Genomic DNA, 288,358 nt, shown 5'->3' with positions numbered 1-288,358 from the left:
TGCAGAAACTGGTTTTGAGGTTTAGTTTGGTTAGTTTAGTTTAGTCCAGTTCAGTTCAGAGATACACCGATGAAACAGGCCCTTCAGCCCACCGAGTCCGTGCCGACCATTGGTCACCTGCTCACACCAGTTCTACGTTATCCCACTTTCACGTCCGCTCCCTGCACGATTTACAGAAGCCAACTAATCTACAAACCCGCACCTGTCTCTGGGACGTGGGAGGAAACCAACGATGTCCTCGGGTGCTGTCTGCCTGGAGTTTGCACGTTCTCCCCGTACAAAACCCACGTGGCCACAGGGAGAACGTGCAAACTCCACACAGACAGCACCCGCGGTCGGGATCGAACCCGGATCTCTGGCGCTGTGAAGCAACGGCGAACCTTCTCATGCTGACAGCAGCCGGACAAGCAGCTGAAATGATGACCCTGATGATATCAGCAGTCAGGCACTTAGATCTCAGCAGATTTATTTACTTATTTTTGTTTACACAATTGCCGATTGCCTCACAGGATGGCTGATGCATAATGGATGAGTGTACCCTGAACCATCTGACATGTTGTAGATATGTATGGGCCTGCGCCTTGGAAGAATGTAGAGGTTTTGCTGTGAAATTGTGCATTTGTATTTGTGACATGATGTATTGTGAACACATCAGCTGCAAAGGGGTGTCCAGGGAGGGTGGGTGAGGGTTATTTTTGTTGTTATATATAAAAAACAAAATGGAGGGGAATGTAATGCATTACATCACTCGTATTGTATCTTTCCTTCAATAAAAATAAATATTTTTTTTAAAAAGATCTCAGCAGATGGACTTTCATTTCGTGCTGATGGCAGTATTACATCCAAAAGTCACAATTATGTCAACAGAAATTGAATCAATGAAACGCGGAACAAATCATGATGAGATTTTTTGAAATAGCTGGCAGGAATAATTGGAAGTATTTTGTGGATAATTGTGAACCTGCTCTGATATTGTTCTTGGATGAAAACACCAAGACTACTGAGAACGCTTGCAGCACCGGGAGACTCGGGTTCGATCCTGACTACGGGCGCTGTCTGTACGGAGTTTGTACGTTCTCCCCATGACCTGCGTGGGTTTTCTCTGAGATCTTCGGTTTCCTCCCCACACTACAAAGACGTACAGGTTTGTAGGTAAATTGACTTGGTGTATAAAATGTAAAATCGTCCCTGGAGTGTCTACGATGGTGTTAATGTGCGGGGATCGCTGGTCGGCGCGGATATTTGGATATTTGTGGAATGTGGACACTTGGATGTTTGGAAATAGTTTGGAGTAGGAGTAAATGGAAGGATTTTGAGAATAATTGTGAACCTGCTCTGATATTGTTCTTGAAAGTAAAACCTGCACCCAGCACAAAATGAAACAGTAACTGCTGGGATCTAAGTGCCAGTGGGCTGTTGTCATCAGGGTTATCATTAGCTACTTGCCTTGGATCGAATTGCTGTTTCTGGGAAATGCTATTCACAGATTAAAGTCACTCTCTGAGTTATCACAGTGACTACAACGATCAGGGAAAAACCACCGCCCTACTTGTCAGTTCCGATCTTTGCCTTTTGAAATCTCATACTACAACATGGATTAAGTTGGACTGATGAGTAAATCATGAGGTCCAAAATGAAACTTCCAGCTAAATGCTTCGGCCCACCAAGTCCACGCCGACCAAACATTATCCGTTGGCCAGTTCTATCCTACGCACTGGGGACAATTTACAGAGGCAAATTAACCTACAAACCTGCACATTTTTGGGATGTGGGAGGAAATCGGAGCACTCGGAGAAAGCCCACGATGTCACGGGGAGAACGTGCAAACTCCATACAGAGAGTGATTCATAGTCACGATTGTTGTGAGGGTGCTGTGGAGCAGCAACTCTACCGCTGCGCCAATGTGCTGCCAAAAGATGGTTTTGAACTGCAGGTTCTGAGGCCAAAGAAGGGTCGCGACCCAAAACGTCACCTATCCATGTTCTCCAGAGATGTTGCCTGACCCCTGAGTTACTCCAGCATTTAGTGCCTTCTTCGTGTTTCAGCATTGTCAGGTGGGATAACGAAATGCTCAGGAAGTCTAATACCTTTTTAAATGTTATGGATTTTCTACCTCCATTTAAATCCTCACTTCCCAACCTAATGCCAAAAATGGACAACTTGCCAAATTGGTTAGAATGTAGAAACAAAGAACGGCAGATGGTGGTTTACTAAAAAAAAAAAGGCACAAAGTGCTGGAGTAACTCAGTGGGTCAGGCAGCATCTCTGGAGAAAATAAATACTGTAGGTGACGCTTCGGGTCGGGACACTTCGGGTCGAGTCATGGGTTATGGGGAGAAGGCTGGGGAATGGAGTGAGGAGGGTGAGATAGATCAGCCATGATTGAATGGCGGAAGTTACTTGATGGGCCGAATAGCCTTATTCTGCTTCCATCACTTATCACCTTATGACCTTTTTTCGGCCTGATTGCAGTGAGGATGGGGGGAGGGGCGGGGGGGACCTGGAAGATGGGTGACTAGAAAAGGTACAGAGTTTAAGTTGGAAAGGGTACAGAGATGATATTGCCAGGACTACAGGGTCGGAGCTATAGGGAGATGGTGAGTAGGATGAGACTCTATTCCTTGGAGTGCAGGAGGGTGAGGGGTGATCTTATAGAAGTGTACAAAATCATGAGAGGAATAGATCGGGTAGATGCACAGCGTCTTTTGCCCAGAGTAGGGGGATCGAGGACCAGAGGACATAGGTTCAAGGTGAAAGGGAAAAGATTTAATGGGAATCTGAGGTGTAACCTTTCCACTCAAAGGGTGGTGGGTGTTTGGAACAAGCTGCCAGAGGAGGTAGTTGAGGCAGGAACTATCCCAACATTTAAGAAACAGTTAGACAGGTACATGGATAGGACAGGTTTGGAGAGATGTGGACCAAACGCGGGCAGGTGGGACTTGTGTAGCTGGGACATGTTGTGCGAGTTGGGTCGATGGGCCTGTTTCCACACTGTATCACTCTATGACGCTGTGACTCTCTGGAGTGCCAATGAAAGCAGATAAAATAATTAGGACCTAATAATTAGGTTAGGCCATAGAGTAAGAAGGAACTGCAGATGCTGGTTTAAACCGAAGATGGACAAAAAAAACCTGGAGTAACTCAGCGGGACAGGCAGCATCTCTGGAGAGATGTGAGATCAGAGTGAGGCTAAACGCAAATTGGAGGAACAGCATCTCACATTTCGCTTGGGCAGCTTACAGCCCAGTGGTATGAATTTTGATTTCTCTCACTTCAGGTAGCCCTGGCATTCCCTCTCTCTCTATCCCTCCCCCACCCAAGACGCACTAGCTTCTCATTTTCACCCAACAAACAGCTTACAATGGCCTGTTTCCTTTATCATCGTTACTTTTTTGCATACCTTTCATTCATTGTTCTTTATCTCTCCACATCACCGTCTATATCTCTCGTTTCCCTTATCCCTCACCAGTCTGAAGAAGTGTCTCGACCCAAAACGTCACCCATTCCTTCTCTCCAGAGATGCTGCCTGTCCCGCTGAGTTCCTCCAGCATTTTGTGTCGATCTGAGGCCATTGAGTAATTTTGGTGACTTATATTTGTCCTTTTAAGAACACAAAAGTGCAGAACAGGACTAAAATCTTGAGCACAGAAGGTAGGAGATCGCGATAGTTTGCCACACTCTGGTCAAAGGGGCAGTACAATTATTCACAGATACAAAAACTAATTGACCTTAATGTATAAAAACAAGCTCACCTTTTTTGCTATAAGCAGCAAGTGGTCGTGATCTCAAAATCACCGTCTGAAAGGGTGGAGATGGCAAACTCAGGGGGGGGGTGGAATTTTACAGGGAAAAGCAACGTTTACAGAGCAGCCACAATGAAACGCAGATGCTGGTTTACAAAAAAAATACACAAAGTGCTGGAGTAACTCAGCGGGTCAGGAAGCATCTCTGGAGAACGTGGGTCTATACACTGTGAACGGCTCGATTGTACTCGGCCGCGGGACCTTTCATTGCCCGGCGCGGCTCGGTCGCGGGACTTTTCATCGCCCGGCGCGGCTCGGCCGTGGGACCCTCCAGCGCCCGGCGCGAGTCGGGACCCTCGGTCGCCTCGGCAGAAGTCGAACTATCTGTCCGTGGGAGAAGCATGGGGGAAGAGAGAAGACATTTTCTTGCCTTCCATCACAGTGAGGGGGTGTCTGGAGGAGTCACTGTGATGGATGTTTGTGTTTAGATTGTGTGTCTTGTGTCTTTTACTCTGTACTGTTGTGGCTGCGTGGCAAATGATTTTCGTTCAATTAATTTTGAATGACAATAAAGGTCATTCAGATTCAGATTGAGATTCAGATTCAGATCATGTATTGTCTTTCCACTGACTGGTTAGCACGCAACAAAAGCTTTCCACTGTACCTCGGTACACGTGACAATAAACTCAACTAAACTGATCTAGGTGACGTTTCGAGTTTGACAAGTGTGAAGTGTTGCATTTTGGTGTATCAAACAGGGCAGGGCCTACACAGTAAATGGCAGAGCCCGAGAGAGTGTAACAGACCAGGACGATCTGGGAGTATAGGAGCATGGTTGCCTGAAGGTGGTGAGACAGATGGACCGTGTGGTAAAGAAGGCCTTTGGCACACTTCCCACCATGAGGGAGGGTATTGAGTACAAAGGTCAGGACATCATGATCTTATTGAAACATATAAGATTATTCAGGGATTGAACACGCTAGAGACAAGAAACATGTTCCCGATGTTGGGGGAGTCCCGAACCAGGGGCCACAGTTTAAGAATAAGGAGTAGGCCATTTAGAACAGAGATGAGGAAAAATGTTTTCACTCAGAGAGTTGTGAAGCTGTGGAATTCTCTGCCTCAGAAGGCAATGGAGGCCAATTCTCTGGATGCTTTCAAGAGAGAGTTAGATGGAGCTCTTAATGATAGCGGAGTCAAGGGATATGGGGAGAAGGCAGAACGGGGTACTGATTGTGGATGATCAGCCATGATCACAGTGAATGGCGGTGCTGGCTTGAAGGGCCAAATGGCTTATTCCTGCACCTATTGTCTATTGTCCATTGTCTATTGACACAGCATTGCAGGTTGCTGGTGAGACTACACTCGGAGTAGTGTGTGCAGTTCTAGTCGGCCAGTTATGGGAAGGTTGCAGAAGAGATTCATCGGGTTGTTACCTAGGTCTGTGAACTGGAGGAGACGTTGGATAGGCCAGGACTTCTTTTCTTTCGAGTGCAGGAGACCACAGGGTGACCTTTTTGAGGTGTACAAGATCATAAGGGCATGGATAAAATGAACAGTCACAGCCTTTTTCCCAGGGTAGAGGATTCTAAAACCAGAGAACACAGGCTGAAGGTGAGATAGGAGAGATTTAAGAGGGGCCCCAGGGACAACTGAGGGCAGTCCGTACCTGGAAGGTGGCGTAGTGGTAGAGTTGCTGCCTTATAGCGCCAGAGACCCGGATTCGGTCCTGACCACGGTTGCTGTCTGCACAGAATTTGCACGTTCTCCCCGTGACCTGTGTGGGTTTTCTCCAGGTACTTCGGTTTCCTCCTACACTCCAAGGACGTACAGGCTAATTGGCATGGTAAAATTAATAAACTAAAGGTGATGAATTTAAAGTGTGCTTCGGTACGTTTCTAAAGAAGAGTCGAATAAGGGTCACGACCCCAAACGTCATCTGTCCACTCCCTCCACAGATGCTGCCTGACCTGCTGAGTTTCTCCAGTAGTTCTTTTGCAATAAAATTGTGTACTGATGTTGAATCATTGGAACTGCAGAAAGGTTAACAATGCATTCATACTAAATAATCTTTAGTTACGCCAGATGCGTTGTTTCATGACACAAGAAAAAGCTAAGCATGCGCAATGCTTGCTCAATCACCTACACATGTTTACTTTCCGAGAAGCCCTGGGCTTCAGTACCTTACCTTAAGCAAAGTGTGGTGAAATCATGTACAGTATAAGCAAATGTCACGATGGGACACAATGCACCAGTATTACGCTGTTATGTCATTAATATTGATAACACAGAGTCATTGAGCGTCAGAGTTTTCAGCATGAAAACAGGTGCCTCTGGTCCATCTTGTTCATGCCGACCGACTTGGCCCAAAGGGCTCGCCCCATTTGTCTGTCTTTAGCCCTTAATCCTCTAAACCCTTCCAATCCAGATATCTGTTTTGTTTAGTTTGGTTTGGTTTAGGTTAGTTTAGTTTAGTTTAGTTTAGTTTAGTTTAGTTTAGTTTAGTTTAGTTTAGTTTAGTTTAGTTTAGTTTAGTTTAGTTTAGGTTAGTTTAGGTTAGTTTAGTTTAGAGATGCAATGCGAAAATAGGTCCTTCGGCCCATCGAGTCCGTGCCGACCAGCGATCCCTGCACAGTCACAGGTACTTCAATAGGATTTTTACATTGGGAATGAATGAACCAGCCAAATGACTTGAATTCTACTGATTGTCAATGCTCTCTGTATCTTCCAAACTGATCGGCTGGACGGCTTATCACCACCCCATTAATGTCTCTTCGTGTAGCAAGCTCAGTGTGGGTGTATGCCTACACACTGGCATGCCCATCTTTAACACACAATAGTTTTGTCTTCATCAAGACGCAGGAAAAATAGTCCAGCAAACATTGGCAAAATTGTCAAAAGTCTGGGAATGGTGCACGCAGCTTCAAAATGCCATTTGAAATACCAGGGCCTTGAGCACAGGACTAAATGGACCCCTCTGTCACAAACACGGCACGGTGGCGCAGCGGTAGAGTTGCTGCCTTACAGCACTTCCAGCGCCAGAGACCCGGGTTTGATCCTGACTACGGGCGCTGCCTGTACAGAACGGAGTTTGTACGTTCTCCCTGTGACCTGCGTGGGTTTGATCCGAGATCTTCAGTTTCCTCCCACACTCCAAAGACGTACAGGTCTGCAGGTTCATTGGCTTGGTACAAGTGTAAATTGTCCCTTGTGTGTGTCAGCTAGTGTTGGTGAGCGGGGATCGCTGGTCGGTGCGGACTCGGTAGGCCAAAGGGCCCGTTTCCGTACTGTATCTCTAAACTAAACTAAACAGCCCTGTCAAGGGTGGCGCAGCGGTAGAGTTGCTGCCTTCCAGCACCAGAGACCCGGGTTCCATCCTGACTATGGGTGCTGTCTGTACAGAGTTTGTACGTTCTCCCCGTGACCGCGTGGGTTTTCACCTGGAGCTCTGGTTCCCTTCCACACTCCAAAGACGTGCTGGGTTGTAGGGTTAATGGGCTTCTGTAAATTGTAAATTGTACTCGGTGTGTAGCATAGCGCTAGTGTACGGGGTGATTGCTAGTCATTGGGCCGAAGGGCCTGTTTCCACGCTGCATCTCTAAAGTTTAAAGTAAAACATAGGAAAATGATGGGCTGCTCACACCCTCCTGGGCAAGATGATTCAACGAATAAAACTGAAACTTGACCCGAAACGTCACCTAGTTATTTTCTCCAGAGATGCTGCCTGACCCGTTAAGCTACTCCAGCGCTATGTGCCTATCTTCAACAGCTATGTAGCTGGGTGACAGATGTTGTCTTTCCTTGATATTTATAGCTGTTTGGCTTAGTGTTGCCAAGGGAGGATTTCCGGATTTTGAGCAATGTTATTAAAAGTTGGCAAAATTCCACTTCTGTGGCACTGACTAAGTGAACGGTCATCAGTGGAGGGCCAGCTATGTTATTGGGTAGGCTTTCCGTGAATATGATGCTTAGTTTAGTCTGGTTTAAGGATACAGTGCGGAAACAGGCCCTTCGGCCCACCGAGTCCGCAACGACCAGCGATCCCTGCACATTAACACTACCCTACACACACTAGGGACAATTTTACATTTTATATACCAAGCTAATTAACTTACAAACCTGTACATCTTTGGAGTGTTGGAGGAAACCGAAGAGCTCGGAGAAAACCCACGCAGGGTTGGGTATTAATAGTGAGGTTGCAAGATGGATTCAACAATGGCTGAATGGGAGATACCAGAGGGTAACGGTTGACAATTCTATGTCAGGTTGGAGGCCAGTGTCTAGTGGAGTACCCCAAGGATCTGTGTTGGGTCCACTGTTGTTTGTCATTTACATTAATGATCTGGATGATGGTGTGGCAAATTGGATTAGTAAATATGCAGATGATACTAAGATAGGTGGTGTAGTTAATAATGAAGTAGAGTTTCAAAGTCTACAGAGAGACTTGGGCCTTTTGGAAGGGTGGGCTGAAAGATGGCAGATGGAGTTTAATGCTGATAAGTGAGAGGTGCTGCATTTTGGTAGGACAAATCAAAATAGGACGTACAGGGTAAATGGTAGGGAATTGAGGAATGCAGTGGAACAGAGGGATCTGGGAATAACTGTGCATTGTTCCCTGAAGGTGGAATCTCATGTGGATAGGGTGGTGAAGAAGGCGTTTGGTATGCTTGCCTTTATAAATCAGAGCATCGAATATAGAAGTTGGGATGTAATGTTAAAATTGTACAAGGCATTGGTGAGGCTGAATCTGGAGTATGGTGTGCAGTTCTGGTCGCCAAATTATAGGAAGGATGTCGACAAAATGGAGAGGGTACAGAGGAGTTTTACTAGAATGTTGCCTGGGTTTCAGCACTTAAGCTACAGAGAGAGGTTGAACAGGTTGGGTCTTTATTCTTTGGAGCGTAGAAGGTTGAGGGGGGACTTGATAGAGGTTTTTTAAATTTTAAGAGGGACGGACAGAGTTGACGTGGGTAGGCTTTTCCCTTTGAGAGTGGGGAAGGTTCCAACAAGGGGACATAGCTTTAGAATTGAGGGACAAAAGTTTAGGGGTAACATGAGGGGTAACTTCTTTACTCAGAGGGTGGTGGCTGTATGGAATGGGCTTCTGGTGGAAGAGGTGGAGGCAGGCTCGATTTTATTATTTAAGAGTAAATTGGATAGGTATATGGATAAGAGGGGATTGGAGGGTTATGGTCTGAGAGCAGGTAGATGAGACTAGGTCAGAGAGAGTGGTCGGCATGGACTGGTAGGGCCGAAAGGGCCTGTTTCCGTGCTGTAGTTGTTATATGGTTATATGGTTATATGGTCACGGGGAGAACGTACAAACTTTGTACAGACGGCGCCCATAGTCGGGATCGAACCCGGGTTGTGTGTGTTGAACTCGTGAAACAGTTGTCCTCCTGATGTTCAAACCTGGTGAAGAAAGACCTGCTGTCCATTGATTCATCAGGAGATGCGATCAAGCATTCACAACCCCTCTCTATCTCCCCTGAGGTAGAGGGGGTGAGACATCTTCTTGAACCAGTCATAGTCAGTGAGTCAAGGAGTCGTACAGTGGGGAAACAGGCCCCTCGGCCCATCAAACACAGTTTAAAAAAAATTAAATTAAATTAAATTAAATTGAAATAAAACAACAAACCCAGCCAATCTCCATCTACTAACACTCTCCTCCGCCTAGCAGAGCTGGTTCTTACCCTCAACAACTTCTCCATCGACTCCTCCCATTTCCTCCAAACCCAAGGCGTAGCTATGGGCACTCGCATGGGCCCTAGCTATGCCTGCCGCTCTGTTGGGTACGTCGAACAATCCCTGTTCCAAGCGTACACTGGCCCTATCCCCGAACTCTACCTCCGCTACATTGATGACTGCATCGGTGCTACCTCCTGCACCCATGCAGAACTCACTGACTTCATCAACTTCACCACCAAATTTGCTTGGACCATCTCCGACATCTCCCTACCGTTTCTAGATCTCACCGTCTCCATCACAGGAGACAGACTATTGACCGACATAGACAATAGACAATAGGTGCAGGAGTAGGCCATTTGGTCCTTCGAGCCAGCACCACCATTCAATGTGATCATGGCTGATTATTCTCAATCAGTACCCCGTTCCTGCCTTCTCCCCATACCCCCTGACTCCGCTATCCCTAAGAGCTCTATCTAGCTCTCTCTTTAAAGCATTCAGAGAACTGGCCTCCACTGCCATCTGAGGCAGAGAATTCCACAGATTTACAACTCTCTGACTGAAAAAGTGTTTTCTTCATCTCTGTTCTAAATGGCCTACCCCTTATTCTTAAACTCTGGCCCCTGGTTCTGGACTCCCCCAACATTGGGAACATGTTTCCTGCCTCTAACGTGTCCAACCCCTTAATAATCTTATATGTTTCAATAAGATCCCCTCTCATCCTTCTAAATTCCAGTGTATACAAGCCTAGTCGCTCCAGTCTTTCAACATACGACAGTCTCGCCATTCTGGGAATTAACCTGATTTTCCCAGTCTACCTGCATGTTGAAATCTCCCATAACCACCATAGCATTACATTTGTGACATGCCAATTTTAGCTCTTGATTCAACTTGCACCCTATGTCGAGGCTACTGTTTGGGGGCCTGTAGATAACTCCTATTAGGGTCTTTTTACCCTTACAATTTCTCATTTCTATCCATACTGGTGGACATCTACTAAAAAAAAGATTTTTTTTAAAATCCTACAACTTCCTGCCCTCTAAACAGCATTATCACATCCTTTAAGATAATATCTCAAGTGAAAACTAAGCAATGTCATATGGAGCTGCACATAATGTCCAAACATTTGTTCTCAATACCCTTGCCACTGAAGGCAAGCAAGTTAAATGCCTACTTCACGACCCAATCCACCACTGTTGACATTTTTCTGGGAGTTATAAACTAAAAGATCACACTTTTAAGGTCTCTGCCTTTTACTGTGTATATCTGGCCAGTACAAGGTACCCCAAAGTACAATTACCTCAAATGTTTCTGGATTAACTTCCATCATCCAACTCTCCATCTAACGTTCCAGCTTACCTGCAGTCCCTCCTCAGTCAACTATCCCCACTCTCTTCAGCTCCATCAATCTTCACAGGTGGTGAATGAACTCCCTTCATCCTATGGATCAGAGAGTTCCAGCAGTCATGACCCAGCAACGATGAAGGAATGTTTCACATAGTGGACGCAAGTTTGAGGAGGGATCGGGAAGATTTAATAGGAACCCGAGGGGCTTTTTTTTGTTTCACTCAGATGGTGGTGAGTATATGGAACGAGTTGCCAAAGAAGGTGTGTAGGAAAGAACTGCAGATGCTGGTTTAAATTGGAGAGAGACACAAAATGCTGGAGTAACTCAGCGGGACAGGCAGCTTCTCTGGAGAGAAGGAGTGGGTGACTTTTAGATTTAGATTTTAGATTTTTAGATTTAGAGATACAGCGCGGAAACAGGCCCTTCAGCCCACCGAGTCCGTGCCGCCCAGCGATCCCCGCACATTAACACTATCCTACACACACGAGGAACAATTTTTACATATTACCCAGTCAATTAACCTACATACCTGTACGTCGTTGGAAACCGAAGATATCGGAGAAAACCCACACAGGACACAGGGAAAATGTACAAACTCCGTACAGACGGCGCCCGTAGTCAGGATCGAACCTGAGTCTCCAGCGCTGCATTCGCTGTAAGGCAGCAACTCTACCGCTGCGCCACCGTGCCGTTTCTGGTCAAGAACCTTCTTCAGTCAGAGAGTGGTGAATCTGTGGAATTCTCTGCCACAGAAGGTGGTTGTGGCCAGTTCATTGGCTATATTTAAGAGGGAGTTAGATGTGGCCCTTGTGGCTAAAGGGATCAGGGGGTATGGAGAGAAGGCAGGTACGGGATACTGAGTTGGATGATCAACCATGATCACATTGAATGGCGGTGCAGGCTCGAAGGGCCGAATGGCCTCCTCCTGCACCTATTTTCTATGTTTCTATGTTTCAGTCTGAATGCTGCCTGTCCCGCTGAGCTATTCCAGCATTTTGTATCTGCCAAAGAAGGTAGTTGAGGCAGGAAGTTAAACAACATTTAAAAGACACGTACATGGATGGGAAGGATTTAGAGGAATATGGGCCAAATGCAGACAAGTGGGACCAGCTTAGATGGGGCATTTTGGTCGACATGGAAAGGTTGAGCCAAAGGGCCTGTTCTGGTTTATCATGACTCGAAGACTGTTTGCTTGCAACCCTCTGACTAGGTGGCAGAGTTGCTGAAGAAGCCTTGTTGAGTTGCTGTGGTGATCTTAGAGTGGGTAGACCCTTTGTGACAACCTTTGACTGAGTGTTTAGGGTGGTGGGTGGTTTAGTTTAGTTCAGTTTAGGGATACAGCGCAGAAACAGGCCCTTTCGGCCCACCGGGTCCGCGCCGACCAGCGATCCCCGCACATTAACACTATCCTATACCCAATAGGGACATTTTTTTTTAACATTTACCAAGCCAATTAACCGACAAACCTGAACGTCTTTGGAGTGTGGGAGGAAACCGAAGATCTCGGAGAAAACCCACGCAGGTCACGGGGAGAACGTACAAACTCCGTACAGACGGAGCCCGTAGTCGGGATCGAACCCGGGTCTCCGGCGCTGCATTCGCTGTAAGGCAGCAACTCTACCGCTGCGCCACCGTGCCGACAGACCTGTTTTGTTCCGTATTCGTGTACTGCTAAAAATGCACATCCAAGTGAAGGGAGAGTTTACCCCTCACAGAAAATGCTGGAAACACTCAGTTTAATATTAACTTATTTTTCTCTCTTTCTTAGCTCTGAAGAATGGCCTTCAACCTGAACCATTAACTCTATTTACCTTTCCACGAACCGCTGCGTATTTTAAGCACTTTCTGATTTAGTTTGCAAGGGCAGTTTTTTCATACGTTCTAGGAGCAGAATTCAGCTGTTCGGCCCATCTAGTCTACTCCGCCACTCAATCACGGCTGATCTATCTCTCCCTCCTAACCCCATTCTCCTGCCTTCTCCCCATAGTCCCTGACACCCGTACTAATCAATAATCTATCAATCGCTGTCATAAAGATATCTATTGACTTGGCCTCCACAGCCATCTGTGGCAATGAATTCCACAGATTCACCACCCCCTGACTAAAGAAATTTCTCCTCATCTCCTTCCTAAAGGAGCGTCCTTTTACTCTGAGGCTGTGGTCTCTGGTCCTAGATTCACCCACTAGTGGAAACATCCTCGCCACATCCACTCTATCCAGGCCTTTCACCTTTTGCCCTTTATGCACTGTTGTTTTTACTGCTATTTCACTTCCAGAAAGATCCATAGAAGCATAGAAACATAGAAAATAGGTGCAGGAGCAGGCCATTCGGCCCTTCGAGCCAGCACCGCCATTCAATATGATCCTGGCTGATCATCCACAATCAGTACCCTGTTCCTGCTTTTTCCCCAAATCCCTTGATTCCATTAGCCCTGAGAACTAAATCTAACTCTCTCTCTTGAAAACATCCAATGAATTGGCCTCCAATTTCTTGCGGTCTTGGACGGAGCTGTTCCCAAACCAAGCCATGATACATCCTGATAAAATGCTTTCTGCGGTGCATCAGCAGGAGTTGGTGAGAGTTGTTGGGGACGTGCCAAGCCTCCCAAGCCTTCTAAGGAAGTAGAGGCATTGAGGAGCTGTTTATTGGATGAGGTGCTAAACAGTCCACAAAAGGAGATCCACAATAATGGAATCATCACATGTAGCCCTGGAATAGAAATCAGTTGATCTATTGCCGATGATTGATGACCATATCGAAACAGAAGAACCAAATATCTGCTCTTTCTTGTTAAAATAAGTGCCTAACACTGAGAAATTAATAACATGCTGCAATTAAATTTCCAGGCAATGCCTTTCCACGAATGACCATGCCCGTGCTGTTATAAATAAGCACGAAAAGTGGAAGGGAAACAGGAAAGTAGTCAAACAAGAGAGATTTTTCACATTAACACTACCCCACACACTCCAGGGACAATTTTACATTTTATACACCCAGCCAATTAACCTACAAACCTGTACATTTTTGGAGTTTGGGAGGAAACCAAAGATCTCGGAGAAAACCCACGCAGGTCACGGGGAGAACGTACAAACTCCATACAGACAGGCACCCGTGGTCGGGATCGAACCCGGGTTGTGTGTTGAACTCGTGAAACAGTTGTCCTTCTGATGTTCCATCCTGGTAAAGAAACACCCGCTGTCCATTGATTCATCAGGAGATGTGGTCAAGCGTTTACAGCACCTCCCTATCTTCCCTGAGGGATAGGGGCTGAGCCACCTTCTGCCTTCTTTGGCAGAGAATTCCACAGATTCACAACTCTCTGTGTGAAAAAGTTTTTCCTCATCTCAGTCCTAAATGGCCTACCCCTTATTCTTAAACTGGTCCTGGACTCCCCCAACATCGGGAACATTTTTCCTGCATCTAGCCTGTCCAATCCCTTAAGAATTTTATATGTTTCTATAAGATCCCCTCTCATCCTTCCAAATTACAGTGAACACAAGCCCAGTCGACCCATTCTTTCATCATATGTCAGACTCAGGGATGTCTTGTCTCTCCGAAGAGACGTCCATCTGTCTCTTTCGCCTTGATCCTTCTCATCTCTGACAAAAGGTTGACCAAAACTCTAGAGCCACGTCTTTCCTTAGCACAGATTTTCTCTTGTGGAAAAATCGGGGACGAGTGGCTGGAGATTAAGAATAAGGGGTAGGCCATTTAGAACGGAGATGAGGAAAAACTTTTTCAGTCAGAGAGTTGTGAATCTGTGGAATTCTCTGCCTCGGAAGGCAGTGGAGGCCAATTCTCTGAATGCATTCAAGAGAGAGCTAGATAGAGCTCTTAAGGATAGCGTAGTCAGGGGGTATGGGGAGAAGGCAGGAACGGGGTACTGGTTGAGAATGATCAGCCATGATCACATTGAATGATGGTGCTGGCTCAAAGGGCCGAATGGCCTACTCCTGCACCTATTGTCTATTGTTTATTGATTCAAGGAACTGCAGATAATGGAACCTTGAGTACAATAAAAAGCGCTGGAGTAACTCAGTGGGTCAGGCAGCATCTGCGGAGGGGAATGGATGGAGGACCTTTCAGGTCGGGAGCCTTCCTCAGCTTGAGCTGCTGCCTCACAATGCCAGAGACCCAGTGTTGATTCTGACCTGCGGTGCTGACCGTGTGGAGTTTGCACGTTCTCCCTGTGACCGTGTGGGTTTCCTCCAGGTGCCCCGGTTTCCTCCCGCATCCCAAAGTCGTGCAGGTTTGTAGGTTAATTGGCCCTCTGTAAACTGCACATGGTGTGTATGGAGTGGATGAGAAAGTGGGATAGCGTATAACTAGTGTGAACTGGTGACCGATGGTCAGCATGGACAGGGTGGGCTGAAGGGGCTCATTCCATACTGACCCTCTAAACAAAGCCAAACACAGATGAAGCAAATTTCTTTGCCTCAGAGTGTCACATGTTTTTGCGAATCTCTACGTCAAGGGGCAATGGAAACAGTTTTGGTTTATTATTAAAGCAGAAATCAAAATACCTTCCGTAAGCTAGAGTGCTCTACCCCATTGTGGACATTGAACGTTGTCTCTGGAACTGATGCGTTACAATGCTGAGGATGATATTCTCCACCCTGTATCTTCCCCTTCCCTCGACCTAGAGCAGTTCAGCACTGCTCTCTGGTTGGTGGTGGGATGGTTCAGTTGCCTGATAACAGCTGGGAAGAAACTGTCCCCGAATCGGGAGGTGTGCGTTTTCACACTTCTACAACTTTTGCCTGATGGGAGAGGGAGGAAGAGGGAGTGGCCAGGGTGTGACTGGTCTTTGATTATGCTGCTGGCCTTGCCGAGGCAGCGTGAGGTGTAGATGGAGTCAATGGAAGGGAGGTTGGTTTGTGTGATGGTCTGTGCTGCCTTCCACAATTCGCTGCAGATTCTTGCGGTCTTGGGACTCGGTTCCCAAACCGAGCCGTGATGCATCCTGATAAAACGCGTTCAGCGGTGCACCTGCAGGAGTTGATGAGATTTGTTGGGGACGTGCCAAGCTTCCCAAACCTTCTAAGGACGTAGAGGCGTTGAGGAGCTGTTTATTGGAAGAGGTGCTGAACAGTCCACAAAAGGAGATCCAAAATGACATAGCCCTGAAATAGAAATCAGTCGGTCTATTGCGGATGATTCGTGACCATATCCGAACAGAGGAACCTAAAAATCGGCTCATTCTTGTAAAAATTGAGTTTTAATCGCCTCACATTGAGAAATTAATAACATGTTGCAATTAAATTTCCAGGCAATGCCTTTCCATGAATGGCCATGCACGTGCTGCTATAAATAACCAGGAAAAGTGGAAGGGAAACAAGAAAGTAGTCAAACAAGCTAGATTTTGCACGCTAACACTACCCCACACACTCCAAGGACAATTTTACATGGGTTTCCTCCCACATCCCAAAGTCGTGCACGTTTGTAGGTTAATTGGCCTCTGTAAACTGCACTTGGTGTGGATGAGAAAGTGGGATGACATATAACTAGTGTGAACAGGTGATCGATGGTCAGCATGGACAGGGTGAGCCGAAGGGCCTCATTCCATACTGACCCTCTAAACTAAGCCAAACACAGATGAAGCAAATTTCTTTGCCTCAGAGTGTCACATGTTTTTACAAATCTCTACATCAAGGGGCAATGGAAACAGTTTTAGTTTATTATTAAGGCAGAAATAAAAATACCTTCCGCAAGCTAGAGTGCTCTACCCCATTGTGGACATTGAACGTTGTCTCTGGAACTGATGCTGAGGATGTTATTCTGCACCCTGTATCTTCCCCTTCCCTCGGCCTATTGTGCTTTAGTTTTAGTTTTAGAGATACAACGTGGAATCAGGCCCTTCAGCCCACTGAGCCCATGCCGGCCCTGGGTCACTGGTAATACTAGCTCCATGTCCTGCACGCCAGGGGGAATTTACAAAGTCAATTTACAACCTACAAACTTGCCCATTTGTGGAATGTGGGAGGAATCCGGAGAAAAGCCCCACAGGTACTGTAGAATGTGCAAGCTCCACGCAGACAACACCCAACAGACAACACCCAGACTGATCTGTCTCCACGCAGACAGGATCCAACCCGGTTGGGGCTCTGGCGCTGTGAGGCCACTGTGCCACCGAAGAAACAGCTTCGTCCCCTCTGCTATCAGGCTTCTGACCTGTCCTCCCTCACTACCTCCACCCCATTGCGGACATTAGACTTTGTCTATGGAAAAGGTGCGCTACAATGCTGAGAACTATATTCTGCACTCTGTATTCTGCACTCTACCTATTGCACTTGAGTCTGGCACGATTGTATTTATGTATAGTATCGTGTTATCAGATTTGATTGGATAGCATGCAAAACAAACCTTTTCACGGTACCTGGTTAGATGTGACAATAATCAACCTAAACCTAACCCAATGCAGTATTTAGTGGCATTTACACCGATGTTCAGTTTAGTTTATTGTCACGCCTACCGAGGTACAGTGAACAGCTTCCGTTGCGTGCTACCGAGTCAGCGGAAAGATTCGTGACCATATCTCAACAGAGGAACCAAAAATCAGATCATTCTTGTAAAAATTGAGTCTTAATTGCCTAATACTAAGAAATGAATAGCACATTGCAATTACATTTCCAGGCAATGCCTTCCCACAAGTGACCATGCACGTGCTGTAATAAATTATAAATAAGCATGGAAAGCGGAAGGGAAACAAGAAAGTAGTCAAACAAGAGAGAATCGAGATCAATTGAGAAATAATTATTCCTATTCCTTCCCGTAAGTTGTGGGTGAAGGTCCAACTGTAGAAGATGTGGTAATGTATAGGTGAAAAATCTCTAATATTACATCATTCTTAATACTTCAAAATGTCCACATTAACATAAAGCAGCCGGATAGCTTTTTTTAGCAAATACCTATTCTGGATTGGCATATAAATTGTAAGGAGAAATTATGGCATAGATCAGCACAGAGCAGGAACAGGCTCTTCAGCACACAATATCAGTGCCAATCTTCGTGCCCTTCACCCATTCTCAGTTTTAGTTTAGTTTAGAGATACGGCTGGGAAATAGTCCCTCTGGCCCACTGAGTCCACACCGACCAGCGACCCCTACACACTAACACTATCCTACGCACACTACGCACAATTTACATTTAGACCAAGCCAATTGACCAACCAGCCTTTGGAGTGCACATCTTTGGAGTGTGGGAGGAAGCCGGAGCAACTGGAGAAAACCCGTGCAGGTCCCAGGGAGAACGTACAAACTCTGTACAGAAAGCTTCCGTCAGGACTGGACCCGGGTCTTTGACGCGGTAAGGTTAAGGTGGAGGTGGCCAAGAGCTTCAAGTTCCAAGGCCTAAATCTCAGCAACAATCTGTCCGGGATCAGCACATTGAAGCCATAGCCAAGAAAGTACACCAATGCCCCACTTCCTCAAAAGACGAAGGATGTTTGGCACAATTCCAACAACACTTACCAACTTCTGCTGGTGCGCCATAGAAGGTCTCCTTTTAGCATGCATCACAGCTTGCTTTGGCAACAGGGCTGCCCGAGACTGCAAGAAATTGCAGAGACCTGTGGATGTAGCCCAGCCCGTCACACAGACCAGCCTCCCACACCCCCATCTTCTCCACCTGCACTTCAGGGTGCCTCGAGGAGGTAGACGCCAGGACCTGGGACTTCCTTTGCCCTGCTAATCCCCGCTTCCCCCCTCTCCAGTCAGGCAGGAGGTATAAAACTTCGAAAGTGCACTCAACCAGATTCAGCAACAGCTTCTCAACGACTGAACGATCCTTCCATAAGTTCATAAGTTATAGCAGCAGAATTAGGCCGTTCAGCCCATCAAGTCCACTCCCACCATTCGATCATGGCTGATCTATCTCTCCCTCTCAACCCCATTCTCCTGCCTTCTCCCCATAACCCCCGACACCCGCACTAATCAACAATCTATCAATCTAGGGTGCTGTCCCGATCTCCCAACCTACCTCATTGTGGACCTTGCGCTTTTTTTTAATCTAGCACTTTTTCTGCAACTGTAACACTGTGATGCTGGAACTCTATGTTCTGCCTATGATCTGGTATATCACACTACCTGCTGCACCTGTGTATGGTTTGATTGCACTCGTGGATAGCATGGTTGGACTGGCGAGCACACAAAGAAGGTTTTTCACCGTATCCTGGTGCACGCTGCCAGGGAAAGTGGAGGAGGAAGATGCGATAGCGATGTTTAAAAGGCATTTCGGTGGGAACATGAAGAGGCAGGGGAATGGAGGGGCAGGGGCAATGAGCAGGCAGATGTACAGAACGTAACACCCTTTGTAGAGAAAGAGACGAAAGGAAAACAAAACAAAACAAAAAAACAAAGCTTTTCACCGTACATCTGCACCACATGATGATAATAAAATTCTCCCGAAGCCTAAGGCCCTGTAGAGTGAATATAAGTGATTGGAGCAGAGTTAAGCCATTCGGCGCATCAAGGCTACTCCGCCATTCAGTTATGGCTGATCCATTTTTCCGTCTTAACTCCATTCTGCTGCCTTCCCCTCACAACCCCTGACATCCGTACTAATCAAATAGAATATAGGGTGTTAGGCAGAAGATTTAAAAAGCATTATCTTGGGAGCTGAAATCTCTGTTAGAGGTTCCATCCTGACTATGGGTGCTTGTACGTTCTCCCTGTGACCACGTGGGTTTTCCCCGGGTGCTCCGGTTTACTCCCACACTCCACAGACGTACAGGTTTGTAGGTTAATTGGCTTGGTAAATTTGTAAAATGTCCCTGGTGTGTGTAGGATAGTGCTAGTGTGAGGGGATCGCTGGTCGGCATGGATTTTGTCCGAAGGGCGCCGTATCTTTAGCCTAAACTAAATTAAACCTCCTCTATATTTGACATGTCTCTGACAGTGCCTTGTGGTCATATCCAGTCATGGAAAAGGCTCCAGGAGTAAACCTCAAGAAAATCCGGAAGGGTCTCGACCCGATACGTCACCCATTCCTTCTCTCCTGAGGCTGCCTGACCCGCTGAGTTACTCCTGCATTTTGTGATGCCTTCGATTTGTACCAGCACCTGCAGTTATTTTCCTGCACCAGTAATAAAGATGTCAACTTTTTGCAACTAAGGACAATCATCTGGTCACTTGATTAGAAAATGACCTGATACCGTCACTCTCCCTGCCGCTGTTAAACATGCAGTGTGGGTGGGAGTCAACTTCCTTTATTCACCCTTCCCTTATTCACCCTTTCGTTGTCATAACCATGTGTTGCTTCAGACTGAAGAAGTTTGATCAGCCTGAAGAAGAGTCTCGACCCGAAACATTACCCGTTCCTTCTCTCCAGAGATGCTGCTGAGATACTCCAGCATTTTGTGTCTATCATATCATCAATATCATATATATACAGCCGGAAACAGGCCTTTTCGGCCCACCAAGTCCGTGCCGCCCAGCGATACCTGTACATTAACACTATCCTACACCCACTAGGGACAATTTTTACATTTACCCAGTCAATTAACCTACATACCTGTACGTCTTTGGAGTGCAATATCAATTGCCCTTCAAAGGAATGAAGAAATTATAATCAATTTGAAGAAATGTTATTTCTTAAGCTTACTTGCAAGCCCAAGAGTTACGAATATGCAAATTTTCCATTAGTTTTGACTTTTTTTTTGAGGTGCATCTACCCGAACAAGATTCCAATAGCATGGTCACAATATTTTTTAATGTTAGAAATATTGACAGAAAATCAAATTCTCAAGCAAGATTTCTCTGCAAATGCTCTTCAACCTGCTAAATATTTCAAGCTTTTTTAGATTTGCAACAAATGCAGGGTTTTTTTGCTTTTGAAATGCAACTATAATCTGTGCATTTCTACTGATTGTAAATTTTAAATTTATTGATGAGTTATTTTACCATTATTCAAGACTGCCTTCAAAGAAATATTGCCATGAGGATGCCAAGGCAATATAATAGTTATTACACACTATAGGGTTCAAATGTCAAAGGAAACAGAAAATTGAGAGTTGGTCAACCTCCAAAAAAACTAAAAATGGGGAAATTAACATTAGCTGCTATATTAAATAGGATTAGGCAAGTTTAGGTTTATTATTATCACATGTATCAAGGTACAGTGAAAAGCTTTGTTTTGCATGTTATCCAAATAGATCAGATATACCACCGATACATACAATCAAGTCAAACTGAACAATAACAGAGCAAAGAGAAGATATAGAGTGCAGAATATAGTTCTCAGCAATTGTAACAATTCAGTTATCTTCGGTTTAAACCAGCATCTGCAGTCCCTTGCCACACATTCCGTCCTTAAATTGGAAGATATATCGATGAGCTTGAGTGAACCTGCAGGGTGGAACAGTAAGCCCACAAATCTATTTTAAATCAGAGGATTAGAAGATTAAAAAATGCATGGAGAATTTCAGGGAAGAGGGAGTCTTCTTTACCGAGGGCAAGGAAATTAATCATGTACCCATCATACGATTCAGCAGGGAGGAAATATCTCTTATTTTGAGGGATAAAAATATAATTGGCAATTAAAATAATAATAGGGACTAATTTATTTGTGGGATATTATGCTGAGGTTAGTCACATGTTAAATATGCATACACGATCTTAACTGATACGTAGTATTTATATAAGAAATTACTCCTTAGTCATACAGCACATTTCCATCCTTTCTCTGACTATGTTGTTGAGACTCATAACTCCATTGCAAACATCACACCATCATGACACCATAGCAAACTTCCCAAAAATCATAACATTGTAGGTTCAAATCATACCAGAGACCAGAGGGCGGTGCAGTGGTAGAGTTGCTGCCTTACAGCGCCCGAGACCCGGGTTCGATCCCGACTACGGGTGCTGTTTGTACGGAGTTTGTACGTTCTCCCCGTGGCCTGCGTGGGTTTTCTCCGAGATCTTCGGTTTCCTCCCACACTCCAAAGACGTACAGGTTTGTTGGTTAATTGGCTTGGTGAAATTGTAAATTGTCCCGAGTGTATTAGATAGTGTTAGTGTGCGAGGATCGCTGTTCGGCGCGGACTCGGCCTAAAACCTCACCCATTCCTTCTCTCCAACGATGCTGCCTGCCCCGCTGAGTTACTCCAGCTTTTTGGGTCCATGCCCTCTGCTTCTTGATATTTAGACCCTGTGCCCTCTAGTCCATGATGCTTCCACTCTGTGCCCTCTAGTCCTTGACATTTTCATTGTATACCCTCTAGTCCTTAACATTTCCAACCTGTGCCCTCTAGTCCTTGATATTCCACCCTGTGCCCTCTAATCCTTGCCATTTCCTACCCTGTGCTCTGCAGTCTTTGACATTTCCAACCCATGCACTCTAATCCTTGACATTTCCACCCAATGGCCCATGGTCTTTTTCAAGCTGTAAATGCGGCAACCATATCCTCTCCCCTTTCCAGTAAGACCAACCCCATTTTTTTACCACAATCCCCTCAGTCACCATGGGGACTGGTGCCTATGCTCAATATCCACAATTCTCCTTTTCACGAAAGCAATTAGAACGCCCAACAAGACTTGAAGAACAGTCACTGGATTAATGGAGAAATAGGGAGGATTACCAGCAATTCTATAAATAATGACCTCGGAACATCTGACTCACTTTCTTTTCTGCCACTTCCTGACAACGGTTGGTAGGTTAATTGGCCATCTGTAAATTGCCCTTAGTGTGTAAGGAGTGAATGTGCAAGTGGGATATACGTAGAACTAGCATGAACGGGTGGTGAATATGTGGAATTCATTGCCACAAAAGGCTATGTAGGCCAAGTCAATTGATATTTTTTTAAGGCAGAACTAGATAGATTCTTGATTAGTACGGGGTGTCGGAGGTTATGGGGAGAAGGCAGGAGAACGGGGTTGAGATGGGAAGATAGATCAGGCACGATTGAATGGCAGAGCTGACTTGGCAGAGCTGAATGGCAGATCAGGCACGATTGAATGGCAGAGCAGAGCCGAGTGGCCATATTCGGCTCCTATCACTTATGACCTTATGAGCGGGCGATCGATGGTTGGGGTTGGACCCGGTGGGCCAAAGGGCCTGTTTCCAGGCTGTGTCTTTCCACCAATCCATGTCATTGGCAAACATCACAGTCAACAGTGTTTCAGGAACTCCAATAATGAAGCTGGCAGCTGTAGAGGAGTGGTGAATTATTCGGATATAGTCCAGTATTAAAGATGTCAACTAATTGCAACTAAGGGAAATCATCAAGGAAATGACCTAATGCCGCCGTCCTTCTCCCTGCCGCTGTTAACACGCACAGTGTGGGTGGGAGGCAGCTTCCCTTATTCATCCTTTTGTTCCTGTAACCGTGCATCGCCCCCACACAGAGCATAGAGTAGGTTGTGCAAGTTGTGCAGCACACCCGGAAGTTGCCTGGTGATTATTTCCCAATACCAAGGGCGGCACGGTGGCACAGCGGTAGAGTTTCTGCCTCACAGCGCCAGAGACTCGGGTTCGTCCCTGACTACGGGCGCCGTCTGTGCGGAGTTTGTACGTTCTCCCCGTGTCCTGCATCGGTTTTCTCAGAGATCTTCGGTTTCCTCCCACACTCCAAAGGCGTAAAATTCGCAGGTTAATTGGCTTGGTGTAAATGGAAATGTAAAATTGTCCCTGGTGTGCGTAGGACAGTGCTAATGTGCGGGGATCGCTGGTCAGTGCGGACTCGGTGGGCCGAAGGGCCTGTTTCCGCATTTTATCTCTAAAACTAAAAGCAAAATTTTAGAGAGGAATAAAGATACTGATGATCATGTATTTCCATTAAGTTTTGGGGTCTTCACAGATTAAAATGGCCAAGAATAGAATTCTGAAGCAAAACCCATGGACCGATCATATCCTAAACAATTTTTCATTGGAGCAAATCATTGGAACACTGGAACAAATTATCCATAAAATGGGAAGTAGGGAAGTAGAGGAAAGTGTGTCGAAAGGAACTGCAGATGCTGGTATATACTGAAGATAGACATAGAGTGCTGGAGTAACTCAGCAGGTTAGGTAGCATCTCTGGAGAAAACGCATGAATGGCGTTTTGGCTCGGGACCCTTGTTCAGACCCTGTTAATTGGTTTGTAGGTTAATTGGCCTCTGAAGCGCAGCGGTAGAGTTGCTGCTTTACAGCGAATGCAGCGCCGGAGACTCAGGTTCGATCCCGACTACGGGTGCTGCACTGTAAGGAGTTTGTACGTTCTCCCCGTGACCTGCGTGGGTTTTCTCCGAGATCTTCGGTTTCCTCCCACACTCCAAAGACGTACAGGTATGTAGGTTAATTGGCTGGGTAAATGTAAATGTAAATGTAAAAATTGTCCCTAGTGGGTGTAGGATAGTGTTAATGTACGGGGATCGCTGGGCGGCACGGACTTGGTGGGCCGAAGAGGCCTGTTTCCGGCTGTATATATATGATATGATATGATATGAAGCTGGCCCTGGTTTGGAAGGATTGGAGGTTTTCTGTCTGCCAACCAATTTTCTATCCATGTCAGTACCTTACCCCCAATACCATGTGCTCTAATTTTGCCCACTAATCTCCTATGTGGGGCCTTATCAAAGGCTTTCTGAAAGTCCAGGTACACTACATCCACTGGCTCTCCCTTGTCCATTTTCCTAGTTACATCCTCAGAAAATTCCAGAAGATTAGTCAAGCACGATTTCCCCTTCGTAAATCCATGCTGACTCGGAACGATCCTGTTACTGCTATCCAAATGTTCCGTAATTTCTTCTTTTATAATTGACTCCAGCATCTTCCCCATCACCGATGTCAGACTAACTGGTCTATAATTTCCCGTTTTCTCTCTCCCTCCTTTCTTAAAAAGTGGGATAGACAATAGACAATAGACAATAGGTGCAGGAGTAGGCCATTCAGCCATTCGAGCCAGCACCGCCATTCAATGCGATCGTGGCTGATCACTCTCAATCAGTACCCCGTTCCTGCCTTCTCCCCATACCCCCTCACTCCGCTATCCTTAAGAGCTCTATCCAGCTCTCTCTTGAAAGCATCCAACGAACTGGCCTCCACTGCCTTCTGAGACAGAGAATTCCACACCCTCACCACTCTCTGACTGAAAAAGTTCTTCCTCATCTCCGTTCTAAATGGCCTACCCCTTATTCTTAAACTGTGGCCCCTTGTTCTGGACTCCCCCAACATTGGGAACATGTTTCCTGCCTCTAATGTGTCCAATCCCCTAATTATTTTATATGTTTCAATAAGATCCCCCCTCATCCTTCTAAATTCCAGTGTATACAAGCCCAATCGCTCCAGCCTTTCAACATACGACAGTCCCGGATAACATTAGCTACCCTCCAATCCACAGGAACTGATCCTGAATCTATAGAACATGGTGGGATAACATAGAACTGGTGTGAACAGGCGATCGATGGTTGGCGTGGACTCTCTTTTTCCGTGGTTGGAAATAATTCATGGTTGAACACCATTTGTTTCTCCGTACTCGTGAGTGGCCCACATTTAGGGCGGCACGGTGGCGCAGCGGTAGAGTTGCTGCCTTACAGCGAATGCAGCGCCGGAGACTCAGGTTCGATCCTGACTACGGGCGCCGTCTGTACGGAGTTTGTACGTTCTCCCCGTGACCTGCGTGGGTTTTCTCTGAGATCTTCGGTTTCCTCCCACACTCCAAAGACGTATAGGTTCGTAGGTTAATTGATTGGGTAAAATGTAAAAATTGTCCCTAGTGGGTGTAGGATAGTGTTAATGTGCGGGGATCGCTGGGCTGCGCGGACCCGGTGGGCCGAAGGGCCTGTTTCCGCGCTGTATCTCTAAATATCCATCTAAGAGCCTTAATTTGGAAGTTAGGTGAAGGCACTTTGAGTAAGTCCTCTTCTTTGAGTAAGTTACTTCACTCCTCTATTTCTGGCAGTGTGGTTGAGGATGGTATGAGGAACTGAGTGGCAAGCAGAGTGTGCGTCCCTGAAACGCCAACGAACATTGTGCCATCGGAATGTTCTCAGAGAAAGGAAGGGCTGCCATTGCAGCAAACAGCATTGAAATTATATTGTTCCTCTAATTGCGTGCGAAGCAGCAGCAATATTTCATCAATCAAGGAGAGTCAGAGTGATATTCTGAAGTGAATACAGAAAATGTTGCCAGTGCCTCGTGAGTCAGATGGAGTTGACGTGGACCATCCTCCAATTACTTCCTTGTCTTTTTCATTCATAAACTGCTCTCCTCTCCTCTGCTGTCTGGCTAGCCCGTCACAGTTTTTACCTTCCATTTTGTTCCCATTCCCATCCCCTCTCGTCTTTACGTTCCCGTTTCCCCTCCAATCACTACTTTTTTATTTTTCCACTCGCGTTTCCTTCCTCTTTCGATCCTGACTACGGGCGCTGTCCGTACGGAGTCTGCACGTTCTCCCCGTGACCCGCGTGGATTTTCTCCGGGTGCTCCGGTTTCCTCCCACCCTCCCAAGGCGTACAGTTTTGTGGGTTAATTGGCTTCGGTAAAAAAATTGTAAATTGTCCCCAGAGTGGAGGATAGCGTTAGCACCCGGGGTGATCGTTGGTTAGCCTGGAGTGTGCGTTTACCGGATCTATTCCTCTCTTGATTTTGTACAGCTCCAAAAGATCAACCCTCACCCTATTGCACCCTATTGCACTCCTAAAGCACCCGCCTGCTCGACCTCTCCCTATCGCTCACACCCTCGAGTCCTGGCAACATCCTGGTAAATCTTCTCTGTACCCTTTCAAGCTTGGCGTCATGTGATAATGAGGCTCAAACTATTACAATTGACCAGTTAACCTTTAATCACTGTTTGGTAACAACAGAGTTGGGAAGTTTTGCAATTAACATCACTGCATGATTAAACAACACCATGCAGTCATTAGGAGACAAACTCTTATTGATTGTGACATTCCAATCCAAGTGTTAAATGCGGCATTTGGATTTCTTGCAACGCCTCTCGACGATGTCACGGACCAGTTAACACAATGACACAAATAGCTTCTAAAACGCAGTACACCTGTTATAGAGGTGTACAAGATCATGAGAGGAATAGATCGGGATTCATATCTTTTGTTCAGAGTAGGGGGAAATCAAGAAGCAGAGGACACAGGTTTAAGGTGAGGGGGAGGGGGAGGGGGAGGGGGAGGGGGAGGGGGAGGGGGAGGGGGAGGGGGAGGGGGAGGGGGGGGAAAGATTTAATGGGAACTTGAGGGGTAACTTTTTCACACAAAGGGTGGTGGGTGCATGGAATGAGCTGCTGGAGAAGGTAGTTGAGGCAGGGACTATTGGTGCAGAAACAAAGAGCTACAGATTCCGAACAATACACAAAAGGACACTATGGACAGTGCTGGAGTCACTCAGCGGGTCAGGCAGCATCTTGGAGAACATGGATAGGTGACGTTTCACAGAGTGCTGGAGTAACTCAGCGGCTCAGGCAGCATCTCTGGAGAACATGGACAGATGATGTTTTGGGTCAGAACCTTTGTCCAGACCCTTCCTTACTGGCGCGTAGGAAGAAACTGCAGATGCTGATTTATACTGAAGATAGACACAAAGTGCTGGAGTAATGCAGCAGGTCAGGCAGGATCTTTGGAGAAAAGGAATAGGTGACGTTTTGGGTCGGAACCCTTCTTCAGACTGAATAGTACTGAATAGTCACCTGTCTATCTAGGGTGTATATGGATATGGATCATGTGCATGTAGAGGAGGTGAATGTATCTTGGTGTTTTGCTCAACGTTGACAATGTGGGCCAAAGGGCTTTTTCATTATTTGAAGACTGAAGAAGGGTGACAACCCGAAACACCACCTATCCATGTTCTCCACAGATACTGCCTGACCCGCTGTTACTCCAGCACTTTGTGAAACGCCACCTACCCATGTTCTCCACAGATACTGCCTGACCCGCTGAGTTACTCCAGCACTTTGTGCCTATCCTTCTTTACCAGTGTCAGGTTTGGAAACGTTGAGTGATATTCGAGGAACATAGCACAGTACAGCACAGGGACAGGCCCTTTGGCCCACTAGGTCTGTGCCGAACATGATGCCAAGACCATCTCATCTCTGCTTAAACGTGATCCACATTAGTTGCCCATTGAATCAACTATTGCTTTCGTTTCGTTTTTTCAGTTGTTATGAGTGTCTCCCTTCCTTTCCAGAACTGGTAAATTTACTTAGTTTCGAGATACAGCGCGGAAACAGGCCCTTCGGCCCACCGGGTCCACGCTGACCAGCGATCCCCACACATTAACACTATCCTGCACCCACTCGGGACAATTTTTACATATTACCCAGCCAATTAACCTACAAACCTGTACGTCTTTGGAGTGTGGGAGGAAACCGAAGATCTCCGAGAAAACCCACGCAGGTCACGGGGAGAACGTACAAACTCCGTACAGACAGCGCCCGTAGTCGGGATCGAACCCGGGTGTCCGGCTCTGCATTCGCTGTAAGGCAGCAACTCTACCGCTGCGCCACCGTGACCGCCCTATTGTTCCATGAACAAAGTCAAAGCCCCCCAAATTGTCTCTACTTGGGCAGGACATGATAGACTGTAGTACCATGTCCACTCCTGTGTTCAACTTTCTCAGGGTTAAAATTTGCCTTAAATGTACGTCCTCTAGTCTTTGAGACTCCCATCTCTGGAAACCTTTTCTCTATATCTATCCTATTAAATTGGTTTATAATTTTAATAGCCTCCACTATGCCATTGACCAACCACCTCCTCACAGCAGCACGGTGCCGCAGCAGTAGGGTAGATCCCCTACAACGCCAGAGGCCTGGGTTCAATCCTCACTACGGGCGCTGTATGTACGCAGTGTGTACGTTCTCCCCGTGACCACGTGGGTTTTCTCCGGGTGCTCCGGTTTCCTCCCACACTCCAAAGATGTGCAGGTTTGTAGGTTAATTGGCTTGGTAGAAATGTAAAATTGCCCCCAAGTGTATAGGATACGAAACTGGGATAACGTAGAACTGGTGTACTGGTGATCGTTGAGCAGTGCAGACTCGATGAGCTGACGTGTCTGTTTCCACGTTGCATCTCTGCTAAAAACAAACAAAAAAGACTGCAGAACTCCGATTCATTCTGGTAGATTCTAGTCTTTCTACCAGTCTTTGGCTAAATACATTTCTCTTCAATTTCTGACAGGTTTGTAGATTAATTGGTTTAGGTAAAATTGTAAAACTCTCCATAGTGTATGGAATAGTGATAGTGCCTGGGATGATCGCTGATCAGCGCAGGCTCGGTGGGCCGAAGGACCTGTTTCTGCGCTGTATCTCTAAAGTCTAAAGTAACAACATCTTGGAATGTTGGCCTTCACAACAAGAGGAGTTGAGTATAGGAGCAAAGAGGTCCTTCTGCAGTTGTACAGGGCCCTAGTGAGACCGCACCTGGAGTACTGTGTGCAGTTTTGGTCTCCAAATTTGAGGAAGGATATTCTTGCTATTGAGGGCGTGCAGCGTAGGTTTACTAGGTTAATTCCCGGAATGGCGGGACTGCCATATGTTGAAAGACTGGAGCGACTAGGCTTGCGTACACTGGAATTTAGAAGGATGAGAGGGGATCTTATCAAAACGTATAAGATTATTAAGGGGTTGGACACGTTAGAGGCAGGAAACATGTTCCCAATGTTGGGGGAGTCCAGAACAAGGGGCCACAGTTTAAGAATAATGGGTAGGCCATTTAGAACTGAGATGAGGAAAAACTTTTTCAGTCAGAGAGTTGTGAATCTGTGGAATTCTCTGCCTCATAAGGCAGTGGAGGCCAATTCTCTGAATGCATTCAAGAGAGAGCTAGATAGAGCTCTTAAGGATAGCGGAGTCGGGGTATGGGGAGAAGGCAGGAATGGGGTACTGATTGAGAATGATCAGCCATGATCACATTGAATGGCGGTGCTGGCTCGAAGGGCCAAATGGCCCCCTCCTGCACCTATTGTCTATTGTCTATTGTCTATCTTCTCTACAACTATTGTGTGAGAGCCTCCATGCTTTTATGTGCCTCTCAACCCTTCTTCAGACTGGTGTGGAGTGGATGTGAAGTCCCCAAGCAGAAGGATGATGAAACATTGGAAAGATTTTCCTCACTTCATCCCAGTTGCACTGACACATATGGCCTGACTCATCCAATATTTTGTTATTGTAATTCCCAGAGTCAAGAAAAGCTGATTCAGATACCAGGGGACTCACAGAATGTTTTATTGGCAATGTAATGGCCCCGACATACTTTCTAGCTAATTATATTTACATTATTTGGGTGTTACCTTTGGCCCAGCTAACATCTGACGGGAAAAGTTGTCATTTTAAATCCTGTACACTTTTGGCATTTCCTGATCTATTTTCACTTTCCCTTTCTTCTGCTCCTGCTGACACCATTCCCTTCGGCAGATTCGGTTAAACCCAGCCGGGTCTTACTCCAGCCCCATTAGATCCATCTTTCAGATCCATGTGCTCCTCCAGTCTATCCGTCTGATCACCTCTGACTTTAATCACTGGTGACAAAGCTCTCAGCGTTCAGATAGATAAGGTGGTCAAAAAGGCTTTTAGCACATTGGCCTTCATCGGTCAGAGTATTGAGTAAAGAAGTTGGGAGGTCATTAAAGTCAGAGGTGATCGGACGGATAGACTGGAGGAGCACATGGATCTGAGAGATGGATCTGTGCTGAGCACGTGCTGAGGGACGCACTGAAGCTCGGTGCAGCCAACGCCAAGGCCAACGCCAAGGCCAACGCCAAGGCCAACGCCAAGGCTCTGTGGGAGGAGGACCACAGTACAGAGTCCTTCCGCTGCTGGGCATCGAGGGGCAGAGTTCGATGGAGATACCCCTCAAAGGGGGGAAGGGATATCACCCCGGGGGGCCACAAGAGTGGCAAGGGGGTTCGGTTTATTTCGCTTAGTTCATCATTGTCACGTGTACCGGGCGGCAGTGAAAAGCATTTTTGTTGCGTGCTATTGAGTCAGCGGAAAATTATACATGATTACGATCAAAGATAATAGAGCAGAGCAAGATAGACCAATCGACCCTAAAAACCATAGTATGTCATGGCGCCATTTTAGTCGGCAGAAACTTGCAGAAACATTTTAAAAGAAAAATAACAAAAATCTGTGAATTGATAGATGAGACATATTTTTATGGTGTAAGAAAATAACAGCAGATGCTGGTACAAATCGAAGGTATTTATTCACAAAATGCTGGAGTAACTCAGCGGGTCAGGCAGCATCTCAGGAGAGAAGGAATGGGTGACGTTTCGGGTCGAGACCCTTCTTCAGACTCTTTTATGGTATCATCACACATACTGTTCCCCCAAAACTGATCACACTGCGAGAGGCATAGCGAGCGGCGGGTTTTGCTTACTAAAATGGCGGACGTTACGCTCCTTTGCGTACTACACTTCAGTATAGGCGATTTCGAAGGAGTGGTTCATCTTGCTCCTCTAGTAGCTTTGATTATGATCAAGCTGTCCACAGATAAAGGATAAACGGAATAATGGTTAGTGCAAGATAATGTCCAGTAAAGGCCAATTAAAGGTAGTTCATATGTCTCCAATGAGGTAGATGGGAGGTCAGGACTGCCCTGTGTAAAGAAAAAGGAAGGTGCTAACACTTAGTGGGGGTAGCAATATTGAATGTATACAAACTGAGAATGTATTAGGAAATTTGCACGTTTTGTACGTGTTTTTTATTCAAAATAAAATTTATTGTTGAAATATTTAAAAAGCATATTGACGATGCACATTATGCTTGATTTACTGAAATAGGGTCACCGATAAACAGGTGCTCGACAGCTTTCTTTCATTCCTATCGACTCTGTAATATCAAAAAGACAGCAGTCTCAAACAGAAACTAATCCCGAGGCACAGGGGAAAAGTTTCAAAGACAAAGTGTGTAAGAAGGGCTACAGATGCTGGTTTACACCAAAGATAGACACAAGTCTTTAAAAGAGTTGTCTTAAAGGAAAGAAAAGACAGAGGGGTGAAAAGGTTTCATTGAAAAATACAGGTTAATGATATGATACGATACAATAGACAATAGACAATAGACAATAGACAATAGGTGCAGGAGTAGGCCATTCAGCCCTTCGAGCCAGCACCGCCATTCAATGCGATCATGGCTGATCACTTTCAATCAGTACCCCGTTCCTGCCTTCTCCCCATACCCCCTCACTCCGCTATCCTTAAGAGCTCTATCCAGCTCTCTCTTGAAAGCATCCAACGAACTGGCCTCCACTGCCTTCTGAGGCAGAGAATTCCACACCTTCACCACTCTCTGACTGAAAAAGCTCTTCCTCATCTCCGTTCTAAATGGCCTACCCCTTATTCTTAAACTGTGGCCCCTTGTTCTGGACTCCCCCAACATTGGGAACATGTATCCTGCCTCTAATGTGTCCAATCCCCTAATTATCTTATATGTTTCATTAAGATCCCCCCTCATCCTTCTAAATTTACGATATTATTCATACGATATTATTCATCCCCAGAGGGAAATTGGTCTGCTGACAGTCATAACACACAAAGTACACAATAACTTGAAATTAAAAGTGAAAACAAAAAGAAAAAGACTGGCTGGCTGCAGTGTGCACAGTGCCTTCACTGGAACAAACAAACACAGACTTATCCCCATGACAGAGGATTCTAAAACTAGAGTGAATGTAGGTTAATCGGCTTCAGTAAATTGTCCCTAGTGTGTAAGATAGAAATAGTGATGCTGATCGGCGCGGACTCAGTGAGCTGAGGGCCTGTTTCCACGTTGTATCTCTAAACCAAACTAAACTAAACTAAACTTTGCAGTCAAACCGTGCAGGAAAAGGCCAAGTGTTCAGCACTTGGGAATGTGCGCCACCAGGTGGTCACATTTATCAAGTCAAGTCATAGAACATTGAATGTGTAGGAAGGAACTGCAGATGCTGGTCCACACCAAAGATAGACACAAAATGCTGTCTGACCCGCTGAGTTACTCCAGCATTTTGTGTCCTTTTTTTATAAACCTACATCTACAGTTCCTTGTTTCAACGTAGAACAGTACAGCACAGGAAAAGGCCCTTTGGCCACTATGTCGGTGCCTAACATGATGCCAAGACCAACTCTTATCTGTTTGCACATAATCCATATCTCCATCCCTGCATATCCATGTGCCCTTTCAATAGTCTCTTAAACGCCACTATCGTATCTGCCTCCACCACCACCCCAGGCATCCACCACCCACTGTGTAAAAAGATCTTGCCCCTCACGCCTCCTTTAAATTTTGCCCCTCTCACCCTAAAGTTGTGCCCTCTAGTATTTGATGTTTCCATCCTGAGAAAAGGTGCTGAATTTCTAAAATAGGTTTTGTGTAAAGTTGAGTTTAATTGACAAAGTGAGGTGCAGGTAATCATGCTTGCAGCAGCATCCAGGCACATAGACTGAGGCAACACACACTGGACATAAATGGTATTACATTTAATACACAAAAATGCTATGAAACAGTGAAAAGACTGCATCAAAACAAACCATTAGCATGGTGGCGCAGCAGTAGAGCTGCTGCCTTACAGCGCCAGAGACCCGAGTTCGATCCTGACTATGTCCTTATGAAGTTTGTACTTCTCCCGATTACCTGTGTGGTTTTTCTCCAGGAGCCATGCTTTCCCCCCCCCCCCCCCCCTGCACTCCAAAGACATAGAGGTTTGCGGGCTAATTGGCTTGGTAAAATTGTAAATTGTCCCTCGTATGTGTAGGATAGCGTTAGTGTGCGGGGATGGCTGGTCGGCACGCACGCGGTGGGCCGAAGGGCCTGTTTCCGCGCAGTACCTCTAAAGGAAAGGAGCTGACATCCAGTTACTGCCATTTTACTGCCATTTTATTGTTTGCAGGAGTTGTGCATGAAATGGCAGTTGTGCTTCCTGCATTAAAACAGTAACTGCACTTCGAAACGACTTCAGTGACTGTAAAGTGACTTAGAATGTCCTCTGGAAAGGTCTGCACAAGTTTGCAAGTTATAGGAGTAGAATTAGGCCATTCGGCCCATCGAGTCCACTCCGCCATTCAATCATTGCTGATCTCTGACTCCCAATCCCATTTTCCTGCTTTCTCCCTATAACCCTTGACGCCCGTTCTAATCAAGAGTTTGTCTATCTCTGCCTTAAAAATATCCACTGACTTGGTCTCCACAGTCCTCCGTGGCAATGAGTTCCACAGATTAACTACCCTCTGACTAAAGAAGTTCCCCCTCACCTCCTTTCTGTGTTAGTGTGCGTGGATCGCTAGTCCGTGCGGACTCGGTGGGACGAATGGCCTGTTTCCACACTGCATCTCTAAACTAAACAACAACAAAATAAGCACTATCCCTCCCGGTTAGTACAGAAGGTACAGAACAGTCTGCAGAATCTATATGCAATGGGGGGCCTTTTTGGTATGTATAGATATCAGGAGATTCAATGGCTCAATGGTTCTTTATTGTCACCAATGAACAGCACAGTGAAATTCTTGGCAAAACCCACAGATGTACAGCCTGCCACCAAAGGAACACAACAAACATAAACACATTTGTATTTATGGGGTTTTTGTTCTCGTGCTCCTCTCATTTCAAACCCCACGTTGCCAAAACGAACTATTTGTACCAGTCAAGCAGCTAAACATTTAACGGTCAAAATAGACAAGGTCCACACATGAGACAAACCAAACCAGACATCTGGAGTCACAAGAGAGACTTCAGATGCTGGAACCTTGAGGAAAACACAAAAATGCTGGAGGAACTCAACGAGTCAGGCAGCATCTGTGGAGGGAAATGGACAGGTGACGTTCTCGGGTTGGGGCCCTACTTCAGATTCTTCTTCAGAACCAGATTGGTGAGGTTGCTGAAGGAGGAATATTGGTCAGAACTTCCTCCCCATTGAACTTCCTCCTTACCTCTCCCGATGGCAATGAATCCTATTGAATGCACTTGAATAAACTGTATGCAGTTTAATAAACTGAAGGCAATGAATTCGAAGTGTTTACACTTATTACATCATTTGACCTGCTGTGTATGGGAGGTAGCAGTTGGTTATATTCCTAGAATATAATCTATGTGATCTGATAAATGACTGCTCTGCGAAATTGGGTGTGGGACCATTTTAGCAATGGATGGATATTTATCCAAGCATGGAGATTTCATTGTAAAATTATGAAACTGGATTTACCATATCACGCACAAGGGAAAACAGCAGATTAATAAACGACTGTTACATTGTGATAAAATTAACCGCTTTCATCTCAGTGCACAAACCATGGGGTGAGAGGGGAGGGGGTTTATTGAGGCTGTGCGGGGCATGTGTTTTTTACACAGAGATTGGTGGGGGATTGGAACGTGCTGCCAGGGGTGGTGGTGGAGGCAGAGGCTCTCAGACAGGCACATGGAACTGCAGGGAATAGAGGGATATGGATCATGGATCATGGATCATGCACAGGCAGATGAGATCAATTTAACTTGGCATCATGTTCAGCATGAACATTGAGTCCTCCCCCCCCTCATTGAATCTCTGTTTGGACACTGAACAAGGTGTTTGTCTTCTCTGGGAGTTCCTGTAACACATGACAGCATGAGTCAGGTAGCACTGATATCAGCTGGTGAAAGTCCGAAGGAGGGTCCCGACCTGAAACGTGCCTTGTCCATGTTCTCCAAAGATGCGCCCGACCCACTATGTCACTCCAGCACTTTGCGTTGGGGGCTGGTGAAAGGCTTTGCGGTGAAAAGCTAGAGATGAAACGGGGGCAAAGGCCGAGAGAAGAGGCGACAGGGGGTAGGATGTGGGCGTTCATTGTCCATCGTGCAGAAGCTCACTGGGGAATCAGCACACCGGGGCAAAGGTTTGGGAGCAGTCTCGGATTCTCCTTCTCCGCATCTTGGATCAGTGATGGGAACTCTGACCCCACCATTTCCAGGAGAGGGAGTTCAAATCCCACAACGGTTAATGGGGGATTTAAACTCAAGGCATGGCACGTTTGGAATTAAAAGGCGCAACCTCAGTAAACAATGACAATAAAGATCACTAAATTGTCGTAACGCTCACCTGGTTCGTGAGTATTATTCAGAGAAGGGTCTCAACCTGTAATGTCCAGAGATGTTTGTGACTTGTTCTGGCCTTTGTGGCTACCTACCTAGGGGTAACCCTTTTGACACAAAGTGTGGTGGGTGTTTGGAACAGGAGGTAGTTGAGGCCGGGACTATCGCAACGTTGAAGGAGCATTTAGACAGGTACATGGATAGGATAGGCTTTGAGGGATATGGGCCAAACGCAGGCTGGTGGGACTAGTGTAGATGGGGCATGTTGGTGGACGTGGGCAGGTTGGGCTGACGGGCCTGTTTCCACGCAGTATCACTCTATGACTCTAAACGCCACTAAGGTATCTGCCTCCATCACCAACTTCGCCCTTCTCAACTTAAAACTATGCCCTCCAGTCTTTGACAGCTCCACCCTGGGGAATAACTAAGGCCTTTGACTGTCCACCCTATTTGGGGTTGGGGTTTTTTTTTGCCTCTTATCGTTGTATTTACTGCCGCCAGATGTGGCCAGAGGAAGCACTAGTCCATCTGGCGTAGATTCAACATCTGCAGCCAGCTGAGCGCAGTTGTGTGAGCGTAAGTTTTGAGTGCGAAAACAAACAAAAAAGAAAGAAGTTGAGAGTGTTAAAAGCTTCGCCGTCTTCCGACAGATCGGTCGGCGATAGGTTGGACGGCGTTGCTAACGCACAAGTCCCAGGGATGGTGCAATAGGCGTGTTTTTTTTTGGTGACTGGCTTTGTCTGGAGAGCCAAGCAAGGAAGCGTTAACATGATTCGGGGGTTTTCCTGAGTTACACTAATCTGCCTGTGTCATGAAATGGGCGGCGACCAAAAAATATTCATGTCCACAGCAGGTGCATAAAAAGGCTGGTGTCCTTCAGAGCAGACAGACAGACACTCGGCAGGCAGACAGACAGACAGAGAGAGGCACGACTTGTGGAGTCAACCTCGAGAAAAAAAGTTTCATACTTCACCGAGCGAGAAGCCTGTCCTTTGCCTGTTAAACTTTTTTTGATTTTACAGGATCCGTTTACTTTGTTTTTTTTGTTTTAACTTTTAATTTGAAAGAAGCAGCCGAGATGTTTTGCCCGTGGAGTTTTCTCGTGAGACCCAAATATAAGGGAAAGTACGAGCCTAAGGAGACCAAAACGTGTGATGTCAACAATAACGAGGAAAAAAGGTTAGGACCAAATCCCCTCTCTCGCCCAAACCTGCCCGCTCGCAAACAACGAAGCGATCCCGAAACGACCGGGAAGTTCTGGCATGAGTGTTTTGAGTCTCCTAGAAAAAATAATGGACAAGGTTGAGATGGGAAAACTAATTGGCAACAAGGCGTTTCTTTTCTGACAGAGGTTTCGTTAAATGTTGTCGTTCGTTATAATAATAATAATAATAATAATAATAATAATAATAATAATAATAATAATGCATTACATTTATATAGCGCTTTTCATACACTCAAAGACGCTTTACAGGGATTTAGAGAACATAGGGAAGTGAATAAATAGATAAATAAGTAAACGAACAGAGAAAGGAGACAGAAGGTCTTACTTTTCAAAAAAATATATATATAGTTAGCTGGAGAGGGCAAAGAATTGAGATAATTGACGAATCTCAATCAACGCGATGCAAAGTTGTGATTTAGAGGGGGGAAAAGACACAGAGTGCCGGAGTAACTCAGCGGGTCAGGCAGCATCCCTGGAGAACATTGTACAGAAACAAGGAACTTACAGATGCTGGTTAATACACAAAAAGACACAGAGTGCCGGAGTAACTCAGCGGGTCAGGCAACATCTCTGGAGAACATTATATAGAATCATTATCGAGACCCTTCCTCGACCCGAAACATGTTCTCCGGAGATGCTGCCTGACCCGCTGAGTTACTCCGGCGCTTAGTGGGTTTTTTTCGTTCAGTCTTAACGCTTGCAACTCTATCAAAGTATGTGCTCAAACTTGGAAGTCGTGATGCTCAGAATCAAGATTGCTCTAACCATTCCCAATCCGACTTTTTTTCCCCACCAGCATCAGTAATGGATTCATCCTACAATCCAAGGACAAGCATCCTCCGGAGGTGAGTCCAATGTTTATAATAACGCAAATTTCGTTGACTCGCAATGTTCCGTTGTGTACAACACCGGACCGCACGCGTTTAGTCCTCGAACGAAATTGTCTTGGCGTTCTCGAATCATTTGGCATTAAATCGGCTCATCGTGTGCTAAACTCGCCGGATTAGGATGGGCGTACAATATTGAGGGGGCATGAGATATACGAACGAAGGTTTGAGCATATAGTTCTGTCCTCCGATTAATGTTGCGGGTATGCGTTTTTAAACTCCACGTTCATCACGTCCATACTTTTAGTTTAATTTCGCTTATTGTTGCGTGTGCCAAGGTAAAGTGAAAAGCTTTTTTGTTTCGTGCTAACCCGACAGTGGAAGGACTGTACAGGATTACAACTGAGACACCCATAGTGTACAGATACTTGATAAAGGGAATAACGTTTAGACAATAGACAATAGGTGTAGGAGGAGGCCATTCGGCCCTTCGAGCCAGCACCGCCACGGCTGATCATTCTCAATCAGTACCCCGTTCCTGCCTTCTCCCCATACCCCCCTGACTCCGCTATCCTTAAGAGCTCTATCTAGCTCTCTCTTGAATGCATTCAGAGAATTGGCCCCCACTACCTTCTGAGGCAGAGAATTCCACAGATTTACAACTCTCTGACTGAAAAGGTTTTTCCTCATCTCAGTTCTAAATGGCCTACCCCTTATTCTTAAACTGTGGCCCCTTGTGCGAGAAAAAATGTTGTAAAGTCCGATTAAAGTCTGAAGAAGGGTCTCGACCCGAAACGTCACCCATTCCTTCTCTCCTGAGATGCTGCCTGACCCGCTGAGTTACTCCAGCATTTTGTGAATAAATACCTTCCATTTGTACCAGCATCTACAGTTATTTTCTTACACTGCAAGATAGTCCGAGAGTCTCCAATGAGATAGACGGGAGGTCAGAACCGCTCTCTAGTTTGGTGATCTGACAACGGCTGGGAAGAAACTGTCCCTGAATCTTGAGGTGTGGGAAGGAACCGGTTTGTACCGATGATTGACGCAAAATGCTGGAGTAACTCAGCGGGTCGGGCAGCGTCTCTGGGGAAAAGAATAGGTGTCGTTTCAGATCTGAAGCAGGGTTCCTGCCCGTTCCCTTTTCTCCAGAGATGCTGCCTGACTCGTTGAGTTACTCCAGCATTTCGTGTCTATCTCCTGAGGTCTCCGTTCTCAAACGTACCTTTTGGAACAGTAATAGAGAACGGGGTGTTTCGGCGACTTAATTTAGAACGAATGCAACAAACAACTTATGTTGAAGGTAGACACAAGATGCCAGCGTAACTTATCGGCACAGGCAGCATCTCTGGAGAGAAGGGGATGGGTCTCGCTACAAGCTGACATTTACTTGAAAGGCGAGGTGTGTGTGTGTGTGTGTGTGTGTGTGTGTGTGTGTGTGTGTGTGTGTGTGTCCCGCAACGAATTAACGCGAAGTGTTTGATCTCCTTGTGAACAGCCGCAACATACCAAAGAGGTCGCCCGCTGTCCTTTCGCACCCAAGTTTGTGAAGCTGACTAACGTGGAGGACGGGGCCATTCTACAGGACACCCTGCATCACAAGGCAGTGAAGGTAAGGGTGATATCTCCAACTAATCGGCCAGCTCAAGGTGAACCGTGCTACCTTGCCCTCACCAAAACCCGCGGCTGTGTGTGTGTTTGGGTGTGTGTGTGTGTGTGTTTTTGGCTGTGTGTGTGTGTGTGTGTGTGTGTGTGTGTGTGTGTGTGTGTGTGTGTGTGTGTGTGTGTGTGTGTGTGTGTGTGTGTGTGTGTGTGTGTGTGTTTGGCTGTGTGTGCTTAAATTGTTCCTAACCTGTTCTAATGTGGAGGGAGGTAATTGGGAGGTAATTGGGGGAAGACGAGATTGTGGGGAGAATTTTTTTTTAACTGTAGGATTTAACAGTTGGGACTGTTTGACTTTGTGACTCTTTGATAGTGTGAATGGGCGGTTGCTAGTCGGCGCGGACTCAGTGCCCAGAAGGGCCTGTTATCCTCCTGCTATCATCCGCCTTCTGGGTTTTGTTTTCTATACATTGGATGGAAACGGGGCAAGATCTTGGATCAAAGATAGACACATAATACTGGAGTAACTCAGCGGGACAGGCAGCATCTCTACAGAGGAGGGTCGAGACTCTTCTCCAGACTGACAACCTGCCTGTCTGATTCAGAGTTGCTGCCTGTCCCGCTGTTACTCCAGCATGTCGTGTCTTTTCGGTGTAATCCAGCATCTGCCGTGCCTTCCTCCAAAGTCGTTTGATCGACCTTGTTTGATCAACGCGAGTTTAATGAAACTTATTGAGAGAACGCTTCTCCTTGTGCTGTGTAGAACATGCCTTGCCAGTCGTCGGCCTGCCGGGGGTCTCTAATGACCCCTAACGCCATGACCAGAGGACCTCGGGATAAGGCCATCCCACCCCAGGAGATCCTGCCGCAAGCCCTGGACTTCATCAATCAATACTACCAATCGTTCAAGAGGTAAGCATCAGCGAGACTTACAGGTGCAATAAGCCCGGTGGTTCCCCACTTTCCTCGGTCGTCGCCCGCGTTGGATGTGGAGATCTCACGCAGACAGACACAAAGAGTGGCTCAGTGGGTCGGGCAGCATCCCTGGAGAGGTGTGGGGGGGGGGGGGGGGGGGGGGGAGAGGATGGGCGAAGTTTCGGGTCCGGACCCTTCTTCAGGCTGAAAGTCGAGGGGGGAGGGAACTGGAGGCAGGTAAAGGCCAGACCAAGGCTGGGCCGGTGACAGGCGCTCATGGGACTGGTTGGCCAAGCGGGTCGCTGCTCCAGGATGTCCCTGCAGATCCAAGTTGGCGCTTAGTGTTGCCCCCACCTAGTCTGTGGTGCTTGCAAAAGGGGAGGGTGGTCAAATGCTTAAAAAAGACGTTGCTGAGATTTGCAGTCAACGTTAGAAGGGTTTGGGGTGAAGCGGATACTTATCCATGGGAGTTAAGGTTGATAGAGACACAGAAACCTTATTGCATCTCTGTTTAGTTTAGTTTAGAGATACAGCGCGGAAACAGGCCCTTCGGCCCAGCGAGCCCGGCTCCGACCAGCGATCCCCACACACGGGCACTATCCTACCCGTTGTCTTGTCAAATACATTTCATTGACCCTGTGCCAACCTACATATGACAAATACATGTATTATTATATTATTACACACTCGGGGGGGGGGGGGGGGGGCAATTTACAATGTTACCAAGCCAATTACAAACCTGTAGGTCTTTGGAATGTGGGGGGAGACCGGGGCTCCCGGAGAAAACCCACGCAGGTCACGGGGAGAAGGTACAATCTCCGTACACACAGCGGCCGTGGTTAGGGTCGGGCCCGGGTCTCTGGCGCTGTGTGTGGGGCAGCAACTCTACCCAAGTTGCCTTCAACAAAGTGACCAGTCCCATTGAGAGTCAGGGCCCCCCAGTTAATGGCAATGACCTCTCTTCTCCACCAGCCCCAAAACCGAAGAGCACCTCGCTCGCCTTGAGCAGGTGACAAACAGCATCACGGACACGGGCTCCTACCACCTCACCCTGGAGGAGCTGACATTTGCGGCCAAGCAAGCTTGGCGCAACGCCCCGCGATGCATCGGCCGCATCCAGTGGTCCAACCTGCAGGTAAGGCAGGAGCTCCCCCCCCGGCCTTCGCCCCTCGCCCCCCGCGCTGGGCGGCTACTATAACTTCGCCGCCCACCCTGTCGCAAACCAACACCCGACTCAACCTGTGTCTGTGTCTCTCTCGTGTCTTTGCAGCTGTTTGACGCCCGCAACATCACCACTGCCAAGGAGATGTTTGAACACATATGTAGACACCTGGAATACGCGTCCAACGATGGCAACCTCAGGTACAAACAAGCGCGGGGCTGTGTGGATATCAGGGGTTCATTGCCAGGTGTACCGAGAGAGGGACTATTGCATTAAGACGTGGACGTTGGACGTGCTCACAATTCCCCAGTGTTAGATCACCTCTGTGAACCTGATTGGGTTTTCTGAAGATGTGACCGAATGGGTTGACGAGGGCAGAGCTGTAGATGTTGTGTATGTGGATTTCAGCAAAGCATCTGATAAGGTTCCGCATGGTAGGCTGCTCTGGGAGGTTAGAGAGCATGGGATCCAAGGAGAGATAGCTGAATGGATGGCGAGTTGGCATCATGGAAGGAAGCAGATGGTGATGGTGGAAAGTTGCTATGGGTAATTTTGTTCACACAAAGGGTGGTCTTTCTCTGGCCTTTGCCCAACAAGCTGCCGATCAACTCCCTACCCCCACCCTTCTACCCCCACCCTCCTATCCCCACCCCCACCCTCCTACCCCCACCCCTCTACCTCCACCCCCCTACCCACACCCCCTACCCCCACCCCCTACCCCCAACCCACACCCCCCTACCTCCACCCCCCTACCCATACCCAACACCCCCTACCCCCACTCCCCACCCCCCCACCTCCCTACCTCCACCCCCCACCCTCCACCCCCCTACCCCCACCCCCCTACCCCTACCCCCCCCCCCCCCTGCGTTCACCTGTTACCTAAGATGGTGTAAATGTCAAAGACCAGAGGGCATAGCTTCAAGTTAAGAGGGACAAAGTTTAAAGGGGCAGGTTTTGTTTCCATAGAGCTGACTAGACAGTGCAGAAACAGACTCTTTTGCCCAATGCATCCACGCCGACCAAGATGCCGCATCTAAGCTGGTCCCATTTATCTCTTAAACCTCCCCTATTCCTCTACCTGTACAAGTGCCATTTAAAATCTTGAGTCACGATATTTTTTGTGTGCCTCGTGTTTTGAGCAGCACACTGCATCCAGTTGTGTTGGACTGGGTTTGTTGACGCAATGGGAAATCTTGCTGACGGCAATTTAAAATCTTTTAATGACGTCAATGGATTGCAGAGCAATGACTTGGTTCATTTGCAAGAGAAAATAGAACAGCACTTGCACAATGGTGTGTGGTTGTGACAGTATGGACAATGAGAGACTGCTCCTGCCACACTTACAGCAGGAAGGGTCATACATCATGAGGATGAGATGATAAATAGATCAGTGTTACTACACGAGAACATAGAACTGTACAGCACATGGACAGGCCATTCGGCCCACAATGTCTGTGCCGATCATGATGCCAGGACCAACACTTATCTGCCTGCCCACCTGATCCATATAGAGTCATACAATGAGGAAACAGGCCCTTTAGCCCAACTTGCCCACGCCAGCCAACATGTCCCAGCTACACAAGTCCCATCTACCAGCATTTGGCCCATACCCCTCGAAGCCTGTCCCATCCATGTACCTGTCCGGCCTTTTTTTTCTGAAACATCCTTCCATTTCCAGCTCATTTGTGTTTTGCTCCTTTGACATTGTTGTGTGATCGTTCTGGTTTGTAGATCCACCGTCACCGTCTTCCCTCAGAGGACCGATGGAAAGGATGACTTCAGGGTGTGGAACAGCCAGCTCGTCAAATACGCAGGATACCAGCTGCCCGACGGCTCCATCATCGGAGATCCAGCCGGTGTTGCATTCACACAGGTAAAGGAAGATGCACCAGTGCAGTTAACCGCATATCACTGTGCAGTTAACTGCATATCACTGCACCACAAGACTGTGGCTCAAGGAAAACATTTGCCTGTCAATGTCTCACAGGATCTCAGAGCCATTCCAAACCTTATAGAACATAGAACAGTACAGGAACTGGCCCTTCAGCCCACAATGTCCGTGCTGAACTCCATACCAAGCGAAACCAATGAAGAAGGGTCCCGACCCGAAACGTCACCCATCCATGTTCTCCAGGGTTGCTGCCTGACCTCTTGAGTTGCTCCAGTACTTTGTATCTATCCAAGCTATACTAATCTCCTCTGCCTGCACCTGATCTATTTAAACAGTGTCATTCAAGGCCATTCAATCTGAAGAAGGGTTGCAATCCGAAGGGTTGTACCCTAACCGTATCCTCCACAGATACTGCCTGTCCCGCTGAGTTACTCTAGCAATTTGTGTTTTACCCAAACCTTATAAATCTGTTCTATTTAATTCATGTCCATCATTTCCAGCACTAGAAACAGCAAACAGCTCCAACTGGTTTAGCTGGTAATGATTTGGAGATTCTGTATGAATCTAAAGCAATAAAGCAATAATTGTAGTCATTTCAGGGTGCTACGATCTCTCAGCTCCATTTAACGTCAATCTTTACCCTTCATACCCAGGCCATTTAATTATCTTCCAATATCAACTTCCTATTTTTGATCACAATGTCCCGAGGAAAAAAACAATCTCCAACTGGGTTCAACACAAAGTGCTGGAGTAAACTCAGTGGGTCAGGCAGCGTCTGTGGAGGAAATGGATAGGTGACGATTCAGGACAGGACTTTTCTTCAGTCTGCAGAAGGGTCCAGACCCGAAGCGTCAGCTATCCATTCAGTCTGACGAAGGGGTTCCAACCTGAAACTTTGCCTATGCATTCAGTCTAAACAAGGGTGCCAACCCAAAAGGCCTCATATCCTCATCCTCCAGAGTGGTTGCTGGACTCGCTCAATCACTCCAGCCAGCATCTTGTCATTTGCTCAAGACTCCTGAGTCATGAAATGATAGAGCCATACAGTGTGGAAACAGGCCCTTCGGCCCAATTTACCATGATTTTGTACACCTCTATAAAACTCATCCCTCATCCTCCTGCACTCCAAGGAATAAAGCCCTAGCTTGCTCAACCTCTCCCTGCAGCTTAGTCATTCGAGTCCTGGCAACAACCTGGTAAATCTTCCCTCAACCCTTTCAAACTTGACAACATCTTTCCTATTCCATGGTGCCCAAAACTGAACACCATGCTCTAAATGTGGCCTCACCAACGTCCTGCATGACTGTAACATGACCTCCCAACATCTATACTCGTATTCTATACTGAGCATCTGCAGTTCATTGTGCCTGCAAGTGTGTTGATATATACAACAGATTCTATATCCCAATTTTCTCCCTACTAAGTCTTAATAAGGTATTTGGTAAGGTGTCATGTTATTAATGCTTCACTCTGAATAAGCTTATCTGCTTTGTTCTCAGTTGTGTATAAACCTGGGCTGGACACCCCGATTTGGCCGCTTTGATGTGCTACCATTAGTTCTTCAAGCCAATGGCCAAGATCCAGAATTGTTTGAAATTCCACCAGAATTCATCCTTGAAGTGGAGATCGAGCATCCAACGTAAGTTCCTGCTGAGTCTCAGACCCCCACAATCTCTTTACTTTAATTTTACTGTACTTCAGAGATACAGTGCCGGAAACAGGCCCTTCGGCCCCTTGAGTCCGTGCCAACCAGCGATCACTAGTTTAGTTTAGAGATACAGTGAGGAAACAGGCCCTTCGGCCCACCAGGTCCACGCTGACCAAGGATCCCCGTACACGAGCACCATCTTACCCACTAGACGATTGAAGCCAATTAACCTATAAACTGCACATCTTCGGAATGTGGGAGGAAACCGGAGCACCCGGCGAAAACCCACATGGTCACAGGGAGAACGTACCAACTCCATGCAGACAGCACCTATGGTCAGGATTAAACCCGGGTCCCTGGCACTGTGAGGCAGCAACTCTATCGCTGCTCCACTTAGACGCCCCAAGTTTGGTCCCAAATGCACAATGTCATTCTGTCTACTGAATGTATATCTCTATGCAGGCCAATTGACAATGGCAGCTGGAATCTTAGTCCACATACTAAGATATAATTAATTTTATAACGGGCAGAGCATTACCTTCCCCTTGTATTTGCAGGTATGAGTGGGTCAAGGACCTAGGCCTTCGATGGTATGCACTGCCTGCTGTGGCCAACATGATGCTTGAGGTTGGAGGCCTGGAGTTTCCCGGATGCCCGTTCAATGGCTGGTACATGAGCTCCGAGATCGGTGTCCGAGACTTCTGTGACGTTCAGCGCTACAACGTGCTGGAGGTACGATCGTTTGCATTCGGTTGTTGGGAGATTCATTGTCTGGTGGCATAAGATAGACACAAAATGTTGGATTAGCTCAGAGGGTCATGCAGCATCCCTGGAGAAAAAAGGATAGGTGACTTTGCGGGACAGAACCCTTCTCCAGACTGAAAGTAGAGGAAGGAGGGAAGGGAATCTAGAGGTAGGAAAAGGCCAGAACAAATCAGGGCCGGCAACAGATGACCAAATTTAGGGTGGAGCCCATAATGGCCCATTGTTGGCTGGGGAAGAGGTGGTAACGAAGGGATGCGAACAGTGGAACCAGTAGGACAATTAGGATGGGAGAGGATAGAAGGGAAGGAATGCAGGAGTTACTTGAAATTAGAGGATCAACATTGATACTGCTGGGTTGCGAACTGCCCAAGCAAAATATGGGGTGCTGTTCCTCCAATTTGTGTGTGGCCTCACTATGACAGTGGAGGAAGTCCAGGACTGAAACGTCAGCATGGGAATGGGAAGGGGAGTTAAAATGTTTGGCAACTGGGAGATCACGTAGTCTGATCGCCTGGTTTAATTATCTGATAAGGTACATTATCTGACAATGATAAAGTAATGGGGCATTAACTAGTTGGGAAGTAAGCTAGCTGATTGAAAACAACATTGCTGGGAACAGATGAAAAGTTATGATATTCGGCAACTGATGTCTCAATTTAGCCCAATGTTTGAGGAATAGTAAAAACTAGTGAAGTACCAAATGTGGAATTTGTCTCATTTTAAATTCTGCTGAATTTAAGTTTTGATTTTTTCTGCTTTGCAGGAAGTGGGGAAGAAAATGGGCTTGGAGACAAACAAGCTGTCATCCCTGTGGAAAGACAAGGCTGTGGTGGAGATTAATATTGCCGTGATCCACAGCTTCCAGGTGAGAGAATTAATAACGCTCACAACCAGAAGTGGACAGAGGAAATCCACATTTCCTCCCTGTTTCTCAGGAAGTTCTGGTCCTCCACATTAGCTACATGGTTTAATCCACTGGAGCAGTGTTAGGGCTTTAATCAATTATTAGCACAGCTGTTGGTCTTGGAAAGAGTTTCTAATGGGATCGAACAAAGTCGGGTCAGGTCGCAAAATGTCCCCAGACAGAGTTCAGATCAGTACGTTGGGATAAATTTTGCTCTTCCCAGTTTTCCCTGCACCAGAGTCGGAACAATACAATTCTGAGCTGGGACTTCTGGTGCACCTTGTTGGTTTAGTTTGGAGGTACAGTGTGGAATCAGGGCCTTCAGCCCATCGAGTCCTTCCCGACTCTCAATCGGCCATTCACGCTAGTAATCACACTATGCTATCCCACTTTCCCGGCCCACTCCCTGCACACTCGGGGCATTGACAGAGGCCAATCAATCTACAAACGCGCACTACTTGGGATGTGGGAGGATACGTCAGCGCATGGAGGAAGCAAAGGCGGTCACAGGGAGAACGTGCAAACTCCACACCGACAGCGCCCGGGGTCAGGAGAGAACCCGGGTCTCTGGCGCTGCGAGGCAGAAGCTCTTTGGGCTGTGTCACTGTGCCGCCTTTTGTTTGAGAAGCCATGTGAAGAGTAATAGAACCGATGGCGTGATCTCATGTGACAGTGGGAATAGGTGTAGGAGCCCCTCTGACATTTTACTATTATTCGTTGTTATGATCTATGTGTTGCTGGAAAGTCCTGATCTCACCATAAACCCCTCCCCATCCTATCCCCCACTGTATCTCCCCTGCCCCCCAGCACTGAGAAACATCCTCTGATGTAAAGCTCCAGTGCTAAAGCTTTAAATTGATATTTCACCAACTGATTATTGCACAAGGCAGCCCTTCACCCGCTTGAGTTTTAAGGAGGAATGGGATTACATGAGCTGGGTAAGGGGTTGATGGGCTGAGATGGCTGAAACAACTAACTGATAAAATAAGTTAAATAAGTTAATATGTTAGTAGGTTAATAAGCTAAAAACAATTCCGAAAGATCGGATTATTGCACCAATGTCGTCTGAGGGTTTGTAGACACAAGGAACTGCAGATGGTAGTTTACAAAGGAAAGATAAAGTGTTTGAGTAAGTCAGTGGGTCAGGCAACATCTCTGGAGAACATGGACAGGCGACGTTTCGGCTCTGAGTCTGAAGAAGGGTTCCAGACCCTAATTGTCGCCTGTCCATGCTCCCCAGAGATGCTGCCTGACCCGCTGAGTTACTCCAGCACCTTGTGTCGTTGTCTGAGGCTTTGCTTGTTTGCCGCTCACCGCCCACCGCCTGTCTCGTTGACGTTGAGCCTTCACGTTCTGCTTTCAGAAAAAGAACGTGACCATCATGGACCACCACACGGCCTCTCAATCCTTCATGAAGCACCTGGAGAACGAGTTCAGGCTGAGGGGAGGCTGCCCTGGTGACTGGGTTTGGCTGGTGCCACCAATCTCCGGCAGCATCACTAAAGTCTTCCACCAGGAGATCCTCAACTACATCCTCAGTCCCTTCTACTATTATCAGGTAAATGATTCATTGGAGGACAATTGGCTTTGATAAAAAAATTGTAAAATCGTCCCCAGAAAAGAATAAAGTTTTTTTAAAAACTCGATAGTCTTAATAATGAAAATAAATAGTTTTACTAGTGTATGGGATGACCGCAAGTTGGCGTGGATCTGGTGGGCCGAAGTACCTCTGTATCTCTGACGTCTAAATACTCCAAGGAAACAAAATGGTACCGCAGGACTGTGGTAGTACAGCTGCCTCACAGAGCCAGAGACCTTTGTTTGATCCTCACCTCGTGTTTGTACGTTCTCCCTGCGACCGGGTGGGTCTTCTCTGGGCGTTCCACTTTCCAAAGATGTGCAGGTTGGTAGGTTAGTCGCCTTCTGTAAATTGTCACTAGAGTGCGTGGGATGCAACTAGGGACAGGATGGCGCAGCGGGTAGTTTTGCTGCCTCACAACACCCAGGTTCGATCCTGACGTCAGGTGCTGTTCTGCACAGTTCGCACATTCTCCCTGCGACCACCTGGGTTTCCTGGGAGTGCTCCAGTTTCTTCCCACATTGTAGGTTAATTGGCCCTTCTGTAAATTGTCCCTGGTGTGTAGGGCGTGGATGAGAGAGTGGGATGACATAGAACTAGTGTGAACGGGTGATGGATGGGCGGTGTGGACTCGGTGGGCCGAGCATACTGGGCCAAAGGTGTCATTGGTAAGATGCACACAGGTCACAGTTGTGCTGTGCCAGTACAGATGAATAATTTGTATATGTGTACAGTGGTGGTATCGCTGTCAGCCTGAGAGACAATGAGATAGTAAATGTCCACTGAGTCTGACCATGTTGGTTGGTGTCAAGGCTACATAACAATCCTCACCTCTGACCAATGTTCTATCTTCACAGATTGATGCTTGGAAAACACACAACTGGCAAGATGAAAGACTGAGACCAAAGAAGAATGAGATCAAATTCAAACAATTATCAATGTAAGTTTATCTAAACATCCATTCCTTTTCTAATGCCTTTTGTGCACATTGTGTGCCGTCCTTTACTTTACTTTAGAGATACAGCTTCAAAACAGGCCCTTCGGCCCATCGAGTCCGTGCTGACCAGCGATCCCAGTGCACTAGCACTATCCGACACACTGGGGACAATTTATACTTTACAGAAGCCAATTAATCTACAAAGTTTGTACGTTCTCCCTGTGACTACTTGGGCTTTCTGCAGGTGCTACAGGTCTTCTCCCACACTTCAAAGTCGGCCAGGTTTGTAGGTTAATTGGCTTCGGTAGAAACAATTGTAAATTGTCCTTAGTGTGTAGAATAGTGTTAGTGTACGCTGGTAGGATAAAGTGTTAGTGATCGCTGGTTGGCGTGGACTCGGTGGGCCGAAGGGCCTGTTACCGTGCTGTATCTCTACAGTCCAAAGTCTAAAGAATTCTATTTAAATCTATGCAATAGTGGTTTGGCAGAGAGCAGCAAGGGCTTAATTGGAATCCGAGGGGTAACATTTTCACACAAAGGGTGGTGGGTGCGTGGAACAAGCTGCCAGGGGAGGTAGTTGAGGCTGGGACCAATTGTTAAGAAACAACTGGGCAGGTAAGTGGATAGGACGGGATATGGACCAAACGCGGGCAGGTGGGACTAGTGTAGCTGGGACGTTGTTGGGCGGTGTGGGCAAGTAGGGCCCAAGGGCCAGTTTCCACGCTGCATCACTCTGTGACTCTCTATGATCACCTGCCAGGCATACGCCTAGCGAGGGCCAGGGAGCTTCGGTTGTTAATGGCGTTGCTTTTTCCATTAGGGCTGCTCTCTTCACTTCTGTCCTGATGAGAAAGACCATGGCCAAGAGGACGAAAGCCACCATTCTCTACGCCACGGAAACAGGGAATTCTGAGACCTTTGCCAAACGGCTGTGCACATTGTTCAATGGTGCATTCAATGCCAAGGTAAGTCAAACAGTGTTGAAACATTTTTCTTTCAATGGCAGAATGCCCGAGCAGGCAAGGAAGCACTTACGGAAATATGCTGCAGTTGTAATGTGCCAATAGTGATATAATACTTTGCAATGCCAATGATTAGTTCACACATTGTGTCCCAGGGGAACTTTGAAACTTGGCTTGGTGCCACACCATTGCCTCAGAATGCCTTGGGCAATTGACTTTGCAACACAGTCTTGCTCACAACCTACCAGCAAACCACCAGGTGCACGAGGAAGGAATGCAAAACCCTTCAGAGATTGAAGCAGAACGAAGGGTTGTACTTTACTTGGGGCCACAGAGAACTGCAGATGCTGGTTTACAAAGAAAAATACAGAGTGCTGGAGTAACTCAGCGGGTCTGGCGACATCTCGGAAGGACATGTCCGGGTCGAGACCCTTCAGTCTGAAGACCCAAAGCATCACCGATCCATGTTTTCCAGAGATGCTGCCTGACCCGCTGAGTTACTCCAGCATGTCGTATTTTGCTTACGGGGCAGAAGATTTAGAGGGAAATACTTTAACTGTAGTAGTTGAGATCCTATTGAGGTTAAGCATTTGTTTTCATGTGTCTACTGTATCTCTAAATCTAAAAAAATCGAAAAATCTATAAACGGTCATAAGTCCATGTTCATAAATGATAGGAGGGGAATCGGGCCATTCGGCCCATCTAGTCTACTCCGCCATTCAATCATGGCTGATCTACTTCCTAACCCCATTCTCCTGCCTTCTCTCCATAAACCCTGACACCCATCCTAATCAAGAAGCTATCTATCTCTGCCTTAAAAATATCCCTGGACTTGGCCTCCACAGCCGTCTGTGGCAATGAATTCCACAGATTCACCACCCTCTGACTAAAGAAATTTCTCCTCATCAAAAGTGATGGGTTTATTTTGATATGCTGGATAACAAGGCACATGAAGAGAGTGCTGTATTTTAGAACCAACCTTCACATCCATTGTGGCCCTAACACTGTGATTGTCCTGTACCATTAGGTTGTTTGTATGGATGACTATGACATGAATAATCTGGCCAAGGAGTCTCTGGTCTTGGTGGTCGCAAGTACCTTTGGCAATGGAGATTCACCTGGAAATGGAGAGGTAAGCTACCTGTACTTGGCAAAGGTTATCAAATCCCAACGACAGGACTAAACGAAAGGGACTAAGTCAATTCCTCCCATCTGGGCTTTGGGCAGATAACAAGATCAAAGTCGGTAAACCCAGAGACTGGCGTTACATGGACACCACTACTTGTAGTTTGATGGTAGAGTGATTGGCCTTCGAATTCAGGAAGAACGATTCCGTCTTTGAAATGGTTCACAATCACGTGAGATCAAAACTGAGCAGAATACTCAGTGACCCCTGAGGTTGCTTTGGAGGGTCAGATGAAGAGGAAGGGGGAAGTTTGGGTAATGACCTTTGACAGGGTCATGAGGTTGGCTCAGCTGGTAGAGCCACTGCCTCACAGAGCCCGAGACCCAGATTCGATCCTCACCTCAAGAGCTGTCTGTGCAGAGTTTGCACGTTCTCCCCGTGACCACATGGGCTTCCACAGCTTGCTCCGGTTTCCTCCCAATCCTAACGACATGTGGGTTTTTAGGTTAATTGGCCGTCTTGTAAAAACTGCCCCGATTGTGTAGGTAGTGGACGCGTCAGTGGGATAGCATAGAACTAGAGTGATTGATGGTTGGCATGGATGTGGTGGGCCGAAGGGCCTGTTTCCATGCTATATTTTTCAATCAATCTAAACACGTGAGAGGGAAGAGCTGGAATGATCAATGAATACTCTAATAAACACGGGAAAAATGTCATGAAACTGGATTTGGGCCAAAATTGAAAGTTGGTCAAGAAACACTTGAAGATGCATTGTAAACTCTCTTTAAATAAAGTTATTTTCCATTGGTACAACATCCATTCTTTTAGTTAAACAATATTATTTTCCCTCACAGGTGTTTAAGAAATCCTTGTTTACCAAGAAGCAGCTGAAGGCATTCAAATTCAGGTAAAGATTTGCCCCGTTTGGGGTAGTATGCTTATCTTTGCAGTTTCAAATCGTGTCTTGCTCTCTGCATGGAAGGAGGCCATTCCATCCATCTAGTCTATGCAAACACATGGAGAACTCCCATTGTCCTGTTTATTTCCCTGTAGCCTATTCATTCTCAGCTACCCATGAACATCAGCTAATTCCACTTTCACCTGCCTAGTTTAGTTGACTTATGGAGATACAGCATGGAAACTGGGCCCTTCACGGCCCACCGAGTCCACACTAACCATCGATCACCCATTCGCATTAGCTCCATGTTATCTCAATTTCTCATCCACTCCCTGCACACTGGGGGCAACTTACAGAAGGCCAATTAGCCGTCAAACCTGCACATCTTTGGCATGTGGGCAGAGACCAGAGCACCAGGAGAAAACCCACTCGGTCACGGGGAGAATGTGCAAACTCCACACAGACTGCGCCCAAAGTCAGGATCGTACTCAGGGCCTCCAGCACCATGAGGCAGCAGCTCCACCACTGTGCTGCCATAACATGGGGCATTTTACAGAGGTCAATGAACACACTAATTGACTAGACCCTTCTTCAGTTTGAGCTACTCCAGCACTTTGTGTCCCATGGAGGTTAACTGACTTGAGTGTGTGTGTGGAGTGGGCCGATGGGCCGTGTTTCCGTGCAGTGTCTTTCAATCAATCAACCTTTCTTCCCCCGCCTTCAGGTATGGCATCTTCGGCCTGGGATCGCGCATGTACCCCCAGTTCTGTGCGTTTGCTCACACCCTCGATAAGAAGCTGGAACAACTCGGGGCCATTCGCATGTCTGCAACAGGAGAAGGGGATGAGCTCGGAGGGCAGGAGGAATCGTTTGTGGACTGGGCCATCGCCACTTTCAAGGTAGATCACAGACACACTTGGCACAGTTTACTTGCGTGGCAGTTTTCTGTAGAGTCAGAAACTACAGTAGGATTGGAAACAGTTTAGTTAGTCGGCAAAAACTTGTGAGTTTTTAGTACACCATTTTGTCACATCAGTATTCCTGTGATATTCCCCGGTTTACTTTATATCTCCACAATAGTCTATAAATGCATGATGTGAAATGTACTTCCAAGAAGGAGGTGCAGCAGTAATTTTTAAAAGTGAACTTGAGAAAGAAAATATATTAGACTTTAGACTTTGGAAATACAGCGTGGAAACAGGGCCTTCAGCCCACCAAGACCACGCCGACCAGCGAACACCCCATACACCTATCCTACGCACACTAGGGACAATTTACAATTTTACAGAAGCCAGTTAACCTCCAAACCTGTAAGCCTTTGGAGTGTGGGAAGAAACTGGAACACACGGAGAAATCCCACGCAATCACAGGGAGAACATACGAACTTCGTACAGACAGCACCCGTAGCCAGGATCGAACCTGGGTCCCTGGCACTGTGAGGCAGCGGCTCTACCCGCTGCGCCACCGTGCCTCCCTCTGATCTGCCACGTTGTGACTTGGTACAATCAATCCACCTCATCACGCAGACTCCTGAGGAGAGGGGGGGGGGGGAAGCATGTAAAAAACATCTTGGGGAAATGGTCACCTTCTCTCCTTTCCTTCACAACAGACCGCCTGCAAAGCCTTCAACGTGCGCGGTAACGTGGAGCTCGGACAGTTCAAGTCAGCCAGCAAAAGTAGCGTGTGGGATCCCAGCAGATACCGATTCGTAATGGAGTCCCGGGCGCTGGATGTGTGCTCAGGTATCTATCTGCTCACCGCCCATTTTGCCTCAGTGACCACCCTCTGTGGCCGCATTGCCTTGTGCTTTTTTGATTCAAGCTCACCATTAACAGTTGTGCTTTCTTCTTCTCCTCCTCCTCAGTTCTCTCCAAGATGCAAGGAAAGAAATTTCTGCCAATGAAGTTAAAATCAAAGAAGAACCTTCAGAGCTCAAAATCCAGGTACAGTTCAAGCGAGAATAAACCTTCCTTTCAGTGGAGTTTGCACGATATCCCTGTGACCGCGTGGGTTTCCTCCGGGTGCTCCGGTTTCCTCCCACATCCCAAAGACGTGCCGGTTTGCAGGTTAATTGGCCCTCTGTAAACTGCCCCTAGTGTGCAGGGAGTGGATGAGAAAGTGGGATGACATACAACGAGTGTGAACGCGTGATCGATGGTCAGACAGGACTCTGTGGGCTGAAGGGCCTGTTTTCATGCTGTATCTTTCAAACAACCAAAACTCCCCCGAGAGAAGGGCTGGAAAGATCAATGAACACAACAGTTCTCGACTACACAAAGGAACAAGCCGCAAAACTGAATTTTGAATTCAAAATTCGAAATCATAATTCATTTCAAAACTCAAAATTCAATTTGATTTCAATTGAAATTTAATTGAATTCCGTTTCAATTCAAGCTAAATATTGAATTGATGGTAAAGAAACTCCTGAGAATAGATTGTAAATTGGCTTTAAATAGAGACTTTTCAGGAGTGGATGGGAAAGTGAGAGAATATAGATCTAGTATGAACGGGTAATCAATGTCAACATGGGTTCAGTGGACCGAAGGACTCGTTTCATAATTTAAACTATCTGTGGAATTCTCTGCCACAGAGGGCAGTGGAGGCCAATTCACTGGATGTTTTCAAGAGAGTGTTAGATTTAGCTCTCAGGGCTAACGGAATCAAGGGATATGCGGGATAAAAGCAGGAACGCGATACTGATTTTGGATGATCAGCCGGGCCCGAAGGGCTGAATGGCCTACTCCTGCACCTATTGTCTCTGTTTCTAAACGATCTGAATAATCGGTCTTTGAACGCTCACCCCTTGGTCTCTCTGTCCACAGCCGTTCCACCATCCTCGTGGAGCTGAGCTGCCAAGAACCCAACAACCTCCACTATCAGCCCGGGGAGCACGTCGGACTTTTCCCTCGCAACCAAGAAGCCCTCGTCACCAACCTGATCAAGAGGTTGAAGGAGAAACCAACTCCACATCAGTGTGTCCAGGTGGAAGTGAACAATGGGACTACCGCCAAGGGTAAGTGGAGCTATCCAGACCTCAGCTCACTCCCCTCCACACACGCAATGCAAAATCATCGCGACTTAGACTCATACCATCGAGTATGCAATTATACAACATAGAACAGAACTGCGCAAGAGACACAGGGAACTGCAAGTGCAGGTTTACAAAAGGAAAGGACACAAAGTGCTGGAGTAACTCAGCGGGTCAGGCGGCAATTGTGGAGAACATGGGTATGTGGCGTTTTGGGTCGGGACCCTTCTTCAGACTTCAAAACAAAGAAAAAGCCCCTTCGTCACACATTGTCAGTGCTGAGCGTAACACCAAGATACATTAATCTCCTTTGCCAGCTCATGATCCATTTCCACATTCACCTCAGACTGAGACAAAATGCTGGAGTAATTCAATGGGTCAGGCAGCATGTCTCTGGAGGAAAAAAGAATAGGTGACGTTTCGGGTGGGAATCCTTATTCAGTGTAGGTTTGGGGGGGGGGGGGGGGGGGGGTGGGGGGAAATAAACTGGAGGCGAGAAAAGGCCAGAACAAATCAAGGCTGAAAGCAGACGACCTCAGGCAGGGTGGAGCCCACAATGGCCCATTGCTGGCTGGGGAAGGTGTGATAACAAGAGGCAAACAAGGATGCAAACTGGATGACCAGGGTGGGGGAAGGCAGGGTGAGAGGGGAGGGGAGGGACTGCAGGAGTTACTTCAAACGACCTCTTTCAGCTTTCCAACCCAAAACATTACCTGTCCACGTTCTCCAGAGATGCTGCCTGACCCGCTGAGTTACTCCGCCATTTTGTGCCTTTTTCAATACGAAGGAGTTTAAACTAACTCTTTTGCTCCTTGCAGACTGGAAAGCAGATGAAAGGCTCCCGGCATGTACGCTCGAAGAGGCCTTTACCTACTTCTTGGACATCACTACCCCACCTTCTCAGCATCTCCTGAAGAAGGTTGCCCAGCTGGCCACGGAGGAGTCAGAGAAGAATCGACTCCTGGAACTGAGTCAGGTGAGTCCAGGCCTCGGGCTCTTTGTCGGGTTTGCACCTGGTGTTGTTCAACTAGGAGTGCAGATGGAGGGGTTGCAAACAGGGTTTAGTTTAGTCTAGAGATACAGCAAGGAAACAGGCTCTTCGGTCTGACCCGCTGACTTACTCCAGCATTTTGTGACACCTTCAGTGTTTACATGGAGAATGCTCAGGACCAAAATAACACAGAGGAAATCCACATTTTGTCACCGTTTTTTTTTTTTCCAGAAGCAACTTAATACAAGTCAGGAAATTCTTTTTTGTGGTAGCTCACCGAACCGGGCAGCACCAGTCTCTCTCTGCCTTCTGGCTGCCTGGATAACCTGGAGGGTAACCAAACATCCCTCCAAACACAGTCACCTTATTCTTGGCTTACAAAGATCCCTAATCTAATTGACCACTCCGATCAATGGATTTGCCAATTTTAAGTCACAACCCCCCGTATCCTTCCCCCTCTCCTTCCTGTGTCCCCTCTCCCCGTTCACCATTGCGCGTGCATTTCCCTCACTATCTCATCCCTCTTTCCTCCTCCTCCCCCCCCCCCCCCGTTCCTTTCCACCTATCTTCCTCTCTCTGCTTTTATGTTTCACTCCACAGCATCTCAGGAGAGAAGGGATGGGTGACGTTTCGGGTCGAGACCCTTCTTCAGACCCGAAACGTCACCCATCCCTTCTCTCCTGAGATGCTGCCTGACCCGCTGGGTTACTCCAGCATTTTGTGACACCTTCGATTTGTACCAGCATCTGCAGTTATTTTCCCACTCAACGTAAACACAGTTGATGGGGCCGAATGAGATGTCGGTAGGCGTGCCGCCCTCTGGCTTAGATGAGGATTCAAGGCGTGCAAGGTTGCAATCCCGGCCGGTTCCTACCTAACCCTGGCTTGTCATTCCTCCGCAGAATTCCCAGGAGTACGAAAAGTGGAGGTCCTTCCACAGCCCGACCACCCTGGAGGTGCTGGAGGAGTTCCCATCCATCCACTGCTCGGCCATGTTCCTCTTCACCCAGCTCATGGTCCTGAAGCCCAGATATTATTCCATCAGTTCTTCACTGGACATGAACCCGGGAGAGGTCCACCTGACTGTCGCTGTTGTGAACTACAAGACAAGAGGTAAGGACCATCGCCACTTGCCTGTTCGACCGTCACATCGTAGGGCCGGCTTACGTAGCCAAGCCACAATGTCAGGATGCATCTTAAGCATTAGGATGTAACTGCTCTTTGGAACGTAAGGTTCCAGTTGCTCTGTGCAGGGATATAATATTGATTCAGTGGAACAGCACATCTTTTGTTAAGAGTAGTCTTGTCCTTTCTAAAGAACTAAATAGTGCTGTTGTGTAGATTAAATTGTCCTTTCATTAACATGACTTGGACATGCCATGGATTATGTGGTACGGAAACAGGCCCTTCGGCCCATTGAGTGTGTGCCAACTATCAGGCACACATTTACACCAATCTTGTATTTTTGATTGAAAGACATATCAATGAATCAGGCCCTTCGGCCCTCTGAGTCCACACTGACCATCGATCACCCGGTCACACACGTTCCACGTCACCCCACTTTCTCACCCACTCCCCATACACGACAACCACTTTACAGAGGCCAATCAGCCTATAAACCTGCCCATCTTCTGGATGTGGGAGGAAACCAGAGCACCCGGAGGAAACCCATTAGTTTCCAACACTGGGGGCAATTTACAATTAACCTGCAATCTTGGCGGGGTGTGGGAAGAAACCGGTGCACCTGGAGGAGACCCACGTGGTCAGGGGGAGAACGTGCAAACTCCACACGAGCATCACCAGAGGGCAGGATTGAACCCGGGTCTCTGGCGCTGTGAGGCAGCAGCTCTACCAGCTATGCCACTGTGCCACCCTGTAATTCTCCCAAACATTACCCATCGATTTCTTCCCCTCCCCCCTCGATTGTACCATTCCCTCGGGGCAATTTCTCAATGGTCAATTAACCGGCCAACCCTATCACTTAAATGGGAGGACAAATGGGTGGACTAGTCACAGCAGAGGAAAGATGTTAAGAGTTAACAAAGCTACAACCAGCAAGTCCATGGGCGGCACGGCGGTGGAGTTACTGCCTTACAGCGTCAGAGACCCGGGTTCAATCCTGACTATGGGTGCTGTCTGTATGGAGTTTGTACCTTCTTCCCGTGACCAGCGTGACTTTTCTCCGGGAGTTCCGGTTTCCTCCCACATTCTAAAGACGTGTGGGTTTGTAAGTTAATTGGCCTCTGTAAATTGCCTCTAATGTGTAAGGAGTGGATGAGGAAGTGGGATAACATGGAACGAGTGTAGTAGGTTAATCGGCTTGGTAAAATCGTATAATGTCCCCAGTGTGTGTGTGTGGGACGGTGGTAGTGTGCGAGGATCGCTGATCAGACTCGGTGGGCTGCTGAAGGCACTGTTTCCGCGTTGTATCTCTAAACCAAACTAAAGTTACTGTGCTGTGAAACTTGGAGCTGCACTTGGCTAATTAATGCTTTCCTCTTGTGTTTAGATGGACAAGGCCCAATGCATCATGGTGTTTGTAGCACCTGGCTGGACACTCTCGACAAAGACGAGATAGTTCCATGTTACGTGCGCAGGTATGTTATCTGTAACTGGTTCTTTAACGCCATGGCTTTCAAGCTTTGAATTGGATGCAATGCAGCAAAATAGCCGGAAACTAACAACCCATCTCTCATTACTATTCTAGCACGGCAGGATTCCAACTACCAAAGAACCAAACCAAACCCTGCATTCTGGTCGGGCCTGGGACAGGGATCGCCCCGTTCAGAAGCTTTTGGCAACAGCGGCAGCATGACTGGGAGAATCAAGGTGCGACGCTAGTCCTTGCATTTCTTGCCAAGGCCGGACTGACCGCACGGTCGAACCAGGGAAAGGCCTGGGTAGAGTGGATGCGGAGAGGATGTTTCCACTAGCGGGAGAGTCCAGAACCAGAATAGGCACAGCCTCGGAATAAAAAGACGTACCTTTAGAAAGGAGATGAGGAGAGGCCCATCTTTAGTCAGAGGGCGGTGAATCTGTGGAATTCTTAGTCACTGATGGCATTGAGTATTTTTACGGCAGATTCTTGATTAGCAACGGTGTCAGGGGTTGTGGGGAGAAGGCAGGAGAATGGGATTGAGCGAGAAAGATGTATCAGCCATGATTGAATGGCGGAGTCGAATTGATGGGCCGAATGGCCTAATTCTGCTCCTAGAACTTATGAATTTCTACAGGCGGTCTTCGGGTCACAGTCCTCCTGTCCTACCACAGACGGCTAACATTAGGACAAATTCTCCATTACAATTTTAATGCCTTTTGCAAGCTCGCCATAACAATAATAGAATGTTTCCCAGTATTAATTGAAAAATTTATAGTACATGGATGCAGAACGGGAAAATATAGGTTATGATAGAAAACATAAAATGGAATCAAAACAGATGTTCCTGACAGGAGATGCTGGTTTTTTTCAGGAGGGGAGAGGTTAGAGTTATTCAGGGGAGTGGAGAATTTGAGGCGGTTAATGTCACGACGGCAGTTGGAGATGAAACGTTCTAGTGAGGGTAGTTGGCCAACCGGAGGGGGGCGGGTCCAAGAGGAGGGGGTCCGCTGGAGACGGGAGAAGGGGTCATCACTGGAGGGTGAGGACACCTTCCCATGGAGAAATCAGCTTCGGTACAGTTTCAGGAAGAAAACCCAGGGACTGATGTCTAGCTCCACCTGCTGTTCAGATGTATCAATGACAGCTGCAAGGGAAGACCAAAGTTCTTATTTTTAGTAGACACAAAGTTCTGGAGTAACTCTGACTCAGTGGGTCAGGCAGCATCTCTGGAGAACATGGATAGGTGACATTTCAGGTTGGGACCCTTCTTCTACAACAAACCCACTAACTCCCACAGTTAGTCGGAAGTTGTATGAACATTGACTTCTCTAACTTCAGATAGCCCCTGCTTTCCCTCTCTTTCCCCTCCCCCTTCCCAGTTCTCCCGCTAGTCTTCCTGTCTCCCACTACTTTCTATCTTTGTCCCGCCCCCTCCCCCCCTTGACATCGGTCTGAAGAAGGGTCTCGACCCGAAACGTCACCCATTCCTTCTCTCCAGAGATGCTGCCTGAGCCGCTGAGTTACTCCAGCATTTTGTGCCTAACTCCCACAGTTATGTGGACGACACCTCCTCCCATCTTGCCTCTTGTAAAGATGCCACCCCAGGTCTAAAGTGGGACTAGCGTAGGTGGGACATGTTGGCCGGTGTGGGCACGTTGGGCCTGTTTCCGCACTGTATCACTCTATGACCGTTTGTCATCGATAAGCAAAAGGGGAGGTTGTATTTGCATCGTGGTTGACTATTTGTTTTATTTTGTGACACTCAGGAATCAAAGGGGGGCCGATGACCTTGGTGTTTGGCTGCCGGGATTCACAGTTGGACCACATTTATAAAGACGAAACGCTTAAACTGAAGGACAAAGGAATCCTCAAGGGGGTTTACACAGCTTATTCCAGAGAGCCAGGCATGAAAAAGGTAAGTTGTCCTTTGTGAATCAGCAATGGTGATTCTTTGCTTTTCTTACCTTGTACATTCCCCGGTGCTCCGTTTACTCTGCGGGGGTGGCATTGAGTCACAGAGACTTGTTGCCCCCCATTGAAAACTGGTCAAACAACTGTTTGATGCCATCCCGAGGACATTGCCTCCTTTTGGGGCGGCACAGTGGTAGAGTTGCTTCCTCACGGCGGCAGAGACTCGGGTTCGATCCTGACCATGGGTGCTGTCTGTGTGGAGTTTGCATGTTCCACCCTGTGACCACGTGGGTTTTCTCTGGGTGCTCTGGTTTCCCCCCACACTCCAAAGACATGCAGATTTGTAGGTTAATTGGCTTCATTAAAAATTGTAAAATGGCCTCTAGTGTGTAGGATAGTGTTAGTGTACAGGGTGATCACTGGTCGGTGCAGTATCTCTAAAGTCTAAAGTCTTGTGGATGAAGAAGAGAATATTTGAATTACTATTATCCAGTATTTCTCAGTGGAACTCTGTCGATTCATCTATTTCCCTAGGATTCTGGCTCTCTATTAAACAACGCCAAAGTACTTAGTGACATCCCAATTTCTGTCTGCTGCCACAGAACGGTATCCTGGGGCTTAAGACCCATAGAGATACCAAAGAACTGCAGATGCTGGAATCTTGAGCAAAACACAACGTACTGGAGGAACTCAGCATCTGTGGAGGGAAATGGACAGGCGACATTTTGAACTCTTCCGAAGAAGGGTCCCTAACTGGAACATCACCTGTCCATTCCTTCCACAGATGCTGCCTGAGCCACTAGGTTACTCCAGCACTTTGTGTTAAGATGCACAGATCTATAAACACCAAAAGGGGTAGAGACTGGGTGGGAATATAGTGCTGAGGATGACTTTGGGCATCCTCGTACGACAGGCTTGAATAGACACAAAGCGCTGGAGTAACTCAGCGGTTCAGGCAGCATCACTGGAGAAAAAGGATGTGTGACATTTTAGGTCAGATTTAAAATAGGGGGTGTGTGTGAAGAGCTGGAGGTGGGAAAAGACCAGGTCCAATAAGGGCCTGTCATGAATAGCCATCTGCTCATGTTTCTTGGGTGCGTTGGGTGCTTCGCATACAAATGCGAAGTCTCATCTCCAGTTAATTCCAATGCAAGGTCGATGTATCTTCACCTTCTCGCTTCTGTCTCTGTCCAACTAGACTTATGTGCAAGATATCCTGAGGGGCAGGCTGGCGTCTGAGGTCTACAGCGTCCTGCACAAGGAGAAGGGGCATATCTACATCTGCGGGGAGATTAAGATGGCACAGGACGTCACCAACACTCTGAAGGACATCATCGCCAAGCAGGGGAACATGAGCGTGGAAGATGCCGAGGAGTTCCTCACAGAGCTGAAGGTAGGTCTGATGCTTGGAGTCCCTCCTGAAGAGGACCAGGAACCACTTTCCAATTTAACCCCCTTACCCCTTCACAATGCTGGACAGCCTTGTCTATGAGAGGCTCAGAGAGACATTCCCATTGTTGCAACTCCCAACCAAGCAAACCAACCAAGCAAACCAATAAAGCAAACACACACACACACACTCCCTGAAGGTTGCACATCACTTATTAAGAGATTGCCTGTGTGGAAATGTCAAAGACTAGTGGGCATAGAGTCATTACTCTGAGCCTTTCTTTTGCACTATTGACTCCGGTTTCCAATATTTGCTCCAGTCCCTTATTAGAAACTTACTCACTGAAAGGAAGCATGCAGGTACAGCAGGCAGTGAAGAAAGCTAATGGCAATCATCATATCATATCATCATATCATATATATACAGCCGGAAACAGGCCTTTTCGGCCCACCAAGTCCGTGCCGCCCAGCGATCCCCGTACATTAACACTATCCTACACCCACTAGGGACAATTTTTACATTTTACCCAGCCAATTAACCTACATACCTGTACGTCTTTGGAGTGTGGGAGGAAACCGAAGATCTCGGAGAAATGTTGGCCTTCATTGCGAGAGGATTTGAGTTTAGGAGCAAGGAGGTCCTACTGCAGTTGTACAGGGACCTGGTGAGACTGCACCAGGAGTATTGTGTGCAATTTTGGTCTCCTAGTTTGAGGAGGGACATTATTGCAATTAAGGGAGTGCAGCGTGGGTTTACCAGATTAATTCCCGGGGTGGCGGGACTGACGTATGATGAAAGAAAGGGCTTGTATTTGCTGGAATTTAGAAATATGAGAGGGGGGTCTTATAGAAATATATTAAATTCTTAAGAGAATTGGACAGGGTAGATGCAGGGAAAATGTTCACGATGTTGGGGGAGTCCAAAACCAGGGGTCACAGTTTAAGAATAAGGGGTCGGCAAAGCAGACTGAGATAAAAGGTAAACGAGGACAGTCAGACTAGTTGGAGAAGTGTGGAGGAGGGAGGGATGGATGGATGGAGAGAGAGAGAGGGAAGGCAAGGGGTACTTAATGTTAGAGAAGTCAATAGACAATAGACAACAGGTGCAGGAATAGGCCATTCGGCCCTTCGAGCCAGCACCGCCATTCACAATCATGTCATGGCTGATCATTCACAATCAGTACCCCGTTCCTGCCCTCTCAATATTCGTACCGCTGGGGTGTAAGCTGCTCAAGCAAAATATGGAAGCAGGGCCTTCGGCTCAACTTGCCCATGACTAAGATGCTCCATCGACACTAGTCCCACCTATCTGCGTCTGGCCCATATCCCTCTAAACCTTTCCTATCCACCTGCCTGTTCAAATGTACTTTAAATGTTATTGTAGTACTTGCCTCAACTACCTCCTCTGGCAGCTCGCTCCCCTTACCCCCACCACCCCCGAGAAATGGAATTGGACTTAATTCCAGTACATTTCAATGTTGTTGTAAAATGACATTGTGATTTTTGTTTTAATTCCATGGGGTTTTTTTTCATTACTTTTCAGAACCAGAAGCGCTATCACGAAGATATTTTTGGGGCGACGTTTCAGAAATAAAGGCACCGGTGTTACAGCTGGTACCGTGGGCGAGAATGCCAGAATCGTTACGGATGAAGAGAAAGGCTTGATAACAAGGCTTCACTGTGCTGCTATTTTGCCAAACAAATGTTCGCTTGCAGCTCCATGGAGCAAAATGGACCTGATCTGTGTTGCAATATATATGACTCAATCCCACACACTCATTCACAAACACAAATGGAAATCGAGAGGAATTCAAAACAGCACTTTGCCTTTACGTCACAATTGCCTTTTCTTCTGTTCAATTAATAGTGTTTAGGGTCAGTTTTGGAAAATTAGATTTGCAAATAGGACAACCGTCACACGGAAGAGCTGGTGAAGGTCCTAATTTGTTGTGCACTTTATAAGTTAATATGTAGTGTTCACTAGATAGTTAAAATTCAATTGGCAGCGGGCTGCTATCTGTAATAATTAGTATGCAATAATAAATTATAAATCTTAATAAAGCACTTTGAATTGTATCTGCTTCGACTTTAGACTTCATTTTTACCGCGCGGAAACATGCCCTTCAGTCCAGCGATCGCCCCGCACACTAACACTATCCTACACGCACTAAAGACATTTTATAATTTTTACGTGCATGCAGCGTAGGTTTACTAGGTTAATTCCCGGAATGGCGAGACTGTCATATGTTGAAAGACTGGAGCGACTAGGCTTGTATACACTGGAATTTAGAAGGATGAGAGGAGATCTTATCGAAACGTATACGATTATTAAGGGGTTGGACACGTTAGAGGCAGGAAACATGTTCCCAATGTTGGGGGAGCCCACAACAAGGGGCCACAGTTCAAGAATAAGGGGAAGGCCATTTAGAACTGAGATGAGGAAAAACTTTTTCAGTCAGAGAGTTGTGAATCTGTGGAATTCTCTGCCTCAGAAGGCAGTGGAGGCCAATTCTCTGAATGCAGTCAAGAGAGAGCTCTTAAGGATAGCGGAGTCAGGGGATATGGGGAGAAGGCAGGAACGGGGTACTGATTGAGAATGATCAGCCATGATCACATTGAATGGCAGTGCTGGCTCAAAGGGCCGAATGGCCTCCTCCTGCACCTATTGTCTATTACCGAAGCCAATTAACCTACAAAGCTGTATGTCTTTGGAGCGCGGGAGGAAACCGGAATACAACCCACACAGGAAGAACGTACAGACTCCGTACAGACAGCACCCGTAGTCAGGAGCAAACCCGGGTCTCTGACGCTGTGAGGCAACAACTCTACCGTTGCGCCACTCTTTGTTGTGCCTTTCTGGTGACACATTGAACGGTCTTGTAACCACTAAGGTCACAACGTGCGTTTACTTCACACTACGCAGACGGACGGGGACTGAAAGGGGACGAAGTGAGATTTGGGAATGAACCACTACCATCCAGAAGGAATTGAAGATGACTTGCTTTGAGATAACCATGGCTCACTATCAACACCGAGTCAAAGGGCATGGATTCAGCCCCACAATATGATCAATTGCAGCTTTGAACTTTGATAAGTGATGTTCTGAGAGCCATCTTGTCAAAATGCTTCGCAGAAATCAAAATCCATTATGTCGATTGGTTCTAACCCCTTCAATGGATTATTTTAAAGTGATTTCCCATTCATTAAAGAAACATTCACCAACTTCTTTCATTGGAGCGGCACAGTGGCGCAGCGGTAGAGTTGCCGCCTTACAGCACCAGAGACCCGGGTCCGATCCTGACCTCGGGTGCTGTCTGTGCGGAGTTTGCACGTTCTCCCTGTAACCGCATGGGTTTTCTCCAGATGTTCCGGTTTCCTCCCACATCCGTACAGGTTTTTGTAGGTTAATTGGCTTCGGTGAAATTGTAAATTATCCCTAGTGTGCAGGATAGCATTAGTGTACGTGGTGATCGCCCCTCAGGTGGCCGAAGGGCCCATTTCCACGCTGTATCTTTACGCAGAAAGTCAACAAAATAAAAGTTCTTAATTGTTAGAAAAACAACTGCATTATGGAATGAAAAGAGACCTTGTATACTGGGTAAGGTTTTGTGCCGGGCTCTTTACACACAGCCGGTAAAAGGGTGGCATCGTGGCAGAGTTGCTGCCTCACAGCTCCTGAGATGCTAGATACAGCTCTTAAGGATAGTGGAGTCAGGGGGTATGGGGAGAAGGCAGGAACAGGGAACTGATTGAGAATGATCAGCCATGATCACATTGAATGGTGGTGCTGGCTCGAAGGGCCGAATGGCCTACTCCTGCACCTATTGTCTATTGCTGCCTTACAGCTCCAGAGATCCAGGTTCGATCCTGACCTCGGGTGCTGTCTGTATGGAGTTTGCACCTTCTCCGTGTCCCTTTCCACGGGCGCTCGGGTTTTTCCACCCACATTCGAAAGGGGTGCGGGTTTGTGGGTTGATTGGCTACTGTAAATTGCCCATCGTGTGTGGGGAGTGGATGGGAAAGGTGGGGTGGCATAGAATGAATGTGAACGGGTGGTCGGCACGGTCCCGGTGGGCTGAAGGGCCTGTTTCCACACCGTAGATTTCAGCTGAACTAAGTATCTTGGAAAAGAATGAGCAGTTAAATTATTAAATTATTCTTGAGTTCTTGGGGTTTTTTCCCCGTAGAGGGCGGTTCAAAATTTCTGGAACACAATTGAACACGGTGGTCTTCAATTGTGCTCCAGACATTTTGAACTGTCCTCTACGCGAAAAAAAACCAAGAACTCAAGAATAATTAAAGCTTAAAAGCACATCCGCTCAAGTAAAGAAATATCTAGCAGAAAGGAACTGGAAGATTTTAACCGTGCGTGTGATCTTTTACAATCTTTGCCAACAGTTGGATGATTCACGTTGAATTTAATCATTGCTTGTTCCCGGTCTTTCTGAGCTTCCCACAAATGCTTTGCCCCACAATCACATGGACAGGTGAGCGCGGTTAAAAAAAAAGGTGGGATCTGGGCGCCGAGCTTCAAAGGAGGACTTTGGAGAGAGTCACGTCCCCTTCGATCTGCAGCTCATTGATCTCCTGGATTGGTTGGTAGCGATACTTGAAATCAAAGGTTTGGCTGCCGTTTACAGAGACCCTGAAGGATTGAGCTTCGCACAGAATGGTAACCTGGCAGAGAGAGAGAGAGAGAGAGCGAAGAAAATCCATCAATGGGTGGTCTGGTTACGACAGGCATCTTCAATTCTTGGTTCTTGGGGATAGGATAGAGCCAAAGACACAACTATGGGTCAGAGGCGGGGTATTCTGCAAATAACTTGCCGCCTAACTCATCCAAGCCCATCCACCCTCTGTACGTCTCAGGTCAGGAGCGTGATGGGATTCCCAGCACCTGTCTGGGTGGATGCAGCGTCAACAACTCTCAAGACAGAGGCTGGAGCAGCCCGTTACATTGGCACCCCATCCACCAGCGCTCCCTCAGTCCACACAGCAGCAGCAGTGTGTCCCACCAAGCCTCCTCGCACAGCACCTTCCAAACCCACCACCTCTACCAGCTGCAGGCAAACTTCACGGAGACACCACCACCTGGACCTTGCCCCCCCCAATCCATGCTCCATGCTGACTTCACGTCAGACATTAGAGACAGGCCCTTCGGCCAACCGAGTCCGCGCCGACCAGCGATCCAATCCACTCGCACTGTCCTACACACACTTTAAACTAAACTCAGACGGCAGCTCACCGCCCACCACCTGACAGGCAATTAGAGACAGGCAATTAAACGCCAACTCAGCCTGCAATGCTCACATCCCTTGCCTGAACATTATTAAGATGGCCAGAAGACACATCCAGAGGGGAAGATGCACTCTTTCTTCCCTTAAAAGGCAATTGTTCACAAGGAACAAAGAAGCACAGGATTGCACGCTAAATGGTTTAGAATAATTGTAAATTGTCCCGAGCATGTAGGATAGCGCTAGTGGGCGGAGATCGCTGGGCAGTGTAGGGATCGCTGGTCAGTGTGGGGATCGCTGGTCAGTGTGGGGTCAGTGCGGGGATCGCTGGTCAGTGCGGGGATCGCTGGTCAGTGCGGGGTCAGTGTGGGGATCGCTGGTCAGTGCGGGGTCAGTGTGGGGATCGCTGGTCAGTGTGGGGATCGCTGGTCAGTGCGGGGATCGCTGATCAGTGTGGGGATCGCTGGTCAGTGCGGGGATCGCTGGTCAGTGCGGGGTCAGTGTGGGGATCGCTGGTCAGTGTGGGGATCGCTGGTCAGTGTGGGGTCAGTGCGGGGATCGCTGGTCAGTGCGGGGTCAGTGTGGGGATCGCTGGTCAGTGTGGGGATCGCTGGTCAGTGTGGGGATCGCTGGTCAGTGCGGGGATCGCTGGTCAGTGCGGGGTCAGTGTGGGGATCGCTGGTCAGTGTGGGGATCGCTGGTCAGTGCGAACACGTTGGGCCGAAGGGCCTGTTTCCACAATGCAGCTCTAAACTAAACTAAACTAAACAATATGATAGAACAGTGAGTCACCACATGGCTCCCAAGAACACACTCCGAGACCGCGCTCACCTCAAACGCCTGTCCGGGTACAAATGGATTTTGGGTCAGAGCCCGCTCTTCACTGTTCCAGGAGTTCTGCAGGAAACTGTTGCGCACCACAGCTTGTTCGTTGCGGAACCGAACGCTGATGTGAAAGACAATGTCTCTGGAATTTGCCGGCTTCAGATTAATGACAAAGCTGTGGAGAGGAAAGAAAAACAAAGTGTGTTCAGAATACCACAAGCAGCAGTGGAGATGTTTAGGGTCTCGTCCCCTATTCCTTTACTCCAGAGACGCTGTCTGACCTGTTGAGTTGCTCCAGAATTTTGTGTCTATCTTCAGTTTAGTTCAGTTTAGAGATACAGCGTGGAAGCAGGCCCTTCGTCCCACCGAGTCCCCACTGACCAGCGAGGCTCACAGACTAACACTATTCTACACATACTGGGGATAATTTACATTTATACCAAGCCAATTAACCTACAAACCCGTACGTCTTTGGAGTGTGGGAGGAAACCCGAGCACACAGGGAAAACTGACGCAGGTCACGAGGAGAAGGTACAAACTCCGTACAGACGGCACCCGTAGTTGGGACCTAACACGGGTCTCTGGCGCTCTAAGGCAGCAACTCTGAACAGTGGGTGCAACCCCTTACTAGAGTGATACAGTCATACAGTGGGGAAACAGGCCCTTTAGATGTGAAAGGGCCCGAAGGTGATCTCGGCCCCCATACCCGAGGAAGGATGTGCCGGCGTTGAAGAGGGTCCAGAGGAGTTTTACAAGAATGATCCCAGGAATCATTGGGTTAACATACGATGAGCGTTTGTCGGCACTGGGCCTGTACCTGCTGGAGTTTAGAAGAATGAGGGAGGACCTCATTGAAACTTACCAAATAGACAAAGGCCTGAACAGAGTGGATGTGGAGAGGATGTTTCATTAGTGGGAGAGTCTAGGACCAGAGGCCACATCCTCAGAATAAAAGGACATACCTTTAGAATGGAGATGAGGCGGAATTTCTTTAGTCAGAGGGTGGTGAATCTGTGGAATTCATTGCCACAGAAGGCTGTGGAGGCCGAGTCAATGGATATTTTTAAGGTGGAGATTGGCATATTCTTGATTAGTACGGGTATCAGGGGTTACGGACCATCATTGAATGGCAGAGTAAACTTAATGGGCCGAATGGCTTAATTCTGCTCTTATAACATGAACTGATGAAAGTGGGAAACTAGTTAGAATGGGTAATCAATGGTCGGTGTGGACTCGATGGGCCGAAGGGCCTGTTTTCATGCATGGACAGAGTGCGGAGCAGATTCACCAGGACAATGCTTGGGGTGGGACGTTACGTGAAGTGTGTTCCTTTTCCTGAGAGCAAAGGAGGTTGAGGGGAACTTGATCAAAGTAAAAGGTATAGGGAATGGAGCTAAAGGTTTAGACAGCACTGGTTTAAAATAGGTGGCAAGATATTTAGAGGACACGCGTTTAAAATAAGGAGCAAGTGATTTAGAGGGCACAGGTTTGTAATAAGGCGCGAAAGGTTTAAGAGGGCACAGGTTTATAATAAGGTGCTAAAGGTTCACAGGGCGCAGATTTAAGATAAGGTGCAAAAGGTTAAATAAACCTTATTTATTTAAATAAAGAATTATTTCAATTCGGGCGAACTGCCAGATGGTTAGCATGGCCATGTTGGGGTGAAGGGCCTCGTCCTATGCTCAATTACCTTTCTATCTAATCTATGTCCAACACACAGAAACTTGGAAAACAGGTGCAGGAGTAAGCCATTCGGCCCTTTGAGCCAGCATCGCCATTCAATATGATCATGGTTGATCAACCAGAATCAGTACCCCGTTCCTGCTTTCTCCCCATATCCCTTGGCTCCGTCAGCCCTAAGAGCTAAATCTAACTCTCTCTTGAATACATCCAGTGAATTGGCCTCCACTGCGTTCTGTGGCAGAGAATTCCACAGATTCACAACACTCTGGGTGAAAAAGTATCTTCCTCATCTCAGTCCCCCCGCCCCGACATTCCCCCCTCCACAACTGTGACATAGAATATCGGGAATCGCCTTTCACATTCCCACATTCCCGCAACATTACGCTGCTCCTTAGAGCCAGAATATAAGAGGTCACCTACCTGCCAGGATTGGGTTTGACAGACCCCTGGATCAAGATAGATTTTGAAGGAAACAGCCCACTGGGAATCACACCTGTGAACGGTACCTCCTAATGGGAGGGAGATGTATTAAACATCAGTCATTCAAATTCAGGCCCCAATCCTTCCACGACAAGCAATTCAAGTCTTTAGACGTTAGTGATACAGCATGGAAACAGGCCCTTCGGCCCACTGAGTCCATGCCGACCAGCGATCATCCCGTACACTATCCTACACCCGAGGGATCATTTACAATTTTTAACCAAAGAAAATTAACCTTCAAACCTGCACATCTTTGGAGTGTGGGAGGAAACTGGAGCACTTAGAGAAAACCCACGCAGGTCACGGGGAGAAGGTGCAAACTCTGTACACACAGCCCCCAGTCAGGATGGGTTGCCTGGGTTTTTTTCCAGGTGCTATAGTTTCCTCCCACTCTCGAAAGGCGTTCAGGTTTGGAGGTTAATTGGCTTCTGTAAATTGTCCCTGGTGAACAGAATCATGCTAGTGCACAGGGTGATCGCTGGTCGGCGCGGATTCGGTGGGCAAAAGGCCTGTGTCCGCGCTGTATCTCTAAACTAAAATATCATATCATATCATATATCTACAGCCGGAAACAGGCCTTTTCGGCCCACCAAGTCCGTGCCGCCCAGCGATCCCCGTACATTAACACTATCCTACACCCACTAGGGACAATTTTTACATTTACCCAGCCAATTAACCTACATACCTGTACGTCTTTGGAGTGTGGGAGGAAACCGAAGATCTCGGAGAAAACCCACGCAGGTCACGGGGAGAACGTACAAACTCCTTACAGTGCAGCACCCGTAGTCAGGATCGAACCTGAGTCTCCGGCGCTGCATTCGCTGTAAAGCAGCAACTCTACCGCTGCGCTACCGTGCCGCCCTTAAATAAAATAAAATAAAATAAAATAAAATCTAAAATAAAAATTAAAGACTTTGCGATGGAGGGCTATGGATTATGTACAGGCAGACAAGAGTTGGCCTTGCTTGGCATGGTGTTTGGCACAGATATTGTGGGCCGAAGGGCCTGCTCTGTGCTGTACTGTTCTACGTTCTAAATTCGAAGACATCGAGCAAACTGGTGAGCAGAGTGGTTGAGTGAGACCAGTGGTTATTATTCAGGTGATCAGTCGATGTAACAGGTAAGAACTCACCAGATTGGGTGGAATAGCAGGGCCAAAGGCGGGAGCAGGCTGGAACTGAAGAGAGAAGATCACAGCTTCACAAATCAAAGCGCAGGTTAAACACTTCAGAGGATAAAACGGCAGAACGGCAGCTTGCAACTTACCGGATTGGCCGGGCCAAAGGTGAAAGCCTGCAATTGAACAAAGAGTTAGGAGGAGCAACAAGACCACTGTGGGAACGCACTGCAATCTCCCGCCTCGCGTCTGCTGCTGTGATAATCGCTGTGTTTATCAACACTGTATGTCGGCTTGTTACTCTGCAAGTTTCGTGCAAATACAGAGTTTCACAGTGGATACGACGGTAAACTAATCTGATCAGGAACCATTTTGTGTTGCCCTCACATCAAGGTCGAGGTCAACTACTGCCTTCTCTGCTGATCTGCTGTCTACTCCCTCCCCCCTCCCCTCCCCCCTCCCCTCCCCCCCCCCCCTCCCCCCCTCCCTCCCCCCTCCCTCATCCTCCCTCATCCTCCCTCCTCCCCCCTCTCTCCCCTCATCCCCCCTCATCCCCCTCTCCCCCCCTCCCTCTCCCTCCCTTCCCCCTCCCTTCCCCCTCCTCCCCTCCTCCTCCCCACTCTCTCCCCCCTCTCTCTTCACTCCCCCTCCCTCTCCCTCCACTCTCCCCCCTCTCCACTCTAGTCCCCCATGACATGAAGGATGTGGAGGCTTTGGAAAGGGTGCAGAGCAGGTTTGCCAGAATTATTCCTGGATTTAGGGGGCATTAACTGCAGAGATTGGACAGACTTGGATTGTTTTCCCTGGAACTACGGAGATTACGGGGAGGGCTGATGGAAGTGTATAAATTCATGAGAGGCAAAGATAGGGTCGAGAATCAGAACCTTTTACCCTGGAAGGAAAAGACATCGGGACTTACTGGTCTGGTTGTGGGAACAGGTGGCACAGCGGTAGAGTTGCTGCCTTGCAGCGCCTAAGACCCGGGTTTGATCCTGACTACGGGTGCTGTCTGGATGGAGTTTGTACGTTCTCCCTGTGACCACGTGGGTTTTCTCCGGGTCCTCTGGTTTCCTCCCACACTCCAAAGACGTACAGGTTTGTAGGTTGAAGATAGGCACAAAATGCTGGAGTAACTCAGCGGGACTGGAGCATCTCTGGAGAGAAGGAATGGGTGACATTTCAGGTCAAGACCCTTCCTCAGACCCAGTCTGAAGAAGGGTTTCGACCCAAAATGTCATCTATTCCTTCAGTCCGGTGAATGCTGCCAGTCCCGCTGAGTTACTTCAGCATTTTGTGTCAATCTTCCCTTGAAACCAATATCTGCAGTTCCTTCCTGCACAGGTTTGTAGGTTAATTGGCATGGGTAAGAATTGAAAATTGTCCCTAGGGTGTGTAGGATAGTGTTAGTGTACGGGGATCGCTGGTCGCCGAGGACTCGGTGGGGCAAAGGGCCTGTTTCCGTCCGCGTTGTGTCTCTAACGTTTGTGTCACTAAACTAAACTAGACTAAACATGCCTAGAATTGATCAGTGGCTGTGAGAATTGAAGACCCTTGGAGCCCCTTTAATAGGAGATTTGACTCTTGTTGGCAGTAGCAAGGCAGTAACAACTTACTGGATTGGCCGCAGGAGGGGGGAACATGCCACCAGGCTGAAAGTAAATCAAAATGTCATTGGACCGTGCTGGAGCCACCAATGATACTTTATTATCGCGTGTACCTAGATACAGGGCTTTGCTTTGCGTACAACCCGGTAAAATCATACAGCAGATCTCAACTAGGCAGTACACAAATGTGGACATGTTTCCCGAAAAAAGTTACAAAAGTTCACCAAAGCGTCCCATCTTCGGCCCGGCGCCGAAAATTGTGGCAGGCGGCTCCCCCCCCCCCCCCTTGCCAGGTGCCCCCCACCCTTTGCACCACCAACAGTCCTTGGCCGGGTTCCCCTATTGTTCTTGAAGGTCCCCCACTGGGTCCCTCCATTGTTCTCGACAGTCCCCCACCGCCAGGTCTCCCTTTGTTCTCAATGCCACCCCCCCCGTTCTCGACTACCCCATCCCCCCCCCCCCGCTGGGCCCCCCCAAATAAATGGACCCTTATTGGTCGTAGAAAGGCAGCAAGAACTTACCGGATTGGCCGAAGGAGGGGGAAACATGTTGAACGCCTGCAATGAGACAGAGGTTGTTATTGGACCACCGTGCGCTCACGGAAATAGGAATCGACTCTTATTGGCTGCGGCAAGGCAGAAAGAACTTACCGGATTGGCCGGTGGAGGGAGCATGGTACCGGCCTGAAAAGTTAACAGAAGTAGTTTAAAAAAAACTCAAACAAAAACAGAATATGCAAAAAAAACCTCAACAAGTCAGGCAGCATCTGTGGGAAGACAATGTTTCCAGTCTGCAAAGGCTTCCGACCTGAAATGTTGACCCCATTCCTTTTCCTACAGATGCTGCCTGACCTGACGAGCATTTTCAAACTTTGTTTCGGGTATTCAGCATCTGCAGGTTTTTGCTTTGATTTTAATCAGAAAATAACTATTGGGAAAAGCTTTAAGAGAAGAAAAAAAAAAAAAGAAAAAAAAAAAAAGAAAAAAAAAATCGCAATCCAGGAATTCGCCAAAATGGAGCAGATTCAGAAACTAAGTGGGAGAGGCAGAGCAGAGTGTCTACGAGCTACCCGAGTATCAGGTTTAAACGATGGCAGGCGTGGTGGTGGGTGAGGTGGTGGTGTGGGTTAGGGGTGGTGCCGGTAGGTTTGGCCAGGAGGTGGTCGTGGAGAGGGGTTGGGCCGACGGTGGTTTGGGCAGCCCAGCCTGGCGGTGAAGGTCGGCAGGTCCATCCACTCTAAACCAATCCCTTTAGAAAAAGTGTAGGCAAGAACTGCAGATGCTGGCTGACACCGAAGATAGACACAAAATGCTGGAGTAGCTCAGCGGGACAGGCAGCATCTCTGGATAGAAGGGATGGGCAATGTTTTGGGTTGAGACGGGTCTGAAGAAGCTCTCGATCCGAAAAGTCACCCATTCCTTCTATCCAGTGATGCTGCCTGTCCCGCTGAGTTACTCCAGCATCTTGTGTCTACCTTCCTTTAGAAAGAGGTCTATAATAACGAGGGTTTACAGTATATCCTGGCTTTCCCTTGCACTAACATTATTCCCTTATCGTTATCTACGAACGTTAAACGGCTCGACTGTAATTATGTATAATCTTGGTTAGCACACAACAAAAGCTTTTCGGTACACTGCACTTCGGTACACATGACAATACTCTAAGCTAATATCCTTAGCTTAGTTTAATTTATTGTCACATGTGATGGTGAAAAGCTTTTGTGAAAAGCATGCTAAACAATCAGTGGAAAGATAATGCATGATTACAATCGAGCCATCTAGTGTATATGGATACATGACAAGGGAATAACATTTAGCACAAGGTAAAGCCAGCAAAGTCCGATCAAAGAAAGTCCGAGAGTCACCAATGAGATAGATAGTAGTTCAGGATCGCTCTCTGGTTGTGGTAGGATGATTCATTCGCCTGATAACAGCTGGGAAGAAACTGTCCCTGTATCTGGAGGTGTATACACACACTTCTATACGTTTTGACTGAAGGGTTAAAGGTTTTTGTTCCCAAATGATGCCTCAGAAGCCTTCAAGTATTTACCCACGTTAAAAGCTCTGGACCCTTTTCATTTCACAGCAGCCTCCACCACGAGAGATGTCCCTTGTGAAAGTTGGGTCGTGCAGATTGATCATTTTCCATGGATTAACATTGTAATTCAGCGACAACTGAAAACTCACCGCAAAGGCATTTCCGATAGGATAATCGTTTGGAAACCCAGGAGTGCTAGGAAAAATCTGCAATTCACACAGAAAATATCCTTTGTACAGTCATCCACATTACATCAAGACCACATCCATGGGGTTCAAGAGCCTATAGTCTAGCGAGGGCTCGAGGGTCTGAGCAATAGGGAGAGTTTGTGCAGGCTGGGACTCTATTCCTTGGAGCACAGGAGGATGAGGAGTGATCTTATTGTGGTGTATAAGCTGCCAGAGGAGGTAGTTGAGGCTGGGACTATCACAACATTTGAGAAACAGTTAGACAGGTACATAGATAGGACAGGTTTGGAGGGATATGGATCAAACGCAGGCAGGTAGGACTAGTGTAGCTGGGATATGTTGGCCAGTGCGGGCAAGCTGGGCCGAAGGGCCTGTTTCCACACTGTATTACTCTATGACTCTAGTGCTAGACGTGAGAGGTCAGGGCCTGTTTCCATGCGGTGGCACTCTATGACTCAATGACTCTATGACTACCACAGTGGGCCAGAACTTCTGCTTCAGGATAAATTGGAACGTCTGATCCAAAATGTACCCAGAACTCGGGCAGCACAGTGGAGCAACTGGTAGAGTTGCTGCCTCACCGCGCCAGAGACCTGGGTTCGATCCCGACATCGGATGCAGTCTGTGTGGAGTTTGCACGTTCTCCCTGTGACCCCCAGAGTTTCCTCCCACGTCCCAAAGGCGAGTGGGTTTGTAGGTTAATCAGCCTCTGTAAATTGCCTCCTGTGTGTAGGGAGTGTGTGCGTAAATGGGATAATATGGACCTAGTGTGAAGGGGTGATCGATGGTCGGCGTGGACTGGGCGGGCCGAAGGGCTTGTTTCCATGCTGTATCATTCAGTCGATGAATCAAATGAGAAAACTAGGGGCAGCACTGTGGCCTAGCGGTAGAGCTACTGCCTTACAGCGCCAGAGACCCCGGGTTCGTCCCTGACTATGGGTGCCTGTTTGTACAGAGTTTGTACGTTCTCCCCGTGACCTGCGTGGGTTTTCTCCAGGATCGTTGGTTTCCTCCCACACTCGTAGACATACAGGTTTGTCGGTTGATTGGCTTGGTATAAATGTGCAAATGTAAAATCGTCCCTAGTGTGCGCAGGGTAGTGTTAATGTGCGGGGATCGCTGGTCGGTGCAGACTCGGTGGGCCGAAGGGCCTGTTTCCGCGCTGTATCCCTAAAGTAAAGGGCAACTCCCTGCACAGCCCTTTTTCCTGTCCCAGGTAAACAATGCAGCGCCGGAGACTCAGGTTCGATCCTGACTACGGGCGCCGTCTGTACAGAGTTTGTACGTTCTCCCCGTGACCTGCGTTCCAAAGGAAGTTTGATTACAGGGAGGGAGGGAGGGGGGCAGGAAAAGCTAATTGCCAAAAAAGGCAATGACGCAAGAAAAATAATAATGGGAATGGCTCAAACAATCAAATGTTAGAGCCAGAGGAAATGTAAATTTCCCCGGTGTTGGACGAATAAAGGAATATATTATTATTATTATTATAGAAATGGAAGCTGAAAAATCAGAAAAAACTGAAATGGAAAGGGAAAAATCTATTGCCAACTTTCTCCGCGTTTTTTCTCTCTGATACTTAATAATCGACGAGTAAGAGGCACGAGGAATACATTACTCAGGAAACACATGGACGATGATTCATTCCTACTCACATTGTTTCCAAAGCTTGCTGGAGCTGCTGGCTGCAAATGGAAATTAAACAAAATGGCTGTCAATAAAAGACTACAATTCCCATCAGCCACCTCTCGGCCACAGATCTTGTTATCACCACGGCAGCATTTGTGTTCAGTTCTGGGCACCATGTCACAGCGAAGATGGTGTCAAGCTGGAATGGGTACGGAGGAGACTTACGAGGATGTTGCCGGGACTAGAGGGTCTGAGCGATGATGAGAGGATGAGTAGGAACAAAAACTGCAGATGCTGGTTTAAAATCGAAGGTAGACACGAAATGCTGGAGTAACTCAGCGGGTCAGGCAGTATCTCCTGAGATGCTGCCTGACCCGCTGAGTTACTCCAACATTTTGTGTCTACCTTCGAGTGGATGAGTAGGCCGGGACTCTTCCCTGGAGCGCAGGAGGATGAGGGGTGATCTTATAGATGTGTATAAAATCATGGGAGGAATAGATCGGGTAGATGCACAGAGTAGGGGAATCGAGTGTCCAGAGTAGGGAAATCGAGGACCAGAAGGTTTAAGGTGAAGGGGAAACGATTTAATAGGATTCTGAGGGGTAACCTTTTCCACACAAAGGGTGGTGGGTGAATGGAACAAGCTGCCAGAGGAGGTAGGAAAGAAAACTGCAGATGCTGGTTTAAATCGAAGGTAGACACAAAATGTTGGGAGTAACTCAGCGTGTCAGGCAGCATTTCTGGAGAGAAGGAATGGGTGACGTTTTGGGTTGAGACCCTTCTTCAGGGTCTCGACCCGAAACGTCACCCATTTCTTCTCTCCAGAGATGCTACCTGACCCGCTGAGTTACTCCAGCATTTTGTGATTGCCAGAGGAGGTAGTTGAGGCTGGGACTATCCCAACATTTAAGAAACAGTTGGACAGGTACATGGATAGGACAGGTTTGGAGAGATATGGACCAAACGCGGGCAGGCGGGACTAGTGTAGCTGGGACATTGTTGGCCGGTGTGGGCAAGTGGGCCACACTGCATCACTCTATGACTCTAAATGAGTGACAATCACCTCACTCAGTGGCAGTAAACTAAACTAAAACTTGCAATTACTTTCTCTAGATAATGCTTATTGTAGGGCATACATATTAAATTTTAAAAAGCACGGCACAGTGGTACAACTGGTAGAGCTACTGCCTCACAGCGCCAGAGACGATCCTGACATTGGGTGATGTCTGTGTGGAGTTTGCACGTTCTCCCCGTGGCCGTCTATGGTCCAATGACGTTTATGAAGAAGGGTTCCTGGCCAAAACGTCACCTTTCCGTGTTCTCCAAAGATGCTGCCTGACCTGCAGAGTTAATCCAGCTCTGTGTGGTTTTTTTGTAAACCAACATCTGCATTTCCTTGTATCCACATGTATCAGAATGTTGCCAGGATTGGATGGTATTGGTTTAAGGAGAGATTGGACAAAGTTGGATTGTTTTCTCTGGCACGTCAAATCTGAGGGGAGACCTGATAGAAGTCTATAAAATGATGACAGGGTAGGTACAGAGAGAGGATACAGCCAGAACCCTTTCTCCCCCACAGTGGAAACATCAAAGACTTTGGTTTAAGGTCGGGCGGGGGGGGGGGGGGGATGAGTTTAAAAAGAGATGTGCAAGACAAGTCTTTTATTTACACTGAGAGTGGTGGGTGACTGGAACTGGGGTGATTGTGGATCAGGCACTACAGTGGTTAGGAGTTCTCACGTAGGCACATGGACATGCAGAGAATGGAAGGATATGGATCATGTGCAGGCAGATGAGATGGGTTTAAATTGGTCTTATGTTTGGTGCAGACACTCTGGGCCATAGGGCCTGTTCCTATAATGTTCAATGTTGCTATCACTAATTTAATCACATTTTTGTCAGACCCCCCCCCCCCCACAGCCAGCCTCCCCCCCCCAGCCAGCCTCCCCCCCAGCCAGCCAGCAGCCCCCCCCCCCCCCCAGCCACCCCTCTCCCCCAGCCGCCCCTCCCCCCCAACCAGCCAGCAGCCCCCCCCCAGCCAGCCCCCCCCCCCCCCAGCCTCTCAACCCCCATCCTCCACCCCCCAGCCTCCCTTCCTCCCCCTCTCTTTTCGTGTCATCACACAACTGTTTGCCAAAAGCAAGCAAATTTTAGTGCCACGTCGTTGGCCTCTGCAAGATCCTTTACAGTGCACGTGTCGTGCAGCTCGTCACAGCTCAGGAGATGTTCCACAGTCTGCCTCATCTTCAGTGTATCCCCACTTCAGCACGTTCCATTTGCTCCTCCCCACGCCTGTCCGCAGTTTGTTGAGAATGCGCCAGGTTATCCACGGTTGGTCGGAACCTGGTGGGAGTTTCTCAGAGGGTTCGATTGCCGTGTGAGTGTCTTCCGGAGATTTCTCTAGTCTCTCTTCCCAGAGTCTGAGCCTTCTGGACGGATGCACTGCAGTCCAGGGGATGGACAGAAGAGAGCAACCATCTGCGTGATTTCAAACGCTGAGGTAGCAAAGGTTGGTCATGCAGGGGGTGTCTTTCCAGTGCCCCTCTGAATGCACACCCATTTCCCCCCTTTCTCCTCTCCCCGTCCCCTTCCATCTACATTCCTTTCTCTGGCTTCACATTTCACGCCCCATCTACCCTTATCTGACACTTTGTCTTTTCATCTCTGGCCTTTGTCCAACCATCTGCCCCTCCCCCACTTGCATCCACCTATCACTCGCCAGGCTTTGCCCCACCCCCACCTCTTTACCACCTTTCTCCCTCCCTACTACAATCGGCCTGAAGAAGGTTCCCGCCCCAAAACATCACCGACCAATGCTCTCCACAAAAGCTGCCTGCCCCCTTGAGATTCTCGCAACTTAGTAGGAAGCCAAACTCTGGAAATGTAGAGCTAATTTTGGACAGGGCAGAGGGTTGACTCCTGGCTTGTAGTGATATTGTACCAACACCAAGTGAATCCTAACCCGCGCCAGGAAACATAGAAACATAGAAAATATGTAATTTGGGCCTTCGAGCCAGCACCGCCATTCATTGTGATTATAGACGATCATCCACAATCAGTAACCCCTGTCTGCCTTCTCCCCATATCCCTTGATTCCGCTAGCCCCTAGAGCTCTATCTAACTCTCTTTTAAATTCATCCAGTGAATTGGCTTCTACTGCCTTTTGTGGCAGAGAATTCCACAAATTCACAACTCTCTGGGTGAAAAAGTTTTTCTCATCTCAATTTTAAATGGCCTCCCCTTTATTTGGGAACATTTTTTCCTTCAACTAGCTTGTCCAGTCCTTTTATAATTTTATACATTTCTATAAGATCCCCTCTCATCCTTCTAAATTCCAGTGAATACAAGCCCAGTCTTTCCAATCTTTCCTCATATGACAGTCCCACCATTCCAGGGATTAACCTGATGAACCTACGCTGCACTGCCTCAATAGCAAGATTCAATTTAATTGTCACATGTACCAATTAACGTGCAGTGAAATTTGAGTTACCAGACAGCCACACAAAGTAAAAAGCAACAAGACACACAGCCACATAAAATAACATTTAACATAAACATCCACCACAATGGATTCCACATTCCTCACTGTGATGGAAGGTAATAAAGTTCAATCATCTTCCTCTTTGTTCACCCGCAGTCGGGGCTGTTGAACCGTCCACAGTCGCCACTGCTGATGGTCAGAGGCATTTGCGTCGGGATGATCGAAACTCCGGCATCGGGACGGATTGAAACACTCTCCACAGAATTTGAGCTCCCGAGTCGGCCTCTTCTTACCAGAGACCGCAGGCTTCACGGTGTTAAAGTCCACAGGCCCCGCGGTTGGACCTCTCCACAGTCGACCCTCGGCAAAGAATCGCTGCACCACGGTGTTAAAGTCCACACCGCGCCCGAGGGTTGAAGCGCTAGGCCGGTCTCCAGGAAAGGCCGCACCACTCCACGATGTTATGCCGCAGTGGGGACGGAGATACGATACAGAGAAAAATCGCATCTCCGTCGAGGCAAGAGATTGAAAAAAAGTTTCCCCCAATTCCCCCCCCCCCCCACATAAAACAAACCAAGAAACAATAAAACATACTTTAACACATACTTAAAATAATAAAAAAACAGTAGAAAGGACAGCCAGACTGTTGGCGAGGCAGCCAGTGCTGGTGGCGCCACCCGGTGGAAGGATGCAAGGATGTCCATCCTCAAATTAAGGACATAAGCAGACCTCCCAACATTTGATTTTACAAATTCAGAATTTTGATGTCCAAAACTCAGAATTTTACATCAAAATTCATAATATGGCGCGTAATGCAACTTTTCAGCAAAAAAAAGTATGCACGCCAAATGTGCGTACGCGCTGCGCTACATTCACGTGTGAAAAATGACTATTATTTCCAACAGTCTGTAGTTCTTGGACTGCATGTACAATGTCAGGCCTATCAGGAGTATATTCTACTATTATAGAAAGGTTATTGAACAGAAATACTTTTTACAACAAAGAAAAAATTGTTTTGTGTTGTTTTTTCTATTTTACTTTTTCCTTACACATCCCAATATTCTTGGTATTGAATAAAAGAACAATGGTCATAAAATGTATGACTAAGTTATGAAGAAAGAGTTTCATTAAAAAAACTGCACATTTAATTGAAGACATACTTGCTCCAGTGGTCTTCAACAGCAAGTCACAACGGTCCTTGTCCCCCCCAACCCTACTCCCCCCCCACCACCCCTCACCCCACCCCACCACCCCTCACCCCACCCCATCCCCCCTTACTCCCCCTACCACCCCCCCACCTCCCCCCCATCCCTCCCAAATCCACTCCCCCACCCCTCCTCCCCAGTCCCCTCCCACCCCAACTCTCCCTCTCTCTTCCTCCACCCCCCCAACCCCCACTCCCTCCTCCCACTCCACTACACCCCTCCCCCCCCCCCCCCCCCATCCCCTCTCAACATCAACGGGCTTCATGCTCCACAGCGAGGCTAGGCCAGTAGCGAGGCGAGCGGTGAAGCCGGGCGAGCGGCGAGAGGCGAGGTGAGGCCGGGCCAGTGGCGAGGCGTGACGAGGCCGGGCCAGCGACAAGGCCGGGCGAACGGCGAGGTGAGGCGAGGCTAGCGACGAGGCCGGGCTAGCGGCAAGACCAGGCCAGGCCAGCAGCAAGGTGAGACCAGTGACGAGGTGAGGCCAGGCTAGCAGTGAGGCGAGGCGAGTACAGCGGTGAGGCCGGGCCAGCGGCGAGGAGGGGCGGGGTGATGCGACCGGCGGGGCGGGGCAATGCGAGCGGCAAGGCGGGGCGAGCGGTGAAGCACGTGTTTTGCAGAAAAATGTGAGGCGAAATCAGAATGGCGGAAATGAAATAAGAAAGCGGAAACTTTCCACCAAATTCGCACGGGTTGGGAGGTGCGCATAAGGTTCAACGTGCCTGGTTCTTGATGAAGCTGATGGAGACGATCTCCACTTGGCCATCGATGCTGATGGTGTTCACACTGGCGAGCGGGAGACGGTGCTTGAACTCACAGAAGTGCTTGTCATTCACGGCCACCTGACAGAAACAAACAGAGGGACAAGTAGCAGCTCCCAGTGATCACAATCTCTCAATCCTTTGATATTCCCAAGGACAACCAAACTCAAACTTTGGACCATTCCAACTTCTCACAAGGATGACAAGTGTTTGATCCGTTTCCCTTCCACTTGCAGTTCAGTTTCGTGATACAGCGCGGAAACAGGCCCTTTACCAAGTCCACTCCGACCATCCATCACCTGCTCACACTGCTTTTATGTTATCCCACTTTCTCGTCCACACTACGGGCAATTAAGACTTTAGAGATACAGCGCGGAAACAGGCCCTTCAGCCCACCGGGTCCGTGCCGACCGGCGATCCCCCCGTACATTAGCACAGTCCTACACACTGGGGACAATTTACAATTTTACCAAGGCCAATTAACCTACAAACTTGTTGCACTTCTTTGGGACGTGGGAGGAAAGTGGAGCACCCGGAGGAAAACCCACGTGGGCCGAGGGAATGTGCAAACTCCACACAGACAGCAGCCGAGGTCAGGATCAAGCCCGGGTCTTTGGTGCAGTGAGGCAGTGGCTCTACCAGATTGGGGGGTAATAATTTTACTGTGCAGCAGTTTTATGATGGAATGAATCAAAAAAGCTTTGTGAAGATGAGTTGCTCTTGGAGCTAAAAAAGGCTGCAGAGAAAACAATTCAAATGGAAACTAATGCCGTAGGATCCCTACGACCATTGCCTACATGGGCCACACAGTGCCACAGCTGAGAGACCTGCTGCCTCACTGCAGCAGAGATCCACGCTTGGTTCCAACTCGGGTGCTGTCTGTGTGGAGTTCTCCCCGTAACTGCATTGGGTTTCCTCCGGATGCTCCGGTTTCCTTCCACATCCCAAAGATGTGTGGGTCTGTAAGTCAATTGGCCTCTGTAAATAGTCCCGAGTGTGTAAGAAGTGAATGAGAAAATGAGATAACATAGAACCTGGATAATTAGTAGCTGGCATGGACCCGGTGGGCCGAAGGGCCTGTTTCCATGCTGGACCCTAAAAATTAAACTCACCCCAAGCCTAGGGAGACAAGAGCAGCTGTTTTTCACCAATAAAGCGTGCATGCAGGTACCTTCGCAACGTTTAAGAAGTATTTAGACAGGTACATGGATTGGAAAGGTTTAGAGGCAGGTGGGACATGTTTAAGTTCTTGGAGATACAGCGTGGAAACAGGACCTTCAGCCCACTGAGTCCGCGCCGACCAGTGATCCCCGCACACTAACACTATCCTACACACACCAGGGACAATTTACATTTACACCAAGCCAATTAGTCAACAAAGCTGTACATCTTTGGAGTGTGGGTAGAAACCGGAGATCCCAGAGAAAACCCAGGCAGGTCTCAGGGAGAACGTACTAACTCCATACAGACAGTGCCCACAGTCAGGATGGAACCCAGATCTCTGGCGCTGCAAGGCAGCAACTCTACCTCTGCGCCATGGTGCCGGTGTGGGCAATTTGGGCCGAAGGACCTGTTTCCTCGCTGCATGACTATGACACTGCCTGGAGTTACATGGTCCCCGTAACAAACCTCTCATTCATGCACTGCTCCGTAACCGCGGACTGTGACCCAGTGCGCAGAGAAATGAAAGGTGGAAAGCACTACCTTGTAGGCCTCGTTTTGAATGAGTAGAAGGAGTTGGAAGGTCTCTCCTTTCTGCACCGGCGTTTCACACTTCCTCTCCTCGGAGCACCAGTGCTGGTTCTCAAAGCTGTTGCACACCACGTAGCCCGGACACTCGAACCGCAGGTTGAAGTGAAAGGCCACGTTGCAATGGCCGGCCATGGTGCCGCACTGAAGGTTCACGTGGAACCTGCGGGAATAAAGGAGCACAGGTCAGGCCCACCACGTCCTCACCGGCAACGCAGCGCAGATAGGGCAGATTGCCCCAGTGTGGAAATCCCATCAGCTACAGCGCGGTCCTGACCCACACCCTAGTCAGCGTACTAGTTTCACTGTTGAGCTGCATAACCCGTGAACGGAATCAGGGGATATGGGGAGAAAGCAGGAAGGGGGTGCTGATTTTGGATGATCAGCCATGATCATATTGAATGTTGGTGCTGGCTCGAAGGGTCAAATGGCCTACTCCTGCATCTATTTTCTATGTTGATATATTATCACCGTGCCCACAGCCAACAATGGACCATTGGCCTCCACCTTTCCTTGACCATTGTTACTTTTTTGTGCATCATTCATTCATTTGTTCGATATCTCTCCGTATCGCCATCTATATCCCTCGTTTCCCCTTCCCCTGACTCTGTCTGGAGAAGGGTCTCGACCTGAAACGTCATCCATTCCTTCTCTCCAGAGCTGCTGTCTGAACCGCTGAGTTACTCCAGCTCTTTGTGTCTATCTTCGGTTTAAACCAGCATCTGCAGTTCCTTCCTGCACACTCCCATCTACCTTACTGGGGAAATTGTCTTGGGATTTTCATATCATTTGACATTAGATTGGTTCACATGTGCTAAACTCACCAAATTAGGAACAGCGTATAAATATTAAGGAAAGTAAGGGGGCACGAGATATTTGAACAAAGATTTGACAAGATAGTCCTGTTCTTTTGTTGATGTTTTGTTGGTCTTGGCATCATGTTCAGCACAGACATTGTGTGCCGAAGGGCCTGAGCCTAGGCTGCCCTGTTTAGTTTTAGAGACAGCGTGGATTAGCACGGGTGCCAGGGTTACGGGGAGAAGGCAGGAGAATGGGGTTAGGAGGGAGAGATAGATCAGCCATGATTGAATGGCGGAGGAGACTTGATGGGCCGAGTGGCCTTATTCTGCTTCTATCACTTATGAACAGGCCCTTTGGCCCACCGAGTCCGAGCTGGCCAGTGTGGTCTCCTTACACTAGCAAATTACTCCACACGAGGGACAATTTACAATTTTTACCCAAGCCAATTAACCAACAAATCTGTACGTCTTTGGAGCGTGGGAGGAAACCAGAGCACCCGGAGAAAACCCACGGGATCACAGTGAGAATGTACATACTCTGTGCTTACAGCCTTTCTGCTGAAGGTTACCTGTCACAGTGCGGCAGCACGCGCCCTTTGATTTGGATCATGTTCCCATCTTGCAAACCCCCAGGAATGGGCCCCGTGTAGGGGATCGGCTGCAATAGAAAGCAGGGTCAGTGTGAGACAGAGTCAAAACACACACACACACGCACACACACAAACACGGGTCAGTGTGAGACACTGAGAGACAGAGTGAAGGCAGCATCTAATTTACAATTTATGACCAAAGACAAATTAACCTATAAACCTGTACGCCTTTGGAGTGTCCGAGGAAACCGGAGCACCCGGGGAAAACCCACGTGGTCACGGGGAAATATTACAAACTCCGTTTCAACAACATCAGTAGTCAGGATCTAACCCGGGTGTCTGGCGCTGTCTTCTTCTTGCGTTTGAGGCAGCAGAAGTTATGTAACGCCCTCCAGGCGCTGTAGCCAGTGCAATGTGCTGTTGTCGAGGGCCGTGAGGTCCACCCCTCCACCAGAGGGGCGAAGGACAGTGCAGTCGAGAATGCCGTGCTGCGCTGTTTGCTGGTCTGCCCCACACACAGGCTGCTGATGGACGCAACCCCCAACGATGCACGTTGGCGTTGAACCGGCCGACCCCTGTGCGGCGCTGGTTCAGGACGACCCACTCTTTGCGGGGCGTGTCCGAGCCGGGTGGGGCTGTGGTGTTCGGTGCAACAGTGAATTTGAGGAGGTTGCGATGTCTGTTCCCAGCTCCTAGTATGTTCCCAGCTCCATGCTCCTAGTATGTTGAAACCGGAGCCACAGAGGGTCGCTGCGTGATGGGAGAAAGGGTGGCGAGATGACAGGCGTTGAGGTCCCAGTTGCTGTGAATCCTGGGCGAGGTGGTGGAGAGGATGTAAAAGCTGTAAGGCAACAGCTCTACCACTGCGCCAGGTTGCCTTCAATAAAGTGACCACTGGGCCCCTGGGTTTGATCTTCCCCTAGACGGCGATGGCAGGGCTGGCTGTGGCTGAGCTAAATAATGAGGGGCATTCGATGCAGGAGCTTGCGAGAGATTCCATCGGGAAGAAGGTGCAGGAGCCGGAACACTGCCAACTTCGGGAAAGAGCTTCTTCTCAACAACCACCAGGCTCTTGAAACGCCGCGCAACACAACACTCACCCCCACAACCGTGGTCCCGCATGGACTGTGTCTTAGTTGCCCATGGACTTTATTGCTGCACGAGTATTACAGTTATTAATTTGTCGATTTCTAAAATATTTATCTGTGTAGATTGTATTGACAGGCCAGTTAAGGTGCCGCATGCAAGAATTGAACTGTTCCGTGATCAATTTGCACTTCTTCCCATCTAGTGAAGAGCTTTCGCTGAACGTGATGTGGTCTCCATTGCAAAGGACACACCAGCGCCTATTGGGAAATAGCTTCGTCGAGCCAGTCTGGTTCAGTTCAGTCTGCAAGGGTGACGTTGTGCTTCCAGCTGCTGCCACTTCAGTTCCCCATCACACTCTCACTTCATCTTAGAGTCAGAGAGTCACGCAGCATGGAAACAGGCCCTTCGTCCCAACTTGCCAATATCTGCCAAGATGAGCCATCTACATGGTCCCACCTGCCCACGTACAACCCATATCCCTCTAAACCTTTCCTATCCAAGTACCTGTCCGAATGTCTTTTAAATGCTGTTTGTAGTATCTTCCTCAGCTGCCTCCTCTGGCAGCTCATACATTCTATGTACCCACCACCCTCTGTGTGAAAAGGTTGCCCCTCGGGTTCCTATTAAGTCATTACCCTCTCACCTTAAACCTATGTCCTCTGGTTCATGATTCCCATTGAAACACACAGAATAGTGAAAGGCTTGGATAGAGTGGATGTGGAGAGGATGTTTCCACTGGTGGGAGAGTCTAGGATTAGAGGTCACAGCCTCAGAATTAAAGTTTGTTCTTTTAGGAAGGAGATGAGGAGAAATGTCTTTAGTCAGAGGGTGGTGAATCTGTGGGATTCTTTGCCACAGAAGGTTGTGGAGGCCAAGTCAGTGGATATTTTTTAAAGGCAGAGATTGATAGATTCTTGATTAGTACAGGTGTTAGAGGTTATGAGGAGAAGGCAGGAGAATGGGGTTAGGAGGGAGAGATAGATCAGCCATGATTGAATGGTGGAGTAGACTTGAATGGCCAAATTCTACTGCAACTCCTTATGACCTTATGACCCATACTCTAGGTAAAAAACTGTGCATTCACCCTATCTATTCCCCTCGTGTTATTGTGCACCTCTATGAGATCACCCCTCAGCTTCCTGCACCCCAAGGAATAAAGTCCTAGCCTGCCCAACCTCCTCCTATGGCAGGCACTCAACTCTTGGCAGCATCTTCATTAAACCTCTCTGCACTCTCTCTAACTCAACACCATCCTCCCTGCAGCAGGGTGACTAAACCTGAACACAAACTGTGGCCTCACCATCCATCTTGTGCAACTCACTGTAACATAGCGTCCCAACTTCTATTCTCAGTGCCCAGACTAATGAAGGTCAATGTACCGAAAGCCTTCTTGACCACCCTATCTACCTGTGACACCACTTTCATGGAAGGATGTACCTGCACTGCTAGATCCCTCCAATCGACAACACTTCCCCCAGGGCCCTGCCGTTCATTGTGAAGGTCCCGCCCTGGTTTGTCTTCCCAAAATGCAACACCTCGCACTTATCTGCATTTTCCATCTTCTTTGGCCATCTTACACCATTCCAACACAAACCTGAGAACCAGCATCACATCTTCTGCCTCGACACATTACAATCGTTGGGACTCAACATTGATTCCACAATTTCAGATAAGAGGCCTCTACAATTTATGCCAGAACTAGCTAGTTCCCTCAACCAGCTCTCCACCCTCCCCCCCTCTCCCACCCTCCCCCCCCCCCTCTCCCACCCCTCCCCCCCCCCTCTCTCCCCTCCCCCCCCCCCCCTCCTCCCCATCCATCCATAAGACAGAGCAGAATTGGGTCATTCAGCGCATCGCGTCTACTCCACCATTCCATCACGGTTGATCTATTTTTCCCTCTCAACCCCATTCCCCTGCCTTCCCATGACCTTCGATGCTCTTCCTATTCAAGAATCTATCAATCTCTGCCGTGAAAATACCCAATGTCTTGGCCTCCACAGCCATCTGTGGCAATGAATTCCACAGATTCACCACCTACTGGCTAAAAAAATGCCTCATCTCCATTTTGAAGATACATCCTTTTACTCTGAGGCTGTGACCTTTGGTCCTAGACTCTCTCACGACTGGAAACGTCCTCTCCATGTTCCTCCTCCCTCTGCAGATGCACAAAGTCAGCATCTTTACATCCAACATCTCAGACAATTTGGCCTGTGGCCAGTAATCATGAAGAAGGCGTTCCTACACCTTCCTGAATGAAGAAGGGTCTCGACCCGAAACGTCACCCATTCCTTCTCTCCCGAGATGCTGCCTGCCCCGCTGAGTTATTCCAGCTTTTTGTGTCCCTATTCTTTCTTAACGGTTTAAAGAGATTCGGCACGCCCCCGAATACTCGAACAAACCTCTACAGAAGTACGACAAAAGGTATACTGACTGGTTGCATCTTGGCCTTGTACAGGTAGTTCAAACGCACAGGAAGGCAAGAGGCTGCAGAAAGTGGTAGACAGCCCAGTCCATCAAGGGCACAGTCCTTCCAACCATCAAATGCATCTACATGAGGCGCTGCCTCAAGAAGGCTGCATCTATCATCAAGGATACCCATCTATCATCAAAGTGCCCCATTCTCACTCTTACTTAGTTTAGTTTAGAGATACAGCACAGAAACCAGCCCCTTCGGCCCATCAAGTCTATGCTGCCCAACGATCACCCTGTACACCAGCACTATCCTACACACACGAGGCCGGGACAATTTACAATTTTACCAAAGCCAATCAACCCACAAACCGGTGGAGTGTGGGTGGAAACCGGAGCACCCAGAGGAAACCCACGCAGGTCACGGGGAGAACGTACAAACTCCTTGCAGACAGCATCCGTAGTCAGGATCGAACTCGGGTCTCTGGAGCTGTAAGGCAGCAACTCTACCGCTGCGCCACTGTGCTGCTACTGTTGGACAAGAGGTACAGAAGTCCCACACCACCAGGCTCAGGAACAATTATTATTTTCCTATAACCATCAGGTTCTTAAAGCGACCTGCACAACGCTAATCCTACCTCGGCAACAGAACACAACAGACCACATCTTGCACGACCATGGACTTGATTTTTTAAATGAGTATTTTTGCACTCATTTTTTCTTTAATCTTTTCGCCGTCTTGTGGAATTAACATGCAAATTATGGCATATTTTATGCTGTGCTGTGCTGTCTGAGAATGTGTGCCTGTGATACAGTGCAACATTTTCATCGTTCTTGTACCTCACTGTAGTTTAGTTTAGAGATACAGCACGGAAACAGGCCCTTCAGCCCTCCGAGTCCTCACCGACCAGCAATCCCACACATATTAACGCTACCCTACACACACTTGGGACATTTTTACATTTACACCAAGCCAATTAACCTTCAAACCTGCACGTCTTTGGAGTGTGGGAGGAAACCGAAGACTTCGGAGAAAACCCAATGAAGATCACGGGGAGGAAGTACAAACTCCATACAGACAGCACCCGTAGTCAGAATCAAGCCCGGGTCTCTGGCGCTGTGAGCCAGTAGCTCTACCACTGCACCACTGTGCCGTCAATGGTGAGGGGGGAAAGATTCTCAAGGTGAGGGGGGGGAAACATTTAATAGGAACTCGAGAGGTAACTTTATTCACACAGAGGGTGATGAGTGTATAGAACGAGCTGCTCCGTGGAGGAGGTAGTTGAGGCAGGTACTATCGCAACGTTTAAGAAACATTTGGACAGGTACACGGATAGGACAGGTTTAGAGGGATATGGGCCAAATGCAGGCAGGTGGGACTGGTTTAGATGGGACATGTTGGCCGGTGTGGGCAAGTTGGACCGAAGGGCCTGTTTCCACACTGTATGGCTCTATATGACAGTAAACTCAACTTTTTGATTCATCTTCCAGATGAACAAGCCGTGAATAACATCCCCACCACAATTAAAAATGCACCTGCCTTCCTCCCTCAGATGGAACATTGACTTTTCCTGTGCATTGCAGTTCTGTAGGTAATTAACTTGGCATTATGCTTGGCTGGCCTATGGGCTGATGGGCCTATTCCAATGCTGTGGTCCTCTGTTCCACTGGAAATTAACTTGGCATCATGGTTAACACAGACATTATGGGCCGATGGGCCTGTTCCCGTGCTATACTGTTCTATAGGAAATTAACTTGGCATCATGGTTAACACAGACATTATGGGCCGATGGGCCTGTCCCTGTGCTGTGTTGTTTGAAAGAAACTTAATTTGGCACATTGGTCAGCACAGATATTGTGGGCCGAAGGGCCTATAGTTGGTGTGCTGTACCGTTCGATAGGAGCTTAATTTGGCATCATGGTCAGCACAGACATTGTGGGCCGAAGGGCCTATTCCTTTCACGGAGGTTGATATCCACCAGTGCTGCCCCACAGGCTACAATCTCATAATATGTTCTGCTTTATATCATGTGAAATTTCAGATTTCAGGGGGGCTTTTTGTACTTGTACTGGGAACAAAGAGAAGGAAGGTCGGGTGCGGTCGGGGTCTGGAACAGAAACGCCAAAGTCTACACTAACCAGCAGCAGCAATTAAATTGTTGTTTTAGTAAAATGTCGACTCTTCCCTTCAACAAGGAAGATTACCCACATTGGAAAACCCCCACCCACCCCAGACAATATCCAGCTAAACATGTACATGCAGTGTGACTGTCTGACTGCCTGACTGCCTGCCTGACTGCCTGCCTGCCACACCCAGCAGCTCTTTGAAAATAACAGTCTGCCTTTTGCGACACACATCTTCAATTAATTAAAATTCCTCAAGAGATTTTTTTCCCAACCAAGGACAGGCCGGAGTGTTTTACTGCCCTTTTACTTTCACTCTGGGGGCAGTGTCTGAGACACAAACCCCTCCAGCAAACCCTGAATCTGAATGTAAATGCAATAGAAAGAGTCTCCCTCCCAAACAAAAAGCACAAGCAACAAAACGAGGGATTTAGTTCCATGGCTAAAGCGGGGTCCAGGCGAGAGGTCCAAGGGCTTTGCTACTTTCGCAGAGACAGCGTTGGTGAAAGTGCCGGGACCGTGATTACTTACCGGGTTGTACACAGGCGGTGGGGTAGTCCACAGGTCCATGGTTTGAGCCACAAGCACGTTGACCGAGGTGGGGGGGGCAATACCAGCGCCTGGCGTTTCTATCCTTCCCTGGGTCGCAGTCAGATCCGCAGAGAGGAGGCTCTGCGATTGCTATTTATTGGGGAAGCGCGTCAGGCCGTTATGCGCGGAAGTGACTGGTCTCTGCGGGCTGTTCGGCCCACACGGTGCGTGCTAGCCCCCCGGGGGGAGGGGGGGGGGTCAGCAACCACAGATGGGGCTCAAACGGGTCAAATCACAATTGAAGATAGAAACAAACGCTAGAGTAACTCAGCATCTCTCTCAATCCATATAAATTACTCCAGCATTTTATTGACAATAGGTGCAGGAGGAGGCCATTCGGCCCTTCGAGCCAGCACCGCCATTCAATGTGATCATGGCTGATCATTCTCAATCAGTACCCCGTTCCTGCCTTCTCCCCATACCCCCTGACTCCGCATCTGAAGAAGGGTCTCGACCCGAAAAGTCACCCATTCCTTCTCTCCCAAGATGCTGCCTGACCTGCTGAGTTACTCCAGCATTTTGTGAATAAATCGATTTGTACCAGCATCTGCAGTTATTTTCTTATACCCCCTGACTCTGCTATCCTTAAGAGCTCTATCTAGCTCTCTCTTGAATGCATTCAGAGAATTGACCTCCACTGCCTTCTGAGGCAGAGAATTCCACAGATTTATTACACTTAAACTGTGGCCCCTGGTTCTGGACTCCCCCAACATTGGGAACATGTTTCCTGCCTCTAACGTGTCCAACCCCTTAATAATCTTATATGTTTCGATAAGATCCCCTCTCATCCTTCTAAATTCCAGTGTATACAAGCCTAGCCGCTCCAGTCTTTCAACAGTTCTGCCATTCCGGGAATTAACCTCGTAAACATAAGCTGCACGCCCTCAATAGCAAGAATATCCTTCCTCAAATTTGGAGACCAAAACTGCACACAGTACTCCAGGTGCGGTCTCACTAGGGCCCTGTACAACTGTAGAAGGACCTCTTTGCTCCTATACTCAACTCCTCTTGTTATGAAGGCCAACATTCCATTGGCTTTCTTCACTGCCTGCTCTACCTGCATGCTTCCTTTCAGTGACTGATGCACTAGGACACCCAGATCTCGTTTTCCTAACTTGACACCATTCAGATAATAATCTGCCTTCCTATTCTTACCACCGAAGTGGATAACCTCACACTTACCCACATTAAACTGCATCTGCCATGCATCCGCCCACTCACACAACCTGTCCAAGTCACCCTGCAACCTCATAGCATCTTCCTCACAGTTCACACTACCACCCAGCTTTGTATCATCTGCAACTTTGCTAATGGTACTTTTAATCCCTTCATCCAAGTCATTCATGTATATTGTAAATAGCTGCGGCCCCAGCACCGAGCCTTGCGGTACCCCACTGGTCACTGCCTGCCATTCTGAAAGGGACCCATTTATCCCCACTCTTTGCTTTCTGTCTGTCAACCAATTTTCGATCCATGTCAGTACCCCACCCCCAATACCATGTGCTCTAATTTTGCCCACTAATCTCCTATGTGGAACCTTGTCAAAGGCTTTCTGAAAGTCGAGGTACACCACATCCACCGGCTCTCCCCTGTCAATTCTCCTAGTTACATCCTCAAAAAATTCCAGAAGATTAGTCAAGCATGATTTCCCCTTCGTAAATCCATGCTGACTCGGAACGATCCTGTTACTGCTATCCAAATGCTCCTCAATTTCGTCTTTTATAATTGACTCCAGCATCTTCCCCACCGCTGATGTCAGACTAACTAGTCCATAATTTCCCGTTTTCTCTCTCCCTCCTTTCTTAAAAAGTGGGATAACATTAGCTACCCTCCAATCCACAGGAACTGACCCTGTGATTTTGTGTCTATCTTCGGTGTAAACCAGCATCTGCAGTTGCTTCTGACCTCAATCACAACTGAAAACGTGAATAAATTATATTCCAAGGAATCTTCAAGAGTTTTCCAGCCATTGTTGTTTAACGCTCACTGCCCACGATTCCCCATTTGAAAGAGTGATATGATAGAGTGTGTGGAAACAGGCCCTTCGGCCCAACTTGTCCACACAGGCCAACATGTCCCAGCTACAAAAGTCCCAACGACCTGCGTTTGGCCCGCATCCCTCTAAACCTGTCCTATCCTGTTCCTTTCCATGTTCCTTTCTTCCATACAGGAACAACATTAACTATGTTAATGGAGCAGCTGGCAGAGCTACTACCTCACAGCGCCGCCGACCCTGGCTTGATCCTGACCTCTGGGTGGGTGTTGTCTGTGTGGAGTTTGCAGGTTGGTCCCAAATATTTTCAGGTTTGTGGGTCAATTGCCCCGACTGTAGAGAGTGGATGAGAAAGTGGGATAACATAAAACCAGTGTGGACAGATGGCCAGCATAGACTCGGTGGGCCGAATGGTCTGTTTCCATACGGTATCTCTGAACTAAACTACTCCCCAATCCTCCACAACCTTGCCTGTGGATTTGAAGGTGTTTCCCCAGTGAAATGGTTGCCGTGAATCTCCAGTATTTTCAATAGTCATTGGTGCTTTATATATCACATGTGCAAGTGCAGCTGCACAGTGAAATTCATTTTGCATGTATTACACACGAGGGTGCCGCCATTGTTCAATGTTCAAAGTCCGGTCGGCCCCCGCGCTCGATGTACCGGAGCAGTTCCCGAGAACCGACGTCCCTCTCCTCTCCTGGCCATCTCTGAGCCCCGGGATCGCCTCCTGCAACCGGCCCTGAAGGCGCTGGGGGCATTACCCCAGTTCACCCTCCTTGTGCCCGACTTCTCCAGCGGCTCCCTCCCGGATACGCCGTCTGCCGAACCTTCGGGGGGATTTGAGGTCATAAGGTCATAAGTGATAGGAGCAGAATTAGGCCATTCGGCCCATCAAGTCTACTCTGCCATTCAATCGTGGCTGATCTATCTCTCCCTCCTAATCCCATTCTCCTGCCTCCTCCCCATAACCCCTGACACCCGATTTAATCAAGAATCTATCTATCTCTGCCTTCAAAATATCAATCGACTTGGCCTCCACAGCCTTCTGTGGCAAAGAATTCCACAGATTCACCACCCTCTGACTAAAGAGGTCCCGCCGACCAACGAGCCTTCGGGTGGTTTCCTTTCCCGGCCCCGCAGCGGTGAGCCGGGCCTGCTTGCCGGCAGTGGCCTGGTCTACAAGTGCCTGGTGGAGACCTTCCTTGTGTCTGAAGTGTACAAGGAGACTGGGTAGCCCAGCACAACAAGCAGGAGCACCCTGTTCCCAAACCACCCAGCCATCTTGTCAACCATCCAGTGCAGAGTCGATGTTGTCTCCATTCACCCCAGAGCCCGGAGGAAGCAAACCATCCTCAATCCAAGGGGTTCCGGTCTTCCTGTCTCCAACTGCATCCTATCTTTGTCCCGCCCCCTCCCCTGACATCAGTCTGAAGAAGGGTCTCGACCCGAAACGTCACCCATTCCTTCTCTCCTGAGATGCCGACAGACCCGCTGAGTTACTCAGGCATTTTGTGAATAAATACCTTCCATTCGTACCAGCACCTGCAGTTATTTTCCTCCTCAATCCAAGGGCAGTGCTTGTGGAAAACGTGAACTGAATAAATTGTTCCCTTTCCATGCCTGGCTGAGCAGATTAGTCGTACAGCACGGCAACAGACCTTCCTGTCCAAACTCATGATTCAATTATCCTTTATAGTCACAAATACCCAGGGACAAGTGCTTCGTTTTGGACACAACCCAGTAAAATCGTACAGCAGATCTCACTGAGGCAGGACACAAGAGTCACCATGTTTCTGGCGCGAACAAGGTTACAAAAGTTCACTGAACAGTCCTATCTACTGCCTGCTCCTCCCCCATCGTTCTCGACAGCCCTCCTCCCTCTCGAAGCTCCAACTACCCTCTCCAACCAATGTACCCCAATCCACACCAGTCCCGTCTGCCCTCGTTTGGCCCATATCCCTCTAAACTTTTCCTATCCACATACCTGTCCATGTCTTTTAAATGCTGTTATAGTACTTCACTCAACTACCTCCTCTGGCAGCTCTTTCCACACACCCAGCACACTGAATGGAAAAAGTTGCCCCTCAGGTTCCTGTTAAATCTTCACCCCTCTCACCTGAAACCTGTGTCCTCTGGTTCTTGATTCCCCTATCCTGGGCAAGAGACTGAGCATTCACCTTATCTATTCCCCCTCACAATGTTGTACACCTCTGCAAGACCACCACTCATCCTCCTGCGCTCTGAGGAATAAAGTCCTAGCCTGCTCAACCCGTCTCTGTAGCTCAGGCCCACGCAATAATAACTGAAGCATTAAAATTACCAGTCGTGCCACAGAGTTTCAGACACGGAATGTCTGCATTTGTAATAAAGTGTCCGCCAAACAAGCTCTAAAGAGAAGTCTGCAACAGGCAGAGGGTTTAGAGTGAGGTGGAGTGATGCAGCTGTATTGCAGCGGCGCGGTGGCGCAGCAGTAGAGTTGCTGCCTTACAGCGAAGGCAGTGCCAGAGTCTCAGGTTCGATCCTGACTACGGGCGCCGTCTGTACGGAGTTTGTACGTTCTCCCCGTGACCTGCGTGGGTTTTCTCCGAGATCTTCGGTTTCCTCCCACACTCCAAAGACGTACAGGTTTGTAGGTTAATTGACTGGGTAAATGTAAAAATTGTCCCTGGTGTGTGTAGGATAGTGTTAGTGTGCGGGGATCGCTGGGCGGCACAGCCTCGGTGGGCCGAAGGGCCTGTTTCCGCGCTGTATCTCTAAAAATCTTTTAAAATATATATATTTTTTTTAAAAAGCACCATGCTAACTCTCAACCTCCCAAACCCACCTCTCTTACCACATACCCCAATCCACAGTTGCCTGATAACTGTATTCTGTGCGATGAAAGCATTTCATCTGCGCCAAAGGGCAGGCTGTCACATAATTTAGCTCGAGCAGTGATGAAGAAGCCATAACACATTTCCAGGTCAGGATGGACAGAGCTATTTGGGGAGAGGGGGAATGTCTAATGGCGAGGCGCGGGGCAAGGAGGGTGACAGGCAGGAGATGCAGAGGGGTAGGAAAAGAAACATCACTGCTTGTAGGCTTCTCTTCACATTGCTTGCCATAAAACATAGAATAGTACAACATAGGAACGGGTCCATTGGCCCACAATGTTTTGTGCAGAACATAGAAAATAGGTGCAGGAGTAGGCCTTTCTGGCCCTTTGAGCCAGCACCGCCATTCAATATGATCATGGCTGATCATCCAGAATCAGTACCCCGTGGAGATCTGTCCTTTTTCTTTGCTTCAGCCACTAGACTCCTCATGGGCTTTGCAGCATTGTGTGCTAGGTTAAAGCACATGCTTGAGGCTCTCTCTTTCTCACACACCTGCTTGAGGCTACGTAATCACAAAAATGCTGAGCTTGCTAAAGCTAGTAGTAATCAGTAGCCCAAACCGCAGAATGTTCCAGCTCGTCTTCACAGGAGAAAAACACAATGTATAAAGAACATAAACAATAAACAGACGCCGACTAAACCTTGAACAATAGCATGTTAGAACCTTATATGGGAAAACTGACTTTGCTCCAACACTCGGCTGTATAAGGGAAAACTGACTTAATTCCAATATTGATTGGTTGTGATACTTGTAAATAACTGTGAATTCTGCGGTTTTGGGGGATAAAAGGGGCTTAATTCTAGGGGCTGGTGTGACACGTTTCCACTGGCCCCGGAGTCCGCAACTCTGTGTGTGCTTTTAGGAACCTGTCAACGAGATCTCTAATAAACTAACAGGTAAAGTCTGTGCCGTCTCTGATTATTGTCATCCAACTGACCGCGAACGCGAAGTCGAACTCGACACCCCGTTCCTACTTTCTCCCCATATCCCCTGATTCCGTAAGCCCTAAGAGCTAACTCTCTTGAAAACATCCAGCGAATTGGCCTCCACTGCCTTCTGTGGCAGAGAATTCCACAGATTCACAACCCTCTGGGTGGAAAAGCTTTTCCTCATCTCAGTCCTAAATGGCCTGTACTTGATCCATATCTCTCTATTCTCTGCACTTCCATGTGCCTCTATAAAAGCCTCTTAAAACACCGCAGGTTCTTTCTCCGCCCGGCGGGAGCTTCAATGTCGGGAGCCACGACCGCCCCGACGTGCAGCGGTGGCATCTTCGCCCGCCCCGGATCGCGGGGCTTGGGTCGGCCCGCTGCGGACCTTTCACCGTCCGGCGCGATCTGGAACGTGGCAACTTCAACAGCCTGACCGCGGGAGAAGACGGCAGGGGAAGAGAAAATACATTCTGGCCTTCCATCACAGTGAGGAGGGGACTGGAGGAGACTCACTGTGATGGATGTTTCTTTTTTTTGTTTTGTGTTGGTTTGTGATTGTGTGTGTTATTGTTTATTTTTATTGCTCTATTGCTGGACTGTGGGTGACCTTTCATTTCACTGCACATCTTGTATGTGTATGTGACAAATAAACTTAACTTGCTTCCACCACCACCCCAGGCAATGGGTTCCAGGGCCCCACCACTATGTAAAACAAAACTTGCCCCTCACATCTCCATTAAACATTCCCCCTCTCCCCTAATAGCTCGGTCCATCCTGACTTGGAAATATGTTATGGCTTCTTCATCACTGCTCGAGCTAAATTATGTGACAGCCTGCCCTTTGGTACAGATGAAATGCTTTCATCGCACAGAATACTGTTATCAGGCAACTGAATCACCCTACCACAACCAGAGAGCTGAACTACTATCTACCTCTTTGGTGGCCCTCGGACTATCCTTGATCAGACTTTGCTGGCTTTACCTTGCCCTAAACATTATTCCCTTATCATGTATCTATACACTGTAAAATGGCTCGATTATAATCATGTATTGCCTTCCTGCTGACCGGATAGCACGCAACAAAAGCTTTGCACTGTACCTCGGTACACATGACAATATAAACTAAACTAAAACGTCAAGGAAGTGCACTTCAGGGCGGCACGGTGGCGTAGCAGTGGAGCTACTGCCTTACAGCGCCAGAGACCCGTGTTCAATTCTGACTACGGCTACTTGTCTGTACAGAGTTTCTACGTTCTCCTTGTGACCTGCGTGAGTTTTGTCAGAGATCTTCGGTTTCCTCACAAACTCCAAAGGTGTAAAATTGTTGTGTGTGTGTGTGTGTGTGTGTGTGTGGTAGTGTTAATGTGCAAGGATCGCTGGTCAGTGTGGACTCAGTGGGCCGAAGGGCCTGTTTCCACACTGTTCCTCTAAACTAAACTATGACTGACTGTTCTTTGGAACAGATGAAATGTTTTCATCACACAGAATATTGCGCTTCAATTATGAAATAATTGCACATTCCGTGAATGGTTATGTGCTTAATTTGCCAATGAAACATCTGATTATACAGTAATGTTAAAGTCATCAGCTACTTTACAGTTAAACAGAGAACAAATTACAGCACAGCACAGGAATGGGCCCTTTGACCCACAATGTCTGTGCCAAACAAGATACCAAAATAAACACTGCACGCAATCCATATCCACGTATCTATCCAAATGTCTCTTAAATGTCGCTATCGTTTCTGTCTCCACCACCACCATCCAGGAACCACCCTCTGTTTAAAGATATTACCCCTCTCATCTTAAAATTATGCCCTCTAGTCTTTGAAATTCGGAAAAAAAGGTTCCGACTGTCTATTCTATCAATGCTTTGTGTAATTTTATACACCTCTATCAGATCTCCCCTTATCTACAGACGTTCTAGAGAAAACAATCCTCCGACCTTTTCTTGTAGCTTCTTCAAAGTAGACATACCTTGAGGAGAATTCGCAGTGGAGCGGCATGACGTGTGGCCTCTGCAGTTTTCTTTCCCACACTAATAGAGCCTGCTTGCCTTCATGGGTTGGGGAGCATAGAATATAGATGTTGCAACTTTACGCCACACTAGTTAACTGAATAAAACTAAAATGTTTGGCTGACAATTTTAAATCATTTTTGTCTTTCACCACAAACCCGCTGATGACACCTTGCAAAGACATTGCAGTTGTTATAGGAGGCAAGCACAAGTGGGTAGAAATCAAATCAGAGATAGGACACAGGAACAGGCCCTTCAGCCCACCAAATCGCATCTGACCATCAATGCACACTTACACGAACCTTACATTAATCCCAATCTTTGTTCTCCCCAAATTCTCATCAACTTCCCCCCAGATTCTACCACTCACCTATATTATATTTATTTTATTTTCATATTTCAGATACAGCGCGGAAACAGGCCTTTTCGGCCCACCAAGTCCGCGCCGCCCAGCGATCCCCGCACACTAACACTATCCTACACACACTAGGGACAATTTTTACATTTACCCAGTCAATTAACCTACATACCTAGGCACAATTTATTGTGGCCAATTCATCAACTGCACTCTGTATCTTTTCATTTGCGCTACCTCCTGTACTTGAGTTTGACTTGATTGTATTTATGTCCAGTATTCATATTTGATTGGATTTGCAAAACAATGCTTTTCACTGTACCTCGGTACACCTGACAATAATAAACTTAAATTTAATAATCCACTTGTCTTTGCGGCATGGGAGAAAACCAGAGCATCCAAAACAAACCCTAATCGAACACATGCAGAATATACAAACTCCCCAGACGGAACCAGAGGTCAGGACTAAAGCCGGGTCTCTGGCTTTGTGGAGCAACAGTTCCACCAGCTGCACCACTGTGTCACCTCCTCCTTCCTGGGCCATTCGGTGGACGGTTAAACAATCATAAAATCAATGGTCGACTTTCTAATCCAGCCCTTAGCGGGAATAATGAATTTCACTTATAAAGATTACCATTGTTGTGGACAAGTTGAACTTTAGTATGAACAATAAAGCATGTATGTGTTAATTATCTCGCATTGAAAAGTTCTCAAATGGGATCAGATCTGCCAAGAGATTCTCTCTCCCCCCCCCCCCCCCCAAGGAACAGCTCCTTCCCCTCTGTTATCAGGGTGTTGAACGGTCCATCGAAAAGCTAAGGCCCTGTTCGATTCACCTCTATCCCATTGCAGACATTGGACTTTGTCTCTGGAACAGATGCGCTACAATGCTGAGAACTGTATTTTGCACTCTGTATTCTTCCCCTTTGTTCTACCCATCGTACTTGAGTTTGGCTTTATTGTATTCATGAATAGTATTATTTAATCTGTTGTGATAGAATGCAAAACAAAGCTTTTCAAGGTATCTTGGTACACGTGTCAATAATAAACCTAAACTATATCCCCTTACGGCATAGGATTACATTAAGACTATTGAGTCTATAATTCTCAGAGCAAGCCCATTGATATCCTGCTCATTTCTCACATGTCCAACAACTCTCCCACCCTTCCTCCACCCATCCTCATCCCCCTGATTTTCCTGCCATCATCTACACAAGAGGCAAGTTACATTAGACAATTCATCTACAGCCTGCAAGTCTTCAGCATGTTGCAGGGAACTAAAGTATGGAGGGCAACACGGTGGCTCAGCAGTAGAGTTGCTGCCTTACAGCACAACAGACCCGGGTTCGATCCTGACCATGGGTGCTGTCTGTATGGAGTTTGTACGTTTTCCTGTAACCGAGTGGGTTTTCTCCGGGTGCTCCGGTTTCCTCCCACATTCCAAAGACTTACAGGTTTGTAGGTTAATTGGCTTTGGTAAAATTGTAAATTGTCCCTTGTGTGTAGGACAGTGCTAGTGTACTGGGTGATTGCCAGTCGGCGCCGACTCGGTGGGCCAGAGGGCACGTTTCAGTGCTGTATCTCTAAAGTCTACCTGGGAGGGGGGTCCATGCGGCTTAGGGAGAATGAGATACGTTTGCACAGACGGCACCCAAGAGCAGGATTGAACCAGGATTTCTGGGGCAATGAAGCAGTGACTGACGACAGCACCACCATGCTGCCCCCAAATCTGGATGAATCCATTGCTTGGCAAGGCATCCCCTGTTGCAAGCGGAAACTGGTCTGAAAGCATGGAGTGTGGCTTCTATGTGAACGGAATGGGAAATATGGACAGGCATTACTCTCATCTGCATTATCCATCTTTTTTTTTTTTTTTTTTTAATTTTATTTAAGTTTTAACAGAACTCATACATGTTACATTTCATAGTAAGCAATAATAACTATATTATAAATTCGATTATACATGTATTGTTCTGTATTATCTCCCCCTTCCCCCCACCCCCCAGTTAAAAAGAAGGAAAAAGAAAAAGAAAAGAAAGAGAGAAAGAAAGAAACCTGGAGTCCAGAAGGAGACACTTCCGGGTAATTTCTTATTAAATTCTTATTAAAGGTATCCAAACAATCCTGAATTTAAATATTTCCAATTCTTAATCCTAGCTTTAAAATGAATGGGTTCCACACCTTCAAGAAGAAGTCATATCCATTTCTCAGATTATACGTTGCTTTTTCTAATGGGATACAACTACGCATTTCTGCATACCATCTTTCAAATCTTATTTCATTTTGATCTTTCCAAGTGACCGCTACACATTTTTTTGCTACTGCTATTGCTATTTTGAGAAATCTTTCCTGATGTTTATCTAAAATTAGCTTTGGTAATATTCCTTTTGTATCTCCCAATAAAAACAACCTTGAATCCAATGGTATGATCTTATTCATCAATTGTTCCAATATTTTTTTTAGGTCTTTCCAAAAAGGAGTTACCTTCTGACATGCCCATGTAGAGTGTAAAAAAGTACCCACGTCTTGGTTGCATCTAAAAAAAAATTCAGATGAGTTTGATTTTAAATTGTTTAATTTTTTCGGGGTTAAATATAGTTGATGTAAAAAATTATATTGTACTAAACTATATCTCACATTAATAGTATTTTTCATACTATCTAAACACAGTCTTTCCCAACTTGGTTCATCAATGATAATATTAAGATCTGTTTCCCATCTTTGTCTTGATTTTTGAATTCCTATCTTTGGACTAGATTTTTGTAATAATTTATACATTGATGATATAATTTTTTTTATTCCCTTGCCCTGAATCAAGGATTCAATTCCTTTAATCTGAAATAGAGACATTGAATTACCTAACTTTTCCCTTAAAAAAGATTGTAATTGATAATAGAAAAAAATACTATTCCCTGGAATTTGATATTTATTTCTCAATTGAGAAAATGTCAAAAAGTTATTTCCTTCATAGCAATCTCCTATATTTTTAATACCCTTCTGTTCCCAGACTTGTAGTATTTGATTATTCCAAGCAAACGGCAATAATCTATTTTTTACTAATGGAGTTTTAGCTGTTAAAAAAATTATTTTATCATTAACTTTAACTGTTTTCAACAATGTATTAATTAAATGTTTTAGGAAAGGTGACTCTTTATCCTTAACTAATAGCTTTGCTTCCCATTTATATATAAATTCTTCTGGACATAACTCTTTTATTTTATCCATTTCAATTTTAACCCATGCTGTTTTTCCACCCTCTTGATAAAAGGATGAAATAAAACTCATTTGTGCTGCCAGATAATAATTTTTAAAATTTGGTAATTGCAGTCCACCTAATTCAAATTTCCATGTTAATTTTTCCAGAGACACTCTTGGCATTTTACCTTTCCAAAGAAAATTCCTCACAATTTTGTTCAATTCTTGAAAAAAATTATTTGGCAAAGGTATAGGCAGTGTTGAAAATAAATACTGTATCCTCGGAAAAATATTCATCTTAATACAGTTCACTCTCCCTATCAATGTAATTGGGAGATTCATCCATTTCTTCAGGTCCTCATCTATTTTTTTTTATTAGTGGCTTATAATTTAATTTATACAAATTATTTAACTTATTATCTACTTTAACTCCTAAGTACTTAATGCCTTCTTTTTGCCATTTAAACTGACTTTCTCTTTTACATTGGTCATAATTGCCTTCAAAAAGAGGCATTATTTCAGTTTTATCTTTATTAATTTTATATCCTGATACTTTCCCGGCATTATCCATCTTCACGGATTACAGGGTGAACAATACTTGTCAGTCTTGCACGCCCCACAAATTAAAACAGCATTTTGCATTCACATTCAGAGAAGTTCCAAGTGTTCAGTCAGTGCAGCCTGTCACACCAGGTGCCCCAGCCAGAGATCAACACAGAGCCAGAGACCCGCGTTCAATCCTCACCTCAAGTGCTGTGTGGAGTTTGCACCTTTTCCCTGTGACCACTTGGGTTTTCTCCGGGTGCTCCGATTTCCTCCCACATCCCAAAGACGTGCAGGTTTGTCGGTTAATTGCCCCTCATGTGGTGGGAGTGGATGCGAAAGTGGGATAACATAGAACTGTTGTGATCGATGGCTGACATGGACTCAGTGGGCAGAAGAGCCTGTTTCCATGCTATATCTCGAAACTAAAAAAAAAGTTCTACTTGCTTGTTGGAAACCAGAAGCCACATTTCACTGTTAATGGACAGCAGAACTTCCTACTCTTAGAAATACAATGCTATTTAAACACTCGTAAGGCCATAAGGAATAGGAGTAGAATTAGGCCATTCGGCCCATGAAGTCTACTCCACCATTCAATCATGGCTGATCTATCTCTCCCTCCTAACCCCATTCTCCTGCCTTCTCCCCATAACTTCTGACGCCTGTACTAATCAATAATCTGTCTATCTCTGCCTTAAAAATATCCACTGACTTAGCCTCCACAGATTCACCACCCTCTGACTAAAGACATTTCTCCTCATCTCCTTTCTAAGGCTATGACCTCTGGTCCTAGACTCTCCCACTAGTGGAAACATCCTCTTCACATCCACCCTATCCAAGCCTTTCACTATTCTGTGTGTTTCAATGAGATCCACCCTCATTCTTTTAAACTCCAGCTAGTACAGGCCCAGTGCCGACAAAAGCTCATCATAGGTTAACCCACTCATTCCTGGGATCATTCTTGTAAACCCAATAAATCCCAAGTGAATGTTTGTGGCTAATTTGCTTCACCCTCCCATCTTGCCACTTTAGCCTATCACGCAGCACAGAAATATGAATTATAAGACATAGCGATGTACAACACATTACAAAATACAAGGCAATTGTTCAATGGAAATTTTTATTGTGAGCATTAAGACATTGAACAAAAACCTACACGTCTGATACAGAATTCATCCAGCATACCAAGATTCTCGAGTTGCATAACTAAACATAGACCTTGGTTAATACTAACAGATTTTCATAAATTAATTACAGTTTCCTGGAAGACAAACCCAGTTTATAGAAAATATAATTTTATGTACAAATTTACATCACATTCAAATCTAATTAAGTTGCTTACACAAAAGAGTACTTTTACTAGCCACCATTTACAGACAATCTTGCATTTTAACTACTGTTGTAATATTCTACAAACAGCACAGCCATTTTTCACATTTTAATTTGTTTTCCGGAGTGAAAATGTGTTCTATCCACCCCCTTTTGCAGAACCATCTTATAAAATAAAAAAAATAAAAATAAGAGGCACCACTTATTGAAGAATATACAATGGTGCTTTCTACTATCACAGGGTTTCTCGTCAATGGAAGAGTTATATTTTTTGCACCAAGGTGCAAAAAATCCAACACTAAAACACCCTATCCTTAAAGTTTAAGCCACCAATAAATTACTGAAACACTCTTTAAAAAAAAAAAAAGCAGAGAATCCATGTACAGAATTTGTGAAGTACCAAAATGCTACACCTAGCTCCAGAAGTCAATATAAAATGTCATTTACATTCGTAACACAAATTGAAGATTGCAGTGAACCCAGCGGTTTATCAAGCTATTCCGTTTCAATACACTTTGGTGCCTCTGTAACATATCGGCATTACATTCTGTCTCAGATGCAAAACACATAAACAATCACTGAAGGGACCACGTCCACAACAGTTACAAAACAAAATAAAGACACCCTGCCTGTGTAACTGAGAGAACCTCTGAATCACGCTGTTTATGAATAGATCGTTCCGGGCATAAAACTCGCTGCAAATTATAAACATACTCCCAATTAAATTTTGCTGCCTTTCCTTAAAATTGCTATTTCATGGCATCACTTACTTTTAGACCTCTGAAAGTAGCGTGCATGTTCAATTAAAGTTACCAGCACATTACTAATATTCATTTTTAAAGTTTGTGACTAAGAAACTCAAATGGTGGAGTTGCACTATGACTGAATCAATAGAGAGAAAAAAAATCACCAGCATCTTTAAGTTTGATGGAAGGTCCTGAAAAAACCTACGGATTTTCTCTCAGATGCTACCGAATCATTTTGCGCTTAATGTAGCATTTAGAAAGACTGTGTAGCTTCAAAGGTTTATGCCAACCAGCGAGAACTTAAATGCGGGAATCTGTGGTCTTCATGGAAAATTAGTAGTTTAAAATACTCTTTTCTAATTATCAGTTTTGTAGTTCAAAGCTGTTGAAAAATATTATTCAAACAATTGTCAGCTTAGGTCATAAGGAATAGGAGCAGAATTAGCCCATTCGGCCCATCAAGTCCATTCCACCATTCAATCATGGCTGATCTATCTCTCCCTCCAAACCCCATTCTCCTGCCTTCTCCCCATAACCTCTGACACCTGTACCTCTGATACTGGTTTCACATTAGCAAGAATTTGGTTTATATGTAAACACTCACAGAACACGGTTTTATTTATAGAGTAGTCATCAGCATCAAACTTGATCTCAGGTTACAGGACTCAGTCACTGTACGGCTTTCCCTGGATTTTTGAATCAGATGCAGACTTTGTGGGTGCAGCCTTGTGTATGCAATAAATACAAAAGGGTATAAATTTTAGGATGTAGAGCTTTATGATGCGATAACTCAGAATCAAGGGCTCAGAATTCATGCAACCTTGTGCTTGTGTGTGTTATGTAAAACGTACACACCAGAGTTTCTCAGGCCCTCTATCCTCTCACTAGTTTAGTTTAGAGATACAGCACGCAAACAGGCCCTTCGGCCCACCGAGTCCGTACCGACCAGCGATCCCTGCACACGCTAGGGACAATGAATAATTTATACCAAGCCAATTAACCTACAAACCTGTACTTCTTTGGAGTGTGGGAGGAAGTCAAAGATCTCTGAGAAAACTCACGCTGGTCACGGGGAGAACGTACAAACTATGTACAGACAGCACCCGCAGTCAAGATCGAACCCGGGTCTCTGGCGCTGAAAGTCAGTAGCTCTAGCGTGGTTAGGAAAGAGGACTGAATTGGAATTAAAGTTCATTTCACAAGGTAACAAAAACTACAGGAACTTCCCTTCGGTAACTGGTTAGGCATAAGTCGTTCAAAAAGATTGCCGATAAATAATGCAGAACACAAAATCTATTTTCTCACTGCAGTTTGAATCAAAAGGATGAAAGGAGATCTGAACAGGATGCCTTTCATACACTCATCAGTTCTAGTAATGGCAACATAATACATTGTAACATTTGGTGGTCACATTTAAGATATACATGTTTTTAAAAACCCTTTATCAACTAAAAAAAAGTTTAACTAAATAGACCACATCAAAATAATGCTTCATCTTTTCATTGCAACGATCAAGATCATTTGGCGACTGATCAGCAATGAAACTCTGGTAACAGTTCCATCCTGGCTCTGAATTTACCTCACTAAACGTATTGATTTCAGGTTTGGTCAGGCATCTAAAGAAAGCACATTCCCATACTCACACTGGCCTTAGTCGGGTTGAATTTTAATTAAAACAATGGAACTAATGGTGCTGAAAAACATTTCAAGTACATCTTCACTATGCTATTGTTTTACGTAAAGGAAGTTTTTGTGTAGACTTTCTACGTATAGATACATTAAGCACTGCCATCAATATACCCCTTTCAAGTACTGTGAAAGTTTTTGTGAACGTATATGCATTTACTTAAAACTATCTTTTTAACCCTCTTACCCGTTTCTGACAAGCCTAAACGTTAACTTATTTACCCACAGAATCTGCCCGACCTACTGAGCATTTCAGATTTTCTGTTTTCATTTCACATTTCCAGCATTTAAAAAAAATTACATTAACACCCCCATCCCTCAAATGTTGTACAAAGGTGGATGGATCAGGCACTTGATTTAATCTCCTTTCGTTTATGAGCCCTTTCCTTTCCTCTCCTCTTTTCACTCACCAACAAAATTGCTGCGCAAAATAAAAACAAATTAAAACAATTTTTTTTTGGAATAAACTGAGGAATTCTAAGTATAATGTCACTGCCAGACAGCTCATGGACTAAAACAAATAACAATACTATAGCTTCTGATTGCTTGGTTGTTCCAGAGTTCCCTGGGTCAATTCTTTCAAACCTTGTGAGATCTTAGCTATTATTTACGCTGAAAGAGAACATGAGAAATAAACTAGTTAACATCCATTTCAAATTTCATCATTGCAGAGAAAGCGGGGTTGAGTAAAAATTATAAGACATCCAACCTACAAATTGCCATAGAACATTCAAGGTGTAAATAAATTGTTGTACCATGGCTAATCATCAATTAACAACCTTGAAAGTATAAAACACAGCACAGTGCAAATAATTTGTATGCTTCGTCAGCATTCGTGTAGCATTAGTATAGTCAGTGGTAAAAGCAGACCCAGTTCAGTGGCAGACTTTTTTTTGTTGGAAGTATAATCGAGTACCCCAAGCTCATTCCATTAGTATGGTGGCTTTCGGCAAACAAGGTTATCTTTGAAGCCATCAGCCCAGAGAAAGAAAGTCGGAGAGGCTCAGGAGCTCGGGAAGGGTAGGGCTAATTATTAGGATGTCTCCAAAGGTTACTTTTGGAAAATTTAATGATGGAAATGATTGCTAGAGTTGTTGTACCACAGGGGAGAGAATTTGGATGCATGCAAGGCCGACCCAGATTTTGCACCAACTGCTACAACCTGAAAGAAAACAAAAAACAGGAAAATTCAGCGTTAATCAAAGTTAAAATAAAATAAATCAAATCGTGCAGAGAAGAATTACAGATCGCAAGCCTCCAACATCCATTTCCTTTATTAGTGCAGGCAATAGAATGGCAGAAGACAGAGTTCATTTCTAAATATCACCAACTGTGGTACAATCTTACACCAAAATCACTTGGAAAAAACGGCATTATATTTGGGGTCACATTATAATTACAGCCGGGAATAAAGAGAGCCCTTGAGATTGAACCACTGATCCATTTTCCACACAGCAGCCCCATTCATTTATGCTCATTATGTCAGAAGCGAGTCTTGAAATAATGTATTATCGCACATAAATGAAAAGTGGATAAATGAAAGCAATCTAGAAGCAGAATAACACCAGACCCAATAGACCACGTTTTAAATTAAATCTGGCCCTTGCAATAGGTTCGCTTATGAAATAAAAAAGAGATCAGATAGACACTGGAATGGACTTGTAACTTGGAATGTCAAATGCACATGTTCTGACTTTTGGTGGAAGGTTTCTCTGCAGGGAGCTCACCTTAAGCTATTTCACTGAAGGACAGTGGAAACATGGTAACATTTAGATTTAGTGCACAAAACGGGACAACAGGACAAAAATATACAAGTACTGGGAAACTTGAAGATCCCCTCTTAGAGCGATATGGACCAAATACAGGCAGGTGGGACGAGCGTTGACGAGGCATCTTGGTTGGCATGGGAAAGTTGGGCTGCAGGGCCTGTATGACTCTGACAGCATGGTAAAATTGTTAGGTAACTCAGGAGCATTCTTTCAATCCTAATTTAATTATTATTAAAATAGTGTCCTGGCACATTTGCAATGCCATTTTGAACTCAAGAACATAGCAGGGTAGTATTTGGGAGGCTTATAGAAAGGCCTTGCAGACAATGGAAGGATATGAATCTATGGATCACTTGCAGGCAGAAAAGATATAAACATATAAGATTATTAAGGGTTTGGACACGTTAGAGGCAGGAAACATGATCCCAATGTTGGGGGAGTCCAGAACCAGGGGCCACAGTTTAAGAATAAGGGGTAGGCCATTTAGAACGGAGATGAGGAAAAACCTTTTCAGTTAGAGAGTTGTAAATCTGTGGAATTCTCTGCCTCAGAAGGCAGTGGAGGCCAATTCTTTGAATGCATTCAAGAGAGAGCTAGATAGAGCTCTTAAGAATAGCGGAGTCAGGGGGTATGGGGAGAAGGCAGGAACGGGGTACTGATTGAGAATGATCAGCCATGATCACATTGAATGGTGGTGCTGGCTTGAAGGGCCAAATGGCCTACTCCTGCACCTATTGTCTATTGTCTAGATCAGTTTATCTTGGCATCATGTTCAGCACAGACATGGTGGGCCGAAGGGCCTGATTCTGTGCTGTTCTATGTTGCACAATATGTATTGAGATCATAGCTGTGACCCTGTCTGAGGAAGGGTCTTGACCCAAAACGTCATCTGTCCATTCACACTCCAGATGCTGCCTGGCCCGCTGAGTTCACCCACCACTTGATGTTTTGTTCAAGATTCTGGCATCTGCAGTTCCTAGTGTCTCCATAGCTGATCTGACCCTGGCTTCAAGCCTACTTTCATGCCTGTTCCCCACAACTCTTGATCCTGTAATAAACCCAGGATTATAAGACAATTAAGGGTTACAGTATTCAAGAAGTGGTCTTGAATTGGTCTTTGCAGTGGAGTTCCAAGGATTCACAATCCTTTGAAAAGACTTCCTCCTCATCCAATTTAAATGGCAAATTTATATTGTAAGACTGTGTACACTAGCTGCACACTACCCTGCAAGGGAATCATCATCTCAGCATCCACCCTGTCATGCCCCCTTGGAATCTTGACTGTCAGAATTATGACTATGATTTAAAATATTCTTCAGGTAAAAACCTTGTTTCACAACCAAAAGTAGGGCCAGAGACTTTTGCTTTAATCTAGTTGCTGTTTAACAAAGCTGGCCACAAAAGCTGCCATAACATGGGAATGTTTTGGGTAAGTATAGAAAAAAGCTATTTTTAGTTGTTATTATGCAGTTAAAGTCAAATGCAATAAACAGGCAGGTTGCAATATTGAGAAGACGTCATTTTCATTGGAAAATGACCGCTTAATAATTATCAGCATTCATTAAGAAGATTGTTGCAGATCAATGAAAAGCTGCTTAAGTAACTATTTACTGTAATAGATATTTGGATAAGATAGAGAAAATGTTAGGTTACAAGTTACAAGGACGGATTGGATGTTAAATAAATTTGAAGCTGGGAAGGACGTTAATATATCTGACGGTGAAAGCAGTTACTCACTACTTGATGCGGTTTCTTTTTTTCAGAATGACAACCTAAATGAGACACAGTGCATCGTTAAGAAATGAGCAAACAATCCCATAGAAGCCAAATGTAACAGCAATACATTTTAAAATATTTCCCAATTGCAGATGACAAATTAAAACCAGTCACATGCTGATTTGACTTTAGCAAACAGCTCATAGTTCTTTATTTGCAGCTTTCCAATACATTGATCAGCAACATGTTTAATACCTTTACAGCATTGAACTGATTTTCACAACAGTGGAAGTAACAGTTTTGTAAAACATTAACATACCCTATTTACTTCCTAAATTCTGTACATACAATGAAAACTATTTCATGTTTTATTTAAAGTAGAACTGAACAAAAAGGGACATGGATATATTTATAGTTCTTGAATAATAGTGTTTCCATTGGTATAACACTTTCATTACCTTAATGTCAAGATTACGCGGAACCTTTCTTTTACACTATTGATTCCGGGTTCCAGTATTTGCTCCAGTCCTTTATTTAAAAACTACTCATAGTCATAGAATTACATATCGCGAAAACAGGACCTTCGGCCAAACTTAGCCATTCCGACCAAGATTCCAGTGTTGGGGCCATATGCCTCTAAACCTTTCCTCCCATGTATTTGTCTTTAGTTTAGTTTAGTTTAGAGATACAGCGCGGAAACAGGCCCTTCGGCCCACCGGGTCCGCGCCGACCAGCGATCCCCGCATATTAACACTATCCTACACCCACTAGGGACAATTTTTACATTTACCAAGCCAATTAACCTACAAACCTGTACGTCTTTGGAGTGTGGGAGGAAACCAAAGATCTCGGAGAAAACCCATGCAGGTCACGGGGAGAATGTACAAACTCCATACAGACAGCACCCGTAGTCGGGATCGAACCTGGGTCTCTGGCGCTGCCTTCGCTGTAAGGCAGCAACTCTACCGCTGCACCACCCTGTCAAAATGTCTTTTAAATGTTGTCATAGCAGTTGGCTGAAATACCTCCCTCTGGTAGCTCATTCCATTTACCCACCACTTTCTGTGTGAAAAGTTGCCCCTCAGGTGCCCATTAAGAATTTCATTGTTCTTTCTTGCACATCTGACAATAAAACACTTTTATTGCCCAAGTAAAACACTTGACTCTTGAATAAATCTTTCTCCTCTCACCTTAAACCAATGTCCTCTGGTTCTTGATTCCGCTACTCTGAGCATCTACCCTCATAATCTTATACAGATCTATAAGATCACCCCTCTTCCTCTTGTGCTCCAAGCCTGCCCACACCCTCCCTATGTTCAAGGAGGCACTAATGGAACCATTCAGTTCAATTCCTTCAGCTCCAGTTTCATTCCGGTGCCCCCTTGCAGCAACTTCTCCAAAGTTAACATTAGTTCATGAAGTACATTTCATAATGGCATAGACGGCAGCAGTTCCGCTTAGAGTCTCTGCTGGCCGTCAAAGCAACCCATCTCCCTTACTTATTCCGATCGCACTTTAACTATGCTTCCCCTTTGCCCCCCCCCCCCCCAATTTTCGTACCACTCATCCACACTAGGCCAATTTACAGGAGCCAATTCATTGGCTGTTGGGTAGTCTTTAGAAAACCATGCAGTTATGGGGGCAATGTGCCAACAATACTGGAATTGGAGTCACTGGAGCTGTTAGGCAGTTGCACTAGCTGCAGCAACACAATGCTGCTCAAAATTGAATGCAAGGAGTCCAACCGTGGCTCTTGATGAAACCAAATATTCACCCCTTTGTATTATCTTGTGCCGTGAGAGGAGGGCAGATAATCCACTTGATTCTTTAATTATTTAATTTTCCTGCCTTACAACACAAATTCACTGGTGACCACTTACTGTACAGTTCACCATGACACTTTTAGAGCAATATATTAACTGTGAAATCTACAGTAAATTACACCTAAACCATCCTCCTGCACCTCCCATAAGGTGACACAAAGCAAAAAAAAAGATTAGCAATTGCCACTTCTGTTTTTTACTTGCCACATTTTATATACTGCTACCGTAAGAACAATGACACTCAGAAAATGGACGGCTACTTTTGTTTTTGAGAGAGAAACAGTACAGAAAAACAGCAGAAGGTACATAAGGTTAGAGTTAGTCTTTCAGAGATTTCACTGAAGGTTACAAAGCAGGATTCTGATGCAAGACATGATGCCAGCGTTTATCAAATGGAGGAATATGGATGAAAACAAATTAGACAAGATAGTTCAGAGTCGCCAGGTTTCATATATTCCAAAGGCATTAAAAACTAAAAGACCGGCAGGAATATTGGCAGTGTTCAAAGTATAAACACAAGTGAATGGTAGAGTTTTCAAATTAAAGTTTGGATGTAGAGGGATGGTGCAGGATCACAGACCAGGGTTATGAATGTCCATGGAGTTACAAAAGGATCCAAGCATAAAAACTAGAGTTCACACAAGAATTGGAAAAGAAATGCAGAAAGATGAACAAAACAAAGAGAGGAAAAAAGTATTAGCATAGACATCCCATTCAGAATGAAAGTTATTATAAAATACAAAACGTATTAAATCACATTTATCACATTCACGCAAGCTATTCCATACTGATAAGCGTGTAACATGATAAATATAACTTCTTGGATGCGCACTGTTGAGTATTTGCAATTCACACCAATGGTTTCGTTTAGAGATACAGTGCGGAAACAGGCCCTTCAAGCCCACTGAGTCCGCGCCCACCAGCGATCCCCGCGCACTAACACTGTCCCTACACACACACGAGGGACAATTTTACATTTATACCAAGCCAATTAATCTACAAACCTGTACGTCTTTGGAGTGTGGGAAGAAACTGAAGATCTCGGAAAAAAATCCCACGCAGATCACAGGGAGAACGTACAAACTCCGTACAGACAAGTACCCGTTGTCGGGATCGAACCTGGGTCTCTGGTGCTATAAGGCAGTAGCTCTACCGCTGTACCACCGTGCCAGTCTGAACAACTCAATTCCGAAATGGTTGAAGGTAGTATTTTTTGAAAACACGACATCAATGGGACAATTTTGGAGCTGACATCAATATTGGTGATGACCAGTATGATCCAAAAAAAAGGCGAACCTTTACTAAATAAGTTGCCTCGACTGCAATAAAACCTTTCCGATGAAACTGTGGTGTTGCACTGGGCTCAGGGTGCATTCAACAAATGCAACCCAATGGCTCAACTAGCACCATTACCACTCAACTGATCATTGTGAAGTTGCTTAAAATATACCTCTTGTGGAGCCAGGCTACTCTCACCACTGAAAATTCTTCTATCTACTGATCTATCCTCGTAGCCGTCAGGAGCCACCACCTCCTCCCACGTGACAAATGGGCCCCGAAGTACCGACAATTGGAAAATGCAAGATATCTTGTACATGAGGAAATGTGTAACAGCGTCAATTGCTTTTGACTGTTTTAGTGTGCGTATAGTGAAAATGCATCTTCAATAATCTTGGCACATGACAAATCTTATGGTGTAGATTTAACTTCTGATTGACAGTGAAGGTGTTGATTCACTGATGTGACTGAGAAGTAAATGGTGAATACCATTTTGAGAAATCTCAATTTAAAAAAACCTATTTATCTGCACAGGAAGAATCTGCAGGTGCTGGTTTACACCAAAGATAGACACAAAATGCTGGAGTAACTCAGCGGAACAGGCAGCTTATTTAAACCCATTTATCTATATGCTACAGAGCCATTAACGAATGATAAAATACCAGAAAAAAACATGTTAGTTAAGAGAAAATGGCTTGGAGGTGAATACAATAAGTATATGTACTCGAGATCAACACTTGTACTTTTTATAACTGTGGCCAAGTACTGTAACTGCATCTTTATGCTTGTAACCACCCACTGAACAAGGTCAAAATTTAGTTGTAAGTGAGAATAAAGAAGCTTTAATATGATTAAATTGTTCATCGAAAAACCAAAAATACTTCAAATTGGTGGTAATTTCTTAAAACACCTAATAACCAACACTAAAGTTAAACTGGAGATAGACACAAAATGCTGGAGTAACTCAGCAGGTCAGGCAGCATCTCTGGAGAAAAGGAATAGGCGACATTTCAGGTCAGAACCCATCTTCAAACTGAAAGTAGAGGTGGAGGGGGGAGGGGGGAGAGGGGGAGAAATAAACTGGATGGCGGGAAAATGCCAGAACAAATCAGGGTGGGCGACAGATGACAGTAGGGTGGAGTCCGATAATGGCCCATTGTTGGCTGGGGAAGATGTGCCAATGAGAAGGTACAAGGATGTGAACAGTGGAACGGGTAGGACGACTAGGGTGGGGAGGGAGGGAGGGGGAGACTGGAAATGCAGGAGTTACTTGAAATGAGAGAAATCAACATTCATACCACTGGGTTGTCAGTTGCCCAAGTGAAATATGAGGTGCTGTTCCTCCAATTTGCGTGTGGTCTCACTATAACCATGGAGGAGGCCCAGGACAGTATGGGAGTGGCAAAAGGAGTTGAAATATTTGGCAACCGGGAGATCACATAGGCCAAGGTGAAATGAGTGTACGTGTCAGCCAAACGATCGCCAAGTCTACGCTTGGTCTCGCCGACATTTAGGAGCCCACACTGGGAACACCAGATACAGTAGATGACTTGAGGAGGTGCAGGTAAACCACTACCTCACCTGAAAGGACTGTCGGCGTCCCTGGATGGAGTTAAGCTGCTTAGTCCACAAAAAAATGGCTAGCATAATGTCAACAGCTAGACTGGTAAAAGCAATGTCAAAAGTTAACATTATTTTTAAAATAAACGAATAAATAAAGCCAGGTGCACTGAAGCATCGCATTGCATGTTTTCAAAGTTGAAGTTGATGAGATACTAACTCTGCAGATTTCCAGAAGTGGCCTGGGTGAGAAAGTCGTCTGTTCAGCTTTGGCAGTTTTTCAAGCATGTCCATCAGCTGAGAGAAGGTCGGTCTTTCACGTGGATCATAACACCAGCACATGGAGAGGATTTCCTATGGAGCAAGCAGAATAAGTCGTCAGTGTTTCACTTCCCCCTTTGCAGGTGGCAGGATTTAGACCACGGGATGCGAGAGGTTGCTGCGCACCAGGTTGTGGCCATGCTCCAGTAGGTAGCAGAAAGCTCCCCTTGCTCTGTGTAGGAAGGAACTGCAGGTGCTGGTTTACACCGAAGGTAGACACAAAATGCTGGAGGAACTCAGCGGGACAGGCAGCATCTCTGGAGAGAAGGAATTGGTGACGTTTCGGGTTGAGACCCTTCTTCAGACTCCCTTTGCTTTATCAGTCTTTTTGACTTGCCTTACCTTCCACTGCCTAGTCAACCTCAACATACACTGTCATCCTCTCCCTGCTCCCTTTGGACACAAATTTCAGAAACTTGAAAGCGCACACTACCAGGCTCAGGAACAGCTTCTTCCCCTCCGTTATCAGACTTCTGGACACTCCTTCCAATTGTTCGCGTACTATCTGATTACCCCAATGCGGACATTGGACATTGTCTATGGAACTGATGCACTACAATGCAGAGAACTATAGGCTGCACCCTGTATCTTTCCCTTTGCTCTAACTATTATACTGGAGTATGACTTGATTGTATTCATGGCTATTATCGGATGTGCATGGATATCATGCAAAACAAAGCCTTTCATTGTATCGTGGTACCCAGGACAATAATAAACCTGAACTTTCAGTGTACTGTGGCTGCCATTATGGACTTAATGGGCCCGAGGACACTACTCTCATCAAGTCTATTCTGTAGACACCTGCTAAGGGGATAATGGAACAGGTTCCTCTACGTCACACATCCTCCAGCCTTGCGTCATTGACCCACCATTGTCATTAGATGCTAATACTGGAACTTCTCACCCAAAAGCAATTTGGTTTGGATAATCAAATGCCCACAGTGCCAGTGGCATCCGCATCAAGTAAACAATAATAAAAAGGACTGCAGGAGTACCATCGCCGTGAGGGTGGCAGCAGTCCAAGGTGTTTCACTGTTACTTTCAGTGCCAGTCAGGGATGAGAAATTATTACTGGCCCTGCTAGCAACACCATGACCCATAAATGAGTAAATAAAAAATAATCTCATTCTGCAGCTTGAAAGGAAAGATCGTTTCAGCGTTGAGCCGCCGTGATTTCCATTGACGTCTGCTTGATCATTTCTCGCCCCATTCCCTTTGTTGTAAACTTTCAATTTTTGTAGGAACGTCCAAAGTAGGAACAGTAAACCACTCAGTCCCTCCAGCCTGCTCTACCCACGGACCCGATTGTAGCATCAACTCTGCATTCCTGTCTTCCCATAGTAGTCATAGAGAGTCGGAGTCATACAGAGTGAAAACAGGCCTCTGGCCCAACCTACCCACGCCGACCAACATGCCCCATCCTACCTGCCTGTGTTTGGCCCATATTCCGCTAAACATCCGATCCATGTACCTGTCCAAATGTTTTTTTAAACATTGTGATTGTACCTGCCTCATATACTGACCATCCTTTGTGCAAACAAATGTTGCCCCTGAGGTTCTTATTAAATCTTTCCTCCTTCACTTTAAACCTAAGTCCTCTGGTTCTTGATTCCCCAACTTTGGGTAAAGGACAGTGCATTTACCCTGTCTATTCCTCTCATGATCTTATACACCTCTATAAGATCACCCCTCATCCTTCTGCACTCCAAGGAATAAGTCCTAGCCTACTCAACCTCTCCCTATAACTCAGGCCCTCAAATCCTGGCAACAACCTCGTAAACCTTCTCTGCAGTACCTTTTCATTCCTGCTTGAAATTTTAAAAAGATTATTTCAATTATTGTCAAATTGATAGCAGCCTCTATTGGAAAGGAAAATTTATGTTCTTCATGCAGAGACTAACAAACCAATCAAAAACTGTTACTTCTAACAAGAGCTGAATTTTCTTTTTCATAAACTAAGATCAAATGCAATGCTTCAACAAGTTGCTCAATTAACTGTGCACTATATAGAAAATGAACACCAGCTTATCTATTCCAGTTTTGGTCTCCAAATTTGCGGAAGGATATTCTTGCTATTGACGGCGTGCAGCGTAGGTTTACTAGGTTAATTCCCGGCGGGACTGTCGTATGTTGAAAGACTGGAGCGACTAGGCTTGTATACACTGGAATTTAGAAGGATGAGAGGGGATCTTATCGAAACATAAGATTATTAAGGGGTTGGATACATTAGAGGCAGGAAACATGTTCCCAATGTTGGGGGAGTCCAGAACCAGGGGCCACAGTTTAAGAATTAGGGGTAGGCCATTTAGAACAGAGATGAGGAAAAACTTTTTCAGAGAGTTGTAAATCTGTGGAATTCTCTGCCTCAGAAGGCAGTGGAGGCCAGTTCTCTGAATGCTTTCAAGAGAGAGCTAGATAGAGCTCTTAAGGATAGCGGAGTCAAGGGGGTATGGGGAGAAGGCAGGAACGGGGTACTGATTGAGAATGATCAGCCATGATCACAATGAATGGTGGTGCTGGTTCAAAGGGCCAAATGGCCTACTCCTGCACCTATTGTCTATTGTCTATTCCATGTGGCAGAAGTATCATTTATCCACAAAGATATTACTGTTAGGGAACCTCTAAAACCCCAACCGCTGCAACTTTAGAAAATCTCAAACAGCGTGCAATATTCTAATCATAAAGGATCTTAAATCAATTTGACAAATTTCTTGAACAAAAGAACATTGACAGGAAGTTTGCATTCACATTATCTTAAAAGTGTTAAGTGTCAAGACTTTTAACATGACAATATAAATGCCGAATTTCACCATCTTTGCGCAACCTTCAAGTTAATCACTTGATGAGGAAACCACCACCTGTCTTGTGATAGACACAAAATGCTGGAGCAACTCATCGGTACAGGCAACTTGTTGACGTTTCGGGTCGAGACCCTTCCTCAGACTAGCCAGTCTTCAGTCTGAAGAAGGGTCTTGACGCAAAACTTTACCCATTCCTTCTATCCAGAGATGCTGCCTGTCCCGCTGAGTTACTCCAGCATTTTGTGTCTATCTTCAGTTTAAACCATCTGCGGTTCCTGTCTACACCGCTGTCTTGTGATTGTACTCACTCACCGTTATTTCTTTTCCAAAGGAAATCTGAGCCAAAAGATTCTGGATTCCTTCGCCACTGCCAACCTGCCAGATTATTGCCTCCACAGGTTGGTTCTTGAATGGCCAATCCCTTGATTGGAGTTCATACCAAATAGTCCTTCAAAAGAAAGGATATAAAAATGAATATATTTTTTAAACTACAGAAAAGAACAAAGTTGAATGTTAAAGTCAAGTCAAGTCAAGTCAATTTTATTTGTATAGCACATTTAAAAACAACCCACGTTGACCAAAGTGCTGCACATCCAAGACCTCAGGTCCCCAAAATGAACATATTGGTTGCAATCAACCATCTAATATGTGTACAGAGGAATATAGATCAGCTACAGAAATGTGTAAGAAAATAACTGCAGATGCTGGTACAAATCGAAGGTATTTATTCACAAAATGCTGGAGTAACTTAGCAGGTCAGGCAGCATCTCAGGAGAGAAGGAATGGGTGACGTTTCGGGCCACAGAAATTGTCAGAGAAATGGTAGATGGAGTTTAATCCAAGCAAGTGTGGGGTTGCAAGGGGAAAATATACAATTAATGGCAAGACCCTAACAGCGTTGATGTACAGAGGAATCTTGAGATTCATGTCCAGAACTCCCTGAAACTGGCAACGCAAAAAGATAGAATGGGAGAAAGGCTTGCAATCATTAGTTGGGGTACTGAGTACAAAAGTCAGGAGGTCACAACGCAGATTTATACAAATGTGGTAAGGCTACATGTGGAGCATTGCATATCCTTCTGGTTACCCCAAAACAGGGAGGATGTGGAGGCTTTGGAAAAGATGCAGAGGAAGTTTACCAGCATGATGCATAGATTAGGGAATATCAGCAATAAGAAGAGTTTGGACAGACTTGGATTGTTTCCTCTGGAATGTCGGAGGTTGAGGGAAAGCCAAAAAGAAGTAAATAAAATTACGAGAGGCATAGGATAGGGTAGAACCTTTTTTCCCAAGATGGAAATATCAAATACTGAGGGCACAGCTTGAAAGTAGGTGGGACAGTACTTTCCCCTGCAACCGCAGGAGATGCAACACCTGTCCCTTTACCTCCCCCCTCAACTCCATCCAAGGACCCAAACAGTCTTTCCAGGTGAGACAGAGGTTCACCTGCACCTCCTCCAACCTCATCTATTGCATCCGCTGCTCTAGATGTCAACTTCTTTACATTGGCAAAACCAAATGCAGGCTCGGCGATCGTTTCACTCAACACCTTCGCTCAGTCTGCCTCAACCAACCTGATCTCCCGGTGGCTGAGCACTTCAACTCCCCCTTCCACTCCCAGTCTGACCTTTCTGTCATGGGCCTCCTCCAGTGCCATAGTGAGGCCCACCGGAAATTGGAGGAGCAGCACCTCATATTTCGCCTGGGCAGCTTGCAGCCCAGTGGTATGAACATTGACTTCTCCAACTTTAGATAGTTCCTCTGTCCCTCTCTTCCCCTCCCCCTTCCCTGATCTCCCACTGTCTTCCTGTCTCCACCTATATCCTTCCTTTGTCCCGCCCCCCCTGACATCAGTCTGAAGAAGGGTCTCGACCCGAGATGCTGCCTGACCTGCTGAGTTACTCCAGCATTTTGTGAATATGGGACAATTGTTTTGCACGTGGGGGTGGTGAATGCTTGGATGGTGCTGCCAGGGTTGGTGGCGAGGCAGTTACAATAGTTGCATTTGCAATAGTTGCATCTAAAGAGATTTTTAAATAGACACATGGATATGCAAGGAATGGATGGATAAGGATTATGTGCACACTGGTAAGAGATTGGCAGAGACATTGTGGGATGATAGGCCTGTTCCTGTGCTGTACTGGTCTATGAATGATTTTCTGAGAAAATAAAATTCTTCAAATTACACATCTAAAATAAATATACTGTGGCGGGTATAGTGGGTCCAGCCCGGAATAAGACTAGACGGTAAGTTAATCCAATCAGGAAGGCTTTATTTAGATGGCAAATCACGAACACCAAAGTTCTCCCTCTCTCTCTATCATGAGACCACACACAAGACCCAGTCAGTCACCAGACCCTGCCAGTCTCAATGCCGAGGGTTCGCTCAGGGAGTGGCCTAACTCTCAAGTGGCACCACAATACTTTATTTTCTGATCAGGTATTAGCTCCAATTAATATACAGGCATTGCATAAGGTTTAAACCTTACCCAAATGCGTAGACATCTCCTGCCTTTGAAAAGGAGAGCTTGTCTTCATCCTTGCCTGGATACATTTCTTGGACTATTTCAGGTGCCACATAGCACAACCATCCATTTGGCAGCTTCAACTCGTTCTCTCTCCTGTCGTGATTTTAAGGACAAAATTAGAAACATGATTGAAAGAAATATAGCTATGCAAACCAGTAGCACTAAACAAGAAAATGCATCTAAGAGATTGACTATTAAAAGCACCAACTTCAATGGCTGTAATCAGGCCACAGATACTTAGTTCAAGAATATTTCACTACTTAGGCCTCAAAGTCAAGCGCCACCACATTTCCTACCTAATGTTAGAGCAAAGACCTTTAGCTGCAATATGTTTTCCGAAAGACCTCTGCCCCATTTAACTCCAGATGTGTATTACCAAAAGCCAGCAATTGTGGCTCACCTTATAATTCAACCAAATTCAGCAGCTAATGTGGGGACCATGGTGTCAGATTCAGTACATATTCACATGGTTCTTGATATTAGAGTGGCACGGTGGCACAGCAGTGGAGTTGCTGCCTTATAGCACCAGAGACCCGGGTTTGATCCCGACTAGGGTGCTTGTCTGTACGGAGTTTGTACGTTCTCCATGACCTGCCTGGGTTTTCTCAGAGATCTTCGGTTTCCTCCCACACTCCAAAGACGTACAGGTTTGTAGGCTAATTGGCTTGGTATATATGTAAAAATGCCCCTAGTGAGTATTATCAATTGCTAGTTTAAAACAGAGGGGACCTCATCAAAACTTATAAAATCCCACGGGACAAAGCAGATTAGATGGTGGGCAACTCCAGAATTGATGGTCACAGTCCATGGAGACAGGATAGACCATTATGGACTGAGATGATGAGAAATTTCTTCGCCTACAAAATGATGAACCAGTGCATTTCCCCACCACAGGTCAAATCATTAACATTTATTTAAGAAGGAGTTAGAGATGAAGAGAGAAAGCAGGGACGAGATGCCAAATTGGGATGAGCAGGTCAAACTTGAAGGAGCCCAAATGACCTACTTCAGCTCACAGTTTCTACACTTCCATGGAAGCTCACAGCCACATATTAACAACACGAATAGTGCCCAACCAGAATATCACTACAAGGAGCTACAACACATAACAGGGAAGGGGAAGAAAATAGGAGACAACATTTTGAAGTATAACAATCCTCAGCAGAGTTGGAACCGATTGCCCGAGTGACTGCATTCACATCTTACCTGTCCTCTTGCACCACACCAGATATACCAAATAGCCCAAAGTCTGTGATGATAACTTTTCCATTGTCATAAAAGATATTCTTTGATTTCAAATCCTTGTGCACAATGCCCCTTGCATGAAGGTAGCCCATCCCCTAGAATTAAAAGTAGCAACTGTGAAGTGTGCAAAACAGATGGAGGAGAAATCTGCACAGGTACAATAATTACACTGCAAACAACGGGTGTTAACTTAATAGAACTCATTTGCCAAAACTACATGAAAGAATAACTATTTGATAAGTGACTGAAACTCCCCTTTCAAGCATAGAGCATAAATAATGAAACTCAAAGTTCATGTCATTGGAACAGAATTAAGCCATAACTTTTCCCTCTCAACCTTATTCTCCTGCCTTCTCCCCATTAACCTTTGACACCCTTGTGAATCAAGGAAAATTTCCACGGAAATAAATTATAATCCCTTTTGAAAAATTGGATGAGAGTTACGCGTTGGAGGAAGGGGGAGTGGGAATTCTTGTCTGATGGGGGAAAAATAGGGTTTCTCTAATGTTCCTAATTTAAGTGCGGGACTCCTTTCAGTGAAGTTTCCACCCTTTTGCCACCTGAGAAACGTGTATCACAATATAGACGGGGTACCTTTGCAGTTGGGAGCATGGTTGGGGTGTGGAAGATGGGAGGCCGTGCTTGTATCATGGTGCAGGGGGAATGAGGCCAAATCACAGAGGTGGCTATTTTCTTGGGATGACTCAACAAGTCTATCAGCCTGAAATAAACACTTCAGTTCCCAAGGGCCGTGGCAGTCAGTGTGTAAAGGAGCTTACTCCATCTCTTAGTCCCCACTTTGATGTTTGGCTCCCTGAGTGTTAAGAAACCCCAGCGACCTTGGATTATAAGTAGAGTGACAGTCAATCATCATAACATTTAAAATGATCAATCTACTTCGCACAAATGAAATGATCACGTCTCCTTTTGACTCCAGTCCTTTAAAACTGAAAGTGACCAGTTTTGGTTCTTGTTCCAGATTATTATTCTCGGCTTTCTCCAAATCACCTGCTTTTGAAGGTTAAGGTTCAATCTATTGTGCCAAAAGCACGAACAATATATCTTTAAGAAATATTCAAAGAGTAAAATTTGTGTTAAAACCCTCTTATATAGACTTACTTTTATAATTTCTTGTGCAATTAGCCTCGTCTTGTTAATATCCAGTGTGGTTTTGGAATCTCTTACAAATGAGAAGAGTGTTCGTCCTTTACAGAAACTGGGAAAAAATATATATATTCGGTCACAAACTGAAAACACCTGACAACATTTAAAGATTAGAATTAGGCTCTCATCCTGAAGTACAGAAGCTTGAAATTGCGCTCCACCAGACTTGGGAACGGCTTCTTCCCCTCTGTTATCAACTCCTGAACGGTCCTTCCATAATAGACAATAGACAATAGACAATAGGTGCAGGAGTAGGCCATTCAGCCCTTCGAGCCAGCACCGCCATTCAATGCGATCATGGCTGATCACTCTCAATCAGTACCCCGTTCCTGCCTTCTCCCCATACCCCCTCACTCCGCTATCCTTAAGAGCTCTATCCAGCTCTCTCTTGAAAGCATCCAACGAACTGGCCTCCACTGCCTTCTGAGGCAGAGAATTCCACACCTTCACCACTCTCTGACTGAAAAAGTTCTTCCTCATCTCCGTTCTAAATGGCCTACCCCTTATTCTTAAACTGTGGCCCCTTGTTCTGGACTCCCCCAACATTGGGAACATGTTTCCTGCCTCTAATGTGTCCAATCCCCTAATTATCTTATATGTTTCAATAAGATCCCCCCTCATCCTTCTAAATTCCAGTGTATACAAGCCAAATTGCTCCAGCCTTTCAACATACGACAGTCCCGCCATTCCGGGAATTAACCTAGTGAACCTACGCTGCACGCCCTCAATAGCAAGAATATCCTTCCTCAAATTTGGAGACCAAAACTGCACACAGTACTCTAGGTGCGGTCTCACCAGGGCCCGGTACAACTGTAGAAGGACCTCTTTGCTCCTATACTCAACTCCTCTTGTTATGAAGGCCAACATTCCATTGGCTTTCTTCACTGCCTGCTGTACCTGCATGCTTCCTTTCAGTGACTGATGCACTAGGACACCCAGATTTCGTTGAACATCCCCTCTTCCTAACTTGACACCATTCAGATAATAATCTGCCTTTCTATTCTTACTTCCAAAGTGAATAACCTCACACTTATCTACATTAAACTGCATCTGCCATGTATCCGCCCACTCACACAACCTGTCCAAGTCACCCTGCAGCCTTATTGCATCTTCCTCACAATTCACACTACCCCCCAGCTTAGTATCATCTGCAAATTTGCTAATGGTACTTTTAATCCCTTCATCTAAGTCATTAATGTATATCGTAAATAGCTGGGGCCCGAGCACCGAACCTTGCGGTACCCCACTGGTCACTGCCTGCCATTCCGAAAGGGACCCATTTATCCCCACTCTTTGCTTTCTGTCTGTCAACCAATTTTCTATCCATGTCAGTACCCTACCCCCAATACCATGTGCTCTAATTTTGCCCACTAATCTCCTATGTGGGACCTTGTCGAAGGCTTTCTGAAAGTCGAGGTACACCACATCCACTGACTCTCCCCTGTCAATTTTCCTAGTTACATCCTCAAAAAATTCCAGTAGATTTGTCAAGCATGATTTCCCCTTCGTAAATCCATGCTGACTCGGAATGATCCTGTTACTGCTATCCAAATGCTCAGCAATTTCGTCTTTTATAATTGACTCCAGCATCTTCCCCACCACTGATGTCAGACTAACTGGTCTATAATTACCCGTTTTCTCTCTCCCTCCTTTCTTAAAAAGTGGGATAACATTTGATATCCTCCAATCCACAGGAACTGATCCTGAATCTATAGAACATTGAAAAATGATCTCCAATGCTTCCACTATTTCTAGAGCCACCTCCTTAAGTACCCTGGGATGCAGACCATCAGGCCCTGGGGATTTATCAGCCTTCAGTCCCATCAGTCTACCCAAAACAATTTCCTGCCTAATGTGGATTTCCTTCAGTTCCTCCATCACCCTAGGTTCTCCGGCCCCTAGAACATTTGGGAGATTGTGTGTATCTTCCTCAGTGAAGACAGATCCAAAGTAACGGTTTAACTCGTCTGCCATTTCTTTGTTCCCCATAATAAATTCCCCTGCTTCTGTCTTCAAGGGACCCACATTTGCCTTGACTATTTTTTCCTCTTCACGTACCTAAAAAAACTAGGGTACTGACCAATTCACTTCTACCCCATTGTGAACATTGGACTTTGTCTCTGGAACTGGAGCCCTACAATGCTGAGACCGATATTGTGCACTCTGTATCTTCCCTTTCGCTCTACCTATTGTACTTGAGTTTGACTTGATTGTATTCAGGTAGAGTATTATCTGATCTGATTGGGTACCATCAAATGTAAAACAAAGCTTTTCATTGTACCTCGGCACGTGACAATAATAAATCTAAACCTAAAGCAGGATAGGGATTGCATGTTTAGCTAAACAACAATCTTCTTCAAACAACATCTGACATTATCAATGAACAAGCAAGAGAAGGTAGGTTGAATCAAGCTAACTGGTCAGACACAAAATGCTGGAGCAACTCAGCGGGTCAGGCAGCATCCCCAGAGAACATGGATAGATGACATTTCGGGTTGGGACCCTTCTTCAGACAGAATGCAGAGGTGGGTGGGGTGAAAGAAAGCTAGAAGAGTGGAGGGGCAGGCCAAAGCATAGCAGATCATAGGTGAACATGGTTTGTGTTGATGGGCAGATGGTTGAACAAAGGTCAGAGATGAACACACACAAGGTGTGAGACAAAAGGATTAGAGAGTTGTGAATTGTGAAGCTGGATGATTGAAGAGGTATGAATTGTTTAGGAATGCAGATGGAAGGGAAGAGATAGGTGCAAGGTTGGCCAGGGCTCAGGGGTTTGTGAAGATTACCTGAAGATGGAGAATTCATTGTTCATACCATGGGGTTGTAAGCTACCCACGGAGAATGACTGGTCAGATTTGTCTGCCAGTGTATTTAGACAGAAAGGAAACGGCATGTGCAAACTACTACGTGTTTCTGCTAATGATGTTGAACCCAATAATACTGTCTGCCAATGAAAAATTTTGCACCAAGACAAGGCCAGTATATTGCAAGCATATTGCACTAACATATCTCATTGCAAATTTCAATTTTTTTAAATCATGTTCAAATAATTAATAATTTGGGGAAAAGAGATAACCGCCGTTTTGCATAAATTCAACTGTGGCTTAAGTAGTTTTGAACATCGATGAATAGAGTGATACAGTGAGGAAACAGGCCCTTCGGCACAACTTGCCCACACCGGCCAACATGTCCCAGCTACACTAGTCCCACCTGCCTGTGCTTGGTCCATATCCCTTCAAACCTGTTCTGTCCATGTACCTGTCTAACTGTTTCATAAATGTTGGGATAGTCCCTGCCTCAACTATCTCCTCTGGCAGCTTATGCCATACACCCACCACCATTTGTGGGCAAAAGGTTACCCCCTCAGACTCCTATTAAAAATGAAGCAGAGGTATAATATTAAGATATAAAGGGGCACTGATATTTTGCCTACCTTGTAATAATGGCTAAATGAGGGGGATGCATACAGGCTCCCATGAAAAGTACCACATTCTCATGCCTGGTTTGACGATAAGTCATCACTTCTTTCTTGAACAATTTCAGGTGATCCTGGTTGTTGCCATCAATCTCCAACAACCTAATTGCCACTTCTCCGTGCCAGCGTCCTTTGTGAACTTTGCCCCATCGCCCTTGGCCAATAAGCTCTCCGACCTCCAATTCATGAAAGGGGATGTCCCATTCTTGCAAGAAGACACTTGTCTGGCTGGCCTTGCGGAAAATGGGCCCCTTCCAGTGGGGTCTCGTACTTGGCAAATCGTCCACCTCATCAGTCTCGTACTCCAATTCTGACTTACTAGCCTCCTCATCTTCGAGAGCTCGATCTTCATTCTGAAAGGAAATTTCAAACACAGGAATATAATTGCACAAATTGACACGATGTGATTTTTAATCAATTGTTCCTAGCACCAGCCTTTCCTCACAAGCCTCCTTTCCCTAGTCTTGGCCCATGTTCTTCTGAACCCTTCCCATTACTCATCCATCCAAATGTCTTTTAAAGATCATAATTGTATGCGTTTCTATGGCTTCCTCTCTCGGCTCATTGCAGAAACGGACAGTGAAAAAGTCGCCCTCAGGTCCCCCTTCAATCTCTCCCCTCAAGTCTACGGCCTGTAGTTTTAGAATCTTCAACTCTGAGAAAAAGATTGAGAGTATCCATATTCCTCATGATTTTGTACATTTCAATAAGGTTACCCCTCAATCTCCTACATTCCAAAGAAAAGAGTCCAAGCCTATCCAGTCTCCCACTCTAACTCAAGTCCGCAAGTCCAGGTAACATCCAGGTGAATCTCTTCTGCACTCTTTCCAACTTAATTACATTCTTTGTCTATCTGAGCTACCAGAATTCCAAGTATGGTCTCACCAATGACTAACAGCTGTATCATAATGTCCCAGGTTTTGGACAGCACCTTTCCCAATGAAGGTAAGCCTCCCAAATGCTTTCTTCGCCACCTTATCCACCTGAACCACCACATTCAGTGAACCGTGCTCCTGTATTCATATCTCCACACTCTACAGGGCCATTCTTAGTCACGTGTGTGACCAAAAATTTGTGGAATACGTCTCTTCTAATTCTGAAAGCATAACAGGTATATTGTTTTGTTCTGTATATATGACTTATATGGGTCGAAGTTTATCAAGTGAAATGTTTATATGTTATGCTGCCAATGTTTGTTTAGGGTAAGAGGTCAAATATGACTGGTCACGTGTGTGACCTCACATGGTCATACACGTAAATAAGAATGGCCCTACAAGAGCTCCACCATTTACTGTACAAGTTCTGCCATGGTTTGACGTACCAAACTGCAATACCTCACACTTCTGGCCTTCCATCACAGTGAGGAGGGACTGGAGGACACTCCATGTGATGGATGTTTCTTTTTGTTTGGTGTTAGTTTATGATTGTATGTGTTATTACATTTTTATTGATTATTCTTATTGGTCTTATTGTTGAACTGCGGGTAATGTTTCATTTCACTACACATTTATGTGTATGTGACAAATAAACGACTATTGACTATTGAAGAGTTAAATTCCATCTGCCATTCCTCAGCCCAATTTCCCAATTGTTCTAGATCCTGTTGTGAACTTAGATATCCTTCGTCACTGTCCACTGTACCACCAATATCAGTGTCATCTGCAAATTAACTAACAATGCAACCACACTGGCATCCAAAACATTACATTTGATTACAAAGAAGTGGGCCCAGTACTGAACCTTGTAGCACACCACTGGTCACAGGTCTCCAATCAGAAAAATGACACTCCACAACTACCCTTTGATTCCCTCCAAGCTAATATAAAATCTAACTGGCGAGCTCACCTTGGATTCAAAGTGCTCCAAACTTCCAGACTAGCCTAACATTTCAAGGAACTTAACATTCAATTGTTTGATATTTCCAGACATTTGAAATCCCAGTTAAAACTACTTACTAAAAGTACTCTTCCCATAATGTGGATAAATGTGAGGTTATTCACTTTGGCGGCAAGAACAGGAAAGCAGAGTATTACCTGAATGGTGACCGATTGGGAGAAGGGGAGATGCAACGTGACCTGGGTGTCATGGTGCACCAGTCATTGAAAGCAAGCATGCAGGTGCAGCAGGCAGTGAAGAAAGCGAATGGTATGTTGGCATTCATAGCAAGAGGATTTGAGTTTAGGAGCAGGGAGGTTCTGCTGCAGTTGTACAGGGCCTTGGTGAGACCGCACCTGGAGTATTGTGTGCAGTTTTGGTCTCCTAATCTGAGGAAAGACGTTCTTGCCTTAGAGGGAGTACAGAGGAGGTTCACCAGATTGATCCCTGGGATGGCGGGACTTACATATGAGGAAAGACTAGATAGACTGGGCTTGTACTCGCTGGAATTTAGAAGACTGAGGGGGGATCTTATAGAAACATATAAAATTCTTAAGGGGTTGGAGAGGCTAGATGCGGGAAGATTTTTCCCGATGTTGGGGGAGTCCAGAACCAGGGGTCACAGCTTAAGGATAAGGGGGAAGTCTTTTAGGACCGAGATGAGAAAACATTTCTTCACACAGAGAGTGGTGAGTCTGTGGAATTCTCTGCCACAGAAAGTAGTTGAGGCCAGTTCATTGGCTATATTTAAGAGGGAGTTAGATGTGGCCCTTGTGGCTAAAGGGATCAGGGGGTATGGAGAGAAGGCAGGTACAGGCTACTGAGCTGAATGATCAGCCATGATCATATTGAATGGCGGTGCAGGCTCGAAGGGCCGAATGGCCTACTCCTGCACCTATTTTCTATGTTTCTATGTTTCTAACAACAACAAAAATCTTGGATTGTTTTCTCTGGAATGCCAGAAGCTAAGGAGAGACCTGATATACCTGTGCTGGCATACTGTATAACCACATGGTATGCCAGCTGCTCAGAAAAGGACAGGAAGGCCCTTCAGAGGGTCATCACGACGGCCCAGAAGTTCATCGGCTGCTCACTGCCCTCCCTGGAGCACCTGTTCAGCCTACGCTGCCTCAGTAGAGCAGGCAAAATAATAAAAGATCCATCCCACCCCGGCCACCGTCTGTTTGTTCATCTGCCCTCTGGTCGACGTTTCAGGTCGATCAAATCCCGAACAAACAGACTTAAGAACAGTTTTTACCCCAGGGCCATACGAGAACTGAACACTACCTTCTGCACTAGGCAACACTGTTAAAACTTTTGTACTTAATATAATTGTATTTATTTGTTTTTGCATTTATTGCATATATGTTTTTACGCACCGTCAGGATTGGCTATTTTTAAATTTCGTTGTACTCGTTGTAATGACAATAAATGAATATTATTATTATTATTATTAGAAGTATATAAAATTATGAGAGGCATAGATAGGGTAGACATTCAGAAACTTTGTTCCAGGGTGGAAATGTCAAAGAGTAGAGAGCATAGTTTGAAGGCGAGATGGGCAAAGATTAAAAGGAAATATGTAGGGCAGGTTGCTGTTGTTTTGTTTTGTTTTGTTTACACACACAGAGGGTGGTGGTACCTGGAATGAGTTGCCAGATGTGGTGCTGAGGCAGCTACAATAGGGGCATTGAAGAGGCTTTTATGCAGGCACATGGATATATAGAGAAAGTAAGGATATGGATTATGTGCAGATGAAAGGAGTTTCTCTTGGCATCATGGGGGCTGAAGGGCCTGTTCCTGTGCCTGACTGTCCTATGTTACTGTATATGAAATTTATGTGCTGTACTCAAAACGTAGTGGTTTTGTCTGGAGAAAATGAATCAGGTTCAGAAATAGTATTTATACATTATGTGGGTTGAGCTTCATTCTCAAGTGCAGGTACATGGTTACACTAACTTCACAAATAAAACTAGAGTTTACACAACAACATTCTACTATCACGGGCACTAATACCATAAAAGGGAATATATTATAGATTATGGAAACGCTGTTTAGATCAGACACTACCTGTGAAGACAGAAACAGTGTTAACATTTCTGTTTAGAAACAAGGAACTGCAGATGATGGTTTACACAAAATAGACACAGCATCTCTGGAGAAGCCAGCTGCCCGACCCGCTGAGTTACTCCAGCACTTTGTGCGACATTTTTGTTTAATTGTCAAACGGTTACTGAGCTTCCCTGCCCACAGTTGTTGCACGACCCAGAGAATGTACCAAAAAGTCTCAGTTCAGATTATTTAGTGTCAACGTACCTCTGCATCTACATCTTCAACAGTTTCTGATTCGGTTTCCTCTACTGGACTGCAAAAGCAAGAACATATTCTACAGTCACTATACTGTTGAAAACATAATTATATCAATATGTGAAATAAACATAGAGGAATGAGACACGGTGAGAACATATCCGACACAATTCACAGCACCGGTGCCCCGCAAGGATGCGTTTGCAGTCTCCTACTGTCCTCCCTTTACACTCGTGACTGTGCGGCCAAACTCTAACTCCACCTACAAGTGTGTGGCCAGGCTCTAACTCCATCTATAAGTTTGCAGGTGACACTGCTGTAGTGAGCCGGATCACAAACAATGACGAGACGGCGTACAGGACAGAGATAAAGAAATTAGTGACATTGTGTCAGGATTATAACCGGCCCCTTAGCAGAAGCGCCCACGTCGCGGGGCTGGAAACTGGAAGTGTCCGGAGCTAATTCTGCTACCACCATCATCTATTGTACAAGTGAGGCTCCTACTGACTGTCGCCGGAAGCTTGTGCACTTTTCAGGACGGTCGATGACAGTGATGTAACATTTGAAACGCGGATGATGGACACGAAAGAAGGATTATAACCTTGGAAGCAACACTAGCAAAGAGAGAGTGTAAGAAAATAACTGCAGATGCTGGTACAAATCGAAGGTATTCATTTCACAAAATGTTGGAGTAATTCAGCAGGTCAGGCAGCATCTCAGGAGAGAAGGAATGGGTGACGTTTCGGGTCGAGACCCTTCTTCAGACTGGCAAAGAGAGATCTTAATCTGGGAATCAGACAAAGGGAAGTTACAAGTCTGCCCGAGACTGATCATCTCACATTTTGTCGGGTATTATAATGTGCAAGGTATTAGTGCTTATATGTGTAGGAAGGAACTGCAGATCGATCTGAAGAAGGGTCTCGACCCGAAACATCACTCATTCCTTCTCTCCAGAGATGCTGCCTGTCCCACTGAGTGACTCCAGCATTTTGTGTTTATAAATATTAGTGTATGTTGTCTTTGCCAGTTGTCTGCATTGCAAGGCTGAGTTCAGCACAATTGTCCCAACGTTAGTCAGCTGTGTTGATGCAGCAATAATTGCCTTGTTTATGTGCCCACAAGCTGCAGCAGTACCTGAAACGTAACGTGCAACATCATGATGAAGGCAGGGTTAAAAACAAGCTTGGGGCATCAGGGCCTGGCGCAAATTAGCCATTGGCAGTGGGGAGAGAAGAGTTTGTGATCAGCGGGTGGAATTGGTATGAGGCGGACAAGGGAGGGAAGAAGTGAAGACAAGCATGGGACTTAGTGGGTCACAGGCCAACAAGGTACAACAAATAGATGGTTGTGCAGCGAGGAACAATGATGATCGCTCCGGGTATAACAAAAGGAAAGCCCTGCAGTAAATTGGATTGGGCACAACTCCAAGAGGCCGAGCACGTAGATTGGGTATGGCCGGCAGCGGCACAGAGCGGTGGGAGCAGCAGTGGAGGATGCCAACTACTTCCCTTGGCCAGGCTGACCCTGCAGCACCTCGAGAACAATGGGCCTTTATGGCCAAGTTAAGAACTACATTTATAACAGCTTTCAGAGTTGAATCTTGGAAAATGGCAGCAAAACATGCTGACTTTTGTGCAATGTCTCAGTGTACTATCCCTATAGACTTAACTAAGATTGTGCTTACGTATTTTTTGAATTGTATGTAAAAAAAAGGATTTGAACTGTAGCTTGGTACATGTGACAATAAAATTGAACATAGAAATGCGCATTTTGAATTTTGAACAATGTATCAATGAAATAAAATGAATTTCTATGCCTATTTCTGAACAATGCCTTTGAGATCTTGTTAAGTTATAAAAACTATTCAGCAATACAGAACTTAAAAATAACTGATTTATTCATCATCAGAGCTCTAAGACAAATATGACTGAAGCTTTCATTGCTGTTCTCGTGGCAATAACACTCGCGTCTAGCAGCAGAGGGAGCAGAGAGGAGCACTAACATGTCTCCCTGGCTAAAGCTAACTATAGAGGACTCTGCTGGATTCCAATCAAGACTGAAACATTTCTGTACCCCTCAGAATAAAAGCCTACTGAACAATGGAATGAAATAAAACCCTCCAGTTCATTAAAAGGTGCAAAACAAAAATTCAAATCATACAGAATTGCAAATCCATGCAAATTGTTGCACCTCAAACCGACAGCATGTTTTGATTATGTTGAATATGATCAACATCGCCACTCTCGCGTGATGCATAGCCCAATGGAACAAAATTAAGTTGAAAAATCCACTTACAGTACAAGAACAGGCCTTTTGACACACAATGGCTGTATCAAACATTATGCCACAACCAACTCTCATCTGCCTTCACATAAATTAATAAAGCAATTGTGACAAAGCACCTGACTTGTCTGGAGATGTTTTATGTATATCTCCATTACCACGGTGGGCAATAGTATTGATTCAAGGCAGGGAGAAAAAATAATAAAAATAAAAACAACAAAATCCACTGGAACTGTATTCAGTTTGAACTAAATAATTAGCCAGCTCATGAGATTTTTATTAGGCCATGCAGTTTTTATTTCCTTCTCAAAAACACAATACCATTCAATAGGGAATATACAGATTATTGACATCTTTCCTGCCTTTTAAGAAAGCATTTCAAAGCTGCTTCCTCCCACCCAATGCCCACTCCGGTCAAAACCATTTAGCTTCATGACCTTCCACTGAAGAAGTTGTGCAGATTAAATCTACTCCCAAGGCTCAGCCATTTTTCAAACATCATCTCTCACAAATCTAGGTGAGTCATCGTCATGGGCTCCAACATATACGTTTGATGCAAGAAACAGGGTCCAGAAGGAAACACCTTTTGGCAGCGGCATAGTACTGTATGGCAATGAAAATACAATAAGTGCTTACTTAGTGTCTTCAGAGCTGTCAGGCTGCAGGGTGACATGCAACGTCGGGCTGGGAACATCTAGATAACAAGAAGTTATAATTAGGGTCAGTCATTTACTATATTGTACAATTCTGTCGAAACTATTCCACTAAAATGACTAAGTAAAAATAACTGAGTGCTTAAAGTCACTACATAAGTTAGTAATGTAATAAGAGGTATTCTCCCTCAAGAAAGAAGTGTTCAGCCTGAAAAGAAAAAGATGAAGAAAGAAATGTTTGAAGAAAAGACTAGGTTTTGTACTCACCAGGGAAGATAAACTGTTGTCTATGATGAAAGTAGCAGGCAGCTTGGGTAAAAGATCACACAGGCAGAAGAATAGATAACGAATCAGTAAAGAAATTACAGGACAGTAGTTAGCAAATACCAATCTTATTAAATACACCTAACATATTTTTCTATTGATTTCAAAAAAGGCAATTTTTTGATTGAGCAGCACGAAATATTCTGGCCTACTGAGAAACAGCAGAAAATGAGTCAGAAATTTAAGATACAACCAAAAGGTCATAAGGGATAGGAGTAAAATTAGGCCATTCAGCTCACCAAGTCTACTCCACCATTCAATCATGGCTAATCTATCTCTCCCTCCAAACCCCATTCTCCTGCCTTCTCCCCATAACCTCTGACACCAAAGCAATGTGACTCTGATCAAACCAATATTATCAATAAGATTTTGCAGAACTACCCAAAATTAAACAAGTTGCATCTTAGGTTTCAAATCTTTGGATATTTTTAGCTCTGTCATATGTTCAATGCTACTTTCTTGGGGAGAAAGAACGTTAATGTCAGATAAATTAATTTTCAAGGCGAACATATTTACTTGGATTTTTTCAAAACTTACAAATCAAAAGTAAACTCAAAAATATTTAGAATTAATAACTTCAGCAACACACTATCATTGATTTGGAAAACCTTAACATGAATCTTAGTCACCTTTAACAGAAATATTTAATTTATTCTCAGATCTAGTATTTTGAAAACCCGTGAGATAAAAATCTACTTTGTCTTTTATGCATAAGGGCAAGGTTTTAAAGAAACGTGACAAGGAAAAATTAAAATACATTGATACAGAGAGTAATGGGAGGCATTTAAAAAGAAGTTTCAAAGAGTTCAGGGTTGACCACGTGTAGAAAGGTTTATACCTAAGATAGTGGCGGAATAACTCAGTGGGTCAGGCAATATCTCTGGAGAAAACGGATGGGTGATGTTTCGGGTCGGAACACTTCAGACTCGGAAGTCTGAAGAAGGGTTCCGACCCGAAACGTCATCCATTCTCTTTCTCCAGAGATGCTGCCTGGTCTGCTGAGTTACTCCAGCACTTTGTGTCCATCTTCAGGGTGGCCTTTCCACAAAGGAAGGGGACACAACTGTAAAAAATAACAGTTAAGGGACCTGGTACACAAAGGGAAGGATAAGGCAAAGGAACAGGTCTCACAGAGTTTAGAGCATCAGAAAGTGTGAAAGAGAGCATAATGCAAACTTAGAAGGGCTATGAAGGAAGCAAAGAAAGGGTAGGAAGAAATCCAAAGATGTTTACTTAGCATGTAAAAGAGCAAGAGGATCGCAAAGGGAGAAGGGTCTGTAAGTGACCGACCGAAGGCCTGTTACGGGTGGGATTGTAAATAATATTTTGTGACTGTTTATGCAAAATGGCTCTCATGCCGATGCTTAGGCTAAGGCGAACAAGTTGATAAATTGAAGGTAATAAACAGAGAAAGACAAAGTATGCAGGGGGGGGGGGGGGGGGAGTCATCATCTTTAAAAATGGATAAATGACCAGATTGCATGAAATATATCAAAGGCTGGTAAAAGAAACACGAGAAACAGCAGAGGTCAGGTTATACTTTTCAATGTCCTTGAGATATTGTTTAGTGCCAGAATATCAACAAATAAAGACACAAAGAGTTGGAGTAACTCAGCGGATCAGGCAGCATTTCTGGAGAATGTGGAAAGGTGACATTTTGGGTTGGGACCCTTCTTCAGAAGAAGGGGCCAGACCCAAAACGTCATCTATCCATTCTCTCCTGGGATGCTGCCTGATGAGCTGAGTTACTCCAGCATTTTGTGTCTTTTTTTGCATACCAGCATCTTCAGTTCCTTGTTTCCCCATGTTATCCTTGTTCATAAAAAAGATTGTTTAATTCCCAAAATGCTGGAGTAACTCAGCAGGTCAGGCAGCATCTCGGGAGAGAAGGAATGGGTGACGTTTCGGGTCGAGACCCTTCTTCAGACTGATGTCAGGGGGGCGGGACAAAGGAAGGATATAGGTGGAGACAGGAAGATAGAGGGAGATCTGGGAAGGAGGAGGGGAAGAGAGGGACAGAGGAACTATCTAAAGTTGGAAAAGTCGATGTTCATACCACTGGGCTGCAAACTGCCCAGGCGAAATATGAGGTGCTGTTCCTCCAATTTCCGGTGGGCCTCACTATGGCACTGGAGGAGGCCCATGACAGAAGGGTCAGACTGGGAATGGGAGTTGAAGTGCTCGGCCACCGGGAGATCAGTTTGGTTAATGCGGACCGAGCGCTTTTAGTTGTCTATTAATAAAGGTCAAGAGAGGATGCTGACCGAGATGACCGAGAGGGGAAAGCATGACATTATTTTTCTAGTGAAGATATAAAGAGTAATTGTACATTTCATTATTATGCAATAATTTAATTCTTAATTAATTAGAGAGCAGTCCTGAACTACCATCTACCACAATCCTCGGACTACCTTTGATCAGACTTTACTGGCTTTATCTTGCACTCAACGTTATTCCCTTATCATGTATCTGTACACTGTGAATGGCTCGATTGTAATCATGTATTGTCTTTCCCATTGACTGGTTAGCACGCAACTAAAGCTTTTCACTGTAGCTCGGTACATGTGACAATAAAATAAACAAAACTAATTTGGATTTTACAACTCGGCACAGGAACTGATCTTATTTTAAACCAGCTCTGGGTACAAGGCAAGGCTTTCCATCATAGCTTTTTATTTTAGATACTCACCTGGAAATTTGAACCTGTCTCTGTGACCTTTCGGCGACGGGTTTGGGGGTGGAGTGGCACTGGGAGGATTGGAAGACTGATAGGGCGCTGGAGAAGATGGAGTTGAAGAGGTTGTTGAAGATGGGTTGCTGCTGGAATCTAAAGGAGCGTGATCCTTGAGGGGAAAAAAAGTCATTCAAATTTAATCACTTATCCATTTATTAGTTTGCAATACAATGAAAAAATAATATGCAATGTTACTTCTAAATTTTGTTTCACTGTGTTTCCTGAATTTCAAGATGTCGAGTCAGATTTGTCTGTGGATTGCTGCAAAACATTGGGAACAATTTCATGCAGATAACAAGGGTTAATTATTTAGATATTCAGAATAGGTGTCACTTCAACATTTCGAGAATTTATCACAATATTTAAAATTGACTTTAGAGATACAGTGTGGAAACAGGTCCTTCAGCCCACTGAGTCTGTGCAGACCAGTGATCACCCCGTACACTAACACTATCCTACACACGAGGGACAATTTACAATTTTACCAAGCCAATTAACCTACAAACCTGCAAGTCTTTGGAGTGTGCTGCACCCGAGAAAACCCATGCGCTCACAGGGAGAACGTACAAACTCCATACAGACAGCACCCGCAGTCAGGATCAAACCTGGGTCTCTGGCACTGTAAGGCAGCCACTCTACTTCTGCGCCACCCCAAATAATTCAGCCTTATTTTAGGCCCTGTGTATAACATTTATGAATGCTTAGTTCTTCAAAGCATTATAAATCAAATAACATCAGAGAAAAAAAAATCAAGGATCAAAAGAATTTGCAGATGAAAGGAACTTGAATGAAAATATGTTTGAAACACCCAGCAGATCAGGCAGTATATTTAGAAACAGAAGCATGTTAGTGTTTTCGGTTGAAAACCCTTCTTCAGAACTAGGGTGGAGGGAAAACAACTTAATTTTAAGTTGCAGAGTGGATGGGGAAAATAGGGCCATGAATGCTATTGCGTTAAGCTGCTGATGAAATAATCTGGATGATAAATTAATTAGGGCACTTGGAGAATGAAAAAAAAATAAAGTGGCATGTAAATGCTAAGAAATACAGCATTTGTGTCATATGCTTGTGACAGTTAATTGTGAAAAGGAGAAAAAAGTGTGTCAGAGGAGGCAAAAAGGAGTGAATGTAAATGAGTAGAATGGGAAGGGGGAGGAGAAAGAAGGGATTAAAATATCAGAATTTGGATGGGTGTTGAGTTTACAATAGAGGTGGGGGGTGGAAGAGTGAAGAGCAGAGAGACTGGGTTGATGAGAGACAGTGGAAGAAATTGGTGGGGGGGCGGGGGGATTGTGGTATAACTTGAAACCTTCAATCATTCAGACCATTTGGGTTGTAAGCTACCCAAATGGAATATGAGGTGCTGTTCTTTCAGTTTGCATGTGGCCTCACTCTGGCAATGGAGGGGGCTGAGGACAGACAGGTCGGCATGGAGATGTGAAGGAAAGTAAAATGGTTCGCAACCGGGAGCTCCAGCAATCCTTGGCAAAGAGAGCATGTGTTCAGCAAAATGGTCACACCGTCTGCATGTAGTCTCGCCAATGTAAAGGAGGCCACAGAGAGCACTGAACATTTTGATCTAAAATCCACAAGTTCATGCCTCATTTCCTTATCTATTTTACTATTATATCTAAATAGAAATGCAAAAGAGGAAATATGAAAAGGGAGCTCTGATTTATGTATTTATGAAGTTTCAATAAACATCCAGAACTGCTCAGACTGTAGAGAGCATCAATAAATTCAAAAGTAAGCTTGAACAAAACAGAAGGTCTGGTGTTTACTGTTTTAAAAGTAGGGTGGCACGGTGGCGCAGCGGTAGAGTTGCTGCCTTACAGCACTTGCAGCACCAGGTTCAATCCCAACTACGGATGCTGTCTGTACGGAGTTTGTACGTTCTCCCCGTGAGTTCTCTCCGAGATCTTCAGTTTCCTCCCACACTTCAAAGACGTACAGGTTTGTAGGTTATTGGCTTGGTATAGTGTAAAAATTGTCTCCAGAGTGCAGGGTAATGTGTGGGGATCACTGGTCGGCGCGGTCTCGGTGGGCCGAAGGGCCTGTTTCCGTGCTGTATCGCTGAACTAAACTAAAAAGTTAGGATCTGTCAAGAATGATATTGGTCATATTGATCCATATTTTCTCATTCCCCTATTAGTAGCTGTTGTAGGGGCTACCCTAAAATAATGAACAGAATTAATTAACTTGAATCATTGAGCTCAAAAGAGTCACAGCACAAGTCTTGATAACTAGTTTATGGGATACAGAGAAAAATCAGGTGTTTGGAATTAATTGGAAAGCTCAAAGAGTAAGGCCAGGCACAATAGCATTTAATAATCAGCATGTCATGGGTTCATACAACATGGCAACTGGGCCTTCTGCTCACCAGAACGCCCACAATGTACATGCCAAACATGATGCCAAATTAAACCAATCTCTTCTGCCTGCGTGTGATCCGTATCTCAAAAGACTCTTAAACACCATTATGACATCTGCCTCCATCACCACCCCTAGCAGCGCATTCCGGGCACCAAACAATCTCTATTTTTTTTTAAACTTCCCCTGCACATCTCTTTTAATTATTGCCCCTCTCAGCTTAATGCTATACCCTCGCGTCTATGGCATTTCCACCCTGGGGAAAAAGGTTCTGACCGCCTCCCCTATCTATGCCCCCCATAATTTTATATACTTCTATCAGGTTTCCCCTCAGTCTCTGACGCTCAAAAAAAAAAATAATCCAAGACCTGGGTCAGGGAGGGTTAAATTTGGAGACTCATGATATAGAATTTGCACTAACCCCATTTTATTCATCCCACATTGCCCATCAAGTCCCCCCTGACCGTAATTTACTGTAGTCAATTATTCCAAGAACCGACACTTCTTTAACATGTGGCAAGAAATTGGGACCATCCAGATGAAGGCACACTTTCACAGAGAGAACGTGCAAACTCTACTGACAGCGACAGTGGCGAGGATTGAGTTCAAATGCACTGGAGCCGAGGCAGCAGTTCCACCCAAATGTGTTTGGTCAGTTTTTATTACGCTAAAATACTTTTATTAGACATTTATAATTAAAATTAAGAATTCTTTTTTTTTAAAGCTGCAAACAATGCTAGTTTGAGTTACCTTTTTATGAGGTACCTTTGGAAGAGTAGCAAACTGAGGCTCTCCAGGTCTATCCACAGAATTATTTATATCAGATGGTACAGACTCGGTTCTTCTCATTTTTGATACTGGTTATTAAAGGAAAACAAGAATTACTGGTTTCTCCAAACAAAACACAATGAATGCTACTTGAGACTAGACCTTAAAAGTAGTGCTGAAACATCTCTTTGGTGACCCTGGATCGGACCTTGCTGGCTTTACCTTGCACTAAACGTTATTCCCTTATCTATACACTGTAAATGGCTCGATTGTAATCGTGTATTGTCTATCTGCTGACTGGGTAGCACAAAACAAAAGCTTTTCACTGTACCTCGGTACACAATAAACTAAATTACAAATTACAAACCCACAGACTCACCAGCTACCTCAACTATACGTTCGTCCACCCTCCTTCCATTATATTGTTCCCTTATCTCCATCGTATCTGCTCCACTGACGAAACTTTCCACATGGCTGCTGCTGAGACGACTTTCTTCCTACTGAATCATGCTTCCCCTCTACCACAGTTGAGAGTCCTTGGCCGCACTCCTTCTACTACCTGCAATGCTGCTCTCACTCATCCTCATCTCAGACCAAGGATAGCGTTCCCCAGTTCTCAAATTCCACCTCACCAACCACCACATTCAATGAATCATCCTTTGCAATTTCTGCTATCTTCAACGAGATTCCATATCAGCCTCTCTTCCAGTACCCCAGTAGGGACCATTCATTTGATAACCCAGTCTGGCCCTTCTTGTCCCCTTCCACCAACCATTCCCTTTCTCAAGAAACTTTCTCCTACAATTGCAGGAGATGTGACACATCTTTTTAAACTCTTTCCCTTCTACCATCCAGGGACCCAAATAGTCACTTGCAATTGAGAGTCATAGAGTGATACAGCGTGGCAACAGGCCCTTCGGCCCAACTTGCCCATACCGGCCAACATGTTCCAGCCACACTGTCCCACCTGTTTGCATTTGGACCATATCCTTCCAAACCTGTCCTATCCATGTACCGGTCCAACTGTTTCTTAAATGTTGGGATAGTCCCTGCCTCAACTACCTCCTCCGGCAGCTTCTTCCATACACCCACCACCCTTTGTGTGAAAAAGTTACCCCTCAGATTCCTATTAAATCTTTTCCCCCCTTCACCTTAAACCTATATCCTCAAGTCCTCGATTCACCCACTCTGAGCAAGAGACTCTGTGCATCTACCCGATCTATTCCTCTCATGATTTTATACACTTCCTCCAATCTAATTTACTGGATTTGTGCTCTTACAACATGCCCTCTTATTCAGAGGAAACACCAAATGCAGGTTAGGTGATCATTTAGCAGAGCACCTCCGTTCAATCTGCAGGGCTGTCCGAGTCTCCAGTTGAATGTGCTTTCAATTCTCCACCCTACTCACGCTCCCACCCATCTGACCGTGGCTGCCTCCATGACAAGGCCCAACGCAAGCTTGAGGAAAAGCGTCTAATCTGCCCACTGGGCCCGCAGCAGCTTTCCAGATCGCTATACTAAATTCAACAGCTCCAGGAGATTTACCTTTGTTGGTAAGAACTGGCCAGATCATGAAACAATAAAGGGCATTTTTTTAAATCATCTTACAAGGAATAAGTTTGGGCTTTCTATGTTATGATCTGAAGTCTTACTTTGGGAAAATGAAATCCGGCATGGAGGAGCTTCTTTTGTGCATTTGTTGTGGCACTTTAATCTAAGAGGAAAGCAAAAAAACAATACAGTACAAATGCATTAAATCTTCAAAACTAAGGCAAACAATCGCTTTTACTGATCCTTTACTGACAATTCAGCAGGGAGAATGGAAACAAGTGGTTTACCATGAATATTTTATCACTGAAAACTGCTTTGCTTGTTACCAGCCCACTTGCTTGCAATAGTCCTCTCATCTAGTTTGGGAACAGCTCTGCCCAGGCTCTGCGGAGAGTAGTGCGTTCGGCTGAATGCACTATGGGAACTACACTCGCCCCCCTGCAGGACCTATACATCAGGAGGTGCAGATCCAGAGCCAGCAACATATGGGGGACCCCTACCACCCCAACAACGGACTGTTCCAGCTGCTACGGTCAGGCAAACGCCTCCGCTGTCACGCTGTGAAAACAGAGAGGATGAGACGGAGTTTCTTCCCACAGGCCATCAGGACTGTTAACTCTCATATCACCAGGGACTAATGAAATTTACTGTATTCATTTATTTTTTGTGTTATAGACAATAGACAATAGACAATAGGTGCAGGAGTAGGCCATTCAGCCCTTCGAGCCAGCACCGCCATTCAATGCGATCATGGCTGATCACTCTCAATCAGTACCCCGTTCCTGCCTTCTCCCCATACCCCCTTACTCCGCTATCCTTAAGAGCTCTATCCAGCTCTCTCTTGAAAGCATCCAACGAACTGGCCTCCACTGCCTTCTGAGGCAGAGAATTCCACACCTTCACCACCCTCTGACTGAAAAAGTTCTTCCTCATCTCCGTTCTAAATGGCCTACCCCTTATTCTCAAACTGTGGCCCCTTGTTCTGGACTCCCCCAACATTGGGAACATGTTATCTGCCTCTAATGTGTCCAATCCCCTAATTATCTTATATGTTTCAATAAGATCCCCCCTCATCCTTCTAAATTCCAGTGTATACAAGCCCAATCGCTCCAGCCTTTCAACATACGACAGTCCCGCCATTCCGGGAATTAACCTAGTGAACCTACGCTGCATGCCCTCCATAGCAAGAACATCCTTCCTCAAATTTGGAGACCAAAACTGCACACAGTACTCCAGGTGCGGTCTCACCAGGGCCCGGTACAACTGTAGAAGGACCTCTTTGCTCCTATACTCAACTCCTCTTGTTACGAAGGCCAACATTCCATTGGCTTTCTTCACTGCCTGCTGAACCTGCATGCTTCCTTTCATTGACTGATGCACTAGGACACCCAGATCTCGTTGAACTCCCCCTCCTCCTAACTTGACACCATTCAGATAATAATCTGCCTTTCTATTCTTACTTCCAAAGTGAATAACCTCACACTTATCTACATTAAACTGCATCTGCCATGTATCCGCCCACTCACACAACCTGTCCAAGTCACCCTGCAGCCTTATTGCATCTTCCTCACAATTCACACTACCCCCCAACTTAGTATCATCTGCAAATTTGCTAATGTATCATCTGCAAATTTGCTAACATTTGTTAACATTTTTTTTTTCTATTCTGTTTTGTAGTTTAGCACAATCCGCAGGCGTTGTCACTTTCATTTCACTGCCCATCTTGTGTATGTATGTGACAAATAAACTTGACTTGACTTGATTTACATTCTGTTTTCCTGTTGACCCTTTACATGACCTGCTTGACTTCAGTTCCGGATAGTTAAAGATTGTTCTAACCGATTATATATTAACAGGCTTTGAGAGCAAACAGTAATGTTCCCTCATGGAAGTTTCCTCAGAATTCACCGTAAAGAATCCTGGACCCAGCACATTGATGCAATTATAAATAAAGCCCATCAACACCTCTACTTCCTTAGAAGATTGAGGAGATTCGGTGTGTCGATCAATTCTCTCAAAATTCTACAGGTGTACAGTAGAGAGCAGGTGGACTGGTTGCATCACGGCTTGGATCAGCAACTCTAATGCACAGAATAATGAACACTGCCCGATCCATCATGAGGACTGACCTCCCCACCATCGAAGGGGTCTACAGGAGGTGCTGTCTCAAAAGGGCGGCCAGCATCACCAGAGACCCACACCACCCTGGCCACACTCTCATTTTACTCCTGGCATCAGGAAGAAGGTATAGGAGTCCAGGTTCAGGAACAGCTTCTTTCCAACGCCCTACGAACACTACGAGGTCAAATGAAACGCCAAACTATGAACTTCCTTGGTTGCATTTTGGGCTTTGCTTTCATTTTTGCACTATATTGTGTTTTTTTTTAGTTTATTGAACTTTTTAAATATTTGTTTATTATATTATCTATTGAGCACTGTGTTTACAAACCCATTGAGCTGCTGCAAGTAAGAATTCCATCGTACCATTTTGGTATATATGACAATAAAACACTCTTGTCTCTTCAGGTTTGGTTAATTAAACCCTTAAAGTTTGGTCTGTTTGCATTCACAAGACCAAAGAATCCGCATTCTGAGAGGGTGTATGATTAAAAATCAGTATTTGTTCTTGAGATTATATATCATCACAAAGTACCAGCAATATACTAACGAGCATGGATGTGTTTCAGTCTAGCCTACATTCAGAGTGCTGGATGGAGAGCAGTAGCAGACACAGTGGGTGACTGCCACACTATTACCCCTCAGCTAAGATCGGAATAACCAAAGCAAAGACGTGGGATTGAATTTGTAATATTACCAGCCAGTCCCGTAGGCGGACGTTTATTCAGGTTCTGTCACTCATTCGGTAAAGCTCTTCGCTTACCTATGTTGAAGTCTCGATCCGTAATGAGACTCAAGGACTCGAATCATTAACCATCAGTGGATGGTTTCTTTTACTGGCCAAGGGGAGATGTGCCTCGGTCAAAGGCTGTGATCACTTCTCCAAAGTTCATTGGCACAACAAGATATTTATACACGCAGAAGACGACTCATGTGATGCACAAAGGTTACGTCGTTCAAGGGTGATGCACAACGGTTAATTAGTTCAATGTGTTAAGTGTCAGGTCTGCACATAATACACGAAGATGACTTTTGATGTTGTACAGAAAAGAAAAAAACTGCAGGCACTGGTTTAAATCAAAGGTAGACACAAAATGCTGGAGTAACTCAGCGGGTCAGGCAACATCTCTGGGGAGAAGGAATCTCTGGGTGACGTTTCGTGTGGAGACCCTTCTTCAGACTGATGTACGATGTTAAGTAAATCAATGCATTAATGAGGTTGCTGAGTTTGCCCCTGTTTGCAAAGCATTGTGTCAAGTACCCCATTAGGCTTTGCGATACTGAATGTTTACTTCTACATCTGTGGCACTGATTTGTACGATTACAAGCATAACTGAGCCATTATCACCTACCTACAGTGTTTGCACTTCACGCCAAACATCATATTTTTTTGACAAACGTGACATGTCTGAGAGAGCCAGGATTTTGTTGAAAACCTGAAAATAAATATTAAATCAGCTTTTTAGTCCAAGAGATGCATAATTAATCACAGCTAAGTGGAGGATTGTTTCATTCAGCGGTACAATGCAACGTTACAGCTAAATAGAATATAAACTAATAGCAAAGTGATGCTTACCAAGTGTATTCAAGAAAAGCAATACTGAATAGCACTTAAAATACATAAAATTCACATCAAGTTTAAAACTACTCGATACTGGTCTTTAGACTTTAGAGATAAGGCATGGAAACAGGCCCATTGACCCACTGAGTTTGCACTGTCTGGTGATCGCCTGTACATTAGCACTATCCTACACACGAGGGACAATTTACAATCTTTTTACCGAAGCCAATTAACGTACAAACCTGTATGTCTTTGGAGTGTGGGAGGTAACCGGAGCAACCGGAGAAAGCCCACACAAGCACAGGGAGAACGTACAAACTTCATACAGACAGCATCCGTGGTCAGGATCGAATCCGGGTCTCTGGCGCTGTAAGGCAGCAACTCTACTGCTGCGCCACCGTGCCACCCTAAAGTAGAGCCAGTCCACTTTTGCCAGTCTCAACAGAAGCAATGTTCTCATTCTTAAATGTGATACAGGAGAATTCAAATCGATAAATCATCCAATTCGCAATCATAATTTAAAAATCCTCCTGTTACGTGTTACCTCACCCACGTTTTCAGCAAAGATTTAATATTCTTCACCCTAGTTAATACAGATAAGTAATAATTTCTGGCCTCCGGCTCCATACATACATTGCCATTGCGATCACTAATGGGCCGTACTCTACCAGGGTCCCCGTTGCCCTTAAACTGCTTGGAATGTTCCGTACCCTTGTGTCTACCCAGTCATACTTTTGTGTCTCTCTTTGTCCTCCTAATATTTTTGAGTATTTTCCTGGTACATCTCCCAGATATTTTTCTCCATATTTGCTCCTCTATCTCCTGCTGACTGTCAGGAGGTTTGCTATAAGAAAAGTGATCACCATTTTGTTCCTACTCACAAAAAGCTGGAGTAACTCAGCAGGTCAGGCAGCATCTCAGGAGAGAAGGAATGGGTGACATTTTGGTTCGAGACCCTTCTTCGGTCTGAAATGTCACCCATTCCTTCTCTCCTGAGATGCTGCCTGACCTGCTGAGTTACTCCAGCTTTTGTGAATATATACCTTTGATTTGTACCAGCATCTGCAGTTATTTTCTTACACCATTTTGTTCCTAAACTCTAGCCACATTTTACCATTTGAATAGTCTTGCAAGATATATTGATTCATTACTGGAGTAATAGACTCCTTAATCAATAATGCACTGCCATCTCCTCTTTGACATTCCACACCCAGCTCCACACGCTTGCCTGAATATTTTATATCCTCACTACATGCCTTTCAATAGATGGAGGAGATGAAGGATTCACTTTTCACTCACCTGGGCTTATCTAGGTGTATAAAATGGGGAGACAATTCATCCCATCAAAAGAAATAGCATTCATCGGTATAGCTGCAGTCCCAATGAATGAAGCAGCCAAAATGCTATCCTTGGACAATAGACAATAGAAAATAGGTGCAGGAGAAGGCCATTCGGCCCTTCGAGCCAGCACCGCCATTCAATGTGATCATGGCTGATCATTCTCAATCAGTACCCCGTTCCTGCCTTCTCCCCATACCCCCTGACTCCGCTATCCTTAAGAGCTCTATCTAGCTCTCTCTTGAATGTATTCAGAGATTTGGCCTCCATTGCCCTCTGAGGCAGAGAATTCCACAGATTCACAACTCTCTGACTAAAAAAGTTTTTCCTCATCTCTGTTCTAAATGGCCTACCCCTTATTCTTAAACTGTGGCCCCTGGTTCTGGACTCCCCCAACATTGGGAACATGTTTCCTGCCTCTAACGTGTCCAACCCCTTAATAATTTTATACGTTTCGATAAGATCCCCTCTCATCCTTCTAAATTCCAGTGTATACAAACCTAGTCGCTCCAGTCTTTCAACATATGACAGTCCCGCCATTCCGGGAATTAACCTAGTAAACCTACGCTGCACGCCCTCAATAGCAAGAATATCCTTCCTCAAATTTGGAGACCAAAACTGCACACAGTACTCCAGGTGCGGTCTCACTAGAGGCCATGTACAACTGCAGAAGGACCTCTTTGCTCCTATACTCAACTCCTCTTGTTATGAAGGCCAACATTCCATTGGCTTTCTTCACTGCCTGCTGTACCTGCATGCTTCCTTTCAGTGACTGATGCACTAAGACACCCAGATCACGTTGTACGTCCCCTTTTCCTAACTTGACACCATTCAGATAATAATCTGCCTTCCTATTCTTACCACCAAAGTGGATAACCTCACACTTATCTACATTAAACTGCATCTGCCATGCATCCGCCCACTCACACAACCTGTCCAAAGCTGTAACAAACTAGATGGGATGCAAAGGATAACCTCATCTTCAAAAGGTGTACCCCTGATTTTAAATATCCTTTTAAGTCATTGGCACTTCCAATTAGAAAGGGGTCAAAATATTGCAGACCTTTGTTTGACTTAATAGCCATTTATCCATCAATGGGGGGTGTCCTTTGTTGTATAGATTGAGATAATTGCACCGTGCCACTATATTCTACACCTGCCTTTTGTTATTGAGAGACCTGTGGTGAGGTTGTAAACAAAGTACAAAAGTACATTATGTTGAAACTGGTTTTGGAACCAGCGCATAAAACTTTAAAAACATAAGTTAAAAATGCTGGAGTATTTCTAACGAATCACTTACCTATGTGTAATGGAGAGCCCAAAATCCCTGTGTTGCATCTGAGGAGATCCCCGTGGTACATGTAACGAGTCTGCAACAGAACGCATCGGCTAAATGGATTTTTTTTAAGCAATTAAAACAGCCACACACCAAGAGTTTATGCATGAAAATAATTCAAGACCATGGTTATTTTCATAAATGTTGTCCTGTCAGGCCATTATAAACAACAAGGCCAACAATATGTATGCTAAAACATCGTTACGAAAAGAACACTTCTCAACTCTAGAATGATGTCTAATGAAACACCAAATATTTCCAACTGATTTAAAATGGAAAGTCCTAGACTTCTGAAGTTTGGGATATGGAACAAATTTTTGGGCTGTTGATGTGTACTAATAAAACCATCAAAGGATCATACGACATGGAAACAGGCCATTCGGCCCAATTTTCCCATGCCAACCAAGAAGCACCAATAATCTATGATAGTCCCTCCTGCCCACATTTGGCCCACGTCCTATGAAACCTTTCCTATCCATATATCTGTCCAAATGTCTTTTAAATGTTGTTATGGTACCTGCCTCAACTACCTCCTCTGGCAGCTATTTAGCCAATCTATTCTCCTCATGATCTTGTACACTTCCATAAGATCACTCCTCATCCTCCTTTACTACAAGGAATAAAGTCCTAACCTGCCCAACCTCTCCGTATAGCTCAGGCCCTCAAATTTTGGCAACACCCGTGCAAATCTCTGCACTCTTTCCAGCTTAATAACATCTTTCCTATTGCAGGGTGACGAAAACTGAACACAATACTCTAAATACAGCCTCACCAACATCTTGTATAACTAAAACATAACATCCCAACTTCTATACTCAACACCCTGACTGATGAAGGGCAGTGTACCAAAGGTCTTCTTGACCACTCCATCTACCTGTGACGCTACTTTCAAGGAACTGTGTACTTGCATTGCTAGATCTTTCTGCTCTGTGACATTACCTGGGGTCCTACAATTCACTGTGATGATCCTGTTCTGGGTTGACTTCCCAAAACGCCACACCTTGCCCTTATCTGCATTAAACTACATTAACTAATCCTCAGCCCACTTGCCCAACTGATAAAGACCCTGCTGTATTTTTGATAACCATCTTCGCTACCTATGATACCACCCACATCCTCATTGATAAAAACATTGGTCCAAATTGTTGATAAAAACCACAGACAACAATGAACACTGATCCTGAAGGAACACCACTGGACACAGGCCTCCAGTCCAAAAAACAACTTTCCACCATCATCCAACTTCCTTCAATTCTCCGTCCTTTCCGGTGAGGCAGAGGTTCACTTGCACCTCCTCTAACCTCACCTACTGTATCCGCTGTTCCAGGTGTGGACTCCTGTATATCGGCGAGACCAATCACAGGCTCAGCGATCGTTTTGCTGAACACCTCCGCTCAGTCCGCCAGAACCTACCTGATCTCCTGGTTGCTGAACACTAACTCCCCCTCCCATTCCCACACTGACCTTTCTGCCCTGGGCCTCCTCCATTGTCAGAGTGAGGCCCAGCACAAATTGCAGGAACATCTCCTCATATTTAGCTTGGGTTGCTTACACCCCAGCGGTATGAACATTGACTTCTCTTCCACTTCAAGTAGCCCTTGCTTTCTCTATCTCTCCATCCCTTCCCCCTTCCCCCTTCCCTGACCAGTCTTACATTTAATCTCTACACCGCCCACTCCCCTGACTCTCAGTCTGAAGAAGGGTTTCGACCTGAAACGTCATCCATTCCTTCTCTCCAGAGATGCTGCCTGTCCCGTTGAGTTACTCCAGCATTTTGTGTCTACCTCTGTTCAGTTGGCTAGCTCTCCCTGAATCCCTGCATAAGACCTAATTATTTTTTATAAATCTCCAATAGAAAGCGAACGAATGGTAAAAATCAGTGCAGAACTGTATATATTTTTTTTTAATCTACTGCGTAGAACAACTTTTGTCACAACAAAATGTAATGGGTAGTCTGGTGTAGTTGCACATTTATGATCAACATGATCGCAATGAAAACAAAGTATTAGAAATACTTAACGAGTCGGAACTGCATTGTGTGGAGAAACAAAACAAACATTTCAGGAAAATTAAATTTTCAGAGACTTCAAACAATTGCACCGTCATAGAGAATCACACTGGGGTTAATGCAATGTAAGGTTGAGGACAGCCCACCTCATATTTTACCATTATGTTGGGTTTCATCACTGGGATTATGATATTGACTCGATTAATCAAAGGAAATATGTAAGTACCAATACAAAGCCAAATACAAACCAGGACAATATCAGTAACATTACCAACCACATTAATTATTTTTTTTTACAAATCACAAGCCTTGTGTACTTAATTCTTGAAGTTGAACTTTTTCAGTAATGCAAGGTGTAACTTTGTCGGTCCCAGACACATGGCGTCTCTTGTGTACTGCCTGAGTGTGGTCTGCTGTATGATTTTACTGGGTTGTATGCAAAACAAAGCACTGTACCTAGCTAGGTACATGTGACAATAAAGAATCATTGAATCATTGAGTTCAAAGTTATTTTCAAATACACTGTGTAAAAGCTACAAAATGAACGGTAGAAACAGTAGTAAAATGAATGGCTTTTTTCAAACAATTTTCTCCCCTTGATCTTCAAGTCTTGAATAAGCTGAGTTCTTTTGGAGTGCCAATACTTTCTACTCGTTCAGCCAATATTCATTTATAGGCAATGTTTCGGGTTGGGACCTATCCTCAAACCCAGAGCCAGGGGAGAGGGTTATGAAATATGATAGAGGTATGAAATGGTTCAGAACAAATCAGAACCGGCACCGATGACCAAGGAAAGGTGGAGCCCACAATGGTCCATTGTTGGCTGTGGAAGAGGTGATAACGAAGGGATATATGGATGCAAACATGGGAACTAGCAGGATGACTTGGGTGGGGGAGGGGCAGAGAGAGAGGAAATGTAAGGGAATACATCTTGGGTGCAAACCAGCATCTGCAGTTCCTTTCTACACATATCTTAGGCTGTGTTGTGCTTATTGACCATCGTGGCAGGGAAGCACTTGTAACGTATCTTGCTGCCACTGAAACAGTGACGTAAAAGTAGTTGGGACCAGTCCTCATGAACATTACCCAGCGATTGACCGCAACAAACTAGATTTACGAACTCCATTGAAGACAGAATCAAGTTCAGCTGTGATAAACCTGTCAACACCAAAGCTGTTTTTAAAAATATGGTTTTAGTATTAATTTCCACAGAAAGAGAACAAGAAGAGTGGAGATAAAATTGAGGTAAAATAGAAATTAGCAAAACAAAAGGGAACAAAGAGCATCATTTCACATTTGAGTTTATAGAAGACACAATATTAAAATACTTGGGATCTTTGCGCAAGAATCAACACAATAAACCTCAGTGATTGTTTTCTGTGCTTGTTTTGCAATTCCATGAATTTTAATTGTTCGCCAAGATGTTGATTCTCACTATCTGGCCTAATAAGTGAAATGTTATTGCTAAATTTAACATTACAAATCAATGTAGATTACCCATCCACACTTTCCAATTAAGAACAAAGGGCTTCTACACTTCCACAACAAATACAATCCCATGCAACATCCAAAAGCAGCGAGTTACGGCATTAAACAATCCAGGTTAGGCATCGTCATGCTGAAGCAAGGGTGCTGGCAGCAAAAAGCAAATATTTTATATTTAATGATACTGGAGGCGTGATTATAAATTAACTGCACCCATACCCAAGTGCCCATTCTATTGATGCACAGCCCTTGTGATAATTAACCTGCTTATTCTCCCAAACTAACCGCTGAATGTTAGTCACCCAAATTAATAGAAAGGTTCAGCAGGTTGTTAAAGCACAAAGTTCAAGAACCCTCACTTCTTCATTACCAGCCATTCATTTCAAGTCATACCGAATGAGATTGCGATTCAATTGACTCATGAAATACTGCTCTTGAATCAAGAGTATATCGAATGATATTAGAGTCACTGTATTGAAAATAACTGACAGCGACGCTGAAAATAATACTTTTCTAAAATTGTTGTTGTAAAAATTCAAAACACATTATGTATAAAATCATGAGAGGAACAGATCGGTAGGTGCAGAGTCTCTCACCCAGAGTAGGGGAATTGAAAACCAGAGAACATAGGTTTAAAGTGAAGGGGAAAAGATTTAATAGGAATCTGAGGGGTAACTTGTACCATACCTCTTCCCTTCCCTTCCCTTCCCTTCCCTCCCCTCCTTCATAGGGTAGAAATGTCCAACACGAGAGGGCATAATTGTAAGTTGAGAAGGGGAAAGTTTAATGTGCAGGGTTTTTATTTTGCACAACAAGTGGTGGGGGCCAAGAACCCATTACAGGGGTGGTGGTGGAGGTAGATGCAATAGTGGCATTTAAGAGGCTTTTATATGGGCACATGGAAGTATAAGGAATAGAGAGATATGGATCATGTAGAGACAGATGAAATCAGTTTCACTTGGCATCGTGTTCGGCATAAACATTGTGGGCCGAAGGGCCCTTTGCTCTGCTGCACTGTTCTGTGTTCGAGAAACAGCCGCAGCTGGGAAAGGTCAGCATGTCAAATCACCTTTGCAGGAGAGGAGACGTTATCAGCTTGTACAGATGGACTGGTCACTTGATTCTCAAACGCCTCATGGCTCAGAATACATCCAGCAGAACATAGTCAGGAGTTTAGCAGACACAAGAATGCAGTGCAGTAAGCAAGACATCCAGATGACAGGCCAGATGATCCATTATAAATGCAAGCTACTCCTGTATACTCAGTGGTACCATGGATTGTTTGCTTAGTGGACTGAGTTACACATTTCACAGCGTCACAGATACAATTAGCCAATTGCTGTTTCCCCAGAACACTGTATGGATAATTTTAAATATTTAGAAATACTGAGATGCAGCTTAGAAACAGGCCCCTCGGTCCACTGAGCTCACAGCAACTATTGATCACCCGTTCACATTAGCTCCATGTTATCCCACTTTCGCATCCTGCACAGTAGGGGCAATTTACAGAAGCCAATTAAACTGCAAATCTGCACGTCCTTTGGAGTGTGGGAGGAAAGTGGAGCACTTGCAGAAAGCCCACGCGGTCACAGAGAGAGCGTGCAAACTCCACACGTACAGCACCTGTAGTCAGGATCGAACCCGGGTCTCTGACGTTGTGAGGCAGCATCTTCACTACTGCACCACCCGATTTAAATGCACTTGGCCCATTATCAGTGACCTGTTCGAGAGCTTATAGTACCATACCCTTTGCATGACTAGCTGACTTGCTTTCTCAACTACATAACAAAAGGATTAGGAGAGTGAAAGTGAAATTAATTGTTTTCAAATAGGCGATGAAATTAGACAGGAGATTAGCATTATTAAAAAAATAAGGTGTATCAATCTGCTCGGCTATAAAGTAGCTCTCTACCCATTCCATCCACTTGGAAAAGTCATGCAAAAAGAGAAATACAAGCATGTCATGCAGGAATATAAGCCATTAAAAAGCAAACTAATGTGATAAATGCAAAGCACCCAAACACAAAGCACAGCTCAGCATCATACTATTGTTTAAATACCAACTTTTAGGAGAACTGTGGTCATCAGATGGACAAGGCGTTGAGGGAAGACAGTAAGAACTTCCAATAGACGGAGAAAAGAAAGGCCTACATGGTAATAAAGGGGATCGGGTCACGATATCGTCACAGCTGGTGCCACTGCCATTGATGTTCAGATTGAGAAAAAACTTGTTTTTCTTACCGAACCTAGGAAGGAAAGCAAAAAATAAACATAAGCAGTGGCATTGAGAGGCAGCAAATTTTTTTATAATGCATGAAACTACGATATAATCATAACTGCACAGCAAGTCACAAATTTTCGTAGGCACTAATACTAATAATGTTAGAGCATAACGTAGTTATGCCATAACCATTCGACAGCATGGTTGAGTGCAGAGAAATTGTATGTATATTTTTTGGACCAAATCCTCAAGACAATCTTAAAGAGGTTTATAAATTTATGCTAAATCAGCAAGGAGCAGAACCCTTATCTATTTGAATAAATGATTTTAAGTAAAAACCAGCTGGCAATTCACTCAATTGAGGCTTATTTCACACACACACCTCTGTTGTAAAATGAAAGTTTAACATAAACTGATGCACAGTTTGCATGAAAGGATTATGACAGGAATCCTTGACAAGTGATGATGACACATCATTTGGTCTATTAGTTAAATTACTTTGAAAAAAATATAATTTGTCATGTTTGACAATTTTACTCAATTAAAATTTCACCCAGTCATTAGACTCAAAAGAAAGCAAATATTCATAACTCTGTTTTCTGGATAAGGACATGGAATAGATACCTCGACCAATTTCCTCTTGCACCACAAGAACAAGGCTGATCTTGTTTAATGTCAGCAAACTTGGCACTGACTGAGAATTAACATTTGATTTCGTTAGAGTGTATCTGTAAGATGATGATCAACTATTATTAGATGAATCTTTCCAATTATTTTTTGATGGCCTTGCATTTACTACTGAAAGAACAAGATGTGAATATTGAATTTTTTAATAACAATTCTAGTAGTGCCAACAATCAAGCCTTTGGAGGCCTGAAATGAAATTTGCCATTGCCAAAAAGAGCAATATTCTTTCAACTTAACATCAGGCAAGGAATTGTGCAAGTGCTTTGATCAAGTACAATTCAAAGGTATGTGGTGTGTGAATTTGCAGCTTGGTTTGGTAGGGTAGCACGACATGTATGATGTGCCTCATATTCACATGGGCTGGTGACCTTTGCAATTTTCTTTACCAATACAGAATGTTTAGTATTTCCTGCAAGAATCTGTACACCACCAACCATCCTTTGCCTATGGGAAAAAGTCAAAGTGCTGGGGTAACTCAGTGGGTGAGGCAGCATCTCTGACGAACATAGATTGGTGACGTTTTGGTTTGGGACCCTTCTTCAGAATGATTGTGGTGGCGGGAGGGGGGGGTGGAAGAAGCTGGAAGAAAGGTGGGGGTGGGACAAAGTTTGGCAAGTGATAGGTGGATAATGGTGAAGGTTTGTTTTTGATAGGCAGATGTTTGGACAAAGGCAACAGATGAAAAGACAAAAGGGGTGAGATTCTTTAACTATGATTCTACTCTTTCCTGCACTATCCAGAAATGAACACTAAGGGGCAGATGTGAGCAACTGAGGCCGAACCACTTCTGCTTAAAGGTCATGAACCTGAAGCAATAGGTCTGTTCCTCTCTTCACCAACGTTACCCAACTGAATATTCCCAGTGTTTTATTTTGTTACATCTTGGGATTAATAAAAAATATAAAGGATCTCAAATACAACAAGATATCATAAACAAATGGGCACTCACTAGCACAGAGGCGCTCCCCTCCCTAAACAGCCCCACCTAACAGGCCTTATGTTACAGCATTGTAACAAAGAAAAACTGTTACATTATCAACATTTTAGTGGGCCATTAGTACAAGCAAGGCATTTTTATGAAAGATCTTGTGGAAACTAACATTTTAAAAATTCTCTATAAATTTAGAGTTACAAGTGACACAATGCAAGCACGCATTAATACTCACTGCAATGATAAACTAGCAGGCAGGCTAAGCTAGCCGACAAGCTAGCCTAAACTAGTAGGCTAAATTAAACTAGCAGCAGGCTAAACTAAACTAACAGCAGGCTAAACTAAACTAACAGCAGGCTAAACTAAACTAACAGCAGGCTAAACTAAACTAGCAGCAGACTAAACTAAACTAGCAGCAGACTAAACTAAACTAGCAGCAGGCTAAACTAAACTAGCAGCAGGCTAAACTAAACTAGCAGCAGGCTAAACTAAACTAGCAGCAGGCTAAACTAAACTAGCAGCAGACTAAATTAGCAGCAGGTTAAACTAATCCAGCAGCAGGATAAATTAATCCAGCAGCAGGCTAAATTAATCCAGCAGCAGACTAAACTAATCCAGCAGCAGGCTAAACTAATCCAGCAGCAGGCTAAACTAATCCAGCAGCAGGCTAAACTAGAGCATTTTTTTTTTTACATCATAAAAGAGACTAGTCAATATTAGTAGATAACAGATCATTCTTCCTCCTTGCATGTTAAGTCATGTACCTGCATAAAGAGAGATGCAATTTATCTTTAAGCAGAATACATTAAAAATGTTAATTGAAAGAAAAGGTGATTACTGTTAATCTCATGACTCCAATAAGTTATTAGCTTAGCTAGTATGTAAACTGCGCATGAACAGATCCTCTGGAGAACACTGATTAAACTAAACTATGCAATCAAATTTTAAACCTCAAGTATTCCTATTTTTCATTAAAAATCTAATAAACCTTCCCAGCCAGGCAAAGCATTTTAACTTGAAATTTTCCTCCCAAAAATGAATTGAATCATTAATTGAACAGCAACAATAACTGCGATGGATGGATCACATTAATTGCAAGGAAGCAAGCTGTACTTGTTGTATTGAAGTACATATACATTTAACTTACTTAATTGTTGGTACCTCATCTATTCTATTGCCCAGTTGAGATTCATGAGATTTACTTCTGGTAAGTCCTGAGAAACCAGGAAAAAGCTGAATGAGTTTCCGAGAAGGTGGTGGTGGAGTTCGCGGTGGTTTAAACCGATATTTCTTCTTTGATGGAGGAGTGGCCGGTGGCGTAGTCATAATGGTTTGAGCTCCTGATGTCCGTCGGCGTGGTTGAGGGGATTGTGAAAAGGGGTCCACTAAATAATCTGACCGATTTGGCAAGTAGACATAATCCGAACTAGGAATAACAGAAACGGAGACTGAACGTGGTTGTGGATGAATTAGTCTGGGAATAGGTGAAGGGCTGTGTGGCTGTCTGGAGCCAACAGAAGAAATCAACTCTGGAGGTAGTGCGGGGTTGCTTTCTCGCCTTGTTTCAGTTGAAGTCCAAGGAAGAGCATCTTCTTGCAACTCGCCGCCTGTTCAAAACACAGTCAAAAATAGAGGCACGAATCAATTTTCATCATTACAGCAATGCTACCTTCAAAATTCTCCAGTTCAAAGAAATGGTGACAATCATCTTAAATTAGAACAAGGCGAATACTAAAAGATTATAATGTGACAGTGATTTACTCATTATGAGGTAGTTCGACGGTTAGGGAAAAAAAACAAATTGCAATTGTCACTTCCATTTAATTCTCAAATTCAGGCATTAAGTTTGTCACTGTATATATTAACTTTCATCATTGATTTTTATGAAAGTGGAAAGGAGGAAAATAAAATCAGTTTGTCGATAAGATTAAAGTCAATTAATGTAAAGAACCATAAGTAAACTATTCATACTTGCACAGAAGACTAATTTCAGTGCTTTTAACAATAGGTGATTTTTCATCACTTCTTTTGGAAGTCAATAGTTAACAGACTGAGAACGTCGTTCTCAATCGTGAAGAACAAGAAAGCCTTTAAATCTGTATAGAATAGCAAGAGTTTCAATTGGTAAACTGTACTAGGTCATATGCAGAGGTGGGGAATTTACGGCAGAATTCCTGCTTCTAACTGCTCTATAATGATTCCTGCTTCAAACAAAGTAAATGTGTCTTAGTTAGATATTTCCTTATTGAGCGGGGAACTGATAAACTTATACTTTAGCGTTAACCACCAAACAGTTGAAAGCTATGGAAATGAGTGCCTAATCACTATTTTGCTGGTGTCTAAGATCTCAGAAGCAGAAACTATGTAAAATTATACAAGCACATTGTTATAAGATTGTTAGTTTAAGGTGGGAATTTTTTTAAATAATCAGCGCTATCTCATGATCACAAACACAGAAATAATGTTCATCGTGCACAATGAGATGAATTAAACGCTTGCAACTATCCAGAAATGAACTCAGATCACTATGAAGTGCAGGTGACTGGAGATTATGCCAACCTAGATGCCCCGTCTACACTAGTCCACCTGCCCCATATCCCTCTAAACCTTATCTCGAATTGCAAAGACACAAAGTCTTGCAAACAGGTTACAGAACTGTTATTGAATGGAGAATGGGGGGGGGGATAGAGGGGTAAATGTTAAAAATAAAATTAGGACAAACATGACTGACACTGACCACTGGAAAACAGACAGCAACAGACTCATTTAATTCCCCATTTTCTAGAGAGAAATTAGAATCTTATCAAAACAGTATCTCTCAATGTGGAAAGGAGGTTGTTCCACACTGTGTGGAAGCTTGCATTTTTTATTAGCCAGCTGACTTGGTTGCATTATACCTCTTCGGCAGGCAACATCGAAGCAGTTCAGATAACAAGCCAGATCAAAATTTAAAGTGCATCGTGTCTCAAAACAGGAGGATGCATGACATATTCCACAAAAACGTTTCATGGAATACGCTGCTAAAGCAATTATTTACCAGAGGAAAGAACTGCAATAAATCACAAAGCCCACACGAGATACTTAACGCAAACACCATTAATTCTGGAAAAATTGCGAGATATATTTTGGAGGCCCATGCCAACCTAGGTGGTCTTCTCAAGGTTTAGTGCAAAACTTGCAATCCATTTCAAATCATTTACAGGCCAGTCAAGTATAATTACCAGAGTCATTTATATTCCTTAGGCAGGAGAGGGCAGCATTCAGTCGGCTACATTCGTCAGGATTGGCTCCATATCTCTTCATGGCTTCACAGACTTTTGTATCAGACATACTCAGCAAGGTATCTAGCGTTAGGTTACCTGGAACCTCCTGCAGCAGAAGACATACAAATATTAGAACTGAAAACCAGAACAATCCAATTCACATGACAAAGGCAGTCACTCTTATTGAGACACAGCTGCATTTTATCAGAACTTTAATATTACTTTTTTACCTCCTCCCCCCCCCCCCCCCCCCACCCTCACCACCAAACAAAAAAAGGAAGTTTTTCCTTGCAGTTGTTCACCTTAGCTGTATCTACACGGGAATGAGTGAAAACAGAGCAGTAAATAAAGCAGTAGACTGCCCCAGAAATATCACCCAGCACAAAATTGCATCACCGTGTCACAAATACAGCGAGAAATCATTTGAATCGCAGAGCTTGATACTGCTGTTTAAGAATGCAGGAAGTAGATCCCGCGCCTAATGCCAGTCACTTCATTTCATTTCCAGTAACACATGCCTTGGAAACCAGACGCAGGGAACAATCAAGTGGCAAACCCGAGTGACCTCATCCCACATGTTCCAGAAGCCAAGATACTGCAGCCCGTTTTTAAAATGTATAAATGCCTTCAGTTTGAGTTAAGAAATGTGCAGTTGCCTTAAAAAAAATCTCAGGAAGATTATTTGGCTGCAGTGCTCCAACTCAATATTGTTATGGAAAAGGCTTCAACAGCCTAATTTAAAAATTAAATTCTATACCTTCTCAGCGACTGTGTATCCTGCTTTCAGTTGGTAAAGCATCAAGAGTAGCAGAATTGCAGGACTGCCACTGGAAATACAAGAGTGATAGTCACACTATTATCGGCTAGTTTCCCCACTTCAAACTGTGCTTCAGAGAACGTTCATGGGGTTATGCAGAAAGGAGTGGAGTAAGTGAAAAAGTAAGAGTGAAAGTTACAGAAACGGACTGGGTACAGTAGCTGGCCCTGGTGATAATCACTGAGCGCTAACATTGGTGAGATCACAAGGGAAGGAAGGACATGCCTAATGTGTAGGAAGGAATGGCAGATGCTGGTTTAAACCAAAGATAGACGTAAAATCCTGGAGTAACTCAGCGGAACAGGCAGCATCTCTGGAGAGAGGGAATGGGTGATGTCACCCATTCCTTCTCTCCAGAGATGCTGCCTATTCCGCTGAGTTACTCCAGCATTTTGTGTCTATCTTCGAAGGACATACCTAGGTTGTTTGAAACAAATCCCAACATTCTTGGGAGCAAAATGTTGTATGATAAAATGCCACGCATCTTCCAAGGCACAGTTGACCACGCACCGCCGAGTGCTTGTAAAGAGGATTAGTTTAGACACGATACTTGCTGCTCGGCAAATCATTGGTGAGCCGAAGGGCCCGTTTCTGCATGAATACACGATAATTTGGTATGAAACTCTGAAGAATGCACTTTTGTATTTCATAAAATTTTATGCACTAGTTTACATTATTTTATCATTCTACACGGGTCATGGATTCCTTGTGTAACAAGATCATCTGAGTATGCCACTGCTGCTTGTGTTTATATGACCAACACTTCGGCATTTAAAACCAAAATAAACTTACCAAATGCCCTTCAGACTAACTCGGTCATTTGCTTTAAGCTGTATGCATTTGCGAAACCAGCTTTAAATATTTTTAGCATTGTGTTTGACCGGCCTTGGTTTTAGCCAATCTGATGGATATCAAGGAAACTGAAGATATACTTCACAGAATTCAGACTGTAAATTCAATTTGTATTTATTTTTGTCGTGGAATTTGCAATCCATTTGAAAAATATTTAGGTCAACCTATCAATAAGATATCACACAGCTTAAAAGATAAGCCAACAGATATCACAAACCACCAGTAAATTTGAGGGCACAGAGGCTTTAACTTCAAAATTCTACAACATGTTCAGAGAATTTTCCTTGTGCTCATGCATTACAATCACTTGAGCAAACTGATCACATTATATGAATTAAGACTGAAAGCTTAACCGACTGCACGGGGGAAACACTAGTACAATCCGCCACAAATAATCCCAAAATTCTAAAGTCACATAATATTCCCTGTATTTCTGTGACCAAAGATTACTGAAGCCTGAAGAAGGGTCCGACCCGGAACGTCACCCATTCCTTCTCTCCAGAGATGCTGCCTGTCCCGCTAAGTTACCCCAACTTTTTGTGTCTTTCTTCGGTTTAAACCAAAGATACTAGAGGAACAAGATAGACCACTCGACCCTAAACACCGTAGTACGTCATGGCGCCATTTTAGTAGGCAGAAACTTGCAGAAACACTAAAAAAGAAAAATAACAAAAATCTGTGAATTGATAGATGAGATATATTCTGCATTTTAATGGTATCATCACACATACTGTTCCCCCAAAACAATGATCACACTGCGAGAGGCACAGCGAACGGCGGGTTTTGCCTACTAAAATGGCGGACGTTACGCTCCTTTGTGTACTACACTTCAGTATAGGCGATTTCAACGGAGTGGTCCATCTTGTTCCTCTAGTATCTTTGGTTTAAACCAACATATGCAGTTCCTTCCTACACATTACTGAAGCCACATTCAGGCTGTCCCCATCAGATCAACCCTCAACCGGTGACATTATTGATGTCTGATCACTCTCAGCTTTCCATTAATGTAAATGCTCCACACCCCCTGGGAGCTTTTCTCAACGAAAAGAAAGGGCTTTGATATTTTTGTTATGATCTGTTAAATTAATTGGGAGTTTAACAACTTTGCAACTTTCACCATTTAATCAAGTTGAGATCAGAGTTTACTCTTCCACCAAGATTATCAGAATGGATTGCCCCATTACTTATTTCTTATACATTTGTTGTATCTTGGTGTGCAATTTCTTTGGCATGCATTACATGTCCCCTGCATTACTACAAAGACAATTTATTGGCAATGTATTGCATCGGAATATCATTTGGTTATTAAATCCAAGTGCCCTTCTTTTTAAATCAAATGCTCATAAGTTATAGGAGCAGAAATAGGTCATTCAACCCATCAAGTCTACTCCGCCATTCAATCACGGCAGGTCTATATTGCACTCTCAGCCCCATTCTCCTGCATTCACCCCTTAACCCCTGATACCCGTACCAATCAAGAATCTATCAATCTCCGCCTTAAAAATATCCATTGATGGCCTCCACAGATTTTTTCCTTTGTGTACATGTCGGAAGGAATGATTTTTCTGAAGTTCATAAGTTGTAGGAGCAAATTTAGGCCATTCGACCCATCAAGTCTACTCCGCCATTCAAATCATGGCTGCTCTATCCTTCCCTATCAACCCCATTCTCCTGCCTTCTCCCCATAGCCCGTCAGCTTGCACCAGCAGCTACCGAACATTTGATATCACAGTCGGCGAGGACACTGAGGAACTAGTGTCATGTGAACTTGACCGTCTTCCACTGAAGACCATCTTTTGTAAGAATTCACCCACCAGAATTTCTTGGAGTACAAATAAAGATTGATATGTAGGAAAAAAAAATGCAGATGCTGGTTTAAATCGAAGGTGGACACAAAATGCTGGAGTAACTCAGCGGGTCAGGCAGCATCTCAAGAGAGAAAGAATGGGTGACGTTTAAGATTGAGGTTTATTATTGTCGCGCGAACCAAGGTACAGTGAAAAGCTTCAATTTGCACGCTATCCAAACAGATCAGATCAATACAATCAAGTCAAACTTGAGTGCAATAGATAGAGCAAAGGGGAGGATACATAGTGCAGAATATAGTTCTCAGCATTGGAGCACATTGTTCTACAGACAAAGTCCAATGTTCTCAATAGGATGGAGGTAGATCATACCCTAAATCAGGACTACTGTCCGCCAAAGAAAGACACAAAATTCTGGAGTTACTCAACAGGTCAGGCAACATCTCTGGAGAATACGAGTAGGTGACGTTTCGGGTCGGGACCCTTCTTCAATCCTGACCTGAAATGTCACCGATCCACGTTCTCCAGAGATGCTGCATGACCTGCTGAGTTACTCCAGCACTTTGTGCCTTAGTTTGGTACAAACCAGCATCTGAAGTTGTAATTCCATACTACTGTCGTCCATGTCCTACAAGGCATCTTCAGGTCACTCCAATTAATTGACCAAGTAGTTTCACCCCAAAACCACAGATCAGGTGAGGCAACAAACAATTGCTAAACTCCCACTCTGGACATCAAGCAGAATTTTGTGCACTTATGCCAATTAGTGATGCTGTTGGGAGGGGATGGGTTTTTTCTAGCAGCAGGGATATCCAGAACTAGAGGACAGGGGTTGAGATGAGAGGGGAGACATTTTTAAAGAAGCTTTTTGCGGAGCCGTTTTCTACCACACAAGACGATGTGGTCATCTGGAAGAAGCTGCTGCAGGAGATGGTGCATTCAGATACAATCACAAGAACATTTAGACAAGCACGTAGATAGGAAAGCCATAGTGTAAGAAAATAACTGCAGATGCTGGTACAAACCGAAGGTATTTATTTCACAAAATGCTGGAGTAACTCAGCAGGTCAGGCAGTATCTCAGGAGAGAAGGAATGGGTGACGTTTCGGGTCGAGACCTTTCTTCAGACTGATGTCAGGGGGGCGGGACAAAGGAAGGATATAGGTGGAGACAGGAAGTTAGAGGGAGAACTGGGAAGGAGGGGGGGGGGAAGAAGAGAGGGACAGAGGAACTATCTAAATTTGGAGAAGTCAATGTTCCTACCACTGGGCTGCAAGCTGCCCAGGCGAAATATGAGGTGCTGTTCCTCTAATTTCCGGTAGGCCTCACTATGGCACTGGAGGAGGCCCATGACAGATAGGTCAGACTGGGAGTGGGGAGGGGGAGTTGAAGTTGAAGTAGGAAAGCCGTAGGATGATTCGGGCCTAATGCGGAGAAATTAGACTAGTATAGATGGGTATCCCGGCCAGCAAGCTCAAGCTAGGCCAAAAGCACCTTTTTCTCTGCGGTAAAATTCCATGATGAGCTGTAAGGCAGCGAGTGTCACCAATAAAGGCCAAAAGACCAAATTATTATTTAAAATATTTCCTTTCTATTTTCTGATTTTGTTGTGATTTGTTTTCCAATTTCCACAGTGGAATTCTAGCATCAATGAATGCCTTGCACAGATCACTCGAAAACTCGGATTTGCGACTGGAGCCAGCAGTAAATGTAGTGAGGAAACAAGCTTGTGTATTTCCTGCCTTCAGTTTCTCTGCCACCAACTTGTGTTTAGCTGTCTGTACACGCTGGGAGACGAAATGCTTTCTCACATGCTTTGCAAAACAGCACACAGTTGTCTCTCTCACCAAATCATTCAGTTTTTTACAAGGCGTTGACTTGACTTTAGGCACTTTGACGCTTGCAGGGGTAGATCATAGATCATACAGGAGCAGCGATGCAGACCTCTACAGGCAGGCCAAGTACAAGCTGAGAAGAGGAATCAGAGCTGCCAAGGAAAGGTACTCTGAGAGGTTGAGGAGCAAGTTCTCACCTAATGACTCTTCTTCAGTTTGGAAGGGCGTGCAAGAAATCACAAGCGACAAGAGGAAACACCCTCTCCCCCCCCCCTCCCCACCCCGCTCCTTGGACAATCGTCAGCTGACCAACGACCTGAACGAGTTCCACTGCAGGTTCGATAAACAGAAACTTAACCCAGGTACCCCCTCCCCAACCAACGCCACACCTACTCACAGCCTGACCAGTTTGAAAAGACTGGACCCTTCCCCACCCACCCCTCTCCAATCATCATTTAACATCCACTTACAGCCTAACGGCAAAGGCCTCGTCCACTACCCACGAATGAACGACCGACGGTGGCGCCCCTAGTTTTGCCACGGTGGTGGAAATTTTCTTGAAAGTTACATTAATTAGGCAAAAAAAAGCTGATTTAGGCACTCGATCGTGAAAAGGGCAGCATCTTGCTGAGATCATCAAAAAAGGCATGGAAAGGCACTCATGGCACATGGCAAAATCCTGGCTCTACTTATGACCTTTTGGCCACATTGGCCTTCATCAGTAAGAGTATTGAGTATAGAAGTTGGGTGGTCATGTTACAGTTAGATAAGACATTGGTGAGGCCACATTTGGAGTACTGAGGTCAGTTCTAGTCACAATGTTATAGGAAAGATGTTGCCAAGCTGGAGTCAGTGCAGAGAAGATTTACGAGGATGTTTGTCAGGACTCGTGGGCCTGAGCTATAGGGAGAGGTTGAGCAAGCTAAGACACTATTCCTTGGAGAACAGGAGTTTGAGGAGTGATCTTATAGAGGTGTACAAAATCATGAGGAAAAGATCGGGTAAATGCACTGTCTTTTGCCCAGAGTAGGGGAATCAAGATGCAGAGGACATTGGTTTAAGGTGAGGAGGGAAAGATTTAATAGGAATCCGAGGAATTTTTCACACAAAGGGTGGTGGGTGAATGGAACGAGCTGCCGCAGGAGGTAGTTGAGGCAAGTCCTATCACATTGTTTAAGAAAGGTTTAGAGGGGGACATAGATAGGACAGGTTTAGAGGGATATGAGCAAAAAGCGGGCGGGTGGGACTAATGTAGATGGGGCATGTTGGTCGACATGGGCAAGTTGGGCCGAAGGGCATGTTTCCAGTGTGTGACTTTATGATTCTGTGGGGAAGTCTGGACTTTCAAAAGAAGCTCAATGACTGCATGAGGGAAGTTTTATTTCCGGTGGCTTCAGGAAGCCTTCATTACTTGCAAACTGCCACACCCAGTCTGTCTCATTCTGATGGTTGAAGCAAAATTGGCTGAAGCCATTGATGCTCGAGTATTCACCATGAGTGAGCACCCCAATGCAGCAACGGGAAGTGGGCATGGATGTGTAACAACCACCTGGTGTGATGGCGAGGATAGGGCAGCAACGGGAAGTGGGCATGGATGTGTAACAACCACCTGGTGTGATGGCGAGGATAGGGCAGCAACGGGAAGTGGGCATGGATGTGTAACAACCACCTGGTGTGATGGCGAGGATAGGGTGGCACGGCGGCGCTGCTGGTCGAACCGCTACCTCACAACGCCAGAGACTGGACTATTGTGTGCAGCTTTGGTCTCCTAATTTGAGGGAGGACGTCCTTGCTATTGAGGCAGTACAGCGCGGGTTCACGAGGTTAATCCCCAGGATGGCGGGACTGTCATATGAGGAAAGATTGGAAAGACTAGGCTTGTATTCACTGGAGTTTAGAAGGATGAGAAGGGATCTTATAGAGACATATAAAACCATAAAAGGACTAGACAAGCTAGATGCAGGAAAAATGTTCCCAATGTTGGGGGAGTCCAGAACCAGGGGACACAGTCTAAGAATAAAGGGGAGGCCATTTAAAACTGAGGCGAGAAGAATTTTATTCACTCAGAGAGCTGTGAATTTGTGGAATTATCTGCCAGAGAAGGTAGTGGAGGTCAATTCACTGGATGAATTTAAAAGAGAGTTAGATAGAGCTCTAGGGACTGGTGGAATCAAGGGACATGGGGAGAAGGCAGGCACAGGTTACTGATTGTGGATGATCAGCCATGATCACAATGAATGGTGGTGCTGGCTGGAAGGGCCAAATGGCCTCCTCCTGCACCTATTTTCTATGTTTCTATGTTTCTATGAGACCAGGCTTCGATCCTGACCTCAGGTGCTGCCTGCGTGGAGTTTGCACGTTCTCCCCGTGACCGCACGTGGGGTTCCTCCCAGTACTCCATTTTCCTCTCACATGCCACAGATGTTCGAGTTTGTCGGTTAATTGGCCCTCTGTAACAGAAGAAATGTCCCCAATGTGCAGGGAGTGGATGAGAAAGTGTGATAATATAGAACTCGTGTGAACGGGTGATCGATGGGCGGCATGCGGTCGGTGGGCCGAAGGGCCTGTTTCCATCCTGTATCTTTCAATCACTCAATCAATCGATGTACCACCACTGGACTGCAGAACTATGATTAGTGTTGTGACGTTATTCAGCTATGTCTACAGCTAAGGAGTTGGTGGGCCAGAGGGCCTATGTCTATGCTCCATCTCTAAGGTGACAAGAACTTCACTTTGAGGGAGCTCTCCAGATATCCGTCTGTATCTGAGGACACAGAAAGCCACAGATCACAGCGAGGATGGTCTTGCTGATTATACAAATTCAGTTACTTAACCATGCTGTACCATTTCACCTGAAATCCTCCCTGACATGACTGTAAATGTTTGCAATTAAGAAACCAGGGCTACTTTTCTTACCTTTAGATTCAGGTTTCTGCAGGTACAGTCAATAGTGCCTATCACTGTCAGGGATGCCATTTAAACCTAGTCGGATCACAGCAGTGAGAACGGAGAGCAACATTATTTTTAGATACAACTATATAAAACAAAAGATCGATTGCATGTATGATCTGAAGGAAACTACCAAACATTATTTCAAATGCCAACCTGCAGGTAAAGAATCAAACACGGTTTGTGCATTCGCCCAAGGCAAAATATAGTGGTGCAGCGGGTAGAGCTGCTGCCTCACAGCAAGAGGCCTGGGTTCCATCCTGGCCATGGACTGTGTGTGGAGTTTGCACGTTCTCCATGTGACCGTGTGGGCTTCCTCCTGCAACCGAAGGACCTGTGGGTTTGTAGGTTAATTGGCCCTCTGTAAATTGCCGCAAGTGTGTAGCGAATGACCTAATTCTGCTCCTAGAACTCATGAACTGATGAAAATGTCGTGAAAATAGTCGAAAGATATCGCAGGGTACCAGGTGCTTCGGCCCACAGAGTCCAGGCTGACCATCGATCACCCGTTCACACTAGTTCCATGTTATCCCACTTTCTCATCCACTCCCTACACATTAGAGGCAATCTAGAGGCCAATTAGCCGACCAACCCGCACATCTTTGGGATGTGGGAGGAAGCCAGTGAACCCAGAGGAAACCCACGCGGTCACAGAGAGAACGTGCAAACTCCACACTATGTGGATCAGGATTGAAGCGGGTGTCTCTGGCGCAGTGAGGCAGCAGTTCTACCAGCTGCGATGACAGATACTTTTATAGCTTTTTACAAGATCATGAGAAGAATTGATCAGGTAAATGCGGAGTCTTTTGCCCAGAGTAGGGAAATCAAGAACTAGAGGACATGGGTTTAAGATGAGGGAGGAAAGATTTAATGGGAACCCTGAGGGGCAACTTTTTCCACACAGAGGGTGGTGGGTGGATGGGACTCGTTTAGAGGGATATGGGCAGAACGCAGGCAGGTGGGACTCATGTGGATGGGGCATGTGGATGGACTCAGTGTGAGCACGTTGGTCCAAAAGGCCTGTTTCCACACTCTATGACGGGTGTAGTTTCAAATGACCTGGAAAGAATTTTAATGTTGACTAACTGTAAAGATGAGTGATGAATAACGAAGTAAAAGGCAAAGTATAATGATATTATGGAGTATGACTCAACTGATTGGGTTGAGGATTAGAGATGGGACATGGTCAAGTGAAAGTTGCAGCAAGTTAAGCCCCATGTAAACCAGCAGTGAATCCGGGTAATGTAAGTGGCAATGAAGCATCACCTCTGCATGAGGTCAATGCCTTTTTAATGAAGAACAATGGGCAAAATAGGAGAAAGGCTAACACTCTGACATCAACCACCACAACCCCGACGACCCTGCAAACTCAGACTCTCAGGCCCACATTAGAGTTTCCTTCAAGAAAGCGAATTATGTTCATAAGTTCTAGGAGCAGAATTAGGCCATTCAGCCCATCAAGTCTAACCGCCATTCAATCACGGCTGAACTATCTTTCCCTCTCAATCCCATTCTCCTGCCTTCTCCCCATAACCCCTGACACCCTCACTAATCAAGAATCCGTCAATCGCCATAAAAATATCCGTTGACTTGGCCTCCACAGCCGTCTGTGGCAATGAATTCCACAGATTCACCACCCTTTGACTAAAGAAATTCCTCCTCATCTCCTTTCTAAAAGGTACATCCTTATATTTTGAGGCTACGGCCACTGGTCCTAGACTCCCCCACGAGTGGAAACATCCTCTCCACATCGACTCCATCCAGGCCTTCGACTATTCGGTAAGTTTCAATGAGATCCCCCTCTCCCCTCATCCTTCTACACTCCAGCGAGTACAGGCCCATTGCCGGCAAACGCTCATCACACTGAACGCACCTGGCCTGACAGGTAGACCTGGCCGGGTTCACACTGAAATCACCTGGGCTGAAAGGCAGACCTGGCCGCGTTCGAAAGACCGTACGGAACAACAGGGCGGAGTACTCAAGGACATCTTCAACCTCTCGTTTGCACGGTCTAATGTTACCACCTGCTTCAAAAGGGCATGTGTCGTGTTGGTGCCCAAGAAGAGCATGGTGACCTGTCTCAATGACGACCGGCTGGTAGTGTCTTCAACCCCGTCATGAAGGTAATGGCGCAACACAAATACTTCCGAATTAACCCAACCTCTGGCTCAACATCAACAAAAGCAAGGAGTTAACTGTTGACTTCAGAAAGGGGCTGTCGGGAGGACACCTGCCTGTTTTCATTGGTGGGTTGGCAGCGCAGAGACTTGGCAGCTTCAAATTGCTGGGTGTTAACATCTCAGATGGCCTGTCTTGGGCCCCAGCACATTGATGTAATTAGGAAGAAGGCACCTTTACTTTTCTATAAGTTTAAAGAGATCCGTAATGTCACCAAATACTCCATCAAACGTCCTGTGGAAAGTATCTTGGCTGTATCGTGGCTGAATACGGCGATTCTGACACACAGAAAAGCAAGAGGTTGCAGAGAGTAATGGACTCAGCCCGGTCCATCTCCCCACATCGAAAGCACCTGCAAGGCATTACCTCAAGAAAGCGGCATCTCTCAACGATCCCCACCATCCGGGCCGTGCTCGGTGCTGCCATCAGGTAGGGTGTACACAAGCCCAAAGTCCCACACCACTAGGTTCAGGAACAGCTGCTTTCCTACAACTATCAGCCTCTTGAACTGACCTGCATAATCCTAATCCTACCACAGCAACTGAACGCATCAGGCCATCTCTTGCACTACCATAGACTTTTTTCTAAAATTGTGTTGCACTAATATCTTTTTATTTGCACAATCCTTTTGCTTCTTACTGTCTTACAGAATTTGTGTATTTTATATAGGTTAGGTTTTTCTGATTGTCCGATTTCTATGAGCCTGTGATGCAAGCAAGATATCCATTGAACCTGTATCTCAATGTATTTGTTCATTTAAACTCAACTTGACAGCATTTGAAGCTGATAACAAGTACATGAAATAGAAGATATCTGTTCCTTGGTACCAAATAGTTCCTTTACTTTGTTTCAATTGTGAAATGTTATTTTTTGCCTGCAAAGTTAAAAAGAGTTAGAAATAAAGGTAGAAAGAGTCAATACAAAAGAGACAAGAGTCAAGAGTATTGAATTGTCATATGCAATAGCAACAGATCAATGAGATTCTTACTTGCAGCAACATAACAGGCTGTAAACGCAATACGCACAGATAATATTTACATAATGAACAAAAGGAATTCAATAAATTAATAATCACAATATTAGTGCAACATATGGAGCATCAGACAACTCACTCAAAGAGCTCCCTTCCATAACACCAGAGCTAGCCTTGGTTTGACATTTTGTGCTCATCACAGTTGTAACTACTACTAGACTAAGTGGACCAGTTGGGCCCAAACCACTCCTGCATTGGTGCAGCACCCTCTCCTCCCTTCCGCCCCCCCCCCCATCCCCCCATCCCTCCTTCCTCCCCTCCTCCCTCCACCCTCACTCTCCCCCTCACTCTCCACTCCCCCCTCCACTCCCCCCCCCCCTTCTCCTCTCCCCCTCCTTTCTTACACTAGTTACCTGTTCACACCCGTTCTATGTAATTCTACTTTGTCATCCACTCCCTTCACGTTATTTAGTTTACAGAGGCCAATTAACCTACAAACCCGCACTTCTTTGGATGTGGGAAGAAACCGGAGCACCCGGTGGAAACCCAAATGGTCACAGGCAGGAAGTGCAAACTCCACACAGGCAGCACTTGAGGCCAGGATCAAACTTGAGTTCCTGGCGCTATGAGGCAGTAGCTCTACAGCTGCTCCTCTGTGTCGCCCATGCCTCTGATCATTTTAGCATCAACATTTTGGAAGTTAGTTGGAGGAAATGTCATCTATTGATTTTTACAAATCTAGCCCCCTGATTTATCTGCCATCTATCCCAAAGATAACGACATTAACACTTATAGGGAATAATGATAAGGGTGTCCTCTGTGCATTTACATCACCATTGTCTCTATACACCTTATGCTGAATACATAAGCTTTGTAACATTGATAAAATAAACACATTACCTAACAATTCCATTTGAAAGTTATCTAATATATATAGATTATAAAACCCACTATTTCATGACATGTAAATTGCATGGTGGCTGACTAGTCAAAGTGCCAAAGTTATGCTTTCCTCGGCTGATTATTTTAGGCTTTGCAACACTGACACATCATTATGCAACCCCGAATTATTAAACTAACAATTGCCACAACTCTCTTATCCAACTTCTAAATAGACTATTAAAATGAACACAATGAGGTGATGCACAATATTAAATGTGATTGTGGGACTACAATTGGTTCTGAAAACCTTCCAGAGAGTTAACCGAGGCCAAAATATTTCACCCACCACCACCACAGCCTTCGTTCCGGATATGATTTCAGCCACTCAAGAGGCCTGTCTTTCGTTTACCTCCAATTACCAGAGACCGATGTCACAACTCACTGCAGCCCTTGACATCAAAGGCTTCAGTATACCATGCGGCCCACCGACTCCACACAGGATCACACTATTCCATGTTATCCCACTTTCTCATCCACTCCCTACACACGAGTGGCAATTTACTGATGCCAATTGACCTAGGGATTGTCTTTGGGATGTGGGAGGAAACCGGTGCACCTGGAGGCATCCCATGCGGTCACAGGGAGAACGTACAATCTCCACAAAAGCAGCAGCCGAGGTCAGGATCAAACTGAGGTCTCTGGTGTGAGGCAATAACTCTACCAGCTGTGTCACTGTCTCTGGAATTCAGCTAATTTTTGATTGCATGAAGCAAGAATGTATTGAGGTCTGGAGTATAGTGCAGACTCAAAGTCAGCATAGTTCAGCTAAGTGGTGCTCCGCAATAATGTTACCAGCATCTTATTTCACCTTATTGGAGGTTAAATGACGAGTTGGATTGAATTTGGTGAATCTGTGGAATTAATTGCCACTGAAGGCTGTGAAGGCCAGGTTAATTGATATATTTAAGATGGAGATTGCTAGATTCTTGATTAGTATGGGTGTCAGATATTATGGGGATAGGGCAGGGGAATGAGGTTGGGAGGGAAAGATAGATCAGCAATGAAAGAATGGTGGAGTAGACCTGATGGGCCGAATGGCCTAATTCTGCTTATTTGTCCTGTTTTTTTGCTAAGAACATCCTGGACAGTGGAGAGACAAGAAAGAGGAGGTACGAGAGTCTGGAGCCAAATAAAACTGCTGGATGAACTCTGTGGGTAAGGCAGCATTTGTGAAGGGAAATGCAGTCAAGATTTTTCATCTGGACTGGAGCCTTCATACGAGCAGAGATGGTTTGGTCAAACACTAGAGCTGGAATATTGTCTGGGGTCGATAGCCTTTACTATGTTGAATGCTCTCAACTGTTTCTTGATATAATGAAGTGCATCAAATTTTGGTTTTGAGATAGTGGGGTCTCCAGGAGATGTGTCCAATGATGTATGACAAAGATTCAGCATTGTAATTTGACTTGTGGTGAGGCTCTGCGTTTGCTGAGGATGGGATATGTTTATGGAACCCCCTCCCATCATTCATTCAATTGCCCACTGCCATTCAAAAATGGATGCTGGCGGTCCAAATTAAATCTAATCTCGAGGTCGAATCACCACAGAGTTCAGTTCAATCCACTATTTAACACTTGCGCGTTGCAAGTTAAATCGATCGGCATCTTGTTTTCATTTATAGCTGGTGCTGGCCCATGACTGATCGTCTGCACTATTCACTGAACCAGGGCCAGTTTTCTGACTGATCGCAACATTAAAGCAAATGAAAAGGCAAACCATGACATTATAGATTATAGTGGAATATAATTACAGCTTTCACTACCCACGTCATTTCATGAGGGCCCGATTGTGAGCAATGGCTTGTGTTCGGAATCCGTGCCATTTTAAACACAGTAGCAATAATTGCAACACACAGCACTAAAGTTGCTGAAATTTATGAATGTTCCTGAATTGAGATCACCCAGGAAAATATTAATAGTTTTTAAATTAATTATTCTAAATCATTCCTATTGCTTCAATAACATCCATCAAGGAAGAGTGGCAATGTTATAATCTGACTGTCACTTTTTGTTTTTGTACTCTTTCCACTTCTTTCATGAATTATATCAACCTAAATCACACAAAATGTCAAAGTCGAGGAGCCAATGCAAATAGCACAAATATGCAGACTAGCAAACTGCTAACAATGGCCCATTTCATTTATCATCCTTACTTTTTTGCATATCTTTCATTCATTTGTTCTATATCTCTCTACATCACCGTCTATATCTCTCGTTTCCCTCTCCCCTGACTCTCAGTCTGAAGAAGGGTCTCGACCTGAAACGTCACACATCCCTTCTCTCAGGAGATGCTGCCTGTCTCGCTGAGTTACTCCAGCATTTTGTGTCTATCTTCGGTTTAAACCAGCATCTGCAGTTCCTTCCAACGCATAAATATTAATTACTTTTCATGAAAATGAATGATTTTTGACACATCCTTCATACCATGCGGTTCAATAACATAGCCTGCAACCTCTGCCACATGACCGGTTCTTCTAAATATATAGGAGCACTCGACCACACAGTTCCTTGTTTGTTCACTGGTCAGCCAAGTGATAGATTGTCACAAGTGCAACACATTTCAAAATAGTACTGATCAACTTGGTCTCACCAGCCATTCATGTTCATTTTATTATTAACCAGAAGTCTGAAGAAAGGTCTCGACCCGTAACGTCACCCATTCCTTTTCTCCAGAGATGCTGCCTGACCCGCTGAGTTACTCCAGCTTTTTGTGTCTATCTTCACAGTTTCCAAAGTGGGATGCAGAAGATCACACCCAACGTTAGACCACCCCTCAAATGTTGAGGAATCTTGGTTATTATGATGACTTACAGTTTGCTGTTGTTTGATTCGAAAATATATGGAGGCAATAAATATTAAATAAGCTTTTCAAAATAAAGGACTAAAATTTAAAGTCTTTCTTCTCTCCAAGAAAGGTCTCTGATCTGCATTGAGAAGAGGGGACAAAAGTCAGACAGAATTTCTGACTAGTACCCAATGTGTACAATCATCACATGGGACTCAAATGAAAACATGATACTTTGTTGTGATGTCCAAAGATAGCTTACTGTTTGTGGCCTGTGCTAACAAATGAAGAACTAATCCTTCTTTTAAATATCCCCCCCCCTGCAGAAGATCCCAAAAGATCTTTTTCGTTTGAGTCAGCAGCTTCAGAAATTTTGGGGCAATGAGAATGGAGAGAAAATAAAATCCGAAAGTTTTAATTCCTCCATCGTAAATTCTAAAAACTACAACAAGAACGAAAACTTAGCAATGATGCACGAGAGATCGAGATTTAAATGATTTACAATAACTGGCAAACTACACAGCAACTACATAATGTACTAGACCAAGTGGACCCGTTGGGCCCAAACCTCTCCTGCATTGGTGCAGCACCCTGTCCTCCCCCACTCCCCTCTCTCCTCAACGCCCCCCTCCCCTCTCCCTTCTCCCCCACTCCCCCCTCCTCCCCTCCCGTCCTTTTAAACTTTAAAATATGAATAACTTAAAAATATAAGACCGATTTCAATAAAACTACTTGCATTATCACTAAAGTGACAATGGTGAGTAAGGTGGGCCTAAAATTGTGGCGCTAACGTGTACTGTTTTGGCTGAAGTTCAGTCACAAACAAGATAACAAACGAGAGTTTTAGTATATAGATTATATTTTCACAAGGGTGATGACTTTGGTCTAAGGAGGCAGCACAGTGGCGTGGCGATAGAGTAGCTGCCTTACACCTCCAGAGACATGGGTTTGATCCTGACGTTTGGTGCTGTGAGGAGTCAAGAGTGTTTTATTGTCATGTGTCCCAGATAGAACAATTAAATTTTTAGGTAGACACAAAATGCTGGAGTAACTCAGCGGGTCAGGCAGCATCTCGTGAGAGAATGGGTGACGTTTTGGGTCGAGACCCTTCTTTACTTGTACATTCTCTCTGTGACCATGTGGGTTTTCTCCGGGTGCTCTGTTTTCCTCCCACATTCCAAAGAGGTGCAGGTTGCAGGTTAATTGGCTTCTGTAAATTGTCCGTAGTGTGCAAGATGGAACTAATGTAATGGGTGATCATCAATCAGCGTGGACTCAGTGGGCCGAAGGGCTTGTTTCCACGTGTACCTCTAAACTAAATTAAAGCTCAGACAGACTTTAAGATCTGCAGCCAATCCCCAAGACACACGACAAATGAAACTAGATCAGGAGCAAACATGCAGCTTTTTCTTTTAGCTCTTATACTCATGCTTTGCATATGTTGGCAGCTTAAAATAAAACCAGTCAACATGATCCGTTCTAGCCTGGCTTTAATATGATTATTTTTATATTAGGCCAATGCTTGATCTCACATTCATTATCGGCACAATACATTCTATGTATCCCTGGTCTGATTAAGTTTAGTTCAGTTTAGAGATACAGCGCTGAAACGGGCCCTTCGGCCCACAGAGTCCACAATGACCAGGGATCCCCGTACACTATCGAACACACACTGGGAACAATTTTACCAAGCCAATCTACCTACAAACCTGTACGCCTTTGGAGTGTGGGAGGAACCCGGAGAAAACCCTCGCAGGTCACGGGGAGAACAGACAAACTCTGTACAGTCACCACTCGTAGTCAGGATCGAACCCGGGTCTATGGCGCTGTAAGGCAGCAACTCTACCGCTGTGCCACCATGCCACCCCCTTGCTCTCTATCCACTAGCTATTTTCCAGTCAGAGTGGTAGTTGCCTAGAACGCCCAGTCCGAGGAGGTTTAGGACCAGATATGGCAGTAATGTTGGAGAGAAATTTAGAAAGGCACATGAATAGAGGAATACAGAGGATGTATAGGCAGGTGGGTTTAGTTAAACTGTTTCATGGTTGGCACCAACTTGGTGGGCTGAAGACCCTTTCCCTGTGCTGTACTGTTCTATGTTCCACATTAAAATAAAAGACAAGGGAACTAAATCTGTTCAAATTTTCTCAATGACAGTGTACTTCTCTACGCGGAATGAATACGCATGAGAGAAATGTGTTGATTACAGAATCAAAACCCATGTTGTATAACATCCACATTTATATTATATATCTTCAAAGTAATGACATAACACGTGACGTGAACATTCAAAGTAACTGCAAGTTTTGTGAAATTAACAGAAACACCGGCAGAGCACTTGCTGTATATTCCAGACAATCTACACAGCCAGGCACACTGCCTGAATACTTTACCAACGTCAGTACCTTAAAGCTCAGCAGATGAGATGCTTCCAAGTATTGGAATGCAGTAGTTGGCTTTTAATGTACATCCTATGGCTTCCAAGCAGTGAATGTCGAATCTATTATGACTGCTTTAAATTTGCAAACCAGACTTAGAGATACAACTGTATTTAATCTTCTTGCCTCAAGGACGGTGTCGTGCAGTTATGACCCGTCAGGGATAGCAAGCTGTTATCAAGTCTGTACAACAACTTGACAGCCAGAGCTTTTCTGCCATCGTCAATCAAGCAATTGCATAAAAATAGATTTGGGCTCTTCATAATGGAAGAATCAGCAAACATTTATTAACGGTGATGCTCTATTTTTGACTCACGATAAATTCATACAGTAATAAGAACTATAATTGCTGCAAGAATTTATCGTGAGTCAGAAGTAGAGCAAAGGGGTATTCGAAGCCAAGACCTTAAACCTAACATATTCATCGTCTTCCAAACAGCGATGATTTCTATACTCAGTATGTTTCAGTGATATGTACAACCTTCCGTAGACACCTTAAAACACTGAAGAGCGATCCGTACAAAATTGGCACAGTGGCGCAGAGGTGGAGTTGCTGCCTTACAGTGCCATGGCCCGGGTTCGATCCTGACCACAGGCTCTGGCTGTACGGAGTTTGTACGTTCTCCCTGTGCGCCCAGTTTCCTCCCACACTCCAAAGACGTACTTTAATTTAAGATGCAGGTTAATAGGCTTCAGTAAAATTGTAAATTGCCCCGAGTGTGTAAGGGGTGATCGCTGGTTGGCACGGACTCGATGGGCCAAAGTTTCCACGCTGTATCTTCAAGTATCTTTAATGTCTAAAGTCCAAAAAAATCCTCCAAATGCATTGGCACAGTGGGAAAACCAATGTAAACATCCCCTGCCAGGAATATATCCCCAGTATAATGGTGTAAGAAAATAACTGCAGATGCTGGTACAAATCGAAGGTATTTATTTCACAAAATGCTGGAGTAACTCAGCAGATCAGGCAGCATCTAAGGAGAGAAGGAATGGGTGACGTTTCGGGTCGAGGCCCATCTTCAGACTGATAATCGTTATGATCATGCTCAAATGACTCGGGAGGGGCAAGTTACGTCACTTGCAAGCTCATTGCCAGTATCCCAAAACAAATTATCTACTCTGAGCTCCTTCATGGCAAGAAATCTGCAGATAAAGATTGAAAACACCAAGTTGATACTCCAAGTTTCCTCAAAATGAAATGTAATCTGCTCACTAATTCTAGGGAACCAGGGAACCCCAGGCTCATGACTGCTCAAACTCGAATATCAGCATTCAGGAAGACGTTAAACACCTTAAATTGTTACTGCAGGGTCACTCAAAGGCCACCTACACCTTGCACGCAATAGCTCAAACCACACCAATGCCTGCCCCTTCAACACGCAACAAAGCTTTGAGTTCATTACTTTATTTTTAACTATTCCACAAGCAGCAAAAATAACCCATAAATACAAGATAAAACTTATTGTGTATCTTCCTCAAGGACCAGTCCTTCAATGCGCTTAAAACATACTTGCCTGGAATCCCACATAATTTACACAGATTGAATGCTCAATAAATTAGAGGGTGCTAAAGATAGCAGAGATTTAAGTGGGACCTTTACACAGTAAAATCAACAAGCTTTCATATTAATTTAAAATGTCTGCAAACCTCAAGCAACTTTACCCATATCTTCATGTCAGAGGGGCAACTGTCTCATTTCATCCAGTTGGAAGGGGTCAGGGGGATGGGGGGATGTTTGTTGTTGTGCTCAGATTGTCTGTCTGTCTGACCCAAGTGCACGTGAAAGTCACATTCTCAAAATCCACTGTGGCAAAATGTACCCAAGAGCGAACAGTTTTATCTCTTCACAGATACTTCCCCGTCTGTTGAGCACTTCCATCATAGTTTCACTCAACTCATTCTGAACACTCAACTAAGCCTGCTCACTGAGTTTACTGAGCTACAAAGGTTTTTTGTTTAGTTTAGTTTAGAGATACAGCGCGGAAACAAGCCCTTTGGACTATCGAGTCCGCTCCGACCGGTGGTCCACGCACATTAACACTATCCTACACAACACTAGGGACAATTTACATATACAGCAAGCCAATTAACCTACAAACCCGTATGTCTTTGGAGTGTGAGAGGAAACCGAAGATCTCGGAGAAAACCCATCGCGGTCATGGGGAGAACGTACAAACTCTGTACAGACAAGCACCCGTAGTCGGGATCGAACCCGGGTTTCCGGTGTTGCAAGCACTGTAAGGCAGCAACTGTACCGCTGTGCCACCGTGCCGCCCTAACTAAGGCTGGGACAGTCTGAATTATCTAAGCAAAACCCAAAGTGAGGATCAATGAGCGAGTGATTGGTAAGCATTTATTTGGTGCCCTTGATGGCACTGTTGATGGCGTGCTTTAGCCATCATTTGCTGATGATTGAATACATACCAATTGGGAGGAATAGCCAGGTTGGATTTGCTCTGTTGTATAGACACCAGTGTCATAACAATTTGGAACATCTCCACTTGAGGCACGGCTGATTCTGAAACACAATTCTGTTGTCCTACAGTCAGTATATTGGGTGGTCTCACTGTCTTTGCTGTATCAGTGTTCTCAGGTGTTTCTTGATATCTTGTGGATACCTTCGTTTGAGTTTAGAGCTACAACATGGAAACAGGCCCTTCAGCCCACTGAGTCCACACCAGCCATCGATCACCTGTTCATACTAGTTCTAGGTTATCCCACTTTTGCATTCACAACCTACACACTCGGGGCAATTTACAGAGGGCCAATTAACCTGCAAACCCACAGGTCTTTGGGATATGGGAGCACCGGTAGGAAGCCCACGCGGTCACGGGGAGAATGTGTAAACTTCACACGGACAGCACCCGAGGTCAAGATAGAATCCGGGTATCTGGTGCTGTGAGGCAGCGGCTCTACAAGCTGTGCCACTGTGCCGCCCCTACCCAATGAAATATCTGATCAAGACCAGTTTCTGTGGATGGTGGGGATCTTCAGAGAAAGCCAAGATCAATCATCCATCTAGAACATCTGATTTAACACGAGAGCAATTACTTCAACCTGACTCTCAGCGCACACGTGCTTTTCCCTATCACTGCTGCAAATACTGACAACACTAACTTATGGCAACCTCCACCTCATAGCTGTTAAACTATCCATCGTCAATCATAACTAGATGTGATAGGACTGCAGAGCTTTGACCCGATCTGCTGATTGGGGCATTGCTCACCTTGAAAGATAAATGGGTCCTTGATTTAAATTCTCAGCCAAACATGCACCTGGCGAGCCGCCGCTTCCATTAAAATTGCACCAAAGATTCAGCCCTTGTGAGGGTCTCGACCCAAAACGTCACCCATTCCTTCTCTCCTGAGATGCTGCCTGACCTGCTGAGTTACTCCAGCATTTTGTGAATAAATACCTTCGATTTGTACCAGCATCTGCAGTTATTTTCTTACATTATACAGCCCTTGTGAGGGCTCATTCCTTCTCAATCAGGACAATCAATTGAGCCAAGAGGAAAAATTCAATTTGAAATAAATGAGGAAACTTTGTTGGTGCTGGCTGACAAGTATGACAACATCATAGAAGCAGCCCATCAAAAGCCATTTTACTGCCTGGTGAAAAGACAAACTATGCTAACAACAGCACAGCGTTAAAACCTGTAAATCCCCCCCCCCCCCCCCCCCCTCCCCTCACCTCCCTTGATCTTTTCCCATTTTTTTTTATTCAATGCTTCTCCGTCATTTTAAACCAAAAGCAAAATAAAAATTGAATAATCGAAACACTCAGCATGCCTGTCTCGGGAGAAGATAAATAAAATAGCATTTTAGATGTAAAAGCAGTCAGATGCTGATTGCTCCCCCGAATATTTCCAGTGTTTACTGTTTCTAAAAATATATTTAACTCCTTGCTATGCAGAACTTTTAATCGCACATATTTTGTGATTAGTAAAAGATGGAGCTGAGCTAATGAAGCGTGCGTCATTCTTTGATGCAGGCATTACAGTGTGAATCACGGTCACATTTTTTACCTCGCTCTCCACCATCACTTTCGAACCCCTACTAGAAAGGTGCAGAAAGGATAAATTGGTTCCTGATCCAGGCCTCATTGTTGATGACAGCCTGCAGTTGTGAATTAGGTGCTACCATTTGATCTTTATGTTCCTGGAAGGAGTTCTCCCAGCCAGAGAGCAGGAAAAAAAAAGAAATTCCATCATGGGTTTTCATGAGCGATGGGGGGCAAAATGTAATACAAATGCAGACAATTTCCACAATATTCAGGGCTATAAGATTTAAACTACTCTGTTCAGACTTGCTATCCAGCACGGAAGAGGGAAATAGAAAACCAGATTTCTTGAGAGTAAAAAAACCCCAACAAATCACAAGCTGAAGAAAGCACAAACATGACTAAGCTTGCATTTAGCTGCAAAGGAGTGGTGGCAGACGAGCAGTTTTCATTCCTATCCCACGGAACTATACTTCCCGTTTGACAGTCACACATTAGCAACAGTCAAGACAATCCCTCCCACCGAGCCAATAATTTCAGGAGACTAATAAAGGGAAGTAAAATAGTGACAGAAACACAAGTGAATAAATATGAATGAACTGATGATCAAAGATGCTGAACCCAGTTTTAAGTACATATATAAAAGCAACAAATACAAGGTATACATTAAACATAGACTTTGAATCAACGGCACAGGCACAAGTGTATGGAAAAGACATAAGTTGCTTCCTGGTATTTCTTCCGACCCAATTTCTCACAAGATAGGAGGCAATGATTTATGAGCTGGATTATATCAACGTAAACTTCACATAGTATTTAACCTCTAATTAACCTCATGGTGTATCCAAGGATACAATTAGCCAAACGAAGCAACTGAATAATGGCGTTAAAAGAAACAAGCCATGTTTTGATCAATAATGAATAGAAACTTGATTTTAAAGAGCACTATTTTTAATCAGTAAATTTCAATAATTAGCAATCTCAATGCACACTCAAAGCTACACAAAAATATTTTTTATTAGCCATTATTAATTTAAAGAAATCATGATTCCCAATCAGAACTAAATATCTGACTGAAGATAGACACAAGATGCTAGAGTAACTCAGCAGGATAGGCAGCATCTCTGGATAGAAGGAATGGGTGACGTTCTGGCTCGAGATCCTTCTTCAGACTGCTTCTTCAGATGCTGCCTGTCACGCTGAGTTCCTCCAGCATTTTGTGCCTATCTACGGTGTAAACCAGCACCTGCAGTTCCTTTCCTCACAGAAATATCTGACTGCATGGGCAATCATATGGTGGACCATTTAGTGACCAAGCATTTTGGAATTCTGTACCCGATATAAATAAGCTCTTCTGAATCATAGTTGCACATGCACATTCTGTAGCAACCAAAATAATCCATTTATATTCTGTTGAATCCAATAAACTGGCCATTAAAACTGATTCACTGCCAAAATATTGCAATCGTTTCAGCCAGATGTTGCATGCATTATTATTTTGCCACTTCCCAAAATCTGCAGCTCAGAACTGCTCAGCTACACAACTTAGAATCCTGAACTAACTTTATCAAATCATAGAAATAAAGATTTTATTTATTGCAAAGTTCTCAGTGTGGGGCGTGGCTGTGTTCTGCAGCTGCGGCTCACCGGCAGTCTCTCTGTCTTTTTTTTTGTTTTTTTGTCTATGTCATCGTTTAATGTACGTTTTGTTTTATTTTTAACTCTGTGTATGTGGGGGGGTGGTGGGGGTGTTGGGGGAAACCTTTTTTCAAATCTCCTCCTCAACGGAGATGCGACCTTTACCGTGTCGTATCTCCGTTCGCGCTACGGCCTAACATCGTGGAGTCGGCGGCCTCCAGCTGGGATCGACCTTGAAGACTCCGGTCGCAGGGCCTGGACTTACCATCTCGGAGGCTTCGGCCGTGGGCCCTGCAGACCGCAACATCGGGAGCTCGCAGGTCCCTGGCTGGCGACCAGTTTTTGGGAGCTCCAGCCGTAGCAGCTTCGACCGCCCCGAAGTGCGAGGTATGATCGACCCGCTCGCAGGCCCTTCATCGCCCTGCGCCCTGCGTGGCTCGGCCGCAGCACTTTCCATCGCCCGGTGGGGGCTCAGGACTTTCATCGGCCTGCTTGACTCGGCCCTGGGACTTTCCATCGCCCGGTGGGGGCTCAGGACCTTCATCGGCCTGCTTGGCTCGGCCCTGGGACTTTCCATCGCCCGGTGGGGGCTTCAAAAAGTTGGGAGCCTCGATCACCTCGTGGCACCACGGGAGAAGAAATCAGGAGGAGATAAGACTTTGCCTTCCATCACAGTGAGGGTGTGCCTAGAGCAATCACTGTGATGGCTGTTTGTGTAAAAATTGTGTAAAAAATTGTATCTGTGTGTCCTGTGCTTTTTGTTGTCTACTGCCGGACCCTGACGTGAGAGGACGCTGGCGTTGTTTATTCGCCGCTTCTCCGTTAGGATAGTTTGTCTGTTTGTTTTTATGTTTGATTGTTTATGTAAAGCGCTTTGAGCACCTGATAAGGCGCTATACAAAATAAATGCTTATTATTATTATTATTATATCAACATGATAATGTATAAGAAGGAATTGCAGGTGCCGGTTTACGCCGAAAATAGACACAGTGCTGGAGTAACTCAGCGGGACAGGCAGATAGCGCGGCACGGTAGCGCAGCGGTAGAGTTGCTGCTTTACAGCGAATGCAGCGCCGGAGACTCAGGTTCGATCCTGACTACGGGTGCTGCACTGTAAGGAGTTTGTACGTTCTCCCCGTGACCTGCGTGGGTTTTCTCCGAGATCTTCGGTTTCCTCCCACACTCCAAAGACGTACAGGTATGTAGGTTAATTGGCTGGGTAAAATGTGAAAATTGTCCCTAGTGGGTGTAGGATAGTGTTAATGTGCGGGGATCACTGGGCGGCACGGACTTGGAGGGCCGAAAAGGCCTGTTTCCGGCTGTATATATATGATATGATATGATCTCTGGAGAAAAGGAATAGGTGACATTTCGGGTCGAGACCCTTCTTCAGACAGAGTCGGGGGGGGGGGGGGGGGGGGGGGGGACGACTGGAGGTACAAAGAACAAATAAATGAAAGGTATGAAAAGACCAAATCAGGGCCAGCAAGAGTGATCAACATAATCCAACATGATAACACATTACTTCAGATATGTGAAAATTTCATCAGCTAGATTTACAAAGGAAAAAATTTAACTAGATCAGAAGATGTTTCTTCTGATAGTTCATAGGTGGATGTGCCACATAAATGACCTGGATCTCACAGCATAGAAAAACATGCAAGACCCTGGTTCATGTAATGCACCTGATCTAAATCATGCACAAAAGTAAAGCAGTAGACCCCAATATCCTCAGCTGAGACGGGCCAAACGTATGGGCTATCTGATTCAAATATTATGCAGTCCTTGTTCACATAGACTATTAAAAAAAATCTCTGCATATAAAATGAATTAAAAAATCACAGGTGAAGCAACAAAAGACACCTATCATCCAAGGACATCTCGCTCCCACAGTACGTATCACATTCAAGAAACAGAAAACTGATTCTTTAACTTCACCTAAAGCTTCGAGAAGATGGTGTGTGTGTTGCACAATACATCATTGTGCATTTTAGGTTCTATGTTTAAGATCTGAACTATTGGAAAAAGTGAAGTCACTTACTTTAAAGACTTCAATCTGATAACTTTCCTGCTTTTATTTAAAGAGGCAAAGATTGGAGTGGAGGTAATATACTGTGGGTGAGTAAAGAAATGGTGAATGGATAGATCATAAAATGGCTTTTAAGCATTTTCCAATGTCACCTTTATGAGCTCATTTAATGACGTTGTAATATGCAAGCACACCTCTGCATCATTATCTTAAATCAAGTGTAATTACTATTCAAATAGTTATCAGTGATTTGTGCAGATATAGCATTAAGAGCAGACTGCGATGGGGATAGGGGTGGCGCGGGCGGAGGTGGCCAGAGAGACAGAGGCTTCAACGCTTCAATCAATTTTCAGATAGTGCAAATTGACAGGGGCTGACAAGGCTCCTGCAGTGCAATGAATAAGCTGGAGGTGCCATCTGGAAAGGGCACAGAGAAGATTTAAGTGGATGGTGCCAAGACTCGAGGGCCTGAGCTATAGGGAGAGGTTGACCAGGGTAGGACATGGAGTGCAGGAGGATGAGGTGTACAAAATCATGAGATGAATAGATCGGGTGGACGCACAGAGTCGCTTGCACTGAGTAGTGGGATCAAGAACCTGAGGACATAGGTTTAAGTTGAGGAGGGAAAGATTTAATAAGAACCTGAGGGGTAACTTTTTCACACAAAGGGTGTTGGATGTATGGAACGTGCTGCTGGAGGAGGTAGTTGAGGCAGGTACTATCGCAACGTTTCAGAAACATTTAGACAGGTACATGGATAGGACAAGTTTAGAGGGATATGGGCCAAACGCAGGCAAGATGGACTAGCGTAGATGGGACATGTTGGTCGGTGTGGGCAAATTGGGCCAAAGGACCCGTTTCCACACTGTATGACTCAATAAGACATGACCACGAGGTCGCAATCTTCTTCTCAGGCAGATGAGAAAGTTCCCCGGGCACTATTTCTAGGAAGAGAAGGGGAATTCTCTCCAGTGATCTGGCTGATATTTGTGCAACTCAACTAACACCACTAAAATAATTCATCTCATCATGATTACATTGACCTCAGCTTGGAACCACAATATCATATTGACTGTAAAGAGCTTTGGGACACTCCAGGGTTGTGAAAGACAATACATAAAACCCATTCAAGTTTTTCAGAAAGGACTTGGACAATCTCCATTAAGCATACAGCAGCAATTAGCACAAATAATTATTATAGATTTTTTTGTTATAAAATTTGGCAAACACCACAAAGTCAGTAGAAAAGCATACCGACTTCTTCTTGCCTTCAGTAATATAAGACCATAATTTTGAACATGACATGATGTTTAAAAAGCTCTGACAATCAATTACAAACTCATACACTAATGCTAATTTTGGAACAACTGAACAGTAAAATTTTCTGCAAACACAACAGACTTCAAATGAATCTGTTTGGGTGGCACTATTGCATTTCCTAATAAGTGATATGCTTCAACATGTAAACATTCAAGAGTCAAGAGTGTTTTCTTGTCTTATGTCCCGAACAGAATAATGAAATTTTAACTTGCAGCAGCATGACAGAATATGTAAACATCGTACTCTGTAAACAATTTAATAAATGACAAAAAGTTTAATATATATGAATGTGTGTATGTGTGTGTATATATTTGTATATATGTATGTGTAAATATACACACACACACACACACATATATACATATATATATATATACACAAACACACACACACACACATATATACATATATATATATACACAAACACACACACACACACATATATACATATATATATATACACAAACACACACACAAAACAAACAAACAATAAGTGCAAAAAGACAAAACCAATGCCCCAAGTCTATGTAGTTGAGAGCTTATTTGGAGGTTGTAGTGTTTAGTAGCTTGATGGCTATAAGGAAGAAGCTGTTCCTGAAATGTTACGGGTAGTCATGCGAATTTCAAAACTTATTGGTTAGCAATACATTTCTCTACCTGCTAATGTTGTGTGTGTAGATAGAATAATTCAGCCTACCTGTAATATTTCTTTTCTTAAGTTAATGGTACGGAACCAGTCACTTAGTCGAGGATAGCTCTCCAATTTAGAGGTTCTTTCACCGGGTGGTACCTTGCGCTTGCACTGCAACTGCTTACTGATATATTTGACAAGTTTCACCTGTTGGAAAAAGTTCACAAAATGAACTCTGGCCGGTCCATATAATGCAATAAATAAACAGCTAATTGCAACAATTAACAAGTTAAATTATACTTCTACAAAATCAGACTTATTTTTTTAAGAACTGAATATTATAGTCAACTAAATACATCATGTGTAGGAAGGAACTGCAGATGCTGGTTTACACCCAAGATAGACACAAAATGCTGGAGTAACTCAGCGGGTCAGGCAGCATCTCTGGAGAGAAGGAATGGGTGACGTTTCGGGTCGAGACCCTTCTTCAGACTAAATACATCAAACTATATACAGATGCGACTAAACTTGAAACCTATTGCACTTTCTGGTGTAAATATGATGTCATAATTCCACGAACAATGGAAAGATTGCTTAGAGTGATAATTGTAATTTTTCAAGCTGGTTGTCACATTAATCCTCCATTTCCGCTGCCAACTGAACCGGTTTTGATAGTTTCAGTTCAATGCCTGGTGGACACAAGCTCACGCAGCAAAACTGTCCATAACTCAATATCATATCATATCATATATATACAGCCGGAAACAGGCCTTTTCGGCCCTCCATGTCCGTGCCGCCCAGTGATCCCCGTACATTAACACTATCCTACACCCACTAGGGACAATTTTTACATTTACCCAGCCAATTAACCTACATACCTGTACGTCTTTGGAATACTAATTAGTGGTCTCTCAGTCTCTAAACACGCACCAATGTGCAATGGTGTTGCATGCCAAATGTAATGAATCATCCCCAAGCTCGAACGAGGAAAATCTCCACACCAAACAAATATTTGTTTAATGCCAACTCACATAAAGATCAGGACAGATGAGCAAAGACTTATCAGATGTGGGTTTTGTCCTTTAATGCAGTGCTTCTTAAACTGGTGAATGGTTCACCCAAGGGTGAACGAAACTAGAGAGGTGCAAGAAGGGTGAATGACTTAATATATATAAAATTATACACAAGGGGGAATAAGACGAAAATGACCAAAATACATAAGAAAATTTAGTCGAGGGCGAATGAAATTTTGTGATAAAGACTCAAGGGTGAATGAATTCAAGAAGCACTGCTTTAATGGATGGAAAATGGTACTGAGTTTAAGCAGGGAATTCGAAAGCTTAAGCATGGTTGCTGGCAAGACAGCAGAGCAATTAAAATCAGGAATCCTCAAGGGGCCAGAACTGGAGAAATGTATATTCAGGGCAAGACGCCACAGGTGGCAGGAGTGAGGCTGTGGAGGCATGCGAAAAGACAAAGATTGTCGGTCAACAAGCACATGTACAATGGATGAAGAGTTGGAAAAACAGACTCGTACAAGAAGTCCACAGGCAAGTTATCATAAGAGTATTGGAAGAGCCAGGTTTACAGGTACAAACACATCGTTGAAGATTTCAGCAACAAATGAGCTGTGGCAAGAGTGAGTTTGGGAACATCATGAAACGTCATCATAGTTGTGCTTCAAAGTGTCCCTGAGTTAACTTGGTTGAAAAGCAGATTTCATGAAGAATAAACGTTCCTCTCCCTTTCTGTAATAATGCCTTCCTTAAAGATGAGATGTGTAGAACTCAATAGGCTGTGACTGATATTAATAGGCCAGATTTTGTAAAGAAAAGCAGGAAGGGCAACAGCACTCAGTAATAGAGTCAGAGTCATACAGCATTGAAATGGCCTTTAGCTCAACTTGCCTATGTCAACCAAGATGCCCAATCTGCACTAGTCCCACTTGCCCGCGTTTGGCTCACATCCGTCTAAACCTTTCCTGCCCATGTACCTGTTCCAATGTATTTTAAATGTAATTATAGTACCTGCCTCACCAACCTCCTCTGGCAGCTTGTTCTGTATACCCTGCGTGAAAAACTTTCCCCTCTCATCTTAAACCTATGTCCTCTTGTTTTCACCTACCCTTGGTAAAAGTCTCTGTACATTCACTCTACCTATTCCGCTCATGATTTATATCCCTCTATAAAGGATCACCCCTCATCTTCCTACGCTCCAAGGAATAATGTCCTAGACTGCCCAACCTCAACACCTGGTAACATCCCCATTATTCAGGTGTAAACTGAACAGCAATTCTCACCAGCTCCATGTTTAGTTACATGTGAACATTGTTCTGCTCCTCCAGAACTTTGCTCCACTAATATCGCACCACGAATCAGTAGTCAATCAGATGGGGCGTGAATTTGTCACACTTGCCCACTAAGCACATTAAAAAAATTAGGACTTTTCCATTCAAGTATGTGTGCTTTTCATAACAAAACAAGTTTCAATTACTACAAATAACTTACTGCAACTAAGAATTAACTTTTGAAAATACGTGGCCTTATTCCTTCAATTTATAATTTCTCTGGACTTTTAGCCGTCTCTTCTCTCCATTTTTTTGCCTCCAGTGAATTTTCTCCACATAGTCGTCAATAAATACATATAATTACATATTCTAATGCATACATTAGGGATCTGTGTTTCTTCTATCTGATTGTTAAAGAGTAATGCTAATTGCAACAGTGCCAAATTCCACACAGAGAAGGGGATGCACATTGTTTTGGCTCTCTGATAAACCAGATATCATGACACAAAAGCTCATTTACATATCACTTTAAAGGTACTCAATGTCTCATCTCATTCATCTGCAGCAGACCATATAATCTCTGTGTTTTATTACTCATCAGTTGGTCCTAATTTGGGGCAAGGCAAATATTAAAGGCATTGGATAAAGTGGATGTGGCGAAGATGTTTCCACTGGTGGGAGAGTCTAGGACTAGAGGTCATAGCCTCAGAATTAAAGGACGTTCCTTTAGGAATGAGATGAGGAGGAATTTCTTTAGTCAGAGGGTGGTGAATCTGTGGGATTCTTTGCCACTGAAGGTTGTGAAGGCAGTCAATGGATATTGTTAAGGCAGAGATAGATAGATTCTTGATAAGTAGGGGTGTCAGGGGTTATGGGGAGAAGGCAGGAGAATGGGGTCAGGAGGGAGAGATAGATCAGACATGATTGAATGGCAATGTAGACTTGATGGGCCGAATGGCCTAATTCTGCTCCTATCACTTATAACCTTATTAGACAGCAACTTGCAAAGGTTGGTTGGGAGTGCTTGTTTCCAGGTAAAGGGACGTTCGGAAGAGCGAAGCTTTTAAAAGTGAGATAGGGGAAGTTCAAAGTTAGAGTGAGGGCCAAGGCTGGCATGATGTGGGGACCTTGGTACATGGTGGCACTGGTCAGGAAAAAGGAGGCTTATGTCAGGTACTGGCAGTTGGGATCAACCAAATCCCTTGAGGAATGCAAGAGTTGTAGGTTTGGCAGATAAGGTAAATCCCAAGAGATTCTACAAGTGTAGATAGAAGTCCACTTTGTCCAGTATTATCTGATTTGATTAGAAAGCATGCAAAACAAAGCTTTTCACTGCACCTTGATACACACGACAATAATACACCCAAAATATATAAAAGGGCAACTAGGGAAAGAATAGGTTCCCTTTTGTTAACAAGGTTAGCATATTTTTGGATTACACCAAAATTGGTTGTGTACCATACAGTGAAAAAGGTAATCTAAGATCACAATAGGATTTAGACGATCTGGGGAAGCAGGCCAAGAAATGGCAGATGGGATTTAACTCTGACAAGTATGAAGTGTTGCGTTTTTATAAGTTAAACCAGAGCAGGATTTACAGAGTAAATGGCAGAGCCCGAGAGTGTGTAGACGAGAGAGACATGGGAGTAAAGGTACAGTTGTCATCAGGCAACTAAACCATCCTATCAACAACTAGTGTGGTCCTGACTCCCATCTACCTCATTAAAGGCCCTAGGACTATTTTTAATCGGACCCTACTGGACGTTATCTTGCACTATATGTTATTCCCTTTACCCTGTATCTGTACCCTGTGGACAGCTCGATGGTAATCACGTATAGTCTTTCCACTGACTGGATAGCACACAAGAAAAATGCTTCTCACTGCGCCTTGTTACACGCAAAGGTAAACTAAACTAAACATAGTTTGCTGAAATTAGTGACACAGGCAGACAAGGTGTTAAAGGCAAGTGTGCCAAACGCTTTCATTGCTTTGCAAGTCGTTGGTGGGACAACACGAGTATTGTGGGGATCATCTGCTCACCCAGCTGTAGAAAGAACGTCTTTAAGTTGAAAGGGTGCAGAAAAGATTCACGAGGATGTTACCAGAACTGGGGGGCTTGAGTAATAAGAGATTGGAGCAAGGAGGCTGATGAGTGACCTGAGAGGGGGGCATAGATAAGGTGCCAACAGCCTTGTACCTAGTGTATTTAGTGCCTGCGGCAGGAAATCCAAATTTGTTTTTAACTGCAATGTTAAAATGGCAGACGTGAGTTTTTTTAAATACTCAAACAATTTACACCATCTTTATGTACTGCACAATATTGCCCATTCTGTTGTTCCCCATTAGAAAATGGTTTAGCACCATAAATGGCAATATGTTTGCAATTTAACTACCACAGGATGTAGATTTACTCATAGATTAACATTTTTAAACATTAGCCGCAAGTAAAGGCAAGCCCCACACAGACAAAAGTAATCAAAAGAAAGTTTTTTTTTTAAAAGCAATACAAATCTCAAAATTTGATCCATGTTTATTCATTCAATTGAAATGGCTGATGCTAGGTGTTTTTTATAATTATGAGTTCATTTGATACATCAGTTTAGTTTAGTTTAGGGATACAGCGCAAAAAAAAGGCCCTTCAGCCCACCGAGTCCCCACCGACCAGCGATCCCCGATTAACATTATCCTACACACACTCGGGACAATTTTACAATTATACTAAGCCAATTAACCTACAAACCTGTACGTCTTTGGAGTGTGGGAGGAAACCGGACATCTGAGAAAACCCATGTATTCAAGAAGGGAACGTACAAACTCCGTACAGACAGCACCCCGCAGTCGGGATCAAACCCGGGTCTCTGGCGCTGCGAGCGCTGTAAAGCAGCAACTCTACTGCTGCGCCACGTGTCAGCCAGTTCTAGCATTAAGATGAACTACAAAATTTGGAGTGCATAACTTAAATTTCATACTACTTCAAGCAAATATAAATTCTCTCAAAAGACAATAAGGACAGAGATTTTGCAAACTGAGTTTCATGAAAGAAACCTTTACCTCAGGATACCTTTCATAAATTAATCATCCCATCTTTTTTAGTCAACTGCTTGAAGGTGCAAGAAAAGCCAATAGTGACTAACATTCACTGAAATGATTTCTTAAACAACCAGCTGTTCAAAAACACAAGTTTAATAATGGAAGATACCACTGAGATCACCACAAAGTGGGAACCAATATTTGAACTATTGACATGTTATACAATCACATCTTGTGTAATATTTTTTTAACACGACTTTTAAGCTTTATTTGATCCTGTTGTAGCCATTCCTTATAAATTCCCCTTTTTTTACACCTGGGATCATAGCATTTCCCATTGGAAGGGACATTTACTCTGTGGAACTTAAGTATATTAACATCCTAAATGAAAAAATAACACTGCCTGGTACACCAGTATGCCACAATACTGTACACTGCAAGGGCCAGGAAGTGAGCGGGCAAGATCATCTCTGACCCCTCTCACCCTAGCCACAAAATCTTTGAAGTACTTCCCTCTGGAAGGCGACTCCGGACAGTCATAGCAGCCTCAGCCAGACATAAAAACAGCTTTTTTCCACGAGTAGTAGTTCTACTCAATAACCAAAGTCGATGTCTCTTTTTTGCTCTGGTTTATTTTCACCCACATGTTTAGACCGTAATGTTGTATCCTTATTGTTTTGATGTGTTTATGCTTTATTCTTAATTGTTAACTGTATGTTTGTGTGGTCATTTGTGAGCGGAGCACCAAGGCACATGCCTTGTATATGCACATACTTGGCCAATAAACTTATTCATTCATTCATAATGGAGCTAAAAAGGTCTTAAGTTCGCCACTCAATTGGGGCAGTCGATATTACACAAAGAGAGAGACAACCATCTGAGATTGAACTGACAATTAAGGAGTCTTAAACTTAAGCATTAACTCTTTATTTGCACAAATGCTACCTGGCTGCTGAATGCTTCCAGCAAGGGGGGAAAAAGTGGACATTTTGTTAAATCAGGTCAAACGGAGAGGAAATAATGGTACGGCATTCCATGTTTTTTCTTGAACCACTTCAAGAGCAAACTACTGATATCAACTTATTCTGAAGCCGGGTAGAAGACATGCGTAGAAGACATGCGAGAGATAGAACAGCCATGATCGAATGGCAGCGCAGATTTGATGGGACGAATGGTCTAATTCTGCTCCTATCACTTATGACATAAGGTAAGCACTTTATTACCTTTGCGCTGAAAATCTAGGGGTTCCAGATAACACCCAAATACTCCAGCCCAATAATCTTGGCAGACTGTGCCAGTTCTGAGGGGTAGCTACACGATCAAGTGAATCAGCTTTGAACAGCAGCAGAGCATCAGAAGCACACAATGTCACAGAACTGAGACACAAAATGCTGGAGTAACTAAGCGGGACAGGCAGCATCTCTGGAGAGAAGGAATGGGTGAAGTTTCGGGTTGAGATCAACAAGGGTCTCAACCCGAAAAGTCATCCATTCCTTATCTCCCGAGGTGCTGCCTGTCCCGCCCGCTGTGTTACTCCAACATTTTGTGTCTATCTTCGGTTAAACCAGCATCTGCAGTTCCTTCCTACACTTGTCACAGAACTTGCTGAACTCATTATAATAGCAACCAGCCTTCTTGCAATCATTCCAAGGGTCATGTAAAGTGCAATATTATACAAAGTTCTTTCAAAAATGTCGTGTAAACACATTTTCTTTAATCAATATAAATCTCAACACAACAGCTTTGTGCTGTAGATTCAATGCGCTTTATAACATTAAAATCTGGAAGAGCTTCCCACAGGTAAAGTCATCTGACAAACTCTCCCCTTTCCTATCTCACAGTTGAAAACAACATCTTGCCCAATAAAGAATTACAGGCACAAATCTACATCTTGGCACTACAGTTAAAACTTTTGGGGGAAATTATTTAATCAATTACAAAATCAGCAACAGGAGAAATCATTCTGCACAGTTGTAGATTACTAACATTCTTACAAACAATGTTAACCCTGTTGATTTACTCTCAATGCTTTGTAGTACACAACTGAAGAGTACTGAGAAAGCACGTTTCTGGATTTTCATTTGGAACACAACAATTTACTGCAGATAATCCTTAGGCCAAAGCTTAATTTAATAAATGTAATAATAAGGAACTGCAAACGAAATGTGTGGGAAGGAGCAGATGTTAGTTTACACTGAAGATAGACACAAAATGGTGGAGTAACTCAATGTGACAGGCAGCATCTCTGGGGAGAAGAAATGGGCGAAGTTTCGGGTCAAGACCCTTCTTCAGACCTGTCAGAGAGTCAGGGGAGAGGGAGACAGAGATATGAACGGGTAAGGTGAGAAAACACAGATCAAAGAGGACGATGATCATGGATTTTAACAAAGAAAGACACAAAATTCTGAAGTACCCCAGTGGGTGCAGGTAGTATCTCGGGAAAACAAGGATAGGTGACGTTTTGGGTCGGGACCTCTTGGGATGACAGTTTGGGTCTGAAGAAGAGCCCGACCTGAAATGTCACCTATCCATGTTCTCCAGTGATGCTGCCAGACCCATTGAGTTACTCCAGCATTTTGTATCTTAATTTAACAACTGATGACTTGAGATGTGCAAACTAAACACTGATGGTTTTGATAATTACATAATAAGCTAATGTGTTGCAAGGTTGAAGTTCTATCGAAACAATTACTTTGGATTCAATGAAATATTTTGTAAAAGATACATGTAGATCAGTTCGTTAATGAAATGAATGCCCTGAATACAAATAACAGGAATATACCAAGATCCCACTCCCCCCATCCCCCCATCCCCCCCTTCCCCCCTCCCCCCCTCCCCCCTCCCCTCCAAACACACACATCTTTTGGAAATCCACATATTTTAAACTTCAGAAGTTGACAAGAACTAAAAATAACCATCCTGTGATGAACAACATCGGTCAACTGAAGTTTATTTTGCAGCTTGCTATTTTTAGAACCAGGTACCCTGCTTTGCAAACGATTGTGGCTGGGGAACTTTCCATTTAATTCCCCCTGGGCATACAGATGTACTTACAGCTATTTAATGCAACAAGAAAACAAGTGAGTAGGATGTTAAAAAAAAAAAAAATACCCCCGCCCCCCTGAAAATGCACAAAGATATTTGAGATTTTTTTAAGCTGTACTGATGGGACAGGAAAATGAGTGTAAATTGGAAAGTGAAAATATTTATTCAAATCTGTATTTTTTGCAAAGGTAAAAATGACTCAAAAGCAAATAGTTGGTCTTAAAAATAATCTTTGAATTTACATGGAACGGTACAGCACAGGAACAGACCCTTGAGCCCACCTTGGCTGTGCCAATAATGGTGCCAATCTAACAGATCTCATCTGCCTGCAAATGGTCTGTGTTCCCCTTTTCCTGCTTGATCAGTTGCTTATCTAAATGCTTCTGAAGGTTTTCTACCCTACCTATTTCTGCCACCTCCCCCGGCAGTGCGTTCCAGGCACCTACCGTTCTTTGCAATAAAAATAATCGCCTCACAAATCCCCGCTAACGTTCCCCTCCCCCTGCCCCCCCACTAACCTCCAACCATTCACCAACCTGGACTATCAAGTATTTGACATTCCCACGCTGGGAAAGAGACTCTGACCGTCTATCCTATCAGCCTTCCCTGCCTCGCATCATTTTACATACCTCTGGCAGGTCATCCCTCAGCCCTCTGCACTCCAGAGAAAACAATCCAAGTTTCTCCAATCTCTTCTTATAACCGATGCACTCCCACACAGGTCACAACCTGAAGAACCTCATTTGCGTCCTGTCTAAAGCCTCTCTCTACATCCTTCCTTTGGTGCATCAACAAGACGAGACACAATACTCCAAATGTGGCCGAACACAAATCGATAAGTGATAGGAGCAGAAATAGGCCATTCAGCCCATTAAGTCTACTCCGCCATTCAATCATGGCTGATCTGTCTCTCCCCAATCACATTCTCCTGCCTTCTCTCCATAACCCCTAACAACCATCCTAATCAGCTTAATAATATACTAACTTACTAACATCTGGAACCTGACTTCCTGACTTTCATGCTCAATCCCCGACCAATGAAGGCAAGATTTGCCACCACTCTTTATTTACCACCCTACCCATTTGCATTGCCACAACAGTCTACTTACTTGTACCCCTCAATCCTATGTTCCTATGATTTCCTCTTGCATTTGACCTCCCAAAATTCAACACTCACACCTGTCTGGATAAAGCTCCATCTGCCATTTCTCTACCCAAATTTCCAACTGTTCCACATCCAGCTGTATCTTTTGATAATCTTCTTCACAATTCATAACTCCACCAACTTCCGTGAGGAATTCACAAGCTAATACTCCACACGATCAGGGCGCTTTTGTAGGGAGCTAGCTCACGAGATTCCGAAGCACATAAATTACAACATGTGTTAATCAAGTAGCTTTCTCCAAACCAGTGATAAATCACATTACTCTTCACGACCTTCCTCCCAGGAGCATGCTCATTCTTACCCAGGATGTCACAGAAAAGGATAAGAACACAGGAAAAGGAAGGTGTTTTAAGGCCAAACGCTTCCTTTCCTTATCAATCACAGTTTGAAGAAATAGGACTGATATAACAAGAGACAGTCACCAACGTTAATAGCATTTCTAACCAAAAAGAGCTTGGATATGTTTTTATAAGAAAATAAGCGGCGGCACGGTAGCGCAGCGGTAGAGTTGCTGCTTTACAGCGAATGCAGCGCCGGAGACTCAGGTTCGATCCTGACTACGGGTGCTGCACTGTAAGGAGTTTGTACGTTCTCCCCGTGACCTGCGTGGGTTTTCTCCGAGATCTTCGGTTTCCTCCCACACTCCAAAGACGTACAGGTTTGTAGGTTAATTGGCTGGGTAAATGTAAAAATTGTCCCTAGTGGGTGTAGGATAGTGTTAATGTACGGGGATCGCTGGGCGGCACGGACTTGGTGGGCCGAAAAGGCCTGTTTCCGGCTGTATATATATGATATGATATGATAACTGCAGATGCTGGTACAAATCGATTTATTCACAAAATGCTGGAGTAACTCAGCAGGTCAGGCAGCATCTCGGGAGAGAAGGAATGGGTGACGTTTCGGGTCGAGACCCTTCTTCAGACTGATGTCGGGGGTGGGACAAAGGAAGGATATAGGTGGAGACAGGAAGATAGAGGGAGATCTGGGAAGGAGGAGGGGAAGGGAGGGACAGAGGATCTATCTGAAGTTGGAGAAGTCGACGTTCATACCACCGGGCCGCAAACTGCCCAGGCGAAATATGAGGTGCTGCTCCTCCAATTTCCGGCGGGCCTCACTATGGCACTGGAGGAGGCCCATGACAGAGAGGTCAGACTGGGAATGGGAGGGGGAGTTAAAGTGCTGGGCCACCGGGAGATCAGTTGCGTTAATGCGGACCGAGCGCAGGTGTTCAGCGAAGCGATCGCCGAGCCTGCGCTTGGTTTCGCCGATATAGATAAGTTGACATCTAGAGCAGCGGATGCAATAGATGAGGTTGGAGGAGGTGCAGGTGAACCTCTGTCTCACCTGGAAAGAATGTTTGGGTCCTTTGATGGAGTTGAGGGGGGAGGTAAAGGGACAGGTGTTGCATCTCGTGCGGTTGCAAGGGAAAGTGCCCGGGGTTAGGGTGGTTTGGGTAGGAAGGGACCAGTGGACCAGGGAGTTGCGGAGGGAACGGTCTCTGCGGAATGCAGAGAGGGGAGGGGATGGGAAGATATGGCCAGTGGTGGGGTCCTGTTGTAGGTGACGGAAATGTTGGTGGATGATATGTTGGATCCGCTGGCTGGTGGGGTGGAAGGTGAGAACGAGGGGGATCCTGTCCTTGTTGCGAATGGGGGGATGGGGAGCAAGAGCGGAGCTGCGGGATGTAGAAGAGACCCTAGTGAGAGCCTCATCTATAATGGAGGAGGGGAAGCCCCGTTTTCTGAAAAACGAGGACATCTCGGAAGCCCTAGTCTGAAACACCTCATCCCGGGCGCAGATGCGGCGTAGACGGAGGAATTGGGAGTAGGGGATAGACTTTTTTTTTTGTTATGTTTTTTTCTGAATGGGCAAAAACTGGAAGTAAAAGTATTTTTTGTTATGTTTTTGTTAAACAGGAAATTTTGCAACATTGTTTAAATTTTACATTTTTATGGTCAAGACATCCTTCCCCAATCTTTCTGAAAAGGAAACCCAGATTCTGATAAACAAATAATATTAAAATAAATATTAAATAATTTAATTATTTTTGGCAAATTTATTTGGCTGAAAATTCAGTGCATTCAAGCTTCTTATATACAAAACTACATAACCAAGTTTGCCAATGATACAAATAAAAAGGCATCATCAGCAGTGTCAGTCTTAGTTTAGTTTCGAAAAACAGCATGGAAACAGGTTGCTCAGCCCACCGAATCCACGGCATCCATTGATTATTCACACCAGTTCTACATTATTCTACTTTTGTATCCACTCCCTACACACAAAGGGCAATTTACAGTGGCCAATTAACCTACAAACCTGCACGTCTTTGGAATGTGGGAGAAAACCAGAGCAGCTGGAGGAAACCCACTTGATCACAGCGAGAACGTGCGAACTCCGCACAGGCAGAGCTAGAGGTCAGGAGGGAACCCGGGTCTCTGGCGCCGTGATGCAGCAGTTCTACCAGCTGCGCCACTGTGCCGCCCACAAAGCAATCGAAGCATAAAATTACAAAGAGCTATTAATATATTAAGTGCAGGGCTAAATAAAAACAACTAACTGATTTCAACAAAAAAGAACTACATGGTCTCCCACTATAAAACAGAGTGCTTTCCTAACAGCAATAACTGAAAATGACAAATGTTCCAAAAAAAAGTGTGGGGAGTGGGTATCTACGTATGAAGATCATTAAAATGTCATTAAGAAGGCAACAGGAAGTGAAACAAGAGCTGATGAATAATTGGCCTGTGTGTCCAGAGGATGACAATACAAGAGGTTATAAGTCACATTGCAGCTTTGCAAAGCCCTGGCTAGATCACACACACCGGTACTGAGAGCTCTTCCAGGTACCCCATCTTAGGATAAATATTCATTCACTTCAAATACATAAACGATTACACAACCTTTCCCTTGAATTTACATGGGGAAGGTGCTATTTGTTTGTGTTTAAGATACTAAAAAGGAACTGATTGAGAAATATTACTTCCATGAGCGGATAAGTTTGAGCAAGAGGTATGAACGTTGATTTCTCTAATTTCAAGAAACTCCTACATAACCCCCCCCCCTCTCTTTCTCCCTCCCTCCCCCCCCCCCCCCCCCCTAGTCGTTCTACTAGTTCAACTGTTCGCTTCCTGTATCCCTGACGTTGGTATGTCCCCAGCCAACAATGGGGTCATTCTGGACACTCCCTTCCCGAGGTCATCTGTTGCCAGCCTTGCTTTGTTCTGGCGTTCTCCATCTTTCAGTCCGAAGAAGGGTCTCGACCCAAAACGTCACCTTTTCTGCAGAGACGCTGCCTGACCCACTGAGTTACTCCAGTATTGTGTCTAGCTTCGGTATAAGCCATCATCTGTAGTTCCTTCCTACACATATCTGAGGGAGAAATTGGAACAGACTAATTGTTCAGTTTTCAGGAGCAAAGGAAGGAAATGCTTTGACTCAAATGGAGTGGTGATGAGTCATAGTCATAGCAATACAGTGTGGATACAGGCCCTTCAGCCCAACATGCCCACAACAGCCAACATGTCCCAGCCACACTAGACCCACCTGTCTGCGTTTGGTCCATACCCCTCCAAACCTGTCCTGTCCATGTACCTGTCTAAATGTTTCTTAAACGTTGGGATAGTCCCTGCCTCAACTGTTTCCTCTGGCAGCTTGTTCCATACACCCACCACCCTTTGTGTGAAAAGGTTAACCCTCAGATTCCTATTAAATCTTTTGCCCTTCACCGTAAACCTATGTAGTCTGGTTCTCGATTCAGCTACTCTGGGCAAGAGACTGTGCATCTACCCGATCTATTCCCCTCATGATTTTATACAGTACACAAGGGAGGTGGCAAAAAAGTTTGCCACTTGCTTCAGCAAACATTTGTGATAACTAGTTAATTTTCAATCCAGGGCTGATAGATTTGTTAGCAAAGGTTCTTAGGGATATGGGTCAAATGGTGTTATTGGTATTTAAATTAGGAATTATTTATGACTTCACTGAATGGCAGAAAAACGCCCAAGGGGCTAAAAGTCCCACTCTTATTTCTATTTCAATACATACTGACCTTTGCCTGATCAGGTTTTTGTTTTAAATTTACAGTATTTGCCATTAATATTTCTTTCTGAATACAGGTAAATTCCACTTGAGTGGCACCTGACAAAATCACAGAGCGAAAGACATTTGTAAAGCATTTGGAATTTTTTGGGGCATATTAAGAAACATAGAAAATAGGTGCAGGAGTAGGCCATTTGGCCCTTCGAGACAGCACCGCCATTCAATACGATCATGGCTGATCATCCAAAATCAGTACCCCGTTCCTGCTTTTTCCCCATATCCCTTGATTCCCTTGGCCCCGAGCTAAATCTAACTCTCTCTTGAAACAGGTTATTATACAAGTTAATACAGTACAGGCATATTACACAGGTTAATATTATACAGGTTTAAACTGAAGAAAATTCAACATTTCTCAGAAGGCAGTCATTTTGAGTACTTTTCACACCTCATTTCCAGTACATGCTTACACTTAAAACCTGGGCTGGCTCGCCTCATCAACTTTCACAACTTGCTCTATGGTTGAATTCCTTTCAGCACATTTCAGTCCTCCAAATGACTTTCAGTGCATGCTCCTCCCTCTGCCCCATAATGGTGCATGCTTTCTATAAAACAAAAACACTTTGTTGTTTCTATCATTCACAGCGCTGCCACTATATTTAATTACTATTGTGTTGAAGAATAATGGCCTCCTTTCATTTGCGACTGATGATTTTAGGTTTTCTCTGCTTGTATCAGAAGTGTTTACTCGAGACAAAGATAGACACAAAGTGCTGGTGTAACTCAGCGGATCAGGCAATGGAGAAGCAATGGTTCGGGCAGGAACACTTCTTTCGACTAAGGGTCGGGGAAAGGTAGGAGGGAGAAGGGGCAGGACAGAGCATGGCTGGTAATAGATGAACACATGTGAGGGGGTTGTTTGAGGGGCAAATTGTTGGACAAAGGATAGAGATGAAGAGACAGGAAGGGAGTTCTTGGGGGGGATAAATGGAAGGAATGGAGAGGCTGCTTAAAATTGGAAAGTTCAATGTTCATAAATTGATCATTGAATTTTTCAATTTTAAGTAAGTAGCCCACAACAGCCTCCTTCCCCAGACACAAAATGCTGGAGTAACTCAGTGGGTCCATGTCCTCCAAGGATGCTCCATTTTGATTTTGCCCGTCAATGTGGAGTAATGACTGCAACAAAAATGTTTAGATGTTTTATGCTTCACAGGCTAATTAAGAGTAGAATCTAGGAACTGCAGATTCTTTATTTTATTTGGTACTTTATTTTCACACATACAAAGGTATAGTGAAATTCTTTTTTGCACACAGTTCAGTAAAAATATTACTGTACAGAAGCACAGTCTTAGATTAAGTACAAGTTAGATAGAGCTCTAGAGGCTAGTGGAATCAAGGGATATGGGGAGAAGGCAGGCACAGGTTATTGATTGGGGACGATCAGCCGTGATCACAATGAATGGCGGTGCTGGCTTGAAGGGCCGAATGGCCTCCTCCTGCACCTATTTTCAATGTTTCTATGTTTTTATGTAAGTGTACAGTAATAGCACACCGAGATAGTATACAAGAGTCGCCAGGTTTTGGCACTATTTTCAAGTCCAAGTTGTTTTATGTGTGGAGTTCTTAACCTTGCCATGAAGGCCCGTTGTCCTGGCTGGGTTGTGCTGGAGTAACTCAGTGCATCAGATAGCCTTCCTGGAGAACATGGATGGGTGGCATTTCAGTCAGGACCCTTCTTCATAATGATCAGCCTGGAAAAAAGGTCCCGACCCAAAATGTCAACTATCCACATTCTCCAGGGATGCTGCCTGACCTGCTGAACTATTCCAGCACTTCGTGTCCTTTTAAGCAAAATAAGATTTATCTTAAGGTAATGAAAACATTAATGAATGAATTACTAAGCAGCTTTGACAGCAGAAAGAGAAAAAAAGTTAACACAAGGCTTTCGATTCAGATAACCAGCTATTCCTGTTTGCCACTTATGGTGGAAGACCAAATACCTTTTGTTCAGTTTCCTTCGCTCTTCAAATGCTGATGAGCTGGATATTTCACAGCACCCGAATTCCAGCATAGTCTTTGATTGTTTTTTTTCTCTCTCTCTCTGATTGCTCTCATTAATCTATTAACCAGACAGCTCCAAAAGCACAGTATCACCTAGTCAACCCTGGCCTCCACATTACCGCAAAACTTTCCCTTTGTTCTCCCCACTCGCAGAAACTTCAAACTCACTTATTTTCTCACTTGGCCCACGCTGATGAAAGGTCGTTAAAAACATTAATTTGTTCTTCCTCTTCATAGATTTCTACTGACTGCTGAATATTTCCAGCACGTTGTCCATATATATTTTTTTAATTTCCGATCTCTCATCATGCGCAATTCTTTGAGTTAAATTGCAAGTATGTCAGTAATGAACTGTATCTGATCAGTTACAGATAGTAATAATCTATTCACTTAAACTTCCCCAAATCTAATGGAAATGAATGGTAAAGTCTAGTATGTAGGAAGGAATGGCAGATGCTGGTTTAAACCGTAGACACAAAAAGCTGGAGTAACTCAGCGGGACCGGCAGCATCTCTGGAGAGAAGGAATGGGTGACATTTCGGGTCGAGACCCTTCTTCAGACTTATCCTTTACTGAACTGTATGCAAAAAAGAATGTCACTTAGTAAACCACTTAATATACCTTAGTATATGTGAAAATAAAGTTTAGTAATTGGTTTGATGTGAAAACAATTTTAGTGCTTAAACTACAGAATCATTTTTCACTTTCAACAAAACAATATTGCGCCACATTATTATAACTGATCACATAAACAAAATGGCAGCACCTCTGGTGAAAATGAACAGAGGACGTTTCCGATTAGGGCCCCTCCGAGTTCCTCCAGCACTTTGTTTGTTTTTTATTAGATTTTTTTAGATTTAGAGATACAGCGTGGAAACAGGCCCTTCGGCCCACCGGGTCCGCGCCGCCCAGCGATCCCAGCACATTAACACTATCCTACACACACTAGGGACAATTTTTTACATTTGCCCAGCCAATTAACCTACATACCTGTACGTCTTTGGAGTTTGGGAGGAAACCGAAGATCTCGGAGAAAACCCACGCAGGTCACGGGGAGAATGTGCAAACTCCGTACAGACGGCACCCGTAGTCAGGATCGAACCTGAGTCTCCGGCGCTGCATTTGCTATAAGGCAGCAACTCTACCGCTGCGCCACCGTGCCGCCCGTTGATAAGATCTGGCATCTGCTGTCTCTTGTGTCCCTTCTTTATTTAAACTGACATGCTATTTCGAGAACTGTTAAATCTCCCATACGCAAATACAACAGATTTTAAATTTGTATTTATTATAAACCATAAAGGCTGTGTCCAAATAACCCCGCTGAAACTGAATCCACACAAATGTAGTCGCAGTTTGACAGTGTCATTTTAATAAATCGCTCATGCTTGCCACTTCTCAAGAATCATGTAGCATTGAAACAGGGCCTTCGTCCCAATTTGCCCATGCCAACCAACATGCCCCATCTACACTAGTCCCAGCTGCCTTACACTTGGCCCATTTCTCTCTAAAACTGTTCTATCCATGTACCTGTCCAAATGTCTCTTAAATGTAATGATAATACCGCCTCAACTACCTCCTACGGCAGCTCGTTCCATATACCCATCACCCTTTGTGTGCAAAAGTTACCCCTAAAGTTCCTATTAAATCCTTCTCCCCTTACCTTAAACTTATGTCCTCTGGTTCTCAGTTCCCCTACTCTGGGTAAAAAACTCGACATTTCTTTTTAAAAAGTATATAAATGCAATGAGACTTTCACTTTTCTTTAGAATACATGGGGTTTACCCAATCTAATCCTCGCATAATTTTGTACACCTCTAAAAGATCACCCCTCATCCTCCCGCTCTCCAACCAATAAAGTCCTGGCCTGCTCAACCTCTTCCTTTCACTCAGGGCCTCAAGTGTTGGCAACATCCTCACTGAAATTCTACTGCTGACTGCAGTTAAACATCCAGGGTCCCACATAGACAAGCAGACTTTCACACTATGTGGGTCAGAGATTATACCACTCTTTTCTTAAGAGCATGATTTTACTACTTAATTATGCCCTTATAAAAACCTGTTCTTCTAATTTGCAGCATGTGTTATTCGCTCTTAAAGATACAACAATGAACTTTGCAAGTGTAAATTCAAAAAACTATGGCCTTACAATCAGATAAAATCAATAAACTGTTTTTAAAGTTGAACTTATAAGACTTGATATTACAATCCCTACTATAATTGGCACCTTCTTAATATCTTGTGTGGGGGTCAGGGTAAAGACTTCATTGGGGTCCTCAGGTGGGCACCCTCCTTCCTTGGTGTTTCGTTGATAGGCCCATGACACATCCGCTCAACAGCCACACCTTGCGTCCCAGGTGCGCTCCCCTCCGTTTTTACCCCTCTTGCTGGTCATTTTGCAGCCCAGTTGGAGTCCTTCCTCTTCAGCCACAGCCAGTTGCTGCTTTGCTCGGCAGCCTCTGACAGAATTAACCACAGAATAAATTCTACACTCCACACAATGTTATCTAGATGCTCTAAAATAAAAGTAAATAGTCATTAAAAGAACAATGACAGGACTAAGTTTTGACCAAATGTAGTTTCTCAACGGCTAAATATTGCAGAATATAAATGGTGTATTTTTGCTTATCAACCTTAAAGGTTTCTGTAATTTCAAAGTGGAATTATGAACACAATTCCCTTTTATTTACTATACCACCATTGAAGCTATATGCCGTAACATGCCTTCCCTTCTCTCCATCCAACTTTTTGTGTCTATCCAGCATCTGCAGTTCCTTCCTACACTATATGAGGGAATAGTCTTCTGAAAACTCCATGTATTGCGAAGAAAAGTGACAATCATATTTGCATAGATGCTTAGACATATTTTTTTTAAGACATATTATTGGAGATACTGCATGGAAACAGGCTGTTCAGCCCACCAAGTGGGCAGAAAGGCCTTAATCTCTTTAATGAGAAAGTGGGATAACATCGAACCAGTGTGAACGGTTTGCATGGACTCAGTGGGCAGAAGGGCCTGTTTCCATGCTGCATCTCCAATAATATTTATAAAATAAAAGACTTTGGCTAATGAAACATGTCCACATGTTTTTATTCCAGTGTCTTTCATTTCCCTTTCCCCACTTGAATCTTACTATCTTTGTTCTAATGAGGTTTAGTTATACACACATTTCTGCTTCCTCCATGTGGTTATTATTCAGAATTATTGCTTAAAAACACATGGCAGATCTTTGAACCACAGAGTAGATTCCAGTGAAAACCAATCTGGACATCACCCAGAAACTTAAATGTACTTCGAACCAAAGACTGACACACTGCCATGGACAGTAGAATCCTGGGACACTTTTGAATTTATGGTACTGAAGCTAACTGCACTGGCTTATTATTGTCATGTGTGTGAGATATGCTGAAAAGCTTTGTTTTGCATGTTATCCAGACAAATCATACTGACACGAGTATAATCAAATGGTACAAGTGCAACAGGTTTTGCAACAAGAGAAAGAACACAGAGTGCAGAAATATAATGTTACAACGACAGAGAATGTGCAGATATAAAAGGTGCAACAAAGTAGATTGGATGATTAGGAATCCATTCTTAGCTTATGAAAGGTCCATACATTTGTCTGATAATAGCAGGGATGAAGCTGTTCTTGAATCTGGCGGGACGTGCTTTCAAGCTTTTCTATCTTTTGCCCAATTGGAGTAGGAAGAAGAGGGAACGCCTGAAATGCAAGTGATTCTTCATTACGTTGGCAGCTTTCCCGAGGCAACATCGATATAGAGTCTATGAGAGGGAGGCTAGTTTGTGAGATGCACTGGGATGCATCCACAACTGTGCAATGTCTTTTGACTTGGCTACAGCACGTGCCAAACCAGTTGTGATGCAGTTAGTGTAGGAAAGAACTGCAGATGCTGGTTTAAATCGAAGGTAGACACAAAATGCTGGAGTAACTCAGCGGGTCAGGCAGCAACTCTGGAGAGAAGGAATGGGTGACGTTTTGGGTCGAGACCCATTCTTCACACCCTTCTTCTCTCCAGAGATGCTGCCTGACTCGCTGAGTTACTCCAGCATTTTGTGATGCAGTTAGGATGCTTTCTACAGTACAACAGTAGAAATTGGCGAGAGTCATTGGAGACATGCTAACTGAGCTGGTTTAATCTCTTTCCTTGGTCAATTCTCGTTCCTTCATTTTAGGGACAAGTGCACAATCTTTAAAGTTCCACTTAATTTCCAATTATTCCATTATTGTGGATTGTGCACCATCTGCCCTCTTCCAAATAGGATGATAAGATATCTGGCCTTTGTTTCAGCAGGTTCCTGAGTTTCTTATCTTAAACATGTGTATTTAGCTTAATCATTAGCTTAATCATTGGCTCTACTCCCAAGGCGGGTATGTCTACTGACTTGTGCAAACTACAATAATGAACATGACTTTTCTGCAATCTTGCCACTCTAGTCTGCAATGTGGCTGCAGTCTTTTTGTTTGAAGTTGGTCTTAGGGTCAGGGTCGTCATGGCCCACGGATGCTCTCTATGTATTGGGCAAGGTACCAGAGGCCAACTGAGGTCCAGGCACCATACTTGACAAGGAGGCGATATCTTCAAAACGGTGGCGGGATGGGGGAGAAGGAATGAGAATTGATCAAAGATTGTCACCCATCCGTTTTCCCGAGTTTAGTTTAGAGGTGCAGCCCTGAAACAAGCCCTTCGGCCCACCGGGCCCTCACTAACCACACCAACCTACATGTGCAAGAGGCCAGAATTAGAAGTTTTCAGTTAGTTGTAGGGTCGTCTCTCGAGGTAACTAAGGTATGAATGAGGGATTTGTGAAAGGGACTGGTGACATTATAGAGATGGAACAAGAGGAGTTGAGTATAGGAGCAAAGAGGTCCTTCTGCAGTTGTACAGGGCCCTAGTGAGACCGCACCTGGAGTACTGTGTGCAGTTTTGGTCTCCAAATTTGAGGAAGGATATTCTTGCTATTGAGGGCGTGCGGCGTAGGTTTATTAGGTTAATTCCCGGAATGGCGGGACTGTCATATGTTGAAAGACTGGAGCGACTAGGTTTGTGTACACTGGAATTTAGAAGGATGAGAGGGGATCTTATCGAAACGTATAAGATTATTAAGGGGTTGGACATGTTAGAGGCAGGAAACATGTTCCCAATGTTGGGGGAGTCCAGAACCAGGGGCCACAGTTTAAGAATAAGGGGTAGGCCATTTAGAACAGAGATGAGGAAAAACGTTTTTAGTCAGAGAGTTGTGAATCTGTGGAATTCTCTGCCTCAGAGGGCAGTGGAGGCCAATTCTCTGAATACATTCAAGAGAGAGCTAGATAGAGCTCTTAAGGATAGCGGAGTCAGGGGGTATGGGGAGAAAGCAGGAACGGGGTACTGATTGAGAATGATCAGCCATGATCACATTGAATGGCGGTGCTGGCTCGAAGGGCCGAAGGTCTATTAAACCTGGCCAGAACAGTCTGTTCAGAACAGCCGGTTGCCTGAAGTGCACTCAAGGAACAATTCTGACATGGATGAAAACAGACCACTTCAGACCTAGTTGCTCAGAAGAAGATAGACAGAGACCAGCAAACAGAGTATGGGGCTCTGATCTTGACAATTTTTGGTTGGAGAAAACTTCTGATGATCCAATATGAATATTGGACTAACATGAACGATACGTGGATTTTACTAGGTTGACAGAAGTGAGAGAGAGTTGGTTGTTGCAAATGTACATAGGGAACCTGGCACACGAATTGGACAAAGTTTGTTTCTGATATGGTTGTGAAACTGTTTGAAAATAAAACAAAGCAGTAAAAATAGACCTCAACATAACTTTACATCACTGCATGAATCCAGGGAACACCAAATTCAGAAATAGCCACCAAAAGAATGTCAAGGACACAAATTTTATCACTCCTCCCTCCAAGATAGGAGATTATATGTTCAAACCCACACAGCACTTGAAGACATAAATGGCTCCGATCTTTCAGTGAAAAGCAACTAGTTCAAATGAACATTAAAAATCACAATATAAAAAGGAGCAGGAAAATCACCTGGAATCCTGGCTGGCACTCTTACCTCAATAAATAGTACCATAACTCAGTTTATTGGGTGATCATCTCAGTAATGTTTTGCGGCATTGCTGTACGCAAAATGACCATGTGCTTTATTTGAATTCGTTACTGAACTTTAAAATCATATTCATTTGGAATAACAGAATTTTCTTTTTTTTTTAAAAAGCCTCTTTTTTTATTTATAAAATTACCACTGCTTATCAAATCATCCTAACTTAATATCTAGAGTGGCCTGTCTTAGTCTTGCAGCAAATTTGCGAAACATATCTCTACATCTGAATAGTGTGTTGTCTAAAATAATTACTGGTCTTTAAACAAGACGGTTGCTATAATTTGCAGATATGATACACCTCAATGTCAAATTTGATTTAATAGTTTACAATATTGTCTTAACACCTTAATTACCGATTGCTATCAACAGGCTCCAGAACCTGTCGTCTTCTGAAGTCCCTAATCAGAATAAATTAATATCTTCCAAGTCAACAATTTACAAACACAAATTAGGCATGCAAGAAATATTAGTCACCTCTCTTAACAATCTCTTTGCTAACCAAAACAAGCGTTGTAGTGTTACAACATTAAAATGTGGTACGGTGGCGCAGCGGTAGAGTTGCTGCCTTACAGCACTTACAAGTGCCAGAGACCCAGGTTCGATCCTGATTACGGATGCTGACTGTACAGAGTTTGTACGCTCTCCCCATGACCTGCGTGGGTTTTCTCCGAGAACTTCGGTTTCCTCCCACACCAAAGACGTACAGGTTTGTACGTATGTTTTTTGGCTTGGATTAAATGTAAAAATTGTCCCTAGTGTAGGATAGTGTTAGTGTACAGGGATTGCTGGTCAATGTGGAGTCAATGGGCCAAGGGGCCTGTTTCCATGCTGCATCTCTAAACTAAACCAAAACATGTTTTCTTTGTATAGAGATAACTTGAAACGCATTCCAAATTCATAGGACCATACAAATCAAAAGTCAGGTGGGACATGTTGGTCAGTGTTGGCAAGGTGCTGTTTCCAAGATGTTTGACTCTACGACAAGCTCAGTAAATATCACAGATGGGAAAACTGATCCAGACTGACAAATCAAGTTTCCCAAAGTTGTAGAATTCAATCCTCAAGTCCAAAAGGATGCGATGTACCCAGACGGAAGATGATGTGCTGTTCCTCATCTGAATTCTACAACAAGTGGGCAAATTGGTTTCCTGGTCTGTATCAGTCATCCATCAGTGTTATTTGCCAAACTCATTCTTCTTCCTTTTTGCTTTAAATCTCTCAGGGAGTGGTGAGCATACAGAGCCTGACTGCCGCACATCTGCCTGTTCTGCTTTTCACTACACCCGCATTCTTTCACCTACGTTCTCACTCTCTAGCTGCTTCCATTCACTCATTGGGTAGATAACCTATGTACAGCATATCCCCACAGTCCCCCTGATTTACCCTCAAAGATCCACCTCCATCACCCTCCCTGTACTTTACTAACTTTTTGTTTGTTTCCTCTTCAGATCTGTTGAGAGGTTTCTAACCTGAAACACTGTATGTTCCTCTTCCCAACGATGTGCCTGACCCACTGGATACGTCCAGCATTTTCCATACAAAATAGTGCTTTTTGGTGGTGTGTGTTCTTTCAGAGGCAGAATTAAATGTCCTTTAATCTTAAATCAAGCTGCTTCTTGAGAAGTAAACTCCAGAAAAGAAGTATTCAAACAGAATTAGAAAAAGAGACAGGGGTAGAAGAAAATACACTAACCACAGAAAGGGTGCTACATTCAAGAAGACGGTGTTACATTGTCCGACCATAAATGACCAATCAAACGCTTCAATGGGTCAAATAATTAAACATATTAATCCTGTTATTTATAGACAATAGACAATAGGTGCAGGAGGAGGTCATTCGGCCCTTCGAGCCAGCACCGCCATTCAATGTGATCATGGCTGATCATTCTCAATCAGTACCCCGTTCCTGCCTTCTCCCCATACCCCCTGACTCCGCTATCCTTAAGAGCTCTATCCAGCTCTCTCTTGAATGCATTCAGAGAATTGGCCTCCACTGCCTTCTGAGGCAGAGAATTCCACAGATTCACAACTCTCTGACTGAAAAAGTTTTTCCTCATCTCAGTTCTAAATGGCCTACCCCTTATTCTTAAACTGTGGCCCCTTGTTCTGGACTCCCCCAACATTGGGAACATGTTTTCTGCCTCTAACGTGTCCAAGCCCTTAATAATCTTATACGTTTCGATAAGATCTCCTCTCATCCTTCTAAATTCCAGTGTATACAAGCCTAGTCGCTCCAGTCTTTTATGCATCATTGTATTTATATTTATTTTACACAAATCGTCAGCTATGATCTTCAATTGCATCCTTGAGAACCAGAGGACATAGGATTAAGGTGAAGAGGGAAAGATTTCTCGCAATCTGAGGGGTAACGTTTCACACAAAGGGTGGAAGGTGTATGGAGTGAGCTGCAAGAGGAGGTAGTCAATGCAGGGATTATTGCAACATTTAAGAAACAATTGGACAGGTACATGGATAGGACAGGTATGGCGGGATGTGGGCCAAATGCAGGTAGTTGGGACCAGTGTGGATGGGACATGTTGGTCGGTGTGGGCAATTTGGGCCGAAGGGCCTGTTTCCACACTCTATGACTCTATGGCAGTCTGTATTGTGATTCTCCGTAAAGTGAATTCACAACAGCTGCGCATGCTTTGAGAAATGCAAGCTGCATTATTACTAAATTTAGTGCTGATTCACTTACTTGCTGCCCTCGTCCCACATAAATTCTGAGATAACTGATTTTGTTCCTTATATCAAATTATTGGGTAGTGATTAGCAGATTTCGTAAGGGCAAGTTTCCATTACCTAAACAGCTGTAAAACAAGAGTCAGCTGTAGTCACCCTCTCCCCTACATAACGTAGGTCAAAATTCACAGTGCTTGCGAAAATAATGTGCCAACCACGCAACTACCTTTGGCATCACAAGCGCAAACCTACTAAAGAAAAAAGAAAAGCAGGCGGCCACTGTACACTGGAATGGAGGTTCTGTCCTTTTTTTAAAGGTTACTCCCAGGAGTGAACAAAAGAAGAATTTAAGAATTAGGTAAATTTGGAAAAATGATCGATGAGGAAAATAAAAATATAATTGGGAGTACTGTGTTTGACATGAACATTTCAACATTTTCTGAAGCAGAAGTTAACTCCCATGTCTTCAGAGGTAGATGAGGAAGTGGTGGTTCTTGAAGATAATTCTTTTGGGATTTCATGGTAACAAACGTGGAAAGAAGAGGCATTGTTGGAAAAAGAACTGCAGATGCTGGTTAAAATCGAAGGCAGACACAAAATGGTGGAGTAACTCAGCAGGTCAGGCAGCATCTCGGGACAGAAGGAATGGGTGACGTTTCGGGAGACCCGAAACGTCACCCATTCCTTCTCTCCCGAGATGCTGCCTGACCCGCTGAGTTACTCCACCATTTTGTGTCTACCAGGCATTGTTGGAGATGTAACAACATGAATCTTACATGGTGACCTTCAAAGATTAGAATTTTCTGATTAAGGCCTCAAGCAATTTTATTTTCCTGGTATTGAATTAAATTGAATAAATGTTATTAGCCAAGTATGTATGCATACAAAGAATTTGCCTTGGTGCTTTGCTCGCAAGTAACAACACGATATACGGTAGACAATTAAAAATAAAGCATTATAATTTAAACATGTGAAGACTGAAATAAAATACCGGAGCAAAAGGAGGCTACAGACTTTTGGCTGTTGAGTAGAGCTACTGCTCGTGGGGAAAAAAGCTGTTTTTATGTCTGGCTGTGGTGGCTTTGACAGTCTGGAGTCGCCTGCCAGAGGGAAGTGCTTCAAAGAATTGACAAGCACTGTCACTAACCTGCAAAACCATGGTAAAGTGAAAACTGAGCACGCCAGAGATATTCAGCAGATTAGGCAGCGCCAGTGGCGAGATGAACAGAGTTGAAGTTTCAGGCTGATGACCCAGCCAATTCTAGGAAGATTGGCCAATTTCAGATGGCCACTGTTAATCCTTGAAGATTAAGTGGCAACACCTCAAAAGATTGTTTTAAAACTTATGAAGGGCTTCACTGGAATTCTCCAAGTCCAAATGCAGAGGCCAGGGTGGGATTGAAAATTAAAGTTCAGGGTCACGCTTGCAGATTTAAGAGGTGTTCGACAAAGCACCGTTTACTCTGCCTTGACTTCTCTATTGTGGTGATCACGTTGCAAGCCGTCTGGGTGAATGTGATAGGGATAGCAAGTCAAGAGAATCCTCAAAGTCACAGAATATCAAGGGTCTGTAAAACAAAAGAAAGGAAGGAGATAATAGGTATGAAAAGAAAGGAAGGATATGATGCACAACCCGCAGGCATTGCCACTTTCATTTCACTGCACATCGTGTATGTGTATGTGACAAATAAATTTGACTTGACTTGACTTGATAAGTATGAAGCACTGAAAATGGGAGAGGCTTCCAGGAGTATAAAGAGGGAAGAGAGGGTAGTTAAAAATAAATTAACAGGAAAATAGGGCCACGAAACATCACTGGCAGATAAGCCCAAGGAAAGTCCCAAGACATCTTATAAATTCATTGAGAGTTGCAGCGCAACAGGGAAAGAATAGGACCCATTAAGTGCCAAGGAAGCAATTTGTGTGTGGTGCCATAAGATATTGTAGTTGGGGATAGACACAAAATGCTGGAGTAACTCAGCAGGCCAGGCAGCATCTCTGGAGAGAAGGAGTGGGCGACGTTTCGGGTCGATGTAGTTGGGGATGTCAGTTGAGGTCATTAAATTCCACAGCATGAAAGAGCGGGTTTAGATGTCTTAGCGGGCCAGCTGTTCTGGGAGGCAAAAAGAGGAGATTGCTGGGGCAATGATAGATATTTAAATCCATAAGCAAAGTGCCAGATGATCGGAAGAGAGTAAATGTGATAACTTTATTCAAGGGCGGAAGGCGGGGGAGTCCAATGGCACTGGCAGGGAAAGTATTGGAAAAACCCTGAGACAGGATCAACCTACACTTAAAAGACACGGAACTAGGAATTGTTGGTGGAAGATCCAGTTGGACAAATTTGATTTGAGCTTTGATAATGTTATGTACATTGACAACTTAAAAACTGAGTGTAGGAGGTATGAGTGTTGAGTTTGCAGGTGACACGAAAAATGGTGGTGTTGATAGTGATGTTATTAGTTTTTTGCTACAGAATGATATTGATCAAGATACAAGACACGGCAAATGCTGAAGGAACTCAGCACAAGCAGTCTCAAGAAGGGCCCGACCTAAAATGTTACCTGTCCATTGATGCTGCTCGACCCATTTAGTCTGTCCAGCATTTTGTATTTTGAATGATACCAGCCAGCTGACATGATAGGCAAAGTAATGACAGGTAGAATTATATAATAATAAGTGTGTGTGGGGGTGTGTGTGATTTCATAAGAGCAGGACATATACCATGAACGTAGACAGAGTGGAAGTTGGCAGCACAGAAAAAACATTTAAGCTCTGTACAAAAACAATCAGCAGCACCAATACAGACAACGTGTACCAGAAAAAGTAACGAGGGAGAGGCCCAAGGAGGGCTGTAGCAAGGCCGCATTTTAATCAAAATGGCTATTTTAACTTCCCCGCAAAAAGTTGAAGTGCATGTGCAGAACTTTGCATATGAACTATTTGCGTCTTTAAAAATAACTTTCCGCCATGTACTCCAGTAATCTAAAAACAGATGTGTGCACTTTCTGAAAGACGACAAATAATTATCACCTTTTAAGCAAAGAAACACCAAAGCCAATCCAACCAAAGCCAGCAGAAACTCGTATTTATCACAGTTCGCGTTAAATTCTCAAAAATGTAAGCAAAGGATAGAAGTTGAGTTTTGTGTGTTATTTTGACATCATCACATGATACAAGTACAATCCAGGGAGCTATATTTTGTTGCATTGAGGGCAATTCATTAAAAACACCTTTGTTTTCATCAACCCCAAGTAAAACTTGGCCAGGTCAGATGGCAAAATTCATACAAGGATTTTAACAGGTTAGAAAAGGGACAACCAACAACATTCAGATTCCTTGTTAGTTGTCACAATCAAACAGATACACATAATGACATAATGTTATAGACACAAAATCCTGGAGTAACTCAGCAGGACAGGTAGCATGTCTGAAGAGAAGGAATGGGTGATGTTTCGAGTCAAGACCCTTCTTCAAACAGAGAGTCAAGGGAGAGGGAGAGATAGAGATATGGAAGGGAAAGGTGTGAAAACAAAATTGTTTGTCATCTGTCGTTTTCACACCATATCCCTCTGTCTCCCTCTCCCCTGACTCTCCACCTGAAGGGTCTAGACCCGAAACATCACCCATTCCTTCTCTCCAGAGATGCTGCCTGTCCCACTGGGTTACTCCAGCATTTTGTGTCTATCTGCGGCATAAACCAGCATCTGCATTTCCTTCCTACACCCAATGTTATGTTTCAGTCTGACTCGGGCTTGACTTGCAGCCTCATAAGGCATTGCTATATGAACGGAATTCCCAACATATGAGCTGACATCACATAAGAACTAAAAAGCACAATGCTAGTTGTGTAGTTATTATCCACAACAAAAAGATGGTGTTCACACAAACATGGAGAAATGTTTATTTTGTAGATGCAACATTAAAAGTGTTGCATATGAAATGAGGTAGGTGATTCAACCACCAAGCCTGATCCACTAATTAGATTGCAGTTAATCACTAAATTTCATTTTCTTCCTCTAATCCATGTTCATCCATGGAATTATCCACAAAAATAATCTGTCAATCACAGGATTGAAAATTTACTAATTTACCACTTTTCTGATAACATTAGTTCCACAGTTTTACAACTATTCACATGAAAAAATTTGCCTTCGAATATCACCCTGAATCTTGGTCTATTTTTAAAATGAGGGTTTTGTGTTCTGAAACTGCCCACTGAACAGCAGGGAATATATCCACAGAATGCCATTTCTGTCTTCTCATGTACAACACTTTGGTTGAGGTTTCAAAGTGCAGAATGGTCAAATCCTTCCACTTACAGTTCCTTCACACTAACATGGGTTTAAGTTGAGAGGGGAAAGGTTTAATATGAACCAGAGGCTCAACCTATTTTTATTGGAAAGTGGCGGGTATATGGAATGAGTTGCCCGAGGAGGTAGTTGAGGCAGGTACAATAACATTTAAAAGATACTTAGACAAGTACATGGATAGAAAGGTCCGAAGGGATATGGGCCAAATACAGCAAAGCCAGAGGAGGTAGTTGAGGCAGGTACTATAACAACATTTGGACAGGTAATGTACCTGTCCAAAATACATTTGGACACCTACGTGGATAGCAAAGGACTAGAGGGATATTTGGCAAACACAGCCAGGTGGGACCAGAGATGAAGGGCCAGCTTCCATGCTGTAGGGCTCTCTGACTAACTCTGACTGACTCGAGGAGTGACAGATGCGAATTCCACCCCACAACTCTAAACACCCACAAAGCTACGCTCTTAATTTGGCATCCCCATTTTGTGCTGTGATCCATGCTCACAAGGCAGTCAGTTTAGACTTCACATGAAAAGATTTAATCTTACAGTCAGTCGAGGCTGCCTTTTTAAAGTAAGACATGAGCGATCAGTAACAAACCTGAAAGACTAGCTAGATTCAACTGATTCAAAATAGTTTCTGTGCTCTTGAAGGCTTAGAAATTACTTAATTTAATATTAAATTGGCATGAAGCTTTGATTTTTAAACCAACACAGCAGTATTTCCCAGTGATCCTCTCAATGCACCCCAATCAAAGGAGGGAGAGGATACATGCCACAATATGCAAAGGAAGGAACTGCAGATGCTGGCTTACACTGAAGATAAGACACAAAATGCTGGAGTCACTCAGCGGGACATGCAGCATCTCTGGAGAGAAAGTATGGGTGACGTTTCGGGTCGAGAACTGAAGAAAGGTCTCGACCCGAAACGTCACCCATACCTTCTCTCCAGAGATGCTGCCTGTCCCACTGAGTTACTCCAGCACTTTGTGTCTATCCACATTATGTACAAGTCACAACTGCACGAACAAGGGAACAAGTCAACCTCACTCATTATTCTTCCACAACATTGTTAAGTTAAACTAAAATACTAATGAGGAAAGCAAATGACTGGTCACACTGTGACATTAAATGTACCAATTATCTTCCAAATAATTTGTTGTGCAGAATCAGGGTGGATAACTAAATGGTTTGTGCAAAAGTGTTAAGTTTTCCCACCTGTAATTCAAGGACATCATTCAGAACCACATATGAATAGTGATGTTTCTTCACTTTCATTTTTAGTATGGGAAGTTGTATAGCATTAATGAAAGCATTTTAGGAGCTCGGGGACAGATTTGAACCTAGAGTATTCAGACAGTTCCCCTACTCTGATGCTACCAGTCACAGTCTTGTTAGTCATTTCCGAATGTATGCAAGGATCTGAAAGACTAATTGTCCTCACAGCACCTATCTTGCTAAATGCCACAAAATCTCAAAAATAGTAAAAGTCTTGCGATGGGCACTGAAAGCTCACTTGCTCACCATGTGCATTAGCAGGAAGTAAAGGGACAAAATGAAACACTCAGGAACACATTCTTTACTAAAATACAAATTTCTACTTTAAAAGCACAAACACTCAAATCAAACATGAATTTGCAGCATCATCAACTTTGTACCAAAACGTTGCAATTACGAATTCCTTCAGTGATATCATGTGTTCTGTTACATTCAATTCTTGCGGTTGGGACCCATCTTCAGACTGATTGTAGCGAAAGGGAAAGAAAGTTGGAAAAGAGGAGGGGCAGGACAAAGGCTGTCAGGTAACAGGTTGAAACAGGTGAGGGAGGAGTGGGGCGTGATGGGCAGGTGGTGGGCAAAGGTCAAAGATGAAAAGGCAGAAGGTGTGAGACAAAAGGATTGAAGAGGTACGAATTGTGAAGCGAGAGGAAGGATTGTACGTGAAAATGGTGGGGGCAGGGAGAAACGGGTGTGCGTTCAGGTGGGGCATAGGGGAGGATGGTGTGAGAGGGAGAGGGAAAGAATATGGGATTTGTGACATGCGGAGCAAGTGGACCTGAACAGATGTTCCCTGACCTGTTGAGTTCCTCCTGCATTTTGTACTTGTTCAGCAGGTTAGGCTGCGCACGTCCTCTATCCCCAGAGAGAGTAAGATTAAACAAAGGGGGAAAATACAAGCTGAACGAATATTGCAGATGGATTACTGATGCAGACAGAAATCAAGTTGCTTGAAGGTGAGGGGGGAGAGATTTAATAGGAATCCAAGGGGCAACTTTTTCATTCAAAGGCTGATTGGTTTGTGGAATGAGTTGCCAGAGGAGGTAGTTGAGACAGGTGTAACAGCGCACTTGGACAGGTATTTGCATCGGAAAGGTTCAGAGAGATATGGGCCAAACATGGGGAAATAAGTTCATAACAGAATTAGGCCATTCGGCCCATCAAGTCCACTCCACCATTCAATCATGGCTGGTTTATCTTTTCCTCTCAACTCCATTCTGCTACCTCCTTCCCATAACCCCTGACACCCATACTAATCAAGAATCTGTCAATCTCCACCTTAAAAACATCCATGAACTGGTCTCCACAGCCATCTGTGGCAATGAATTTCACAGATTCATCACCTTCTGACAAACTACATTCCTCCTCATCTCCGTTCCAAAGGTACATCCTTTAATAGGATTAGCTTTGATGGTCTACCTACCTACCTACCTACCCAGTATCCACTGACCAGACCAACCACATAAATATTGAGGTAACAAAGGTACGAAAGAGCCTGGCTAACCAGGAGTAGTTGATTTACATCCTGACATTCCAAAACCTTTGTCATCTACAAGGTGCAAATCAGATCTTCACTACCATGGATGTGCGTACACCACATGTGTGTTTCAACAGTAGCCTGCCTGATTGGTAATCCATCCATCACCAGAAACCATTCCAGCCACACCTTCACCTCAGCTGACAGTATTCAATGATTCTCTCCATAGGCCATTCTGTCTTGTAGGAGTGTAACTGAACCTTCGTCATTGGAGCACCATGACAGGAGTGTGCATTGAGGAATGAGCTGCAGTTATTTGCCATACCTGCTCCGACTGCAATCCCCAACAACTACGTCTACCACTGCGGATAAAGATCGGCAAAGGCATAGACATGTCATAGCCGAAAACTCCAGTCCAATTCTCACACCACCAAAACGTACATTGCTTTATCACGACAGGGTCTAAATCTTAAAAGCCCTTCAATACAACAGCAGGAATACCATCAGCAAAGGATTGCAGCAGATTAAGGCACAGGCAGACCAACATTTTATCAAGGGTAATTAAGGATGAGTAATGAATGTTTCCCATGCCAAAGATGCCCACATCTCCAGATATATAGAAATATTTACCAAGGAACATAGTTGCATCCTGCTTTCTCAAGAAAAGCCACAACTGCATATCAAAAATATTTGCTCACACAGTGCACTCGCACAATATGTGTCATCCTAAAGAAAACCTCAGTGAACAACTACTGTTGACTTTTAACAGTGCCCACTTCTAAAGGCTGTAATAGAAATGATGGTTCAATAGCATGCGTTATGATTGAGGAAAGAGATTTTAATGCAAAAAGTCACATGGAAATGATTTTATATGGTATTCAAACAGTCAAAACGGCTTTATCCATTGATATTATTATCCAGTGACAATACCAACCATCTGACTCACAAGGCATTCATTCAGTTCACACATCCCTATCTCAGTCATGGAAACACATTTATATTCCTCCGCTTCTGAAGATTATTTCACCGAAGCATAGTGCATCAGATAATCTGAAAACAAATTTTACAATAGAAAAAGAAGCTAACATTTTAGATGCTGGACTAGCTTCTGCATGATCGCATGTTATACATAACCAATTCAGATTATGGGAAGAAATTTGCTTTAAACGGAATTATATTTTTTCCTGAAAAGGAAAATTCTCAAGAGCCTTTATCTCATTTGTTCACTCGAGTCTATTGCCTACAATAAGAGACAGTTTACCTTCCTGACTCACAAGAACTAATTTTCTTTCTTACATACATTCAGTGTCTTGAACCAAGAATGTTATCACAGAATGCAAACTTGATTGAGTATGACAAGGCATTGGCACAGTATATGAAAAATTCCTGCATTCTTAAGCATGGTAAGCTGCTGTCATGGTATTTGACAAAGAATCTGTGATGGAGGCATCTAAAAATGTGAAAACAAACTTCAGCCAAATGGCTTGTACCCATTATTCCTTGTATTCTTGGCTATCTTGAAAATAGGGCATCCAAAATCATTAAAAGTAGATAATACTACTTCAGAAAAGTAGATAGAAGGGTCTCGACCCAAAACGTCACCCATTCATTCTCTAGAGACGCTGCCTGTCCCACTGAGTTACTCCAACATTTTGTATCTACCTTCAGTTCCTTCCTCACATACTACTTCAGAAGTGTGCTCTATCTCATAACCTCTTTAGAAAAAGAGCGTACTGAAGCTCAAGAAAATAAAATAAAAACAATTACACCTGCTGGAAATTTGAAAATGCTGGAAACACTCAGTTGGTCAGGCAGCATCTGTGGAAAGAGAAACAATTAAATTTGCAAGTCACAGACTTCATTAGGACTGGAAAAGAGAGAAATAAAGGCTTGTTTTAAGATGACGTGAAAAGAATGAATAGAATAAAATGAAATACTGCTAACAGGGTGAGGGTTGCTATGGTGATAAGGTGTTGAAGAGGCTGCCTGATTGATAGATTAGGACGTTGGAAAGAGAAGACCGACAAAAGGACATGTGAAACCTGTGAAATGCAGATCGTTTGCATGGAAAAGAACAAAGATTCTGTCCTACAACGTTCATAATCATAATCATACTTTATTAGCCAAGAATGTTTTGCAACATACGAGGAATTTGATTTGACACACAGTCATACCAATAAAAAGCAACAAAGCACACAAAATACATTTTAACATAAACATCTATCACAGTGACTCCTCCACATTCCTCACTGCTCCTGTAGAAGGCGGTCAGGCTCTCCTCGTCAGGACGATCAAGTTCCCGCATCGTGGGGGGTGGGGGGGGGGGGAGGGGTCACAGCTCCCCCGCTCCGGGCGATCAGATCCCGGTCGGGGCTAGTCGAACCTTCTGCGACTTTGGAGCTTCCCGACATCGGTCTCGACCCGAGACTGCGAGCTCCTCGATGGTGAAATCCGCTGGCTGCGGTTGTAGCGTCAATCCCAGGCAAGGGATCACAGGCTCCGATGCTAAGCCCACGGCCCAGGGGTGGGGCTCAAAGTCAGTCTCGAGCAAGGCCACCAGCTCCATGATGTTAGGCCGCAGAGCGTCCGGAGATACGATCCAGAAAACAATCGCATATCCGGCAAGGTAAGAGATTGAAACATACCCTTGTTCACTCTTGTAGCAGTAACAGACCATGAGGATATGAACATTCAATTAATGAAAAAGCATTTTCAGAAACCTGTTCCATTTGAATCAGAGATTTTACACATGAGCGTCTTAGTAAGCCTCAGAGAAGTATGAAAGGATTCAGTTACAGCTTTTTAAAAATATCTCTTTTGCAACAATTGGTGTGTAGAAAAAAAATGTAAATATGCATTTTTCTCTAGCAGTTCCCTACCCAAAATGCAGCCCAGTTCCAATCATCTGAACTGTACATGAGTTACTGTTCTTCATCAATCGAAGCTTAATGACAATTGCTAACAGAAAGGGAAAAATATAACTTGCACTTCTATAATATCTGTAACCAAAATAAAAGGCTCAAAACATTGCCACCAAGTATATTTTTTAAAAATAAACTCAAAGTCAAAAGAAAGACTGAGAAGGTTGATTACAAGTTTGGTCAATTAAGCAATGAGGCAGGAGCTGGGAAGTAAACATGTATGTAGTGGAGAAACAGCTGCTGACGGATTATCTGACCTATGGCGATAAGCAGCATGTAAAAATGAGGTGAGAAGAGCAGATGGTGTAAAGGAGGGGAGAAAGGAAAAACAAGGTGGGAAACAGAAATTTCAAATTGTATGGCATTGCACCAGATTTCAGTGCTTTTGAAGCAGCTTTCTGTTATGCAGTCACCGTTAGGCAAAACAAACTAACCCAATGTGAAGACTTTGAATGCAGCAATGGTGAAAAAGACCATTAAAGCAATTGGCTGCAAAGTAAATATTGGCCTGTGCAATGGAAGGCAGTATCTGCTCTTTTTTGCCATGTCATCTTCTACACCTAACTCAATTATCATATCATATCATATATATACAGCCGGAAACAGGCCTTTTCGGCCCTCCAAGTCCGTGCCGCCCAGTGATCCCCGTACATTAACACTATCCTACACCCACTAGGGACAATTTTTACATTTACCCAGCCAATTAACCTACATACCTGTACGTCTTTTTACTTAGCACTCTTTTGATACTGCACTGAAGTTTTAGCCAAGAACAAAGTAACTTGCATGCACAACTCGCTGTTTCTGGAGCAAGAGTGCCTCCACGAACTCAACAAATTTTGAAATCAAAATCATGATAAGTGTCAGTTAATTAATAATCAAAAGTGAGTAATGAAATAATGTTTATAATGTTTTTACAATCATGTTTTTATCATTATCACCTTCCCCTAGTTAACAATGATCTATTCTATATTTTCCTTGATTTCCCCTTTGACGCCTCGTTTTCATTCTTTATCTGTGTCTCCCTCTCCCCTTCCCGACTCTAAGTCTGAAAGAAGGGTCTCAATCCGAAACATCACCCATTCCTTCTCTTTAGAGCTCCTACCTGTTCCACTAAGTTACTCCAGCATTTTGTGTCTATCTTCAATGTAAACCAGCATCTGCAGTTCCTTCCTACACATGTTTATAACATAGTTTTGACAAAAGTATAAATGTTTTAAGGAATTTCTTTCTTGCTAGAGTAAAAATTTACCATACAAAAAGATTACAGTGTAGAAAGGAACTGCAGATGCTGGTATACACCTAAGATAGACACAAAGCGCCAAGTAACTCAGTAGGTCAGACAGCATCGCTGGAGAAAATGGATGGGTGACATTTCGGTCAGGACCCCAAGATTACATATTAGGTTAGAAACATACAGCACAAAAATACATTCTAATTCTGCTAACCAATATAGATGACCACGTTTTTCAAAGCAAGACAATGCAAATTCCATTATATTTGGTGCACGGCCCACAAAAGCAAATCACTGACCAAAAAGTACAAGAACCACAGAAAAACAAACATATTGTAGATTCTAAGAGGTCATATGTCACATTCAAATTTTCTTCTTGAATGGCAGGATGATTTTTTTGTTTCTTCAAGTCACAGAAATAGGAAGTCACGAGATAGTTAAATAATTAAACAATATTGTTTTGAGTGTGTTACCAAAGGTTGCAAGTATTCAGAGGGATGTCATAACATTTATAAACTCATTGGCCGGTTTGAATCTCACGCGGCAAGTTTATTTACAGAGCAGGGTTTAACAGAAAGTAAGGAAAGAACTCCGAACTCTATTTAAAGAATCCCACCTTTGGTCCACACTAAGTTTCACTAAAGGCCTGACAATAGGGGTTTCTGAGACGGGCTGGACAAGGCACGTTGAAGAGTATAGACAACCGGAGACAAATGACAAGTGCGGTAATCTGCAGGGGAAAACAACAAACAGCTGGAGGAACTCAGCAGCTCAGACAGCATCCGTGGAGGCAAAAGGATGGTCGACGTTTCAGGTCAAGTCTCTGTGTCCATGTACAAATTCATATGTTACACCATGGGTTATAGACTTCAGATCAGAAAACCATCCCTCCATCACCATCTGCCTTCTATTTCCATGCCAATTTTGGATCGAATTAGCCAGCTCAACTTGGATCCCATGTGCCTCAAGGTTCTGGACCAGCTCGCCATGCGAGACCTTGCACAAAGTCCACGTGGACAATACAAGATCCTTAAAAAGCACAAACTGCACTCACTGGGAAAACAAGTCAAATGCTTAAACCTACGCACAAGCTCAAACGTCATCCAACATTGAGTACAGAATAACGTCAGAATAGAAATGACTGAATACAATCTTCCTGCGTCAAAATATACTCATCTCAGAGCTTTCAATCCTCCAAGATAAATGCAACTTTTACATGGCTGACCACTTCATGCAGAAAGCGAGTCTTGGAGCTCTTTAGATTATTTTCTTTCTACTTTGCATTCCAAACATTTCAATTATTATTACCTTAGTTCATAAGTTCTAGAAGCAGAATTAGGCCATTCGGCCCATCAAGTCTACTCCGCCATTCAATCACGGCTGATCTATTTTTCCCTCTCAATCCCATTCTCCTGCCTTCTCTCCCTTGCCCCTGACACCCGTACTACTCAATTAATTCAGTTGAATCCCAAATGTTCCAAACATAAAGTTGATTGCCCGCAACTACTAAATGCAATCTTTCCTTATTTAGAGGAGCTGTTCATGAGAAGAATAATATGAAAAATGTATGCTACCTACAGGCAGTAAACAATAATACAACAATTAGCACCTGGCGTACATTTTCAAATACGTCTTTAACAGCAGCGTTTCAAGTTAACCTAGTTCTAAATGAGTCACTCAATGTTCCTATTTCTAACGAAGGGTAACATTTTGGACCAACAGAACTGGCTTAATAAAATTCTGCAAACTCCTTTAAATGTAACTTTATTGATGAGCAAAAAAACTTCCCTTAAAAGTGGGTTGGTGGCCTATACTATCAGGTTATGAAGGAAACGTTTTCTGATGGAATGCCTCCATAATACAGGTCCAATCGCTTCAGGTGCTGCACCACACCGGGAACTTAAATAGGTTTTGGTTTAATTTATTGTCATGTCGAGTGAGGTACAGTGAAAAGCTTTGTTTTACATGCTGTTCAAACAAATCAGATAATACCGTACATAAACACAATCAAGCCAAATTCAAGTAATAGGTAGAGCAAAGGGGAAGGTGCAGAGGGCAGAATATAATTCTCAACGTTGTATTGCACCATCTAATTTTTTTTCCTCTCAGAGTGCTACAAGTCTTTGTAGCCTCTTCCAGAAAGAATGAATGAGAGGCTTTGAATATTTTTAAGGAAGAGGTTGAAAGAATCTCGATACGCAGGGCTACTGTGGGTAGATGCACAGCTGAAGGTGCAATCATCACACTATCTTAACTGAATGGGGGAGGTGACCAGACAGGGCGGGGGCTGTGACTGCTCTGAATCTGCATGTTCCTACATTCTTCTCAGCTCTGTCCGCGAGTTGCAAGCAGTTCGCTTCTCAAATGTAAAAAAACATCATACTTGTGCATGGTCTTTCGGATCTGTTACAATGCTTTTAGTTACAAAGTAGGTTACTCTACATCAATCCCCTCAAAACAAAATTACAAATTCTCAGCATAAATGTGAAACCAACTTCCCCTCATCTCTAGATCCAATTCATAAGCATAGCAAGTTTCAATGAATTGCCCTGTTTGCAGTCTATATATAAGATTCTTTGAAAACAAGCGTTATTGCACTAATCAACAACTTTCCAAGACTTATACATTTACAAATATACTCAAGCTAACCTTCACACCAATGAGGGTAAATGATTCTGCATAATTATTACAATTATTGTAATTGTAATTAACATTCAATAGATGTTTGGGTAGCACGGTGGCGCAGCAGTAGACTTGCTGCTTTGCAGCGCCAGAGACCCGGGTTCAATCATGACTACGGGTGCTGTCTGTGTGGAGTTTGTACGTTCTCCCCATGGGCGCATGGGTTTTCTCCGGGTGCTCCTCCCACACTCCAAAGAAGTACAGGTTTGTAGGTTAATTCGGCTTTGGTAAAAATTGTGACTTTTCTCTAGTGTGCAGGATAGTGTTAGTGTACAGAGATCGCTGGCATCGTGGACCCGGTGGGCCGAAGGGGGCTGTTTCTGCGCTGTATCTCTGAACTAAACTAAAAAACAAGGTAGACATTCAGGAAGTTCTACTTTTTGTTGTGATAAATCTTTTCTTTTTTAATCAGTCTTAAGAAAATGGCGAGAGGTTATCAATCTTAAAGCAATGACGTGATGAAATTCCTTTTAAAAGTGAAGCCTAACTGCACTGAATCATAGAAGATAAAATGCAACCAGTTTTCAGAAGAAACAAGAGTGTGATCTATGCCTAGATTCCATCTGTGCATGAAGTGTGAACTCTTAGTCATGTTGTTTTCTTGTGTATTTCCATATGAAAAATAGTCAGACTACTACTAGTTAAAAAGTTATTTTCTAGCAAATCCTCTTTACTCAACCATTATTTTCCATCATCACAATAAAACCTGTTCATTAATTCCACCGAAGGCAATCACTTTGCAAAACTGGTGATTTTTTACCTGTAGATGCCAAATGAGCAAAAGCCAAACAGAAGCCATCATACAAGTTCAATGTCAGCAACTGCAGAACCAAAGAGAGTGGTGATTTAAAAATTCAAATGCAAGAGCTTAAAAGGAAAGAAAAAGTCCCCCGCCCCCATAATGAGTGGATCATGTTACAGATGACAGTGCGTTACTAATCTGCACTAAAATAAAATACTGTATAACTGTGTGCAATATCTCTAAAGCCTCTCATGTCAAAACAATACTGGCAATACAATAAGGGCCGTACACTATTGCCAATACTGACAAGACACTATTAACAGTTTTATTTCTAATTTTACAACTTCTACGCAGTATGAAGCAAATTGGATAAAATATTCAAATGTCGGTGCGAGGTTGATGAGAGGTTGTTTAGCCAGTGTTTTAAAGTGTTCATCAATTCTACCTGCAGATTTGGGCAATTTGCCGCAGCGGAATTTCCCTTGTGCTTTTAAAAGGTACAATTTTTCATCTTCGCTGCATGCTTCTGAAGCCAGTCAGCCAGGATACAGACGTACAGAGCCCAAAATGATCAGACACCAAATTTCCAGTTACTTACTGTGGGTGAAAATTTTCTTTTCATGACAAGCAATATGTGAGATTTGACCATGAAGGGTGGCACCAACATTATGGGGGGGGGGGGGGGGGGGGGGGGTAGGTTTGGTTTAGTTTAAAGATACAGCATAGAAACCGGCCCTTCGACCACCTACTGATCATCTATTCACAATAGTTCTGTGTTGTCCCACTTTCTCACTCATTCCCGACACATTGAGGGCAATTTACAGAGGGTCAATTAACCCATAAACCCACACATCTTTGGGATGTAGGTGCAAACCTGAGCACCCAGAGGAAACCCCATGCAATCCCAGGGAGAACGTGCAAACCGCACACAGAGAGCCTACCAGGTCCGCACCGACCAGCGATCACCCCGTACACTAGCACTATCCTACACACCAGGGACAATTTACAATTTTTACTGAAGCCAATTAACCTACAAATCTGTGTGTCTTTAGAGGCGGGAGGAAACCGGAGCACCCGGAGAAAACCCATGCGGTCACAGGGAGAACATACAAACTCTGTACAGACAGCAACCAAGGTCAGGATCAAACCCTCTCTGGCGCTGTAAGGCAGCAACACTACTGCTGCAACACTGTGCAGCCCTCTAAACTATTTATGCCTCTTCCAAATAAAAATAAGCGCAATTAAAATCATCTAACTTTATTGCAAATCTAAATAACTACAAATACAGAACACTCTCAAACATCTGAATTCGGGGAAGAGTCGATCAAGTTACTTCTCCCCTTCATTATACAAAAAACAAACCATTTACCTGAAAGTAAATGTGGTTCACCGTTGAGAAAATAAACAAGACTCAGGTTTTTCATTTCAGATTTGAGCTCCATCTTTCATGGAGATTCATAGTCATAGAGTGATACAGTGTGGAAACAGGCCCGTCAGCCCAACTTGCCCACACCAGCCTACATGTCCCAGCTACACTAGTCCCACCTGCCCGCGTTTGGTCCATAATCCCTCCAAACCTGTCCTATCCATGTTCCTGTCTAACTGTTTCTTAAGTGTTGGGATAGTCCCTACCTCAACTACCTCCTCTGGCAGCTTGTTCCATACATCCACCACCCAATGTGTGGAAAAAGTTATCCCTCAGATTCCCATTAAATCTTTTCCCCTTCACCTTAAACCTATGTCCTCTGGTCTTCAATTTACCTGCTCTGGGCAAGAGACTCTGTGCATCTACCCGATCTATTCCTCTCATGATCTGAAACACCTCTATATGATCACCCCTCATCCTCCTGCACTCCATGGAATAGAGACCCAGCCTACTCAATCTCTCCCTATAGCTCAGACCCACTAGTCCTGGCAACATCCTTGTAAATCTTTGCCGTACCCTTTCCAGCTTGACAACATCTTTGCTATAACACGGTGCCCGGAACTGAACACAATACTCTAAATGCGGCCTCACCAACGTCTTGTCCAACATGACCTCCCAACGTCTATGCTCAATATTCTGGCCGATGTGCCAAAAGCCTTTTTGACCACCCTACCTACCTGCAACTCCACCTTCAAGAAACTATGCACCTGCACTCCTAGATCCCTCTGCTCTACAACACTACCCAGAGTCCTTCCATTCACTGTGTAGGTCCTGCCCATGTTACACTTCCCAAAATGCAGCATCTCATTTCTCTGCATTAAATTCCATCAACCATTCCTCAGCCCACTTGGCCAATTGGTCAAGATCCTGCTGCAATTTTTCACAACCAACTTCACGATCTGCAAAACCACCCACTTTTGTATCATCTACAAACTTGCTTATAAACTTTCATTAAAAAAAAAACTTGGGTGCTGAATATTTGAGCTCACCTTTTATTTATGATCGAAACAAATGCTGAATTATACCAAATATGTCTGCTGAAGCCATGTTCAAATTCTCTCCTTCATAATATTTTAGAAAATTGTTAAGATTGGCTATTTTTATTTGCAGAGCTCAGCAATAGTGAGTCACAGCTAAACTATAATAACAAAGGAGGGAGCAACTTTCATGTCAGGTTTGAACAAGGTGGACAGGGAACTGGAAACACCCACAATTTGGATGCAATGTGTTTTCTCTCCCAACTTTCGGTACGTCAAAGGCACACATGGAAAACTACTGGAGATGCCGATTAACTGGGACGTTTCCTTTCTTCTATTAAACAAAACTAAATTTTCCTGGCATTCCCCCCCCCCCATTTTTCTGGACTATGTATATTTTTGCTTTTGGGATGCATTTAGTTTAGATTAGATATACAGTGTGAAAATAGGCCTTCCGACTCACTGAGTCCATGCTGGCTATCGATCACCCATTCACATTAGTTCTGTTATTCCACTTTCTTATCCACTCCCTACACACTAGGGGCAATTTGCAGAGGCCCATTAACCCACACCTCTTTAGGATTTGGGGAGGAAAGCAGAACACCCGGAGGAAACCCAGGCAGTCACAGAGAGAACCTGCAAACTCCACATAGACCGCACCTGATGTGACGATCGAACCTAGATCTCTGGAGCTGTGAGGCAGTAGCTGTACCAGTGCCAATATGCAAGCATAAAAACCTGGTAGAGATAAAATCGGAAATACATATGAAAATTTGAAATATAAATATAAAAATTGTATGGGACTGATTATACAAGTGAAACTATTTCAACATTTTACTGCACAAAATATTTTAGCCTTTATAACTTGGGCATCCACTGCTTGCCACCTTTAGCATTTTTATCCTTTCTTCCATCAAACTGAACTAAAATTAGCCAAGTTGCACAAGAAGAAATCAAAACAAATACAACGTTTAACGAATAATAATCTTGACATTCTGCAAATTAAAAGTATCCAAATAAATCACTTTCATCGGGTGACCAGTAATAAAAAGGAACAGCAGTTGTTGGTTTATATCAAAGATAGACACAATGTACTGGAGAAACTTAGAGGGTGCAGCAGCATCTCCGGAGAAAATGAATAGGTGACGTTTCAGATCAGGACCCTTCTTCAGGATTCAGGATATCTTTATTTGTCATCCAAAAAACAAGTTTTTTTGGACGAGATTTCGTCACCCACAGTCCAACAATAAGAGCAATAAAATAAGCAAATTACACAACCCCAACCAACACAAAACACAAAAAAAAAAGAAACATCCATCACAGTTAGTCTCCTTCAGTCCCTTCCTCATTGTGATGGAAGGCCAGAATGTCTTTTCTCTTCCCCTGCCGTCTTCTCCCGCGGTCAGGCTGTTGTACTTGCCACGTTCCAGGCCGCGCCAGACGGTGAAAGGTCCTTCAGATTGATTGTAGTAGGGAGAGCGAGGAGAAAAAATGAGAAGGGCTGCACAGTGGCGTGGCAGTAGAGATGCAGCTTTACAGTGCCAGAGATCTGGGTTCAATCCTGACTGTGGGTCCTATCTCTATGGAGTTTATACGTTCTCCCTGTGACCGTGGATTTTCACCGGAAGCTCCGGTTACCTCCCACACTCCAGAGACGTGCAGGCTTGTAGGTTAATTGGCTTCTGCAAATTGACCCTAGTGCGTGTAGGATAGAACGTGTACGGTGATTGTTGGTCAGCGTGGACTCGGTGGGCCAAAAGGCCTGTTTTCATGTTGTTTCTCTAAAACTAGAGAAAACTAGAAAACTAGAAAAAAAAACTAAAAACTGGAGGCGAAGACGAAACCACGATAAATCGGGCCAACAACACATGACCTCAGACAAGGGGGTTCCCTGCTAGACTGACTGTTGACTAGAGACAGGTGTGATCCCAGGAGGGATACATCATTGCGAACTGTGGACCTAGTTAACCGACTTTTAGTGAAGGAAGTGGGGTATGTAGATTTGCAGAAGTTACCTAAAATTCAACATTCATGCTGCTGGGTTGTAAGCTACCTTAGTGAAATATGAGGTGCTGTTCCTCCAATTTGCTTGCAGTCTCACTCAGGCAATGGAGGTGAACCAAACAGCTTTTCACTTGGATTACCACGTCGGATTCTGGGAAACATTTTGGAAGACTTCACAGGAAGAGCAGCCCAAAGTTACCACAACTACATCAGAAATGCAGGATGTCAAGGGGAGACTAATGAACCTGCTGTTGGCCTCCTTGCGACAGTCAAGATTGAGGCAAGGTTAAATAGAAAGGTTCAAGATCAAGAGGAGTTAGATAAAGTAAGTAACAAAGACACCGCTTTCAGTGATGGAAGACCTGGTAACCAGAGAACACATATATTCTGTTGGAGAGCTCTTTCAATTACTTCTTGTGTTTGTCATTCGATGATAGCTGTTTTCAAAGCATCGAAAAAAAATCTGTACACAAACTTAGGCTAGATGGGATGTGGGAAACTGAATACATCGCACCAGTCTTTAGATTGTTCAAGACAGAACTTGCCAAATGCTTCTGTAACAGATTTTTCAGCGTTAATGGACTACACCCATTTAGTTTAATTTGGAGATACAGAGCGGAAACAGGCCCTCCGGTCCACTGAGTCCGTGCCGACCAGCGATCCTCGCACATTAACACTACCCTACACACACTAGGCACAATTTACATTCATACCAAGCCAATTAACCTACAAACCTGCACGTCTTTGGAGTGTGGGAGGAAACCGATGATCTCAGAGAAAACCCACGCAGGTCACGGGGAGAACGTACAAACTACGTACAGACAGTACCAGTTGTCGGGATCGAACCCGGGTCACTGGCGCTGTAAGCTTTGTAAGATAGCAACTCTTCCGCTGCGCCACCGGGCTGCCATAATTTGATAATTGAAAAGAAAATCCACGTATTTTTGCCATAGAATATGTTTTAATATTGCTGATTGGATATAACATGACTAATGAATTAGGGGACAGTGGGTGTGTTACCTGGGCTAAATTGTTTAAAAAGCAATTTCGATTGGGAACAAGAAAATCATGTAAACGTTACTGCGGGAATTGACAAGCATTAAAAAATATGTCTTGGTGGTCCACTTGGTCTAGTATTCTTATAAAACAATGTAACATACAGGCGTTTAGTATATTTAGCTTGCAGTAACAAAAATAAACCTACAGCTATTAAAAAGACCTTCATGTGCAAGGTGTCAAAGGTTATGGGGAGAATTCGGGAAAATAGATTAGCCATAGTTGACAGTGGAGCAGACTTGATGGGCCAAATAGCCTAATTCTGCTCCTATGTCTTATGAACTTAATTTATGAAACATGACTTTATCATTGCAAACCAACCTCTCAAGTCCCTAAACCCTGTTTTCCCCATTGACGCAATTGTTTTTAACAATCTGAGGAACACAACTTTTGCGTTACGGCAGAAATACATTTACAGCATAATGGCAGTTTAAAGCAAAGATAAATCTCAACCATCAAGCTAAGAACTTTGGCTACAATAAACCTAGCATTATAGCACCCAGACAAATCAAAACCATATTGCTATATGGAAAACTCATGTTTGTATGAAGCATTATTTATTCCAAAACAAGATGTGGCTATCCAGTTCATGCCTACTCCCAACCATACAATTTCATCAGTCGCGTTCACCTTATTTCCCTGATGCCCTGCAAACACTATCTCACACGCACACCTACTCCTCCTACGGAAATTCGATGAAGATAGAAAAATTATTGGAATGTCTTTTGCAATTGATTAAGTGTCACAATCAATATTTTCCACATGGGCAAGTTTGGAAGCCACATAGAGCCCAAGAATTAAAGGGCATAAAGTGCAGGAGTAACTCTGCAGGTCAGGCAGCATCTCTGGAGATCATCAATAGGTGACGTTTCAGGTCAGGACCTGACTCCGAAGAAGGGTCCCGGCCTGAAACGTCACTTATCCACGTTTTCCAGAGATGATGCCTGACCTGCTGAGTTACTCCAACACTGTGTCCTTGTGTGCAAACTAGCATCTGCAGTTCCTTGTTTCAACAAGAAAATAATAACTAACACCCAATATCTCTGTTTGCTTTGTTGTCATCTTAGAAACATAGAAAATAGGTGCAGGAGGAGGCCATTCAGCCCTTTGAGCCAGCACCGCCATTCATTGTGATCATGGCTGATCGTCCACAATCAATAACCCGTGCCTGCCTTCTCCCCGTATCCCTTGATTGCACTAGCCCCTAGAGCTCTATCTAACTCTCTCTTAAATCCATCCAGTGATTTGGCTTCCACTGCCCTCTGTGGCAGAGAATTCCACAAATTCACAACTCTCTGGGTGAAAAAGTTTCTTCTCACCTCAGTTTTAAATGGCCTCCCCTTTATTCTAAGACTGACCCCTGGTTCTGGACTCGCCCAACATTGGGAACATTTTTCCTGCATCTAGCTTGTCCAATCCTTTTATAATTTTATATGTTTCTATAAGATCCCCTCTCATCCTTCTAAACAGTGAATACAAGCCTAGTCTTTTCAATCTTTCCTCATATGATAGTCCCACCATCCCAGGGATCAATCTCATGAACCTACGCTGCACTGCCTCAATTACAAGGATGTCCTTCCTCAAATTAGCAGATCAAAACTGTACACAATACTCCAGAAGTGGTCTTACCAGGACCCTATACAACTGCAGAAGAACCTCTTTACTCCTATACTGAAATCCTCTTGAATTGAAGGCCAACATGCCATTAGCTTTCTTCACTGCCTGGTGTACCTGCACGCCAACTTTCAGTGACTGGTATACAAGGACACCCAGGTGTCGCTGCACCTCACCCTTACCTAACCTAACACCATTGGATAATATTCTGCCTCCTTGTCTTTGCCGCCAAAGTGGATAACCTCACATTTATCTATATTATACTGCATCTGCCACGCATCTTCTCCCAGCTAACAATGATCTATTATACATTTCCTTGGTCTGCATTCCCTTTGTCCTATTTTCACACCTAGTGTTGGTGGCGCGAACCAGAGTGTTGCGTGTGTCTAGTGCCCTGGTATAAATCCAGATGCCGCTGGCTAGCAATGTGTGCGAAAAAGGGAGTCGAGTGCGTAAGCCAGTGCATAACCACTGCATCATCAAGACTCTCGCAGTGCCTCCTCGTGGCAACACATGGTAACTGGGGCCACCTTCAGTCCCAGCCTAAACTGCGCAGGGATCTCGGAGGAACTCTGGCCCCCAGAGATGCGACGTGCAAGCCCACCGGCGTGTGGACAAGTCCTGAGGTCCATCAACCAGGTCCCAACTATGGGTTAAATAGCACCCCGCTGCCTTGTGGGCAAGGCTCAGGAGAGCCAAAGGCACTGGAGCTGGAGTCCTTAGAGACGGTCGGCTGATCCCTCGTGCGCCCGCCTTCCGGCAACTCCTGCAACCGAATAGGCCCCAGGCGTAGCAGCCACGCCGTTCCTCTGGAATCAGCCTATCATCAGGTCGAGAGGGGAATGCAGATGCTGGGCAAGTTTGTATTCCCATTTATCTGCCCAGGCTCAGCGGCCAAATCAAATGGAGAGGACACTTCATCCTTGCTGGGCACAGTGAGATGAAACCACATATGAAAACCCCCCCCTCTCCAAGCAGGACAACGCCAGGCCGCACCATCACCTCCCGCAGATGGACAGATGCCAATCCATTTTCACACCTTACACTTTATTATCTGTGTGTCTCCCTCTCCCCCGACATCAGTTTGAAGAAGAGTCTCGACCCGAAACATCACCTATTCCTTCTCTCCAGAGATGCTGCCTGTCCCGCTGAGTAACTCCGGCATTTTATGTCTATCTTCGGTTTAAACCAGCATCTGCAGTTTCTTCCTACACACCTCTTATCAGGGTTGGCCATGTAGGATGAGATAAGAGGTTTCTTCGCCCAATGTGTAGCAATATTCGCTACCCACGAGGGCTCAGTCTCCGAAAGCATTTGAAATTGTAAGAGTATAAGGGATCAAAGGATATCAGATTAGTATAGGAAAGCAAGACAACATCTACAGCACCTTAACCACCAACGCACCTGCTCCCCCTCAAACCACCTGCTCCCCCTTATCCTGTCAACCCCTGTCTCAGTTCTTCCCAGTCTCCACCACCGACCTGTCTGAACTCCTCACAGGAATGAAAACTGCCACCTGCTCTCTGGACCCCATCCCCTCCAGCTTTGTCAAGGCCTGCCTTCCTGCTCTCTCTCCACTTATCACTGCAACAATAACTCCTCCCTGTCCACTGGCATCGTCCCACCATCCCTCAAAATCGTTGCTGTCACCCTTATTCTGAAAAAACCTGGACTCAACCCTGACACCCCAAACAACTTCAGACCAATCTCCAACCTACCCTTTCTGTCCAAAGTTTTGGAACGCGCTGTAGCTTCTCAACTCAAACATCACCTCTCTACCAATAACCTGTATGGAACATTCCAATCCGGATTCCGCTCCAACCACAGTACTGAAACTGCACTCCTCAAAATCACCAACGACCTTTTCCTCTCCTCTGACGCTGGCAACCTCAATATTCTCATCCTACTCGACCTCAGCGCCGCCTTTGACACCATCAATCACTCCATCCTCCTCACCCGACTTGAAACCACCTTTAACATCACCGGCACTGCCCTATCCTGGATCAAATCATACCTCTCCAACAGGCACCAGTTCATCTCCATTAATAACTGCAAATCCCCCACCGCTCCCTTCCCCCAAGGTGTCCCCCAAGGTTCAGTTCTCGGCCCCCTCCTCTTCATCCTGTACCTGTACTTGGTCAATTAATCCGCCGTCATGGTCTCAATTTCCACTGCTTCGCCGATGGTATCCAACTCCTCATCTCCACCAAGTCAATCTCCACCACCACACACTCTATCCTGACAAACTGCATCACTGAAATAAAATCTTGGCTTCAAATCAATTTCCTCAAACTAAACTGCGACAAATCTGAAATCATCATCATTGGACCAAAAACGCTCACCAAATCCACCCACAACTTCACCCTCAACATTGATGGTTTCCCAGTATCCACCTCCCCTCACATCCGGAATCTTGGAATCATCTTTGATCAAACCCTCTCCTTCGACAAACACATCAAACACATCACCAAGGTGCCTTCTTCCACCTCAAAAACATCGCCCGTCTCCGTCCGTCCGTCCCTCTCCTCCACAGCTGCAGAAACCCTCATCCACGCCTTCATCACCTCCCGTCTGGACTACTGTAACAGTCTCCTCTATGGTTCACCCTCAAAAATCATCAATAAACTCCAATACATCCAGAACTCGCTGCCCGTCTACTCACCCACTCCCCGATCCGTGACCATATCACCCCTGTCCTTTACAAGCTCCACTGGCTCCCCATCCCCCAGAGAATCCAGTACAAAATCCTCCTCATGACCTACAAAGCCCTCCATAACCTGGCCCCATCCTACCTGACTGACCTCTACCACAGACACACTCCCACCCGCACCCTCCGCTCTGCTGCTGCTAACCTCCTGTCCCCCCCCCCATCCGGACCAAACTCAGATCCTGGGGGGACAGGGCTTTCTCCATCGCTGCTCCCACCCTCTGGAACTCACTACCTCAAACCATCAGAGACTCCTCCTCACTCACCACATTCAAAACATCACTGAAGTCTCACCTGTTCAACACTGCCTTCAACCACTGACCGTGAGTCACCTCACCTTATTTTCCCTTCTGTTCGTTTACTTATTTATTTATTTATTTAGTTATTTTCTGTGTTTTAGCAAACCCTGTAAAGCGTCTTTGAGTTTTTAGAAAAGCGCTATATTATTATTATTATTATTATTATTAAGACTGAGTTTAAAGATCAGTTGTTTATCCAATGAACGGCAGAGAAGATACGAGGACCCCTGTGGCCTACTCCTATTCCTCCTATTTCTAGCTTTCTCATCTGTTCATTGTGTAAGAATTAAAAACAGGAACATATATCCCTCTATTCCCAAGATAAATCGTAGCCTCCTTTCATTCAACAATTACAGGATTTAAGTGGAATTCCTAACCACCAGTTGGAGACAAGAGAGCCTTGCCTAATTTTTATTTTGCAGGAGTATCATAGCCAAGTGGTGGGTTCCAATGTTATCCTCCTGAAAATGTTGGTGCTTCAAGTAGCATGGCCAATACTAATCAGTGCATTTATCCCTTAAACTACCAGCGTTTTTTCTATGTAACAATATTACAATTTCCTATAAACAAACTGTTTATATCAGTTCAAAATGATTAAAAGTAGGTGGAAAATAAATAATACCGTATTAACAACTTCTGTCTGCGCATTTTATGAGGATCAAGGTTGTTACAGAGACATTTTAAAAAGCTGGTTGCGAGAAGATAAACTGTTGTAAATTGTGCCTCAGTGTAACACAAACATAAAACATTAAAACCAAAGAAACAAGATAGCGCACTAATAAACTCATTAGATTGTCACCTAATCTGTTTGTAAACAAAGTTATTTACTTTGCCAATATGCGCAGAGCAAAGGGTCTGAACAAAATATCAGCCATTCCAAGTTCATTTCTGAAACCGTTGTAGTGACCATCTCACCCACCCCACTTTTAGCAGGTCTTGCATAAAGTGACACGAGGATAAGTTAAAATGTTGATTTAATGTAATCGCTCACCTACGAATTGGCAACAGCTGTCTCAAAAAGGTTGCAAGACACCCTGCCAAGAATTTGTCACACCTCTCCAAACAATATGTCCCACATAAATCTGCCAAATGAAGTCATGATCCAGCCCCGAGCCAAACAACAGAGCGTGGATTAGTGAACACAAACAGCAGGCATCAATACTGCAAAATAAAAATCGGTAACCAGAAAGAAGTGCGTGCACAGGCTGACATATCCAACCTCAATGGACAGGACAATTAACAGATCTGCAACATGTCGTGTGCCGACAGCTTACTTTAAAATATATATATTTATTATACTACTTATCTGCCTGTGATAGATTTATCGGGTTGGGAATTTGCGAAGATAGTTGTTACAGAGGCACGGTGGCGCAGCGGTAGAGTTGCTGCCTGACAGCGCCAGAGACTCGGGTTCGATCCTGACTACAGATGCTGTCTGTACGGAGTTTGTACGTTCACCCCGTGACCTGCCTGGGTTTTCTCCGGTTTCCTCACACACTCCAGGCTTGTAGGTTGATTTGGCTTCGGTAAAAATTGTAAATTGTCCCTCATCTGTAGGATAGTGTTAGTGTGCGGGGTGATCGCTATTCGGTGCGGACTCGGTGGGCCGAAGGGCCTGGTTCCGTGCTGTGTCTCTAAACTATAAAAACTAATCTAAAAGTTTAACCGGGGTGGGAAAGGACATTTCCAGCAATGTACTTTCCAGAGCTCAGTCTGCAAATGTTCCACAAAATCTAACCTAGTTAGCTTGTTTTAGATAAGAATAAGTGAGTTAGATCAAAAGAAATTGTACTGAGTATACAGCAATTCAACAGCACAATATTAATTGTTCTTAGATTAAAATAAAAATTATTTGAGGCAACAATTTAAACTTTGATAGTAGCCACAATTTTAACTCTATCGTTATAACTGAAACTGACATAGATCAAATTAGTTATTTGTCTTCTCCAGCCATTCCCCCCCCCCCCCCCTCCCCACACACACACACTAACACCAACCCCCACCCTCCCTCCTCAGTTCTATTTTGACTATATTGGTTTGGTTAGTTGTTGACATTATAAGCAAAATGATGGATTTGTGGTTATCAAACTCCAGTGAGATTTTATCACGCATCATCTATCAATGATAACAAAATAATCAAATTCTGGGAAGACAGATAGCCACATGAAACGCAAACGTAAATGTCACTGGCTAATCATGCTTTGCCTACAGCACAGTATTGAGTATAGAGCTGATTAAACTACTGATCATCATTATCGTGATGCGTATAATCCAAACAACGTGAACAAAAGGGATCAATAAGAAAACAGGCATGTAAATGTATTTACATCAGCCCGTTTTGTCACAAACATTTTAGATGCTTCATGCCTCTTTTACCAATACCCTTAAACAGAGCTTTGAGTGCCCTATCGGTGCCCTGTTTCAAACCCACCTCCTGGTATAACCTGCTATTAGAGGTGCAGCCATCTTTCAACTGCCTACATGCCCAAGGCAGCAAAAACTTCTTGATGAATGCTGCAAGATTTGGCTGCTTTGATTCTAAGAGGATTGGTATTTTAGAAACATTGATTAGTGAAGAATCTGCAACTTGAATCCTTTGTGCAGTTCCGGGCAAACGATAACACCAGGACGAAGAAACAATATCTTTCCAAAAATATATTTGCTTTCACTGAAGAAATGGACTTTGAGTCATTGAGTCGCAGAATCACACAGCACGGACCACTACCCTCTCTGTGAAAACATTGCCCCTCGGATTCCTATTAAATGTTTCTCCTTACCTTAAATCAGTGTCTTCTGGTTCTTCAGTTGCATAACGACTTTGAAATACATACCAAGGAGTTCATTGTCACTAGGTGAAAATTGTGATATTCCTTAGAACCAAGATCAGTCACAGTAAATTTAATTTCATGGTTAAAACTATTTTAAAGCACTACAAGAGTAAATATCAAAATCAAGAAGGCCAATGAACACCAATTAAAGATCTTGGGCATTAAATTAATCTATTATTTTTGATGATTAAAAAAAACTAAACTGTTCTCCTTTTTCATTATTTCCCTTGGGAAAATTATAGCCTCTCATAATGTAAAGGCAGCCTCAATGTGCATCATGTCTAATACTGAAGTGCAATAGAGGTTGAGCAATACCTTATCCTCAGCCTCCACATTGGAACATTTCAGAAAGAGTTCACGAGGATTGCTCAACAAATCTTGCAGATGTTTGCTTTATCTGAACACTATTTCCTCAGTGGAAAGAAGTGAGAAGACTCACAAAACTCACGATAGGAGTCACTGCTCTGAGAGATATTCAGACAATTTATTTTAGTCACAACTGAGTTTTGTTTTGTCAGATTTTTTAAAACAAATGCTGCAATTTATGTCAATACCTTTACTTTCTAAAACTGCATAAAGTTCCAAATGCACCATCTTCCACAAAAAAAAACAAGAATGCATGATCCAAGTTATTTAATGTAAAGAACTGTTAACATTTCAGGACACAAGTGCTGGAGTAACTCAGCAGTCAGGCAGCATCTCTGAAGGACATGGACAGGTGACCTTTATTGGGGGTCTAAAGCTGGGTCCTGACACAAAATGTCACCAACCCATGTTGTCCAGAGATGCTGCCCGACTCGCCGAGTTACTCCAGTACTGTGTGCCCTTTATTTTTACAATACATGCAGGAGTAGGCCAGTCGGCGTAGGCCATTTAGTCTGATAATTATCAACCCTTATTACACCATTCGTGGCCCTTATCAAAAATTTTACAATGCAAGCTGGCAGATTTTTCCATCAGATTTTTCCATCAATGAGAGTAATCGACAGACATTGTGCAAGCCTGCACTGTTCCTAACACGCATTCTGCCAGCAAGTAATATCATGCAACCACAGGAGATACAACACCAGTCCCTATACCTCCTTCCTCGACTCCATCCAAGGACCCAGACAGTCCTTTTAGGTGAGGCAGAGAGAGGTTCACCTGCACCTTCTCCAACCTCATCGACTGTATCCGCTGTTCCAGGTATGGACTCCTTGGCGAGACCAAGCGCAGGCTTGGCGATCGTTTCGTTGAACACCTCCACTCAGTCCGCCAAGATATACGTGATCTCCCCGGTTGCCAAACACTTTAACTCTTCCTCTCTCCTCCCCCCCCATTCCTAAACTGACCTCTCTGTCCTGGGCCTCCTCCTCTGTCAGAGTGAGACCCAAATTGGAGGAACAGCACCTCGTATTTCGCTTGGGCAGCTTGCAACCAGCGGTATGAACACTGACTTCTCTAACTTCAAGTAAACCTTGCTTTCCCTCTCTCTCCATCCTTCCCCCATCCTAGTTCTTCAACTAATTTCACTGTCCGCCTGATTACATTTTACTGCCTGTATGCCTCATTGTCACCTTCCCCTCAGCTAACAATGAACTATTCTACATTTTCCTCGTCCCCTTTGATCTCCCATTTTCACACCGTACCCATCCATATCTATAGACATATCTATATGTCTTCAAGTCTAAAGAAGGGTCTCGACCCGAAAGATCACCCATTCCAGAGATGCTGCCTATCCCGCTGAGTTACTCTATCTTTGGTGTAAACCTGCATCTCCAGTTTCTTCCTACTCCATCCTTTGACATGTGCAATCCTATAAAACCACCTAAAAAGGTCCCTTTTTGAATCTTATGGAGTGAGCACATGGTTTGAAAAACTCAAATCACATCTTCGATGAGAAAACTTCAAAAAAGCACTGCCACAAGCAAAAATCAAAACTCATTTGACGGCAGACCACAGCAAAAATGTTTAATTCCAAGCGTCTAAAAATCTGTAGGCACAAAATGCTGGAGTAACTCAGAGGGACAGGCAGCATCTCTGGAGAGAAGGGGAATGGGCGACGTTTCGGGTCGAGACGTCTAAAGAACAGCATTTTGTGTCTATCTTCGGTTTAAATCAGCATCTGCTCCAGATTTCCTTCCTGTACATTTCATCTAAAAATCTGATTTCAGTTCTCTGATGAAAGAACAGACTGATAATGTTAATGCAGCAGAGATTGCATACAAGATCTTTCCAAGTGTATTTAATAAAGTGCAACAGAGCAAACTGTTTGGAAACTGGAACCACATGCTTGATTGATTGAAGATTGAAAGATACAGCATGGAAGCAAGCCTACAGCCTACCGAGTCCATGCCTACCATCGATCACACGTTTATCACTCGGTCGATGTCATCCCACTTTCACACCTCTCTCAATTATCTATAAACCAGCTCGTCTTTGGGATGTGGGAGATCATCAGAACACCCAGAGGAAACACAGGCGGCCACAGGGAGGATATACAAACTCCACACAGACATCACCCAAGGTCAGGATCCAACCAGGTCTCTGACGCTGTGAGGCAACAGCCCTACTGGCCATGCCACTGTGCTGCATGTCACAGAAGAGAAGCTAACGGGTATATTAACAGTTAAAGAACAGGAGGAAAAGTAGAAATAAATATATTTATCCTGACAGAAAAATATGCAGTGGGATCCCCCGGGCGTCCAATAATAGGAACATTATTTCTCTTGTTATAAATAAGTGACCTTGACCTAGCCTTGGGGGAAACGTTTTTTTAAAGTTTCAGATGATATAAAATCAGGCAATGTAATAAATTGTGAGCAGAATAGTGATCCGGGCAGCAGCGATTATGGAAAAAGTCTCAAAGGATACAGAGGAAATCTAGCAAGGCTCAAGGAGTTCAGACGTGCACAAACTACCTACTCACCTGCCCTGTCAGTCACAACCTGCCTCCTTTGTGCAAGAATGTGGCTCCTACATAGACCTAAATAGCCATCTCAGAACCCACAAAACCAGAATGAAAGCAAGTTGTAATCACCAGCATAATCAAGGACGAGTCCCACCCCAGTCACTCCCTCTTCCCCCCTCTCCCATCAGGTAAGAGGTACTGAAGTGTGAAAACGCACCCCTCCAGATTCAGGGACAGTTTCTTCCGAGCTGTTATCAGGCAACTGAACCGTCCCCTCACCAACTAGGGAATGGAATTGAGCTACTATCTACCTCATTGGAGACCCTCAGACTATCTTTTATCTGACTTTACCTTGCACTAAACATTATTCCCATTATCCTGTATCTGCACATTGTGGACGGCTTGATTATAATCATGGATAGTCTTTTCGCTGACTAGATAGTCGCATTAAGAAAAGCTTTCCGCTGTACCTCAGTATACACGTGATAATAATAAACTAAACTAATCTAGAAAGATTGGTTAAGGAGGAGAAGAATAGAAGATTTGAGAAATTGGGATCGAGTGCAAACAAATGCATGCATATTGAAACCTAGAATGCTGCCTGAAAGGGTGGTGGCTGTAGATTTGATCACCACTTTCAAAAGGCAAACAGTAGCATACTTGATGAAGGCTAATTTGCCTACATGAAATGCAAGGTCAAAATGCACAGCTCTTCTCAAGAGCCAGCACCTGCAGTGCCCCACAAAAGTATCTGGCTTCCAATGCTTCAATGAAAAAGTGGGCTTTATGGTCAAACTTTGAACAATTAAGGAATGAAAGCAGAAAACTACGATCACTGTGAGTTTACTATCCAGTGTTTCAAGTGAAATCAGATGATCTGCAACTCTACCCATAACTGAGCAGCTGACCCTAGATCCATTATCACATCCATTGCAGTAATATCAACGAATTTAAGGCCATCTGCTGCTGATATCCTGCAGCTTTTATTAACTTCACCCTGTCAACTATTGTAGTTCTGCCCAGCAACCTGCTTTTTTATTTCGCACAGACTAACAAATCCACTCCTCTGTTGCCTACATCCTATCCAACGTCAAGAGTCATACGCCCATTACATCTCATTGACTCCAAGTTGACTCCCAGTCAATTGTAAAGTGTTGCCTGGGACCCTGTTTTGGAATCGTTGCCTAAACCAGTTTGGTTCTAAAGGTTTAGTAAAAGAATATAACTGCAGATGCTGGTACAAATCGAAGGTATTTATTCACAAAATGCTGGAGTAACTCAGCAGGTCAGGCAGCATCTCAGGAGAGAAGGAATGGGCGACGTTTCGGGTCGAGACCCTTCTTCAAACTGATGTCAGGGGGGCGGGACAAAGGAAGGATATAGGTGGAGACAGGAAGACAGTGGGAGATCTGGGAAGGGGGAGGGGAAGAGAGGGACAGAGGAACTATCTAAAGTTGGAGAAGTCAATGTTCATACCACTGGGCTGCAAGCTGCCCAGGCGAAATATGAGGTGCTATTCCTCCAATTTCCAGTGGGACTCACTATGGCACTGGAGGAGGCCCATGACAGAAAGGTCAGATTGGGAATGGGAAGGGGAGTTGAAGTGCTCAGCCACCGGGAGCACTTTAGTCTACCTCTGATCAAAATTTTGATCAGCCTTTGTAACATCCTTTCTTTCACTCATCATCTGGTTTATTTTAAAATGGGCTTGTAAGCACATTTTATAAGGTTAAGAGTGCCAAGCAATTGTTCTCAATTAAAGAGGCCTCCCAGCCTCCAGGCTGAGGTAGTATGGTGTGCCATGATTGTCGCTGATCTACCATCTTTGTGCCACCTTAGCAATATGGATACCTACATTCAGACTCACAAAATAATGGGCAAGAATGGGTTCTGTTGCAGATTGCTCCACAAAACAGACGCTGTGCAATCTTAAATTAGATTTTGGGGAAAATGGAATCTCATTTCATTATGCCATCCCAAGGACGAGGAGCAAGAACATTATCCATAACTACGTTCCTATTTTTAACATTTTGTATTTCGATTTAATGCATTTGTGGTTCAGTGCATTTCAGTATCAATCAACCTTTTAAACTGTTTGCCTTAAATACACACAAGATACAAGAGTACACTAGCTGTTTCGAACAGGATAATTTCAGCTAAATGAAAACCAATATCCGCTCACCCGATCACAAAGCACCACCTCAATCTTTGGCTTGTCTAAGTACATCAAACACAAAAGCTGAATAACTATCGGCAAGGGAATCTGATCAAAGCCAGATAAATCAAGCTATTGACAGTGCCACAAGGATTAAATAAACCTTGTGCAAGCAGTTTCAACAAAATTGATTCAAGGACCAAAAAAAAAGTCGTATATTTTGACAATGTCCATGATCTTCCAATGCCCATGAGCCAACATGGAATATCTTGAAACAAAATTGTAAAAAAAGCTCTACAAACCAAACGTTACTCAAACTACCTTATGTGCATTCTCAAGCAGTGCAAGTGATGAAGGTATCTGCACCGATGCAATTCTGGCTTCTTCAGCATTCACAAATTTTGATCCGTTATTGGTAGCTTTTCCATTCAACATCCTACCCAACATCAAGGGTCAGACCCAATAGCTTGGTCTGACAGGGATGCTGCCTGTCCCGCTGAGTTACTCCAGCATTTTGTGCCTACCATCAGACCCAATGACTTGGATTTCCTTTGCCAAACCTCCCTGGCTCTTTCTTCCTTTAAAATGCTCTTTAAAACTTGCCCCCTTGCCCATATTTTTGATCATTTATCCTTGCGTGGCTTGCTATCAATTTTCTATTTGATTATACTCTTGTAAAACTTTTCAGGGCTTCTTTGGTTACATTAAGATCTTCCAAAAATGGAAGTAAATGTGTAATAAACAGGACAGCATTAAACAAACAAGATTTTCATTGTCTGCAGTCAAGCTGTTCTTTATCAAAATCATTTTGAATACAAGTACAACTGAAAATAGCTTGCATTTTTGAATCCGTGCGTGTTTACTGCATTTTGAGTCAGCACTGTGCTAGATAATCCAAAAAGGATATAAAATGGCAGCGCCTCACTTCAAATTAGTCAAGTCATTTAAGTACAGTAAAAGAGTGGATGTTTCCAGTAGTGAGGGAGTCTCGGACCAGAGGGCACAGCCTCAGCATAAAAGGTCATAGAATGGAGATCAGGAGGAATTTATTTGGCCAGAGGGTGGTGAATCTGTGGAATTCATTGCCACAAATGGATGTGGAGGCCAAGTCATTGGGTATTTTCAAAGTGGTGATTGAAAAGTATCTGATTAGTAGGGGTGTCAAAATATTATGGGGAGCAGGCAGGAGAATGGGGTCGAGAAGGAAAAATAGATGGGCCATGATCGAATGGCGGAACAGACTAGATGGGCTGAATGGCCTGATCCTGCTCCATTGTCTTATGACCTAGTGAGAAAAGAAATGATGCGAGGATTTCAGTCCTCAACCAGGTTAAAAAATACAATAGTCTATGTCAATATTTTCAAAACATTGTTTAACAAAACCTGCATCGGCACAGATTTTTTCCTGCTTCATAATCATCTGAACTTTTCTACAATAACAGCCCACAAATATTTCAATGATAATTACAACTCCACCGACATTCAATCGGCTGGGGGAAAAAACTCTCAGCTTTTGCTACTTCATTTCTCGTCAATTCGAATCTGGCATGCGACATTTGCCTAGAATTGTTCTCATTATTGTTGGGAACTTAGTCTTCACACTTTCCCATCATCCAACTACTCGAAGAAGCAGAGGTATAAAACTTGTGGCACAGTAAATGGGGAATCCATGCTTGCAATTTAATCTTTAAAAATTTCTGAGATAAAATGTATTTTGGGCATGCAGGTTAAACAAACAGTCAAAAGTACACCTGCTGTGCCAGTTTACACGCCACAACAGACATTTCATTCCTTTGAGGGTAAATGGTTCAGGATCTCCAGTAAAACATTTAACAAGCAGGTGCATTTTGTCCACAAAATGCTGGAGTAACTCAGCAGGTCAGGCAGCATCTCGGGAGAGAAGGAATGGGTGACGTTTCGGGTCGAGACCCTTCTTCAGACTGATGTCGGGGGTGGGACAAAGGAAGGATATAGGTGGAGACAGGAAGATAGAGGGAGATCTGGGAAGGAGGAGGGGAAGGGAGGGACAGAGGAGCTATCTGAAGTTGGAGAAGTCGACGTTCATACCACCGGGCCGCAAACTGCCCAGGCGAAATATGAGGTGCTGCTCCTCCAACTTCCGGCGGGCCTCACCATGGCACTGGAGGAGGCCCATGACAGAGAGGTCAGACTGGGAATGGGAGGGGGAGTTAAAGTGCTGGGCCACCGGGAGATCAGTTGCGTTAATGCGGACCGAGCGCAGGTGTTCAGCGAAGCGATCGCCGAGCCTGCGCTTGGTTTCGCCGATATAGATAAGTTGACATCTAGAGCAGCGGATGCAATAGATGAGGTTGGAGGAGGTGCAGGTGAACCTCTGTCTCACCTGGACAGGTGCATTTTGTCTGTTCCCAAATCGAATTTCATCTAGTTCCTGAAATTATCATATGGAAATATGCTCCTTTGCAACAAAATAAAGGACAGAGACTTGTGTCATCCAAGGAGAATTTAATTCCTCTATCATCCCACAGCAGTCTGTCGACACTGAGGATGCTAATCCTAATTTTAATTTTCTATATCTATTAATATTTTACTGTCTCATAAAATGGACAAAACTTCATAGTTATGTTTACATTTTGCTGTTTGAATAATCACCCACGAATGGTCTGCCGTCAAAATCATCTATTTGCAATCAGTTTATTAGCATTGAACCTGTAAGTGGATCTCACAACCAACATAGACAGGAAATGCTGGAGTAACTCAGCGGGACCGGCAGCATCTCTGGAGAGAAGGAATGGGTGACGTTTCGGGTCGAGACCCTTCTTCAGAACCGACCAACGTTATCACTGTGTTCCATCAGTCACTGGAGAAATTGCTTTTTACCATTTCCATATGCTACCAGACTGGCTCATTCCCATCTTGGATGGGAAACAAAATTATATTCAGAATTTGAAAGCTGGTGCTAGATACTCTGCATTCTGAACATTCTGTGCTACTGTTGCGAAAGGAAAATTTAAAACAATTAAAGCTCGCAAATAAACTTCTTTAAAATTTACACAAGCCAACTAAACAGATGGGATCGAATCGCTGACATCGTACTCTCACATTGATCCAAATCCAAATAGAGCCACAGATGTTAAAAATCTGACTGTAAAGCCTCTATGGTTATGTTTTAGAGATACGTCGCGTAAACAGGCCCTTCGGCCCACTGAGTCCGGGCCAACCAGTAATCCCCGCTACACAACCACATAACACACAATAGGAACCATTTACAATTTTCACCAAAGTCAATTAACCTACAAACCTGTATGTCTCTGGAGTGCGAGAGGAAACCAGAGGAGTTTCAAGAGGAGTTGATTATAGGAGCAAAGTGGTCCTTCTGCAGTTGTACAGGGGCCTAGTGAGACCGCACCTGGAGTACTGTGTGCAGTTTTGGTCTCTAAATTTGAGGAAGGATATTCTTGCTATTGAGGGCGTGCAGCGTAGGTTTACTAGGTTAATTCCCGGAATGGCAGGACTGTGGTATGTTGAAAGACTGGAACGACTAGGCTTGCATACACTGGAATTTAGAAGGATGAGAGGGGATCTTATTGAAACATATAAGATTATTAAGGGGTTGGACGCGTTAGAGGCAGGAAACATGTTCCCAATGTTGGGGGAGTCCAGTACTAGGGGCCACAGTTTAAGAATAAGGGGTAGGCCATTTAGAACAGAGATGAGAAAAACCTTTTTCAGTCAGAGAGTTGTAAATCTGTGGAATTCTCTGCCTCTGAAGGCAGTGGAGGTCAATTCTCTGAATGCATTCAAGAGAAAGCTAGATAGAGCTATTAAGGATAGCGGAGTCAGGGGGTATGGGGAGAAGGCAGGAATGGGGTACTGATTGAGAATGATCAGCCATGATCACATTGAATGGTGGTGCTGGCTCGAAGGGCCGATTGGCCTACTCCTGCAACTATTGTCTATTGTCACCCCGGCAAAACCCACACGGCCATGAGGAGAACGTACAAACTCTGTACAGACAGCAACCATGGTCAGGGTCGAATCTGGGTCTCCGATGCTGTAAGGCAGCAACTCTACTGCTGCGCCACCGTGCCGCCCTAGGCAATGTTCCGTGCAATGCCATTTGTATAGCCCATTCATTCATGCCATGAATTCACATGTACTAAAATGCTACCCTCTTTGTACCCGTTAATAGTCATACAAGACTGAAACAGGCCCTTTGGCCCGCTGGGTCCATGCCAACCATCCAGCACCCTTTTACAATAATCCCATTTGTTTCTCTCATGTCCTACTCCCCTTCCTCCCTCCCCTCCCCTCCCCCCCCCTCCCCTCCCCTCCCCATCCACAATTTTCTTGGCATGCACTTGCACAACCATTTGGGAGGAAATAGAGCACCAGGATGAAACACTATAGCTCATATGGAAAAATGTGGATCTACAAAAGATAAACATATAAAATTTTCCTTTAGTAATAAGTTTATATATAGGAGTAGAGGAAAATCCATCCAGCAAATCAGGAAAAAGCATTTCCACTATTCACTTGTAAATTGAAACTTGAGAGATTATTGTAAAAACAAAGGTAGACACAAAATGCTGGAGTAACTCAGCGGGTCACGCATCATCTCTGATTTAAACCAGCATTTGATCATTGATCTTTGATTTAAACCAGCATTTGCAGTTCTTTCCTACACATTGCAGAAACAAAGTCAACTTGATGGAAAATTAAAGCTCAGTAATTAAGCCCTCCCTAACAATATCAGGTCACCAAGCACATGAACAAAGAGGAGAACTGCATATCTAACAGGAAAGGAAAACAAAACAGCTGGACTTCCTCCAGTTACACGGACACAGAGGGCAGCTATGAAAGATTAGTGGAATTACCAACCTCTTACGGGTGCTTGAGTTGGAAGATAGCAGTGGAAGAACAGGGACAAGGCCTGCCTGACATAGATAAAACAGCATGAAAGGTTATGCCAACTCATTGCCAACACGATCATGCACAAACACAATGATGTCTATCAAAGCAGTGAACAGAAACATGCTTGTCTTTGTGAGTGGGCTGGGGTGCAACAGATCAACTGTTCAACAAGGCTCATCAAATTCAACACATTTAATCCATCAACACATTTTATATTCCAATCTATTCCAAGCATGATTGCTCAAGGGCAACTAACAATCATTTATTTTACTGCTATGAGTAGTAGCAGCAATACTTGAATATCATTTTCAAGTACATATTCACTTACTAATAATCTGAAGATGTGATGTATTTCAAGCTGTTCACACACAAATAAATCTATTCAAACCCCGATAGAGCTTTTTCAAACTTGCAATATAACAATGAAAACTCTATGCGAAACACGAGTGCATATAGGACAATGCATTTAACAGAAAACCAGAACACTCAGGAAACACACAGCAGATCAGACTGGAAAGTGAAGCAGAGTTAATGTTTCCGATCAAAGCTCCTTTGTCAGAACTGGGAAAAAGAGAACACACAACTTAGGTTTTAAGTTCAAAGAGGAAAGATCGGGATACATGGGACAAGGGATCTCTCTGAATAGAGTCATATCAAGATTACGGTGGCACAGCGGTAGAGTTGCTGCCTTACAGCGAATGCAGCGCCGGAGACTCAGATTCGATCCTGACTACGGGTGCCGTCTGTACGGAGTTTGTACGTTCTCCCCGTGACCTGCGTGGGTTTTCTCCGAGATCTTCGTTTTCCTCCCACACTCCAAAGACGTACAGGTATGTAGGTTAAATTGACTGGGTAATATGTAAAAATTGTCCCTAGTGTGTAGCATAGTGTTAATGTGCGGGGATCGCTGGGCGGCGCGGACTCGGTGGGCTGAAGGGCCTGTTTCCGCGCTGTATCTCTCTAAATCTAAATCATTTAGTTAGAACATAGGACAGTAAAGCAAAGAAATGGGCGCTTCGGCCCACAATGTTTGCACCAAACATGATGCAAAGTGAAACTGATCTCATAATAATAATATAATAATAATAATAATAATAATATAATAATAATAATAATAATAATAATAATAATAATAATAATAATAATAATAATATAATAATATAATAATAATAATAATAATAATAATAATAATATTCATTTATTGTCATTGCAACGAGTACAACGAAATTAAAAAATAGCCAATCCTGACGGTGCGTACAAACATATATGCAATAAATGCAAAAACAAATAAATACATAAATACAATTAAATACAATTATCTGCCTGTACATGATCTATATTCCTTGCACTTCCATGTGCCGATCTAAAAGCCTCTTAAACACCACTATTGTATCTGACAGATTAATGGGGGGAATAGAGATAAAGAAAATGAACAACGGCTATGAGGTGCGTGCAGTTAGAGAGTGAAAACACAAATGTAAACGTTATGATTTGATGGGTTATGGGATATGCACAGGTGGTTTGGCTGAGCCAAGAGGAAAAACTGGTTCAATACCATAGAAATGGCCAATACTGACATACATAGAAAAAGTTTGTATTGAGTATGGACATAGATACAGGGTAAGGGGAGGGAGGTTTCGGGGGGATGTGAGAATGAACTTTTTCACCCAGAGGGTGGTTGGAGTCTGGAACTCACTGCCTGGGGTGGTGGTGGAGGCGGGAACACTCACAACGTTTAAGAGGCATTTGGATGGGCACTTGAAATGCTACAACATTCAGGGCTACGGTCCAAATGCGGGAAAATGGGATTAAAATTAGACTGTGTTTGGTAACGGGCGGCGCGGACACGATGGGCCGAAGGGCCTCTTTCTGTGCTGTAGGACTCTATAACTCTATGACTCTATGAGTCCAGAAGGCTACAACATGCCCACATGGAAGAGAAGCTACTGTTCATAAGACTGCTTTTGGCCTCATTATGATAACGCAAGAGGTAAACGAAGAATTTAAATTGCAGGTAATAGGGAGCTCCAAGTCACTTCCACTGGCTAAATGCGGGTGCTATGCAAAGTAGTTGCCCCGTATGCATTTGGTTTAAGAGCAAAAACAAAGAACTAACTGCAGATGCAGGTTTGCTAAAAAGAATGAAAATTGCTGGAGTAACTCAGCGGGTCAGACAGCATCTCTGGAGAAGATGAATGGGTGACGTTTCAGGTCGGGACCCTTCTTCAGACTGGTTTCCTCATTGTATTCGGGGCGCTGAACGCAGATTGGAAGAGCAAGTGAATCATTACTTCACCGCTTGCATCCTGAGCTAATGGCAAGAGATGAAATAAAAGGGCAATGTATCTGAAAATAACGGGAGTAACAAGATTAAAAGGTTCAGAACTATGAGCTTTATTCAGTTTACTACAAAAAAATTGAACAAAAATGACAATTACACTTCAAGGATACGAAGTGGCTATTGCAAAAACAATTAAAATAGATTAGGCTGAGATAATTAAGTTTGGGTTTTGGGCATGGGGCTATTTCTGGATTTGCACTCTAATCTAGTTACAACATTCTGATTGTAATGGTAATCAATGCTAATACTACTGATTCTTATCAGCACAAAATTTAAATTCATATTTAAATCCAACATGGATCCCAGCAAGTGAATCTGCCGATGTAACATTAACAGAATGGAATCTAACCTTGTGCCATTTCCTCAGAGGAACAATACACATTTTAAGCAGCCATCAAGTATATGTTTCCTCAGGTCAAATGAGAATTTTAGTGCACTAATAAAGACACTGCCATCAAAGAAAATCTCAATATCCTGTAACTGAAAGATTGGCACAAATTCCTTTATCTTTTAAAACCACCAAACCACACTGCTCCAACAAATACATAAAAGAACCATGTTCAATGTTCTAATTGAATATTATTCTTTAATATTATATTGAATGTGATTTATTTATAACATATTTATAAATTATGTATTTAATAATATTATGTAGAATATATAGAGAATATATTCTAGAATATTATTCTATATTAATATACAATAATATAGAATAGTATTCTTGTTAAATGTAAATAATGATATAGAATATAATATAGAATATTATTCTTGTTAAATGTAAATGTTCTATTCGTTCCTTCGCTACACGATTGAGAAAATAATGATCGTTAACCATTTCTAGGTGATGAAATCTGCACCTCATTAACACTAATCAAGTTTGTCCACTTTTACACAACATCACAGGCATTCAGATTAGAGTAAATAAAACCATGCCTGAACAAGACTTAAACAATATTTCTTTATCATGAAAATATTTTCTTATACAATTGACTAAACTGTCGAAGTAACAAATCCCTCATGTGACTGTCAGCTGCAGACAGACTTGACGCAGTAAAACTTAATGCACCAAGCAAGGGACAACGGTGATGCCAAATTAGTAGGATTTACGGACCATCGAAGTTATTCTATTTTCCAAACCCTTAGCTAACTTTGTTTGAGGTTACACAGGGGATAATCATTTTCTCAGTGAACCTATTAAGTTTAAGGGAACAAAGAAAACAAAGGCTCAAGGTTTCAAGTGAGCACTGCGAACAGAAACAAACAGGTTTGAAGGGAGCATGGGCAATGGGGCAGCAGTGAGTGAAAGGGTGCACAAGCCCAAGCTTGAAAGGGTTTAGAAAAGATTTCCGAGGATGTTACCAGGACTAGAGGGTGTGAGTTATAGGGAGAGGTTGAGTAGCTGAGTCTCTATTCCATGGAGCGCAGGAGGATAAGGGGTGATCTTACAGAGGAGTCTCAGATCATGAGAGAAATAGATCGGGTAGATGTCTTTTGCCCAGAGCAGGGGAATCGAGGACCAGAGGACATAGGTTCAAGGTGAAGGGGAAAAGATTTAATAGGAATCCGAGGGGTAACTTTTTCACACAAAGAGTGGTGAGTGTATGGAACACGCTGCCAGAGGAGGTAGTTGAGGCTGGGACTATCCCATCGTTTAAACAACAATTAGACAGGTACATGGATAGGACAGGTTTCGAGGGATATGGACCAAGCGCAGGCAAGTGTGACTAGTGTAGCTGGGACATTGTTGGCCGGTGTGGGCGAGTTGGGCCGAAGGGCCTGTCTCCACACTGCATCACTCTATGACTCTATGACCAGGGTTCAGTGAGTGGAAGGGAACAGAGAAATCAGCACTCAAGTGAGGCACAGAACCATCAGATTTTCCTGATAGGATAGAGTCATAGTGTGATACAGCATGGAAACAGGCCCTTTGGCCCATTTTGCCCACACCCGCCAACATATCACAGCTACACAGGTCCCACCTGCCAGCATTTGGTCCATATCCCTCCAAACCTGTCCTATCCATGTACCTGATTAAACTGCTTCTTAAATGTTGGTATAGTCCCTGCCTCAACTACCTCCTCTGGCAGCTTGTTCCATACACCCACCACCCTTTGTGTGAAAACGTTACCCCTCAGTTTCCTATTAAATCCTTTCCCCTTCACCTTACACCTATGTCCTCTGGTTCTCGATTCACCTACTCTGGGCAAGAGACTCTGTGCATCTACCCGATCTATTCCTCTCATGATTTTATAGACCTCCATAAGATCACCCCTCATCCTCCTGCACTCCAAGGAACAGAGTCCCAGCCTACTCAACTTCTCCCTATAGCTCAGACGTTTTAGCCTTGGCAGCATCCTTATAAATCTTCTCTGTACCCTTTCCAGTTTGACAACATAATTTCTATAACATAGAATAGATCATTGTCGTTCATATCACTTCATTCCTTTAATATTCCAAAATCTATTGATGCTGTTTAGAAAAAGCTCAGCAACCGAGTCTCCACAGTCTCACCACTTCAGTGAAATAATTTCTTCCCCCATCTCAGTCCAACACAACCTATTCTTATTCTGACACAGTATTCTCTGGTTCTAGGCTCCTCAGCCAAGGGAAACATTTTACTGGGGCCACCCTGTCTACCTCAAAGAAATTTGTACATTTCTTCTGAACTTGAGAATGAAAGCCTACTCAGTTTTTCCCTTGTACAGCAAACACACTAAGGAACCAGTTTTGTGCATCTTTGTTTCACTCCCTCTGTGGCATTTACACACTTTCTTAACAAGGAGAACACGTGTACACAATATTCTACAACAATTTGACCAAGACCCCATCTAATTAAACCACACAACTTTGCTCTTCCATGCAAATCTGCTCTTGAACTCTTGAACACTAACCCACTTTTCTTCCTCATCACTGCTGCATCTGCAGGTTAGATTTCAGTGATGTGTTGCAATTTTCTCCCTCACGCCTTTTTCACGTTGTGGGGCCAATATTTGCTATTCTAAAATCTGTTGGTTATCCTAAAATCAATAGAATTTTTCAAGTTGACATCACTAACTCTACAAATATCTGGGATGTCTTTCAAAATTCTGTTGTGTGCATCATTGAGTTATGGGAGTTTTTGGTTTTCAATTTCATCAATTTAACTAGTACTATTTTTTTTGCTTAATGTTTCTATCATTTCTTTATTTCCAATTATAAATTATCTTGTCACTGTCTGCAAGTGATCCATATTTGCCCTTGCGAGTCTTTTTCTGTTCACAAACCCAACAAAACTCCTACAGTATATACACAGTCATTTTATTTTTGTATTATATCTTCCCTTTTTCAATTTTATGTCTCTTTTGCCGAGTTCTAAAATGCTCCCAATCCCCAGGCCTGCTACTGTTTTTGTTGAAGAAAATTGCATTAATATTGTGACAGATCACATCCCGTAGAATCATCTCAAAGCCCTTCATGTGCAATGAATTATTAAGCAATGTAGTGACAGGTTATGCATAAAGGCACATTATATTCACAATACGATGTGGTGCTAAAACACTGCATAGATTAAACAGACCAAAATACTTGCCACTCAAGAGTAAGGCCGAGAAATGATAAATAAGAACTTCTTGTAATCATATCATGCTGTATCAAGTTGCAGAATATGCGAAACAAAATTTGGCAATGTGCCACACAAGGTGATTAGGACCGATGATTAAAAACCGACAGTATTTTTCAAAGAGAATCTTAATGGGGAAAAATAGGCAGAGGAATGAAATTCCACAAAATAAAGCCAAAGGAACTAAAGGGATGACCAAAGATTGGGAATATACAAAATGTCAAATATTGCAACAACTCATAAATCTCATAACAGGATGGATATTACAGAGAAAGGGAAAAAGCAAGCCATGGAAAGAATTGAAACAAATACTTTTAAAGACAAAAATATTATCTGGGTCTGCAGGTCTGGAACAGAATTTTAGTTAACTAGGTGATAAGGAAAGGGTAGTGTCAGAAAATAAAGGTGAAAAATGCCCTTGGAAATGGCATGGTTGTGCAAGCTGAAGATCATCTTAAGGCCAAGCATAGTATCAATATTAATATCAATGTTGATACAGGCTCAGAAAGAGGGATGAGCAGAATCAGAAGAATAGCCTTTATTGTCATCCAAAAAATGTCTTTTTGGATGAAATTCCGTTACCCACAGTCCAACAATAAAAGCTATAAAAATAAGCAATAACACACACAATCACAAAGCAACACAAAACAAAAATAAGAAACATCCATCACAGTGAGTCTCCTCCACTCACCTTCTCACTGTAATGGAAGGCCAGAATGTCTTTTCTCTTCCCCTGACGTCTTCTCCCGCGGTCAGGCTGTTGAAGTCGCCACGTTCCAGGCCACGCCGGACGGCGAAAGGTCCGCAGTGGGCCGACCCAAGCCCCACGATTTGGGGCGGGCGAATATGCTGCCGGTGCACGTCGGGGCGGTCGTGGCTCCCGACATTAAAGCCCCCGCCGGACAGAGAAAAATCCCGCAGCCTATTTCAGGCCGTGCCGGACGGTGAAAGGTCCGCGGCGGGCTTACCCAAGCCCCGCGATTCGGGGCGGGCGAAGACGCTGCCGCTACCGAAGCTCCCGATGTCGGCCCCCACCCAGGGCACAGCCTGCGAGCTTCCGATATCCACGCGGCCCGTGGCCGAAGAAGCCTTCGGGGCCTCCGAAGGCGAGTCGCAGCCACTCCTGCAGCGCCACCACAGGCTCCGAAGGCAGCCAGCTCCACAGATGGTAAGTCCGGTCTGCGGGCTCTGTGAACCAGAGCCTAGGTGGTCCCAGCAGGTGTTTGGCCGATGGTAGGCCGCAGCGGGAATGGAGACACAACCCAGAAAAAAAGGTTGCGTCACTGTTCGGAAGAGACAATTTTACAGTTCCCCACCCCCCCCCACACACATAGTACACAACCACAAAAAACACTACATCACATCTAAACACTACAATTAAGACAAAAAACAACAAAAAACACAAAAGACAAACAGACTGCAGGTAAGCCGCAGCTGCTGGGCAGCGCTGCCATTTTGCAGATTTCCAAATGCAAATGGGGCAGAGTGTTGCTGTTGACAGATTATGTTGGTCTGGAGAGGGAACCACTGTTGAATGCTGTATGAAATAACTGCAGATGCTGGTTTAAACTGAAGATAGACACAAAATGCTGGAGTAACTCAGCGGGACAGGCACCATCTCTGGAGAGAAGGAATGGGTGACGTTTTGGATCGAGACCCTTCTTTTGAATACTGTTGTTCTATATTTCCAGAATTAGTCCACAACATAGTTATTTAACCTTTTTTTACTATCTGAATAACATGAAACTATTTTAGTTTTTAGAGATCCAGCGTGGAAACATGCCCTTCAGCCCACCGAGCCCATGCCAACCAACAATCACACATACGCAAGTTGCATCCTACACACTAGGGACAATTTACTGAGGCTAATTCATCTACAAACCTGTATGTCTTTGGAACATAGGAGGAAACCGAAGCACCCAAGGAAAATCCATGCAGTCACGGGGAGAACGTACAAACTCCACACAGAAAGCACCCGTTAGTCAGCATCGAACCTGGGTCTTTGGCGCTGTAAGGCAGCAACTATACCGCTGTGCCGCTGTGCCACCCTAATATTATTAACTAATTTCGAGTATTAAATGTGGAAGAGCAAATCTTACGCTAACTTACTGTTATTAAAGCTGCATGGATGGGGAAAAAGTCTAAAATTTACATTTACTTTGACAATCACACAAATTCATATGGTAATATTTATTTTATAGGGTGTAAAACACAATCTCAGAAGACAACTTTTAATCATTAAAAATTAATGGATTTAGGGATGATGGGAAAGATGATCTTTAGGTCTTGCGACCCAGGGAAATTTCTTAAAAGTTTGTTTAACACATTCTAAACTAGCAGAGCACCGCGGGAAGAAAATTTTCTCAAAATCTCAGAAGAATATAGAAGAGAAAAGTTGACTGTGCACAAACTTGTTTTGGTACTGAAGGCATAATCTATCTCCTTTGAGAATAACATACCAGGAATGATTACCAGTATTTATTTTACTGCTTTTCAGACAATTCTACTTGGTCTTTTACATTCTCATGCCATGCCACAGCTCGATGATGAGGTTGCTTTTATTCAATTTAGTTTATTTTTCTGGAAAGAGTTTGTTCACTGTGCCAATAGCCCAGACAGAAACTATTGAAAATAATCATTGCATGAGATTAGTGTTTCCCGTTTACAATTACTGTTTCCTTTACACCCATTTTGAACAGACAAACACAATTCCACTTTGGCCCATTCCCCCTCATCTTGTGCTGGTTCCGTCCGATTCGTCTCAATAGCAGAAGTCAGATCTGCTTTCACAAAAGGATAAATTCTCGGAAAGCGGCTAACCGACTGGAGTAACTGCACTGTTTCCGAAATCGTGCGCCACCAGTCAAAGTGCTTTGAAAGATTGACAGTGCCTCACAACTGTATCGAACTTCCAGACAATACTGACCCCTTGCAATTTCCAAACAGGAAAAATAGGTCTACGGAAAACACAATCTCACTCGCACAACATTTAGCTCCAGATCACCCAGATAATAAGAACATCTCTGTCGGGATATAGACATTGATTACAGCTCATCCTTCAACACAATAATACTGAATAAGATCATCTCTAAACTCCTGCACATTAGTCTTGGGGCCTCCATCTGCAACTGGCTTCTTGACTTCCTTGATGGCAGACCATCTGGTCAGAATTGGTCATAACATATGCTCCATCTTGACCCTCAACACTGGTGATCCTCAGGATTGTGTGCTCAACCCTTTGCTCTACTCCCTGTACACCCATGACTGTGTGGCCAACAACAATGCCAACTCGATCTTTAAGTTCGCTGATGATACTAAGTTTGGCAACTGGGTGAACAACAATGAGGAGATGAAGTACAGGGATGAGATCAGGACCTTGCTATGAACCTTGTGTCATAGCATTAGGACAACAGTCTAGCCGTTAATGTCAGCGAGATGAAAGCGTTGGCTGCTTAACTAAAGGTTTGGAGGGGGGGGGGGAAGAGGGGTTCATCATCAACAGATCACCTTCAACAGAACTGCTGCAGAAAGAGCATGTTGGTAGCTTCACGTTCCTAGACATCCATATCACCAGCAAACTGAACTGGTCCCGTCACGCTGCTGCGATCATCAAGAAAGCACATCAGCACATTACTTTCTTAGGCATCCGAGATTTGGTGTGTGCATGAAGATTCGCTCAAACTTCTACAGATGCACTATACAAAGTATTCTGAGGAAATGCATCTATCTCATCCTGGTATGGCAACTACTCTGCTCTCGACCTCTAGAACCTGCCGAAAGTGGTGAATATAAGCGAGGCTTAACACTTCCTTCCATCTTATTCAATCCATCCTCATGGTGCTTTGGACCAGGCTGGAAATATCATCCAGGATGCCTGACATCCTGGCCTTTCCCTTTTCCCTCTTCTGCCTTCTGGAAGAAGATACAGGAGCTTGAGAGCTCAGAGATCCAGATTATTTCCCATTACTATCAAACACATCTCTGGATAGAATGCTGCTTGTCCCGTTGAGTAACTCCAGCATTTTGTGTCTATCTTTGGTGTAAACCAGCATCTGCAGTTCCTTCGTACACTATCAAACACATCACCTGTTTCATACCTCCTTCCTTGGAGGTGCTGCCATGTATTCTTACTCTTAACTCCACCTCTTTTGGTTACTCCATGAGTATATTTTAATATTCTTTTGCACTACTTCAGAATGCAATATAACCTTGCACCATTCTGGTGTTTTGCACTCGTCATTGTATTTATTGTAGTATTTATCATTAATGTGTATTTTCTGTTCATTCTGTGAGCTTCACACGAACAAGGAATTTCAGCGCAGCCTGGAGTATATGACCATAAATTAATCTAAATCTAACCACGTGCAATGGCCTTCAGATTTATACCTTGCTATTATGTTATCCCATAATCTGAACTGTAATTCAAATCATGACTTTCCACAATAAACAGATGTATATTTGTGCCCTCATCGAAGTACCATAGTTAACGTTTCATTTAGACAGGTACATGGATAGGATAGGTTTAAGAGGGATATGGGCCAAACGCAGGTAGGTGGGACTAGTGTCGATGGGGCATGTTGGTTGGCGTGGGCAAGTTGGGCCGAAACGTCTGTTCCCACGCTGTATGATTCTATTAACGGAACATAAATTCAGGAACTAAAAAGGTAAGGAAACAAACCAAGAGGTCAATGTGAATAATAAGTATCACCTACCACCAAATTGCATAATCAGCACAAAAACCCAGAAACTATGTAATGATCCTGAAACAAAGTTTTCTCTTCAGCTAGAACTTTAAAAAATATACAGAGTGTAAAAAATAACTAGCAAATTTTACACAACAGACAATCTATGACCATTATTGGTTATTGGCCAAGGCACACAAAACTAATTAGATTACACTAGGGAGCTTCCATATTATCATTCAGAGGAAATCTTGAAAGTTTCACAAATCAAAAATGTGGAAATTGTTCCCGGAGCACTGAGGAAGTCAACTGAAAAGGAGCGATGCATGACTCCAAAAGCCAAATCTTGCAGGAAAGAAAAGCAAATGTCACTTTTACAACAGAGTTTGTCATCTAAATATAACGCTGCTGCACTCTGATAGTGCAAGGGGTCACTGGGGGAGATTAGCAGAACATCAGGCGGTGAAGCAAAAACAATGTTAGCCTGTATTTGCATACTGTCCCAAACATCTATTCCTTCCTACAAACAGTTCGGCAAGCAGCAGTCTTCCTAAGTTATCCTACTTTCAAATAGGATGCAAATAAGTCAACATTTACAATTTAATTTATTCTGACACAATTAGTATTTTAGTCAAATGCCTCCTTAACCAATTTAATTGAATGTAGCCACTAATTTTACCTCACTGATAAATTGAATTACAAAGTTTCCCTAAAGAAAAATCAAACCCATTCAAATTCAAATGAAGTTACACATGTTCAAACATATCAGAGGGAAACCAAGTAGAAAATTTATAGGATTTTATCTCACTCAATAATCGCTATCACTAAATAAATGTTTATATAGCACTTCAGGATGTTGAAGTAAAACATATTTTTTCTGCAGTACAATACAAACAATGCAGGTTCTACTTTAGTTCTGATGAAAGGATTTGGACTTCAATGTTAACTCGGTTTCATTCACCCAAAATGTTTTCTGAATTTCAACCTTCTATTCCCAATTTTCAGTATCTGTCTGACTTTGGTTTCAATGCACCCATTATCTTTGTTAGATAGAGCTCTAGGGGCGTGGGGAGAAGGAGGGCACAGGTTACTGATTGTGGATGATCAGCCATCATCACAATAAATGGCAGTGTTGGCTTGAAGGACCAAATGGCCTCCTCCTGCACCTATTTGCTATGTTTCCTTGTTTCTATTTGCTAATGTTGTGCCCATTGCAGACATGAAAGAATGTAAAGAAATTACAGCACTGAGGGGGGCCCAAATGTGTTAGATTATAGCAGGGATCGTAAAACTGTGCACATTTAGTTTTTAATTTCATTCTAAGTGTGGGTAATCTTGGATCTCAAAGTCTCGTGTTCCAGATTAATTTTTTTAAAAGAACACTGCCAACTTGGGCAGCCACGGTCCAGTTATCATGATATGGAATAAATAGTTCAAAGAAGTTGGCATAGATTACAGAAGGCATAATTGTGCTTTGTATGAGATACACACACATAATGCCATGGATTTGATGAAATATATGATATTGTAATTATCAATGTGAATAAAGGGTGTGGAATGAATGGGAGCAGTGTAGGGGGGGGGGGGGCAGTGCATCAAAAATAATTTAAAATTGGTTAGAAGAGAGATAACAAGGTGGAAGATTTTCCAGAGTATTTTGAAACGGGCCACAAGTTTGAATTCTGAGACCAATTCAGTTCACTGCAACATTATATTAAGATTGTGATGTGAAAATGATTGCAAGCATGAGAAACAAGTTATTTAGAAAATTGAAAAGTTTAACTAATGTACTGTTCAGACAACGATGAAGAATGAAAATAAGCAAAGTACACATACCAGATCAGAACACAGAGACAAACAGAGGCAAAGCAAGATGTTGTCCAGACAAGCATACATCAGTCAATCTGACTTCCTGCATTCTCCACCTCAAAAGCAATATTTTCAGGAATCGTGTGGAAAGCAAAATAGAAAGCACCCCAAAGATATCAATCAAACAAGCAGCACATTTCTTGTCTAAAAATCAATACGGTGAAAATTCTGGAAAAAATATCCACAAGTCAGATCACACATGTGCAGACAGAGCATAGGTAACATTCAGCTGGACACAAGATATACCCAAAATGCTGGAGTAACTCAGCGGGACAGGCAGCATCTCTGGAGAGAAGGAATGGGTGACGTTTCGGATTGAGACCCTTCCTCAGACTGGTTAGGGATAAGGGAAACGAGAGATATGGATGGTGATGTGGAGAGATAAAGAACAATAAATGAAAGATATGCAAAAAAGTAATGATGATAAAGGAAACAGGCCATTGTAAGCTGTTTGTTGGATGAAAATGAGAAGCTAGTGCGACTTGGGTGGGGGAGGGATAGAGAGGGAATGCCAGGACTACCTGAAGTGAGAGAAATCAATATTCATACCATTGGCCTGTAAGCTGCCCAAGCAAAATATGAGATGCTGTTTCTCCACTTAGCCTTACTGACAATGGAGGAGGACAGAAAGGTCTGTGTTGGAATGGGAAAGAGAATGAAAAGTGTCCAGCAACCGGGTGATCAGGTTGGTTCACGCGGGCTGAGCGAAGGTGTTCCGCGAAACGATCGCCCAGTCTGCGTTTGGTCTCAATATATAAGAGTCCACATATCCTGTCACATGACACCATAGTCCAAGCTGTCCACTTCCACAAAAATAACATTTTAATGGATTTATTTATTCTGCAGATTAATTTCCTTTCATACAGTTTGTGCAAGTCTCTAAGTCCCCCCCATGTCTGCTATCATATCCTCCGACACCTTCACCTCTATCCTCCTTCAGTCCTTTAACCCTTCAAGAACTCTGTCCACCTCCAATTTTGGCTTGCAGCATTCCCAACTTAATAGGCTCCTTCATCAAACATAACATTGGAACGATAGAGGAAGCCACTCAGCCCTCATCCCGGTTCACTATTCGATGAGATCATTTGCTCCACTTTCCTGTGCAAACTCAGTCTCTCTCAATTCCCCAATTTAAAAAATCTGTTGAATGCAGTCTTGACAGGCATCGCTTACACCGTTAAGAATCTCCAATGCTCGCAAATTTCCGCAAATAATTACTGTCTCTCTGCAGCTTAGTTTAGAGATATAGCAAGGAAATAGGCCTTTCAGCCCATCGAGTCTGCATCTACCAGCAATCACTCATACACTAGTTCCACCCTACATGCTGGGGACAATCTACAGAAGCCATTAACCTACAAACCTTTGGAATGTGGGAGGAAACCGGAGCACCTGGAGAAAACCCACAGGGTCACAGGGAGAACGTCCAAACTCCATACAGACCAGTCAAGATCGAACCTGGATCTCTGGAGCTGTAAGGCAGCAACTCTACCGCTGTGCAGGTGCATTAAAAGCAGTTCTACCTCCAAGTTCAATAAGCCATTGTGCTATTACAGGAATCGATTGCTATCTTCATTTTAACTTCAACACGCTTAAGTAGGGCTGTGGAATCGGAGTTGTGGAGTAGGAGTCAGAGCAATTTTGATGCTGCTGGAGTCGGAGACACAAGAAATCAAGGAGTCGGAGTCGGGTGCTTTGGGTATCGACTCCACAGACTTGGCTTGAAGACATCTGTATTTTACAACAAGTGAGCAACTATTCCCGCAGCATCCTGTAAATGCAGCAGACTTTTACCAGGTTAACAGAGGAAGTGATTCAATCACCTTCTCAACACCACCTTGAGAAAAATGACTGTCCCATGACAACTCAAAATGGAGTAACAGCATTTGAGATAGCATTGAGCTCCATTTGTCAGGAACACACAAGATCCAATGTAAATGACAAAGGAAGCAAATTACCTCCCAAACTACTACAGACCAACTCTATCAAGCGCCCCATCTGTGCCGCAATCTGGACATTGGGTTCTGGAGTGATTAATGAGGCCAAAGAACTGGAAATCATCCTCAAACCCAAGACACTACACAAGTAAAAAGAAACCGATTAAAAATAGAATAGTGCAGTGTAAATAAACTAACTCACTTTTCTTACACTCCGCTACAGAACGTATTACACAAATTTGTATACAATGCCGGGCAAATCTACACTGAAAAGTTAAATCCGTTTAGTGTTCTGAACAAGAAATATCCTCGACCAACAGGATGCAACTAAGTTGGCCGAAAAATACAGGAAATCCCACCCAGTACTTGTACTCTTCAACGACCAACCTGTTTTATAAAACAAACCCAGTTTATTTTTTAAAAGTAGATCAGTTTGCTTATTAACGTCAAAAACCCTGCTTTGCAAACATGTTATAAATCGCGAAAATCCCACGCGTTTGAAAGCTTTGAATCAGCCCTGTACCTTTCTGCGGTGGTAGCATATACTTATGTCTATTAAACGAGGAGGAGTTGTGTTCTATTTTTGGGAACAGCCGCAACACTACACGCAACGCACCACAGCTCACACCAGTATCACTTCACGGCTCAATAATCCAGAAAGGGCTTCTTCGTTCTGCTGCCACCCAAGATCCACAAAGCTGATCGCGACTCAAACAAAACTTCCAAGACTAAATGGCCCACACACCGCCACCATTGTCTTCATATTGGTTAAATCTTAAGTTATCGTTGACTGAGCAATTCCCATTAAAAAAGATATTTAAAAAAGTTACAGAGATCAACATATCATATGCTCCCAAGAACACAGCCTCTCGCAAGATTAAGTTGCTTCCCTTTTCAAAATAAGTGCTTACAAAATGCAATCGAGTCCTGCAACGCTGCGACGTCTCGTGTCTGTTGAAGTGGGTTATATGCTGATCTCATCGGCGTGTGTCTGCACAACATAGGCCTGTCGCTGGCACTGGGGTTATTTTTGAAGAGGTAAAGGGAAGGGCAGTTGAACAGCTTTCCAAATAATCTTCAATTTAAAAAAAAAAAACAGCAGTATTCCTGATATGTTGGGAGAAACTGCGATTCCTCCTCCCTCCCCCTCCCTTTTCAATAGCTGATGACACCACTCATGTCTGTCTGAACGTGCTTAAAAACATTTCCAAGCGAGTTGTGACAGCGGCTTACCGAGATCAACAATAAAAAAATGCTGACATCGTAATAGAAGACGCACAACACACACACAGAAAAAAAATGTTAAGCCATCTGTGAAACTTCAGCGAATCCTCACCAGCAGGTACAAAGTAGAACGTCTTTTCGGCTACAATGCTGCTTAAAACAAAACCATGTCTGCTCACCAACATGTGTGGGGGGTTTTTCGCGATTAAGAGTTAACGCCAGCTAACTGTTGGTTTTAGTTAAACCCGTAGCCAGGTCGAGGAATGATACAACTAATGACTAATCGTGAGAAAACTTGAAATTAACACACGTAATATTTGAAGATTATAATCTCCTTTCGCTCTAGGAGTTTGTGTCAGTATCCAGTACAAACTTGGCTGACACAAAAAAAAACATTTGCAAACCAGAAACTAAACACAATTTCAAGCCTTTCAATCTTGTAATAATTTACAGCGTTCTTGCAATTTATATGCCTATTAGCACATTCTAACATGAGAGCAAAAGCAATTGGTGAACGTCAGACAAGAGAGGGGTCCATGTTATGTGCTCAAAAGGCGCAGACAGCAGTGTATTTGACAGCCCTTGGCACACAGCAGGTGCAATATATATGGATTATCACTGTCATAGGAAAATCCTTCATAAATAGCTAAGTTCATTAGCAAACAGACGCTGCTGGGTTGCATTTAAAACCCATTGTTTTATTTCCTCTTTTGTTATCTATATTCTGTAATTTTAAAGGGAGGTGGGGGGGGAGGTGGGGGGGGGGGGGATTCTACAGTATATGAGACTCTCTCCTTATCCACCCTCACCAATGATCAACTCGTCGGCTTGCCCTAAAATGCTCCACTGGGCACATTAGGAAGGACTGATTTGCATTTTAAAGCTGCTATTCCTATTAGTGCCCTTGTTTTTAAATTTCCAGGAGAGGGAGGGGAAAATTGGGAGGCTCTGCAGATGCAAGAATCCCTTCATCCACTGCCCTGTCTCATTTCAGCTTCTTACCACCCCCCCCCCCCCACCCCACCCCACGACAATCAGTCTGAAACATTACAAATCCATGTTCTCCAGAGATGCTGCTGCCTGACCCACTGAGTTACTCCAGCACTTGGGTGCCCTTTTGTTTTGTGTGTAAACCAGCATCTGCAGTTCCTTCCATTTTATCCCAAGGTGTACTGGGTTTGCATTTGAAAGGTGTTGGGGAGATTGCAGACCACAAATCCACAGACCAGAGATCAAGACCACACCGTGGCACTGCACTGTGACACCCATCCACCCCCCCCCCCTCCCCCTTTAAGCAAGGCTGGGAGGTTGGAGGGAACAGTGGTCATCACAGCTGAGTCTGGACTCCCAGAGCAAAGCAAGGGGACACCATATTACCTCCAGCATGCGGATCTCCTGTTGCGTCAGGTCGTTGGACGCGGCGCATTTGGTCCTGAGCCCCTCCAGATTGGAGATGCTGATGTCGATCATGTCCTGGTTGAGTTCGCACTGCTGCATGGCTTTAATCAAGCTCAGCCCCCCTTCCTCTTCCTCCTCCTCCTCCACCCCCTCTTCTCCTCCACCTTCTTCCTCCTCCTCCTCCTCCTCTCCTTCCTCTTCTTCTTCAGCAACTGTAGCCTTCTTTATCCTACCACCACCGCCTTTGGGTTGGAGACCCTTGTTGTTCTCTTCAGCCATTCCTAAACATTCGGCCTGCTTTTTGCAGTTCAATGCAACGACATCCCCCCCCCCCCCCCCCTCCTTCCCCCCTTCTCCCAACCGCCCCTTTTTTTTTTTTTTAAAGAAAAAAGGAAAACTGCACAAATAAGTTTTCCCTCTCACTGCTGGGGAAATTAATAGTTTTCTTTTGCAAAAATGCCAATGCAAAAAAAAGAGAGCAGCGCAAGTGCGTAAATGTGCAGATGTCTCCTCTCGGAGCACATCGGTCGGCACCGAGGACCGGCTGCTTTCTCTTTCTCCTCCTCCTCCCTTCTGCTGCTGCTTCTTCTTCTTTCCCCTTCAGCAGGTGGGGGAGGGGGGAGAAGGGGCCGAGCGGTTGCTAAGGTCACGCGCGGCGCACCCTGGGACTTGTAGTCGCGACGCCCATCTACAGCTGCTGCCTAACTACAGATCCCACAAGGCGCCGCGCGACCTCCGGCCACCCCGGGGCCCCGCAACTTGGACCAACACAGCACACTTGCTCTCGCAGATTCGCTGCAATGCCACTGGGACTCCCTGAAATAACTCTTGTTGCATTTTGGCTCTTCTGGAAAGTGCACTCTTTCTTTCCCAAACAAATAAAATTATTATCTTCACTGCACTAAACTGCAAAACCTCTGTTGCTTTTCCTCTTTTAGAGAGTATACTTTATTCAGCCAAATAAAATTATTACCTTCACTGCACTAAACTGCAAAACCTCTTGTTGCTTTTTCTCTTTTAGAGAATATACTTTTTTCAGCCAAATAAAATTATTATCTTCACTGCATTAAACTGCAAAACCTCTCTTGCTTTTCCTCTTTTAGAGAGTAGACTTTTTTCAGCCAAATAAAATTATTATCTTCACTGCATTAAACTGCAAAACCTCTCTTGCTTTTCCTCTTTTGGAGAGTATACTTTTTTCAGGCAGATCAAATTATTATCTTCACTGCACTAAACTGCAAAACCTCTGTTGCTTTTCCTCTTTTGGAGAGTATACTTTTTTCAGGCAAATAAAATTCTTATCTTTACTGCGTTAAATTGCAAAACTTCTGTTGCTTTTCCTCTTTTAGAAAGTATACTTTTTTCCCCAACTCCACATCATCACTTCAGATTTAACAGTAGATTCAATTTGCGGTTGTTATTGATTTCTCTAACTTCAAGCAATGTGTGCATTCCCTCTCTCTCCATCCCACCCCAACCCAAGTCGCACCAGCTACTTGTTCTCACCTAGCAAACAGTTAACAATATCATTGTTACCTTTTTGCATATCTTTCATTCATTTGTTCTGCTTCTCTCTACATCACCGTCTATATATCTTATTTCCCTTTCCCCTGACTCTCAGTTTGAAGAAGGGTCTCGACCCGAAACGTCACCCATTCCTTCTCTCCAGAGATGCTGCCTGTCCTGCTGAATTACTCCGGCATTTTGTGTCTATCTTCAATTTGCGGTTTACTGGTGACCTACTAGGGCCAATAATATCTTCCCAGAGACTGTTGCATGATCTGTTTAATTTTCCAACCCATATGAACGACAAAATAAAAATAGAACTGAAACTATTGTAAATTTGAACAAGTATTTCTCTTGCCTCACAGCTCCAGGTACAAAGGTTGATCCTGAACTCTGGTTCTGTCTGCATGGAGTTTGCACGTTCTCCCTGTGACGACATGAATTTGTCCTTGGTGCTCCAATTTCCTCCCACATCCTAAACATGTACTAGTCAGCAGGTTTAGGTTTAGGTTTGTTATTGTCATGCATACAGTGGTGCAGTGAAAATCTTTGTTTTGCATGCTATCTAATCAAATGAGATAATGCTATACATACAGTCAAATTCAAGTACAATAAATAGCGCAAAGAGGAAGGTACAGAGTGCAGAACATAATTCTCAGCATTGTAGTGCACCAGTTCCATAGTTCAGTTCAGATCAGTTTAGTTTATTGTCACGTTTACTGTGGTACAGTGAAAACCTTTTGTTGCGTGCTAACCAGTTAGCAGAAAGACAACACATGATTACAATCGATCCATTAACAGTGTATAGATACATGATAAAGGAATAATGTTTAGTACAAGGTAAAGCCAGCAAAGTCCGATCAAGGATAGTCCAAGGGTCATCAAAGAGGTAGATAGTTGTTCAGCACTGCTCTCTGGTTGTGGTAAGATGATTCAGTTGCCTGATAACAGCTGGGAAGAAAATGTGTCCAATGGGATAGAGGTGAATTTGTCAGTACCCTAGCTTATGGAAGGATCATTCAGAAGCTTGATAACACAGGGGAAGAAGCTGTTCTTGAGTTTGATAGCTTATAATAGCTTAATGTAATAGCAATTTTTATTTATCTCAATGAATTTAACTTGAGATGTACAAAATGTTCACAAATCATCAACTATAATTTCTTTGATTTAATATAATTGTAGCGTGTTTTCCCTAAAAAGTGGGTTATTGTTGTATATGAAATTACATGATAACAAGTTTTTCAATTTCCGTTGATCATTATCTTCCAAATATCCAAATGTCCACTTATTCAATTATATAATTTTTCTTCAAACAACAAAGTTGGCAATCCCTGCCTCAGTCACTATTTATTTACTGTTACTACATTCCGATAAGCTTCCAAAATATAACCATACATTTAGTTTGGTTTAGAGGTACAGCGCGTAAACAGGCCCTTTGGCCCACCGAGTCCACACCGACCAGGGACCCCTGCACACTAACACTATCCTACATACTCTAGGGACAATGTACAATTATACCAAGCCAGTTGACCTACAAACCTTTGGAGTGTGGGGGGAAACCGAAGATCTCGGAGAAAACCCACGCAGGTCACGGGGAGAACTTACAAACTGCACACAGACAGCACCCGTGGTCGGGATCGAACCTGGGTCTCTGGCGCTGTGAGGCAGCGGCTCTACCGCTGCGCCACCATGCCTCCTTGTTCTAGAATCCTGTATCTCCAGAAGTAGATATCTATTTTGAACTATCATTTCATAATTTTAAACACCATATCAAATCGCACGATAATCTTTTCTGTTCGAATATAAAAACACCACATTTTTCATGCCATTTTCCTACTTCGTTGCAATGACAGTGAATCTTTTCATGACCTCATTTTCAACCCACACATTTTTACAACTTGGAGAACCTTCAAGTATTGAGACGAGTTATTTTTATCTTCTGTAATAAATTGTCTTTATTCATTAATTAGGTTATTAAAAGACAAGGGCGGTGGTTACTTCGGAATATTTGCGGGTCAAGCAGCTTCTCACAAACACCTTCACTTCCAAGTCATAATCCATCCTGATTTAGATATAACAAGAAGATTGACACAAAGTGCTGGAGTAACTCAGCGGGACAGGCAGCATCTCTGGAGAGAAGGAATGGGTGACGTTTCGGGTCGAGACCTTTCTTGGTGTGGACTCGGTGGGCCAAAGGGCCTTTTTTCCATGTTGTACTTCTCAACTAAACTAAACTTTAAAAACTTTTATCTCCCTTCCCAGTGCCGGAACGGGTTCTTTGACTTGAAGTGCTAACTCAGCTTCTTCTTTCCCAGATGCTGACTGACCTGCCGAGTGTTTCCTGTGGATAGACACAAAATGCCGGAGTAACTCAACAGGGCAGGCAGCATGGGCAGCCATGATGGCGCAGCGGTAGAGTTGCTGCCTTACAGCGCTTGCAGCGCCAGAGACCCGGGTTCAATCCCGACTACAGGTGCTGTCTGTACGGAGTTTGTACGTACTCCCCGTGTGTTTCCTCCCACACTCCAGACGTACAGGTTTGTAGGTTAATTGGCTTGGTGTATGTGTACAAAATGTCCCTAGTGTGTGCAGGATAGTGTTAATGTGCGGGGATCGCTGGTCGGTGGGGACTCGGTGAGCTGAAGGGCCTGTTTCCACACTGTATCTCTAAACTAAACTAAGACAGGCAGCATCTCTGGCGAGAAGGAATGGGAGACGTTTCGGGTCGAGACCCTTCTTGCATTTTTTTTCTGTTTTTTTGCTGAATATTTGTTGCTGAATCAATTGCCTCGTGGACCACGACAGCCAAAGACTAGATAAGGAATTAGATCGTGGGGACCAGAACAGCAGGTTGAACAGGATCCGCAGAGCAAGGAACAGAGCTCATGTTTCAGTGATACCAGTACGTCATGCTGCAGATTATTGGATCAGTGATATATTTTCACAGATCTGCAGTGAATTCCTATGATGCATCTTAGGAGATTTATCTTCGCATCAACAAATAGCTAACAATGGCCTGTTTCCCTTATCATCATTGCTTTTTTGCATAGCATTCATTCATTGTTCTATATCTCTCTGCATCATCGTCTATATCTCTCTTTTCCCTTCCCCGTGACTTTCAGTCTGAAGAAGGGTCTCGACCCGAAACGTCACCCATTCCTTCTCTCCAGAGATGCTGCCTGTCCCGCTAAGTTACTCCAGCTTTTTGTGTCTATCTTGGCATCAAGTTTGACTCAGACATTGTGGGCCAAAGGGCCTGTTCCTGTCCTGTGCTGTACTGTCCTTTGTTGTGTGATGATCCTGACAAGCAAAGTGCCCTCTTCTTTCACAAAGTGAGGTGAAAGATTTAAGGAGAGAGGGAAAAGATTTAATAGAAACCTGAAGGGCAACTTAGTCACTCAGAGGGTGGTGGGTGCATGGAATGAGCTGCCAGAGGAGATAGTTGCAGCAGATAGTGTGACAGCATTTTAAAGACTCTTGGACATGGATAGGACAGGTAAGGGACAAATGCTGGCAATTGGGACTATCTTAAAAAAGGCATCTTGGTCGGCGTGGGCGAGTTGGGCTGAAAGGCCTCTTTCCGTGCTGTGTGACACAAATTGATTTTACTCAAGATAAGTGAGGTGCAAACTCTTTTCAACATTACTTTTAAGAAATCAAGTAAAAAATATATACTGGCACAAGGAATTGCAGATGCTGGTTTACAAAAGAAAACACAAATTGCTGGAGTAACTCAGCAGGTCAGACAGCATCTCTGGAGAACATGGCAAACACACCTAATGGTGTGAACATTGAATTCTCCAGTTTCAGGAAACTAACCCACTAACAATGGCAACCCCCTTTTTCTTCCCCACTTTTCTTCCCTGCGTCCCGCCAGGATTTAGACCCATATTTTCCTTCCCCCTTCCTCTTCCCCTGTCCCCTTCCACAGCACATGTGACAACATAAGGAGGTGACTCCAGAAATCGTGGACGCATTGGTGATCATTTTCCAATGTTCTATAGATTCAGGATCAGTTCCTGTGGATTGGAAGGTAGCTAATGTTATCCCACTTTTTAAGAAAGGAGGGAAAGAGAAAACAGGAAACAGTTGGTCTGACATCAGTGTGGGGAAGCTGTTGGAGTCAATTATAAAAGACGAAATTACGGAGTATTTCGATAGCAGTAATAGGATCATTCCGAGTCAGCATGGATTTATGAAGGGGATTGACTAATCTTCTGGAATTTTTTGAGGATGTAACTAGGAAAATTGACAGGGGAGAGCCAGTGGATGTAGTGTACCTTGACGTTCAGAAAGCCTTCGACAAGGTCCCACATAGGGGATTAGTGAGCAAAATTAGAGCACATGGTATTGAGAGTAAGGTACTGACATGGATAGAAAATTGGTTGGCAGACAGAAAGCAAAGAGTGGGGATAAATGGGTCCCTTTCAGAATGGCAGGCAGTGACTAGTGGGGTACCGCAAGGCTCGGTGCTGGGACCGCAGCGATTTACAATATACATTAATGACTTGGATGAAGGGATTAAAAGTACTATTAGCAGATTTGCCGATGATACAAAGCTGGGTGGTAGGGTGAACTGTGAGGAAGATGCTATGAGGTTGCAGGGTGACTTGGACAGGTTGTGTGAGTGGGCAGATGCAGTGCGGATGCAGTTTAATGTGGATAAGTGTGAGGTTATCCACTTTGGTGGTATGAATAGGAAGGCAGAGTATTATCTGAATCATGTCAAGTTAGGAAAAGGGGACATGCAACGAGATCTGGGTGTCCTAGTGCATCAGTCACTGAAAGGAAGCATGCAGGTAAAGCAGGCAGTGAAGAAAGCCAATGGAATGTTGGCCTTCATAACAAGAGGAGTTGAGTATAGGAGCAAAGAGGTCCTGCAGTTGTACAGGGCCCTAGTGAGACCGCACCTGGAGTACTGTGTGCAGTTTTGGTCTCCAAATTTGAGGAAGGATATTCTAGCTATTGAGGGCATGCAGCGTAGGTTTACTGGGTTAATTCCCGGAATAGCGGGACTGTCATATGTTTAAAGACTGGTGCGAATAGGCTTGTATACACTGGAATTTAGAACGATGAGAGGGGATCTTATCGAAACATATAAGATTATTAAGGGGTTGGACACGTTAGAGGCAGGAAACATGTTCCCAATGTTGGGTGAGTCCAGAACCAGGGGCCACAGTTTAAGAATAAGGGGTAGGCCATTTAGAACGGAGATGAGGAAAAACGTTTTCAGTCAGAGAGTTGTAAATCTGTGGAATTCTCTGCCTCAGAAGGCAGTGGAGGCCAATTCTCTGAATGCATTCAAGAGAGAGCTAGATAGAGATCTTAAGGATAGCGGAGTCAGGGGGTATGGGGAGAAGGCAGGAACGGGGTACTGATTGAGAATGATCAGCCATGATCATATTGAATGGTGGTGCTGGTTCGAAGTGCCGAATGGCCTATTGTCTATTGTCTATTGTCTGTAACATACTACAGTATACTAAACTAAAAACTATCAAAACTATCAGATCGCACCTCCTCTTTCCTTATCTCACCCTTTTTGTCTCTTCATCTCTGTCCTGTCCAACCATCTACCTTGAGTCTCAAGAATGGTTTCGACCCGACACGTCACCCATTCCTTCTATCCAGAGAGGCTGCCTGACCCGCTGAGTTACTCCAACATTTTTTGTCTATCTTTGGTTTAATCAAGCATCTGCAGTTCCTTCCTACACGTAAAATCTCCTCACCTGTATAATGGTCTGAAGAAGGGTCTCAACCTAAACGTCACCTATTCCTTTTCTCCAGAGATGCTGCCTGTCCCGTTGAGTTACTCCAGCACTTTGTGTCTGTCCACCTACAACTCGCGTGGCTTTGTCCTGCCCCCACCTCTTTTCCATATCTTCCCGAACCCCATCAAAATAAATCTAAAGAAGGAACCCAACCCAAAACGTCGCCTGTCCATGTTCTCCAGAGATGCTGCATGACCCACTGAGTTACTCCAGTCCTTTGTGTTTTTTTCAAAATAAATGTCATTTGCCTTCTATGAAGGCAAATGTGGTGCATAAGCTTGGCTCACGAATGTTATATTTTCCAGTATTCGTGGCACTGTTTGCATGAATAATGAAAGATTATTGTATGGTAGTACTTTGCCATGCACTTGAATACACATGAGTTAAAGTCCACCGAAGTAACTGGGGAACTTATATTGTTCATTAGATATTCTAGAATGATTGGTGTCAATGTTGTGACCATAAAACTAAAAGACCCACCTGGTTCATTCATCTCTTTCGGAGAACCATATCAGTTAGACCCTTTTACCCAGGGTGGAAATGACAAGAACTGGAGGGCATAGCTTTCAGGTCAGAGGGGTAAAGTTGAAGCGAGATGTGGGGGGCAAGTTTTGTTTTACTTGGGTGCCTGGAACGTGCTGCCAGAGGTAGTGATGGAGGCAATAGACAATAGACAACAGGTGCAGGAGTAGGCCATTTGGCCCTTCGAGCCAGCACCGCCATTCAATGTGATCATGGCTGATCATTCTCAATCAGTACCCCGTTCCTGCCTTCTCCCCATACCCCCTGACTCTGCTATCCTTAAGAGCTCTATCTAGCTCTCTCTTGAATGCATTCAGAGAATTGGCCTCCACTGCCTACTGAGGCAGAGAATTCCACAGATTCACAACTCTCTGACTGAAAACGTTTTTCCTCATCTCCGTTCTAAATGGCCTACCCCTTATTCTTAAACTGTGGCCTCTGGTTCTGGACTCCCCCAACATTGGGAACATGTTTCCTGCATCTAACGTGTCCAACCCCTCAATAATCTTATATGTTTCGATAAGATCCCCTCTCATATACAATAGTGGCGTTAAAAATACATTTAGATAGGCATGTGGCTATGCAGGGAATGGCGGGATATGGATCACATGCAGGCAGAGGAGATGAGTTTGGCATCATGTTTGGCATGGACATTGTGGGCCGCGGTGCCTGTTTCATGCTGTACTCTACTATGTTCTACATGTTTCCATTGTTCAGTCAGGCTGTGAGCAATGTGATTAATTAATAGTCCTGCGAAACAGTAACTCAGTTCAAGGGCACTTAGGGATGGACATCAAATTTTTGCAGACACCCATGGTCGTAAATCGAACTTAAAAAAGGAAATAACTTGTGTTACAAGCTTTTTTCAACTCGAGAGCTATTTTCATGCGCTACTCAGAACTCAGAACCACCAGTGAGTGATTGGTTACAGCTCTAATCATTGACAAAGAACTGCCTGAGAATTCCCCCCACACCGACTTTTCTTTGAATTTTCCGAGATAAAAATCTACAGTGGAATCCAAAAGAGTAAAAATAATTTTACTCAACGTTTGTTGGCTTAATGTTCCATAAACACGAATTGCCTGTTCAATTCATTATCACCCGGGAACATAAATTCAGCATTTGATTATCATATTCTACAGAGGAGCATATGTGACAGGTATTGTGAATACACTCGCAGATTTTTAAATGTTGTCGGTAATTTTAAAAAGCAGGAAATGGTCATGTAAAATATCAAGAAAATCAATTGGAGTCACAGTCACAGAGTCAACAGCACGGAACCCGGCCCTTCAGCCCAACTCTCCCATGCCGACCAAGATGCCTAATCCACTCTGGTCCCACTTGCTCGCATTTGGTCCGTATGCCTCTAAACCTTTCCCAATCACATACCTAGTAAAATATTTTTTTAATGTTGTTATGGTACCTGGCTCATTGTTGTTATGGTACCTTGCGGCACGGTGGCGCAGCGGTAGAGTTGCTGCCTTACAGCGAGTGCAGCACCGGAGACTCAGGTTCGATCCCGAGTACGGGTGCTGTCTGTACGGAGTTTGTACGTTCTCCCCGTGACCTGCGTGGGTTTTCTCCGAGATCTTCGGTTTCCTCCCACACTCCAAAGACGTACAGGTATGTAGGTTAATTGACTGGGTAAATGTAAAAATTGTCCCTAGTGTGTGTAGGATAGTGTTAATGTGCGGGGATCGCTGGGCGGTGCGGACTCGGTGGGCTGAAGGGCCTGTTTCCGCGCTGTATCTCTAAATCTAAAAAATAAATCTATCTCCTCCGGCAGATCATTCCATATACGCATCACCCTCTGCATGAACAAAATTGACCCTCAAGTACCTATTAAATCTTTCCCCTCTCAACTTAAAACTACCTCCTCTGATTCTTGATATCCCATACTCTGCGTAAAAGACTCTGTGCATTTAACCTGTCTATTCCCCTCATGATCTCATGCACCTCTATAAGATCACCCCTCAGCCTCCTGTGCTCCAAGGAATAAAGTCCTAGCCTGCCCAACCTCTCCCTGGAGCTCAGTCCCTCAAGTCCTGGCAATATCCTTGTAAATCCTCTCCGTACTCTCTCCAGCCTCACGGCATCCTTCCTATAGCAGGGTGACCAAAAGTGAACGCGGTATTCCAAATGTGGCACATCACCTCACCATTTGTAACACAATAACACAAATTCTCTTGCTTACAAAATTATTGTTCCATTCTACAAGCCCAATCACACAACCCAAAGGTAAATGGACTGGGTGTTCCACAATCCTATGCAAAAAGCCTTTTGCAGTTTCTGAGTTAAAAGGGAAACTTTATCCATGAAATACAAATCTTACATTATCACACAAATGATTTAGGAAGTCACCTTTACACAGAGAATTGAACAAATAAGAATATAGCAGATTTGGGCGGCACAGTGGCGCAGCGGTAGAGTTGCTGTCTTACAGCGCTTGAAGCGCCAGAGACCCAGGTTCAATCCTGACTTTGGGTGCTGTCTGCATGGAGTTTGAACGTTCTCCTCGTGACCGCATGGGGTTTCTCCGAGACCTTCGGTTTCCTCCCACACTCCAAAGACGTGCAGGTTTGTAGATTAATTGGTTCGATATAAAGGTAAATTGTCCCTAGTGCGCATGGGAGAGTGTAATGTGCGGGGAGTGCTGGTCGGTGCGGACTCGGTGGGCCGAAGGGCATGTTTCCGCGCTGTATCTCTAAAACTAAAACTAAAACTAAAGATAAATTCACTGAGGTGTGATTTGGAATCTGGGGGTGGGGGAGCTGGATGTTTTTGGGTCCAAAGAACTGAGTCTTAGCTTACCAAGTCTCATGAACAATTTAAAGAATTAAAACTGTTTAAATCGGCCAATGCCGCACAACATATTTCTAAAGTACTATTAACAATTTGCTGACACGAATCCTCTGAAAAGTGGGGGGGAGAAAATCATTCCAAAAAAGCATACATGTGCCAAACAATTCAATTGCCTGAAGAAATTACTGGAAGTACTCTGCAATAAATGTATCCACCCAAAACCACATTCCAGATTCTTTTCCTCCAATCTGGAGATTGCTGTGGAAGGATATATCTGTTCAGCTGAACATGCTTAGTTTGCTTTTTCGTTTTGAGATACTGTTACGCCACCATGGCCGCCCTTAAAACAAAAGCTTTTAGATATAATTAGACCAAGTTGGGCCCAAACCTCTCCTGCATTGGTGCAGCACCCTTTCCTCCCCCACACCCCATCCCCACTCCCCCATCCCCACTCCCCCTCCCCCCCATGCCCCCTCCTCGTCCCTACACTCCCCTCCCCACTCACCCCTCCCCACTCCCCTCTCCCCACTCCACCTCCCCTCTCCTCCCTCCCCTCCCTCCACCCCCCCCTTCCCCTCCCCACCACTCCATCACCAACCCCCCTTAACCCCCTCCCTCCCTCCCTCCCTCCCTCCCTCCCTCCCTCCACCCCTCTCCCTCCCCCCCCCCACTCCATCCCCTTTACCACCTCCCCCCCCCCCCCATAGGAGATAGATTTAAACTTTAAAATGTGAATGACTTAAAAAATATAACACCAATTTCAATGAAACGTCTTCCATTAGCACAAAAGGGACAACAGTGAGTAAGGTGGGCCTAAAATTGGCGCCCAATCTTGTATCGTTTTGCCTGTAGTTCAGGAACAAACAAGCAAATAAGAGTTTTAGTATATAGATAAGACATATAGATAAGACAATCAATATTTAAAAATCTACATGACCAAACTCTACATGACAATACTATATGAGCTGGTTAATAAGTTAGTATTTTTCTTATATAAACAACATGGCACATTTCCTCCACAATAATAAAAGATTCCATAACTTCACATCTGAGCCTGCTGCTTATTTAAACACCGAAGATCGACACAAAATGCTGGAGTAACACAGCGGGTCAGGCAGCTTTTCTGGAGAACAGGAATAAGTGACCCTTCGTTTGAAGAAGGATCTCGACCCGAAACGTCACCTATTCCTTTTCTCCAGAGATGCTGTCTGACCCGCTGAGTTACTCCAGCATTTTGTGTCTTTCTTTGGTGTAAGCCAGCATCTGCAGTTCCTTCCTGCACAGCTATTTTAAAACCATTCAACTTGGATTACATTTCCTTGAGGAAAGAACCGAACTACATTTCAACCCATTATCCTTTATCTGTGCACTGCGGATGGCTTGATTGTATTCATGTATAGTCTTTTCTTTGACACAAATAAAAGCTTTTCGCTGTATCTCGGTACACCTGGCAACAATAAACTAAACTAAACTAACACAATACAATTTCACCTCATTCTTAATGCCACAAGTGCTTTATATCTGATTCTGTCAGGCTTTTAGTTTAGCTTAGAGACACAGCGCAAAACAGGCGCTTCGGCCCACCGAGTCTGCACCGACCAGCGATCCCTGCACACTAAACACTATCCTACACACATTCGGGACAATTAACCTACCAACCTGTAGGTCTTTGGAGTGTGGGAGGAAACCGGAGCACCCGGAGAAAACCCACGCAGGTCCGTACAGACACCACCCGTGGACAGGATCTCTCCAGGGTCTCTGGTGCTGTAAGGCAGCAACTCTACCACTGCGCCACCGTGCCGTTCCTTCGACAAGGTCACACATGGAAGGCCAATCCATGTATTGCATGTATCGCACATGGAAGGCCAATCCAAGGTTATTGCACAAGAGATCCAAGGCAAACTGAATCCGGAATTGGCTGGGTGATAAGAGGAAGAGGGTTGTGGTCGATGGGTGTTTTTCTGACTGGAAGTCTGTAACGAGCGGTTCACCACAGGGATCAGTGCTGCAACCTTTGTTGTTTGCGATGTGTACAGACGACTTGGAAATGAATGCCAGTGGACTGATTGAGTAAGTTTACAGACGACACAAAAATGTGAGGATTGGCAGCTACGTGAAGTAGGTCGTCCGTGTAGACGCAAACCAGCTGATGAGTTGAGCGGGGCAGTGGGAGATGGAATTTAACCCTGACGAGCGTTAGCTAATGCATTTTGGGAGGTCCAAATCTGGCAGGACATACAGAGTAAATAGCACAGATCGTAGAGGCATCGATGTACAGAGGCATTTTGGGAGTGCAGGTCTCTGGCTTACTGCGAGTGGAGACAGAGGTGGATGCGACAGCAAATAGGTCATTTGGTAAAGCGCCACAAGGAACTGCAGATGCTGGTTTACAAAAAAAAACTGAAGTAACTCAACGGGCCAGCAGCATCTCTGGAGGACATGGATACGTGACGTCATTCTGAAGAAGGGTCGCAACCAAAAATGTCACTTTTCCATATCATTCTGAATGCTAGCCTTCATCGGTTAAATTATTGAGTGTTAGAGTTGTCATGATGCAGCGAGACCAAACAGTACCTAGACTGCACTTGAGTATTGCGTGCAGTTCTGGTCACCACACCACAGAAAGGATGTGGTCGCAGTCGAGAGAGTGCAGAAAGAAGAGTGCAGAGTGGAGGATGGAAATATCAAATACTAGAGGGCAGAGTTTTAAGCTGGGGTGGGGGTACAAAGTTGAAGGGAGAAGTGCAGAGCAGATTTTTTACACAGAGGGTGGTGAATGCCTGGAACACACTGCCAGGTTTGATGGTTGAGACAGATATGATGGTGGCATTTAAGAGGCTCGTAGATAGGCACGGGGATATGCAGGGAGTGGAGGATGTGGATTCTGCACTGGTAGATCAGAGATGGTCACAAAAGAGACTGACGAAGGGTCTCAACCTGAAACGTCACCTATTCCTTTTCTCCAGAGATGCTGCCTGTCCCGCTGTTACTCCAGCATTTGTGTCCATCTTTGGTGCCTCTAAACCAGCATCTGCAGTTCCTTCCTACACATTTAGATAAAAGATGGTCTTGGCATCATATTCAGCTCTCGGGTTGCCAACTGTCCCGTATTAGCCGGGACATCCCGTATTTTGGGCTAAATTGGTTTGTCCCATACGGTACCGCCCTTGTCCCGTATTAGGCCCGAGGGGGTGCTGTAGGCCCGGACGCTATAGGCCCGGACGCTGTAGATGCAGACAGTGTAGGTGCGGACAATGTAGGTCTGGACAGTGAAGGTCCGGAGAGTGTAGGTGCGGACAGTGTAGGTCTGGAGGCACGGGACGCCGCCTAACGGAGGTTGCGTAGCAACCCGCCTCCCGGCCCGGGTGGCCGCCATTGGTGGAGCGGGAGCACGTGGCCGCTGGCTGGGTGAGGTCACATGGGGCGCGAGACGGTGACGTCACCTTGTCCCGTATTTGGGAGCGAGATAGTTGGCACCCCTATTCAGCACAGACGTAGTGGGCCAAAGGGCTTGTTCTTGCACTGTACTGTTCTATGGTCTTAGACGTTCAACAGGATGATGTCTAGAAAGGAGGACTGTAGTTATAATGAAAGATTGGATAGCTGGAGAGGGAGGATTGATTTTATACGGATTTATAAAATGATAATGGGCATGGTTAGGATGATTGAATCTTTATCCAGCACAGTGAAATTAAAGGCATACATTTAAGGAGAGATGGGAGAAATTTAAAGGAGATTTGAGGAGTGATGGGTATCTGGAATGACTGCCAAAGGAGGTGGTGGAGGCAGATACAATTACACCATTAACAGGTATTTGGAAAGGTGCTTGGATAGGAAAGGCATTATTGGATACAGGCCTCATGCCTGCAAATGGGGTTGGCGTAGATGGGATCGCAGTTGGCATGGACTAAGTCAGATGAAAGGGCCCATTTTTGTGCTGCAGGAGTATCTGATTGCATTAATATACTTTTCAAGTGCAATCATGATTATAACACAGGAAATCATGCAGGCAGTTTGCACAAAGCACGGTCCCTCAAACAGTGTGATAACCAGCAAATAATATTGTTTACTGATTTATTAACAAAATGCTGGAGTAACTCAGCTGGTCAGGCAGCATCTCGGGAGAGAAGGAATGGGTGACGTTTCGGGTCGAGACCCTTCTTCAGACTGATGTCGGGGGTGGGACAAAGGAAGGATATAGGTGGAGACAGGAAGGTAGAGGGAGATGTCGTAGAGTAGGAGGGCAGGAGAAATCACAGAGGGGGAGCAGCGAGAGATATTGTTTACTGATATTGGCAGGGCCCTAGTGAGACCGCACCTGGAATACTGTGTGCAGTTTTGGTCTCCAAATTTGAGGACGGATATTCTTGCTATTGAGGGCGTGCAGCGTAGGTTTACTAGGTTAATTCCCGGAATGGCGGGACTTTCATATGTTGAAAGACTGGAGCGACTAGGCTTGTATACACTGGAATTTAGAAGGATGAGAGGAGATCTTATCGAAACGTATAAGATTATTAAGGGGTTGGACACGTTAGAGGCAGGAAACATGTTCCCAATGTTGGGGGAGTCCAGAACAAGGGGCCACAGTTTAAGAATAAGGGGTAGGCCATTTAGAACTGAGATGAGGAAAAACTTTTTCAGTCAGAGAGTTGTGAATCTGTGGAATTCTCTGCCTCAGAAGGCAGTGGAGGCCAATTCTCTGAATGCATTCAAGAGAGAGCTAGATAGAGCTCTTAAGGATAGCGGAGTCAGGGGGTATGGGGAGAAGGCAGGAACGGGGTACTGATTGAGAATGATCAGCCATGATCACATTGAATGGCGGTGCTGGCTCGAAGGGCTGAATGGCCTCCTCCTGCACCTATTGTCTATTGTCTATTGTCTATTGTCTATTGAAATAAAAATATTGACTGAGGATAGGACGGAGAACTCCTCTGAGTTCATTCAAAGTCGAGTTACGTAACATTTTAGATCTGATGGGTATATGGAGCAAGTTGCCAGAGAAGGTAGTTGAGGCAGGTACGATAACAACATTTAAAAGACACTTGGACAGGTACATAGATAGGAAAGGTTTAGAGGGATATGGGCCAAACTCTGGCCAATGGGATTAGCTTAGATGGGGCATCTTGGCTGGCATGGACGAGTTGGGCCGGTTTCCGTGCTGTTTGACACTGACTCAATATACCTGATAGAGCAGTCAAAATGTGTAGGAAGGAACTGCAGGCGCCGGTTTACACCGACGATAGACACAAGAAGCTGCAGTAACTCAGCGGCTCAGGCAGCATTTCTGGAGAAAAGGAAAAGGTGACGTTTTGGGTCAAAAAGCAGACGGGTTGGCTGATATTTGCAGCAAGCACTGGCAAATGGGATCAGTTTAGAATGGTATTTGATGGTCAGCATGGGCTCGATGGGCCGAAGGGCATGTACCCCTGCTGTTTGACACAATGAGAAGTTGCTCATTATTGCACTGGGGTGAATGCCTTACTGTTCTCGTTAACTGTGGCTTCAAAACTGAATGTGTAGGAAGGAACTGCAAATGCTGGTTTAAACCGAAGATGGACACAAAATGCTGGAGTAACTCAGCGGGACAGGCAGCATCTCTGGAGAGAAGGAATGGGTGACGTTTTGAGTCGAGACCCTTCTTCAGACTGATGTCAGGGGAGGGGGCGGGTCAATATGGACTCAGTGGGCCAAAGGGCACGTTTTCATGCTGTATCTCTAAGCTAAAAAACAAATTAAAAAAATTAAACTCTAAAAATATTAATCACCAGATAATTAAATGAATATTTTTTTTAAACTACATACAGAAACATTCCTCAGATAAGTTGAAACCAGATATCGTAATGGCAATATGGTGCAATTGGTCCTGTGGCTTATGAGGAGGTGAATCTGGATTGTGATGACATTGAGCGAGAAAGATGTGTTTTAGCGACTTATCAAGTCACTTGGAAATGTGTCAATGTAATGCATAGTTAATTAAGTCAAAGTGTGGCGATTGATAATGTAAACAGTCCCGACAGCTAATTTGAACCGACTAAATGATACAAGATTCACTACGGGGAAACGACCCGTTCATGACACCTCGGTGGCACTGACTGGTAGCAGAGAGATAATGGAGGGGAAAACTTGGGCCAGGGCACACAGAGATGCTTTAATGATCTGATTATTGGCGCAGAGTTTCACTGTACCTTAGCTCGGATACAAACATGAGCGTACCCAACTGTGCTGTCTCTTTGGAAAAAAGGAACTGCAGATGCTGGTTTACAAAAGAAGGCACAGGGTGCTGGAGTAACTCAGCGGGTCAGGCAGCATCTCGAGAGGACATGCCCAGGAAGGGTTGCCAACTTTCTCACTCCCAAATAAGGGACAAGGTGACGTCACCGCCCCGCGCCCCACGTGACCTCACCCAGCCAGCTCCTGCTCCTGCTCCAACAATGGTGGCCGCCTGGGCCGGGAGGTGGGTTGCTGCGCAACAACCCCTTACAGCGGCCCCCGGGCCTACAGTGTCCGGGCCTAGAGTGTCCGGATCTTCAGCGCCACCCCAGGCCTAATACGGTCCCATATGGGACAAACCAATTTAGCCCAATATACGGGCTGTCCCGGCTAATACAGGACGGTTGGCAACCCTATGCCGAGGTGACGTTTCGGGGTCAGGACCTTTCTTCAGTAGGTTCCTTTTTATGTATCAGAAGACCTCAGAACCTATTAATGATGTTTATTCATTTAGGAAGATTTGGTCCACAGAGGACGCCATCTCTCTGGCTCTTCACACTGTCCTGCCTCACCTGGAGAGACAGGGCACGTACGTGAGGATGCTATTCATTGACTATAGCTCTGCCTTCAACACGGTCATCCCCACCAAGCTCAGGTGTGGTGCTACGGAGCTCTGTCTCAATCACTCGAACGAGTGAGCTCTAAACATCTTTTGGAATTCGGAGGAGGTACAGCGGTACTCTAAACATCTTTGGGTATCGCTGCGACGCTACAGAAATCTTTTTAAAAGGTTTCTGTGTGTTTTGGGGCTGCGAGCGGTGTTATCAATTGACTGCTCAGCTCCCACTACTGAGGCTGGCAACCTGCCAGGAAACTGTGGCGCACAAAAAGGGGGAGAAAAACCTGTCTGGACTGATACACCTGCGTCCAGAACAACCCCCCCCCCACACTGCCTCGTCGCTACTGACCGGACCGGTCTGGTTTTCGTGCGTTGTGGGAGTTTTCTACACCCTCGACCTTCTTCTGTGGCCTTGAGACCTGGAGCTGAAGGAGCCTCCTCTCTATCAGAGATAGGCTTCCAACAATAACAGACTGCAGGTGAATCCCTTTCGTTGCTGCAGGAGCATCGAAGACCAGCGGGGATTGCTTGAGAAAGTCTGCAGCTCACCAGGGAACGCAGGAGAGCTGAGATACCCGGGCCAAGAGGCCGTGACGCAGCAGTTTCTAGTGGGAGCCGCCATTATTGACGTTCGAGGCAACACCACTCGCCTCCCTCCCTTGAACTGTTCTACACTTGTTTGTGTGTTTGGACTTGGCCCCGTGCCTTTTGGATTGTCTTTGTCTTTGTGTATCAGTGTTTTTGTTTCACTGTAGTGCCTGATACCATGCAGGGTCAGCGTTCTGGGGGATCGGGGCCTTCGGGGAGTTATGCTAAGGCGGCTGCTTCAGCTGCTTCGGCTGCTCCTCTGGGGGCCCGGTTCCCCATGAGGAACCTACCCTTTGAACATGGGGTCAGGTGCTACTTGCCCCCCCAAATGAACCTGGAGGACTGCGCGGCTGCTGTGGCAGCGGCAGCCAAGCCTGTAGGCATTGTGTATGTGGGAAAAATGTTTGGGAAGGGCGTGTTCTTTCTGGAGTCCGTTGAGGGGGTGAACGCGACTGTATGTAAAGGGGTCACAGTGGGTGGACTTTTCCTACAGGTCGAGCCCCTGGGGTCCACCGCGCAGCGGGTGGTCCTATCCAACGTCCCGCCTTGCATCAAGAACGAGGCCCTCCTTCCCCACCTTCATACCCTGGGGAAGATCCTAACCGACATCACCCCAATACCCATGGGGTTCCGCAGGAAGGACTTGCAGCACGTTCTCTCCCTCCGGCGCCAGTTGACAATGTTGCTGGACCGGGAGGAGGTGGTCGACGGGCGCTTCTGTGTCCAGCAGGATGGGCGAGACTTCACCATCTTCTGGACATCGGACCGCCCGAGGTGCCACGCCTGCAAGGAAGTGGGGCATATTCGGAGGAATTGCCCCAAATCCCGGGCGGAGGCCTCCGCCTCCGGTGCCACTAACCCCCCTCCCCCCCCCACTCCCACTCCCCCTGTAGTTGAGCCAGGGAACCCTGGGGATGGGGAGGGTCAAAAGAAGGGGAGCAAGGTGACGAAGAAGATAAGGCACCTGGGGAACAAACCCCCCGGGGATAAGACTTTGCCACCCATCCCGTCACCTCCCGTTAGGGAGTCCGCAAGCCCCATAATCCAGCCAGGGGCGGAGGGGATTGGGCGGGAGGAGGGGGAGCCGCAGACTAGGGTTGCTCAGGTGACCCCAGAGTCTGTGAGCTCCTCCCCTTCGAAAAAAAGAAGGAGGAATCTCTCCAGGGAGGAGCAGAAGGGGGACATAGGGGAATCTTCCAGTGGGGCGAGGAGTGCTGTGGTGGAGGATGACTCCTGCCCTCTGGTTCAGGCCCCGGTTCCATGCTCTGAAGGGGTTTCTGGGGAGGGTGGTGATGGGGACCACTCGGGTGTAATGGAGCAGGGAGAGATTCCTGTTGGGGAGGGAATCCCAATTCATGCACCCGAGGAAGCCCAGGAGCAACCCACCCAGGACGAGGTGCAGAACACGCCTGTGGAGTTAGGGATAGTAGGCGGGGAGGGGGAAGGGGAAACCAGCCCTTCTCTCCCGCAGGACCTGGCTCCAGAGGGACTCCCTGAGTCTGGGGCACCAGAGTCCACTCTGGGCCCAACTGGTGGAGGGATAGACCCCACTGTCAATGGTCTTGACTGCCCAGGTACACCCGAGGAAGGCCCCTCTGCCACTGGCCCCACGGTGGGGACTGAGGTGGAGGAGAGACCAGAGGGTGGGGAAGAGGCAACCGCTGCACAGGGTGGGGCGGGAGCCTCAAGCACAGAAGGTGTGTCCAAGGATGGGAACGGTGACTCCATCTGCAGTGGGGGGGTGGAAGAGGACTCCTCGGGCAATGAGTCAATGGATGTTCTCGCTGCCCCCGACGCCACTCCTCTCATTCCAGTGGAGGAGATCCGCGAGTTCATCGCGGCCACCGAAGGAGCCCAACATCGGCCCAAACTGGCCTCCCTCCGGTGGCCGAACTTACAAGGGGTCACCAGCTCCCTGAACCTCATCCTCAGAAGGAAGGGGAGGGGAAAGGGAGGGACGGGGGTGAAGGGAGGGACGGGGGTGAAGGGAGGGATGGGGGTGAAGGGGAACGACCGGCGTCAGCTCAGGTCTTTCTTGGACGACCTGGAAAAGGACGCCGAGGCCCAGAGCAGCGTCGTTCCTGCTGAGGGTAGAGGGACCAGTAGAGCGTCCCTTGTTGCCAAGATCCGGAAGGTGAAACGCACTGCCAATCCATCTAGGGTCCGTAGCGGCAAAGGCGACTCTGCTGTCAGTGACCAGGGGACTGGTGAGGGGATCTAGTGTACTTCTGACATGGCGATCACCATAGCCAGTTATAACATCAATGGCAGCAGGGGGCCTCTCCGCAGGTTTAACCATCTCTCAACCCTGAGGGATGGGAAATATGCGGTGAGCTTCCTGCAGGAAACCCACACCATCCCAGGAGACGAGTCCACCTGGCTCCTGGAGTGGAGTGGTGAGGTCTTCATGAGCCACCTCAGCTCCATTTCCAGTGGGGTGGCCATTTTGCTGGCCCCGAATTTCCGGCCAGAAATCCTAAAGGTCCAGGAATTGGTGCCAGGCCGCTTGCTTCACCTGGCCGTGCGCCTGGATGGCGTGCCGTTGCATTTTGTCAACGTGTACGCCCCCAAGCCCGCCGTGTTGCAGACGTGCCTGTTCCGGGAGGTGTCTACCCTTTTGAGCTCCATCGACCCTGGCGACTGCGTGATCCTCGGGGGAGATTTCAACTGTACCCTCGAGGAAGGAGACCGTTCCGGTATCCAGCGCGGCCAGGAGTCGGTGAAGAAGTTGAAGGAGCTCGTGGGCTCCTTTGACTTGGTAGACACCTGGAGGAACCTCCACCCCGACTCCAGTGCCTTCTCCAGGAGGTCAGAGGGGGGTGGTTCTCGCATTGACCGCCTGTACATTTCTCGGGCGTACGTCTCCCGCGTCTCGGCGGCCTCCATGCGGCCGATGCCTTGCTCGGACCACCACCTGGTGTGGGCGGAGTTTACCCCGCTGCGCACGAGGGGAGGGTCCGCGTACTGGCACTTTAACAACCGGCTGCTGGAGGATCGCCGCTTCCGGGACTCGTTTGTGAGGTTCTGGACCACTTGGAAGGGGAAGAGGGGAGGATTTCACTCCCTGCGGCTATGGTGGGACGTGGGCAAGGCCCACATCCGGCGTTTCTGTCAGGAGTACACTAGGGGGTCTACCAAGAGACGCGATTCCAAGGTCAGACAGCTCGGGAGTGAGCTACTCGATTTGGATTCGCGTCTAAGTCAGACCGGTGGGGACCCGACCCTCTGGAGGGAATACCAGGAGAAGAAGGACGCGCTGAAGGAGCTGCAGTTACAGCAATCCCGAGGCGCGTATGTGAGGTCGCGGATCCAAATGCTCCACGATTTGGACCGCGGTTCACCCTTCTTCTACTCGCTGGAGAAGTGGCGGGGAGTCCGTCAGCATTTAGTGGAGCTGCTCGCTGACGATGACTCCCCCGTCACCGAACCAGAAGACATCAACGCGGCGGTTCGTTCCTTTTATGGGACCTTGTTTTCACCGGATAGCTCCGGCGTGGACGAGTGCAGTGATCTGTGGGAAGGTCTAACCACGGTCGGCCCGGAGGGTGCCGAGCGTCTGGACGCCCCCCTGACACTAGACGAACTGACTGCGGCCCTCCATCAGATTCAAAGGGGCAAATCCCCTGGCCTGGACGGACTGACAGCAGAGTTCCTCCGCACTTTCTGGGGGACCTTGGGGGAGGACTACACCATGGTCCTGAGGGAGAGCCTGGCGACCGGGGAGATGCCCCTGTCTTGGCGGAGGGCTGTAGTGGTCCTTCTGCCCAAGAAGGGTGATCTCCGCCTACTAAAGAACTGGCGCCCGGTCTCCCTCCTCTGTACCGATTACAAGGTCTTTGCTAAGGCAATGGCCAACCGTCTGGGCCCAGTGCTGGCCCAAGTGATCCACCCTGACCAGTCTTACACGGTCCCGGGCCGGTCCATCCAGGACAATATCCATCTGGTCCGGGACCTGGTCTACCTGGCTCAGGAGACCGGTGTACCCACTGCCTTTCTCTCCCTTGACCAGGAGAAGGCTTTCGACAGGGTGGATCACGAGTATCTGGTGAGGACTCTGCGGGCGTTTGGGTTCGGACCGCACTTTGTGGCCCGGATCCGACTTCTATACACCACTGCGGAGTGCCTCATCAAGGTCAACGGATCCTTGACGGCTCCCATTCCCTTCCGCAGAGGAGTACGTCAGGGCTGCCCCATGTCAGGCCAACTGTACGCCATCTGCGTGGAGCCATTCCTTAGTCTGCTTCGGAGGAGGTTGACGGGCATGGTTCTACGCGAGCCAGATATGGAGGTGGTCCTCTCGGTCTATGCCGATGACGTGCTCCTCATGGTCACTGACCCCGCTGATCTGCAGAGGATGCGCGAGTGCCAACGAGTCTTCTCGGCCGCCTCCTCTGCAAGGATCAATTGGGGGAAATGTTCTGGACTCTTGGTGGGTCCATGGCAGGTGGACTCCCTCCCTGAGGAGATGCGGTTTTTCACGTGGAGCACCACGCGCCTCCTTTACTTGGGAGTCTACCTGAGTCCCGTCGCGGAGACCTGGCTGGCGAACTGGCAGGAGCTGGAGTTGAAAGTCGTCGCCCGGCTGGGGCGCTGGTCAGGTCTCCTCAGGGTGCTTTCCTACCGGGGCAGGGTGTTGGTCATTAACCAACTCGTGGCTTCCCTGCTCTGGTACAGATTGACCACATTGGTCCCATCAGCCACTTTTGCTGGGATCATCCAGAAGAAGTTGGTGGACTTCTTCTGGGGCAACGGAAAGCACTGGGTCTCTGCAGCGGTCCTGAGTCTCCCGATTGAGGAGGGCGGGCAGTCGCTGGTGTGCATCCGCACCCAGTTGGCGGCTCTCCGCCTCAGGACTCTGCAGAGATACCTGTACCCGGAGCGTCCTCCCAGGTGGCACGTGCTGGCGACACACTTTTTCCAACGGGGCCGCTGCCTTCAAGCAGGTACGCGGATCCCGATGGTGGGCGTCAGCCGTGCTATCCTGCTGGGAATGCCCGGCTTCTACCGGGACTTGCTGAGAGTCTGGAACCTGGTTGCTGTCGACCGGGCCCCCCCTCCGCTGACGGAGGGCGGCGGCCCAGGCGTGAGAGCAGCCGGCCCTTGTCCCGCCCCGCTGGGTGTCGGAGAGGCTCAAATGTGTGGAGCACCTGCGGCTGAGCAAACCCCCGCTCAGCCGGAAGTACTCGTCGGACCGAGGCGCCGTAATCCTTCCCGGGAGCCGGTCCCACACAACATGAGTCGCATTTCCTCGACACCCTTCATCTCCCTCCGAGACGCAGGGAGGCGTGTCCTGTACGGGCTCCTCCTCCA

General features: G+C 44.6%; 3 protein-coding genes across 12 annotated transcripts; 1 reads left to right on the top strand and 2 right to left on the bottom strand.

The window, feature by feature from the left end:
- The first annotated feature begins 36,732 nt into the window (after positions 1–36,732).
- On the top strand, positions 36,733–64,126 carry LOC144606442 (nitric oxide synthase, inducible-like). The gene is made up of 26 exons (XM_078422531.1): positions 36,733–36,926; positions 37,769–37,817; positions 39,298–39,411; positions 40,165–40,313; positions 41,289–41,451; positions 41,587–41,678; positions 43,210–43,351; positions 44,869–45,008; positions 45,575–45,749; positions 46,546–46,647; positions 48,050–48,244; positions 49,123–49,205; positions 50,023–50,167; positions 51,192–51,296; positions 52,145–52,197; positions 52,913–53,087; positions 53,798–53,930; positions 54,053–54,131; positions 55,011–55,201; positions 56,035–56,192; positions 57,110–57,320; positions 58,717–58,804; positions 58,915–59,036; positions 60,573–60,721; positions 61,916–62,110; positions 63,650–64,126. The coding sequence occupies exons 1-26, from the start codon at positions 36,826–36,828 to the stop codon at positions 63,698–63,700; spliced, it is 3,360 nt and encodes a 1,119-aa protein (XP_078278657.1). The 5' UTR covers positions 36,733–36,825; the 3' UTR covers positions 63,701–64,126.
- LOC144606443 (galectin-4-like) lies at positions 63,936–91,821 on the bottom strand. 2 transcript variants are annotated; one of them, XM_078422532.1, is made up of 14 exons: positions 91,637–91,821; positions 85,463–85,551; positions 84,049–84,256; positions 82,302–82,425; positions 76,927–76,952; positions 75,236–75,292; positions 73,700–73,732; positions 73,571–73,606; positions 73,059–73,094; positions 71,595–71,621; positions 71,461–71,505; positions 70,269–70,357; positions 68,172–68,340; positions 63,937–66,783 (listed from the first exon to the last, which is right to left on the bottom strand). In XM_078422532.1, exons 1-14 carry the CDS (start codon positions 91,673–91,675, stop codon positions 66,637–66,639), a joined length of 1,125 nt encoding a protein of 374 aa, XP_078278658.1. In that variant the 5' UTR covers positions 91,676–91,821; the 3' UTR covers positions 63,937–66,636. The 2 variants fall into 2 exon arrangements, with proteins under 2 accessions (XP_078278659.1, XP_078278658.1); XM_078422533.1 differs by lacking the exon at positions 75,236–75,292 and having other exon boundaries at positions 63,936–66,783.
- A 12,905-nt stretch (positions 91,822–104,726) lies between these two features.
- Positions 104,727–265,168, bottom strand: ksr1a (kinase suppressor of ras 1a). Of its 9 annotated transcripts, none has more exons than XM_078422637.1 (21): positions 265,013–265,168; positions 186,126–186,266; positions 158,824–158,971; positions 156,750–157,209; positions 153,828–154,009; positions 148,235–148,304; positions 145,388–145,471; positions 142,019–142,080; positions 140,347–140,453; positions 137,182–137,335; positions 134,436–134,477; positions 134,152–134,209; positions 131,242–131,290; positions 127,009–127,403; positions 123,531–123,627; positions 122,373–122,506; positions 121,128–121,259; positions 118,951–119,086; positions 115,737–115,870; positions 110,877–110,911; positions 104,727–108,532 (listed from the first exon to the last, which is right to left on the bottom strand). In XM_078422637.1, exons 1-20 carry the CDS (start codon positions 265,130–265,132, stop codon positions 110,899–110,901), a joined length of 2,718 nt encoding a protein of 905 aa, XP_078278763.1. In that variant the 5' UTR covers positions 265,133–265,168; the 3' UTR covers positions 104,727–108,532; positions 110,877–110,898. The 9 variants fall into 9 exon arrangements, with proteins under 9 accessions (XP_078278763.1, XP_078278764.1, XP_078278762.1 ...); XM_078422638.1 differs by having other exon boundaries at positions 104,727–107,982; XM_078422636.1 differs by having other exon boundaries at positions 104,727–110,911.
- Between the last annotated feature and the right edge of the window lie 23,190 nt (positions 265,169–288,358).

The sequence above is a fragment of the Rhinoraja longicauda genome, chromosome 26 (assembly GCF_053455715.1).
Source record: "Rhinoraja longicauda isolate Sanriku21f chromosome 26, sRhiLon1.1, whole genome shotgun sequence".
Lineage (NCBI taxonomy): Eukaryota > Metazoa > Chordata > Chondrichthyes > Rajiformes > Arhynchobatidae > Rhinoraja > Rhinoraja longicauda.
This window is presented reverse-complemented; position numbering and strand designations above follow the sequence as displayed.

Coding starts and splice junctions, on each gene's coding strand:
- LOC144606442 (XM_078422531.1), top strand. CDS start 36,826: ATGTTTTGCCCGTGGAGTTTTCTCGTGAGACCCAAATATAAGGGAAAG. Junction 53,931..54,052: donor GGCGCTGGATGTGTGCTCAG/GTATCTATCTGC, acceptor CCTCCTCCTCAG/TTCTCTCCAAGATGCAAGGA. Junction 60,722..61,915: donor GAGAGCCAGGCATGAAAAAG/GTAAGTTGTCCT, acceptor CTGTCCAACTAG/ACTTATGTGCAAGATATCCT.
- LOC144606443 (XM_078422532.1), bottom strand. CDS start 91,675: ATGGACCTGTGGACTACCCCACCGCCTGTGTACAACCCG. Junction 71,506..71,594: donor CCTTTGGCCCGGCCAATCCG/GTAAGTTGCAAG, acceptor TTCTCTCTTCAG/TTCCAGCCTGCTCCCGCCTT. Junction 70,358..71,460: donor CTGCTATTCCACCCAATCTG/GTGAGTTCTTAC, acceptor CCCTCCCATTAG/GAGGTACCGTTCACAGGTGT.
- ksr1a (XM_078422634.1), bottom strand. CDS start 265,132: ATGCAGCAGTGCGAACTCAACCAGGACATGATCGACATCAGCATCTCC. Junction 145,472..148,234: donor GGGCTCTCCATTACACATAG/GTAAGTGATTCG, acceptor ATTTATTTTCAG/GTTTTCAACAAAATCCTGGC. Junction 140,454..142,018: donor CCGGATTTCATTTTCCCAAA/GTAAGACTTCAG, acceptor TTTAATAACCAG/TATCAAAAATGAGAAGAACC.